Source organism: Prunus avium, chromosome 4, assembly GCF_965620075.1.
Source record: "Prunus avium chromosome 4, drPruAviu1.hap1.1, whole genome shotgun sequence".
In the NCBI taxonomy this organism is placed as follows: Eukaryota; Viridiplantae; Streptophyta; class Magnoliopsida; order Rosales; family Rosaceae; genus Prunus; species Prunus avium.
In genome coordinates this window covers 21426241-21670033 of record NC_142287.1, presented here as the reverse complement: position 1 = coordinate 21670033, position 243793 = coordinate 21426241, and the positions used below count along the sequence as shown (strand labels likewise).

Below are 243793 nucleotides of genomic sequence, written 5' to 3'. Positions count from 1 at the left end.
TAACTTATGCAACTCCGAAAGTAAGAGCAAGTAATTTGATTGGAGGGGTTGAGAATCGATACAATTTAACAACAGAAGGATCGAAAGACATTATTATTGAAGGTGTCAATCAAGCTCATGCAAGATAATTGTCTGGTGAAGGTGTCAATCAAGCTTATGCAAGATAATTGTCTGGAAAATTTTAGTTTGATATGCGTACAGAAAAGAACAAATTTAGTGGCTAACGAGCTTGCAAAGGAAGTTCGTGTTTAGGAATCTATGGGGATTCTCGTTGTGATCTTTATTTGCCATTAAAACATTATTTAAAGAAAAGAAAAAAAAGGGCTTTGGTGTGGAAATATTCAGCTCAGTTGTTTGGTTGTTCAGTTTTGAGGATGATTGGAAAGCCATGGATTTATAAATGGTGGTGACCTCCAACAGAGGTCAAAGACACAACTGAGTGTCCCTTGCCAGTATTTCCAAAAGAGAAAATTCCTGGTACACAACTTGTCACATAACTGGCATGTGAAAGGGATACAAGATTGTCTCTTGGCGGAGACATATGCATCATCACAAAATAGCCACTTTCACACTGCGATTACAATAGAATAACCACCTAATATTAGCAGTAAATTTGAAGGGGTGAAAAGTTCCATCTTAATATCAAAATACTCGGCTGTGCTTTTTGAGAAACGATGTTACAATAACAACAATGTGCAAGGGGTGGAAATAAACAAGTCAAACGCAATGTTCAAAGATGCCACCTCCTACATTATTATCTAAGTTTCTGCTAAGAAAATGTATATTTAGGAGGTTACAGTGCTGCAATGCACTCAATTTCAATCTTGGCATCCAATGGCAATGCTGCTACCTGAAATGTTGAACGAGCTGGGGCTGGTGACGGAAAATCTGCAAAACAAAACCATGTAAGACAAGTTGAATGAATAAGTATAATGGTTGTCACCAGCATGTTTCGCATAACTTTATAATGAAAGACTCAAAGACCAGTTGAGCAAAATAAAGGATTGTGTCACCACCAACCAACAGTCATGCTTCAAGTGTTCTAGACTATAAAATTTGACAGAGTAATCACGTGCAAACTTTAGCAGGGAAAATATTGTAGATATGCAAAGGAGGAGTTGGAGTGTTAAAGTTAACTGCATTCTATCCAAGTCTCTTTTTTGTAAGTAGTAATGGAAGTCCTATGAGTACCAAGATACCCTTATAGTTTTGGCAGATGGATGAAACACGACCTGCAAAGCTGGAAGACCTTGTGCTATATACATATTTTGCATGACACAAATTAAAAATTCAATCTTCAGCATCAAATTTATATCTCCATAAAACTCACATTTAGCATAGATCTCATTGACTTTCTTGAAGTCTTTCAAGTCAGCCAACCTGCATGAACATAAGAAAGAACAAATTGCATCTCCAACAATAAAATTAAAAATCAAAATTGAGCAAAGAAAAAATGGATCCATACAGAATTGTCGTTTTAACCACAGAAGAATAGTTGGCGCCACTTGCTTTCAGTATTTCCCCCATATTTTTTAGAACCTGCAATAGTTTCATAAGCCCAAATCTGTCAGAAACAGTCAGACAACCAATGCCATCATCTATACTCCATTGCAAAGATGATGAAACAAAAGAACATAACTACCTCGCTTATGAGTTCACAACACAACAGGTTAACTATATAGAAATTAGGATAAGAAATGCAACTTCTCCTTCATGAAGGTTTGTCAAAAACATTAGGATAAGCTTTGGTTGCAATGTTGCACAGAAAAACAAATATCAAATATTTTGTTTTTAACTTCTGAACAATTGAGACAGTAACTGTTATAAATTCTGCAGAGGTACCAAGTGGACTGATCAGTAATGTAAGATCCCACAACCACCAAATTCTCCAACTTTCACTTCTAAATCATGAGGAAGTTAATTGGTTTAAAGGTTACAGCATGACAGCAGTAAAAAAATCAAGGAACATATCACCAACAAATCCCAAAAAAATAATAACAGATTTATGATTATATTAAATCCAAAAATAAACCACACAACTATACCTAATACATCAGAACATAGTAAGACATGTACAAGCCATTAACAATACCTGCTCTGTCTGATCTTCAACATTCTCAGATATGAACTTCCCAGTCTGCATTTGAACACAAAACATAAGTTTTTATCTGATGTATGTGGGTACGAGGATAGGAACATTGATGGATTAAAGTGACGAGGAAAAACATAACGTCATGAAACAAACCTCGGGAATCAGACCAAGAACACCAGACACATGGACAAAGTTGTTGGCTTTGATGGCCTGAGAATAGGGTCCCAATGCAGCCGGGGCCTTGTCTGTGTGAACAGCTTCCTTGATTCCTAATCAAACCAAACAAAACTTACCCATGTTAAATTCATAGGCAAAGTTTGAATCTTTTTATCTAAAATTCATCAAAAGGAAATTCCATAAGCGAGAACCAGCTTATACAACCAAACAAAGGAACAGCCTAGGCCGGCTTTCTAATCCAAGCAACCAAACAGAGCGAAATGAGAAAACTAATTAGTGAACAAAAATCAAAAGAGATAAAATTTCAAAAACAAACGGAGATTACGAGCGTCAGTGGAAATGGCTAAGCAAGCGAAGCGCGAAGAGGGATTCGATGAAGCCGAGGATCGCCAAAAAGTGGAGCCAGCCGCCGAAGCAAAGCCCACGCCCACGGCTAACGGAGCCCGGGTGCGCAATGCGCCCAGGTCGATCGTCGGCAAGTGTAAGCTCCTCGCCGCACACCAAGCCATCGCTATGTCTCTCTCTTGCTCGCTCTGTGTCGTCTCACTTGGTCTCTGGTGACTTCTTGTCACTGCTGATGGTTGGTGAATGGTGACTGTTGACTCAGTCACTCGCATATATGTTCTTGTTTTTTTTTGTCTGTTCTGAATCTCTATTTCTCTGGGCTTTTTCTTCATTTTTATTATTGGGCTTTAGTTTTGGGCCAACTGCAGAAAATTTGAAACGAATATCGTAATCTAATTTAAAATCAATTTTGTATTGCACTTGTAGCATCTTATTGGAAGTTAAAATGTTATTAGGTTTGTTGTGCAGCAGTAAAGTTCACATGTGATAACAGATATGGGCTTAGCCAAGTTGGTTAGAGCGGATCTGCTATCTATTCTGCACCTGAGTTCTAATCCTCATTCCCGTAGTTTAGATTAATATCTTTTTTTTCATGCGTAGTTTAGATTAATATCACAGATGTCATAACTCTGTCTTTTGAATTCCTAAGGCTCTGTTTGGTAGGTTGGACTGTACTTGATATTTTCAATTAAAATGAACATGGATTCTAGCCATTATTTGGTGAGCTTAAATTAGTCTTGGATTGGATATGGGCATGAGATCCATGTCCCAAATAACTATAGCTCCAGAACCCAAGCCCAGATGTGGGTTTAGAATCCAAGTCTTTTCCAGAGACACGCCTCTTCTCTCTTCTCTCGGCGAGAACGTCTCCTCTCACCAGTTTCTTCTCTTCTCTCTCTTCCCCTCTCTCTTCTCTCTTCCTCTCTTTCTGTCTTTGTGATTTTCTCCTCTTTTTATTTTTTTTCTTTTTTTTCTAGAGCCCCTTTCTTCTTCTGTTCTTCTATTCATCTTCTTCTCTGATGCTATCTCATATTTCAAGTAATCTTCTCACTTCAATCTCTCTCTTGGAAATAGGAACAAGAAAAATGGAAGGAAAATGGTGGGTTTGATGCAAAGACCATTGGCTGTAATAGGGTGGGTTTGATGCAAAGACCATTGATGCAAATCTTCTCACTTCAGTCTCTTCAATGCTATCTCATATTTCTTTTTCTTTTTTTTCTGCTTATGTTTGTTTCTGGTCCAAGATGCAAAGACCATTGGCTGTAATAGGGGAATCCCAGATTTTCTCCGTCTCCTTTTGGCTGCAATTTTTTTTATTTTTTTACTGTTGTTGTTAACAGTGGTTAATGGGTTGATTGAATTGATATGAGTAAGTTAGGGGTGTATTCAATTAGGATTTTAAAAGACTATTTTGGGATAAATAAGTCTTGTGGTATTCAATTAAGACTTTTAAATAATCTAAACAAGTCTTATGGTATTCAATCAGGACTATTAGGATTTTTTAAAGAGGGTGTCCAAATCTAGTGGTATTCAATCAAGACTTTAAACAAGTAACAAAAAGTCTTTTGGTATTCAAAAACTTGCTAATTTCGAAGGATTTTTTTTAAATAGGGAATTGGTGTGACTTTTTAGTGGGAGGTATAAATACCAAACCCTATAAAAAAATCCCACCCTAACCCATCAGACTTTTTACGTTGGATTTTTTTTTGTCTGCTAGAGAAGACGAACAGCTCTTCGTGAAGATAAACAGCTCTTCAACAAGGTATTGCTTCCTTATCGTGCTATGTCTTCTTGTGTTAATTGTCTGTGTCTATTGTTTCGATTTATGGTCTGTGCCTTTTTCGTGCTGTGCCTTTTTCGATTTTTATGGTCTGTGTCTATTGTTTCGATTTATGGTCTGTGCCTTTTTCGTATTCATACCATCGGCTTGTACTTTTCTCTATTGTTTATATATGGTTTGTTGACTTCGTAACCATGTTGATTGTCTTGTACTTTTCTCTATTGTTTATATATGGTTTGTCTTGTACCATGCTGATAGGAATTGTTTATATATTGGTGTCGTCTTGAAGAAATTATTATTAAGTTTTGAATTGTATGGAGAGAGAGAACTGAAATCAAACCCAAACAAGAAAACCTTCATGTTTGTATTGTATGGAGAGAGAGAGAACTGACTGGGTCTTGAAGCACGGGTTTTGCATTATTATTGTTGTTGGGTTTCATTAAGGAGATTTCCTTTTTCATTCAGCATTATTATTGTCTGTGGTAAATCAGTTTTCATTAACTAATAAATTTCTTACATATGTTGTAGTAGTAATTTAATGGGGGATTCACAACAAGGAAATAACAAAGGAAAGGGCAAAGAGAAAGAGAACTATGAATCTTGGACCATGGACGATACCAATGAGTTGTTGCACCTCTTGGTGGATGCTATCAATAGTGGATTGAGTGATGCTAATGGGTAATACATTGGGCCGATCACAATTCGCTGCTAGTGAAAATTTTCACAAGATTTTGAAGGCCTTGAATTCAATAGCATCTGATTTGATGGCTAAACCAGGACCGGCTGTGCCCGCTAAAATAAGGGAAAGCACAAGGTTTTACCCTTATTTCAAGGTATGTAATAATTATCGAATTATAATAATATTGTTATTATAATATGTATTTTTCATAATATGGTTATTGTGATATATGAATAATTTTAGGATTGCATCGGAGCTATTGATGGTACACATATTCCGGCAATGGTGAGGGGGCGAGATGTAAGCAGTTATCGTAATCGTCATGGAAAGATATCACAAAATGTATTAGCAGCTTGTAACTTTGATTTGGAATTCATGTACGTTCTTAGCGGGTGGGAGGGTTCAGCTCATGATTCAAAGCTACTAAATGATGCTTTATCAAGGAGGAATGGACTTAAAGTGGCCCAAGGTAAGTACTTAATTTTTAAATGATAAATATGTTTTTTTTGTATTTTAACTTTTCATACTAATTTTATATGTATTATATATATAATTAGGTAAATATTTTCTAGTGGATTGTGGGTTTCCTAATCGGCGCCAATTTTTAGCTCCATTTCGAGGTGTGCGATATCATCTCCAAGATTTTGCAGGTCATGGTAATGACCCTCAAAATGAAAATGAATTGTTCAATCTTCGCCATGCGTCATTGAGGAATGTGATCGAGAGGATATTTGGCATTTTTAAATCTCGATTCACAATTTTTAAGTCAGCGCCTCCATTTCCATTTAAGACACAAGCAGAGCTTGTGTTAGCAGGTGTAGCACTACATAACTTTCTTCGCAAAGAGTGTCATTCTGATGAATTTCCAATTGAACCAACAGACGAATCTTCATCTTCAGTATTACCAGTTAATGAAGAAGATAATTTGGAACCTATTGTTCAAACCCAATTGCAGCAACGAGAAAATGCTAATGCATGGAGGGCTACCATAGCTTTAGATATGTGGATAAATGCTACTTAGGAGGACATGAAGCTACATCAAATTGGCTATTAAAAGATTGGGAAAATTTTATTGGCTTTTACTTTAACTTGTCTTTCTTTGTTATCTTTTTCATTGACTCTTGTAACTTTGAATGTTTGTTTTATTTATTGTTCCATTCCATTTGATCCCGTTTCTATTATTGCTGATGCAAGTGCCCACATCTAGTGTCTTTTTGCATTTGCTCTTCCGGGTTATTCTGAAATTTTATTTCTTGGGTATATAACTTGTGCTATGTAAATCCACTTAAGTATTGCTAGTATAGAATTGTCGTGGAAATGATCTCAGTGGGTGCTCGTTATGTGTTTGATTAAATGCCCAAAAGTAATGTGTGCTCTTGGACACCTTGAATATGCTCTCAGTGGGTTGTATTTCTGTGAGTAATGCAAGCTCGTGGTGTGTGGTAAAGTTGGATTGGAGAGGGTCCTTTTTTAGGCCAATCCCATGCACAGATGGTGTTTTCATTTTAATTGTTTCTCAGAATACAAATTATAGCATGCTGTGGTTTGCAGACTTGTTTCTCAGAATGCGTGAGGATGAGCAGAAAATCCAATCTCATTAGTTAGCATCATACAAAAAAAAAAAATCCATGTGGTCCTTCCAAATCTTATAAATTCTTATGATATAAATCTTTAAAATCCAAACATAAAAAATCCTGAATATAAAAAATCTTTAAAAAAAGTCCTTTCAAGTCATTATGTTGTGTTAATTTTGTTGGATTTTGTTGCTTGTTCAATTGTAGGTTCCAATCTGTTTTTTTTTTTTTTTTGGGTGAGACGCTATTGATCTCTTTTTTTTTTATTGAAGTCCCAATCTCTTTGAATGTTATGGTTCTATAATAATTTTTTTATATAAATATTGGTTCTGTAATTTGATACATTTTAAAATAATTATTTATGATATTAAATAATCTAATAAACAGTAAATTAATTTTGAATTTTTTTTAAAAATGAAGTCCAATGTTGTCCAGTTCTAGTGTTCTACCAAACAACTCAATAGGACTGAAGTCTAGCCCAGTCCAGTCCAATACTTTAAGTCTAATCCTAACCAGTCCAGTCCAGCTCACCAAACGAGGCCTAAGTGTACTAACATGGCTATTTCCAAATAGAAATATGAAAAATTGTATTGAAAATGTTTTTATTATACGCAAATATATTAGGAATGAAGATTCATTCATGCATGTATGTATGATAACAAAAATCTTCACTAAGGTAATATACATGTACCAAATTTGTGCGCTTTAATTAGCATTACAAAATAATTAACTACTTGTTGTTGCAATTTTACAAGTTGAAGCTAATAATTAAATTTATGGTGTGTTTACTAATCAGGAATTGAATTCCACCTATAGAAGATTCCTGTGTTTACTTCACGTCAATGAATTAAAAAGAAAATGGAGCCCACAATTCAATTCTTGGGTGGTATTCTAATTAGAAAAATTGATATAGATCCAAATTCTCATTGAGGAGTTGAGTTTAGTCCTCGAATTTTGTGAATTTGATCCAAGTCTTCTGATTTTTGTGCCACATAGGATTACATTCCTTTTTAAATATTTTTTGATGTAATCTTTTTATTTATTTATTTATGAAATCATTTTTTGTTCCAATGTTGCCCTTTAAGACTTTATGTCATAATAATTAGCTATTATGCCATAATAATTAGCTATTTACAATGTTTGGCATTGAATAGAAAAGGAAAATATATCAAACATATCCCAAAAATTAGTTTTTACTTACAATCATGCTCCTTCGAACCAATCTCTACTAATTTCTTGCTTCTTCAATGCAGAATTATTGGGAAAAATGCATTTATTTTATATGCGTCTTGAAATTTTTTGACAGAGGAAAAAAATGCATTTATTTTCGGTGTACGTATATTTTCTTATTGCATATTGCATAGGTATATATGTGTTTTTTTATATTTTCGATAATGTGTAATAGTATTTTATGTACCTTTATTTTTTTACAAGTAACATATAATTTTATTTGTCTATTTTTGTATCTGACTTATAGGTAGTCTTTTAATTTATGTTCCTAACTTATAGGTAACACGATTTATCACTTAGTTTTTTTCGTTGCTAATAATAACACTATTTACTTGCATGTTAGATACATAATTTCATGTGGGTGCTTGTCTGATCGATTGGTATAATATGTGAGTCTTTACGTTTCATTGATTAAATTGTATTTTATCCCTGTATTAGGAATATTATCAAGGAAAGAATTCAAAATTTAAATTCTAAAATTCAATTACATGGAAATAATGCATTAAATTTAGATTTTCAATGCGTTTTACTTATTTACCTCAAAGGGTAAAATCGACACAACAAAAAAAGTAATAAATGTCAAAGGCCTACATCTAAAATGAAAAACGCGTGGGCTAAACCTAATGACAACTGATCGCTTTGGACCTAATGAGCCATATTCTAATTCTTGGAGAACTAACCCATTATGAATTCATCTTTTTTACCCATTATATTCTCACACAATTTTAAAATTTCCAAATTTGTCATCTACTTTAACCCAACAACGAGGACATTTTAGTAATTAGTATTACTCCTACTCCAATTCCATATGGTTTAGTAAACAACTTCAATAGAAATCCGGAATCTAATTCTCCTAAATCCAACTCCTCCTCAATTCAATTATCCTCAATTCAATTCCTCATAATCCAATTACGGATTAGTAAACATGCCATTAGAGTTTAAGCATTTTAAGTATCAACATGTGTTCTGCACATAGGGCAAGAAGATTGTTGTTTTAGCCATTGGTCTATGCAGGCCATGTGAAAGAAATGCCTACAGGTGGGAAGTTCTCTTGCACACTCTCCCTCCTTCAGTTCCTGCAAATATAAACATCAAAAATCAAATTGTGAGTAAACAGTGATAACTCATAACCCAACATTTGGTTAATCGTAGGCCATATGGAAAAGGAGGAAAATTATTTGTCCGAAATTATACTATGTTTTTTTATTTCATAACCTGTTTTTGTACCTTTCAAAAACATCGTATACACTTCAGTAAGTGGAGAAAAAATTTCAAAAAATGTCACACTGGGTGTCTTACACATAAAATATTTTGAGAGTGTGCAAAGAAGACACAATTTTTTGTAATTTATATGCTATGTTATTGTGAGCTCACAGTCCCTGTGTGAGACACCCAACGTGGAAAGGGATTGTGAACTCACAATTTAATGGAAAGCTACAACAACTTTTCAAACATTTTGGATCCTAATTTTGGTTGCAATTAATCATAATAATAATAATAATAATATATATATATATATATATATATATATATATATATATACTATATATATGTTGCCCCACCTGCAAGCAAATTGAGCAGCAAAAGTCATTGCAAGACTCAATCATATTGCTAGAACGAAATGCACTTTGAGGGAGCCTTTGAATGCATTCGTGGGATAAGCCCTTAGCTCCAGCAATGTCATAAATTCCAGAAATCTCTCTATAAGTTGTTTCCAGATTGCTAATCTGCTCAATAAATTTGGCATTGTAACTCAAATTGATTACTATATAGAAAAGAAAAAAAATAACTACTTCATTGCTGGTCTGTGAAGGGAAACACTTACTTGCCAGTGATAGGCTTTTAGCACTGCAGAACTTACCCATTCCATAAACACCGTCCCATTTACCATACGCCCCAAGAGAGCAACCTATAAAAGAAAAAGTTATTATAAAATCCAACACGAAGACGGAATCTTAAATATCCAAGTAAAGTAGGAAAACGAGAGTCTAACTCTGTCATATGTGTGGTTAAGTGCTCTACCACTAGAACTATAAACCTCAAAACGAAAACTCATTATTCATTGTTACATTGTGGTTTATTGGCTTATGCATATTATAAGCACGAAATGAAAACTTACACAAGGCATTATACCTTAGACAATGATTGGCCATCAACTTCCAAATCCATCAACTGAATGGCTGCAATTGCCCCTGCCAGACAACCTATTCCGGCTCCAGTAACCAACCCGGTCTCCGTCGTCTGGCCTGTGATGGCTCCATGAATTGCTCCCATTATAGCCCCTCCTACACAACCCACAACTGTTTACAAGTGACTCTGTGTTCTCAATAAATAGGCTAAATTTTGTGTCACCCTTTCAAAACTGAGACACAGAAGAAAACCAATGAAGTCAAGGGTTATAAACATACCTAGTGCAAGAATGCAGGTAATTGCAGTAAAAACAACTCTGTTTATAACCCTTATCAAAGCCCCACCTCTTGAACCATCTCCAATAGCAGCCAAAACCCACAAAGAAACAATCTCTTTAGACCTGAATGTAGCTTTCAACAAGCCTGAAAACCATCCCTTCATCATAGAAGAAATGGGCAAGCCAGACATGGTGTTTTTGAGTGGGAAAGTGGGAGAACACACTCAAAAGATGAGGCTTTAAACGGTATTGCTTTTGGGAGTGAAGTAAGCAACCAAAGGATGAGTATTTAAAGGGTAAGGAGGTGAAGGGCTAGGCATTTAAGAGAGCTAGGAAGAGAACCAAGTGCCACAATTTACAAGTGTTACATATTATTTTACTGAGAAGGCAAATTGGCGAGCAGGAATGAGACAACACGAAATGCTACTCACTTGAGCAAGCAACCCTCTATGATTAATGCTTGTTTAAGGCATGATTTGCTTTTCATTTTCGTTTTGCCTTTTTTTATACTTTAGATCTTTTGCAATATAAAACAATTGCGTCGTACGTTTACCATATATCCCATTTCCTAATCAAACTATTGTAAAACAAAATTTGATATTAAAATGGATTATGGTAAAGTGTGGTATTGGTAGTATTGGTATAATGTGGTATTGGTATTGAGAGACTTCATGCATGAGGAGGGGTAGAATGTGGTATTGGTATTTTCTTTCAATGAACAATAAATATAGGAATACCATGAACTCCCTTTTAAAGATTTTTTTTTTTTTAAAGGACAATATATATATAGGAATAACATAAACTTCCTTCCAATTTTGGGATTGAATTCTCAGTCTAGTGGTGGTGTAAAGTGACATATATACCATGTTCAAATCTTCATATGCTAGCAAGAAAAATAAATAAATAAAGACTTTCTACCATGATAGCATTAGAGTAACCAACTCATAACTATATTTGACAAAACGTACAAGTTCAGTACATTATATAATGCAAGACCCGCAGTTTTATAGATACTGGATGGAGTTAGAATGTGAAGAAATGTCACGCATTGGAAAGTTGAGAAACATAACAAGGGTTTATATGGAGTTGGGCTACTCCTCCACATTGCCAATTGGTTTTTAGATGGAACCTCAATTTCCTTCATGGTATTAAAGCGGTTTTGCTCACGTGTAAAGCCTAACGGGCATATACCCTCAAACCAAAAGCCAAAAAAAACAGTCCGGTACTAAAAACCAGTTGAACTGATTCCTTCACAATAGTTCATCTAATTCTCATTGGTGGTTTTTAAATACTAGTGTCATCCAAATGGGGGACTCAATCCAATGGGCCAGTTCTTGAGCAGATAAGGTAGCCTCTGTGCCCAGTTGCTGTCCACAGCATGATCAAGTTGCAGAGTATATTTATTGTACCACAAAGATGGGATTTGATTTCCAATGGTTAATTGAAGCCATGGCCATCCATATTGGTACCCCTACTCAGTTCTAGTTATTTTCTTGTCAGCATACATAAATTCAAACAAAAGAGGAAATCTTAATATCTTGGCAGTTTAAATCTAGGGTGGGGTGGGGTGGGGTGGGGACTAATTGAAGTCTAAAACTGAGTAGGAAATTAATTAAGCAAAACCAGGTGCTGGGATTTTGAGCTTCTGTGGGCTTGAACTTTAATAGTAAGGGGGCCAAGGGTGGTACTATAATTAATTATGGTAGATATATAGAATATAGTAGGTATGTGATATTTGAATGGTGGATCTATAGTTTTATTTTTTAAGCAAACTTGGCCACCCTTTTTTCTCACCCATTGATTGCTATCTTTCTGTCTTGTTTGATATTTCGCCAAAATAAATAAATGCAGAGACTTGGGTTTCCAGTTTCCAGCTTGTAATGCCATCCGCTACAACAGCAACCCCACAAAGATTTTGACAAGTCATTTCTGTGCTTGTGCAGGAAAAAAAGAAGTTTAATATTGACTAGTAATTTAATTGGTATTGCATGAAGGAAAAAACTACTCGACAAGCAAAGGTAATCCAAAGAGAAAAAATGGTTTATGTAATTGGGATCCTTGTGATAATCAAGGATTAAAATATCGGCCGTGCAGATAATATCGGGCCTCCAATTTACGGATATTTCGGGGGATATATCGTTATCGTTTTAGGTATTGGGAAAAAATCAACAAAAATGATAGATATAGGCATTGAAACACATAATTTTAGTGTAAAACTTTCATAGATGTTATGTACATTATCAATGAATGTATTGAACAAATAAAACTCAAAATTTACTAATAATAAGATAAACATATGATGAAATATAAGTGGTATGTAATGCGCGTTAATGAAAAGTTTGAAAATAAAATGTTGATTAGAATGAATAAACCATGCATAAATCCATAGTTTGCTTAAACATTGGATTACAATTTAGATAAGTGTCCATCTACAAATATGAAGAGCTCCTATGAGGTTCAAACAATGAGGAACAAGTATCTAGATTCATATAATAGTCATACCAAGTCATGTAACCCGAGCAGTTTGTAAGCCATGTTTGAACATGGTGCACATAGGCCTCTCTTGAGCTCCCTATTGTCCTCCCATATATGGGATAGTTAGGATTAACCCAACTAGTAGGTCCATAATCTGTTTCATCATCTTGAGCTCCATAACTAGTTACACTATAATCAGACATGACTTAACTCTATCCATCATAAGATTCATTTGAGTTAGTACTAGGTCTAGTTCCTATGCTCATATATCCAAAATTGATCGTTATGTCCTCTTCAGATGGATTGGAGGTATGTGGGCAGTGGACTGTGCATAGATTCTTCATATTAATAAATATAGGGTTCTTGGCAAGGATTAGCTATTTTTGGGTTTCAATTTGCTTCAATTGCCTTCAAAACTTCTAAATTTTTTTTGGATTCTGTTATGGATATCGGGAAATATCGGGGATATCGGCAAAATATCGAGGATATATCGTCGATATAGGGGAAGATATGGCCTTACCCCCCAATATCGGTGTCGACAATTGAAAATACCGATATATCGGCAGATATATCGGTGTATCAGCCGATATTTCAATCCTTGGTGATAATTACAGGATATGAAAAGTACTATAGACCAACTTTCATGAACATCCACTCTATTTGGTCTGTCTCTGTTATAATTAACTTTATTTGTGGAGAAATAAGGAAAAAAGAAAATGTAATTTCCTCTCAAAGTGTTTAATTTGTTTTGCACAATAAAGAGCACTCAATTTGCATCATGTGAAATAATTTATTTTAAAAAAATATAAGCGATAGTCTAAACTACAGTGAGAGAAGGATTTCTCACACACATACTACCACGGTGTTATGGGAGTTCGAACTTGAGATCACTGATATGTAAGTCAAGGCCATTTTCCAATGACCTGTTGGCCACGTCAAACACTTTTAATAATCTATACTGTAAGGGATGAACTATGGTGTTGCTCAGCCAGTGCACTTAAAATTACAAATCCCCAAGCAAGAAGTACCTTCTTACTCGCGAACTTGGGGGACTACTATTGATACTGTGACCCAGACAGCTCTACTTTGGATGTCCTTGACCGTCTTTGGTGCCTTCATGTCCAAGATGGCTTGAATTTTTTCTAGGTTGGCCTCGATGCCACGTTGGCTGATCATGAAACCAAGGAATTTACCCGAAGCTACGCCGAAGGCACACTTCGTGGGGTTAAGTCGCATGTTGTATCGCTTCAGTACTGCGAACACGGTGGATAGGTTAGGGATGTGTTGGTCAATAGTGCCACTTTTGACTAGCATGTCATTGACGTAGACTTTCATGGTGTGGCCGATCAATGGGGAAAAAAGGTTGTTCACGAGGCGTTGATAAGTAGCTCCGATATTTTTTAGGCCGAAGGACATCACCTTATAACAGTAAAAACCTTGATCAGTAATGAAGGATATGTGGGCTTGGTCATCAAGGTGCATGAAAATCTGGTTGTATCCAGAGTAGGCATCAATAAAGCTAAGAAGGGCATGGCCCGCTGTGGCATCAACAGGCTCGATTGAGGTTGATGTAATATACGTACATGCGCCAACCCTTTTTCGGTTTACGGATCATTACTACGTTTGCTAGCCACATGGGATAATGTACTTCCTTGATGAACTCAATACTTTGTAGCTTCTCCACTTCCACTTTAATATTGACTAGTAATTTAATTGGTATTGCATGAAGGAAAAAACTACTCGACAAGCAAAGGTAATCCAAAGAGAAAAAATGATTTATGTAACTGGGATCCTTGTGATAATTACAGGATACGAAAAGTACTAAAGACCAACTTTCATGAACATTCACTACATTTGGTATGTTTGTGATAATTAACTTTATTTGTGAAGAAATAAGGAAAAAAGAAAATGTAATTTCCGCTCAAGTGTTTAATTTGTTTTGCACAGTAAAGAGCATTTAATTTGCATCATGTGAAATAATTTATTTTAAAAAAATATAAGCGATAGTCTAAACTGCAATGAGAGAGGAATTTCTCACACACATACTACCACGGTGTTATGGAAGTTCAAACTTGAGATCACTGATATGCAAGTCAATGCCATTTTCCGTCAAACACTCTTAATAATCTATACTATAATAATGAAAAATATATGATCCTCTAACCTTAAACAAGTATAATATACCCTCATTTTTTCAATCATTAATTTACCTTATTTTCAGGCCCCATGTATTGAATTAGATAAGACATCTACGATGGGGCTCTAACAGGGCCGTCCCTGAGATTTTGAGGGCCCTGTGCGAAACTTAAATTGGGGCCTCACATAATCTAATACAAAAATACTATATAAAAAAAATTGCCATAACTTAATGTTATAAACAATTTTTTTATAACTAAAAGTCACCATCAATAAATATGTAATGACAATTAGAAATCAAATTCATAAAAATTTAAATGTGTCCATTTGATAAATTTAATTGTTTGGTACGAAAATAACCTCCTTGTGCCTGCCCCTATAAGGTCCCTTGCTGCCTCAAATAAGCAATCTCTGGTTAATAGGAAAAAAAAATTGGCAATCACAAATTAAAGAGTAGCCTAACTATTTGATTTTGAGTGGTCTTTATGAATTTAGGAATTATGAATTTCTCTTTTTGGTGTTGAAATTCCTGAAATTGAAAGAATAAAAAAAATGGTCAAAGGACTGAAAAAAGAACCAAAAGAAAGATTGATGAATGATGATGATTACTTTACCAGAAAATCAGAGTTTAAGAGAAAGAAAAACCATGAAGTGTTTTTGGTTTTGAAGTAAAAAGTGTTTGGGGAATATATATACTCTTCTTGTTGTTAGCTTCGATGTTTCCCTTTTTTTCTTTAAAAGGCTTTCTGTTTTTTTTATTGATATTTATAATAATTATGTAAAGTTTGTGGTTATAAAGCAAAAATAATATGAAAAAAGCCAAATGGACTGACTTCAACAAGAATTGATGAATGATGATGATTACTTTACCAGAAAATCAGAGTTTAAGAGAAAGAAAAACCATGATGTGTTTTTGGTTTTGAAGTAAAAAGTGTTTGGGGAATATATATACTCTTCTTGTTGTTAGCTTCGATGTTTCCCTTTTTTTCTTTAAAAGGCTTTCTGTTTTTTTTTTATTGATATTTATAATAATTATGTAAAGTTTGTGGTTATAAAGCAAAAATAATATGAAAAAAGCCAAATGGACTGACTTCAACAAGAATCGAACTCTGGCGCTTCCGACAAGTGAACATGCGCTGGAGCCAACTCCACTAGACACGCTCTTGTGCAAGTATTTTGCACGCTATACTATATATACAATTCCTATAATATTAATATATACAATATAAAGAATTTTTTTTTGGGGCCCTCAAGAATCGGAGGCCCTGTGCGGTGGCGCCACTTGCACCACCCCAGGGCCGCCCCTGGGCTCTAAATGGACTCTATCACCATGGGTGATCACATTTTAGAGACTCAATTGGGATGTTAGGACATCTACAATAGGGCTCTAAATGGGCTCTTCCACCATGAGTGCACACATTTCAGAGACTCAATTGGGATCTATGCCCATTTGAGCCTCCTAAAAATTCTCACAAGCCCAAGAGTGGGTTCCATAGGAAGAGAAATTCACATGTGGGTGCACCCATGTAAAATCAGGCATGGCCGATCAATTGATTTTGGAGGTCCTGTACAAAGGGAGATGTTGAGAACCTATACATACAAGTTAAAAAAAACTCGCAATCAATAAATTGAACCGAACACATCCTTAGTAGCATTAATTACACCTTAATACATAAATAGAACCAATTCCATCCTTTAATTGCATCAACTAAATTTATTTTCTCTACTGTGTTCCAAGGATTACATATAAACCAGTGTGATGCAGCAAGTATAATGATAGTGCGGGTGGGGGAATACCTTCCGGGAGGCTGTCATGCCCAAAGCTCCATTGATTAATGAGCTACCTAGACCCCCTGACCCAGGGGCGGAGTCACACTGGGACCAGTGTGGTCACGGGCCCCCACTCAATTGTTTTATATTTTAAAAGTAATATACTATTATGTATTTCTATATGTATATTATTTCAAATACTTTACGTCTTGATATGTACTGACATGTGTTGTGGAGGGCGTATTAAGGCACAATGAGTTGTTTCAAATTGCCCCTTTGCTCAGTTGGTAGTGGTGCACTCCAGGTGTACATATTACCTTATTTCCATTTTCAACATTTAAGTAAATGTCTTTGTCCTTTTACTTTTATTAATTTTTATATTACTCCATTTACTTAAGTTTACAATGTAAATAAGGAAGTACGCCCCATTTGGATTCAAATAAAAATACTAGAAAATCAAATTCCCACCAAATCAAAATATGAAAAATCGGTTTTAGTGCAAAATACGATTTAGGCTAAAAATGATGGCTCATTAAGTCAATATATACTTCATACTAAAATCCCATAAAATCAAGTTTTCTTATTTGATGTGTAAGGAATAAAAGCCGCAAAAAATTATCTTGAGAAAATGATTATTCAGAAAAACCATTTTTCATACTTAATCAATATTTTTACATAAAATATTTTTCCATGTATGATAAGAATGCATGAAGCGACCTAAGGTTTTTTTAAAGTTTGTGAAATTTTGATTTTTTTTTTCTTTCTATTGGGTTTAATGGGGGGAAAAGCTTTAAAGATATTTGCTAAATCGCTACTCTTTGTCTATCTCTTGCAATTTTTCTTGCTCAGAATGTATTTGTCTATCCCTTTGTTGAGGACAATTATGATTGCAACCAATAAGCAATATAATTCTTGACATATGTGATATATATACTATTTTCATATGTATTGTGAGTTCGAATTTTTGATTCTTTATAATTTGTAAGAGGCCCCCACACACATGAAATCCTGGCTTCGCCATTGCCCTGACCAAGCTAAACAGGTCCATGTGGTAAGGAAAAAACCTCGGCATGGTTTTATGAAAGCAAATTGTGATGGGGCTTGGGTGGCGCAAACAAATATGGGAGGTTTTGGGTGGGTGATTCGAGACTTTGTAGATTGGATGATGCAAGCAAGACTTTGTAGACACCTATATAAAATTACCTATTGACACACAAATTGAATACCCAACCCATACCAAACTCATCAAACTTTCCCTTACTTCTGAAATGTTGAAAAAGATCAAGGATAATGCGACTTTATGGGGACCCTTTGTTCTTGGGAGGCCTAACATCGAATTTTTTTTCCCAAATTTTTAAAATTTTGTCCTTAGATAAATGCAACAAAATATTTTTAGTGTTGGGTCATAACTTCTTTTTTTTTTTAAATAGTTGGGGAACAAAAAAGATTATTTTTACTTTATTTAGGAGATATTTTTGTGATACTCGTAGTTTATTTTTGGTGTCTAAAGAAAACTTCACCCCTTTTATCATGGTGCTTGAAGAAACCCGAAACGGACGCCAAAACAAGTTTTCAATTTTATTTGAGTTCGCCCATAGATCCGACAAAACGTAAAACATAACTTCCTTTTAATTTCTTTCGTCTTCCCGTTCTGCTTTCAGCCATTAAAGACCAGTCGAAGCTCAATCTGTGCAGCAGTGTTTAAGAAGCAAAATTCGCATATAAAAAAATCCAAAAAGGTACGTAATATCTCAACTATCTTATCACGTATAATTATTTTTTATTAAAAGTACAAGACTGCTGTTCAATTTTTTCTCTGTTTTTTTTTCCCTGGAATTGGATTGTATGTTGTGTCCGTTTAGGAGTGTAGGGTATTAATTTTTAATATTTGTGCAGAATTAAAATTTGACATGTAGAATGCTATTTTCGTATTGGTACCTTTGTTAGCGACTGTGAATTCAGAATAAAGTTTTTTATTTTTTTGCTGAAAAATTCAGAATAAGGTTTCTGTTTTTCAGTTAAGTTTGTGGGCCATAGCTTTTTTTTCACAAATGCTGAGATAATATGGGACACCATAGGGTCTCAAATTTAGATGCTTCAATCTTTTTGTTTAAATTATTGTTCTTTTGGTTTTTCGTTAAGTTATAATTGTCTTTGAGATGATGGGTATCAAAAACTGCAGCAAAACTGTTTCACTTGTATATGGGATGTCTTGGGCTCCCAAAGAATGATGTGAAAACGTTACATTGTGGAACTTGGCTTTATCTGTGGTATTTAGTAGTATGTTGGAAATGGTTTTCTTTTGGAGTGTTATCATTGAAAGAAGTTGGCATGTAGAGAATTTAGGGGGTTGTTGTATTCGATTCGTATTGAAAGAATTCAGAAGTGATAAGTATGGCTACATATATGGTTACTGGAAAAAAGTTGAGAATGATGCGTCTGCAGGTGAATACATAAATTGTACTTAGTTGTGAATTCTTTTACTTACAGTTGTGTAGGGCCTAAAGTGGGAAAATTAAGGGTTGAGAAGAGCTGCATGAGACTGGTGAGGGATAAAGAGAATAGTTTCTGTGTAGTTATGCTCCAAAAATGGTTCCAAATTGAAATTACTACATCATTCTAGCTGTGAAAATGTGTCCTGATTCTCGTGTGTAGAATTTGAGTTGTAGTGCCTTTTGGCTTGAATTGGAGAACTGTTGTGTATTGATGTTTGTTGTTACCATGATTAATCTTTTGCATTCTAAATGGATTAGTAACGTTTTAATATTTTTCACAATGCTAACTTGTTCTAGATGGCATGTTTAGCTTCAATTATATTAGAAAAGGTTCCTTTACAATGGTAATCTTTTGTTCACTTTCTTTTGGAGTGAAGGTGAGGGGAATTGAGACCCCACCAATTTCTATCAGTTGTAACGAAGAATTGCTCATTTCAATTCTAAATATAATGGAATTGCGCTTTACAAAATGATAGTTTACAAGTTGCAGTTTTAATTGGTTTAAATATGACTCAGTTTTGCCTCAAAATTTGCACATGGGACTTGAATATGATTTCTTTCAGTTGTATGCACAGATGTATGTTATGCTTATTACTTATTATGATTGAATAAATTGCAGGGATACTGGTTTTACTAGAGAGCACATGGAAAACATGGATGATTCAACATTGGCTAGAGAATCAGACCTTAACTTTGCAGTTGATAATGTAGAAAAGGCTTATCGTTATGCTGATGAAAAGAGCTTTGAAAGAAGGGATTGTTTCAATGAGGATCTGAAACAACATGAGCAACAGAGTCCCCCCTCAATCCATGCAGATGTAGATTTCAAATATGAAATTTCAGAATCTCTTCCGGAAAAATCTTACCCTGTCCCAACTGAATCTGATCAAGACAGTGCCATTGAAACAAAATTTGCCCATGAGCGAGAGAGGACTGAGTCTCCATTCGAGGACAATAACCATTACCAAGGTGAGATGGATGAGTTGCATGGCAGTAATTTTCTTAATCCCTCCTCTCAATCTAAGTCGCAAACTTTCCATATTGAAATGGGAACTGAAGATTCTGCTCATTCACAGGAGTCTCCTCTGACAGAACGTGCAAACCAGGGAGTGGGAGAGGACGATTCTAACATGGGTAGGCCTACTCCTGTACCTCATGCTGGAAGAGCGAAAATGATTTTTTCCGAGAGGTCACAATATGAATCAGTTAAGCCTTTCATTCATGAAGTAGAAAGGGAAGCTAGTGATCAATGGAAAGAGCAATTGTTATCATCTCCTAAGTTACACAGGTGGGATAATGAAAATAAGAAAGATGAGTCGCCAGGTCAGAACAATAACCCAGGCATCGGCAATTCTGATATTCAATCTCTCGGAAGAATCGCCAGAGGATCAATATCTCCTAGAATAAAAAGACAAATGTCACTTTCGCCTGAAGATTCTCCTTCATCATGCGACTTGCCCAATAACCATGAGCATTTGCCTTCTCATCAAGGTTCTCAAGACCAATCACTTGCACCAAGATCACATAGCCAACATATTTCTTCACCTGATCATTATCTCCCGCCTACACAGGGCATTCGACAATTTTCCCACCATAGGGATAGTTCTGCTCTGAAGCACATATCTGCATCTCCAAGGTCGCATGGCTCACCCCCAAGGTCCCATCGCTCATCTCCAAGGTCCCATCGCTCACCCCCAAGGTCCCATCGCTCACAATCAAATTATGGGAGAAGGGACAGATTGGAGTCACGATCACCCATTCGGCATAGAGATTCTTATGGTTACCAGAGGGCTTATCGTGAGAGATCTCGATCAAGGTCCCCATATTCAAGAGCTCATCATAGATTGACAAGGTTAACTTCTATAGCCTCTCTGTTATCTTATGTTAAAATTCTACTAGTGTCAGTTTCAAATGGCAACAATTTAATAATTTGAACAAGTTGTAAGACATCTGAAAGTGAAAGTTTTGGTTTATCTTTCATTTGGTACTCCCATCCAATGACCAACTCAGCAGTTAGAAAACTGCATTTTTGAAACACCTATGTTTCTGCCCAAATTCCTGAAAATATGATTTTAACACATCAAACCTTCATCAAACATCATATATGGTGGGAACTAGCTCTCTATGAACAACTTTTCTTGTTCTTTTGAAATATGTCAAAAAGATTCCTTATCTCATATGCATTACCGTTAACTCAGGATTCTTTACATTGAATAGTACAAGGTTTTAAAATTAAATGGATATGGAGCTTAATGAGTGGACCTTTCACTCTTTGGTTGTAGCAAAGGTCTTTATCTGTCCATCTATCCATCTGTCTGTCTCTGTCTCTTTATCATCTAGTTTGGTCCCCTAATATTTTGTCCTTTAACTTGCAATAGGGGAAGGCATTCTCCAATGCAAAGGTCCCCTTCTCCAAAGAATCATTCTCGTCACCGATCGCCTAGAAGGAAACCATGGTCACCACCACCTAATAGGAAAACTGGATTAGGGAAACCTGGAAGAAATTTATTTGTTGCAGGTTTTAGCTTTTTGACTACAGAGAGAGATCTGGAAAGGAAGTTTTCTAGGTATGGCCGAGTACGAGATGTTCGTATTGTTAGAGACAAAAGGTAATTGTGCAGTTTATACTTGCATACGATAACAATGAGGTGTTTGACATTGATACTTGATGATGCATTCTATTGCTTTCTTCTTTGGGTTGAGTTTGTTATGCATATTATGTTGTTCTTCTTAGGTCTGGAGATTCACGTGGATTCGGATTCTTGACCTTGGAAAGGGATGAAGATGCCGATGCTGCAATCAGAGCTCTAGATGAGACTGAGTGGAATGGTCGGATTATTCTTGTGGAGAAATCCAAAACTTGAGAGGGCATGAAACTCACCTTTATCACAGCTCTTTTCAGTTGGTTAATTTTCCTTTTTGAAGTGAGTTCTGCCCATCACATTGTTCTTCAAAATTTATCACACATCAAATACACCTCAGAAAAAAAAAGCTTTTTTCTCTTCATTTTTCTTGTGCTCTCTTGGTTTCTATATTACTTCAGTGGATCAATGTTTCCCCCATTTCATCATCTTTGTGGAGATTAAATGGGTCAAAGATTCAAACAAACCAGTTGGTCTACCGACCAAAAACCAGTTGGTCTGAATAAATTTAAACTTGAATGTAAACAAATTAATCAGATTCAACGATTCTACGTATTTTAAAAGATTAGCTACTTTGATATGCTGGTAAATGCTAATGAGGTGGTTTTAAACCGAGTCACCAACCCCCATAAGACAACTGTCTGATTGGTCAATGGTTAAACTCATCCGACCAAAACAAGTTATTGGATTTTTGTCTAGAAAAAGAATATGGATGCCAACTTTTTTAAGTCTAATTTTCTAAAAGAAAATGAAATAAAGATCTCATAAGGTGCACTAAAATAAGTCTGTCTTTTATTTTATTTTATTCTAGTGTTGATACAAATGATATTAGGAGAGGTCATCACTTATGGCTCATTTGGGAGTGATTTTGGATAGGTCAATAATCACTTCTACGGATAATCACTTTAAGTGGTTTCCCAAAAGGAAAACACTTGCCTCCTTTTCTGAAAGTAGGAACTCATACTTTCGTGTTAATCACAATTTGACATGTGTGTTGAGATTATTCTTTTTGTGTTTTTGATGAATTATTTTTGCATGTGTCAAACTTTGATTTGCGGGAAGTAGGAATGTCTCCTTTTAGATAAGGAGGGAAGCAGTGTTCTTCCCAGAATCACTTAAAATCACCTAAAGTGATTACATGAAGAAGCACGTAAGAGGTGCTTCTCTCCATAAATGATTTTAGCTCTCCCAAAATCACTCTCTAACGAGCCATTAATCTCTAGTTGTGGAAACAAATAAATATAGAGGTGATGGTGATTATTATGGTTGGTACAAGCCTGGCCATCTTGGCGATTAAAATATGGAAGATTAGAGACAATGATTATTTGTCGTAGTGGATCGGGCATGATCAGTTGGCAACTTTTGGGTTGGGACTTGACCAAAACGAATTAATAAATCACGTTTAACGTAGTGCTTACGAACTTCTCAACAAAAATAATTAGTGGTGCTAAGTGCTAACTAATCATGTTCATCATTATTCAATATGTTGTGGCCGATACATGTCAAATGCTTGCTTTTTAAGCATCGGTAAACCAACTCTTGATCTAATAGTATTGCTCTTAGTCAATATCTAAACTAAGTTATCGACTCATATGAATGCAAGATCGATTCTTTTGTAGGTATCATGTGGGAAGTATGGGAAGCAATCACAAAATCAAAAGCCGAAAAGAAGGTCTACTTTCTTAATTTTTGTTATGTATACTGAAAACAGAAAAACTCTCAGCCCTATATAAATCCAACTTTAGAAAAAGCACAAACAAGACAGAGACATGATAATGAAATAAAGTTGCGTGAGAAACACACAAGGCCAGAGGGCCTGACGCAGTTGCTGCTGAGCTACAGAATTTTTGCTTGCAAGCTACATTACTGTTAGATTTTGTTGCTTCTGAAAACTTCTTTTAGGGTTTTTACTCAAAACCCTGGATCCTTTATGTGAGCAAAACTCAACAATAAGCCCAAGATCAGCACACCCCAATACCTTTTCCCACACATTATCTATTCCCACCAGAAAAATATTTGGCAGGCACTTATGTGTGGATGACTTTCAACTGTTGATGTATGTATCAACGATTAGTAGGGTTTGGCAGTTACATACGTGACCACCGTCCCGAGTCCATCTCATTTCCACAATTATGCTTCTATGAAACTTTCACTCTTTCTATATTTATTTTTGGTGATGCTTCTAAGAGAGAAGAGGGACTTTCCTTCGTGTTTTGGGGTTTTGGGCATGGCAAACTGGGTCATTGCTTCAAAGCGTGTGGAAGCACAAGCACCTAGCATTCAAAAACGCGTACTTGCAATTTGCAAACGTCCATTTTCCTTTCAAAGTTGCAATTATTTACGAGACTTGTTCAGCAGAGTCGGTAGAGAAAAACCCACGGGTGGTCCCGCTACCATGTACCCACGTTTTCTGTTTCTCGTTTCCTATCCGAATCACGACAAATACCCATGTGGCCACGTGTCCAATCCAATATAAGAAAAACTTGAGTGATATATGAATATCACTGTTTTGCTATCCCAATCAATCACATACTAACATGTAAAAAAATTATCACGCATGATATGTCGTGATTGGTTAAGAATAACACTGTTTTGCTATCCTCGTTCCACACAAGTGTTTCTCTATATCCTTTATATCTTTTTTTGCATGATACATGCTCCATTTAAGTCCCACTTATTTTCAGTCCCTAAATTGATTGGATGGCTTGAGAATTCCCATGTTCATGACCGTGTTTAACCTTGTGATGCACAATTCCCATTTTTGCAATTTGGGTATAAGGATGAAGAAGTTTATTATAGAGAAAATATTTGTCTCTTTTCTCGTTTGTGAGTCGCAGTTTAACATGCATGTATACATATATATTATTTATTTATTTTTAATTATTTTATATATGTATCAAAATGTGATATGCATAAATAAAAGAAATGTCTATCCACTAATGTTTTGTGTCCATAGTAAATTGTCACACTCCAACGACCACTCTATAAATCTAGTGATAATTATGTCCATTTTGTTCGAAGACGTCTAAAATTAAATCCCCCTTCTCTATTATCCAAAAAAGGAAAAAAAAATCGACTACCTTACTTTACATTTGTCACATTATATTATATGGTGGTTAAAATTTTAATTCTTTTAATTCCTCTAATATTATGGTATAGACAATCCCTTCATAAAAGCATAAAACAATGGACCAAAAAGAGCAACCATGATTGAATTAGCATCAAGAGTTCCCTTGACACTTTGATATTAATGAATTTGGTCATCATAGACTTTGTAAATGTAGTCTTTTTCTCCGATGGCTAATTATGGGTCTTCTTCTCGAATGGTCTTTGTGTTTTGTGAATTGATTAATAACCATTTTTATATTCCAGAGGATTCAATTATTTTGTTTATATTTTACAATACATGTGCAAAGTGGGGTTTACTAAAATGTTTAATGCATTTAAAATTGGGTTTAATGGTAGTTTACTTTGATGAATCACATACCATCCAAACCAAACCCATGTTAGATGCATCATTGAATCAAAAATATCAGCCACTCTTCAATGCCTTCCAAGTTCCAAGCCTTCCCCATCTGTACCTTAAAAACTACTTGAATATTGAGAAAGAAGATATGATAAATAAATTAGTAAACTTTGATTCCTTAGCCAACATTTAGGGGCCGTTTGGTTCATGGGAAAGGAGGCTTCGGAATGGGAATTCAATTGCTTTCCCATGTTTGGTAAGTCCGGGAATGGGAAATGGATTCCTGGCACATGGGAAAGTAGGGGGGAAAGTGATGCCCCCCTCTTAACTTGGGTTTTGTTTTCCCTCCTCATGGGAAAGTTTGGGAAAATGAGCCAACATTCAATGCACAATTTTCATGACTATTTTGTCCCTATGAACAATTTATAATTACAACGTATCATTAAATGCATTCTTTTTTTATTTGATTTAATATGGATATAATTGGAAAATTATACAAACTTTGTTTTCCATTCCTACTCAAAACAAACATGGGAAATGAAACAAAGTGAAATCTCCCGATTACTTTCCCAACATTACCAAACGTGGGAAAGGAATCTTTCATTCCCATTCCTTGGGAAATGACATGGGAATTGATTTCCCCTCAAATCCATTCCGTGAACCAAACGGGGCCTTAATGACAAAGACTTTCATGAAACGGGAATAACACTATTTTATTATTATAACAACATAATATACACGATAATACTTTTACGTGGCATAATATTATTGTCCTAGAATAACAAAACATTGTTATTCCCTAAAAAAAAGGATTTATAATTTTTCTGTTTTCATCGGTGTCGCTGTCTCTGTCTCTTCATTGGAATTCGGAAGTCCTGAAATGAATTGTTCAACAATTCCCACTTCATTGAATACTTGACCAAGCTCTACTTTACCTTGTATTCTACTTTTATCAAGCTCCAAAAGTCTGATCCTTTCTCCTTTAAACCCCGTCCAAACTGAAATCCCAAATTCCCTTCTTTATCACATGCTCTGCATTAAATTTCTTCAAATCCTTATCTGGGCTCTCTCTCTCTCTCCCTTTTCCTTAAATTAGCAACTTCTAGTTCAGCTGTTATATAATTTCTGATCCAAAATTCTTTTGCTTTCTCATCGTCTGAAATTTATTATATTTCAGGATTATCTTCATAAGTTCCCATTTACATTTGGGTCTTTTCCATTCATAGGAATATTCAACTTATGTTCTACTTCTGAGTTTCTGATCCAAACCCTTTTGCTCTTATCCCTGCAATTTCAGCATAGTTGTATTTGGGCAATAACAACAAATGGGTAAGTGTCTAAGCAAAAGCAAAGATTCAGAGCCACAATATAACGGTTACAGATCAGGAGGGGGGGCTGGGGCACACTACCAGAAACCCCAAGAACCTGTTGCTCACCAACCCAAGCCCTCTGCTCAGCAAGCCCACCACCAGTTACCTGAAAAACGTGGGTTGGCAGCAGCCCATCAAGAACCCCAACCAGCATGGAAGCCATCTGTTCCAGTCAAGAGCCCCAAACCAGTTCACAGGCCAGACACAATTCTCGGCAAACCATATGAGGATGTTAAGCAGCACTACACTATTGGTAAAGAATTGGGTAGAGGTCAATTTGGTGTGACTTATCTTTGCACTGAGAATTCAACTGGCAATAAATATGCTTGCAAGTCAATCTCAAAGAGGAAGCTTGTCACCAAGAATGACAAGGAGGATATTAAGCGAGAGATTCAGATTATGCAGCATTTGAGTGGGCAGGCCAACATTGTGGAATTCAAGGGTTGTTATGAGGACAAGCAATCTGTGCATGTTTGTATGGAGCTATGTGCAGGTGGTGAACTTTTTGATAGAATCATTGCCAAAGGTCATTATAGTGAAAGAGCAGCTTCTTCAATATGCAGGGCAATTGTTAATGTTGTAAACATCTGTCATTTTATGGGCGTGATGCATAGGGACCTCAAGCCGGAGAATTTCTTGCTGTCTAGCAAGGATGAGAATGCACTTCTGAAGGCTACAGATTTTGGGTTATCAGTTTTCATTGAAGAAGGTAAATTTGGCTACTTTCTTTCTTTTGGTCATTTGTGGTTTTCTGTTTTGTTTTTTTAAAGATAATTGGATAGTTGCTTTACTTGCTTGAAAGTTTACTACTTTTCACAAGGACATTAAAGTGGAAGGCACTCTATATTGATTTATATCACAGCAATGATAGTTTTTAGGTGAATAATGCAGAATAGTCTTCGATCAAAACTTTTTTTTTTTTTCATCTACAATTCGGTTGCATTCTAAATGATGTTTCTAATAATTTAATACTAAACTCGTGCCCAAAGTCAATTCAGAACATAGTTGGATTTCATAGGATATTAAGTATATCTGGCAGAAGATTAAACCATGTTGTTTTAAAAAGTAATGATGGTAACCAGGGCATGTTTAGCTGGCAATTGAGATGGTAGATAGGCACTTTATCAAAACTTTCTTCTAAATATTGAGTTTATTAGCTTTAACAATGGCAGATAAAACAGAGCTTTTGTTCAGAAGGCAGACTGGAATTGACTTTCATCAATTTAGAAATCACTGCTTTGAATTTATATTATTGTGCCAGGTTTAAAACATGATACACAGTGCACCAAACATGTTTCTACTGCCATTTTTCCATATTGGCTTCCATTCTTTTCTTGGAAGTGAGATGAGAGTTCAAAAGAAGTGTCATGGAACATACGAAGTAAATGGAGAAGGGGGGAAGAGATGAGTCTTCAATTAAGGACATGTCTGCAGTCGTAATTCTGTAGCTTGATCTTTGAACAATAATCTGAGCCATATTGTGTTTCTGTATGGAGTCCGGACCTGTAGTTTTCCTGCATTTAAGTTAACATGAATTTGTTTAACACTGTTATTGGAATTTATATTTTAACAGTTTTGTTCAACTGAGTACTTTTGGAACTAGCCAAATTTTATAATCTGGTTAGCAGACCTTCCTACAATATTCTGTAGTGTCATGGAATTCGTAGTTATCCCTTACGATGGCATCATGGAAACATATTGTGATACTCTTAAGGTCTAGATTGTTTTCTTAATGAGAAACTCAACTCCTATAGTCATTTTGGTATCACTTCTTTTGTCTTTTAAAACTAGCAAGGTGTGGATTCTGTATTTTCTTTGTCATTACTGCAGATATATGTAGTAGCCTTTTAGTGAACATTTGTCTTTATTCTGTTTCATATGCATCCACTTGTAGCATAGCTATTCATATATCTTTCCATGGTAATCTCTTGTCAGGGAAGGTGTATCGTGATATAGTTGGGAGTGCTTACTATGTTGCTCCTGAAGTACTTAAACGCAGATATGGCAAGGAAATAGATATTTGGAGCGCTGGAGTTATATTGTATATTTTACTGAGTGGAGTGCCTCCATTTTGGGCTGGTAAAAGAACACTTCTATACTTGTTTTGTTTAACTTTGTAAGATTTGGTACTACTTACGGGTTCTGTATCTTTCATGTTGGTTTGATCAATAGCTTTTAATGACTGATACAGAAACGGAGAAGGGGATATTTGATGCCATATTGGAGGGAGAGATTGACTTTGCAAGTCCACCTTGGCCATCTATATCAAGCAGTGCCAAGGACCTGGTCCGGAAGATGCTTACACAGGACCCCAAAAAACGAATTACTTCAGCTCAGGTTTTAGGTACAAATCTCTTAAGCCACAATTGTGCCCAAGTAATGTAAAGAAATTTTTTTTTTTTCCACAATGGTTTTGAATCTCTTAGTATGGCTTTAAACAATCGCATTCTGTTTTTACTTATCCCTTCACTTGTGCGTGATTATAAGTAATCAAAGATAAGTTCCTTCTTTAAGTGAGGTTTCATAATCAAAATATGGAACTAGCTAGGTGCTGTATCCACAAATTATCCAAGAGAAGCTATGAGTATTGCAGTCTTTTGTTTTTGGTTTTGGTTTTGGATGAAGACAATGTAGTTACCCTAGAAAGCAAGATTATGACAACATATGCACGCATTTCACATATGACACATATTAGTGCCTTGCTTAAAAAATTACACCGTATTTCAAATTTAATACGTATCTTTGACATTTCTTTGTGAAAAGATAAATTAACTTTATTTTTCTTCCGGTCAACAAAAAATCTGGATTTTCAAGAAGTAAAAAGCTGTATTGAGTATGGTAATGACCAGGACTCATTTCTAATAATAGGCTTATATTGATAGCAGAGTCATCTTTTCAAAAGTACAGTTCCTTTATTCCTGTAACTACTATTCATGGTAGATTGTCGTTCTTGCAAAATCCTTTTCCTTTTCTTTAATACTTTACTTGGATTATGTGTGGTAGATTTCTCATCTAACTGAAACTTCTGAATTTGGATGGCCAACTTAGAGCATCCATGGATCAAAGGTGGAGAAGCGTCAGACAAACCCATAGACAGTGCAGTGCTTTCTAGGATGAAGCAGTTCAGAGCAATGAACAAATTGAAAAAACTTGCATTGAAGGTATATTTATCCAGAGGTCTCTCACATGGAGTACTTTCATTTTTTAATCTGCGAAGCATTATATAAGGGTGTGAGTCGCTACAGAAGTACATACATTGGATCTGGTTGTGCTTCCCTTCTAATACAGTATACAATTTATGAATATGATTATAGGTTATTGCCGAAAATCTTTCTGAAGAAGAAATCCATGGGCTGAAGGCAATGTTTACAAACATGGATACTGACAACAGTGGAACCATCACTTACGAGGAACTGAAGTCAGGATTGGCTCGACTTGGCTCTAAGCTTACAGAGGCTGAAGTCAAGCAGCTAATGGAAGCTGTAAGTTATTGACTTCTTCTTCAAAACACCCAACTTTTTGTTACCTTTTTGCATCCTACCCAACTCATTCAGCTTTTTTGCGTTTCAGGCGGATGTAGATGGGAGTGGAGCAATTGACTACATTGAATTCATCACTGCTACAATGCATAGACACAGACTAGAAAGGGACGAGCATCTTTTCAAAGCCTTTCAATATTTTGACAAGGATAATAGTGGGTAAGTTTTTTCTTTTTAATCTCTAAGAATTGGCCGCACATTCTTGGACGCTCATTTTTTATACATGATTACCAATTGATATGAGTCTTGGGATTTTAACTTTTCTGTTGAGTATAAGAGAAACATGCATCTGGAATTAGTTTGGCGCAGAAGCACATTAAGATATTTCGTCTAGAGAGGCAAGTTGATTTGGATCTTAGTTTCACAAATATAGACCAGGGTGCTAGCAGAATGAGCGAGCACCAAGAAACTGGATGGGATTAGGCTTATGAGGCATTTGGCTAACCATTAATGATTATTAACTAGCCAATGCTTTGTTCTTTATTACAGTTTTATCACAAGAGACGAGCTAGAATCAGCAATGAAAGAGTACGGAATGGGTGATGACGAGACAATTAGGGAAATAATATCTGAAGTTGATACAGACAACGTAAGTTGACCTCCTTACAAATCATTCATTTTCTCCGTTATCATGCATTAGTATTCAATTATGTTGGGCTTACAGGATGGTAGGATCAACTACGAGGAGTTCTCCACGATGATGAGAAGTGGAACGCAACCGCAGGCCAAGCTATTCTAGTGTTTATGATTCCATTCTCCGACTGCTGCAAACCATAAGTTCCACTCTTAGAAATATATGTGTAAATTGAGGGGGACTTTGAACCATATGAGTGGGTAATACTTGCTTCCAATTGCTTTCCAGCAGTCCTTGATAGTTGCCAATGAAGCCTTTACTTGAATTGGTTTTGAGTTACAAGCGCATAGAGCCACCATCTTTATTTATTTTGTATTCATCTTTGTTTCGTTGACTTTATTTTAGTATGTTGATATTTCGAGGAATCAATGAAGAGAAAGCTATTTAGTTTTAGCTTGCATGGATGGGTCTGTGCCTAACTGCTGCGTGCATCTTTTCACATATCTTATAACACTTGGTTACAACTGAAGGTTTCGTTTTTCTCTCTCTTTTGAGAAAACTGGGAGACGAATTCGAACTAGGACATTTTTCAACATCGAGAAGAGAAATACTATAAAATGAATATCTAGTTTATAGAAATGAATAGATGATCCTACTACTTTTGGATAAGCCTTGATTGGGAAGAATTTGTCACATCGAATTCTAGTGAACTACTACGTTGTTCCTCAACCCAAGTTCTCCAAACACAAACAAACATTTGATTGATGACCAAAACCAACTGGGCAGATGAAAAATGAAGTCCCATAACATTCAACAGAAATCACCATCAACAACAAAAGAGAAAGCAAAAAAAGACCAAGCACAGAATTACTCCAACAAGGAGAGAAGTCTATAAATTCCACATGTATATAGACACATCTTCTGTTATTACAGATTTCCCAGAGCCAGTGCAGGGACTATTAGGAGAGCTAGCACATAAAACAAGGGTAGCAAAACTAATCAAATTTTAAGCCCCCTCCCTCCAATTTCCAAACCCCAAGTCTTCAAAAACCATGCATCTTTATCTGCTCCTTCTTCACAATCTTGGCCTGAACAAGAAACTGAAGCACGTTCTTGCGTTGATCACCTTGGAGCTGAATTATCTTGCCAAGCTCTTTGTCCTGGACAACATTGCCGTTGCAGCAGAACTCTTTTTTCAGATCCTTGAGGATCTTCTCGTAGCTGAAGTCTTTCTTCAGCCCTTGAACTGTTGTCAGGCACTTCTTTCCATTTCTCTGCTGCACCCGGATATGCACATACTCCTTGGCTCCGGGGGCATCCGCGTCTTTGGCTTCGGCAAACGGGTCAAAAGCAGTTGGGATCTGGACGTCTAGTTCAACCATATATGTACTTTTGTTTGGATTAAAAATCTAAACGAATTGAGCTGCAAAACACACCGTAAAGAACAAATTTATTGTTAGTCCTCCTTTCAATGTCAACGACCATGTAATCAATCAATAATGATTCCCTCCATTCCAACTACTTGAGAATCATGTAACATCACAAACTCAAGAAATTTTTGAATTTGATTATGAAGGTGTATACAACATCTATCTGTCTCATAATAACAGATCACGTGACAGACTCTGAGCTCGATCTGTTGCTCAGAGTGACGCGTTGCAGCTACATGTATGATGTGTAAGAACTTTTATCAAAAAGAAAAATTGTACGTGGGTTTTGTTCAAATCTTAGAAGAAACACATAATAAAAATGATTGGAAACATGCAACATGATGCATGTATTGAATTTGTATCCAAGTCCAGATGAATTGGTGCATGCAATCAAACATCTTGTAGACAGAAGCATCACATAAAAGAAGGAGATCAAACACAGCCGAACGATATCATCATATGATATGTAGCAGAAAGCAGGAAATAATTGATCGTACCAGAAGAATGAAAGTTGAAAAGGGTAAGGCGTTGTTGGGGAACCTTACCCGAAAAGACAAGCAGCTTTGGAGACGAGGATGGAAACTAGAGAGCCTTCGGGTCCTTCTATATAGGCGTGGAGGGCCTGTTGGCGGTATCGCCTCAACCACAGATTCAACAAACCATGGTTAAGCTAAGCTGGAGTTCGATTGGATTAGGATTAGGACAACGTAATTATACACGTGTACGGTTGAAATGGAGTGTCTGGGACTGGGCAGGGTAGAGATCATGCAGACGGTGTATTATTATGTGGGGTTAAAAAGATTAAAGCTTTTTTAGAAAAATAGTGTTTAATTGATGGAGGGAACGCGTAGATTGAACGCACCCACCCATCCCCATACTGGCAATTCCATGCCAAAAAGAAAGAGTGAAATTCGGTGGATGCAGAGCAAAGAGTGTGGAACCCACCAAGAAGAATCCAGAATATGGAACATTATAGAAAGAAGAGGAACACGGTCCATCCATCCAATTGGCATATTGAGGTACGTAAGAATTTGGTCATGCGTCATGCCAATGATATTATTGGTGCTATCCAAATCCAATCCGCGGGATAGAAATTTGGCCAAAAAAGAAAAAAGAGAGAGAGACGGATTAAATTCGGCATGCTTAATTCCATTCTTACGACTAAATTAGTGACCATCAAAATAACATCAACCGAAATTAGGGATCTTTTTAGCACACAAACAAAAAGAAATTAGTTCAGAGTGTGAAAACTATTAGAGAACCATTAATTTTAAATCTTAAGTCGCATATGGTCAATAATTTACATCAAAGTGACTTCGCCGAGACAGCGCCCTTCCCTCTAATTAATATGTTTAAAATCATAGCTCTTATACTATATTAGACAATTACTAGTTTATAAAACTTATGTGATCACAGCATGAGCCAATATTGTACATCAAATTAAAATGTGCGCTACTGTTAGTTTGCAGGAACTGGAGGTGAACTTGTATTGATAAGTTTTGAACACTTGTAGTTTTATAACTTTGATACTTAAGTTTTGAAATTCTGTTAACTTAGTGGTTATATCGCCTTTTTTTTTTTTTTTTTTTTTTCTCAAAACTTAGGTGCAGTGCAACCTTAAGATGGATAAAGTATGGGTGCTTCTTGGGTAGATCAGATCAGCAAATGCATATGTAAACTTTAGAGGTGAAAATGGAATTGGAGGATTTGGTGAAAAGGTTACTTTGTTGTTGTTGAGGCCCAAAAAATCTAAGGCTGAACTCAAATATATTTCAGGCCCAGAACGACACCTTACTGAGAAGAAACTGGATTTGGGTACGCGAGAGTTCATCGTACGTGCTCGCACGAATCATGATCCACGTGCACATCAAACAAATATATAACCCGTCACACCAAAAGTCGTAATAAGCCCGTAAAATGTACCAACTTTATGAACCCATGCTTATTATCCCGTCAAGCGTCATTTGGCTCGACCATAGCCCTTTACAATGTGATAAAACTCGAGCACGAGCACGCCAAACAACATGCAATACCAAGCGGAAAACCTTTATTTTGCACATAGCCACGCTACAAGCTTAAGTGGCCCTAAGCTACGCAAATGTCTGGGGCTTGCTGAGCTAGTTGTGGTATGAATGGTTACGAGCATTCACGAGGCCCATTGATGAGCCAAGAAGTGGAAGTTTTGGGTTGCTTGGGAGCCCCAAAACTCGAGCCCATTTCTTGAGCCCAAATATGTGGATAAGCATGAAAGAGAGAAAATCAGCCCATCACCTTAGTTAATTGGCCCATCACTTTAGTAAATTAGCCCATCACCTTTGGAAGTGGCCCAACAACTTAGAAAAATATCTCATGAAGCCTCCAGCACATGGCCAAAGCTAAATCCAAGACAGACCATCTGTAAAACCGAAGGATACTTGCGTGTGCAGGTTGCTGGGAGTAGAACACTTTTTAGACCAACACATTTACCCACTTTTCCCCCCACTAGCTCTTGCCATAAAATAAGGGAGGAAAGAAGGAGAGAGTGTTGCTAGAGATAGGAGATTGCTACAGGGACAGCTGCGGGGAAGACTCTAGAGCACCAAAAAAACTTGTCTCTGTGTGTTTGGATTAGGAGGATTTCACCAAATAGGGATGAATCAAAGGAAGAGAAGAGGAATGGAAGGGAAGACTTGGCATATTTGGGAAGAACCAGCTAGGGTTTCTTGGGAAGAAAGAGCTTTTAGCACTTATAAAAGGAGGCACCTCCTACCCAGCAAATCACCACATCCAGAGATAGCAAGCATCCCCTCTCACTACTGGAACTCTTCAATTTCGAGCTCTGTTCTCCCATTCCTTCCACTTTTCTCTTTTGGCAAACCACCCAAGAGCCTGACGAAGCTTTCGTCAAGCTGCCAGAAATTTGCTTAAACCACCCATTCTTCCACCCTTATCTTTTCCTCTCTTCCCTCAACAAATCCTTTCAAAATTCACTCTCCCCTGTTTTTCATAGGAAATCTAAGCCTTCTTTCTCTAATGCTAAACTTTCTCATGCTCAGCTCTCATGCCATAAGCTTCTCAAGCTAAGCCAAAATATTTATCCATAAGCAACTGTTGGTTTTGTTGGTGAAGGAAACCAAATTGCTTTTTAATTAAGGCTCCACGAACCTTTCGAAGCACCCTTGGGGCCTGATTATTGAACTCAAACACAAGGGCAACTCTACCCTTCTTGCTCTTTATAGCAGCCTAGGCCCATTTGTAGCTGCCATAAAAAAAACGCCCCCACAATTGTCTATTATCGAAACATAAAATTAAACAATCTAATTTTTTCTTGGTCGTCAGCATGGTCTCTGATGACTGTCGTGCTCGGGACGACATGGGGATCATTTTAGAACCCAAAGGTCCGCCACAAAGTGGCCCACACGCCGCCACACTCTCTGGCAGTGCGTGGGTGCCCGAAGTAATTACGGTGATTGAAAAACCTCCAAACCGCCGATCAAAACCTATACCTACATGATCAGAACAATGAATGGAGCAACTTTTGTTCTTGGACCATGACCAAAAAGTAGTAATTCCGGCAATCGGAAAACCTCCAAACCGTCGGTCAAGACCTATACCTACATGATCAGAATAATGAATGGAGCAACTTTTGTTCTTGGACCATGGCCAAAAAGTGGCCGGAGATAGCCGGAATTACGAGCCGAAACCGGCCAAAACTTTAAGCGATAATTTCAGTTTCAAAATGCAGAAATTGATCATAAACAATCCAACCAGCAGCTAGAACACATTGAGAGGATGAAAAATCATACCTAGATCGAAGAAATTGATGGCCGGAATCGCCGGAACAAGCTCCGGGAAGTTTGGGTCAAAACTGGCCGGATTTTGGCTTTTTCCGGCAACCACAGGAGGCGGTTCCATCAGAGGTGGGGTGGGGTAGCAAGAGGAGGTTTCTTTTGGGACTGGTATCACCCAATTTGGTGGCCAAATGAAGCGGCGGCCACCAAAAATCCGATCGGTGGCTGTTTTTGGGGGGGAGGGAGAGAGAGAAGAAAAAAATCTAGGTTTGTAAAAAATATGACTTCGCAATATTTATGGTTGTGTCACTGCACTTCCGTTGATCGTCACTTCTTCGTTATAACCCTGATTTGAGCCCACTACGTGTCTACGGACTCATATCGACGCGATCTATATCATGGTTCCATTCAATTCCCCAGAATCTTTCCCGAACAAAAAGTCAACTTTAAGCCCATTAAAATATTCTTAGGGTAAAATTGTCTTTTACTTGAATAATTTAATAATTAAATATTAATTTAGGATTTGATTATTACAAAAAGCCCCTAAGACTATTGTAGTTTTCCTAGTGCTTGCACGTAAAGCTACAAACAAATACATATGGAACATGTGCACCCAATCTTAGGGATTATCATTTGGCCCTAAGTTCGTGGGCCGAATTGGGTAGTCTGAGGCTCGATGGGCCAAAGTCTGGCCCGACTCGCTCTTGACTAAATTAGTGACCATCTAAATAACATCAACCAAAATTAGGGATCTTTTTATTTAGCACACAAACAAAAACAAAATCAGTTAAGAGTGTGAAAACTATTAGAGAACCATTAATCCTAAATTTTAAGTCGCAGATGGCCAATAATTTACATCAAAATGACTTAGGCAGCGCCCTTCCCTCTAATTAATATGTTTAACACCATAGCTCTTATACTATGTTAGATAATTACTAGTTCATAGAACTTATGCTATCACAGCATGAGCCAGCATTGCACATCAAGTTAAAACACTTCCTCACATATAACCTTATCTTGCACGCACTGGTGGACCCAAATTTTTCATGGGAGGGGCAACATTCAAAAGGCTAAAAGTATGTGAGGGAAATCCAAGTGCAAGGAGTCCATGAACCCATCTACATTAGTCGACCAGAAAGAGAGAAACTTTGAATAAATAAACGTGAAATCAGCATAAAACAAAATTAAATTATAAGTTGAGAAACTAAGAAAGGACAGATGCCAAATAAAGGGGATTAAAGCTCATGGATATTTATTAAATAGAGATACACCATTAAAAGGAATTTTGGAAGACAACAAGTTTATGTGAAGCAGAAATCAAATTGAATATTACAAAGTCTCTTATAGACATTTAATCGAACACATGGTGGGCACCAGCAGAGGGGCAAATTTCGGCCATCCCAAAGGATTTTCCGGCGAGGGGAGGTGCAGCTGCACCTCCTTACTCATGTGTAGGTCCGCCAGTGCTTGCACGTAAAGAGACAAACAAAATGCGTATGGAACAGGTACACCCCATCCTAGGGATTATCATTTGGCCCTAAGTTCGTAGGTCAAATTGGGTAGTATTAGGCTCAATGGGCCAAATTTTGGCCCGACTTGCTCTTGATTGGATATAGTTTGGGCTTAGGATTTGAAACCCTCGGCTCGCCTAGACCCGTTTGGCCCGGTCGGGCTCGTCTAGACCCATTTGGCCTGATCGGATTCGCTAGGCCGATTTTGACCCGACTCATCTAGGCCCTTTTTATTATTATTTATTTATAAAGATTTAATTGATGCACTCGTTAATCTCATTTTAGACTTAATCAAAATAATATAATATGTAGAATAACTTAATCAACTTTTTATTTTGTTTGCACACGTAATGAATTAAGTTAATTTTTTCAATGTTGTATAGAAATTTGTAACAAAAATTTATAAAAGACATTGAAGTTCAACCCACATCCAAGTGCACTCCATAACCTTATTGTATATTTAATTAAAAATAATGTAATATGTAGCATAATTTATAAACCTTTTTTTTTTTGTGTTTTACATATGTTATGAAGTAAATTAATATTCTTTAATGTTGTCTAAACATTTGTAATAAAAAGTTATAAAAGAATTATTGAAAAGAAAAAAAAAGGGTTGGCTTGTCTAGGCCCATAGAGGGGCCGGGGCCCGTTTAGGCTCGGCCCAATAGGCTGGCTCGAGTCTTGACATTTGAAACCTTAGTCCAGCCCGAAAAATTTAAAAAGCTCGTGAAGCCCGACCCAAATTCAAAATTTCAAATCGAGCCAGCCTGATCCAGGCCTATGACGAACCCTAATCACACCCTACAACACCGCCACCTCTGCCATTATCTTATATCCCACCACAATAAACTATCAACCTAAGACAAACTCGGACAACGATTACATACCCTTCTCATACCAGTTGTCTAACATTTATGTTGATCCTTGTCCACCTTGTTGAAGAATATTGTTGTGCAGTTTTTGCACTCATATTTCCTTTCACACCTTTGGCGGTGGACAGTCTTCCCATGATCCAACAGCCCATTCAGGAAGTTGAACTTGCTCCCACAAAGGCAACAACTATGCTTAGAGGACTTCATCTGTGAATATGAAAAACAAAAGAGATGTCTCAGTGTTGTTTTTGGTTGAAATGAAATGGAAAGAGGGTTTTGTAAGAAACAAAATATTTACGTTTCACATCTCTTTCTGACTCTCTCTCTCTCTCTCTGTGTGTTTCAGTTACTCTCATTTTGCCTCTTTTTATAGGCAAGATAATATGAAGTGGATAGAAACAACTAATGTGATAGAGAGAGAGAGACCTGCTAGGCTGCATTGCCCGCTTAGGCTTACTGAATGTTGTCTGAGAGTCATAACTAGTCACTAAGTGGATGTGAAAACTTTCCTCTCACAGCTTCAAATCAAATGAAAAATGGGAAAAATAAAATAAAATTGGCCACATAGTCCACTCAGTGGCATAGTGAGAATATGGTTCGTCATAGCCTGGTTTGAAATTTTTAGGTTTGAGCTGAAGTTTCAAATGTCAAGGCACAAGCCCGCCTATGGGGCCGATCCGAGCCGTCCATGGGCCTAGAAGTGTCAACCTTTTTTTTTTCTTTTTCAATAAATCTTCTATAACTTTTTATTACAAATTTTTAAACAACATTAAAAATATTAACTTAATTCATAACATATGTAAAACAAAAAACCAATTTATTAATTTATGCTACATATTACATTATTTCAATTAAGTCTACATATTAAGGTTATTAAGTTATTCTACACATTATATTATTTTGATTAAGTCTAAAACGAGATTAAGTAGTGCATCAATTAAGTCTAAAAAAGGGCCTATGCGGGCCGGGCCTAAACGGGCCTAGGTGGGACGATCTGAGGGTTTCAAATCTAAGCTCAAGACCTACCCAATTCAGGAGCGGGCCTAATGAACAGATCGAGTTTTGGCCCATGGGCTTAGGGCCGAATGATGATCCCTACCCCATCCTATATTAGAAAATTTAAGAAAATACATTTATTGCTGGAAGAACAAGAGATAGGAAGTTATGTTAAATTGAAGTGATTCTTCATTGACTGATAAACAACTTTAAATAATATGCACAAGGCAACATACTCAGAAAATAAAGGAACAACTGGAATACCCCTACTAATTCCCTTAATATGGTATCCTTTCAATTTCCTCGATGACAATTGTTTGTTTAATGGTTCGTTCAATTTTTCAATATATTGATGGGAGCGTTTCAGAACCAAAACAACTGAGTTGATGAAGCTTGCTATTCGTGTCATCACCCTCACTTGTAGTGCATCGGGGTGTGAGAGTACTTGAACCACATTTGAATTGGTAGATTACTAAATTATTAAGTTTATAGGTGAATATTATAATTTATGACTTAAATGTTTGTTGTTTTTTTCACTATATCTATTTGTGTTCATTATAAATCCATACATAGAAGATGACTAAAACATTTTGAGACAGTTTCGTCTATTTAAGTGGATTTTTGGCTATACACGAAAGGTTTTAAAATAAATTAACATTTATGAATTTAGATGTTAAATTTAGGCAGAAAAAAAAAACACTCCACATTTACTGTGAGGCCTTCTACCGCCATTATCGCGGTAAAAAGTAAATAAATAGTATATTTAGAGTCGCTTCCATAGCGGGTTGCATTTTCAGAGCCGTTTTCAAAACGCTGTGAATCTCTCTCTGTGATTCAGTTTGGCTGGTTAAGCTTCTTCTCGGTGCAGCCAATATGCAGGTAACTAGATATCAACCCTAACTCTCATCTCAATTCGATGTTCTCATCCAGTTAATGCCTAACTAGAAAGAAGGGACAAGAAAATCAACATCCTCAAGCTCTTTCCTTTTGGGGATCCCAAAATCATAAACCCTAATTTTTCTTCATCCACTTCAAATTAATGAGCATAGCTAACTTTTTTTCTTTGATTGGGTTCAGGCCAGTGATAGGTTCAACATCAATTCCCAGCTTGAGCACCTTCAAGCTAAATACGTCGGAACCGGGCATGCCGACTTGAACAGATAGTGAGTAGAATCTTCTCTCTTGCTTTGTGTTTATAGTATCTTCTTATATGTTTATTTTGGAATTCTTAGATTCTTTTGCCTTTGAAATATGCAGTGAGTGGGCCGTGAATATTCAGCGTGATAGCTACGCATCCTACGTTGGCCACTATCCCATTCTTGCATACTTTGCTCTTGCCGAGAATGAATCAATTGGAAGAGAACGCTACAACTTTATGCAGGTTCTCTCTACTGTCTTGCTTTTACGCTTTTGTGACTAGGAATTGATTGTATTAGGCTTAGGTTTAGCTACCGTAATTTGGATATGTTTTCTTGCTTTGTTGCAAGTGCTTTTGGATTTTCTTACTTGTTCGTAGTGTTAATGTCCATGTGTGCTTTTCCTCTGTGTGTCTGTGTGTTCGCGTGAGTGTGATATTGTAATTGTAGTGTACATTCAAATATTTGCTTACCTAGTGCAGTTTTTGATTCAAGGGTTGTCTTTCATGAATTCATACCGGAAGTGATCCTAACATTATAATGATGGATTTAATATTATGTGGTATGTGTGAGATCATGGTCGAACTCTTGAGGGAAGAGAAGAGTAATATTAGCATCTTTGTACTGAACTTTGTGCCACCTGGTTTGGCTAAAGCTTGCATTCTTTCCTTCTTTCTTTGGGGTTACATGGAGGCAAGCCAGGAAACAAAAAACACAACAATCATCCTTGGCTGAGCCTTGCCAGCCTTGTCGTCTAATACAACCAAAGCTGCCTTTTGTGTTTGAGCAGTTTTTAGTTGAAGTAATCCCTGTCTGCTTAGTTTTCTCTTTGATGGTAGTGCAGCTTTTGTAACCAACCAGTAACCAACCATAGGAAGCATAGTCCTTTTGATTTAATATCTAGTGGCTAAGTAGTTTTATGGACAGCTAGTTAAGCCACATGGATTGAGATTTTACCAGTCTTGCTTATAGGTGCTTGACCAAAAAGAGGATGATCTTGAATTTAATAGTACTGAGACAAGAAAGGGTAAAGTTGGATAATGAACTTCTGAGAAGTTCCAGAAAGTTTATTTTAGTAAATCATGAAGAGGAAGTTCACTGGATGCTTTTGTAATTGTACTGTACTGTTCACAAGTAGTTGGGATATGGTTTTCCTTAGCAGTCCTCAGTTTTTCCACTCTAAGTCTAGCTGGCTAGACATCCTAGTCTTGGAATGTGAGATTGTCATCAGTGGCTTCCCACAAGGCCAATGTAATCTAAGGCTGTGAAGTTTCCAAAATCCTGGGAGAAATGAGTCATCTTGTTGCATATTGTTAAACTAGACGCAATTCAACAAACCATGATCCAAACTACTTGGCCGACTATGTCAATGCCTCCATTGAATCCTGTTGACCAGCGTGTGTGGGACAGGGCCCATATGCTACACGTTCTCATAAAATTTGTGTCAACCATCTAGAAAATTAAATTATGTCAAAAATTGGTTTCAGATATGCCTTCTAAAGCTCATGGGATGCATTCATGAGTTTATGAAGGGGACATTTTGGGTATAATGTTGAATTGTAAGTTTATGTCACTAGACTTCAAAATCTAGGGGTTGATTATTTTGTCTCAGATCTATTTGTTTTATTTGTGCGCACGCGTCTGTGCAGATCCATTCATTTGTACTTTTGTTTAACGTTGTTAACATCAGTTGGTCCAGTTTACCCCACTCACGTTGTCTTTCCTGTTGCGCAAACCGTTCACTCTTTTTTTTTTTCCCACTATTTGTATGTTTATGGTCTGATGTGTATATGTAATACACATGGTGATCTTATTATGTGGGCTGTAGAGAGATTGTATATTGTGTTAGTCATAATTTTCGAGCCCTGATACTTGTCTTATTGATGTATGAATTGATTTTATTTTCTCTATTGTGCAGAAAATGCTTTTGCCTTGTGGTCCTCCCCCAGAGAGAGAAGATGATTGACCACACTGTCGTAAGGACTCCGTTTATGATGACCATGCACTCTGGTTATATGTACTGGATTTGCCCACATTTGTACGTTTAGCTTTCAAGTTTGGGTCTGTGCTGAAGTGATGCTTCTTTGCAAAACTAATTTCTAGGAAATGCTACATTTTGCTGTGGAATGTATTCAATATATATATATATATATATATTATCTTGGCTTTCTTAGTGTGAGCATTTCTTACATGCTTAGAGCTTCTCGAGGGAACTGATAAGTATTTTAAGGTCAAATATTTTCCAACTTGCCATTAGCCAATCTCTCTCTCAACTTGCATGTTTGTCATGTTGAGCTAATGATACCATGATCATTAGGTGTAACCGGTTATAGAAGAAATGTTAGATGTAACCAGTTATAAGGATGGTGATAAAAAAAAAAAAAAAAAAGAGAAGAAATTAGACCAGATCTGCCCAACCTAACCATCCTTGTATATTATGAGAACACAACTCTAGTAGGACTTTTATCACTAAACGCCCAATTTACTGTCAGGAATTGTTCCTTAAGTCAAGGCATGCATCAATTTTGTCCATGCCGTTAGATTCCGTGAAAAAATATGTTGGCTTGCTGGTGAGGTACACATGTGTGGCCCAAAAATCCAATGAAAAAAGAAACCTTTTATGAGAAAAAAAAAAGGGGATAAAAAATGATAAAACAGCATAAACAATTACAATTAGCTTTGAACGGTGCACCCGAAGCTGCTATGATGAGAAGAGAGCCCAAGTAACAACACCGAAAAAACAAGAGGGTTCTAGGCATTGGGTTGATCTGGGAGGTGTTTCAAGTCCATTTCAACCTGGTGGATCGTCCATTGCATATTTTCCAATTCCTGCAATGGAAATGTTGACATTAGAGTATAGCACAGGAACGAACCAAGTACTGGACAACTGTAAGCATTGCTATTACCTTTACGATATCATGGTACTGCCTTGCAATTTTATCAAAGTGAGGATCAACATCCTGGTACTCGCGAAGGCGGGTAAACTGGTAGAAGAAGATGAAACACAGTTCATAAAAAGGCAGCAGGAGAGAGATGCAGTCAAAACTAACAAAACAATGGTAAGGTAAAATGGCTAATTAAGTTGGATATGCATCGTCAGAGAACGTTTGCTCAGCATATCTTAACTCATAGCTTGGTTGGTAACTACATTCCCTTAAAAAACCCAATATCTACCAGAATTAAGGTTGGAGCAACTCACAGCTTGATAGTTGGTAGATTAGGATTTAAAACAATGACTTACTGGAGGCCAAGGAAAATAGACAGAAACAACTATTGAAAACTTAACTAGCCAAGAATGCCCCAAAAGAATGCATTACTACTTAAGTAGCCTACAGCACTTGCAAGCCTCATTTTAAGTGGCTCTATATAGGGGCACATTAAAATGACAACTCATGATCAGGAACCATATAGGAAAGAAACATATGAGAATTAGAATAACATACCGCTTTATCATATGTAACATCAGCTTCTTTTGTAGCATCAAGAAGATACTTCCTAGAAATGAGCCAAAATTATTAAAACAATCTTGAACTAGTATGTTGCAAATACTTTCAAAAGAGTAATCAATAAGTACCGTATTTTATATAGGGCCGGTACCGAATCCTTTGTATAAGTTTGACCGAGGACAGAATACTTCAGTTTCCTGAAATTAAACGGGGCATATTATACTCATTACAGAATCAATTAATTAGATCATACTAGAATAAATGAAAACCATGAATACGCTCAGTAACTGAACCTTTTCTGTTTGCATAAGAAACCAGGCAACGAACCTCAATTTTGCACTCATTGTCTCACACCTTTTGCACAGCCATATCTTTTGCTGTTCATCCTATAAATATTATTTACAACAAGTTTCGACAGTAAGAAAAACAGAATCCTATAATTAAACAAAATGTTAGGCATATCCCCAAATGTTATTACGGAAAATACAACCATCACAAATATTAGAAGCTTACATATTTATGTTGATGTTGCTGCTTCAAATCTTTGACCAGCTTCATAAGAACCCCCACTATCTGCTCTAAGACCTAGTTTGTCAAAAAAGACTTTATGTCACATACCCTCACAAGAAAAATGATGCCACTAAGAATTTCAGGAAAATAAAACATAGATTGTATATTTTCATACATTAAAATACTCAGAAAATTTTCTATCTGCAGAATATAGATCTTCCTGAAGAGCTGCTTCCTCCCTTTCCGTTTCCTCGATTATCAACTTTATCCTGATAAAATCGTGAGAAAAGTCCAACATATTATAGAACACACCATCACAGATGCATTTAGAACACAGTTTCTAGAAATTTAAAATTCACCAAAAGCATTGGTTTATGGCTGCATTGCACTTGAGAGAAGTACAGAAAATAGTTGAAAACCGTAGTCACTTATATATATATATATATATATATGAGGCAGCCAATGATCTGGAGAATGACGTATAATCATTTTCGTAGAAAGAGGAAATGAAATTCGTTAAGCCATTGAGTTGTTAAACATGTTAAAGTACTTTTTCTATTACAACTACTCATGTCAGCTGCTAGCTCAAGTAACAGACTATATTACATGTCAAATAAAATTTACAAACATCCGTGAAAAGAATCTCGCTCCGTGTAAAAGGGAAACGTTGCATTAAGAGAGTAACCAAAACCTTTCTGGAAGCGGAGCACTTGAAATTTGATGCCCGGGTGATGAATCTGCAGCAAGAAAACAATGGTATTAATTTACGCCTATTACCACTATACATAAACATATTGCCTACTGGTTATATCATTGGTATTAATTATTCCCAGGAAAGTATAAAGAATATAGATACTGTGTATTAAATTTCTAGGATACTAGTAAACTTGATCCTCATGACCCTCTCCAGGAAAGAGAAAATCATAAGACCAAAGATTGCATTGGAGCAGTGAATCTGGGGTATCCTTTCCCAGAATGAACAAGACGAAAAATAGAAATGATGCGGATCAACAGTTTGGCACGCAGATGACAGTTGAATTTTCATACAGAAATTGATTAAGTGGAGGCCCTGAGAAGTAGATCAACAAGTCAATATGTTCATCACAAGATTGCAATGGCTATGGAATCTGGATTGCGTTCATATATGGGTGGGAAGAGAGAGAGTAAAGAACGAGAGAGAGAGAGAGAGAGAGAGAGAGAGAGACCAATGTCATCCATTACAAAGGCATCAGCTAACATATCACATTTAGCTTTCAAACGAGCCTCAATCTCTTGGGAAAGACACAACTGGTATTCTGTCATATCCTGCAGTTTAAGCATTACAGATGTATCTCAAAAAAAAGGGACAGCTTCACCAAGGTTATATCTTCATATTAAAGGACCATATACAGAAAAATAACAGATTCTCTAAGAAAAGATGTTCAGAGCAGAAAAAAAAAACGTAAATTATAAATAAATACATAAAAGAAAAGGACAACTGTTTGAATGCCAGAACCATATGAACATTGTACCATGGAGAAGGGGGTTTGCTGGAGCTGTGTTTGCCATAGATAACCAGGTGTAATCCCAAGAAAGCGATTGGGTACACCACCAATTGCAGGTTCCACAACATCAGCTGCACTAAGAGACATATTGTTGTTTGCTGCACTAGTGCTATTTGCTGTAGGACAATTTGTCGAGTTAGAACTTGAGCTGACTGTAAAACTGGTGCAAGTGCTATCAAGGGAACTCCGTGACATTATACTGCATTTTTCAATTTCGTCCTCATGAATTTCACCATCCTTGGAGATATGAGGAAGCCTCAACCTTTGAGCTGCTTCCGCAATAGTCATACGATGCTCTAATGTTTCATACAGCTGATATATACATGAAAAATTAGGTTCTCATCAGTTTTAGACTACTTACATGGCTCATCTGCATAACAGGATACTAAGGGAAAATTACATTTGAGCATCCAGTGAAGATTGAATTAGCATGTCGTCCTAAATTCTAATACACAAGTCTGTCATTGTATATATAAAGTTAAGGTAATGATTAGATTAAAACTAATAACGAACATTCTTCCATGGAAAGCAAATTTTTTGCAGTGGTACCATCTCATAGTAACTTAAATTTTGTTTATCAGTCACAATTCAGATGGAGTTTGTTTTTCTTTTCACTTCATTTCTTCTTCAAAATGGAACAAATAGAAGGAAATAATTCAATTCCCCTGCAAGGAAGGCAAATACACCCTTTGATTCTAAACACTACACAGTGCAGTTTGGAGTGTCTCTCATACTTAATGCAAAATCATGACCAAACAACAGATGATGTGAAGCCAATTTGAAAAGCAATAAATTCAAAAAGAAAAAAATGGGTAGACTCTAGAGGTTAGAACTGTTCCAAACTTGCAATAATAAAGAAAGAAAATTCAAAGTGTGACAAAAAGTGAAACCTGAGGAGAGTTGATCAAGCCTTGTTCATACTCCTCCACCATTGCAATTGCCTCACTGTAAATTGCCTACATCAGAATTCACACACAAATTTAAAATCCTTGTCAAATAGGAACTCCATGAATGTAGGAGAATGAATTACCATGGCTTCCAAGTAACGCAGTCTTTCGTTAGACATTTCCTCCCTGGCCTGCAAATTTTTCAATAATTCTAAGAAATCAAAGGAATTGTAGCCAGCCACATTTTATAGGAAACCAAACAAATCAGGGAAATGTGGAGAGAGAGAGAGAGAGAGAGAGAGATACAAGTTGGAGGTCGAAGTAAGCGGATTTGGAGACGAGGGAAGCATCGGGAGCCAGGCAGTGGCGCTCCAGCTGATCGATGAGATGGGTCACATCGGGTGGCAGGTTTTGTTGTCCTGGCAGTTGCAGCCCCTTCACCATTTCTCTCAATCACCAACCCAGAACGTTGTCTTCTTCGTTCGTTTGTTCCTTCTATATCTTCTTCTTCTTCCTTCCTAAGCCTAAGCATTAGGCATGCGCACTCGCAGGAGGAATTCAAATCAGTTACCAGCTTGATTTACTAAAATACCCTCATCTTCGCGGATAGAAAGAAACAGTCTCATCCAGGCCTAGGCACATAATAGAGATCGGTATTGGATTGCTATTGGCCCCAAACCAGTTCCTTACCAAATTCAGATTTTGAAGGCCCAAATCAGTATGCTCAAAACTGAATTTCCAACTAACTTATATTATTCGGGGTGAAGTTTGCTCGGGATGTTGGCTTTTCTTCTTATCGGTTGAGTCTGATTCACAAGCAGTGGTAAATGACTTAAAGAATGGTGAGGAAGAGTCTTGGCCATCAGATGGGCATCTCATTGATGATATTAAAAGGAGTCTGCAACAATTTGATGATGTTATTGTTTCCTTTAGTCCAAGGGGGTGCAATCAAGTAGCTTATTTTCTAACAAGGCATGCACTTAATTGTAATTCTATTGCAATTTGGATTGAAGAGGTTCCCAAAATGATACTATTGTATCCTCTTAATTGTTATCAATGAATTCCTCTTTCGTAAAATAAAAAAAATAAAAAAACTAACTTATAGTATTCCATTAATAAAGGTAGCACTAGCACTTTATTTAGTCGAATTTTTAATGTGAAACTTTATATTTTTTAATATATTAAAAAAATGAATAAAATACTAAACTTAATAAATTACCATGAAGAATAATATCCAAGATGAATTAGCAGTGCTTACTTGCTCTATCATTTGGCTCACCTCTAAAGTTTGAGAGAATGAACAAACATTGAAAAAACATTGACAAAATGCAATTGGCAAATCAATATATTAATTGAAATAGTAGCTTAGTCTTACCCAACTTAATTTTCTCCAAACCTCATAGAACTCGAGCTCATCTTTTGTGGGTTCCTTGTAAAAGAAAAATTCATCCATTTTTTGTTTACGTAAGCTTTCCTAATTAATTAAGGAGATTTATTTCCTTGATTAATTAAGGGATTTACTTTCTTATTTTATATAGTTGACATATCATTGTATAATTAAGAGATATTCTCTTAATTGATAACTGTATCTATTTCCTTGTAAAGCACTCATGTAAACTCCTATTTCTACCTCCTTATGGAGAAGAATACAATTTAACCTAAAGTATTCAAACCATATTCATATTTTAGCACTTTTAACCAATCGCTTGTACAAATTAGGGCCTCCATCACTTTTGGAGTCAAAGAAACATGAAAAGGATCCAAAATGAATGCAGATTCTAACAATTTAAGTTGAGGATTTTTAGGATTTTAAACCTCCCACCACAAATACTTATCCACTTCATTTCTTATCTCAACCACATCATTCTCTTGTCTCAACTTCATAAACTCAGCAAGTCTTTTGCCCTTAGTATCTTCACCATCATTTATCATAAGTTTATATTCCTCATCCTCTCCAAAATAGATCAATGTAAGCTTGGGAAGCCCAGGGATGGCCAGACTATAGTTCTCATATATGCGTTAAAAGGTCCTTGTTACATTTTCCGGCCAAATGCTATATTTGCATTAATTTTCATCCTACCATTGGAGAAACTTTCGGCAACTTTCGGCAACTTTCGGTGTAAGTATCCTTTAAATTTCCCTTTACACCCCTGCAATGGAGATGCTCTCATACTTAACCATTTGAAAGGAATTTAAAATAAATAAATAACTAATTACTGTACCAAGTACACTAATTTTATAGGCTGCCTGAATTCTAAATTTGTAGGGGAAACGAGGGTTGGTTGAGTTGGTAAGGATCGTTCTCTTCGCTATCAAGGCCTAGGTTCAAGTCACACTGTCGCCAATCCCTCTTGGTGGGTAATTTGTAAAAACCAAAAAAGGGGCTAAGACCGCCTTTGTAAGTCCTCAAAGAGACCTTAGTATGCTTGACCTTGGGATAGGGTAGCCTTCCGCCCCTAAACTTTTTCCTTCGTTAAAAAAATAAATTTGTGAGGTATGCGTCTTTATTTAAAACAAAGGTGGAGATTGTTGTCATGTAAATTTAATATAACAAATTTCATTACACCACAAAACATAATAAGACATTGAAATATGACCCTAAATACAATATTATGGCTATGAAATTGAACACATAAACACTGCAACATAGTTTTGCTCTCTAGCATCTACAGCAAACTGTTATGCATTTTGAGTTACATCCAAAAGAAAATTCAAATGAAGAATCGTAAATACATCCATAAATCTGTAAGAGTTGAGTAAAAAATAAACAAAACAAAACCCAATAAGAAATATTAACCAGAGACTTCTGTCTAACGAGTAACAAAGAAAGTTTGATGTCTCCTCCTATTGAGTATATACTCTAATACCGTTATTAGAAACCTTGTTCAGCATATTGCAGCTTCAAAAGAATAATAACTAAGACAAAAAAAAGAGAGTACAAATTACTTCTTTTATTTTTCTCACTCTATTTAGGTGAAACAAGGCTCTCCAAGTAGGTTTCAACACTACCAACTTTGCCGATTCCACGAACGCATAGATTTCGAAAGCTGTGATTGTTAAAATTGCACTTATCATTTACCTCTTTTATTAGCGGAAGTTTGATAGTTTACAAGGATATTTTTACAACAAGTCAATACACTCACAACAAAGTTACATCATAGTAATTGAGCAAGCCATAATAACTATGTATCAAACTTATCAGAAATATATATATATATATATATACAATCCCCTTCTATTGAGGGATCCCTCAAATAATTTTATTTGAGGGACGCCCTTTAGGCAGCGGCGGACCCAGGAATTTTTCAGTGGAGGTGCAATTTTTAAAAGCTAAGAGCTCAAAAAAAAAAAAAACTAAACATCCTTATCATTTAAACAATACTAATGTTATTCATAATTAATTAAAAAAAATAACATTATAATTAACCTACAATTGTTGCCGACGAGATTTCATATCATGAAAACGTTGCATTATATTTGCATTACTAATACAAGAAAAAATATCTTTCTCAATGTAAACAACCAAGCTATCACTCAACCATTGATTCCCCATTTTGTTACGCAATGGTGTTTTCACAATATTCATAGCTGAAAAAGCTCTCTCAACCGAAGCTGTTGCAATGGGTAAAACTAAAGCCAATGTAACAAGTAAATACACATAGTTGTATATTCTACTCCTTCCTGTATTCACCAATTTTTCAGCCAGATCAGTAATTCCGTTCAATGATGAAAACTCTGTGCTGCTCTGCATATCAACAATATAAAGCCCAAGTTGATCTTCAAGCTTCATGAGGTCCCGGTCATTAAATTCTTGAGGGTAACAAGGACCCCTTTGTAGATAGGCTCTTCGGATTTGTTCTCGAAAATTGGGATTATAATAAGTCATTGGAGGTCTAAGTCCAGGGTCTGCAGGAAGATTAACCAATATTTCATCCAACTCAGTGACCTCCGATCGTTTTGGACTACCCGAATTATTCAAGGGAGGATGTGAACTAGATGGATTATTTGAAGGATTATTTGAACTAGCCGGATTATTTGAAGGAGGGTTGGAACTAGACGGATTATTTGAAGGAGGATTTGAACTACCCGGATTATTTGAAGGAGGATTTAAACTATTTCTCTTAAAGTACCGTTCCATAACTGTACAATTAAAAGAAAATAAGGGTTTGATGAATTTGGGTGATGTTAAGTTGGTCTTTTATAAAGAAAATTCTCAATCCCATTTAAATAAGGAATTTCCAAAACCCAATTGAATAAAGAGACTCCCAATTAAAACCCAATTAAAATAGGAATTATAGAAGCCCAATTTAAACCCAATTAACTTAGGAATTATAGAACCCCTTTGAAAAGCCACGAAATGGCCCAGCTTTTTTACTTTCAGTTTTTTTAAAAACCCTGGTCTAGTAGTGTCGTTACTTTCTGTTTTTTTAAAAACCCTGGTCCAAAACGACTTCGTTTTGGCCAGGGTAGTTAAAAAAAAAAAAGAGCAGCGCCTTTTAAAAAGCCTGGTCCAAAACGACATCGTTTTGGCCAGGCTTAGTTAAAAAAAAACAAGCGCGCGCGCCCTGCGTGCAGTGCACACAGCAGCAGCGCAGCTCCCACTTCGTTTGAGCATTTCGTCAAACAGGTTGCGCGCATCTATGGTCTGAAGCAGAGGTGCAACTCCAGCAGCTGTAATGGATTTTTCCGGCGACCGGAGGTGCAGGTGCACCTCCTTGCGCCTGCACAGGTCCGCCATTGCCTTTAGGGTACCCTACAATTTTTTTCTCAATAATCCAAACCATCTATTTTTTAGGCCTTCATTCATAGATCATCCTTACAAAAAATTAGACAAATCGGAAACCGTTTCGATATCCAATTATGTCCTACAAAATCAATGAACAACGGTGCATCAAGAAAGTACTCAAATTTCAATAACACAATTGAGTGGTCAAATCATATCGGATTCAAGTGATTTTTTGTAGAGATGATCTTTGAATGAGTATCTACAAAATAGACGGTTTGGATTAGTAAAATACAATCCGGAGTGGGGCCTACAAGGAGTGTCCCTCAAATAACTTATTTGAGGGATCCCTCAATGGAAGCTCTCTGTATATATATATATATATATATATATATATTGTCATCGATCTGTATAAGTCGACTGAAATCTCCTCCAACTAAGTAGTAAAGAGAACTACAACTAGATAAAAGGCTAATTAATTATTCAGAGGAACATAAAGTCATCGATCTGTAAAAGTCGACTGAAATATCCTCCAACTAAGTAGCAAAGAGAACTACAACTAGATAAAAGGCTAATTGATTATTCATAGGAACATAAAGTCGCAAAATCCACCATCAAGTATGTATTAATAAAGGTGACTACCAGAATCACTAATAACACAAAACAAACACACAAAAGGAGGAAAAGAGAGGAGATAGTGTCCCTATCCTAACGTTTTTTCTTCTATCTTTTGTGTGTTGGATTATTTATCCTCAATGCAGTGAAAATAACACAACTAAACGACAAAGTCTCTAATTAAGCAAGAGAAAGTGATGCCACTATGTAAAACATTTGTATATGCTCCAGTAGCTCTTTGGCATGTCTTGAGCTCCGTTGTTCCACTCTTGAAAACAACTCATTGCCAAGGTGCTCACCTATGTGTGCATCAATGAGCACTCCAGTCGCACTCCTACAAGTGTTGGCAAGGGCTTGACCAACTTCAGCTGCATCATCTGGTTGGTTGACTACAATGGGGCTTCCTCCTTTGAAAATCTCAAGCTTATTTATGGTGAATGAGCCATCAGCTTCCACTACTTCTCTGAAATCTTGTAAGCTTGAAGCATACACTGGAATGTTGAAACTGTCACGTTTCTCACTATTGATAAGACCCTGCAAAAAATTGATAATTAATATATACATCACAAGTTTATGTCAAAAGTAGTAGTATAAATTATACAAAAACATAATCTAAAGCTAAATATTTATTTGATTAAATTTATCATCATGTGGCTCAATGGAGTCTAGTTCAATGGAAGTGAAATTCTCCCATTATTTATTAGGGTCAGAGCCCCATTTTCGCAGGAAAAAGATGCAATTTACTCCACCGGCACCAACAATGAACATTCCTATTGTAATATATAACCAAGGTCAACGAGCTACTCAATTGATCCCATGATCAAAATATATGAACCGCCCAGCAGCCAACAATAGTTATTATTTTGCGACAGTATATATCATGATTACCTCTTGGACAAGATCATCCCAAGCACCCTGAATGTAGGTCCCCAAGAGAAGGCCTAGGCCACTTTGGTCAGTGGGGTCCACTGAGGTCCTGCCTAAACAGACAAGAAACATAGAGCCACCTTTCTTGAGCTCCTTGGCTCTTGACTTGAGAAAGCTTGCCAAGTCTGTCTGGAACTGCTTCTTGTATGCATTGGCTGTGCTCTCATTTGCTCCATGAATAAACACCCTTCCTTTGTTGTAGGCTGCTGATTTCATGTCTAGCACACTCTCTGGCACCTGGGTCCCACGCAACACATAAAAGAATTATCAACTAATATTAGAGGGCATCTTAACGAAATGCTAATGGAACTTGCTCAAAAGAGAGTCTCTACATAAACTTGTTTAGTCCTCTTTACACAATAAACATGAAGTAACAAGAAGTCCATGTATGCTCTCTTTTAAGTAAGTTCGGTTAGTATCTCATGAAATATTAAATAGTTGGGTTAATTTCAATTTGGTACTCTCCAGTTACTCTTAAGGCATTTTTGTATCTGTGATTTCAATTTTTATAATGAGGTACCTTATGTTTATAAATCTGTTGCAATGTGGCTCTGCAGTCTTACCGTTATAGAATTTCTGTTAGTGCTGATATGGCATATGTGGGCCGCCTTTTAAAACTTAAATTGCTTAAAAAATTAATAAAATATTAAAAAACCAATTAAAAACCAGAAAGTAATAATAACCCTTATCCCCATCCCGACCCCTTCCAACCTGCACCACCCTTGATGTGGCATGTTTATTATTATTATTACTTTCTGGTTATTAGCCAAAAATAATAAATGACCACACCAATACACATAAATAATAATACACCAAATACATATGTACAATAATAAAAATATTATAGCTAAACGAATCCCCACGGGTATTGACTTACGGACTAGAGATCTCAAGTTCGAATCCCCACGGCATCATAGTTTGTGTGTGTGTGTGAATCCCTCTCCCCTTTAGTTTAGACTATCGCTTGTACTACAACAACAAAATGCAATAACATACAAATTAATCTTTTTCCCTAAAAAGTAGTGATTAGGTAATTGTCGATCGGAAAATTTTGGTGATATATGCCAAAACAAAATACCTACATATCTAATACATGATAGGTAAATAGATAGGTACATATTCATGTAGAAAAAAAATAGGTGCATTATTTAGATATAAAAAAGTAGGTGCATAATTTATAAACTAAAATGAAAAGATAGGTACATTATTTACATTCATTTTAGATAGGTGAAAAATATATAGGTACACTATTTATCTATATGCACCTATATTTTTCAAGTACTTAATCTACATTAATGTAAAACTTACCTTACTTTTTTTTTAATATACATTAATGTAAGTGTATTCATTTGTATATTAATTTACCTATATTTTTAAGCATAATGATTTACTTATATTTGTATATACAATTAAAAATAGGCACATAGTAATTTTGATTTTAAAAGAATGGGTACATTAATTTATAAATGAAAATTAAATTAAAGAGAATTCGTAAGAATTGATGGAATGAAATTGGATATGTTGCAAAAAAGGAAAAATCCCACGCCAAAAGAAGACAAATGAATTGTAAAATAAACAAACAAAAACATTAAATGCCACCAATTTGGCTAAAATAAACGTTAAATTGCACCAAATCAATTGAAAAATAAAGTCAACAATGTAATAAGAAATCAACACAATTAATTGAGCAAAGGTAAACTATGAGAGGTACTTTTGGAATTAAAAAAGTAAAATAAATTATGTTAAGCTTGATTAGGTACGTTAGTTCCTCAGGTGGATGCTAGTCATCAAATTTTACTTATAAAAGTTAGGGTATTATTTATAGAAAAATAAACTGATGGGCTGCAAATAAGGAAAAATACGTTTCAAGGGAAAAGCCAAATTTACTATTGAAAAATTAACCCTAACTATTTCAACGGTATTGTTTGCACTACATTTGTCATCAACAACCTAGAATTCTTTACGTATTATATTACACTATAAACAATAATTGCTTGAGAAAATGATAAAAAAGTCATTTACACAAGACAAAATGTTAAAATGGTCCATCCCCTTCAAAATTGGACAAACCGGTTGAGCGACAGTGACATGAGGGACTGGATCATTTTGTCTTGGTGCCCTCCTATTGGTCATTATATGATAAAGCCCCTAATTGCTTTGTACTTTTATTTGGTCATCAGTAGTTCTTATCGCTTATTCTTAAAACAATAAACAGTAAAGTAATTATGTGACTAATTATTAGCTAGTAAGTATCTACACAACCAATAATGGATTAATTACCTGTGAGAGCCAATGCAAAGAAAACGCCGAGTGAAAAACGTCAATGGACCTTGAAGGAAAAAGTCGCCGGTAGAAGGAGCCGGGTACCCCTGCAGCGAAGTAGGAGTGGTGGCTGTCGGCTGCGACGGTCTCCTCCATGCTACCACCGTGGTTGGCCATAGGAGGGAGGAACTGGAAGAGGGTGTTGAAGTCATTGCTAGGGAGATCAGAGAAAAAGGCCGAGAACTCAGGCGGGTGATATCCCAAGGACTCATAGCGCTTGGCCATGTGTTTGATGATCACGTCTACGATGTAGATGGTGTTGCTTCCACTTGAGCATCCAAGGTCCACAACCACAAAGGGGGCGTCTCGAGAGCTCAGTTGCACTCTGTCTAGGGTTTCTTTAAGCAGGGGAAGCATGGATCTTGCATGTTCGGCCTGAAAAATTAAGGACACAATTATTTGGGCACATAAATTAAGCAAATTGAAACATATAGAACAAATGAGAAAATTTTGAAATTTTGAAAAAAAAAACAATTAATATAATGGACTAATTACCTGGGATTTGGAATTTTTAGCATAGCTTAACTCTCCTTTGCCTCCTTTCATGCTTAGTATCTTCTCGAGCTTTATACTTGAAACTATAACATTGTCTCCCTTGGAAGCCATGAATATGATTAATTAATAAGAAGTATTTGTAATAAGATTCATACTGTGGTAAGGGTGAGAGAGAGGGAGGGTGTTGTTTTTCAGAAGTGTGATATAGTGCATTTTGGAGTGCCATGATGCCGAGCTATCTCTTTCAATTGTGTTCCCTAATGTGCACCCAGTTGGCACAATGCTCCTCAGCCTATATGTTTGTCTTATCATTTTGTAAGAACTTGATGAATTTTCAATCTTATGGAAATTTTTCATATTAATATTATTGTCCTTAAATTATTATACTTCAATGTTCTAGAGATGTTGGTAGTTTCTAGTTTATTTGATTTTTTGACAATTTACCACACAAACTTTGTATTTGACGCTAATGTATAACCTCTGTTAACTTTCATGTATTCTTTCGTTAAAAATGTCCAAAGACACCTTAAATTATTATTTTTTTGCTCATAAAGATAAGAATTTCATTGATATGACAAATTACAGAGAATTGATCAATAGAAAAGACCCCTAAAATGGAGGGTTTTAACCAAAAGATGAAAATAGAAATTCAACACAAAGGCGAGAATGAGCGAAAATATTGACAATAAAACCAGGTCACTAGAAGCCAAACCATGAGGAACACAGAGCAATCGCACTGCAAAGGAGCGCCGAAATGTTATTGAGACTGTGGTTTTCTTTACGCATTGGGTGCAATTCACGCAGAAGTTGTTGATCCAAGTCCTTTAACTTTTGCGCCACATAAGATTACATGCCTTTTTTTAATTTATTGACATTTACATTTATTTATTTTATTCCAATTTTGCACCTAATTAAAACATAAATAAGGTAAATTATGAATTCGTAAAATTGGTAAGTTATTGATTTGTAGGACATTAATTATCATATTTGATTTGAATTTAATTGCAAATCTATTTATTGAATTTTGAAATTTTTCCACGGTATAGTGACATCAAAATTTGTAATAAGAGTTCATGAAAATTTCATACCTTAACAATAGGTAAGGTACCTATGCAGGTAATTAAACCCATAAATTACCTCTAGTCCAGGTAATTAAATCCATAAATTACCTCTAGCCCAGGTAATTGAACTCATATAATATCTTGGTATGGATCTTCAAACTCATATTGAGATAAAAATCCATACAAAATTTCTTTGGAAAACCAAAAAAAAAAAAACTATTACATGGAAGTCAAGTACGCATGTATGTATATATATATATATATATATATATATATATATATATATATGAAACTCCAGAAAAAATTGCTTAATAAGAAAACTCAACAAAAAAAAAAAAAAAAACTTACATGTAAGGCAGGTACATATATATATACAAGGAAATGCATACACATACATACACACACACACACACACATATATATATATAAGGAAACACTGAATTTTAGGAAAGTGTTTTCATATAATTCCATTTATGATAGTGGCATATCTTGTAAATTTTTAAAAAATTATGGACATACTAATTACTTAATTGGTGAGATTGGACTGCAATAAAAAAAAAAGAGCATATGGACTGCATCTATTACATCTTGATGAAAATGAATCTATATCTAAGAAACCCTATCTTTTATCAAATTTCAAAGTGCCATTTTCTTGTTTTTATGTTTTTCTTCTCTTCCTCTACCCATTCTCAATCTCTTTTTGTCTTATTTCCAAATTAGTAAACTATATATAGTAAGTTAATATGAAAGCTTCCTGGACTCTATGACTTGAAGAAATAGAAAGTTGTAATTCGAGGGATGTTATCTGTGATGAAGAAACATCTTCGAATTGGAAGAAAAAATCTGTCTAATATGCTTTCTTTTTTTGAGTACAAGCGATAGTCTAAACTACAGGGGAGGGGGGGTTTCTCACACACACACTACTATGACGCCATAGGGGTACAAACTTGAGACAACTGATTTGCAAACCAAGACCCTTTTCCACTAGGATAGACCCCATTGGTAACTGTCCAAGGTTCTTCACTTCAATTTAATGAAGTAGAAGAGAATGAAGAAGAAGAAGTTGAACATGAAGTTCCGCCACAATCTCCTCAAGTAGCAAGTCCTTCAACACCACAATCACCAGGTTTCAGTTCTAGTTCAACTCCAAGAAAGAAAATGAATCTCAGTGGAGTATTTACTAGTTGTTATGTGTCATTGAACCAAAGAGTTTTGAAGAAGCTGTGAATGATGTAGCTTAGAAGAAAGCTATGGAGGAAGAAATTTCTGTCATTGAGAAGGAATCCATTTGGGAATTAGTGGATACCCCTGCAGCCCTCACTCCTATTCAGTGAAACCATCTATCTCTTCCACAACACACGCCTCTTTAGTCTCAACCAACAATCTACACCCGAAAGAGATAAAGGAAAAAACAAAAACAAAAACGAAAGTTTGTAATCTTAAGATAAGAAAGTCTGCCAGTTTGACAAGGTTTTCTCAAGTCAAACTCACGCCCAGTTATTCAAGCTCAAACTTAGGTTCCCAGTTGCAACCAATTATTCAAGCTGGAACAAATGATAATATTAGCCTCATGGATCAGATCTATTAGCCCATGGCACAATCTGAGAGACTCATCAAGCCAAATCATGCCACAACATGAAAATTGAAAGAAAACATGAGATTTGGAAGAAAATCAAAACGGAAAATAAGTATTAAAGACTAACCTGCGTTTTGGAAATGTCGGCATCTTCTTTGCCTCCATCCAAGTTCTCAACCTCCATGTTAGAAACAACCACATGCTGTCCATCTGAAGCCATATTTATCAGAAATATAATTCTATGGTTCTAGGGTGAAATGATGCTAAATTGTTCAAAGCATATACAGTGAGAGGCAAAGTATTTGTATATGTACAATTATAGATCGCGATGTAGACCCAAAATGGGTAACCAGCAAGACAATTGTAGAATGAAAAGATGGTGCAAATTCATGGAACCTGTAGCCCTGTTGAGTGCATGCAATCAATCACCCTTCTAAATATACCTATAAACTATGTACGGGTGTATTAAATTAGGATTTAAAACGGTGTTGCACATTCTAGAAAATATCATGAAAATATACAAGATAAATATCTTCTTTTATCCTTTAATTTTTTTTTTTTCCGATTCAAGCTTTAATTTCTTAAAAGATAATAACAATAATAATTCTTTGGTTTTGATGATTTAGGTGTTGGGTTTTGATTTGTACCCAATTGGGGCGTAAACTCATTTGCTTCGCAGAATGAATTTTTTGAGAATGAAACTCACATGTATAATCTCACAAAATGGGAATGGGAGATTTTTATTCCTGTGTTTGGTAACGTTGGGAAATAAGGACCAGGAAAGGTTACTTTCTCTCATTCCCATATTTAGTATGTGCAATTTTGGAAATGAAAAGCTGTTGATTTTTCTAATAATACCGTTTATTTTTCTATTTAAAGTTACTATTGAAAAGTGGTATTTAAAAATTAGAATAGGGGTAAGTTAGTTCCAAAAAAATTCATTAAATGTTTTCCCAAGTGGGAGGAACACAGTTTCTAGAAATTTAAAAATTCACCAAAAGCATTGGTTTATGGCTGCAATTGCACTTGAGAGAAGTACAGAAAATAGTTGAAAACTGTAGTCACTCACATATATATGCAGTCATTAGAATTAGTAGTGTCTCGATCACGATCACCAACCCAAAACGTTGTCGTCTTCGTTCGTTCCTTCTATATCTTCTTCTTCTTCCTTCCTAAGCCCAAGCATTAGGAAGGCCCAAATCAGTAGGGTCAAAACTAAATTTCCAACCAACTTATACTATTCCATTAATCACATTCACATAAACTAATAAAGTTAGTACTAGTACTTTATTCAGTCAAATTTTCAATGTGAAATTTTATATTTTTTAAAAAAATTTAAAAATAAATAAATAAAATACTAAACTTTAAAACTTAGTAAATTACCATGAAGAAAAATATCCAAGATCAACTAGCAATATATTGCTAGTGCTTGCTCTGTCATTCGGCTCACCTCTAAAATGTGATAATTAAGGTGTGAGAGAATGAACAAACATTGAAAAAATGCAATTGACAAATCAATATATTAATTGAATTAGTAGCTTAGTCTTACCCAACTCAATTTTCTCCAAACGTCATAGAACTTGAGCTCTTCTTGTTCCTTGTAAAAGAAAAATTCATCCGCTTACCCAATCACTTGTACAAATTAGGGCCTCCATCACTTTTGGAGTCAAAGAAACATGAAAAGGATACAACCATCCAAAATGAATGTAGATTCTAACAATTTAAGTTGAGGATATTTAGGATTTTAAACATCCCACCACAAATACTTATCCGCTTTGTTTCTTATCTCAACCACATCATTCTCTTGTCTCAACTTCATAAACTCAGCAAATCTTTTGACCTCAGTATCTTCTTCATCATTTATCATAAGTTTATATCCCTCATCCTCTCCAAAATGGAATCAATGTAAGCTTGGGAAGCCCGGGGGTCGGCCATACTATAGTCCTCATATATGCGTTAAAAGGTCCTTGTTACATTTTCCGGCCAAATGCTATATTTGCAGTAATTTTCACCCTACTATTAATTGGAGCAATTTCCGGCAACTCTCGGTGTAAATATCCTTTACATCTCCCTTTACACCCATGCAATGAAGATGTTCTCATACTTAACCATTTGAAAGGAATTTAAAATAAATAAATTACTAATTACTGTACCAAGTACACTAATTTCATAGGCTGCTTGAATTCTAAATTTGGAGGGGAAATGAGGGTTGGTTGAGTTGCTAAGGATCGTTCTCTTCGCTATCAAGGCCTAGGTTCAAGTCCCGCTGTCGTTAATCCCTCTTGGTGGGTAATCTATAAAAACCAAAAAAGGGGCTAAGACCCCCTTTGTAAGTCCTCAAAGAGGCCTTGGTATGCCTGACCCTAGGATGGGGTAGCCTCCCCTCCCCTTAAACTTTTCTTCATTAAAAAAAATAGATTTGTGAGGTGTGCGTCTTGATTTAAAACAAAGGTGGAGATTAAAAGTTAAAACTACTTAATTGTTGTCATGTAAATTTAATATAACAAATCTGATTACACCACAAAACATAATAAGACAATGAAATATGACCCTAAATACAATGGCTATGAAATTGAACACAGAAACACTGCAACATATTTGTGCTCTATGGCATCTACAACAAACTGTTATGCATTTTGAGTTACATCCAAAAGAAAATTCAAATGAAGAATCATAAATACATCTATAAATTTATAAGAGTTAAGTATAAAATAAACAAAACAAAACCCAATAAGAAATATTAACCAAGAGACTTCTGTCTAACGAGTAACAAAGAAAGTTTGATGTCTCCTTCTACTGAGTATATACTCTAATACCGGTATTGGAAACCTTGTTCAGCATATTGCAGCTTCAAAAGAATAATAACTAAGACCAAAAAAAAAAAAATGTACACATTACTTCTTTTATTTTTCTCACTCTATTTAGGTGAAACAAGGCTCTCCAAGTAGGTTTCAACACTACTAACTTTGCCGATTCCACGAACGCATAGATTTCGAAAGCTGTGATTGTTAAAATTGTACATAACTAACTTTTCTCCAAACACCATCAAATCATAAGACTTTGTCCAGAAACCAGAATGTGACAAGTCCCAATATGGGATGGAGACCCTCATTTTAGTCCAAGACTTGCCAACTCTATATTCCTTCATGACCCAAAACTCATTGTATGTTGTTTGATCATAATCACCCTCATGCGTTACACATAACCATTCCCTGAAGACCCCGAGCTTAATACGCCTAGTTTGAGAAGAGTTGAATTCGCGCGGCAGTGGCATTTCTAGTACAAACTCCTGATCTTCTGTTAAAATGAGAGAGACGATCAACAAAGACGAGTGATCATCATCATCTCCGATGACTCTTGTCCCCAGCCAATGGAGATTTCCATTCAGCAGGGTCCCTTTATTTCGACATGGATAGATGTGGTAGGGAAATAGGTACGGAATCTGTCGCCAAGAATTGGTTTCCTATGTATACACATCAAACTCAACCCCTTCATCCATGTAGATGACGCCATTGACGACCTTGTGTTGATGAGTGGAAGAATCAAATCCAAACCCATATACGTTACAAAAGTAGCGGTCATCAATTTTATATTGGGTTGGCATTTTCGTTAGTTTCTTGGATTGCCTTGTTGCTGGGTTAACCAAATATAACTGCGAGTCATACAAAAACATGCATAACAACAAGCCGTTGCAGCAACCCAACATGGACACCGAAATACCTGATAACTCGCTATAAACATACTGGAGCTCCGTGGCTGTTGTTACTAATAAATTACTATCACCAACCTCGTCATCGTCATCATCGAAATCGAAACTGTTACGATTGCGATTATCGTGATCGTATGATGCATCTTCTTCGTTGTTATGATTGAGAAACTCATCATCGTAGTCAAGGTGCATAGAGTGGAGGCCATTACCTGCGGCATCAGTAAATATGACTCTTCTTCTTCTTCGGAAGAGTAGATCATCTTTATCCTCCCCAATGCCTTTGTACAAGTGCGATGCAACAAAACTGGGGTTGTCGGAGATTAGGGAACTCCATGGCTTTGAGACACACTTGAAGCGGCATAAGGACTTCACTGGTAGCCTTGATAGAATCTCCTCTATCATCGTTGATGGAAGCTGGCCATTAGTAGAGTTAGAGTTTCCGGCGATCGTTAGCCCCGGCGCTTCCATTTTCTTTCTTTCTTCTTCTTCTTCTTTCTAACTACTTGATAGAGAAAAGAAAATTAATGATTCGGTACCTCTAGCTTCTTCTTCTTCCTTTGTACGAAAGTGCATGTGGGTTAATAACTTGTGTTATATAATATTAAAGCTCCAGGAGAGATAACTTATATATTTATTAGGTTAATCATATTCTATTCGTGTTTGATTCTCTACTGAACAAGGAATCCACTAGCGTTAAGGACCCAAAGGTGCGTACAGACGTAGTTAACAAGGAGTCTGATTGAAACTCTCTTTATTTTTTTTTATTGAAACTCTTTCCTCTAACCCTAACCCTAACCCTGTGGCCCACTAAAATACAGGATGGCATTAACCCTAACTTTGTGTCTGCAGTCTGTTAGCAATATTGGCATCTTGTGTGATTGTCACCTTGTGAAACACAAAGACATGAAACACAAGACAACCCTTGTCTCATGGCACTTGTCTCATTCCTTGTTTTAGGGAATACTTTTCTTGAGCAATGTAATCCTTGTCTTAGGGAATGTTTCATGGAATGTTTTAGGGTTATTACATGTATATATGTTTTGATGTGTAATAGAATGAACATAAGTTGAAATCAGAAAATATGCATAGCTTCCAAATTCTCTACACTCTCCATTATCTCTACTCAACCTTCAATATCTCCTCCTAATTTGACATGGTATCAGAGCAGCGATCTTGCTGACTCTAGCCTCGAATCGTTGCTGCAATCATGGGAGAAAACGACTTCTTTCCCACTGAAAGTAGCACCACTGATCCGGCTACTCCTTCTACCTTCACAGAATTTGCTACTCAAATGGCTGAGTTGATGAAGACACAAGCATCAACATCTACTACGACTCCGACTCCGACAATTACCTACAAAACCTCCTCTGCACAAATTGGCATTAAATTGGATGGCTCCAACTATGCCTTATGGTCTCAAGTTATATATTGAGATGTATGTTGCTGGCAAAGACAAGCTGGGATACCTCACGGGTGAACTCCCAGCACCTTCTCAAACAGACTCTACATTCAACCGATGGTGGACAGAAAATGCAATTGTGAAAGGGTGGCTAATCAACTCCATGGAGCCAAGGTTGATTGGCAACTTCATTAGATTCCCGACGGCCAAAGGAGTATGGGATGCAATAGCCACAACTTACTTTAATGGCACTGACACCTCCCAGGTGTATGATCTTAAAAGGCGAATCTCCCGTATGCGACAAGGGGGAGGCTCGATTGAAACTTACTACAATGATCTCCAAGGCTTATGTAGAGAAATCGATTTTCGTCGTCCAAATGAAATGAAGTGTGAGCTGGATATCAAGAAATACTATGATATCATCCAAGAAGATCGAGTTTATATTTTCTTGGATGGTTTGGATGACCGACTTGACAAAGCCCGAAGTGATGTGCTCCAAATGAGTCCATTCCCTACAGTAGAGCAAGCCTATGCTCATGTTCGACGAGAAGATATTCGACAAGCTGTGATGTTAGGAGCTCCAACACCAACCGGAGTAGGATTGGCAACAAAAGGAACATACCGACCCTCTCACCCAACTCCAACCCCAGTTGCTGCTTCTCTCCAACTACAGACCACTACCAACAAGACGACTACTCCACCACCTTCTCGACCCAAGGCTCACATAGATGGGAGTGGTTGCACTCACTGCGGGAATCAAAAACACACTCGAGAAAACTGTTTTAAATTACATGGCTATCCAGATTGGTGGGCGGGTCTCAAGGCTCGTAAACTTGCTGGTGGAGGAACGGGTCGTACTGCCCTTGTCACCATGGACTCTCCGATAACATTAATTCCTCATGAAGAATCTACCTCAGCACCAGAAAAGAACTCTTCATCTTTTAGTGACTCAGGTAACTGCGGATATGTATTTCATACATCATATACAAGTGACTCCACATGTTGGATTATTGATTCAGGAGCCACAGATCATATGACGTTCGATCCAACTAATTTTCTAAGTACAACTACACCACAACGAACAAGTATTGCCAACGCAAATGGTGTTACCTCTCCCGTGGTCGGTGCTGGAACCATTGGCCTCTCTCCATCCCTTATTCTTCAAAATACTTTGCTTGTCCCATCGTTGTCTAATAAATTGATGTCTGTTGGCCAAGCTACTGAGCAACTAAATTGTTGTGTACTCATGTATCCCGACTTCTGTTTATTTCAGGATATTCTCACCAAGGAGATCATTGGTCGTGGTACTAAGAGAGGGGGGTTGTACTATGTGGATGATTTCAGTATGGGAAAGGCACATAGTGTGAAGCACTCATCGACTTGGAAGGATCGACAACTTTGGCTATGGCACCGACGTTTGGGGCATCCGTCTTTTGGCTATATGAGACATCTATTTCCAGATTTGTTTTCAAATTCCTGTACCACTGATTTCCAATGTGATACTTGTATCTTGGCCAAGAGCCACAGAACCTCTTATCCATTAAGTACAAATAAAAGTGTTGCTCCATTTGCTTTGATACATTCTGATGTTTGGGGTCCTTCACCTATCTCTACAACTTCTGGCTTCCGGTGGTTTATTACCTTTGTGGATGATTGTACCCGCATGACTTGGCTCTTCATGATGAAAAATAAAACTGATGTGTTCCCTATATTTTAGTCATTTCACAAGCAAATTGAAACTCAATTCTCTACCAAGATTCAAGTCCTTCGTTCTGACAAGGGAGGTGAATATATCAACCATGATTTTCAGACCTACGTCCAAATGCATGGCATCATCCATGAGACCACTTGTCCTCAAACTCCTCAACAGAATGGTGTTGCGGAAAGAAAAAATTGACACCTCCTTGAAACAGCACGAGCTCTTTTGATTGGAGCTCATGTTCCTCGCCACCATTGGGATGATGCTATAGTCACTGCGGTCTACCTCATCAACCGAATGCCTTCCAAAGTTTTAGACTTCCGGACTCCATTACAAGCACTTGCCCAACATGGGCCCTTGCCCTCTGTTCAGATGCTTCCGCCCCGAGTCTTTGGTTGTGTGGCATTCGTACACCTCCATAAGAATCAACGTGGCAAGCTTGATCCATGTGCTATCAGATGTGTTTTTGTAGGCTATGCTGCCCATCAGAAGGGATATCGATGCTATCACCCCTCCAGTCATCGTACATATGTCACTTTGGATGTCACTTTTATGGAGTCGGAAATGTTTTTTCATGATCCGATGTCCAACTCTCCGCCTCACAGAGACATACAAAGAGAACCACTGGGCAAGGAGGCCCTGGAAATTCAAGAACTTGAAGATTAGAGCAAAATGGATCCCAAAAGTCCAGAAGAAAATATAACCTGCCCAAAAGCGACCGGTCTCCAGGAGCCTAGTGTTGCGTAGATACAGCTTCACCAAAATGGATTCAGTTGCATCCTCAACTTGTGATACTCGCAAGTGCACGAGCCGTTTGGTAGTATAGCATATGTAAGTGCGAGGTCGATCCCACGAGGATTGGTGATTGAATGATCCAATTTATTTTTCCTACACAAAACAGAAATGAAAAAGAAAGGAAATAAATAAAACAAGGAAGAAAGAAATAACTAACTCAAGCAAATAAGTTCCCAAGTTCAATTAGATTAACGGATTGATTCTAGCTAATGTATGATTAAGCCATGGTGTTTGGTCATAACCTTGTGTTCCTAATTCCCTAATTTGATCATTTGTTGTCTAACCTAAAATTAAGCATTAGGAACCCATTAAGCATAGAAGAACAATTTAAACAACCAAGCATGTATCTAATCCCTGTTGTCGAATGTCCATACATACTCTTCCTATTCATAGTTCAATTCGAATTAAAGCATGGTGTATACTCTTAATTCAAACCAAGATAGCTAACATGCAAGCCTAAATGGTGATCAATCATTCAAACAAGCATATTAACTTATAAGCATAATGAATAAGAACAAAAACCATAATTGAAACTTGGAAACTAATCAAACTTGAAACTAAAGAAAAGAATTTACATAACAATGAAAATTAAAGTAGAACTTGGAAAGACTTAAAGGAAAATTTCAGCACAAAGATCTCATTATAACAATTGAAAACTAGAAAGAGAAACTAAGAGAATTTGAGGGAGAGAAGGGAAGGGAGCTCTAGAGAAGTGTTTGAGAGCTCCCCCCCTTGGGGTGTGTTTACAAGCTTGGGAAACCTCACTATATATAGGCCTAAGGAAGCTGAAAATCTGAATTAAGTATGGCTAATGCATACAATACTTGTTTTATAAAATCTGAAATGGTTGATGCACTTCACTAATGCATACAACACTTCCATTATAAAATCTGAAATGGTTGATGCACTTCACTAATAAATCCCACCAGCAGCCCTAGCTCATCTTCATGTCACCATGACCAAGCTTCCAACCAGAAATAATAGCTCATCCTGAGGTCAGCATGACCAGCAACTTCAAGGGCTTACCAATTGGGCTTCCCTTAAGCAAATTAAGACTTTAAGCGCTCAAACTTGAAGTTCAGAATGTCTTCTTTCCAGCCATATATCATTTGGGCCAATCCAAGGTCGGAGGAGGAAGTTAAGGCCAAAACAAATTGCTAACTCATTTTGCGCGCTGATAAAATCCATCCTGAGCATGGCTCTGTGTTTGCTAGGTAACAGACTCCATATTTATCCAATGGGGCTGAATTTTGGATATGTTATATTACACACCCATTGGAACAACTTTCATGAAGAATGTGGCCTCATTCGAGCTATGTAGGTTGTTGAAACAAAGCTTGCAATATGACCTACGGAACTGGACTGGCAGGGGGCTGTAGCCAAAATGAGTTTGTCTTTAAGCTCTTCATCCATTCATCCAAATTAGGCCTTAACATGCTTGAATTGCATGAATTATGCTCTCTAAAGCCATCATTATTACCTAAAGCTCAATGAACTGAAAGATAAACACAAAAAGGATTAAAAGCACAAGTTTAACTCAAAAACATAACCAAATCATAAGCTAGAAGGGTACAAAATGATATACAATTATGAACCGATCACCTAGCGACCGGTCGCATAGAAGTCCTGAAGGAAAAAATCGAGTCTGCCCAAAAGCGACCAGTCACCAGGAGCCCAGCGACCGGTCGCATCAAAGCACTGAAGCTGAAATTCGAATCTGTCCAGAAACGACCGGTCGCCAGGAGCCTAGCGACCGGTCGCTTCCAAGCACTGAAGCTGAAATTCGAATCTGTCCAGAAACGACCGGTCGCCAGGAGCCCAGCGACCGGTCACTTCCAAGCACTGAAGCTGAGGGTCGAATCTGTCCAGAAACGACCGGTCTCCAGGAGACCAGCGACCGGTCGCTCCACAGCAGAGAGCACAATATTTTTTCATACTTCACCGACGATGATGATGAAGACCCCCCTCACATCTCAGTACTAGCTGATCAATCTCATGAGAATACTCCTGAGGTACGTGATTCTACTACATCTACTGTTTTAGTTGATGAAACTGTTAGATATCAATTACCCAATAGACAGAACCGTGGAAAACCACCAATCCGGTATTCACCGGATCATGGCAAAGCATCGAAGTATCCCATTGCAAACTATGTTTCTGCGGAAAAATTATCTGCACCCCTCCAAGGCTTTGTACACCAGTTATCTGCAATTCATATTCCAACCAAAGTGAGTGAGGCATTGAAGGATCCAAAATGGGTTCACGCAATGAAGGAAAAGATGCATGCTCTGGAGAAAAATCACACATGGACACTGGAGAATTTACCTCGAGGAAAAAGGACTGTCGGATGCAGATGGGTTTACACCTTGAAATACAATGCTGATGGGTCAATTGAACGTTACAAAGCACGACTTGTGGCAAAGGGATACACGCAAACATATGGTATTGACTATGAAGAAACCTTTGCCCCGGTTGCAAAACTTAACACTGTTCGAGTGCTATTGTCCCTTGCAGCAAATCTTGATTGGCCTCTCCACCAATTTGATGTGAAGAATGCCTTTCTCCATAGAGAACTTACAGAAGAAGTCTACATGAATATCCCACCAGGATATGTTACATCTACTCCTACTAATGTGATGTGTAGATTACGAAAGGCATTATATGGATTGAAGCAGTCTCCCCGGGCATGGTTTGGGTGTTTCACCTTGGCAATGAAGAATTATGGTTTTAAGCAGAGTAATTCTGACCATACTCTGTTCTTAAAACACAAGGGAGGAAAGGTAACAGCTCTTATCATTTATGTCGATGATATGATTATTACTGGGAATGATAAGCAGGAAATTTCTCTACTCCAACAATGTTTAGCAAAGGAGTTTGAAATGAAAAATCTTGGTGGACTCAAGTACTTCTTGGGCATTGAAGTTGCTCGATCAAAGCAAGGCATTTTTCTCTCACAAAGGAAGTATGTTCTAGACTTATTGGCAGAAACGGGAATGTTAGATTGCAAACCTGTGGACACTCCAATCGTTCAGAATCACCGCCTTGGGGAATATCCCAATCAAGTACCCACTAACAAAGAAAGATATCAAAGATTGGTGGGACGACTGATCTACCTATCCCATACCCGACCCGACATTGCGTATGCTGTAAGTGTTGCTAGTCAGTTTATGCATTGTCCAAGTGAAGATCATATGGATGCGGTTCTTAGAATTCTTAAATATTTGAAGTCCGCACCGGGTAAAGGACTTATGTTCTCTAAAAATGGTCATCTGAATATCAGTGGCTATACAGATGCAGATTGGGCAGGGAATGTCACTGATAGACGATCAACATCAGGGTACTTCACATTTGTTGGTGGTAACTTGGTTACTTGGAGAAGCAAGAAACAGAATGTTGTTTCTTTGTCTAGTGCAGAAGCCGAATTCAGAGGAATGACCAAAGGAATTTGCGAACTCCTTTGGTTAAAGAAATTGCTTACAGAGATTGGATATGCACCTACATTAGGAATGCATCTACAGTGTGATAACAAGGCTTCAATATCCATTGCACACAATCCAGTCCAACATGATCGTACTAAACATGTTGAAGTGGATCGACACTTCATTAAAGAAAAACTTGACAAAAAAGAAATTCAGCTTCCGTTTGTCAAGTCCGAAGACCAGCTGGCCGATATTTTGACAAAAGCAGTTTCTAGCAGAGTATTCCACAACTCACTGATCAAGTTGGGCATTGGTGATATCTATGCACCAACTTGAGGGGGAGTGTTAGCAATATTGGCATCTTGTGTGATTGTCACCTTGTGAAACACAAAGACATGAAACACAAGACAACCCTTGTCTCATGGCACTTGTCTCATTCCTTGTTTTAGGGAATACTTTTCTTGAGCAATGTAATCCTTGTCTTAGGGAATGTTTCATGGAATGTCTTAGGGAATGTTTCATGGAATGTTTTAGGGTTATTACATGTATATATGTTTTGATGTGTAATAGAATGAACATAAGTTGAAATTAGAAAATATGCATAGCTTCCAAATTCTCTACACTCTCCATTATTTCTACTCAACCTTCAATATCTCCTCCTAATTTGACACAGTCCACTCGCGCAGACTTGGAGTTGAATTAATGGGTTTTTGTTGCGTCAGACTTGGATTGATGAATGTTTCTCCTTGATTTAATGATTTATCAGGTTCATTAAAAGATAATAACTGAATGTATTTGTATACGCTAGTAGGCTTCTAAATTTTATTTTGGATATCCTACTTCTCTTCCATTAATACATCCCTAAATAACTTAAATTCCTCAAATTATATTTCCCTAACAGACAAATGAAATTACCAAAAACACCTAAATTCCTCAAAAAATTTATTGTCCTCGCAATTATAGAAACACCTAAATTCCTTCAAATTCATTTAGGTCCTAAAATGAACAACTCTCGATATAACCTTCTTTTTTTTTTTTTTTTTTTTTTGTAAAATTGGATTATAGCACTACTGCTACAAAAAAGCTAATAGATGACGGATAAAAAGACGACATCAAGAAAACAGTAAAACTTAGAAGCCTGCTTCATCTCTCAAATTATGTTTCTCCAATATTAAGTGCCCTACTTAGACATGTAAAATTAGGGAGAGGGGAATTCACAATGCTTAAGTTAATCAAAAGAGGAAGAGAAAGAGAAAAACAAAAAGAGTTTTTTCTCCAAAAAGCAAACATATAGCAACATATATTAGTAAAAATCTGAGAAAATAAAATATATGAGAGAGGGACTGGGCCCAACCTAGTCCTTAGTTGGCTCCGCCCCTGCTCTTTTTAACATATATACACGTCTTTTAAAAAACGTTGTAAAATTGCTTGTTCTACAACGGTTTCACTCTAGAACCGTTGTATATTTACATACCAAAAGCTGATAAATTGAAGGAACCATTGTAAAATGGCAAATTCCACAGCGGTTTCAGGACAAAAGCGTTGTAAAATAAAAATATTATCATTCATAACGGTTTTAGATCTCAAATTGTATTAATAGAGGACGGTGTAGGTGAAAAATCGTTGTAGAACAGCAAATTTCACAACGGTTTTAGGAAAAAGCATTGTGGATAATGTCATTAGACTACGGTTTCTATAGAAGACTGTTGTAGTTTGCATATAATTTGATTGTAAGTGATTCTCATTTCAATCTACATTCCTTTTTAAGCTGAAACATTCATAAGAATTTAATCAAGTAGTAGTTATCCTTGATTATAGGCTCAAAACATAACTCACAATTTCATTTAACATAGCTCGGAAATGTATCAAATACTACAATATGCCAATTCACTTGTCAATATACAAGCGGAAGAGATTGAAAGCAGAAATACAAGGAATATATGTAACATCCCGGTTTTTTTATTTTGAAAACAAATGTATGTAATTAATTTCTGTTTATTTTAGTATGAGTAAATAAAGCTATGAGTTTTAATTGGTCATTAATTGGGTTTATTGAGTGATTATTCACCTAAAATCTTGTAATTAAAATTTAATGGCCAAGATTAATTTGTATTAATCAAGGGCCATGATTTCGTTTTGGTTCGGGTTTTCCGTTTTATTAAAACATTCTCACTGTTTTCCATTTTTGACTCACCAAACAATTTCTGGCCTCATTTTTGTTCTCTTAAAATGAAAACATGCCCTTAAAACATAACCGAATGGGCCCTAAATATTATTATTATTAGTTTCCATTTAAGAGAGCGTGAATTGCACATTATGAATAGACTAACTAAATAAAAAAAGTCACATATAAGTGTCTTTTCCTTTTGGTTAGGGTTTTAGAGCGACTAGATTTTTGCAAAGCGTGCGGCTAGGTTTGCTAGGTTTTCACAGTTCTCTTTGCTTTGGAAGCACAGCTTTGTTGGGAAGAAGAGTTTGGTAGTTTATGAGCCGAGCAGGCTATGTGAGTAATCTTCTCCACAGTTGGGGTCCTCGCTTCTCAGGCTTGGTTGGGAGGAGTCTTGAGTGGGCTCATGGAGGCTGTTGATGAAATTGTCTCTGGGATGCACAAAACGTTTGGAATCTCGGAATTTGAAGTTGTTGAAGTTGTTGGGGTCTAAGATTTAGCATCGCTTACGGCCAAGCCCTTTGAGAAGGAAGCGTTGTTTGGGACTCTGAAACATATTTGGCATATGAGGGAGGAGTTTACAGCGATTTCGTTCGAGGAGGTTTCACGTTTACTATTCTTCTTCAAGAACGAGTTTGATAGGAAGAAAGTGATGCGGGGTCTCCTTGGACTTTTGATTGTTGTTGCCTGCAGCTAAAGATGGAAGGGTAACTATGTGGGAACCAATTGTGAGTTCAAGCAGTCTGAGGGTTGGAGGTTGAGCAATATGGGCGGTGGAAAACTGCAGTGAAGGAGGTTTATAGTATTTATGTTGAGAATGGCATGAAATCCAGGAGGTTTGGATTGTGGGAAGATAATTCACGTCAGGTGATTCGTGACCAAGGCGTGCAGTTGTTTGGAACTTTGGAGCTGTCAGGCCTTCTGAGGCTGCATAATGGCCAAGATGATGGGGAGATGATGATGGAAATGGATGTGGACATAGAAGATATAGTTCAGTGCAAAACACTAAAGAAAAGAAGGATGGAGGTCGTTGGAGGGCACGAGGTTGATTCTGGACATCGAACCGAGTTCACAACTAAACGTTTTTGTGAGGTTTCGGTAACTACAAATTATAAGTTGGTGGATAAGAGTGATGTAGGGGGAGGTACTAGGAGTGGAAATAAAGGAAAACAGATTGTGATTATGGAGAAGAAGGTGGAAAGTGTGAGCCAATAATCTATAGCCAAAAAGAAGGATAAGTGGTTTCGTGTGGGTGGAGCTTGACCTAGAAGCAACCCTAAAAAGAGAGGGGGAGTGAATAAATGTGGGGAGGATAAGTTGGACAATTCTGTTAGCTCAACTGGACAATCTGTGATGGGTCCCTGTTCAAAGGGCCATCACGAGAAATGATGATGTTATGGTAGATTGTTCGTGGGTTGCGCAACCCACGAACACTTTGAGCTCTAAGATTTCTTCTATGAGATTCCGAGCTCTGATTTCTTATCCAAAACTAAGAAGATGGATGTCATATGGAAATGGTGAGACGACAATTAGGTATTGGCGTTGTTTTAGTATTTGTCAAGATGGTAGATCTGATGGTTTATCCCTCTTGTGGTAGCGTGAGGTGGATGTGAACATTCAATCCTTTTCATCCTGGATGCTTATATTGGTGGCATGAGGAAAGAGTTGTTTTTCGATTTATTGGTTTTTATGAGAATCCAGAAATGGGGATGAGGAAGCACTCTTAGGAGTCACTCAGACAATTGGCAAAGAATGAGGATGGACCATGGTTTGTTGGAGGTGATTTCAATGAGATTAATTATCAAAGCTCGCGAATATTTAGGCTGCCAGTTTAGGCCAATGGATCATATGCGTGACTTTGGTAAAACACTTGATGATTGTGGATTATCAATTGTGGGTTACAAACGACACAAGTACACTTGGTCAAACCAATGGAAGGGGTTTGAATTTGATTAATTTGGCCCCTATGATTTTCAATTCAAAAAGATTCAATGACAATCTCAATTTTTATCAACTTTGTTCAACTTCGGTTACTAGGGATGGCAAAAATCCCCATGGGGGCGGGTCCCTAACCCTAACGGGGGGAGATTTCGAGGCCAAACGGGTATCAGGTACCGGGATCCCTGAACTTGAAAAATCCCCGACGGATATAGGGGGATGGTATTGGCATCCCCATCCCCGAATCCGACCTGAAAATATATATGTTTATATTTAAGTAAATAAATATATAATTATAATATTTATGTTTAACCCCAAGTTAACCTCCCACTCCTAATTCTTCCTAATCTTCTCTGGAATTTCATATTGATGTGATTTTGAATAGTTGAGTTGAACTTTATAGTTAATTTGGATGTGTTGAATAATAATTTAATATGAAACTTAATGTTAAAATGTATGATAAATATTTTTTATGTAAAAAAAAATGGGGGATTCGGGGCGGGTATGGGGGATTGTCCACCGACAGGGACGGGGACAGGGATTCCCCGAAATCTATTAAACGGGGATGGGTTCGAGAATGGGGGCGGGGATGGAGAGTGGGGACGGGGATGGTATTGTCATACCTAGCCCCTACCCGACCTTTTGCCATCCCTAGTTACTATTAAAAGGGCATTTTTTGTCAAAATATTATTAAAAAATGATTTCCTTTTAAAAATAAAAACATTAATATAAATTTTGTTTTTTTTTTTTTAAAGTAAAAATTTAAAATTAAAATAAATTCTCTCTCCCATTTTCTCCTTCATTGGAAGCCATTTTGGAGGTTCTAGAAGCTCTAAAACAAGCCTCTCAGGGCTCGTTTGGTACGGTGGACTGTTATGGACAAGACTAAATCCTGGGACTATCTTGAATTAGCTCAGATTGGCCTAAGCTGAATTAAGTATTTACCTACGTTTGGTGCTTCGTCGGACTAAGAAGCTGGATTGTAAAAATAGTGAAGACCTATATTTGGTACTTTGTCGGACTAAAAAATAAATATTTCATATTTAAATTTAATTAAAAAATTAAACCTATAAATAAATAAATAAATAAAATTATAATATTTATTTTTTTGGTCAATTCATCATTTCATTAAACCCACGCTTGTTATTATTGTCTGTATGTAAAGTGGGAGAGTGAAACGTTTTCTTCTTCTTCTCTCTTCTTTATTTTTTTTATTCTTTCTCTCTTCTTTCTGATCTCATTTTCTTCTTTTCTTTTCTTCCTCTTTCTTTCCTTCTTTCTTCTCTCTGTTTCTGATTTCATTATTTTCAGCTTTTCTCTATTTGGAACTTCTACGAATTGGAACTGCTTTTCTCTTCTTCTTTTTTGGGTTTCATTATTCTTTGTTTCCGGTTTCTTTATTTTCTGGTTCTTCTCTTTTACCAATTCCCTAAACCCTTTCTGATTCGTGTTTTTCTCTTGTGTACAGACAGAGATGGCGAAGAGAGTTGGTTCTGGGTTCTGCGGGTGGCTGGGGTGAAGAAGAGAGATGGGTCTGTGTGTGGCTTGCAGGTGGTGGTCATGAGGGAGAACAAATTCGAGGGAGAAGGGGGAGCGTTGGGCATTGGGTTTTGCCAGAGTCTGTCAATTGGGTCTGTGGTGGTGGGGTTTTGATTCAAGGCATAAGGAAATCCAGCAGGACTCGCGTGTTCAAAATAGAGATGGTGCTATTTTGCGAACTGCATTTGGGGCTCACTGTATTAGGCATGCGAGTTTGGTTATTTTTTCACTGTTGGACCATGCAATCTCATTTAAGTTAATCCCCTCCCTTACCAAACATGGGTTTTAAGTGTTATTTAACTCAATCCAGTCTAGTGAGGCATAGTGAGGCCTACCAAACATGACCTCAAATGCTAATGGTCCAACAATCAAAGCTCTACTAACAATGGCTTCACTGAATTTGATCAGAGTATTATGTACCCTGGTCAATTGATAAAGTCTCCACTTGTTGATGGGATTAAGTTCAATGGTCCCAAGATCATAAGCCTCTTGAAAAATGAAGACCTAGAACATGGCCATAGTTTGCATTCTCCAAATGCGGTATTTTGGACGCAAGGAGGCCATTGATGCTATGCTTGAGGAGGGTGTGTTAGTCGAGTTGGGAGGAGAAGGGAGGGAGAGGTTTTATTTTTAAAATTTTGATATTTTTTTTGTTTATTTTAAAAAGGAATGAAGTTTTAAAAATTTGTGGACCGAAATGCCCCTCATTAAGTAACGTATAAGTTAGATTAATTTGACAAAATTGAGTATTGTCCTTGAATTGCTTCGAATGTATTGTCCTTGAATTGCTTCGAATTCCAAACCACAGGGACAAAAGTGACTAAATTGAAACCACATGGGAAAGGTAGGGTTTCGCTTTAAGTCTAGTTTTGGTTTCAGTTTATTCTGACAGCTTTACCTCTTGTAATAGGTTCCCAAGAGCAGCACACTGCTCTGAACTGTTTTCTAAACAGTTTCTGAAAGTAAAATTGATTTATGAATGTTATATTTATTGCTTTTATATTTTCCAAGCATGTTGTTAATAATTTATATTCAGATTTTAAATTGAGATTTGCTTAAAATGATTATCCATCTTTATATTGAATGGCTTGGAAAGTTGAGAAATGGCTTTAGAAACAATGTGAAAACGTGCATTCCCAGGGATGAGACACGTCAATGACATTCATTCGTATTTACAAAAAATGCCACCGCTTAAACCCCGCCACTGTAAACTCCATGCATTTAAATAGTCCCTTGCGATGCCGTTGCCTAAAATTAAATTACACTTCCAGCAGAACCATAAGACGCCCATTGATCTCAAGATCATTGAGTGGTGTTTTTTCGTTAATCTTTCTTGTTTTTGTATGTATCAAGGGTGCTATGAGTTGAAGAGGTGTTGTAAGTATCAAATAGTATACTAAGATAGCATTTGATGGGTCGATTGGCTCAAATATTTCCTCTCACCAATTTATGAATAGTTCCCATGCTAATTAAGTGACAAAACAACATAAACTTAATTTGATGAATGGATCGAGACATAGACTTAGCTAAGTTGACTAAACTTAATTATGATATATTAATCATAAGAATATAATACTTGTTCGATCGTTTACTGAATCCATGACAGGACTTAATCGTTGATGTTGTAGTAATAAATTCATATTATTGGGTGGCAAGAACAAATATGCCTTAAGCATACAAGTTGATCTAGGTACCAAATTAAAATTAACCCTTTAATAAATTGATCATTGTGCAATCTTGCACCATCCAAGTGTAGACATGGGCTCACAAACACAATAAACGTCTATTTATGTGTAAATTATACATGAACCGGTAACATGACATCAATATAAATGAAAAGTTCATTATTTGAATTGACTCTTAACATGTTGTGTTGAGAATGGATGGACATATTAAGCTATTGACTACGTGATTTGGACATTTTCTTTCAATAATGTTTCTTAATTATGTGTAAATAATGAACTTATAATTTGTCAAATGTTTTTTTATTAAGTTTTTTGCTGATTTTTATTATTATTATAATTAAAATTATATTGGAGTGTGAAACACATCCTGTCGTGTTACTTGTTTATTTTTTAAGTCAAATTCGTGCTTGGATTTTTTTCACCGGTTATCTCAATGGGTTATGTTCGCGTGAGCCCTTTAAGAAAGCAACCCAAAAAAAGAAGAAAGAAAAAAAAACATCTTTGACAGGTCTAACTTATGTGTGAATGTCTACATATAACATAAATAGGATGATCTTATTTTCAATATGCAGTTCAATGAGTTCAAATATATATATTTTTTAGGTACTCCTTCATATATTAAATAATATTTTTTTTAAACTATCTATTTAGCATTAATCATTTCCTTTTTATTTGACATACTATATTTGTACGGACAGTTTAGGTGAAGAAACAATTATGGGTTTGACTGAATTTTGTTGTTCTTTCCAAAATGCATGGTTCTTGAGGAAGGATATGAAATCTACTCAAACCAAATAGAAATAACCATACGTACATCAAATATTAGTCGGTTTGCTTTGCAAAAACGAGTACACTTCCATATCTAATAATACCAACAGTAGCTAGAGCTAAACAGTTCTCACAAACAAAGAAAAGAAGAAATTTATCTAAAGAAATGGAACATATTGAGCCACTTCCTCGGATTGCGATTCTTCCAGAAGATTACAGATTCTTTCAGCAGATTACATATTCTTTTGCCTTCATCTCGCTCACTGCACTGCACTTGCCACTCGAGAACAATAAAGAGATATCCCATATTTGTTGCAACACTCATTTTCGAGAACAGAGGCCCATGCATTTTTTCCATTTTTCCTCTCTCTCCATCCTACTTCAACTTCTGAGTGAGAGACTGTTGCATTGCCGACACACTTTGAGAACTTTTTACTTCTGTTGGGTATTTGGATTCGAGAAAAATGAAGGGACAACTATATGGAGGAAATGGAATGAACCAAAAATTGAAAAGAGAAATCAAGAAGAAAGAAAAGGTTCAAAAGAAGAAAGAAATGGCCGGGGAGGGTTCTTGATGGGATGAAAGAAATGAATTTGGATGGAATGGAAGGAGGAATATTTAACAAACAATGGAAGGAACAAAATATAAGCAATGGATAATGGATTGAACGAAGAAATGAAAAGAAAAAGCAAGAAAGAACAATGGTTACATGCTCCAGGGGTCTTGAATGATTCGAGCAGCCGGCCTTCTCCGTAGCCCCGGCTCCGGGTTGGAGGGCCGAGGAGTGAGGAACCTCAGGGGTTGTTCCGGAGGCGTCGTGAAAACATACTCAGTTGTGGACCCATATGGGTAGGAGTGGCGACAGATCGGACATTTTATCACATCCTTCAACTTCATGCTCTGGTGTTTTTCGTACTGTTTGTTGCATACCCAGTGGAAGTAATGTGAGCATGAAGACACTGATATGATTTGCTCGAAATCTACATCCTTCCAGCAGATTGGACACCTCCTATGTTCAGCATCATAGAGGGAACGCATTGTATCCATGGTTGGTTTGGTTTTCAAGAACGAAAGAAAAGACAGCTTCTTGATGGATTGATGAAATGGGGTGCCTCAATGATATGGAATGGGATAAAAAGTTGCATGAGGGTTTTACAAGGTTTTGTGAATTTTATATAGGTAGAGGCAGGGGCGAATGCACGTTCTTGATATAGATTTGGCTGTGGGCCAGCTGCCAAATCTTGCTTTCCTTTCCACCAAGCCTTAGCCACTTTCCTTTCCTTTTCCCAAAGGTTTATAGCTCTTATTATTATATATTTACCCTTTTACAAAAATCGATAAAAATCTAACCCATTTTTCTCCTTTCTTGGAGATACACAGACAGCAAAGCAGACTTTCTCAATGCACTCTGCCGAGTTTTTCTCTCAAATTCCATATTAAACTATTTAATTAGGTTAATTTATTCAATTAAAGTTTGTTTAGTAGTTGTCTTTTTTCTTTTTTCTTTTTCTTTTTATTTATGGGTTCAGTGCACATGATCTGGTTATATTTTGTCTTATTCTAACATGAATTCATGTGCAGTCATAAATAGAAAATAGGAAAATATGTGTCTTGATTGTAGCCACTTTCTCAAATTTAGGATGCTAGAGGATTGATTTCTTAGGGGGTAATTTTTGCTCCCACAAGTATATTTCCAACAACTAGATTGATTAGATTCTCATAAGCAAATTCATCATTCGATGTAAGAAATTAGAGATCCAATATAATCCGTTAAATCATCGAAACAAATTAAAATTGAATTCATTTGGACGGATTGGATTGTGGATCTTGCACACCCCTAAATACAACATATGAATTGGCCATTGAACGAAAAAGAATCTTGTTTGTTGATCCTTCATTAAGGGCCAGTTTGGCATTGCTGTGCTGTGAGAATAATCATTGTCAGATTTGCTGTGAGAGAAAGCAGTTTGGCGTTTGGTAAACTTTTTGTTAAAACTGTTGTTGGTATGGATTCCCGTATAATAAAAAAATGATTGCAGCATAATCATTAAATCCAGCGCCTCTTCGAAACTGATTCCTGCATAATCAGAAAATGAAAGCACCTTATTAGCTGCTTACCCTTATAGCTTTCTCTCACAGCAATTTTTAACAATAAGTGATTTTCTCATAGTTTACCAAACGGGTTGGGTTTTTCAAAAATTTTTAAAAATCACTTATCACCCCAAATAAGCAATACCAAACAGGCACTAAAACCTTAGAGCAACTCCACCCATTTGCCCCTTGCCATGGCAAGGGGGGGCTAGAGCAGCCACTATTCATGTGAATAGTAGTTGCCATTGCAAATAGTATTGTGTGTTTCCACCCATTGCCATGGCAAAGGGCAATTACTATTCATTTTTTTGTTTTTTTACAAATTTTTTTACCTCAATAATTAATTTGGATAGTATTTTCGAATAAGATTTTCGGGTTCCTACGTGCATTGGAGGACCCATAAATTTTTTAGCGGAGGTGAAATATTGACTAAGTATGAAAAATGATTTTTCGGAATAATCATTTTCTCAAGATAATTTTTGGCGGCTTTTGTTCCTTACACATCAAATAAGAAAACTTGATTTTATGGGATTTTAGTATGAAATATATATTGACTTAATGAGCCATCATTTTTTGGCTAAATCGTATTTTGCACTAAAACCGATTTTTCATATTTTGATTTGGTGGGAATTTGATTTTCTAGTATTTTTATTTGAATCCAAATGGGGGGTACTTCCTTATTTACATTGTAAACTTAAGTAAATGGAGTAATATAAAAATAAACAAAAGTAAAAGGACAAAGACATTTACTTAAATGTTGAAAATGAAAATAAGGTCTTGAAAGACATTTACTCATAATATTTTGGTATTTTTTACAAAAACAATTTCGATTTTTTTTCATAATTTTATTGCCAAAAAAATGCCAGCCGTTGGATTGGAGGAGGAGAAGCAGATCGGAGCGCCCAGGCCTTGACACCTGTCTTCTACCCTAAAAAAAATTTAAACCGTGTGATGACATCACGCTGATGTCATCAACCCTCGGGCTCGAGCTCAGGCGAAACTAGCCTTCGGGCCAGCCCGACTTCGTGGGTCCCACTCCCAGCTCGGGCTTGGGCTTCTCGCTGGAACTGAATTCTCCCCCCCCCCCCCTCCCCCCCAGACAGAGGCTGGGCTTACCGCTGGAGTTGCTCTTATACAATTGCAAAAGACCGAAATCCAAATCCCTGCATAAAACTACAAAACCCACCCCAAACAACTAAATATTTACGTATTTGCCCTGTATTTAACAAACCCCAATATGAACGAACATAAGGATATTTCTTCTTCTAAATCGGAAAAGTTGGGAGGACCATTTTGTCTCCTGCGACTTTGATTTTGATGGAAAAACGAAAAGCCGTCGCTTCTCTTGCAAATTCTTTGAACAATTTAGATTTGAATTCCAGATCCAATCCCAAGCCCCAAATCCCTCAAACTCAATCCTCCAGTACGTCCCAAGTTTGCATTTTTATTTCACCGCTTATTTCCCTCGAACATATCATTTTTGTACTTACTTCTATATGCATGGCAGGAAGGCAGCTTGAAAGGACCAAGTCTCCTCCCAGCTTACAAAGCTTGTGTCTTGGAGTTGTTGGCAAACATTTAGAGGATATAATCCCAGACTTGGCAGAGATTGCAATCAACTTTCCTCCAGATGTTAAGGTTTTCTATCCTTATTCATAAAACCCACATCAATTTATGTGTAAATTTGAGTATTTTTTGGGGAAAAATGTTCTTGGTTGCTTTATGGTTAATGGGTTCTTGTTTGGATGTAAAACAATTAACAATTTTTGGTCTCTCAAGAGTTTTCATTTGATAATGGTAGATGGCACTGGTGGCAATTGCTAGAAGAAGAATGTTACTCGACGATGATGTTATCGTCTCTTTAGCTGATCATACCTGGAAAATTCTTGACCTTTCTGCATCAGATGTTTCGGATTTCGGCTTAGCAAAAGTGGCTGAGATATGTACATCACTTGGAGCTGTTGATATTAGGTATTGGAGTAAATAAGCTACTTTTTAAATACTAACCAACTATTAAGATGTTGACCTTATCTTTATGATATACAATCTGTGAACTATGTATGCTTTGTATAATTTTTAAGTTCATCATAACCTTGAGCTATAAATGTATATATATTTGTAAGCAAAATCCTAGGTATTATATGTGATATGTGAGGAAGATAGTTGCGTGGGCATGTAATATGTGAGCAAAATCCTAGGAACATATGTAATATTAGTTAGCATTTGTTTTAATCGTTTAAGTAGGCATTAGCTAATACTTAAGGCATCAAAATGTCTTTTGGTTTTGAAACTCTGTTATTACACTGAGACATTTCTTCTGCAGCCGGTGTGACAAAATTACTACTTCTGGAGTTTCTGAACTTGTGGAACATTGCCTTTCATTGGAGACGTTGAGATGCGGGTAAACACCCTCTCCATAGCATAATGAAATGTTTTAAATTTTCATTACAAGTTTCTATAAATGCATCACTCTTTGTCATGGTCCAGAGCTTTTTGAATAATCCAAAACATTCAATAACTATCGTAGAAGTCGGAAGACATTGATATTTTTTTTTATTGAGTTTATGTGCATGTGACATGTCTTATTGATATATCAACTCTTATATGAACTTGGAATTAGTTCCCTCTTTCTTTTTAGCTTATAATGTGATGAGCTCACACTCAGTTTTCTAACTGCAAAGTAGACAAATGAAGAGTGATGTGTTTTTACCTTGGCACTGTAGAATGAATTAATAGCTATTTGATTAAATCAGATTTCTACCCTCTGTAGTCTAACTACAAGGTGCTCCCAGAATCGTATCCCCCTATTTTTTTGGTAACCATCATATCAAACTCTCTCCACCAAGGAGGATTGGTGTAGACTAAGTTACTCAACCCTGATCATTCTTTACTTTATTTTTTGTTCGTTCCATCCCATACTATTTTAGTGGCTCGAATACTGTGTTTGACTAGGAGTACAAACTTCATAACAGGCTATGAACCAAAGTTAATGTTGCAGAGGGAGCCCAAGGAGTGACCACACTGCACGCAGGTGCTTGGATATATTTAAACCAAAGTTGAATGATGTAGAGGGAGATTCCTGGGAAGAACTGAATACTGAAGAAATTGCTAATGGTGCACAATCATTGCGTTGGCTTGTGTGGGTATGTACTTAACATTTCCTATTATGATACTTTTCTTCATCAATGATTAAGTTCTTTGGTTTGATCTTTCTGACCACTATGGTTTGAGAAATTTGTGTCATCTCTTCATTTACAGTGTAAAAGCATGAATGTCTTGACTGTCTCTCTATTGTTAAACACATACATTATTAAAAACCACAACATGGTTCAGTGTCTGAATACTGGATCACAGAACGTTTATATACACGGTAACATGTTAGCACTAGTAAGTATAGGGATGTCTTTCAGAGTGTTGTGACAAAACATTTTCTGGCATGTAGAAATAGGAAGTGCACTTTTTTTTTACGAATTGCTTCATGGATAAATATGCGAACGACTTATGACTTTTCGATTGGCTGATTGTGGATTGTTAAGAACTGGTTCCTTTATTCACCATTATTCTAAGCGGGAGAATCGTTTTCTAATTCTTTGTCTGGTCCTGGCTATTGATAATTTCATTAGTAATCTCGGTCTCATTTTTTGTTGCAGCCAAAGATTGATAAAAATTCATTGGAGGGATTTTCCTCTGAATGCCCTCGCATTATAGTAAATCCGAACCCATCACCCTTTGGATTCAGGGGAACCCAAGTTCCCAGGGAAGCTTTGCCAGATATCCAGTTGGATGATTCTATTGTCAAGGATCTTGATCCCAAAACATGGGCATTGCGAGGTTTTACACTCAAGGCAATGCCTCCATCTCTTTCAAGCCACACGGAATTGTCAGTGGCTGAAAAGTTTAGACTTGCTTTTGTGGAAAGAGACACTCGGTTAGCTCCAAAGCGAGCTAAAAATGCAAGGCAACATCAGCGGCGTGCTGAGAGGGAGTGGGTGATGACGGATACAACAGCTAAGGCAGTAGCTTTAGCCTCACGAGCGAGCAGATCTGTACACAGTTGGAACTAACATATTTTGTTTGTTTGCATTACCGCTATAAATGTATCACGTTTTCTTCACCTTATTTTCTCTTTTGATTGTACAGAAAATAATCTGTAAGATATACTGGGTTTGATGGAGAAATGACAATTTTGCTGCCAAATTATGTCTGGTAACGTTTTGGGAGAATATTTTCAGAAAATGAAAACGAGAAAATGAATTTGTATTTTCAAGATTCGAGAATGCGGTCTAGTAGTTTAATAGGAAAACAGTTTTAGAAAATGAAAACAGGGAAAATGTATCTGGTGGTACAATTTGAAAATAACAAAAACAAAATTGGTTAATTATGTAGTCAATATGTGAGTTTCATACCAAGAAAAAAAAAATTATGTGAGTTATTTTTATTAAGCCTCCTCCAAAAAGAATGTAATATTTTTGGAAAATAAAAAAACAATAATCTTTAAAAATAGAATAATGTATTAAAAAAATTATCTTTAAAAATAGGCTTAAATGTCAAAATGGTCCCTGTGTTTTACCTTTTTGGCTAATTTTGTCCCAGTGTTAATTTGGCCAATTTAGTCCCTGTATTTGTATCAGTTAACAAATTTGATCCTTTCCGTAAAAATTATGTTAAAACCTAAAGAAAGGACATTTAAAATTAATTTAAAAATCTGTAATTAATTATAAAGATTTAAACTCAAATAATAATAATAATGCTAAAATGATTAAAACCCACACAACCTCAACCTCCAATGATCTCTACCCTTCATCTCTCTCTCCTCTCCGATCCATTGGCCTGAATGTCGTCGACTTTTGCTGCAGCGAGGATGATCAATTGGCAGTAGAGCCATCAAGGTTATGTTGACCAGTTATGAAGATCTTCGTGATTTGTCACAGAGAGAGAGAGAGAGAGAGAGAGAGAGAGAGTTGTTGTGGTTTAGGTGGGGTTGGAATGATGGTGAGGGTGGCTATGGGTTTGGGGTTGGAGTGGTAGTGGTGAGGGTGGCTGGGTTTGGGAGCTGGTTGAGGTGTGTGTGTGAAATTGGGGAAGGTGAAATTAAAAAAAAAATATTCTATTTTCAGATTGAATTTAAAATTTTATAATCAATTACAGTTTTTAAAATTAATTTTAAATATTTTATATTTTATATTTTTAAGGGAATAGACTACATTGACTAACATATACAAACACAAGGATCAAATTGGGCAAATTGATAACACAGGGACTAAATTGGCCTATAAGATAAAACACAAGGACCATTTTAACATTTAAGCCTTAAAAAAAAAATTAATGAACTTAGAAATAACAAAATTGGAACTTATCTCCCCAACCATCTGTATTTATTTTATTTTATTTAATCAAATACCTCATCTTCTCTTTTAACTCTCTGCAAATCCCACCCCACCCCACCCCATCGCACCCACGCATCACCATCGCAGTAAACCCATCAACCCACCTCTCTCCGTCTCTCAATCATCTTCTGCATCACAGCACAGTAATCACCCAAACAAGATTTTGATGAGCTAATCTAACAGATGACCCACAAATTTCACCCAGCAAGGAAGACCCACTAATTTCACCAGAAAAGAGAAAAATTGATAGACCCATATGTATCTAACTGATGAGAAGATCCAGTAATTTCACCCAAAAAAGAAAAAAAAAATTATTAGAAGACCCAGTGTAGGAAATTGACGAGAGCTTGAGATAAATGGGGTGCAGGAGGTAAATAGGAGAGCCGTCGTAGTGAGAGACGCAAAATCGCTTTCTGCTTTTCCATTGAAAATGCTGAAAAAGTTATTTTCATTTTGAGAAAACGCTGGCCACCGAACGCCTTCTCAGCCATTTTCATTTTGAGAAAACAAAAAACGGGCCGGAAAACATTACCGAACGGACCCTAATGTATTGAAGAAACGTTTGAACTAGTCGGAGCAAGCAATCTAAGGAAATATTTAATCCTGCTTCTCCTGTACAAATTTTGTTATCATATGATTACTATTCAATCTGAATATTGTTGAGATTAGTTTGTAGTGCGATGCCTGAATATTGTTCTGTCCCTCAAGTGAGCGGGACTGTATCCATATGTAACCAAGCACAAGCATAAGCGTTTTGACGTAAAATAAGTCATGATATCAAACATGACGTGCAAGGAATAAACAAATAAACAAATATAAAGCTTCTGTTTCACATTGTCTCTGTAACTCCTGGTTGTTGTTCAACATCAAATTCTGTTCAACCTCAAAATTTCTAAATAACCTTAAAAAAATGCGTACTCTTTCGGTTCGTAATTTCCAGGAAAGCTTTATGAACAAACCTAGATAAACCAGTAAATATATCTGTACTCGAGTGTTCCATAGTTCTTTCGAAAAGCAGATCCCTCCCATGTATAGCGGAAGACCTGTTGCATTCTTCAGACTAGGTGAGGAAGACCAAAACAAAAAGGATGATGAACAAGACCAGCAAAAATACTATCATCATACACTGGCCTTTTACACCAGCCTTCTTCATGACTGTAGCCACTTTTTTCTGCAAGAATTAAAAAGGAACTTTTCATCTCTTCTGGTATCACTAATCCATATATTTCAGTCAATTAGCAAGCTGAAGAAAATAAAAGATAAATTCGTTTCCAGTGGACAGAATTTCTTGGTAGGACAATCTATTAAGTAAGCAGCGACTGACCTGAACAAAATCAAGACGATTTGATGTACTGTCCATTTCCATACCCAATTCATCGACAATCTTCTCCTGGAATACCGAAAGATTTACAATTTAGTACAACAAAGTAGCAAGAGTGGGTGACCCAGAACTGCAGGGCAGAAACAGCTAATTTGCAAGTAATAGATACGAGTTAAAAGACAAATGCACCAAAATGCTAATCTGTTTGGGTTTTGCTCTTGCTTTCTTTCCTTGGTTAATATAAACTTTTTTTAGTCCCACCCCACCACCCAAAAAAAAGAACTTGGAGAAAACATCTGAACTAATTGTTTTCCCATCATTGTACAGTAACTTACAAAATTCTTACCTGTGCAAGGAGCTCTTCATGAATGGTAAGCCCAACACCCCCAATTCTCTCCACACTTGCACTAAGTTCATCCAACTCCTCATCCTGTTGCCTACAAGCACAAATTGACAGACACATAAAATCAAAAGAAACAGAGTTATATAGACAAGTGGAAGTGGCTAGAGGATTAGGGAAGAAGAAAACTACGTCAGTAGAGCAAACATTTTTCTCCGCCCAGCCAAAGGGTGAGAATAAATGGTGCACATATAACTACACATTTATTGACAATGAAAGGCCAGTTATCAAACTACAAGCTCAGATGGTCTGACCCAAACAGAGTTTTCTTTTTAGAATTAAAAAGTGCTTCCATAAGTTCGACTATGAAATTTAATAAATTTAACAAGGCAGACTATCTTTTGCAGCCTATATAAAATATGAACAAACACAGCTAGGCAATGAATCTTAGCAAATAATTCCCAGCGAGTAGAATAATAACTTATTACTCATGTATATGTTTGTCACTCAAATATGTATCAATTGGATGTGGGTGTGTAAAAAAATCTTACTTTATGAGAAGCAACTGTCTATCTGATTCGGATGTTATGAAATCGTCATTATGTTGTGCAGCATACTGGTTGGATCTATCTGTCTCCTGAGAATTAGCCAGCCTCATTAATTCTCGGCGCATCCCATTCACACTAGTGCCAGTAGAATCCTTTCCAGCTTCCACTGCTTTTTTTACAGCACCCACCTGATAAACTATCTTACTAATTTAGGGAATGCACAGAGTCATCCAAAGCCATAAGATAACCATGTAATATGCTGTACAAATACATAACGGAATAGAAACCACACAAAGGCTCATTATGTAATTGAATATCCAAAAATCACAACAAAATGAAAACTATTGCAGGTTACAAAACCACACTCGACTGTCACAATGTAAAAGATGTAGGTAATAATCGTAAATCATCAAGGCAAGGTCTGTTATGACAACTTCACAGGATTACCAGATATAAGATCTTCAGTGGCACTAAAACATCTTAAAAGAAGACAACTTAACAGACGATACTTCATACCTGAGCACGAGCAGTGCTCGTCCATCTCCTTCTTTTTTCAAGTTCCACTTCATCAATGCCATACCAAGTAGGATCTCTAGCTGCTACGGAAATTGCTTTGTCCAACTCATCCACCTTCCTATCAAGAAAGCATGCTTTCATTAGTTGCAAGCAGAAGTTGAAGCATTGGGTTAGATGATAAGAGAAAAGATTGCACATAGTAAAACAAGAGAACTAGTTAAATTCACAGCTTCTCTCTGACACATATACAAATTTTAGGATGGATGGATAGGGTAAAATAACAATTGGTGGATGGATGGATAAGTAAAATAACAATTGGTTGGTCATACAGCCTCCTCTTCTTTCTATTCACTTTTTTTTCTTTTCTTTTTTCTTATGGAAATTCTGTTTAAATGAGTATCTGTGCAGTCCTGTAGATGATGTAACATGATGATTCTTTGGCTCAATCTATTTCTTTAATTGTCTTGAGGAATTACCTTGCTAACGAACCTAGTTTAAATGGTCTTAAGCTATCCTCTTTTCAAGAAATAAACCCACTTTTTTCTTTTTCAACTGATCTTAGTTGCTGCTAGAGCACCAGCCCATTAAAAAGCACAAATTTTTTAACCAAAATCAAGACCAGACCCATCAACCCATGCTCCTTAACCAGCTACATAAAAAAGAATTTAAAAAAAAGTGGTAAAAAAATTCAGTATTTTGGTATCAGCACACTAAGGTCAACCACAACTTATGACCACCTTGACCGGAATTCGCCCACTTTTTGGCTTGAAATTAGTCCTAGAATTATACTCTTGACATCCACATCAACTCCCAACCCTCCACAGCTCAAAATAACCAGTTTTTTTTTTAACTGAAAGAGAATCAAACCATGAACCATGCGCATTAGAAAACTTGATTTTCTGATCAACAATCGACGAGACACCACCTAGTGTCAAGATATTTTTTTACCGCACAACAGCCCATTGTTATTGATATGTTTATGGAAATTCGACAAATATCCCTCAATTTTCAATTTGTTATATGGATATGTTACGGAAATTCGACAATTATCACTCAATTTTCAATTTCTTTCCAGCTTTTTCTATTGTTTCATGCAGACATTAATGTGGTCAGAAAAAGCCCCATACTTCTGCAACACCTTCAGTGGAAATTAACTAACCCTCCCCAAAATTTTCATTTCTTGACACCAAAAATAGTGATTTTTCGCCAATATACCCAGTTTTGCATCAGTAATCTCTGACTATATTACCATGACAGATACCTACCATCTATTCTTTATCAAACAAAATAAAACAAAAAAGATAGGCGGATAAAATCAAATCAAATGTCTTAATATTGGCGCACCTGCCAGTCAATGCTTCCACAAGTAGCAATCAGTTCTTTTGTGAGGTGTAATTGCTCTCCAGTATCAGATGAAATGCGTTCCCATTGATGAAAAGAAGATTGCAACTTATCAATCTAATCAAGTAGGAAATATAATAGTCAGAATTCATTTCTGCTACTCCTAAACATAATGCCATCGAGACAAATTCCGCACAAATAATTGCATACCAAATTCATCTGTCAATGAAAAAGTGAAGGATGAGGATGGTAGTGTGTTGAGGCAAATGGGTTTGTGTGTGTGTGTGTGTGTGTGTGTGTGTGTATGTGTATATAGAGAGAGAGAGAGGATGTGACAAGATTCAAAAGCCCAAAAATGATGGTAATAACTCCAAACAAAGTATGAAAGTCTACTAAAGGAATCACATTGAACTGATAATATGTATTCAATAAAATATATAAACCATGGCTCATTCCGAAAGCTTCAAAGTAACTAAGTAATTTGACAACTTACAGATTCTTGAATCTCCTCTTTGACAACATAGAATGGATCTTGAGCTGAGGGCATTGTGAACCTCACGAAACTAATCTATCCTATCAGCATCCAAAAGAAAAAGAAAAAGAAGGGGAAAAAAATTCCATTAGAAAAACCATATAACTTATATAGACACACACGCATATATAATATATATACAAGAAATTCAATCCCATTGAAATATTCACTAAGAAAAACAACTGAAACAAACATTTCACAAAAAGGGTTTGCGGGCCTTAGCTCCACTCCATTTGATTAGCGTGAAATGGAATATGATTTCCAAATACCCAAATCTGTGATCCCTATTCAACATATTATACCATGCAATTGCCAGCTTGATATGATTTGAGAACTGATTAAATCACCGAATTCAAATCACCACTTTGGATCAGTAACGAAACGGACCAAAATTCCAATTTGTATCACCCAATAAGTTAATAACCCGACTGACCAATACCATAACCACCACGTTATTCAAATCTAAATACACCGAAATTCAGATTTGAAAACAATACATGAATTTATGTAATAGGTACGGAAATTTTTTTTAAAAAAAGAGAGAAATTGAGAAAGGTGAGATAGGCGCTATACCTGTACGGACTGAACTGAGAGACCTGATCTGTGAGATCCTCGTCTGGACTTAATGTCCGGAAGACGAAGAAGCTATGAGAAGACGAAGAAGCTATGAGAAGACGAAGTTAGAGACAATCGTGTGGGCTTCAGTTATGGGGCATGGCTATATTTTAATTTTGAAGTTTGGACCCATACACCGGCCTGCCCAGGCCGAAGAAACACTCAAGCCCATTTTAATGGCCGAACATTCAAGTGCGGTCCAATTTATCTGCTTCTTGCCAATATTCGTTATATCTCACAATCACCATATTTTTAGGTAAACTAGTGAATTACCCTGAACTGGTACTTAATTTTCAATATAATCTGAATCCAATAATCCAATTACAAATGGATTTGGATTTGGATTTGGATTGAGATATATCTGATTTGAATCCGAATTGTTTACAAGTTTACCCACAAACCCCTTCCCCCTTCTCCCAGCCACAGAACGCAACCCAGCTCGCAACCCACCCCCTACCCGCAGAACCCAAACAATATCATAATTGCGACCATCACACTGAAGATTGAGTAAATTTTAGTTAACGATGTAAGTTTTGAGGGGATGGGTGGCTCCTTATTTTATTCTGTTTTTAGATTAGTTATGGTTTTTTAAGTTCAAATTGAATTCTTTATTTTTGAATTTCTGACACCAACTTAAATTCATGTAATTCCTCTAAAAGATTTCATTTGTCAATAAGCAAATGATTACTTTTGCCAGATCATTAGGAGAAAAAGGCATTATCCTAGACACCTTCACCTAGAGCATAGAAAAAGATAAGGAACTTCATGTACATCAATATAATAAATTTGGCGTACAACTTTGTATACACTTTTGAAAGTTGAAGGGGCAACAAAACCCAATCAATGCGTGGTCAAGGATGTATCGTGTCTGGGTTTTTCATTTTTCTGGCCTGAAAGGGAAAACAAAGTATAAATGTATTGACATGGTGCCGCCAAAAAAGCTCTCCCTAAAACCTTACAGCTTCACTCACAACTCAGCTATGGGCCATGGCCGTCGGCATTGGCAGAACACATCAGTGTTTTATGCTTAGACACAAGGGGTGACTTCATGTTGGTGGCTGCCATGTTCCTGGCCTGAATGTTTGACCAGATCCTGTTGGCTCTGTAGACCTGGAAAACAAAAGTTCAACAATGTAGAATAATCAACACAGCATGCATTTTTCAGGGAAGAAATAGGAAAACTGAATTCATTGTAATGTATCAGGTCACTTTAAACTTATAGGTTTTGGGTCTATTTGTATGAAGATTTCAGAGCAAGGAGATCTACAATTCCCCTCATTAGTATATTGTTTATGATTTCAAGGTGTAAGTAGTGATGGTTGCACAAACACGAAGATGAAGAATATATTGAACATACTCAGGATCTTGTTTTGCTTTTTTAGCTTCTTTCTCTTGGGAGTTCCTGCCATATTAACAAGCAGAACAATGAAAGCATGAAAACATGAGCATTCCCACCCACCCAACATAAAGAAACATGAAATACTAGTGAAAAAACAAACTTGAGCAGGACTACAGGTCAGGGAGTTTTGTTCCTTTGTTTTATTTTTCTTTGGTAATCACAGGTCAAGAAGAAACTGGTCGAGTATATATAAGAAAAATAAAATGCTTGTACTCTTTTTAAAAAGTAAATACAAAGCAACTACATGATTAGTGTGTGAGTGTGTGTGTGTGTGTGTGTGTGTGTGTGTGTGTGTGTGTCTGTAAATCTTAGCAGACCTACCTCACTCCTTCCATCGAAACAGATTCTTCCTGATTTTCATCACCTTTGTGAACAAACAAGGAAGACAAACATCAAAAACCAAATTAACTTAGCATAATCTACCTAAAAAACAACAAATTAATGCAAAAAAAATTTAATGCGCCACAGAATCAATAGCAAATAAAGATTCTGCAATCTGAAAGATGGCCCTAAAATAAAAATACTTATTCTAAGAAACCTTTCTGTGGAAAAGTACATTACTCTGGCATAATATACCTTGAAAGAACAGTAGTTAACCCAACAGTTAGTAATGCAAGATAAATACTGAATGATTATGCAATCTTAAGGATATACTTCAAATAAAAATCTTCATCCTAACACCTAAGCAACGTGTATTTGAAGGCGGGAGAGGATAAAAGACAAGTTACCTTCAGAAGGAACACCAAATTGCCGAATGAAACTTTTCAAATCTGGACCTCCAACTTTATCTATACACAGAGTATAATCATGAATAATTGCATGGGCATAATGGTATAGATACCACCGTAAAAGGTTCCAGTAAGAAGCTGACCAGAGTTGATGACTTTACTGGTACTGCCTTCTCTTGCTTTCCTTTCCTCTTCTTCTTTCTTCAGAACTTCGCAAATAAAATTAAATAAATAAATGTTTTTTTTTAAAGCATCTGTATTAAACTGAAAAGTGCAATAGAGCAATCCAACTTATAAGTTGGTGACACCAGTTTCCACTAAATCTCAAAAGATACCAGCCTTTAGAGAGAGAAAATAAAGTTATATAAACAGACATGCCATTTTAAGGAGATAAACATGGTGAGGAGGTGGAGAGACTTTGTGGATCACTTTTTCATTCCTTAGAAAAAAAATGCATCAATAACAGAATCCAGTCATTGAATAAAATCCCATTTTGGATCCAATTAATTTATAAAAAATTTATGGCCGATACCATTGTGAATCTCCATGTTATTTGCAGGGTGATTGAGGTTGAAACATAACAATCATTCCAAAGATATGGAAAACAGTCCATTTAGAGTAATCTCTTCATTAAGAATAAAACAAAACAGTTATCACACATAAGATATGAAAGTAAGATAACTTCTGTTTTTGGCGCTATTGGCAGCATTAAGGTATTTACCACTAAGAGGCATATTTTAAGGCAGTTGGGATAGTTATGTGCTACTGATGAGGGGTAAGCTTGTACTACTAGCCACTATCTTTGGATTTCCGAATGTCTCTCTCTCATTCTCTATATCTCTTTTCTTATCTGGGGATATTATTACAGACGCATACTACCTGAATATGCAATTAATGCATGCCTTCATTCACTTACCTTACATTTTAAATGATGCTCCTATAAAAGTCACAAGTTGAATATTGATTTTGTAATAAAGATTTCTTTTAGTAAACCTACAACTCAATGGTTCAAAAAGAGCCAGAAAGTAGCAGAAGCAACCAGACAAAATTGTTAACTAATGGTAGAAATGACACATACGAGCAACATTCTGCCGGACACGTTCACGTCTTGCTTCCAAATCCATTAGTTCCTGGAGGCATAGAAAAAAAAAATGCCAGACGGTAGAAATGAAACGGCAATCCAAAATGTATCTTAAGCAAGATATCATTATGAGGGAAAAAAAAAGAAAAAAGTGTCCATGATAGCATGAACATCTGGGAAGATTAGTCAATGGTGATTTTATAATAGGCGATGGCAGACAAATAATCCACCTTCTTTACCAAAATATTTGGCACAAATTTCTCTTCTTTTTTCAAATTAATGGAAGAAGGGAAATTAATACACCAAGGAATTAAAGAGAAGCAGATGTCTAGATTACCTCCGGTGTTGGAGCCCTTTTCCGCTGCCCATTGAGCCAACATATCCACTCAACTAATATGATCAAAGGGTGAACATAAAGGGAGTAGAAGAAACAATGATGCCATAGAAACAATGGATGCAAACTTTTCCAAATCGTAGTGTAAAGTATCTCTAAGATACCAAAAATATACATGGATAGGTAGCTATGCATATTTCAACAGCTCAAAACAGAGTACTGTTTTTGCTAATCTGACAAAAGTTAAAACAACCAAAATATTTCTGAAGCAAGTGAAACTGAACAAAAGCTGTACTAACTCAGAAGAATTACCTGGAATAGAGGTTGGGTCCTCCTCCCCCTTGAATACCACCCATCTTTTCTCTTTCACTAGTGCGTCAAAGAGAATGGGAGAAAAGGAAAATAACAAAACACAAGTATTAGTTGTACTTTAATTGAAGTGAATTGACCACATAATATTAAATCCGGCACAATTTACATATACAGCTTCATGTTCTTCATGCTATATCACATGAACTCTATCATACCACAACTCAATACAAAAGTTTAGTATTTGGTTTTCAAAGAGAAGATACTCAGCTCAACTAATCAGAGCACCTGTATTACAAAAATATAAGTGGTAAACATGAGATATTGGCTTTTTTGGTTTCCATATAAAGGAATTAATCAGAATTCAGAATATTGTAACTGCGTTGCAGTATCTATCTCAGGGTGAAAAGTCTCTTCCAGCAATAAAGTCATTGAAGAAGAAAAAATTACTATTTTTTTAGTGAAAAATGCAAAGCTCCAATCCCAAATGGTTACACTGCTCTTTTCTTCAAGATAACTTTGGCATATGGTGGGAAAGAGGTAGTGGCTGTTATTCAATCATTCTATGATCCAGGCAAGTTACCAGGAAGGTGAATGCCACTTCTATAACTTTAGTTCCTAAAGTGAAGAATCCTTCTCAGATGAGTCAATTCAGACCCATTTCTTGCTGCAACCTCATTTATAAAAGTATCCCTCAGATGCTGACCAACAGAATCAAGAAATTTCCACCAGATTTTATCAGTATGAATCAAGCGGATTTTGTTCAAGGGAGGAAAATCTTGGAGAATATACTTCTTGCTCAGGAACTAGTGAAGTTTGCCCAGAAGTTAGAAAGAGAAGAACTGAGCAACAAATTGTGTGCTTTCCTACCGGAAGGTTAAGCTACTGATATTAAGAAGCAAAAGTTTCCTGGAGAATTGTGTGTAACCCCAAAAGAGAAGGTGGTTTAAGATTTAGAAATTCGAAGACCAGAATAAGGCCTCAATTTTATGACATATTTGGAAGTTGGAGTATGTACGCCCTGGCTGGTTCTCTGTGGGTGGCCTGGGTAAGGAGTTATGTGCTGCAAAGCAAGGATTTCCAGATTTCTAATAAACCTTGTCAATGTTCCTCCAGATGGAGTACTAAATTTAAGACCTCCTGCTACAACTTTTTTTTTCTTTTCAAAACGACCTCATCCTAGAAGATTTCATAAGTATCATATAAAAATGGTAGAAAAACTTATCTGTAGCTTGACCAGCATCACAAGGGGCCTTTATTGGATTCTGTTAGGACAAAGACTTATGTATTATGCAGCTAGCTCTATAAATGCTAAAGTAAGTTCAGTGATTTTTGGTGTCCAGCCGACTCCGGCAAATCATTCAGCCCAATCAACCTCTGGCTATCTTCTAATTCAGCCCAATCATTCCATTGAAGACCATGTTTCTGCTTCCCAAAGCATTCATTTGTTACATGGTTAGCAATTCAAGACATTTTATCTACTGAAAAGAGAATGAGTTTCTTGCGCTATGCAGGTGGTTTAAAATGGTTATATTTTTGTCATCGGTTCTTTGAGAGCAAAAGCCACCTCTTTTGCACTTGCAGATTCACCAAAGGGATTGGGACTAGACTTGTTGAATGAGTGTTGTCTAAACAGGCCAGTGACTAGTTTTTCTACTGGTTATTAAATTGACGTCGAATGGAATCTAACACTGCTGGATTGGAAGAAACAATCAACTATGTAAGGGTCCTACTCACACTGAACTGCAGATCGTGCAAAATATCATTGAAGATTTTTGTTTTAAAGTTGCTGGGTTTAGAAATGTTCAAGGTTCTTCTGCTACTATACTTTTGTGTGAGTATACAGTTTCCTCGGACATTTTCGGTCAGTACTTGTAAGGGCCTAGTTCCTCTTTTGATTTGTTTTCTGTGATGTAGTATGTGTAGCTTTAGTTCTGTTTGTATTGTGTTTATCAGTATGAAAAATTCTTACTAATAAGAGAAGACACATTTAATTATACTCGCATACATTTTCTCGTTCAAAGACAACATAAAATTATAAGAACAACGCAATTGCCAAGTTAGCTAATGCAATCATAAATCACAATAGAGTTCATTCATGCGTCAAGAAATTAATGCAATTCCTTAAAACCCCATGAAGCAAAATTTGAAGTACAATGCATATTCATGACAACCCAATTGGCCAATTCAACAGATAGAACACAACAGATTCCATAATGATAAAAACAAAGATTCAACTCAATCTGAACAAGACCCCTGAATCAAAATTTCAGCAAAAAGAATAGCAACCAATAAAAAACAGAGAGAGAGAGAGAGTAAAGAAAGACACTTACTGATGCCATCAACCTCATCTTTTTTGGCGAAGTAACGGTTGCCGGCTTTGTCCATTCCCATCATAGTCCTGTTGGTGAAGAACCCAGCAACCCTCTGAAAAAGCTTCGACATTTCTCTTCCCCAAATCCAATGAAATCTCAAATGAGCTTCACTTCGCTATCAGTATATTGCCATCACCGGCATCTTCTTTGATGTCCCTAATGTTTAGCTGTGTTGTACGACAGTGGTTTGCAGTTTGCAGGGTTATAGAAGAAACAAATTATGGGTTTTAGATTGATTCTACGACAGCATCGTCCTCGGCTCCGTTTAACTTAATCTCTCTGAACCCACGCGCCTCCTCGCGGGTCAAAATAATACCAGTTAAGCCACCCCGTCGTGGTCGTTGTTGGGGTTTGCGGTGCAACTTGTACGGTTCAACCCGATTTTTGAAATATATAGCCGGGTTAGAAGGGTACAAATTAGGTTTGGGTCAAATAACCTCTGAGCTGAAATCAAAATTGGGCTGAGGTCAACTCAAACCCGACCCAAGTTGATAAACCGAACCCGAATCAACATGGTTCATTTTCCACTTTGTTTACATATATAGCGACAATTGAGCATGTATTGTAGTTTAGTTGAGTTTGCAATCAACTCTAATATGCCAAATTAAATAGGTGGATGGATAGATGTGTTAGGAATCAGGCCTTAGATCTTCTAGAAAGAACAAGTGCAAAATAATGAACGCAAAAGAATGTACAATTACTTAGGGGGTTGTATTCAATTAGGATTGTGTACGATTTTGAAAGATTTTTTTTAAGTGACAGATTTCCTGAAATTGTATAACTCCTATACGTTTTACCCTGATTTTTAATAAACTTGTATAGACTTTAATTATAGACTTCCATACTTTTGTATGAACTTTTGTTATAGAGTGATCTATTTGCATAGACTTTATCACTCTTTTGTTATACTTTTCTCTCCTCAACCGGCTTGTCCCTTCGAAACTTGAGGATGTTTTGGATGAAAATAGATATCATGATCCTGGAATTGCCACTTCCACTAGTCTACCAACAGCACTGTAATTTGAGGAATTCCACGAGGAGGTTTGCCTAATACAGGAGGCTTGTAACCACCCAAGGTCAGTGCATGGCTTAGTGCATTGTTTTGTCAAACGGTAGAAAATTTTCTAACACTATTCTCTGTATATGAGGATGCATATTATAAGAAATTCAAAGACACCCACCACAAATTCACGAAAAGCAAATATTATAAGAAATTCAAAGTAACTGGCGTTCATGAAAGTATAGTGACAAATTTATAACTTCTCTGAAAGCAATGTTGAAAGAAAAATGTGCAACATTCATTCGATATCGTTAATTCTCATTGTTGTCATTGTGGCCAACATCTCTCCACATATTCAAAGCTATACCAACTCTCCATTCATTAGCATGTGCTCGTTGTTGTTCTTGTGTTTGGAAAACTAGTTCAGGATCCCCTTCATTAATTGGTAATGATGAAGATGAAGAAGATTCGTTCTCCAATTCAATAGGAAACTCATCTGATCGACATTCTTTTTGATAGCAAAATTATTGTTAGTTATACAAACAAGGATAGCAACGGACTCATTACGATATACCAACACATAAAAACCAAGCCAACAAAAAAAGAAAATTTTATAAGTAGTTGTTTACGTATGCATCCATATAACCAGACAAAAAATAACGAGACCCATTAAGCAATATTACATAAAGTGCAGAAACCAAACAACTATAAAAATTTAACATATTTTCAGTAAATATTTATAACATAAGACAAATAGTTGGAGGTATAATAATTTATCTTTGATATTAACGCCTTATACACAACACAACCCTTCACTGCCCTGCCCGACATATTTTCAATGAAAAAAAAAAATCTCGTTTCTTCCTTCCAATCCAAAGAAAAAAAAAGCGCCAGTCATATTGTCACCTTGCTTGACAGTGAACTTGAGAAAGCTTCGTCATCAGGGTACCTAATAAACCCTAACCCCAAGATAAACCCTAAAAACAAGCTACACTCTAATAACAAGCAAAACCTCTATAAAAACAAGAAAAACATCAACCAATAATCATCAACGAACAGTAACAAACAAGAAAAACCATGGAAGAAGAAGGAAAACCAACAAGAATATTGAGAGAGCGTACCTTTGGAGAGTGGTTCGTCTTCTGCAGAGAGAAAAAAAAATATGTCGTCTGAAATCTTTGGGGTGGAGGTTGGACTTATGTTGGCCTTTATTATTTATACCTAAACCCTACAAATTCTCCAAACTCCAACACTTAATTAAATCCTTCCAAATCTATCTCCTTTTGAATACAGGAAAATTTATTTGGACTTTTTTCAAGTCCTAATTGAATACACCCACATTTAGATGGACATTTTAAACGTTCAAACAAGTCTAGATTGAATACACCCAAACTGTTATAGACTTTTTAAAAGTTTGTCTGAATCCAAATTGAATACACCAGAATTTTTAAAATCTTTTTAAACGCTTTAGAATCCTAATTGAATACACCCCCCTTATTTTATTTTATTTTCTCACTCTATTTAAGCGAAACAAGGCTCTCTAAGTATGTTAAAACACTACCAACTTTGCCGATTTCACGAACGTATAGATTCTGAAAGCTGTGATTGTTAAAATTGTACATAACCAACTCTTCTTCAAACACCATCAAATCATGAGACTTTGTCCAGAAACCAGAATGTGACAAGTTGCAATATGGGATGGAGACCCTCATTTTAGTCCAAGACTCGCCCACTCCATATTCCTTCATAACCCAAAACTCATTGTATGTTGGTGTTGCATTACCATAATCACCTTCAAGCGTTACACATAACCATTCCCTGAAGACCCCGAGCTTACTACGACAAGTTTGAGAAGAGTTGATTTCGCGCGGCAGTGGAATTTCTCGAACCTCCTCCTGATCTTGTGTTAAAACGAGGGAGATAATCAACAAAGATGAGTGATCATGATCATCTTCTCCGACTCTTGTCCCCAACCAATGGAGATTTCCATTCAGCAGGGTCCCTTTATTTCGACATGGATAGATGTGGTACGGAAATAGGTACTGAATCTGTCGCCAAGAATTAGTTTCCAATGTATACACATTAAACTCAACCCCTCCTTCATCATCATCACGGACATGTCTTCTGTAGACCACACCATTGACGACCTTGTGTTGGTGAGTGGAAGAATCAAATCCAAACCCATATACGTTACAAAAGTAGAGGTCATCAATTGTATATTGGGTTGGTATTTGTGGTAGTTTCTTGGATTGCCTTGTTGCTGGGTTAACCAAATATAACTGCGGGTCATATAAAAACATGCATAACAACAAGCCGTTGCAGCAACCCAACATGGAAACCGAAATACCTGATAACTCGCTATAAACATACTGGAGCTCCGTGGCTGTTGTTACTAATAAATTACTACCACCAACCTCCTCATCGAAATCAAAACAGTTACGATTGCGATTATCGTGTTCGGATGATGCATCTTCTTTGTTGTTATGATTGAGAAACTCATCATCGTAGTCAAGATGCATAGAGTGGAGGCCATTGCCTGCGGCATCAGTAAATATGACTCTTCTTCTTCTTCGGAAGAGTAGATCATCTTTATCCTCCCCAAAGCCTTTGCACTAGTGCGATGCAACAAAACTGGGGTCGTCGGAGATTAGGGAACTCCATGGCTTTGAGACACACTTGAAGCGGCATAAGGACTTCACTGGTAGCCTTGATAGAATCTCCTCTATCATCGTTGATGGAAGCTGGACATTATTAGAGTTAGAGTTTCCGGTCAGCCTCCGCTCTTCCATTTTCTTTCTTCTACTTCTTCTTTGTAACTAGACTAGTAGATAGAGAAAAGAAAATTAATGATTCGGTACCTCTGGCTTCTTCTTCTCCTTCCTTGTACGAAAGCAAGCTCTTATGTACATGTGGGTGGACTTGTGTTATTTAATATTAAAGCTCCAGGAGAGTTAACTTTATATAGTATTATTAGGATAAGGAGTCATATTCTATTCGTGTTTGATGGTCTACTGAACAAGGAATCCACTAGCTTTAAGGACCCAAAGGGGACGTCCTTAATAAGGAGTCTGATTTTAACTCATTTTATTTTTTGATTGAAACTCTTTCTCCTAAACCCTAAACCTTGTGGCCCACTAAAATGTAAAATATAGGATGGCATTAATTTCTCATGAAATAAGGGGTAGCTTTTGTTAATGGGTTTCCGTTGCCTAAGACTTGTATCTACCTAGACTTAAAACCACCTTTTTTTAACGATTGTTTTTTATTATTTCTTTTTCTAAAGGCTAGTATCTTTTCAGTAAAACGTATTAAAAAGTTGAAGACTGGCCTTTAGAAAAATACAATTGTAAAAATAAATTTTTAAAAAAAGTCTTAAGTCACGCGCATGATAAATAAAGGCCTCTCACACGGCTAGTATGCATCATAGTACGACATATCATCATAGAAAAGAAAAATAAGATAAGAAAGAAGTATAAAATGAATGGATCCAAGAAGGTAAGTATTCAATCCGGGAAGGGAAAAAATGGAATGTGTAGAAAATTACAAATTTATTTGGATTACATATTTAATTCCTGAAGGAAATTAAATGATGCTCCTATAAAAGTCACTAGTAGAATACTGATTTTGTAATAAAAATTTCTTTTAGTAAACCTACAACTCAATCAGATATCATTATGAGCATCTGGGAAGATTAGTCAATGGTGATTTTATAATAGACGATGGCAGATAAATAATCCACCTTCCTTACCAAAATATTTTCAGTTCTGGGAAAAGACAAAAAAACACCATCTACACAAAACTTTCTCCTCAACATAATCTTGCTTTCCCATGTTGCAGATACCCCTTTGGAATCTTGGGAAAGTTGTGGTGCCTGGCAGTTCTCAATCAGAGAAAGGTAGATTCTTATTTCCCCCAACTGAGACACCCTTTTAAGGGTATTGCTTTTGGGTTTTTTGCAGGCAACCCTCTGAAGTAATCTTAAGAATTCTCTCTCTCTCTCTCCAACTTGTATTCATGTTTGGTATAACAATTTCTTTTAGACTGGAGATGACCCACATCTAATATTCTGACCTCTATGAAATGTTTTTGTGGTCTTTGGATAGGTAGGCTATTGACGCTCGGTAATTACCGAGCACTTCGGCCCAATAGAAACCTAGCACGTGGACTCCGACAAACGCCTGCAGAAGACCATATCATTGACAAGACCCCCTCTGACCACCGAACCACCTCGCCTCGTAAACCACTCCCTATCCCCTCAGAAGCCAGGTGTTGGCCGCGCAGACCTCCCTTTTCTGCCCCGATGGGATTAGCGCCGGTTATACAGAAAGGCTATTTCTGTTCGTCCCCGCCCCTATCAGCGAATCCGGGCCACTCATCCTCTGATGGGTCTGATGGGACGCAAATAGCTCGGCTCCGAGCCGAGCCGTTCATCTTAGAATTGGCGGTCCCTTCTTTCCTATAAATAGAAAGACAAAAGGAATAAGAAAGGGGCTGAAAGAAAGAGAGAGAAAGAGAGACATTTTTTAACCTGTAATGCTCATCCTTTGATTAATAGCAAAGCCTTCCACTATTCTTTTCCTTGGCGCAGTAACTGTCATTGGGTCAAACATTTGGCGCCGTCTGTGGGAAACCACACTCAAAGGTCACGTATTAAGCCTGGTCAACTACCAACATGATGGGTCGAAGGATGAAGGGGATCCCATCCCTTGGCACCCCTGATCAGAAAAACATGAAGCGCTGAAAAGCAGAAAAGCAAAGAATAAGCGCCCTCGAGGCCAAGGTCGAACTACTCCTGAATAGCGCAGGCGCCATGCAAGACATAAACAAAGCCCTCCAGGACCGAAATGAGCGCTTGGAAGAACAACATATCGGCCTCCAAGCCAACCTCCGGAGGACTCAGAAGAAAGCCCTCAGAGACTCACGTCGTACCCGACGAGTGGAGAGGCAACTATTCGGTGAAGAATCGGCGTCGTTCCAAACCCCCCAAACTAGCAAACCCCCGGGCCCCGAGGGTGTCGGCATGGAGGCAACCGTCTATGCTGAACAAAGCCAACACGAGGTGGACGCCCCAAACGCGACCACCAGCTAGACAGATCTCAGGGCAACGATGAAGGCCATGATTAAGGGAGAGATGGGCAGCGTTTGGGATAGGCTCGGAAAAGTCGAGAAGACCTGAACCCCGCAGATCCCGCCGTTCTCCGAGGACGAACTCCCGCTCCCGTACTCCAAGGAACTACTCGATTCAGTTGTTATCGGCGATACGAAGGCACCAAAGATCGCCCTCTACGAAGGACTTACCGACCCATATGATCACCTGGCAGCTTCCGCTATGCCATGGAGGGCAGAGGGGCAAACGAGGCCACCAATTGAAGGCTCTTTTCTACCACCTTGAAAGGGGCGGCATTAAATTGGTTCAAACGGCTGAATCCGACGTCCATCAAATCGTTCGCCGAACTGCGCCGAGCCTTCCTGGACAGATACATGATCATATCAAGCCGACTGTATATTGCCAACGACCTCTCCGCCGTCCGACAAATGCCGAACGAATCCCTTCGGGATTACATTACCCGCGTTAACAACGAGTACGCCCGCTGCGAAGGCTGCGACGAGGCAACGGCACACAACGCCCTCATGGGAGGCCTCCAAGGGGGGGACTTTTACTTCCACCTCACTCGGAATCCTCCCGAGACGTACAAGGACCTCCTCCGAGAGGCCACGTGCTACAGCAGGGCCGAACAGCTCAACACGGCCCGAACCGGCGCTACAGCGGGCAGAATACAGGGCCCGACCCCCCCCCCCCACCCGAGCCAGGACATGAGGAGAGAGAACCCCCAGAAAAAAGATAACCGACCTCAAAGGCAGGTCGACCGATGAAATAGTGCCTCCGAGCGCTACTCAAGCTACACCCCCCTGAACACCAGCAAGGGGGCCATCCTAGAAATCGCGGGGAAGGAGCTGCCACCCCCCCCCCCCCCCCGGCGATAGGGCCGGAACGACTACCTCGGGAAGAGAGACGAAGCCAAGCACTGTAAGTACCACAGGGCGTACGGGCACTCAACCGAGGACTACTACCAACTGAAACAAGAGATCGAGGCCCTAGTCAGGAGGGGTAGGCTTCAGAAATATGTGGATCACCCCAAGGTCACCATCGACGCCCCTAGCGGCTCGACCCAGGCATCGATATCACGAAGACTGATATCGACGATCGGAGGAGGCCCCTCGCCCGGAGGAAACACGAACAGATCCCGAAAACGGTATGCCCGATCGCTCAGCCAAGAAGTGAACCATTCCCTCTCCATATGCGGAACAACCACCCAAACAACCCAGGAATGACGGTGAACCCATTGTCTTTAGTCCAAAGGACGACCACATTTCCCAACCTCACAGCGACCCATTGGTTGTCATTGTGGGCATCGCCAATTGCGACGTAAACCGAGTCCTCATCGATGGAGGAAGTTCCTCCAACATTATCTTTGCACCAGTGTTCGACCAACTCGGGATAGACCGAGCCCTTCTTGACAAAAGAACACCCCCGTTCTATGCCTTTGGTGGAACGCAAGTACACCCCCTCGGGAACATTCACCTCGCGCTTACCATAGGGGATTGCCCACGACAGGCCACCACGGTCGCCAACTTCGTGGCAGTCGACTGTCCGACTGCGTATAATGTGGTCCTGGGCCGAGCCGCGCTCACAGAGCTCGGCCTCACCATTAGCTATCGGACCCTCATGTTGAAATTCAGGACCCCCCATGGAGTGGGGACTGTGCGGGGCGACCAGGTTTCCAGGCGGAACTGTTACGTCACCACCCTCAAACAGGAGTCCGCCCGGAGGAGCACCCTCGTCACGAGCCTCCCCCAGCCCGCGATTCGATACCATCCCACTGGCGGTTACCGACCCCATCTTGGAGACCGGCCACTCACGATCACGGCGGGCATAGCATATCAGGACGCCCCACATGTTCTACTTGAACGAGAAAGCCCCGTAAACATACTGTTCCTCCCAGGGATCGCCCAGCTTGGATTGGAATCTCAGGTGCTCTTCTCGTACCACCTAGCGTTACACGCTTTTGACGGGACCAGGGTACGTACCCTCAGCTGTATAAACCTTGTCGCTTCAGTTGGACTATTCCCGGCACAGGCTGGCAGTGTGGCTAGATTCGTGGTAGTCGATCACCCGAGCCCATACCTCGCCATCTTTGGCCGACCACTTTTAAATAGCCTCCGCGTAACGTTGTACCGTCAGTCATTGACTCTACACCTCCCAACCCTGCGAGGGGAAGTCACGATCTTCGCCGACCGGTTAAAGCACCACGCCAACACGACCTACGCGATCTCCGCATCAGACCAGCCCACTGAACCCATGGACGACCCCCGAGAGGAGTACCCGCGACCGCAACCATCGGAGAACCTAGAGTCTGCCGTCATCTCTGAAGCTCACCCTAACCAACCCATTCGGGTAGGAAGCCACCTAGGACCAGCTGATCGGTGCATATTTACATATCATTTTGTACCCTTCTAGCTTATGATTTGGTTATGTTTTTGAGTTAAACTTGTGCTTTTAATCCTTTTTGTGTTTATCTTTCAGTTCATTGAGCTTTAGGTAATAATGAGGGCTTTGGATAGTAAATGATGCAATCCATGCATGTTAGGGCCTAATTTGGATGAATGGATGAAGAGCTTAAAGACAAACTCTATTTTGGCTACAGTCCCCTGCCAGCCCAGTTTCGTAGGTCATATTGCAAGCTTTGTTTCAGCAACCTACATAGCTCGGATGAGGCCACATTCTTCATGAAAGTTGTTCCAATGGGTGTGTAATATAACATATCCAAAATTCAGCCCCATTGGATAAATATGGAGTCTGTTACCTAGCAAACACAGAGCCATGCTCAGGATGGATTTTATCAGCGCGCAAAATGAGTTAGCAATTTGTTTTGGCCTTAACTTCCTCCTCCGACCTTGGATTGGCCCAAATGATATATGGCTGGAAAGAAGACATTCTGAACTTCAAGTTTGAGTGCTTAAAGTCTTAATTTGCTTAAGGGAAGCCCAATTCGTAAGCCCTTGAAGTTGCTGGTCATGCTGACCTCAGGATGAGCTATTATTTCTGGTTGGAAGCTTGGTCATGGTGACATGAAGATGAGCTAGGGCTGCTGGTGGGATTTATTAGTGAAGTGCATCAACCATTTCAGATTTTATAAAACAAGTGTTGTATGCATTAGCCATACTTAATTCAGATTTTCAGCTTCCTTAGGCCTATATATAGTGAGGTTTCCCAAGCTTGTAAACACACCCCAAGGGGGGGAGCTCTCAAACACTTCTCTAGAGCTCCCTTCCCTTCTCTCCCTCAAATTCTCTTAGTTTCTCTTTCTAGTTTTCAATTGTTGTAATGAAATCTTTTGTGTTGAAATTTTCCTTAAGTTTTTCTTAGTTCCACTTTACTTTTCATTATGTAAATTCTTTTCTTTAGTCTCAAGTTTGATTAGTTTCCAAGTTTCAATTATGGTTCATGTTCTTATTCATTATGCTTATAAGTTAATATGCTAGTTTGAATGATTGATCACCATTAAGGCTTGCATGTTAGCTATCTTGGTTTGAATTAAGAGTATACACCATGCTTTAATTCGAATTGAACTATGAATAGGAAGAGTATGTATGGACATTCGACAACAGGGATTAGATACATGCTTGGTTGTTTAAATTGTTCTTCTATGCTTAATGGGTTCCTAATGCTTAATTTTAGGTTAGACAACAAATGATCAAATTAGGGAATTAGGAACACAAGGTTATGACCACACACCATGGCTTAATCATACATTAGCTAGAATCAATCCGTTAATCTAATTGAACTTGGGAACTTATCTGCTTGAGTTAGTTATTTTCTTTCTTCCTTGTTTTATTTATTTCCCTTCTTTTTCATTTCTGTTTTGTGTAGGGAAAATGAATTGAATCATTCAATCACCAATCCTCGTGGGATCGACCTCGCACTTACATACGCTATACTACCGAACGGCTCGTGCACTTGCGAGTATCACAAGTTGAGGATGCAGCTGAATCCATTTTGGTGCAGCTGTATCTACGCAACAAGTTTTTGGTGCCATTGCCGGGGATCGGTAACATTGTTTGATTCTATTTGGCTTTCCTACTTTATTTTTTTTTCTTAACTAGACAATTTCAAGTTTTAAAGTTAATGACGTTAATGGACAAGTTGTGTTTGTAGTCCAACAGAAAAGGACAATTGCCCAACAAGCAAGAGAACTGGGTTTAAGTCCCAGCTTACACAACCCATTGGTGCTTGTTGCTTTGAAGCATGGAATTGGACTTGTGTTGATTTTTCCCTTTCATTTTTAGTTTTTTTTTATATATTTCGTAATCCTTTAATTCCGTTTCAAGTTTTTGTATGTGTTTGTTTTAGCAATGTAAATAGCTCAATAAAAATGGAGAGAGATGGCAACTTCAAAGATAGGAAGTGTGGAGTAGTGGGAGAAGTCGCGACCTCCAAATGCATCACATTCGACCTAATCGCTTCAAGGGGGAGCATTTCAATCCTTTCTCTTCTTTGAATTATGTTTATTTCCGTCATTGTTTTTACCTTTTGGTACGCGTAGAGTTCTTTGTTTTTCTGTGCTGAATCCAACCATATAAAGAACATGAAATTTGGACTTACGGTTGGAAAGTTATAGCCTAAAAACTGAACAGAGGTCGAAGCTGAAAAACATAGAAACGAATCTGTCCAAATGGTGATAAACGGGTGATAGAAAGTGCTGTTTGTTTGTTTTTTCTTTGGTTTCTTGGTTTGTTTCTTTTAGTACAACAATTTATGTTGTTTGTTTGAATTTGTTTAGAGTACTTAGTTCATTTTCGTTTATGGTTTGTTGTTCCATTTTATCTTAATTTGTTTTTGTTTCTTATCTTAAAAATTTTAAAAAGATTTTTCATATGAGCTGACTTATGGTAACTCCAGTGAGCACTTCCGTCAATACAGTGTCTAGGAGTTCTATAGGCGACACCTTCGGTGTCTAAGAAGTTTGGGTTTTAAGCGGGACCATTGTGACCCCTCCAACCTTCCCGGATCCCCTGGCTGTGTTTTCTGAGGCCCTTAACTGGTCATCCGTGAGTTGCTTGTATATTTGTGTGTTTTAAAAACAATAATAATAAATATAAAAAAAAAAAATTGAAAATTGAAATTTGGGTTTTTATTTTTCCTTGTAAATTGCAATTTGGAACTTCTTTGTTTTCTTTTATGTTTTTTTTGTTGTTTTATTAGGTTAGTTTATTTATTTACGTGGTGTGGTTAATTAGTTTATTTCTGAGTGTTAAAAACACATTTTTATTCAAACATTGCATTCAAAAAGATAAAAAGTTTAAAAAAAACAAAAAACAAAAAAAAAAAACAAAAAACAAAACAAAACAAAAAAAAAAAAAAAACATTCAAGTAAATTAAAAATAAAAACAACTTCTTCATCTTCATCTTCATCTTCATGGCATGCCTCTGTTTTCTCTTACTTGCAGAATCTGCAGCAGCTCCACATGGTCCTCATTTTTTCTCTGCAGTGCTTCCACGTGCTGATTGGCACAATAGAGCCGCTTCTGCAAGTCCGCCACCATAGCCTTCAAGGAAGTTATTTCCTCGCTCATCGCGGCACACTCCCGTGTTCTCGCCAGCAATCGCATGCCCAAATTGGTAGCCGAGACCGCGTGGAGTACAGTTAAATTGTGGGACTCCTCCACCGCTGCCTTGTCAGACCTCTGTGCCACATGCAGATGATCTGTCGGTGTGAGCTTGTTACCAATCATGCCTCCCAGCAGCGCTGCTCTGTTCGGCATTGCCTCAGAAAAGTTCGGTATTATCTCAGCAAAGTTTGAGGCCGTACCGTGATGATATGTGGAGTTTGGGAAGACAGGAGTTGGAGGAGCCCTTGTCTGGGCATTTGGTGGTGCAAGTGAGAGCTCAAGGTTGAGATCATCAAGGTGAGTGCATGAGGATGCCATTTGTTTTGCTTCTAAATTTTTTGATGTTTTTCCTTGAGTTTGCAGGAAGAAATGCTGGGTATCATCCGCTTGCAGAGGTGTGGTTTAAATAGACATATGCTGATGAGAGAAAGCCAACACCATTTCGGATTTCCCGGGCATGCTCGACCTAATCGCTTCAAGGGGGAGCACCTTTACTTTTACTTTACTTTTCTTTTTTCCGTGTTTTCTGGTGTTTAATGTTTTTGCCCGTTACTTTCATTTTCTAGAGCTTTGTGTTTTTGCTTTTCCCTTTCGGCTATCATCTTTATCTTATTTTAGTTAGGGAAATGTGTTTTCTTTTCCGTTTGTCGTTTTTTTTTCTTTTTTCTTTTTCTTTTTCTTTTTCTTTCTGCAACCTTACTCTTTTATTTCCGAAACAAAATAACGAAAATACAAAAACAACAAAATAAAATAAAAACAACAATAATGCAGTAGGAAATCATTTCTTCTCGATGCTTGGTGTCTCGACCATTGGAGCTTTGAGTTTGGCCCTCTGGCTGTCCTCTTCCGGGGCTTCACGCACAGCTTCTTGGGGCTCATCACTTGAGCTCCCAAAGATCGCAATCTTAGCTTGAGCGTAACTACTCTCGCGATCTGCTTGTTTGCGTTTACCCGGTCGGTCTAGGTCCTCCAGCTGCTTTCGCATGTCGCGAGAATACAACTCTACCATCTTTGATAGGTTTTTATTCTCGTCCCGCAATACTTCTAGCTGGTGTCGATTCACCTCCACTATCCTTGACCTTTCCCTTTTCAAGCTTTTTATAGCACTCTGACAATCTTCAACCATACTTCGCTCCGCCGCCAATTGAGCTTTGAGCACCTCTACCTCATGGGACTTCGCAAGTAGGCGATGACCCAAACTTGCGACTGTTGCTGTACTCTGCACGCTCAGTGCCAGGGCATCGCTCACGACCCGGTTGTCATCCCTTGTCCCCAGAACACGTATATCTTTAGGAGTCACTAAATTTCTAGCCACTCCAATGGCAACATCGTTGTCCAGGAGTATTGAGTCAGTTACTGTCACAGGCCCCCGTGCGGAAGCAAAGTAGGGCATCCATACTGGTGCCGCTGCTTGGCCTCGTGTCTGAGTCGGTGGAGCTAGGTTGAGATCCAACGAAAATGGGTAGTTAGAGGCCATTTGATTTCTCACTCTCTTTTCTTCTTTCTTTCTTTTCTCTTTTGTGTGTTTCTGAGTTTGCGTTTTTTTTTCACCCTTTCTTATAGACTTAGTCTTTGACAAACCCTAGCCATTACAGCATCTGAGCATTTTCTGAATCTCCAGCATTCCTTGAGTCCCACAACCTTCTCGCCTTCCAACCATACCCAACTCATTTATCACGACGTGTCTTTTCTGAACGAACGCGTTCAGTAAAGTCTTCGCGCCTTTCCATGAGCCCGTAATTTTTGCTTGTGGAGTCTGCGGCGCCTCTACGCGTCAACACGTGTCTCGCCCTGTCAGTTGGTCCCTTACACTGAACCGAGACATCATGACCCATGTTCTCTTAAAAATAAAAAATAATAATAAAAAAACGTGTGGGCTTCGGATTTCATTGTGGGTCGGGTTTTCACCGTTGTTTAGGTTTCAAGGTGGGTTAACTTTCTTTTGGGTTGGGCTTTCAATTGTTTGGGTTTTGGTTTGCGTAAGACTGTCTGTTTATGGCTTACTGTTTTGTCTGTTTAGGGCTTTCTGTTTCGAGTGTTTTACTGTTTCATTTTTTTTCTTTTTTGTTTATTTGTTTGTTTGTTTTGTAATTTTTATTTTTGTAATTATTTTATTTGTGTTTTTTTTTTTTTGTGTGGTTTATATTTACTTTAGTACCTTTCATTTCTTATTATGACATTGCTTGTTCCTAATTTTTAAACATTGAGGACAATGTTCATTTCTAGGTTTGGGGGTATTGGAGTTTAGCATGTAAAATTGGTTTTTCCTTAATTTTATTTAATTTTTTTTTTATTTGCTTGTTTTTATTTTTATTTTATTTTGTTAAGTCTTGCTTTTATTTTGATTTTGATTTTATTCACTTTCCGAACACATTTGATGAGATTGTGATAAATGTTTGCATGACTTAAATGAAAATTGAATTTTATTTATTATTTATTTTTTTTCCTTGTAAATTTTTATTGTAAAAAAAAAAATTTAATTAATTGATTAATTTGGCATCGTTCTAGCATGATATGTTCGAAACCTTCTTTGCACTTGCCATTTGTTTCATAATTCTCCAATTAAAGGATTTGCATGACCCAAAGAATTGTATCAAGCATAAATTAGACTTATATAACCATAAATGTGAGCTTTTGAGCCTTGTGCTTCATTTCATGAGTGTTATACACATACTCTTATTTTCTTGTCATCAAAGTTGTTGTTTGATCTCATTATTCATTGATTTGGTTGAATACTTAAAAGTCATTCATTCTTTTGCAATTCGATTTCATGACATTTAAGAAATGATATTAGGCCCTCTTTGGATCGTTTGTACCTTTCAAGCTAACCTTATGCATGCTTAAGCATGATTTTCCATTGTTAACCATTTTGAGCCTACATGTAAACCTTTTCTTTCATTTACCAATTATATTTCCTCGCCTTAGCCTGAAAAACAAATATTTACCTTTCTAAGGAACTCATGAGCTTTAATTGGGATGTGTTTTTCATACTAAGTTTAGGAATTGGTGTTACATTTTGAAGGAAAAAAAAAAAAAATCACACAATTGGTGAAAGAAAAGAGAAAAGTTGTGATTAAGTGGTGGTTGAATGAAATTTCATTTTTGGGTTTCATTTTTGGGCCTTCAAAATAAATTGGTGTTTAAGGAAAGGAGTGAATCAATGTAAATGAAGGTATAAGGAGTTTTGATCATGTAAAAGAAAAATAAATTCTCATTGTGATGATTCGAAGTCTTGTAAACAATTGTTTTATGCTCTTATATTTTGAGTTCCTTGGACTTTGTTTTATCCATACCTTTCATTTCTTACTCACCTTACACCCTTGGCCCCATTACAACCTATGTTAAAGACCTAAATTGATCTTAAATGTCATGTGGTTGAATTGCATTCATTTTTCTACTTTTAAGTGTTTGGCATCCTTCTTGAGATCATATTAATGCAAGTTCTTCATCTTTCTATTTCGAGTTAAGTCTTTATGGTTTAACTCTAATCTCATGTTTATAACTGAGTGTTGCATTATAGCCCTCTTCCGAGTGATTCCTTTGTGAGAGGACAACTTTGGTGAGATTTGAAGTTGAACTTGTGCTTTGTATGATTTTTGAAATTGTGTGAAAACTAAGATTGGGGAATTTGTTGCATTTGGCTATCACACTACCACACTTTGAGCATATTATGTTTTGAACTTTGCCGCTTTGTGAATAATGTTTAAAATTGAGCTTTTATTGTTAAAACTTTTGAGTCATGTGCATGAGTCATTTCTCTTCAGAAAATGTTCGGAAAGATTGTTTTGAGTTCTTTTTATTTTTGTAATTTTTTTTGTTTTGTTTTGTTTTGTTTTGTTTGTTTTGTTTTGTTTTTGTTAATGTAATTATTATTTTATTTTTTTGTTTTTTATTTTGCTTAAGGACTAACAATCTTTTAAGTTTTCTAATTACCTTGTTTTACAGAGTCAGTAAAACGTTTGTGGGTATCGTATCTGTTAAACCCTCAGGAGACACAACTCCTCCTACTAGGGATGCCTAGAGGTTTAAAGGCTTGTTGCATATGCTCAATGCAATCGAGTTACCTACGAAAGTGGTCTAGTTAACTTCTTGTTTGTTTTTATCTTTGTTTTCCTTTTGTTTTGCTCGAGGACTAGCAAAATCTAGGTTTGGGGGTATTTGATCGGTGCATATTTACATATCATTTTGTACCCTTCTAGCTTATGATTTGGTTATGTTTTTGAGTTAAACTTGTGCTTTTAATCCTTTTTGTGTTTATCTTTCAGTTCATTGAGCTTTAGGTAATAATGAGGGCTTTGGATAGTAAATGATGCAATCCATGCATGTTAGGGCCTAATTTGGATGAATGGATGAAGAGCTTAAAGACAAACTCTATTTTGGCTACAGTCCCCTGCCAGCCCAGTTTCGTAGGTCATATTGCAAGCTTTGTTTCAGCAACCTACATAGCTCGGATGAGGCCACATTCTTCATGAAAGTTGTTCCAATGGGTGTGTAATATAACATATCCAAAATTCAGCCCCATTGGATAAATATGGAGTCTGTTACCTAGCAAACACAGAGCCATGCTCAGGATGGATTTTATCAGCGCGCAAAATGAGTTAGCAATTTGTTTTGGCCTTAACTTCCTCCTCCGACCTTGGATTGGCCCAAATGATATATGGCTGGAAAGAAGACATTCTGAACTTCAAGTTTGAGTGCTTAAAGTCTTAATTTGCTTAAGGGAAGCCCAATTCGTAAGCCCTTGAAGTTGCTGGTCATGCTGACCTCAGGATGAGCTATTATTTCTGGTTGGAAGCTTGGTCATGGTGACATGAAGATGAGCTAGGGCTGCTGGTGGGATTTATTAGTGAAGTGCATCAACCATTTCAGATTTTATAAAACAAGTGTTGTATGCATTAGCCATACTTAATTCAGATTTTCAGCTTCCTTAGGCCTATATATAGTGAGGTTTCCCAAGCTTGTAAACACACCCCAAGGGGGGGAGCTCTCAAACACTTCTCTAGAGCTCCCTTCCCTTCTCTCCCTCAAATTCTCTTAGTTTCTCTTTCTAGTTTTCAATTGTTGTAATGAAATCTTTTGTGTTGAAATTTTCCTTAAGTTTTTCTTAGTTCCACTTTACTTTTCATTATGTAAATTCTTTTCTTTAGTCTCAAGTTTGATTAGTTTCCAAGTTTCAATTATGGTTCATGTTCTTATTCATTATGCTTATAAGTTAATATGCTAGTTTGAATGATTGATCACCATTAAGGCTTGCATGTTAGCTATCTTGGTTTGAATTAAGAGTATACACCATGCTTTAATTCGAATTGAACTATGAATAGGAAGAGTATGTATGGACATTCGACAACAGGGATTAGATACATGCTTGGTTGTTTAAATTGTTCTTCTATGCTTAATGGGTTCCTAATGCTTAATTTTAGGTTAGACAACAAATGATCAAATTAGGGAATTAGGAACACAAGGTTATGACCACACACCATGGCTTAATCATACATTAGCTAGAATCAATCCGTTAATCTAATTGAACTTGGGAACTTATCTGCTTGAGTTAGTTATTTTCTTTCTTCCTTGTTTTATTTATTTCCCTTCTTTTTCATTTCTGTTTTGTGTAGGGAAAATGAATTGAATCATTCAATCACCAATCCTCGTGGGATCGACCTCGCACTTACATACGCTATACTACCGAACGGCTCGTGCACTTGCGAGTATCACAAGTTGAGGATGCAGCTGAATCCATTTTGGTGCAGCTGTATCTACGCAACACCAGCCGTGCGAGAAAACCTCCTCGCATTCTTACACGACCACAAAGATTGCTTCGCTTGGTCCCACGCCGACGTACCCGGGATCGACCCCAACATCATCACCCACAGATTGGGAATCGACCCCAGTGCTCGGCCTATCTGACAGAAACGGCACCCTTACGACAGCAGCAGGTACGCAGCCATGAAGGATGAGGTATACAAACTGAAAGAGGTCGGATGCGTCCAAGAGGTGGACTACCCGAGGTGGGTCTCCAACGTAGTCATGGTAAAGAAAACACCGAATAAATGGAGAATGTGCGTAGACTTCACAGACTTGAACAAAGCCTGCCCCAAGGACAGTTTCCCCCTCCCGAGGATCGACATATATAGCCCTCGCCACGTACTAACAGCGCACCGCGCGCTACTATAACACGAAAGTCCGGGCCCGAGCATTTCGCCCGGGCGACCTTGTGCTGCGCATCGTACTGTTGGCCACAAAGGACCGATCAGCCGGAACCCTCGGGGCCAACTGGGAAGGACCCTACCGGGTAGTCGCCATCGTACGCCCGGGGACGTATACGCTCACAACGCTCGACGGACAACGACCCACCCATGGAACGCCGAGCACCTTCGCCAGTACTACTCGTCAATCAGGTACCCCGAGCCTTTAGGCTCGGCATAGACCCATGTTTTGATTATTATATTAGTCTGCCTCTTTATCTTTCCTAGCCCTTCGGCTCAGCGCAGACCCTTGTTTTCGTTATTTTCTTAGTCTACTTTGTTTTTCCAAGCCCTTAGGCTCGGCGTAGGCCCTTGTTTTTATCTAGTTATTTCTCCAAGTCTCTTTACTTTTTCCAAGCCCTTGGGCTCGGCTTCTATCCCTGCCCTCGTTAAATTTTTCTTTAAAACTACTTTTTCCGATCGGCTCCGCCTACACACCCATTCACACACTTGATAAAATTACACAAAACCACATAATATAAACCACCAAACCATAATAAAACATTACACTTAAGTATTCACGTCCGTACATTGAGTCGATCGGAAACAAAAACAAAAACAGAGAGCCCACAAACAAGTGAACAGCCCTTTTCATCCCTCGCCTAAGTCTCGGCGGCGGGCTCACCAGCAACGGCCTCGGTCGTCGGCCCAACCTCCATGACATAGTCAGGCTCCGCCTGGTTCAGACCCCCATCGTTCGCCTCGACCACCTCGTCCTCCTCCATCAGATCCTCCAGGCGGAACTCAAAGTTGGGGAAACGCCTCTGAATCTTCTCCAACAGGTCCAGCCCGCCCGAGAGCCGGATCTCGCCCGCCAGGCTCGCCCCCTCGGCCGAATCCAAGAACTGCCTCACATCACCCACCTGTGACCGACACATGCTCTCCACCACTTTCTGCAACCGAAGGTTCTCATCCTTCAGACGAGCACCCTCCACCTTCAAACTATCCACCTCCTTGACCAGGTCAGCCTTCTCCACCTTGGCCAACCCAAGCGCGCGCACGGCATCGGCTCTCCTTTTGTCACTCTCCTCCGCCGCCCGCTTCGTACGATCAACCACAGCCTTCACTTCGGCATCGCGCTTCCCCGCCTCCTCCCGGAGCCTCCTCAGCTCGGCCGCCCTGGCCACATCCTTCTCCCGATGGATCATAATGCGCCTGACCGCACCATAGTGGGAAAACAAAGCCTGCAATACCAACAAACTCGTTAGACCCCAGGAACACCAACCAAAAAAAAAGAAAAAGGAGAGAACACATACCCGTAAGCTCTGCTCAAATGCCATCGCCGTCGACGTCGCATAAGTGCTCTCGCTCCCAGCCAACCCTTCCCAGGACATCTCCCCCGATAGCACCAGCTTGCTGGTGTCCAAGAAGTCCTTTAAGCGTTCTGGGTGGATGGATGGCACCACGCCCCCTTCCTCCTCCCTCTCCTCCACCCGAGCCCACTTCGCCGTCACCGGATCTTCCCCCTCACCCACCGGCCTCTTGCCCCGATCCTGTCCATGCTGACGAGGAGGAGACCGGGCTCCTGCCCGCACGTCCAACGCCCCGACCACCCCCTCATCCCGCGATCGGACTGGAGCTGTCTGCTTCCGTGCCCCTGAGGCCAACGCCCCGCTTCCTTTCGTCAGCAACTTCTCCAACAACTGTCGGGCCTTCGGATCATTCCTGTCAATTCCCATCGCTACACAACCCGACCATTATCCACCGACGCAAAATAAATAATAAATAATAAAAAAAAAACAAAACAAAGGGAAAAGTACCCAGGTTCTGAGCATTGTACCTTCTGGAATTGGATCTAACATCCCGGATTCTCTCAACGAGCCGACAGACAGAAGCTCGGGCGCGTCGCGATCTTTGGGCGGTAGCGCTCTGATAACCTCAACTTGTCCCTCCTCATCTTCTGACAGCTCGCCCCCTTCCCAGTCCACTGCCACCAAAACGTAAAGCACGCTGTCAGCTCCAAAACAAAAGAAAAAAACAAAAAACAAAAAAACCCCAGCAGGGCCGAGCACTACGAAAGTCACCACCCTACCTTTCTCCCTAAAACGCCTCGCCACCAACGCACTCGGCCTTCCTAACCCAGTGGCAAAAAACCAATGATCCTTCCACGACTTCTGGGAGGTCGGATTGTTCTCCAACAACTTTCCCTACAACGCTTCCAAATAGAAGAAACCCGCCTGCTTCGGGCTCTTCCTCAAACCAAAGCAACAACTCAGAATATTCGTGCTTGGTTAAATATTGTGATGTCTCTTCCACAGCACGAACATAGAAAAAACCGTCCTCAGCAAGTTGGGGTTCATCTGGTGAGGAGCGACGCCGAGGAAAGCCATCCACCTCTGCACGAAAGGGTCCAGAGGCAACCGCAGCCCATTCTTAAACATTTCCCAATACAAAGTTACCCATCCCCTCGGCGGGGACGAACTCCCACCGAATCCTCTCCAAAAGGTCGTGCGTCATTCGGCTCGGCACCCCATCCGCCGACCACTACCCCTTCTCATAGAAGTAGGGATGCAAAGGCACCCCATCCAAGTCTACCCTAGGAAGGTCAGGGTCCTCGGCCTCCTCAAACGCCTCCACTTCTGCCTCGGCCTCCGCCGCCTCAGCGTCAGGATGACCCTCATACCCTCCCCTCTTGACACTTCCAAATCCTGCCCTGCCTCCCCTACCACCTCAGCCTCTCCCTCACCCTCGTCCGAGGAGCTCGGCACTTCAACCACCGAGGGCGCCGCCCCTGCACGTGCCCCTACACCCCCCTCTCCCCCCTTTGATCTATCACCCAGCCGATGCTAGGCATCGTCCAGGACCCCAAAATTCGTACTACTCCTGCTGGACCCTCTCATCCTCCCCTCCAGACGCCATTTTTCCTCCTCCCTCTACTCACACTCCCCCACCACAGACACAAATATAAAAACAGGGGCGAAGAACCTCTCACCTGACTCAGATGACCTTCTCGCGCAGCTCCTGTACTCCCTGGTTTCCCCCTCGCACGCACCAGCTCAAAGCCTCTCCACTCACAACCAACACAAAACGGCAACACGAAATTTGAAATGGGCAAAAAATGGCTAACCTCCCCAACTCACGACATATATAGCCCAGCGACCTCATTCCTCACCATCCGATCTCCTTGCTATCCTCCCCCAAATCACGACACATGGCGCTTTCACTTCGTTTCCATCAATCGACACGACACCAGACGTCTCCAGCATTTCGTCTTCCCAGACGCCCATCATCTCACCAGCATTAAATGGCACGCCCCCCGAACGCCTGACACCTGTCCGAAATCGTTGGCATTCCCAAGGCAAGCCGTCCCTTCCCTGGGGAGTTGGAGGACTACCCTAGGCAGTCGGCCTGAGGCAGGTCGGCCAACCACCGAACCGACCGCATTCACTCGACCCCAAACAGGCTCACGTTCTATTGGGCATACATGAACACTTGACAACTCCCCACCCAAGGAAACTTGCCCAGAGAGTTGGAGGACTTGTTGACACTCGGTAATTACCGAGTACTTCGGCCCAATAGAAACCTGGCACGTGGACTCCGACAAACGCCTACAGAAGACCATATCATTGACAAGACCCCCTCTGACCACCGAACCACCTCACCTCGTAAACCATGCCATGTCCCCTCAGAAGCCAGGTGTTGGCCGCACAGACCTCCCTTTTCTGCCCCGATGGGACTAGCGCTAGTTATACATAAAGGCTACTTCTGTCCGTCCCCGCCCCTAGCATCGAATCCGGGCCACTCATCCTCTGACGGGTCTGATGGGACGCAAATAGCTCGGCTCCGAGCCGAGCCGTTCATCTTAGAATTGTCGGTCCCTTCTTTCCTATAAATAGAAAGACAAAAGGAATAAGAAAGGGGCTGAAAGAAAGAGAGAGAAAGAGAGACATTTTTTAACCTGTAATGCTCATCCTTTGATTAATAGCAAAGCCTTCCACTGTTCTTTTCCTTGGCCCAGTAACTATCATTGGGTCAAACACCTGTGAATATCAGGCACTTCATTACGTTTGTCTATGATGAGAAATTACACACAAAGAGAGATGAGCAACACAGCCACAAATACAATATGTATAGATGAGTCAATTCGGACCCATTTCTTGCTGCAACCTCATTTATAATAATATCCCTCATATGCTAACCAACATAATCAATAAATTTCCACCAGATTTTATCCGCGTGAATCAAGAAATTAATGCCAAAAATAGAGAGAGAGAGAGAGAGAGAGAGAGAGAGAGAGAGAGAGAGACAACCCAAAAACGTCGTATGTCCATTGATGTCCACTATGCACTTTTTACATTGGCTGGAATAAAATGACTACGTACTGATTAATTCCACTATACACTTCCACCAACCCCATATAACAAATACAGATTAAAAAAACTATCAGTAAGTTCTTGAAGTCCATCCAGCACTGCACTTGCCACAGCCGATTTTTACTCTCCATCCCTCTTCAGCCTGATGAGCGATAATTGCATGCACACGGTCTCGAGAAAAAAAAAGATGGAGGAGCCATGTTGAGAAGTCAACTGAATCCCAATACATTAGGGATTGATTACCCAAATTATATGTAATTGATTTACTTTCCTTTATTAGTCTAGTAAACTTGTGTATAGATACCTTTGATACTGTAAAGAGTTTTCATCGAGTAATCAAATATTCTTCAGTTGATTACAATTTTACATGGTATCAGAGCAGGAGAAACCCTAGCTCTTGTTTTTTTTCTCTTTGCCGTCAAAATCTCAGCTTCCTCCTTCTTTGTTTTTCGTTAGTTCTCTGCCATGGCTAACAACAAAGAAATTGAAACTTCTTCCAAGGATGGAAACAAGTCTGATGTTTCCAACCCTTTTTTTATTCATCACTCAGACCACCCTGGCATGGTTCTTGTATCCAAGCCGCTGAATGGAGACAACTATGGGACATGGTGTCGCTCCATGCGAATCTCCTTGAGTGCCAAAAACAAACTTGGTTTGGTTGATGGCTGTTGTGTAGATACAGCTGCACCAAAATGGATTCAGTTGCATCCTCAACTTGTGATACTCGCAAGTGCACGAGCCGTTTGGTAGTATAGCATATGTAAGTGCGAGGTCGATCCCACGAGGATTGGTGATTGAATGATCCAATTCATTTTCCCTACACAAAACAGAAACGAAAAAAGAAAGAAAATAAATAAAACAAGAAAGAAAGAAAATAATTAACTCAAGTAGATAAGTTCCCAAGTTCAATTAGATTAATGGATTGGTTCTAGCTAAAGTATGATTAAGCCATGGTGTGTGGTCATAACCTTGTGTTCATAATTCCCTAATTTGATCATTTGTTGTCTAACCTAAAATTAAGCATTAGGAACCCATTAAGCATAGAAGAACAATTTAAACAACCAAGCATGTATCTAATCCCTGTTGTCGAATGTCCATACATACTCTTCCTATTCATAGTTCAATTCGAATTAAAGCATGGTGTCTACTCTTAATTCAAACCAAGATAGCTAACATGCAAGCCTAAATGGTGATCAATCATTCAAACTAGCATATTAACTTATAAGCATAATGAATAAGAACAAAAATCATAATTGAAACTTGGAAACTAATCAAACTTGAAACTAAAGAAAAGAATTTACATAACAATGAAAATTAAGTAGAACTTGGAAAAACTTAAGGAGAATTTCAGCACAAAGATCTCATTATAACAATTGAAAACTAGAAAGAGAAACTAAGAGAATTTGAGGGAGAGAAGGGAAGGGAGCTCTAGAGAAGTGTTTGAGAGCTCCCCCCCTTGGGGTGTGTTTACAAGCTTAGAGAACTTCCCTATTTATAGGCCTAGGGGAAGTGAAAATCTGAATTCAATATGGCTAATGCATACAACACTTGTTTTATAAAATCTGAAATGGTTGATGCACTTGTATTAGAAAATCTAAATTGGGTGATGCACTTGTATTAGAAAATCTTGAATTGGTTGATGCACTTCACCAATAGATCCCACCAGCAGCCCTAGCTCATCTTCATGTCACCATGACCAAGCTTCCAACCAGAAATGATAGCTCATACCTAGCTCACCATGACCAAGCATCCAACCAGCACATGCTGAGGTCAGCATGACCAGCAACTTCAAGGGCTTACAACTTGGGCTTCTCTTAATCAAATTAGGACTTTAAGCACTCGAAATTGAAGTTCAGAATGTCTTCTTTCCAGCCATATGTTATTTGGGCCAATCCAAGGTCGGAGGAGGAAGTTAAGGCCAAAACAAATTGCTAACTCATTTTCCGCGCTGATAAGATCCATCCTGAGCATGGTTCTGTGTTTGCTAGGTAACGGACTCCAGATTTATCCAATAGGGCTGAATTTTGGATATGTTATAGTACACACCAATTGGAACAACTTTCATGAAGAATGTGGCCTCATTCGAGCTATGTAGGTTGCTGAAACAAAGCTTGCAATATGACCTACGAAACTGGGCTGGCAGGGGACTGTAGCCAAAATTGAGTTTGTCTTTAAGCTCTTCATCCATTCATCCAAATTAGGCCCTAACATGCATGGATTGCATCATTTACTATCCAAAGCCCTCATTATTACCTAAAGCTCAATGAACTGAAAGATAAACACAAAAAGGATTAAAAGCACAAGTTTAACTCAAAAACATAACCAAATCATAAGCTAGAAGGGTACAAAATGATATGTAATTTATGCACCGATCAAATACCCCCAAACCTAGATTTTGCTAGTCCTCGAGCAAAACAACACAAAACAAAGTTAAAAACAAAACAAGAAGTTAACTAGACCACTTTCGTAGGTAACTCGATTGCATTGAGCGAATGCAACAAGCCTTTAAACCTCTAGGCATCCCTAGTAGGAGGAGTTGTGTCTCCTGAGGGTTTAACAGAAACGATACCCACAAACGTTTTACTAACTCTACAAAACAAAGTGGTTAGAAAACTTATTAGATTTGTTAGTCTTTAAGCAAAATAAAAGAAACACAAAAACCAAAACAAAAATAATTACAAAAACAAAACAAAAATAAAAATAAAAATAAATAAATAGAAACTCAAAACCATCATTCCGAACATTTTCTGAAGAGAAATGACTCATGCACATGACTCAAAAGTTTTAACAATAAAAACTCAATTTTAGACATTATTTACAAGGTGGCAAAGTTCAAAACACAACATGCTCAAAGTGTATAGTGTGATAGCCAAATGCAACAAATTCTCCAATCTTAGTTTCCACATAATTTCAAAAATCATACAAAGCACAAATTCAACTTCAAATCTCACCAAAATTGTCCTCTCACAAATGAATCACTCGGAAGAGGGCTACAATGCAACACTCAGTTATAAACATGAGATTAGAGTTAAACCATAAGGGACTTAACTCGCAATAGAAAGATGAAGAACTTGCATTAATATGATCTCAAGAAGGATGCCAAACACTTAAAAGCAGAAAATGAATGCAATTCAACCACATGACATTTAAGATCAATTTAGGTCTTTAGTAAAGGTTGTAATTGGGCCAAGGGAGTAAGGTGAGTAAGAAATGAAAGGTATGGATAATACAAAGTCCAAGGAACTCGCAATGTAAGAGCATAAAATAATTGTTTACAAGACTTCGAATCATCACGATTAGATTTTTTTTTTTACATGATCAAAACTCCTTATACCTTCATTTACATTGATTGATACTCCTTTCCTTTAATTGAACAAACACCAATTTATTTTGAAGGCCCAAAAATGAAATTTCAATCAACCACCACTTAAATTTTCTCTTTTCTTTCACCAATTGTGTGATTTTTTTTTTCTTCGAAATGTAACACCCATTCCCAAACTTAGTATGAAAAACACATCCCAATTAAAGCTCATGAGTTCCTTAGAAAGGTAAATATTTGTTTTTCGGGCTAAGGCGAGGAAATAAAATTGGTAAATGAAAGAAAAGGTTTACATGTAGGCTCAAAATGGTTAACAATGGAAAATCATGCTTAAGCATGCATAAGGTTAGCTTGAAAGGCACAAACGATCCAAAGAGGGCCTTAATATCACTTCTTAAATGTCATGAAATCAAATTGCATAAGAATGAATGACTTTTAAGTGTTCAACCAAATCAATGAATAATGAGATCAAACAACAACTTTGATGACAAGAAAATAAGAGTATGTATATAACACTCATGAATTGAAGTACAAGGCTCAAAAGCTCACTTTATATGGTTGGTTATATAAGTCTAATTTATGCTTCATACAATTCTTTAGATCATGCAAATCCTTTAATTGGAAAATTATGAAACAAATGGCAAGTTTAAAGAAGGTTTCAAGCATATCATGTTAGAACAATGCCAAATTAAAAAATGTTTTTTAAAATGTTTTTTTTTTTTTTTAAATAAAGAAAAAAAGCACTAAAATAAAATGAAATCCAATTTTCATTTAAGTCATACAAACATTTATCACAATCTCATCAAATGTGTTCGGAAAGTGAATAAAATCAAAATAAAAATAAAAGCAAGACTCAAACAAAATAAAATAAAAATAAAAACAAGTAAAAAAATTAAATTAAATTAAGGAAAAAAAATCAAATTTACATGCTAAACTCCAATACCCCCAAACCTAGAAATGAACATTGTCCTCAATGTTTAAAAATTAGGAACAAGCAATGTCATAGCAAGAAATGAAAGGTACTAAAGTAAATATAAATCACAAAACACACAAGAATTAAAATACACAAATAAAATAATTACAAAAATAAAAATTACAAAACAAACAAACAAACAAACAAAAAAATGAAACAGTAAACCCTAATCACACAATTCTGAAACCCAAAAAAATTTGAAGCCCAAAGCCCACAATGAAATTAACCCACCTTGAAACCCAAACAAGGTGAAAAACCGACCCAAAATGAATTCTGAAGCCCACACATTTTATTATTATTATTATTATTTTTTAAAAAGAAGATAAAACGTGAATTATGAGCGCAAAGTGGGATTTCTGAAAAGAAAGCACGTGGTCCCTAATGTCGTCTCATGGATAGTCACGGGCAGAAAGCAGGAGCCACGTGTCGACGCATAGAGGCGCCGCAGACTCCACAAGCAGAAATTACGGGGCCATACAAAGTCGTGATGACTTTACTGAACGCGTCCGTTCAGAAAGGTCACGTCGAGATAAATGTGTTGGGTACGGTTGGAAAGCGAGAAGGTTGTGGGACTCGATGAATGCTGGAGATTCAGAAATGCTTAGACGCTGCAATGGCTAGGGTTTGTCAAAGACTATATCTATAAGAAGGAAAAAGAAGGGGATAAAAACAAAACCACAAACTCAGAAACACAAAAGAGAAAAGAAGAAAAAAGTGAGAAATCAAATGGCTTCTTCCTACCCCTTTTCGTTAGATCTCAACCTAGCTCCACCGACTCAGACACGAGGCCAAGCAGTAGCACCAGTATGGATGCCCTACTTTGCCTCTGCACGGGGGCCTGTGACTGTCAATGACTCAATACTCCTGGACAACGATGTTGCCATTGGAGTTTGCAGAAATTTAGTGACTCCCAAAGATATACGTGTGTTCGGGACAAGGGATGACAACCGGGTCACGAGTGATGCCCTGGCACTGAGCGTGCAGAGTACAGCATGTGTCGCAAGTTTGGGTCATCGCCTACTTGCGAAGTCCCATGAGGTAGAGGTGCTTAAAGCTCAGTTGGCGGTGGAGCGAAGTATGGTTGAGGAGTGTCAGACTGCTATAAAAAGCTTGAAAAGGGAGAGGTCAAGGATAGTGGAGGTGAATCGACACCAGCTAGAAGTATTGCGGGACGAGAATAGAAACCTATCAAAGATGGTAGAGTTGTACTCTCGCGACATGCGAAAACAGCTGGAAGACCTAGACCGACCGGGTAAACGCAAGCAAGCAGATCGTGAGAGTAGTTACGCTCAAGCTAAGATTGCGATCTTTGGGAGCTCAAGTGGTGAGCCCCAAGAGGCTGTGCATGAAGCCCAGGAAGAGGACAGCCAGAGGGCCAAACTCAAAGCTCCAATGGTCGAGACACCGAGCACTGTGAAGAAATGACTTCTACTGCATTATTGATGTTTTTATTTTAATTTATTTTATTTTTTTGGTTGTTTTTGTCTTTATTTTGTTTTGGAAATAAAAGAGTAAATTTGCAGAAGGAAAAAGAAAACGGAAAAGAAAGCACACTTTCCAAACTTAAATCAAACGAAGACGACAAACGGAAATGGAAGCACAGTTCCCTAACTAAAATAAAATAAAGATGATAGCCGAAAGGGAAAGGCAAAAACACAAAGCTCTAGAAAATGAAAGTAACGGGCAAAGCAATAAAACACCAGAAAACACGGAAAAAAGAAAAGTAAAGTGAAAGTAAAGGTGCTCCCCCTTGAAGCGATTAGGTCGAGCATGCCCGGGAAATCCGAAATGGTGTTGGCACCTTCATCAGCATATGTCTATTTAAAGCACGCCTCTACAAGCGGATGATACCCAGCATTTCTTCCTGCAAACTCAAGGGAAAACATCAAAAATTTCAGAAGCAAAACAAATGGCATCCTCATGCACTCACCTTGATGATCTCAACCTTGAGCTCTCACTTGCACCACCGAATGCCCAGACAAGGGCTCCTCCAAACACTGTCTTTCCAAACTCTTCATATCATCACGGCACGGCCTCAAACTTTGCTGAGATAATACCGAACTTTTCTGAGGCAATGCCGAACAGAGCAGCGCTGCTGGGAGGCATGATTGGAAGCAAGCTCACACCGACAGATCATCTGCATGTGGCGCAGAGGTCTGACAAGGCAGCAGTGGAGGAGTCTCACAATTTAACTGTGCTCCACGCGGTCTCGGCTACCAATTTGGGCATGCGATTGCTGGCGAGAACACGGGAGTGTGCCGCGATGAGCGAGGAAATAGCTTCCTTGAAGGCTATGGTGGCGGACTTGCAGAAGCGGCTCTACTGTGCCAATCAGCACGTGGAAGCACTGCAGAGAAAAAATGAGGACCATGTGGAGCTGCTGCAGATTCTACAAGTGCGAGAAAATAGAGGCAAGCCATGATGATGATGGAGATGAAGAAGATGAAGAAGATGATGATGATGTTGTTTTTTTATTTTTATTGTTTTTATTTTTGTTTTGTTTTTGTTTTTTTTGTTTTTTTTTTGTTTTTTTTGTTTTTATGCAATGTTTGAAATAAATAAAAAAAAGTGTTTTAACACTCAGAAATAAACTAACTAACCATACCACGTAAATAAATAAATAAACTAACATAACAAAACAAAAACATAAACAAAATAAAAACAAAGACTCAACAGAAAAGAAAACAAAGAAAATAAAGAAAACTTAATTTAAACAATCACCAAAACAACTCCAGCTTTCTTCTCTTCCATTTCCCTACGAATTTCATCTTCCTTAGCCATCACCACTCACTCAAACTCATCCCAAATCACCTCCATATCCTTCATACATCTTTCTAGAAGTGGGGAAGCTCTTGGAGAAGCATTAGAAGTGGAGAAGCACTTGGAGAAGCCTTGGACACCACAAGAACTTCAGAAAAAGGGTTCTTCTACTCTTATTGCATTCATTATGTTTTCTCATTTCTGTTCAAGTCTCTTTTCCATTATGAGTAGCTAAATCCATAACTAGGGCTTCGATGTAACCTAACATGAATATTCTGGGTTTATAAGTTTGGAGTTTCAAGTTTGATTCATGATTCATGTTCTTATTCATTATGCTTATAAGTTAACATGCTTGTTTGAATGATTGATCACCATTAGAACTTGTTTGTTAACTATCTTGGTTTGAATTAAGAGTAGACACCATGCTTTAATTCGAATTGAACTATGAATAGGAAGAGTATGTATGGACATTCGACAACAGGGATTAGATACATGCTTGGTTGTTTAAATTGTTCTTCTATGCTTAATGGGTTCCTAATGCTTAATTTTAGGTTAGACAACAAATGATCAAATTAGGGAATTAGGAACACCCAAAAACTTGTTGTGTAGATACAGCTGCACCAAAATGGATTCAGTTGCATCCTCAACTTGTGATACTCGCAAGTGCACGAGCCGTTTGGTAGTATAGCATATGTAAGTGCGAGGTCGATCCCACGAGGATTGGTGATTGAATGATCCAATTCATTTTCCCTACACAAAACAGAAACGAAAAAAGAAAGAAAATAAATAAAACAAGAAAGAAAGAAAATAATTAACTCAAGTAGATAAGTTCCCAAGTTCAATTAGATTAATGGATTGGTTCTAGCTAAAGTATGATTAAGCCATGGTGTGTGGTCATAACCTTGTGTTCATAATTCCCTAATTTGATCATTTGTTGTCTAACCTAAAATTAAGCATTAGGAACCCATTAAGCATAGAAGAACAATTTAAACAACCAAGCATGTATCTAATCCCTGTTGTCGAATGTCCATACATACTCTTCCTATTCATAGTTCAATTCCATGCTTCAAAGCAACAAGCACCAATGGGTTGTGTAAGCTGGGACTTAAACCCAGTTCTCTTGCTTGTTGGGCAATTGTCCTTTTCTGTTGGACTACAAACACAACTTGTCCATTAACGTCATTAACTTTAAAACTTGAAATTGTCTAGTTAAGAAAAAAAAAAAAAAAAAAAGTAGGAAAGCCAAATAGAATCAAACAATGTTACCGATCCCCGGCAACGGCGCCAAAAACTTGTTGTGTAGATACAGCTGCACCAAAATGGATTCAGTTGCATCCTCAACTTGTGATACTCGCAAGTGCACGAGCCGTTTGGTAGTATAGCATATGTAAGTGCGAGGTCGATCCCACGAGGATTGGTGATTGAATGATCCAATTCATTTTCCCTACACAAAACAGAAACGAAAAAAGAAAGAAAATAAATAAAACAAGAAAGAAAGAAAATAATTAACTCAAGTAGATAAGTTCCCAAGTTCAATTAGATTAATGGATTGGTTCTAGCTAAAGTATGATTAAGCCATGGTGTGTGGTCATAACCTTGTGTTCATAATTCCCTAATTTGATCATTTGTTGTCTAACCTAAAATTAAGCATTAGGAACCCATTAAGCATAGAAGAACAATTTAAACAACCAAGCATGTATCTAATCCCTGTTGTCGAATGTCCATACATACTCTTCCTATTCATAGTTCAATTCGAATTAAAGCATGGTGTCTACTCTTAATTCAAACCAAGATAGCTAACATGCAAGCCTAAATGGTGATCAATCATTCAAACTAGCATATTAACTTATAAGCATAATGAATAAGAACAAAAATCATAATTGAAACTTGGAAACTAATCAAACTTGAAACTAAAGAAAAGAATTTACATAACAATGAAAATTAAGTAGAACTTGGAAAAACTTAAGGAGAATTTCAGCACAAAGATCTCATTATAACAATTGAAAACTAGAAAGAGAAACTAAGAGAATTTGAGGGAGAGAAGGGAAGGGAGCTCTAGAGAAGTGTTTGAGAGCTCCCCCCCTTGGGGTGTGTTTACAAGCTTAGAGAACTTCCCTATTTATAGGCCTAGGGGAAGTGAAAATCTGAATTCAATATGGCTAATGCATACAACACTTGTTTTATAAAATCTGAAATGGTTGATGCACTTGTATTAGAAAATCTAAATTGGGTGATGCACTTGTATTAGAAAATCTTGAATTGGTTGATGCACTTCACCAATAGATCCCACCAGCAGCCCTAGCTCATCTTCATGTCACCATGACCAAGCTTCCAACCAGAAATGATAGCTCATACCTAGCTCACCATGACCAAGCATCCAACCAGCACATGCTGAGGTCAGCATGACCAGCAACTTCAAGGGCTTACAACTTGGGCTTCTCTTAATCAAATTAGGACTTTAAGCACTCGAAATTGAAGTTCAGAATGTCTTCTTTCCAGCCATATGTTATTTGGGCCAATCCAAGGTCGGAGGAGGAAGTTAAGGCCAAAACAAATTGCTAACTCATTTTCCGCGCTGATAAGATCCATCCTGAGCATGGTTCTGTGTTTGCTAGGTAACGGACTCCAGATTTATCCAATAGGGCTGAATTTTGGATATGTTATAGTACACACCAATTGGAACAACTTTCATGAAGAATGTGGCCTCATTCGAGCTATGTAGGTTGCTGAAACAAAGCTTGCAATATGACCTACGAAACTGGGCTGGCAGGGGACTGTAGCCAAAATTGAGTTTGTCTTTAAGCTCTTCATCCATTCATCCAAATTAGGCCCTAACATGCATGGATTGCATCATTTACTATCCAAAGCCCTCATTATTACCTAAAGCTCAATGAACTGAAAGATAAACACAAAAAGGATTAAAAGCACAAGTTTAACTCAAAAACATAACCAAATCATAAGCTAGAAGGGTACAAAATGATATGTAATTTATGCACCGATCAATGGCACCGTCAAGAAGCCCTCGAAGACAACCAATCCTGGCTTGTTCTTTCTTTGGCAACGTTGCAATGATATGATCCTATCTCGGATCTTGAATTCCCTTGATCAAGACATAGCTGATAGTGTCATCTACTCAGACACTGCTCATGAAATCTGGGAAGATTTGAAGGAGCGCTTCTCTCAAAGCAACGTTCCTCGAATTTTCCATATACAATGTGACATCGCCTCCCTCCCTCACTCAGGATCAGATGTCGGTTGCTGCTTATTACACAAGACTTAAGGGACTATGGGATGAATTGGCGTCATATAGTGATGTGCCGACTTATACCTGTGGTGCCATGAAAGACCACGCTGAACGCGATGAGAGGAATAAGGTGATGCAATTTCTTATGGGTTTAAATGATTCATATGCTGCTGCTCATGGATAGATTCTCCTTATGCAGCCACTACCTTCCATACGCAACATCTATTCCTTAATTTCCCCGAAGGAGAAGCAACGACAACTGGGGACTCCTCAGGCTACCTTGGAACCTGCTGCAATGGCTGTTCGCCAACACCAGAGACCTTCAAATTCCAATCGCAAGCCTCTTCATTGCATTCACTGTGATCGGGACCATCACACAATTGATACCTGTTACAAACTTCATGGCTATCCTCCCGGGCATTGACTGCACAAATCCAACAGAAACAAGAAAGACTCAAGTTCCTCTGCCAATCATGTGCAGAACAATCCCACTATGCAAGAGTTGAAATCTGCCATGCCAAACCTCTCTGACAGTGAGTGTCAGCAGATTCGTACCATGATGAATGATAAGAAAGAGCCACAAGCAAACTCCGCAGGTTTGTCATGTTCCCTTTTACCTTTACATCGCTGGCTAATTGATAGTGGCGCAATAGATCATATTACATCCACTTCACATTCTTTTACATCCATACAAGCCAACCCTTCCATTCCACCAGTTGTATTGCCTAGCGGTGAAAAGTCTTCTATTATTTCCGTTGGGAATGCCTCTCTTAACTCATCTCTTTCTTTAAAAAAATGTCTTGTATGTGCCCAGCTTCAAAGTTAATTTGATGTCAGTAAGCAAACTTACACAAGAACTTCATTGTTCCATCTCTTTTTTTCCTAATGGGTGCATTTTGCAGGACTTGGCTACGAGGAAGACGATTGGTCTGGGTAAACAGCAAGGAGGCCTTTACTATCTGGTTTCTTTGGCGTCAGACAAGCCTTCTCTTCTCCAACCATCTTGCAACCATGCTAATACCTCTCACCTCTAGCACAGCCGTTTAGGCCATCCATCATCTTCTCATTTACAATTTTTAGCTAAGAATGTTTTGAATTTCCATTTTTCAAATAATGCTTGAGAGTTTTGTCCCTTGGCAAAGCAAACTCGATTACCTTTTAATTTAAGTTCAATTTCCTCTTCCAAACCATTCTCTCTTATTCATTGCAACATTTGGGGGCCTCATAAAACTGCATCTTTTTCAGGGGCTCGTTATTTTCTAACTATTGTGGATGACTTTACTAGGTTCACATGGTTATTTCTCATGCACCATAAATCTGAAACACATAACCTGCTTAAATCTTTTTTTGCTTTTGTCCAGACACAATTCAATTCTAAAATACAACAAATACGTGTTGATAATGGAGTTGAATTTTCTTCCATGCGTCATTTCTTCCATGAACATGGGGTCATCTATCAACATACTTTCGTCTACACACCCCAACAAAATGGTGTTGTAGAGCACAAGCATCAACATATCATAGAGATGGCTAGGGCTTTACGTTTTCAAGCAAATCTCCCTATTTCCTTTTGGGGGGAGTGTGTTCTCACTGCCATCTACTTGATCAATCGTCTACCGACTGCCCTTTTATCCAAGCAATCCCCCTATGAGAAGTTGTACCATAAACCTCCTTCTTATACTCACCTTTGCGTTTTTGGTTGTTTAGCCTATGCCACCATTGTCCAACCTTCCCACAAATTTGACCCTTGCGCCAAGCGTTGTGTTTTTCTCGGTTACCCTTTTGGTCAAAAGGCCTACAAATTATTTGATCTTACCACTAGAAATTTTTTTTCCAGTCGCGATGTAGTTTTTCATGAGAGTCATTTTCCTTTCAAAAGTCTGCCCTCTTCCTCTCACATAGAACCTCCACCTCCTATTTTACCTCTTCCTTTATCTGATTTGTCATCTTCTCCACTTATCTCTTCAGACCAACATTCACCACGTCCTCCATCTCCTTCCGCTCCACTCGATCTCACGGCTCATTTAGACACCGATGTCCCCGTTTTTCCCTCCGACACCGTTGCCGCATCACCTCCATCCCAATCTTCTCCCTCTGTACCACCAGCCCCCTCCGCCACTCTCTTCGCCCAAGGGTTAAACCAACCCGTCTCCAAGATTATGTTTGCTCACAGGTCACTTTACCCACGCTTGACCAATCGTCGGACTCCTTGCCATGTCACACCAAAGGTACTCGTTATCCCCTTTCTAACTTTCTTTCTTATCATCGTTACTCACCCTCACATTTTACTTTCATTGCCAATATTAGTCGGCCAGTGGAACCTATCACTTTTGTAGAGGCTGTTTCTAATCCACACTGGCAAGAGGCCATGCAATCTGAACTTGCAGCTTTGGAATCCAATCGAACTTGGTCCCTCACTTCTCTTCCTCCCGGGAAGCAACCCATTGGATGCAAATGGGTCTATAAAATCAAGCATCGCTCTGATGGCACCATTGAGCGCTATAAGGCTCGCCGAGCCCTCACCAACGCTGTTGAAGAAGAACGACATCTAATGTACTTTCATCTATTTATTTATTTTCATTCATTAAAGCGATGTAATCACCCAAACATCAAATGCAAGTTCAAGTTTTCATTCAACAAAGTGTCCGAGAGAAAATCCAAAGCATCTTAAGAGAGACGTACGACAATTCGCCAAAACATTCTAAAGGAAACATAGGCAATCTGCCAAAACGTCCTATGGGAGACGTAGGCAACTATCCAAAACGTCCTAAAGGAGACATAGGACATCTGCCAAAACGTCCTAAGGGAGACATATGCAACCATCCAAAATGTCCAAAAAGAGACGTAGGACGTCTGCCAAAACTTTCTAAGGGAAACGTAAGCCACCGTCTAAAACGTCCTAAGGGAGACATAAGGCATCTACCAAAACGTCCTAAGAGAGATGCATGCCATATTCGAAGCATCCTAAAGGAGAAGCATAATATCACCCTTTAAGTAAAAGGTAGGTAAACATTGAAGCATTCTAAGGGAGATGTACAACCAAAGAACTAGCAGGTCGCTCAAGCAGTTCACAACATTCAAGCAGGTCACTAAAATTTCCATAGCAAAGTGACCAACTAGCTAGAATTCAACAAAAGAAAGATGGTCAAACAAGACCAATTATTGTGAACAGAAAGGTAGATTACAAACCTTGAAAAGATAAAGTAGTTACCGTCTATTGGTCAACGACCTCCTCAACTTCCACCTGATGAATTGCGACCTTCGTGGCTTCGCCAAGCTCACCTACATGCTTATCAGATGCAACCATCTGCTCAGCATGTAACATCCTGACCCAAAATATAATTATCCATTAATTTAATAAAATATGATATTTCAATTTTTGCCCTTAGCGGTAGGGGTAATTTGGTCACTTTTTAATCCAGAGGGATTTTTGGGAGGTGAATGGTACTATTACATAGATCATGCCGAGATGAGTCCGTAGACACGTAGTGGGCTCGAATCGGAGTTGTAACGAATAAGTTACGATTAAAAGAAACTTAGTGGCAAAACCATAAATATTGCGACCTAGGTTTATTGAAATTTGTTTCTCTCTCTCTCTCTCTCTCTCTCTCTCTCTCTCTCTCTCTCTCTCTCTCTCTCTCTCTCTCTCTCTCTCTCTCTCTCTCTCTCTCTCTCTCTCTCTCTCCCTCCCTCCTTGTGCAGAAACCCCCCCGCCACCTCTCCCCATCCCCCACCCCACAGATATTTTTGAACAGTCGATTGGCTCGTTGAGCCACCACCGTCGCCACAAGCCACACGCCACCTCTTTGGGTGGCACCGGTCCCAAAATGACCAGCTCCTCTCCCTCTACAATCCCTACCCCTCAACTACTGCGATCGCTGCCCGTGTCACTGGAAAACATAAAAAACTGACAAATTTTTATGTAAATTTTCTGACGCTCGTTCTAGCGATTTCGACTACCAAATCTTGCGATCTAAGTATGATTTCTCATCCTCTCGATGTGTTCTAGCTGCTGGTTGGGTTGTTTAGGATTAATTTCTGCGTTTTGGTAGTCAAATAAGCGATATAAGTTTTGGCTGGTTTCGGCCCTTGATTCCGACCACCTCCGGCCACTTTTTGGGGTTGGTCGAAGAACAAAAGTTGCTCCACTTAATGTCCTGATCATGTAGGTATAGGTCTTGACCGACGATTTTGAGATTTTCAAGTCGCCAGAATTTCTCTAGACAACCATGCGCTACCGGGGCGTGTGGCTGTGCGTGGGCACTGTTTGGGTGTCTCTCTTGATTTTAAAATGATCCACATGTCATCCCGAGCACGACAGTATACTTGCATTTGAATTTAGTTATCGTTTGATTGTCGATCGGATATCGCATATTAGGCGTTATCCGAGTTTGATATGTTCGGACCGTTGGATCGACTCCAATTTAATATATGTTGATCTAGGCATCTCTAGGATCGGGTAGGAATTCGCAGATCGTGAATCAGAGCCTTGGCTATTTCGATTCAATAACTTAAAGTTTGCGTTAAACGATAATCGTCCGATCGTGCGATCGCAAGCGATCCTACCATTCGATTCAGACCAAACTTGCAAGACGTGTATTCTAAACCTTGTTGAACCCATAGAAACTTTCGGATCATAAAACGGAAGTCGTGGGTCCCATGGGCCCAGTTGACCCATTATGGAAAGTTTGACTACCCGGTTGACCGAGCGTCTTCCGAGGCTATCCCATCATTTGAAACACGTAGTTGGACCTTAGGAATGTCTCGTTCCTTGTGCGTATACTCAAAACCCATGAAACTAGGATTTTAATTTAAAGTTCTCGTTCGAAGCGCTTTATATTAATCTAGCACTCGTGTTTGTAAATAAGTACTCCTGCTACTCACACGCAGCAGGCGGGACCCTCTCAGGGTCAAGCAACATGGGACTACTTGTTGTTGCGTAGATACAGCTGCACCAAAATGGATTCAGCTGCATCCTCAACTTGTGATACTCGCAAGTGCACGAGCCGTTCGGTAGTATAGCGTATGTAAGTGCGAGGTCGATCCCACGAGGATTGGTGATTGAATGATTCAATTCATTTTCCCTACACAAAACAGAAATGAAAAAGAAGGGAAATAAATAAAACAAGGAAGAAAGAAAATAACTAACTCAAGCAGATAAGTTCCCAAGTTCAATTAGATTAACGGATTGATTCTAGCTAAAGTATGATTAAGCCATGGTGTTTGGTCATAACCTTGTGTTCCTAATTCCCTAATTTGATCATTTGTTGTCTAACCTAAAATTAAGCATTAGGAACCCATTAAGCATAGAAGAACAATTTAAACAACCAAGCATGTATCTAATCCCTGTTGTCGAATGTCCATACATACTCTTCCTATTCATAGTTCAATTCGAATTAAAGCATGGTGTATACTCTTAATTCAAACCAAGATAGCTAACATGCAAGCCTTAATGGTGATCAATCATTCAAACTAGCATATTAACTTATAAGCATAATGAATAAGAACATGAACCATAATTGAAACTTGGAAACTAATCAAACTTGAGAAACTAAAGAAAAGAATTTACATAATGAAAAGTAGAGTGGAACTAAGAAAAACTTAAGGAAAATTTCAGCACAAATATTTCATTATAACAATTGAAGACTAGAAAGAGAAACTAAGAGAATTTGAGGGAGAGAAGGGAAGGGAGCTCTAGAGAAGTGTTTGAGAGCTCCCCCCCTTGGGGTGTGTTTACAAGCTTGGGAAACCTCACTATATTGTTGGGAAAATGGCTCACCTAAGGATACAAGGTTGGTTTTGGCGCTGAAAGGAAGATTTTGAATCTGCCTAAAAGCGACCGGTCGCTAGGCATTTGCGACCGGTCGTTTTGAAGCAGATTCGAAGTCTGGAGCACATCAACGAGCGACCGGTCGCCAGTTCTTTGCGACCGGTCGCAGGAAGCTAGCGACCGGTCGCTTAGCATTTGCGACCGGTCGTTTAGAAGCAGATTCAAGGTCTGGAGGAAAAACCAAAAGCGACCGGTCGCCAGTTCCTGGCGACCGGTCGTCCCAATCGTGCTGTGACGATTTCTTACGCGTTTTCAACAGTGTTTTCAATGGCTATCGCTTTCCACAAGATTTCAGAGGCTTAGTGGATCACTTCTGAGTTAAATGAACGTTGACTACCTGCTGGATAGTTGGGAGAGCACTCATGGCTAATTGGTTATCTTATTTCAAAGATATCACTCTCCATTTTCTGGTGTAAGTGGGAGGTGGCTGAGTTGGATTCTATTTACCTACTTGATCTGACATTTAGTCTAAGTGGTGACTAAAGGGAAGAACGTGGAGGACAAGCTGATATCTTATCTCTTGTCTATTGGCTTGTGTAGGAAATGGGGTGAAGTAAGATAACACAAGAGGAGAAAACAAGTTGAATAATTGTAAGTGGAAGAAGCTGGTATTCCAAGTTGAGTTAGAGCTGAAGTTTTAGTTGTGTGTTCAGAAAAAACTAAGGGGAGAGCAAGAGAGTTCTCTAAGTGTATCAAGGTGTTGAGCAAGGGTGTGAGAGAAACAGATTGTGAGGGTAGTGTTCTAAGGGGGTTTCCTTTGTAAACCAAAGTTGTAACCTATCTTCATTAGTGAAATTTCTCAAGGTGATCATCAAAGAAGGATGTAGGCAATTTGCTGAACCTCTATAAACACTTGTGTCATTTGTGCTTGGTTAATTTCTGTGTGTGTGTGTAAGACTCATCCATCATTGTGTTCTTTGTCCAAAGTCCATCAACAACAAGATCTTAAAAGGGCAGTGAGTTAGTCATTAATTCTCAACAAGTGGTATCAGAGCAGTGTTTGGCAGCTGGAGCTAGTTCTTCTCTTGGAGTGCTAGTGTGTTGAAGATGGCAAGTGACATGGAAGCTGAGAGTGGTAGCAGTTCACAGCATATGAAGCCACCACAGGCAGCAAGTATGAAGGTGGAGTTAAAGCCTTTCACAGGGAAGGAGAACTTCACTCTTTGGCAACGAAGGATGAAGTCAGCTCTTACACAACAACAGCTCCATGTAGTGTTGGTTGGCAAGGAGAAGAAGCCAGCAAGCATGACGGATGATGAGTGGGGAGTTCTTGACGAGTTAGCCAGAGGAGCTATCGAAAACTATCTCTCCGATGAGGTGCTCATCAACGTGATAAAGGATACAGCGAAGCAAACATGGGAGAAGCTCGAAGAGATGTTTGCAGGGAAATCGTTGTCCAACAAACTCTTCCTCAAGGAAGAACTCCTGAATCTTAAGATGGAGGAGGGAGGAAATCTAATGGAACATCTAAGTAGTTTCAATAGATGTGTTGCTGACTTGCAGAGAATGGATGTGAATTATAGTCCGGAGGATAAGGCTCTCATGTTGTTGACATCCTTACCTTCGTCCTATAAACACTTCCGAACCACTCTTATGTTCGGAAAGGTTACTCTTGATTTTGAGCCTGTGGTGCAAGACATCATGACACACCATAGGATGACTCAACGTTCGGGAGAAAACTCTCAAGGTGAAGGTCTAGTTGCAAAGACCGGAGAGAGAGGTCGTTCAAAGAGGCGTGAAGGCAAGAAAGGCAATAGAGGAAGGTCCAAATCCAAGGCGAAAGATGGTTGTTTCGAGTGTGGGTCAAAGGAGCATTGGAAAAAGAATTGCCCCATATGGAAGGAGAAGAAGAACAAAGGGAAGAATGCAGCAAACACAGCGGAGGATGTCACGGTAAGTGATGGTGAGCTTTTGTGTGTTAATAGCAATGTTAAAACAAATGCATTGGCTAATTCTTCAAGGTGTTCCTCTTCCGATTGGATTTTGGATTCCGGATGCTCATATCATATGTGCTCAAACAAGGAGTGGTTTGACACGTATGAGAAAGAAGATAGCAGTGAAGTGATGATGGGGGATGGCTCAATGTGTAGAGTCAAAGGAACCGGTACAATCAAGGTAAAGATGCATGATGGGGCTGTTAGGACGCTTGGAATGGTAAGGCACATTCCAAAGTTGCGTAAGAATCTCATTTCCCTTGGAACTCTTGATAAGAATGGTTATTCATTCAAAGCAAATGGAGGGAAACTCATAGTCTCAAAAGGTTCACTTGTGATTATGAAGGGTGAGATTCAACCTAATTGTCTATATAGGTTGTGTGGTACAACAATCATAGGTGGAGCAGCTGTATCTACAAGCAAGGACTCGGAAGATGAAACTCAGCTTTGGCATTTGAGGCTAGGGCACATGAGTGAGAGGGGCATGCAGGAACTACACAACAGAAAATTGTTGAAAGGTGTTCAAAGTTGCAAGCTTGAGTTCTGCAGATTTTGTACCATGGGAAAGCAATCAAAAATAGCTTTCAAGCAGCGAAACAAAGAGGAAGAAAGCACGGGTGTGCTAGATTATATTCACACGGATGTATGGGGGCCATCACCGGTTAAATCGAAGGGTGGAGCTCGCTATTTTGTGACTTTCTTGGATGATTTTTCCAGGAAGGTTTGGGTCTACTTCATGAAGGAGAAATCTGAGGTCTTCACCAAATTCAAAGAGTGGAAGGCGGAAGTAGAGAACCTAACCGGAAGAAAGATCAAGATCCTAAAGAGTGACAATGGTGGTGAATATAAGGACAGCAAGTTCCTTGAGTTTTGCAAAAGTGAAGGCATTAAGAGGCACTTTACCGTGAAGAAGACACCCCAACAAAATGGAGCTGCGGAGAGGATGAACCGAACTCTCATGGAGCGTGAGAGATGTATGAGAATTCATGCAGGGTTGCCCGAATCTTTTTGGGCAGAAACGGTTAACCACGCTGCCTATTTGGTTAACCGATCGCCTTCAAGAAATCTTGAGTTCAAGTGTGCAGAGGAGGTATGGTCTAAAAGGTCAATCGATTATTCGAATCTTAAGGTGTTTGGGTGCAGTGCATATGCACTTATTCCTAGTGATGAAAGATCCAAGTTGAAGCCAAAGTCTCTTGAATGTATTTTCATTGGATTTGAGAGTGGTGTGAAGGGCTACAAGCTGTGGGATCCAGTGAACCACAAGAAGATACTCAGCAGAAATGTTGTGTTTGATGAGAAGACCATACCTATGAACAAAGTCAAGAATTCAGAGGCAAAGGAGGATGTTGTTGAGAAAGAAACAACCTTTGAAGTTCCACTCAAGAAGGTGTCAAGAAAGACTACTCAGAAACAGCCAACTGAAGACGTTCAGGAGGAGGTGGAGTCCGACATTGAAGAGGAAGAAGCTGGGCAGCATCAACAACACACTCAAGAAGAAGAAGAGGCTCAAGAACAGGTGGAGCCATCATCTATAGCTCGGTCCAGGCCCAAGAGAACCATCAAACCACCTCAAAGGTTTGGATGGGAGATGGATGCAGTTCACTATGCCCTAAATGCTAGTGAAGAAGAACCAACCACGTTCCAAGAAGCTGTTGAGAACAAGGAACGGGAAAGTTGGATGGAAGCTATGATGCAAGAGATGGAATCTCTACACCAAAACTCAGTTTGGGAGTTAGTTCCTAAACCCAAAGGTCGCAAGGTTATTGGCTGCAAATGGGTGTTTAGGAAGAAAGAAGAAATGCATGAGAAGGGTGCCACCTTATTCAAAGCTCGGTTGGTGGCAAAAGGATTCTTGCAAAAGGAGGGAGTTGATTATGATGAAATCTTCTCTCCGGTGGTGAAACATACTTCTATACGACTACTACTCTCCATAGTAGCACAAGAGGACATGGAGGTGGAGCAAATGGATGTGAAGACTGCTTTCCTTCATGGTGAATTGGAGGAAGACATCTACATGAGCCAACCTCAAGGGTTCATTGAAGCAGGGAAGGAAAATCTGGTTTGCAGGTTGAAGAAGTCTTTGTATGGACTGAAGCAATCTCCAAGGCAGTGGAACAAGTGCTTCGATTCTTACATGATGAAGATTGGGTATAGAAGATGTGAATCTGATTGTTGTGTGTACTCTCATGCATTCAAGGATGGTAACTTCATCCTTTTGCTTCTTTATGTTGATGACATGCTAATTGCATGTAAGGACATGTCAAAAATCCAGAATTTGAAGACATTACTTGGAAGGGAGTTTGACATGAAGGATCTTGGTGCTGCACAAAAGATCCTAGGAATGGAGATAAGGAGAGACAGAAAGGAAGGCAAGTTGTGGCTGTCACAAAGCAAGTATATTTCCAAGGTACTTGAAAGGTTTAATATGATGGATTGCAAACCGGTGTCTACTCCTTTGGCGGAGCATTTTAAGTTAAGTGCAAAAGAATGTCCTTCTACGAATGTGGAGAAGGAGGAAATGAGTAAAGTTCCATATGCAAGCTTGGTAGGGTGTCTCATGTATGCAATGGTGTGCACACGCCCCGACTTAGCCCAAGCCGTTAGTGTGGTGTCAAGGTATATGGCGAATCCTGGAAGGCAACATTGGACAGCAGCAAAATGGATTCTCAGGTACTTGAAGGGCACCAAAAGGCTTGGGATATTGTTTGAAAGACAACAAGGAAAGGCATGTGTGTCGGGGTATGTAGATTCTGATTATGCAGGAGATCTAGACAAGAGGAGATCCACCACAGGATATGTCTTCACTTGTGGTGGAGGACCGATTAGTTGGAGAGCAGTGTTACAATCGGTTAGTGCCTTGTCTACTACGGAAGCGGAGTATATGGCTTTAACGGAAGCTTCAAAAGAAGCGGTATGGCTGAAGAGATTGGCAAAGGAATTCGGGATAGCTCAAGACTTGGTGGTGATTCTAAGTGACAGTCAAAGTGCTATTTGCTTAGTGAAGAATCAAGTGTTCCATGGGAGGTCCAAACACATTGATGTGAGATACCACCGGATAAGGGATTGGGTGAATGATGGAGACATCACAATAATGAAGGTTCATACAAATGAGAACGCTTCAGATTGCCTAACAAAGCCAGTCACAACAGCTAAGTTCAAGCATTGTTTGAGCTTGCTCAATCTTGTTACATGCTAAAGATTGAGGTGGAGTTCTTGAGAGTTATTAGGACGATTCTCAAGACATTACAGATGTCCTAGAAGGCAATGATGTCCACAAGGAGTATTAGGCTCGCCATGGTGGAGATTGTTGGGAAAATGGCTCACCTAAGGATACAAGGTTGGTTTTGGCGCTGAAAGGAAGATTTTGAATCTGCCTAAAAGCGACCGGTCGCTAGGCATTTGCGACCGGTCGTTTTGAAGCAGATTCGAAGTCTGGAGCACATCAACGAGCGACCGGTCGCCAGTTCTTTGCGACCGGTCGCAGGAAGCTAGCGACCGGTCGCTTAGCATTTGCGACCGGTCGTTTAGAAGCAGATTCAAGGTCTGGAGGAAAAACCAAAAGCGACCGGTCGCCAGTTCCTGGCGACCGGTCGTCCCAATCGTGCTGTGACGATTTCTTACGCGTTTTCAACAGTGTTTTCAATGGCTATCGCTTTCCACAAGATTTCAGAGGCTTAGTGGGTCACTTCTGAGTTAAATGAACGTTGACTACCTGCTGGATAGTTGGGAGAGCACTCATGGCTAATTGGTTATCTTATTTCAAAGATATCACTCTCCATTTTCTGGTGTAAGTGGGAGGTGGCTGAGTTGGATTCTATTTACCTACTTGATCTGACATTTAGTCTAAGTGGTGACTAAAGGGAAGAACGTGGAGGACAAGCTGATATCTTATCTCTTGTCTATTGGCTTGTGTAGGAAATGGGGTGAAGTAAGATAACACAAGAGGAGAAAACAAGTTGAATAATTGTAAGTGGAAGAAGCTGGTATTCCAAGTTGAGTTAGAGCTGAAGTTTTAGTTGTGTGTTCAGAAAAAACTAAGGGGAGAGCAAGAGAGTTCTCTAAGTGTATCAAGGTGTTGAGCAAGGGTGTGAGAGAAACAGATTGTGAGGGTAGTGTTCTAAGGGGGTTTCCTTTGTAAACCAAAGTTGTAACCTATCTTCATTAGTGAAATTTCTCAAGGTGATCATCAAAGAAGGATGTAGGCAATTTGCTGAACCTCTATAAACACTTGTGTCATTTGTGCTTGGTTAATTTCTGTGTGTGTGTGTAAGACTCATCCATCATTGTGTTCTTTGTCCAAAGTCCATCAACAACAAGATCTTAAAAGGGCAGTGAGTTAGTCATTAATTCTCAACATATATATAGGCCTAAGGAAGCTGAAAATCTGAATTAAGTATGGCTAATGCATACAACACTTGTTTTATAAAATCTGAAATGGTTGATGCACTTCACTAATGCATACAACACTTCCATTATAAAATCTGAAATGGTTGATGCACTTCACTAATAAATCCCACCAGCAGCCCTAGCTCATCTTCATGTCACCATGACCAAGCTTCCAACCAGAAATAATAGCTCATCCTGAGGTCAGCATGACCAGCAACTTCAAGGGCTTACGAATTGGGCTTCCCTTAAGCAAATTAAGACTTTAAGCACTCAAACTTGAAGTTCAGAATGTCTTCTTTCCAGCCATATATCATTTGGGCCAATCCAACGTCGGAGGAGGAAGTTAAGGCCAAAACAAATTGCTAACTCATTTTGCGCGCTGATAAAATCCATCCTGAGCATGGCTCTGTGTTTGCTAGGTAACAGACTCCATATTTATCCAATGGGGCTGAATTTTGGATATGTTATATTACACACCCATTGGAACAACTTTCATGAAGAATGTGGCCTCATCCGAGCTATGTAGGTTGCTGAAACAAAGCTTGCAATATGACCTACGAAACTGGGCTGGCAGGGGACTGTAGCCAAAATTGAGTTTGTCTTTAAGCTCTTCATCCATTCATCCAAATTAGGCCCTAACATGCATGGATTGCATCATTTACTATCCAAAGCCCTCATTATTACCTAAAGCTCAATGAACTGAAAGATAAACACAAAAAGGATTAAAAGCACAAGTTTAACTCAAAAACATAACCAAATCATAAGCTAGAAGGGTACAAAATGATATGTAAATATGCACCGATCAAATACCCCCAAACCTAGATTTTGCTAGTCCTCGAGCAAAACAAAAGGAAAACAAAGATAAAAACAAACAAGAAGTTAACTAGACCACTTTCGTAGGTAACTCGATTGCATTGAGCATATGCAACAAGCCTTTAAACCTCTAGGCATCCCTAGTAGGAGGAGTTGTGTCTCCTGAGGGTTTAACAGATACGATACCCACAAACGTTTTACTGACTCTGTAAAACAAGGTAATTAGAAAACTTAAAAGATTGTTAGTCCTTAAGCAAAATAAAAAACAAAAACAAAAAAAATAATTACATTAACAAAAACAAAACAAAACAAAACAAAACAAAAAAAAATTACAAAAATAAAAAGAACTCAAAACAATCTTTCCGAACATTTTTTTAAAGAGAAATGACTCATGCACATGACTCAAAAGTTTTAACAATAAAAGCTCAATTTTAAACATTATTCACAAAGCGGCAAAGTTCAAAACATAATATGCTCAAAGTGTGGTAGTGTGATAGCCAAATGCAACAAATTCCCCAATCTTAGTTTTCACACAATTTCAAAAATCATACAAAGCACAAGTTCAACTTCAAATCTCACCAAAGTTGTCCTCTCACAAATGAATCACTCGGAAGAGGGCTATAATGCAACACTCAGTTATAAACATGAGATTAGAGTTAAACCATAAAGATTTAACTCGAAATAGAAAGATGAAGAACTTGCATTAATATGATCTCAAGAAGGATGCCAAACACTTAAAAGTAGAAAAATGAATGCAATTCAACCACATGACATTTAAGATCAATTTAGGTCTTTAACATAGGTTGTAATGGGGCCAAGGGTGTAAGGTGAGTAAGAAATGAAAGGTATGGATAAAACAAAGTCCAAGGAACTCAAAATATAAGAGCATAAAACAATTGTTTACAAGACTTCGAATCATCACAATGAGAATTTATTTTTCTTTTACATGATCAAAACTCCTTATACCTTCATTTACATTGATTCACTCCTTTCCTGAACAACCACCAATTTATTTTGAAGGCCCAAAAATGAACCAAAAATGAAATTTCATTCAACCACCACTTAATTACAACTTTTCTCTTTTCTTTCACCAATTGTGTGATTTTTTTTTTCTTTTTCGAAATGTAACACCCATTCCCAAACTTAGTATGAAAAACATATCCGAATTAGAGCTCATGAATTCCTTAGAAAGGTAAATATTTGTTTTTCAGGCTAAGGCGAGGAAATATAATTGGTTAAATGAAAGAAAAGGTTTACATGTAGGCTCAAAATGGTAAACAATGGAAAATCATGCTTAAGCATGCATAAGGTTAGCTTGAAAGGCACAAACGATCCAAAGAGGGCCTTAATATCACTTCTTAAATGTCATGAAATCAAATTGCATAAGAATGAATGACTTTTAAGTGTTCAACCAAATCAATGAATAATGAGATCAAACAACAACTTTGATGACAAGAAAATAAGAGTATGTGTATAACACTCATGAAATGAAGCACAAGGCTCAAAAGCTCACATTTATGGTTATATAAGTCTAATTTATGCTTGATACAATTCTTTGGGTCATGCAAATCCTTTAATTGGAGAATTATGAAACAAATGGCAAGTGCAAAGAAGGTTTCGAACATATCATGCTAGAACGATGCCAAATTAATTATATATTTATTTTTTTTACAATAAAAATTTACAAGGAAAAAAATAATAATAATAATAATAAATAAATAAAATTCAATTTTCATTTAAGTCATGCAAACATTTATCACAATCTCATCAAATGTGTTCGGAAAGTGAATAAAATAAAAATAAAAATAAAATAAAAATAAAAATAAAAAAGCAAGACTTAAACAAAATAAAGTAAAAATAAAAACAAGCAAATAAAAAAAATTTAAATTAAATTAAGGAAAAACCAATTTTACATGCTAAACTCCAATACCCCTAAACCTAGAAATGAACATTGTCCTCAATGTTTAAAAATTAGGAACAAGCAATGTCATAACAAGAAATGAAAGGTACTAAAGTAAATATAAACCACAAATAAAAAAAATAAAAAAAACACAAATAAAATAAAATAATTACAAAAATAAAAATTACAAAACAAACAAACAAATAAACAAAAAAGAAAAAAAAAATGAAACAGTAAAACACTCGAAACAGAAAGCCCTAAACAGACAAAACAGTAAGCCCTAAACAGACAGTCTTACGCAAACCAAAACCCAAACAATTGAAAGCCCAACCCAAAAGAAAGTTAACCCACCTTGAAACCTAACAACGGTGAAAACCTAACCCACAATGAAATCTGAAGCCCACACGTTTGTTATTATTATTATTATTATTATTATTATTATTTTTTTAAATAAAATGAAACTTGAATTGGGAGCGCAAAGGCGGGATTTCTGAAAAGAAAGTGTGTGGTCCCTGATGCCTTGGTTCCTGGGAAGTCACGGGTGAAAGGGGTGAGGGATGTGTCGCCGCGCAGAAGCAGCTGTCACATCCCCCAAGCCAGAATTATTGGCTTCTTGGGTGAAGCGGGACGACTTTTTCACTAGAAGGTGGTGAAAGGTGAAAATGCAATTAAGGGGGGTTGGGAAACGGGTGCGGCGACATATAGAGATAAGCCGTAAGGGCCGCACAGAACTCAGAACCGCAGCGGCTAGGGTTTAGCAGACTAAGTCTATAAAAGGTAAAAAGAAAGGGTAAAAAAAAAACACAAACTCAGAAACACACAAAAGAGAAAAGAAAAGAAGAAAAGAGAGTGAGAAATCAAATGGCCTCTAACTACCCATTTTCGTTGGATCTCAACCTAGCTCCACCGACTCAGACACGAGGCCAAGCAGCGGCACCAGTATGGATGCCCTACTTTGCTTCCGCACGGGGGCCTGTGACAGTAACTGACTCAATACTCCTGGACAACGATGTTGCCATTGGAGTGGGCAGAAATCTGGTGACTCCTAAAGATATACGTGTTCTGGGGACAAGGGATGACAACCGGGTCGTGAGCGATGCCCTGGCACTGAGCGTGCAGAGTACGGCAACAGTCGCAAGTTTGGGTCATCGCCTACTTGCAAAGTCCCATGAGGTAGAGGTGCTGAAAGGTCAGTTGGCGGCGGAGCGAAGTATGGTTGAGGAGTGTCAGACTGCTATAAAAAGCTTGAAAAGGGAGAGGTCAAGGATAGTGGAGGTGAATCGACACCAGCTAGAAGTATTGCGGGACGAGAATAAAAACCTATCAAAAATGGTAGAGTTGTACTCTCGCGACATGCGAAAACAGCTGGAGGACCTAGACCGACCGGGTAAACGCAAACAAGCAGATCGCGAGAGTAGTTACGCTCAAGCTAAGATTGCGATCTTTGGGAGCTCAAGTGATGAGCCCCAAGAAGCTGTGCGTGAAGCCCCGGAAGAGGACAGCCAAAGGGCCAAACTCAAAGCTCCAATGGTCGAGACACCAAGCACTGAGAAGAAATGATTTTCTACTGCATTATTGTTGGTTTTATTTTATTTTGTTTTTGTATTTTCATTATTTTGTTTCGGAAGTAAAGTTGCAGAAGGAAAAAGAAAACGGAAAAGAAAGCACACTTTCCAAACTTAAATCAAACAAAGAAGACAAACGGAAAAGAAAGCACAGTTCCCTAACTAAAATAAAATAAAGATGACAGCCGAAAGGAAAAAGCAAAAACACAAAGCTCTAGAAAATGAAAGTAACGGGCAAAAACATAAAACACCAGAAAACACGGAAAAAAGAAAAGTAAAGTGAAAGTAAAGGTGCTCCCCCTTGAAGCGATTAGGTCGAGCATGCCCGGGAAATCCGAAATGGTGTTGGCTCTCTCTCATCAGCATATGTCTATTTAAACCACACTTCTGCAAGCGGATGATACCCAGCATTTCTTCCTGCAAACTCAAGGAAAAACATCAAAAAATTCAGAAGCAAAACAAATGGCATCCTCATGCACTCACCTTGATGATCTCAACCTTGAGCTCTCACTTGCACCACCGAATGCCCAGACAAGGGCTCCTCCAAACACTGTCTTTCCAAACTCTTCATATCATCACGGCACGGCCTCGAATTTTGCTGAGGCAATACCGAACTTTTCTGAGGCACTGTCGAACAGAGCAGTGCTGCTAGGAGGCATGATTAGCAGCAAGCTCACTCCGACAGATCATCTGCATGTGGCACAGAGGTCTGATATGGCAGCGGTAGAGGAGTCCCACAATTTAACTGTGCTCCACGCGGTCTCCGCTACCAATTTGGGCATGCGCCTACTAGCGAGGACAAGGGAGTGTGCCGCGATGAGCGAGGAAATAGCTTCCTTGAAGGCTATGGTGGCGGACTTGCAGAAGCGGCTCTACTGTGCCAATCAGCACGTGGAAGCACTGCAAAGAAAAAATGAAGACCATGTGGAGCTGCTGCAGATTCTACAAGTGCGAGAAAATAGAGGCAAGCCATGATGATGAAGAAGATGAAGAATATTTCTTTTTTTATTTTTATTATTTTTATTGTTTTTGTTTTTATTTTGTTTTTGTTGTTTTGTTGTTTTTTTTATTTTTTTTTTATTTTTATGCAATGTTTGAAATAAAAATGTGTTTTAACACTCAGAAATAAACTAACCAACCAAACCACGTAAATAAAAACATAAACTAACTTAACGAAACAAAAACAAAAACAAATCAAAAACAAAGACTCAACAGAAAAGAAAACAAAGAAAATAAAAATAAACTTAATTTAAAAACACACGAATATACAAGCAACTCACGGATGACCAGTTAAGGGCCTCAGAAAACACAGCCAGGGGATCCGGGAAGGTTGGAGGGGTCACAATGGTCCCGCTTAAAACCCAAACTTCTTAGACACCGAAGGTGTCGCCTATAGAACTCCTAGACACTGTATTGACGGAAGTGCTCACTGGAGTTACCATAAGTCAGCTCATATGAAAAATCTTTTTAAAATTTTTAAGATAAGAAACAAAAACAAATTAAGATAAAATGGAACAACAAACCATAAACGAAAATGAACTAAGTACTCTAAACAAATTCAAACAAACAACATAAATTGTTGTACTAAAAGAAACAATCCAATAAACCAAAGAAAAACACAAACAGCACTTTCTATCACCCGTTTATCACCATTTGGACAGATTCGTTTCTCTGTTTTTCAGCTTCGACCTGTGTTCAGTTTTTAGGCTATAACTTTCCAACCGTAAGTCCAAATTTCACGTTCTTTATATGGTTGGATTTAGCACAGAAAAACAAAGAACTCAACGCGGACCAAAAGGTAAAAACAATGACAGAAATAAACATAATTCAAAGAAGAGAAAGGATTGAAATGCTCCCCCTTGAAGCGATTAGGTCGAATGTGATGCATTTGGAGGTCGCGACTTCTCCCATTGCTCCACACTTCCCATTCTTATGATTGAGGTTGCCATCTCTCTCCATTTTTATTAAGCTATCATAAATTGCTAAAACAAACACACAAACTTGAAATGGAATTAAAAGGATTAGGAAATAAAAACTAAAATGAAAAGGAAGAATCAACACAAGTCCAATTCCATGCTTCAAAGCAACAAGCACCAATGGGTTGTGTAAGCTGGGACTTAAACCCAGTTCTCTTGCTTGTTGGGCAATTGTCCTTTTCTGTTGGACTACAAACACAACTTGTCCATTAACGTCATTAACTTTAAAACTTGAAATTGTCCAGTTAAGAAAAAAAAATAAAGTTGGAAAGCCAAATAGAATCAAACAATGTTACCGATCCCCGGCAACGGCGCCAAAAACTTGTTGCGTAGATACAGCTGCACCAAAATGGATTCAGCTGCATCCTCAACTTGTGATACTCGCAAGTGCACGAGCCGTTCGGTAGTATAGCGTATGTAAGTGCGAGGTCGATCCCACGAGGATTGGTGATTGAATGATTCAATTCATTTTCCCTACACAAAACAGAAATGAAAAAGAAGGGAAATAAATAAAACAAGGAAGAAAGAAAATAACTAACTCAAGCAGATAAGTTCCCAAGTTCAATTAGATTAACGGATTGATTCTAGCTAAAGTATGATTAAGCCATGGTGTTTGGTCATAACCTTGTGTTCCTAATTCCCTAATTTGATCATTTGTTGTCTAACCTAAAATTAAGCATTAGGAACCCATTAAGCATAGAAGAACAATTTAAACAACCAAGCATGTATCTAATCCCTGTTGTCGAATGTCCATACATACTCTTCCTATTCATAGTTCAATTCGAATTAAAGCATGGTGTATACTCTTAATTCAAACCAAGATAGCTAACATGCAAGCCTTAATGGTGATCAATCATTCAAACTAGCATATTAACTTATAAGCATAATGAATAAGAACATGAACCATAATTGAAACTTGGAAACTAATCAAACTTGAGAAACTAAATAAAAGAATTTACATAATGAAAAGTAGAGTGGAACTAAGAAAAACTTAAGGAAAATTTCAGCACAAATATTTCATTATAACAATTGAAGACTAGAAAGAGAAACTAAGAGAATTTGAGGGAGAGAAGGGAAGGGAGCTCTAGAGAAGTGTTTGAGAGCTCCCCCCCTTGGGGTGTGTTTACAAGCTTGGGAAACCTCACTATATATAGGCCTAAGGAAGCTGAAAATCTGAATTAAGTATGGCTAATGCATACAACACTTGTTTTATAAAATCTGAAATGGTTGATGCACTTCACTAATGCATACAACACTTCCATTATAAAATCTGAAATGGTTGATGCACTTCACTAATAAATCCCACCAGCAGCCCTAGCTCATCTTCATGTCACCATGACCAAGCTTCCAATCAGAAATAATAGCTCATCCTGAGGTCAGCATGACCAGCAACTTCAAGGGCTTACGAATTGGGCTTCCCTTAAGCAAATTAAGACTTTAAGCACTCAAACTTGAAGTTCAGAATGTCTTCTTTCCAGCCATATATCATTTGGGCCAATCCAACGTCGGAGGAGGAAGTTAAGGCCAAAACAAATTGCTAACTCATTTTGCGCGCTGATAAAATCCATCCTGAGCATGGCTCTGTGTTTGCTAGGTAACAGACTCCATATTTATCCAATGGGGCTGACTTTTGGATATGTTATATTACACACCCATTGGAACAACTTTCATGAAGAATGTGGCCTCATCCGAGCTATGTAGGTTGCTGAAACAAAGCTTGCAATATGACCTACGAAACTGGGCTGGCAGGGGACTGTAGCCAAAATTGAGTTTGTCTTTAAGCTCTTCATCCATTCATCCAAATTAGGCCCTAACATGCATGGATTGCATCATTTACTATCCAAAGCCCTCATTATTACCTAAAGCTCAATGAACTGAAAGATAAACACAAAAAGGATTAAAAGCACAAGTTTAACTCAAAAACATAACCAAATCATAAGCTAGAAGGGTACAAAATGATATGTAAATATGCACCGATCACTTGTGAGTGGACTTTGTTTTCAAATAATAAGCATGGTTTTATGATGGAAAAATTATGCATATTGATTTAATGGTTTAGTGAATATATTATATATTCAATAGTCGAATTTAATATTTTTGTAAAGTATTTGCAATATAATTGGGTTTGGCATATTTGAGTATCTTGAGTTTATATATATGGATTTTGAGAGTTTCTATCTATGTTTGGTTATGTGTGGGGTACGTGGTTGATAGGAGATTATGGAAAGAAATGGGATTATAGTATGTCAGTTTGAAGTGCTATACGCACTACCCTATGTACCTCCTCGGATACTTGGAATTTGAGATACTTGGATAAGTTGGAACCCGGGCACCCTGGACAGGGTGTTTCATAGACCCTTAGCGGGGTTATAGTCTGTGAGAGTAGGACTTGTCACAAGTGTACGAGTATTGAGGATTCTGATGTACGTGCTGGTGAGCTTAGACCCAGTTGGACAGCTCGTTCCCTAGCTACATGGTCAATTGAAGATTCCTCCATGTGGACTAGTCAAACAATCCCCCGGTTGGATTGTTTCCCCGGTACAACCTGGGTGGTGTATTACTCATATATATATATATATATCATATTATATAAACTTATATATCATAGTTGAAACCAACGTAATATAACCTTGCTATGTTATCGCCCTGGTTTGATTTGTGAAGCCGGAGGCCTTTTTTGTAAACTGTTTAATTGTATCTGATGCATGCTGCCTGCTGGGATATTAAATGTGTCTTTAACAGGTTGAGAAATTTGGGAAATGTCCAATTTTCAGGCAGAAAGTCTCGATCTTTAGTAAGTGGGCCAGGCATCAGGCAGATGCAAGAAATACCACGGGATTCGTCTCAAATTTTGAGGAATTCAATGCGGGTCCTGTCACAGCAGCTTCAGCTGCCTGCTTAGCCAAATCTGCCTCCACCTCGTTAGATGCGCCCTCCTTGGCATCATCTTCCTCAGCTCCAGTCTCGTCAGCCACCTGCTCTTCGGCTGCCTCCATACCACAACATTGATCTGCACACCTTGAGCAGGAGGCATGCCAGAGCAGAACATCTCAACATCTTCATCTTCTATAGAACAAGGAGCGGCCCCACTCTTGCAGTCCAAGTAGCCTAGCTTGTATGCGTCGATGACCGCCTCAGACTTGGATCATTTAGTAACCTTGTAGTAGGCGTCAAACTCGGCAGAATTCTATCATAACTCTGGGATATATCAGCATTCTTGTGCTGAAGAAAGAAGTAGGCCTTTTTGCAACCATGCAAGAAAGCAGTGGAAGAGTTGAATTCAATCTATTTTAGCAAGGGAACTCTTCTGCACATACATGCTCTCCTTCATTTCAGACATCCTCATTTCATGATGGATCTGCTCAGCAGAGATCTTGCCAGTCAGATCAACATTCTTCTTCTCCAACTCATGGAGCTGAGCAGAATAAGAGGCAACAGCAAAAATAAGAGGCAACATTCTTCTTCTCCTCAACAGCAAAAACTACTCATTTTTTAAGCAAATTGACAGCCGTTTCCTTTTGCTTCTCCAAGGAAAGACTGGAGAAAGTGCCAAGATCATAGCCTAATGGATATGATCAACTAACTTGACGCAAGTAGACGAGCTTGATAGAAAGTTCTTCTTAAGCAAATCAGACACACATTCATCCCCTGCAGAGTTGGACTTGTCAACCTTTGGACCAGCTGTTCGCATTTTCGAAGAACCCTTCGCCCGAGTAGATGACTCTCTAACCGTTTTAGTCACCACCATCCTCACCTCCAAAGGAGTCAACAACGCCGAATCAGCTCCATGTTTGACTGTTCGTGGCTCAGCATATGAATCACGATGGTTAGGTTGAGGAGCAGTCCTCCCAGTTCGATCCTTATCCCTTAACTGGTGCTGACAACTAGAACTTCGAAAAGGTATGTTAGCAGCTCTGTTTCTCGGTAGGTGCACGGGCTCGGGAATGAACTTCTTTGCAGGGCAGATTGTAGTCTTTGAGCTGGTGAGTGGGACACTTAAGCATAATGTTAGCCTTACGGTTTTTAATATTGTTATGCATATTTTGATGATAACAAATTGTTTCATAGTTGTCTAATGTATTTCAAGTGTGATAAGTTGTATTGAGCAGGTATTCCCAAATGGATCAAAAATATTGTACACAGTGGAAAACGTTTGGAACATTAAAGCAAGAAGCCGATACTTAAGCAAATATTTCTCAATGCGGAAAAGTTAGGTTATTCTTGTGAAACTCTTTGTGGATTGAACGTTTAAGGCTGCTTGACCTTAGGTTCCTTCATGCATTCATATCATACATGAATGTCTGCCGCGCAAATCTCACGGCCTGGAGTTCCGGGCCGAGGGGATGTGCGTTAACACACGGTTTCCTGCTTTTGGGTGCGGTGCGGTTGTGCGCGGGCGTGCCAGCACGGTCTACCGTTCGTCGATGTGTTGATGAGTGTTGGATGAATAAGTGGTGCGCCTGTTTGAACTCGTCTTCCTAATCAAACGATTGTAGCCGAGAGAGGAACTGGTCTCGGCTGTTAGGTTCACGGCCTGAACTACAAGGCCGTTGAGTGATGGTGTTGGTGGTGGGTTTTGGGCGGTGCTCCGGCGCGCTGCTCAGGGAGCGACGGTCGTGTGATATATAGGGTGAGTGAACGGACAACAAGGATGGTGCTCCGGCGCCTTGAAAATCAAGGGTCGTATGATATATTGATGAATGGATTTTCCTTACAATCTAACACTACTCCTAGGAAAGCAAGTAAAGATATTGAAAGTGCATTACAAGAAAAAATAAGTTGCTCCGTGGGAGGCTTTGTTTTGGTGTTGAACCCTTTGAATGTAGCTCGAGTCTTGTATTTATAGGAAGAGTCCCTGGATGAGTAATCGAGGCTGAATTTACGCATAGTGGAGTCTGATTAGCGCAAGTGGGTGTCCAATCGACATTTGGGATCGTGAAGTATGGTGGTGTGACCCCAGAAATCCCAGTGAATCTCGGCCGCCGCTCTTGATCGTGGGTTCTGAGCTTCTGGCCGTGGAGACGCATTTATGGCCTGGATAGCTGTTGAACCAATATCCCAGGCTGTCAGAATTTTTGTGAGAATGTCCACGTCTAATCACTCTGATCCTCATCACCAAATCCTGACTTCAGTCACTTCCCAACTTCCCTCATGCATTAAATGCTTCTTTGTGGCCAATGGGTTTGCTGCATTAAACAGGCACTACTTCATTAAATGGAGCCTGGGACCCTGCTGTCACGTGATGATTTGCCTTTAATGCCTTGACCGTGATTTTGTTCGGCCTCGGCCTCGGCCTGCGCTTGAGGCCGAGATGATCATGCCTTGGCATTTCTTCTTTTGTCTTTAGGAAGGCGAAGTACCCTGGCGAAACGCTGCGTTTCAGTTTTTACGAACAAGTGCCAGGGCCGAGAGAAGGGGCTCCTTCAGCCAGCTTATGGCCGTGATTTATCAGGCACAAACAATGAAAAATTGTTTTATAAAATATTGGCTAAGTATGAAAAAAGCTTTTTCAGAATAATCATTTTCCCAAGATAATTTTTGGCGGCTTTTATTCCTTACACAACTAAGAAAACTTGATTTTATGGGATTTTAGCCTAAATCGTATGTGAACTAAAACCGATTTTTCATATTTTGATTTGGTGGGAATTTGATTTTATAGTATTTTTATTTGAATCCAAATGGGGGGCACTTCCTTATTTACATTGTAAATGGAGTAATATAAAAATAAATGAATGTAAAATGACAAAAACATTTACTTAAATGTTGGAAATGGAAATAACCTATTCTGTACATTGTTCCAACGGGATGTAATCTGTACAATGTTCCTAAAGGCTCAAATATTTCAACAGCTATATTTTTAACGGCTATATTCCACACAAAATTATTTCCAAACGGCCATATTCCTAACGGCAACATTTTTCCAATAGCTATATTTCTATACTTACAAATATGTATTCATATTTTTGGTAAATATATGAACTCAACATATTCATCTAAGCTTACAAGCATTCATTATACCATAAATATCATTTTCTCTTGAGCCAATCCTATTCAAATTCATACAATAATTCTAGTGTTCGAATTATTGCACATCATCTACTCAAAAAGGAGAGTTACCATTGTGTGAGCTTCAATTGTATATCCCTCTCAAATAGGAGAGATTTTAGTTCCGAGAGTTATTTCATTCAAACTTGTAAAAGGGGTTGGTTAACCCTGTGAGGTGAGAAGGGTGTCTTCCACCTTGTGTGTTAGAGCGATGTACTCTAGCAATGTAAAGGTTTCAACTCCACCTGCAAAGAGTTTTTCCAACATAGTGGATCGAACTCTCAAGTGGTGTGCTTAAGGACTAGATATAGGTCAAGTGGACTAAACTAGTATAAATCTCTAAGTTTGAATCTCTCTTTCCCTATCTCTTTATTATTGTGCTTGTCAATTTAGTTATCCACATTTAACTTTAATTTGCAATTAACCTTATTCACCCCATCCCTCTAAGGTTGATTCCCTGGGCAACACATAATATCTCGGACATTTAGCATGCTGCCAATCTTTTTACAATCTCCACTGATGAAAGGCTTAACCCTGGCAGACGACCAAGGAGCCACTCCTACTTGAGTCTCCCCAGTAGACGATACCACTTTTGAAGAAGACTTGATCACAACAGAAAGAAGTTTCGGCTTCTTCTTTAGTAGAGACACAGCTCTTGCCATCAAAGTTGCAGCTTCATCTTTAGAGGACTTGGCGTCGGCCTTCCTCTTTAAGGGGGATTCGGTCGAGGACTCCTCCTGTTTGGCAGGCAGATCATCCAAGTTTGGGCCATATTGCTTCCATCTCTCAACATCCTTGGCAGGGGGCATACCATCAACTTTCTCCCAATACTCACAAGGATGTTCAAGGCCCAGCGAACCTTAGCCATGTTCGGCCCAAGAAGTCAGTTAGTCACACATCAAAGAATTCATATAAAATGGAAGCAAATGAGTAGAAGTATGACGTACCATTGCAGTAAGTGAGAGGAACAAACAAACCATTGCTGACCTTGCCTTTCCACTGTCCGCTAGCCTCTAACACATCGGCATGCCATACGTGATCTCCTTGGCTGAGACTGTCAAACAGCTTGGCTTTGCATACACGGATCTAGGCATACTTCTCGTAGCGCCTCACTTCGAAGAAGTAGAAGAACTCTCACACCGTCAAATCCAGCTTGAAGAAATGTCTCATATTCTCAAAACACATTATCACCCAGTAGACGTTCAGAGTACATTGGCTTGGGGCACACTCCATGGCTCAGAACACTTTCTTGAAGAACTTCGACAATGGGAACGTGAAGCCCAAGGAGAAATAGAATGGGCGGAATGTGATAATTCTAGCATTTGGATCATTCATATCCGCACAAGACGCATCGTCAATCGAAGACTCCGCCAGCTTAACATGCACGTCATCAGGTATGGCAAAAGTATAGGTGGTACGCCACTTCTAGAAGAGAGCTTCATACATAACGCGATATAGATTAGCCACGAATCTCTTCTTGTGCACCTTGGACCAACCTCACAGATACAAAGGCACTTGAGAACTTGGTGACCAGCTACCATCATCAGAAGACATGATCAATGGATAGCTGTGAAAATTGCAAGGCAAATAGCATGTCAAAACCCTAAGTTGCGATACCCAAAAAAAATATAGGTAACAAAGAGGCCACGCGGCTCAAATCGTGGATACAGCACCTCGACTCTACTCGAGCCTCAACCTGCCCAATAGGTCACAGTACAGCTTTAGCAACAAAACAAAAAAAGGACAGCCGCAGCAATGGCCACCACTTGGCGACTGCCACCAGCGTTTGTGACACAGCTCATGAGACTGCCCAGCTGCCGAACCGCAGCAAAATCCACAATCTAGCTGCCAAGCTCGGGTTAAAGAAAAGCAGTCGCCATAGCCAATGACGACACCAGCCCCGATCGCGTCACCATCGGCCCGCTGATCTCGTCGCTCCAACCATCGCCTCATAGCAACGACCAACTGGGCCCACCCTGTCGCTGGTCCTTGCTGCGCCACCATCACCACCAGCAACGTCAATCAAGATGACAACCATCCGGGCCTACCCAGCTGGTCATCGCCGCGAAGAAAAAATAAACTCGACCTACCTTGTTGTGCATGATGACTCCTCTCCACGACAAGTAGTGTACTCCTTCAAGATCTCTCACACAAGCTACAAAGTAAAGGAAACAAGTTTGCAATTTGAAGAGGAACGAAGAGAAGCCTTGTATTTATAAAGGTTGGGCATCTTAGGTCAATGAGGAATCACAAGCCTATTCCCATTGGGAGCCCAACTCCAAGAAGAAGTCAAAAGCCTACTCCAATTAGGAGCCCAACTCAAAGAAGAAAGCCAGATACAATTGGAAAGCCCAATAAATATTTCTCATCTCCTCCATACCTCACAAGCGCCATGTGAAAGCTGGGAGGAGCATTTGTGGGAACATATATTTCACCGGCCAATAAGAAAACGACATGTGGAAAAGGAATATTCCTTTGGTCAAACTAATTACCGTAATTAATTCCAATTTAATTAGGGAAATTATCTTTGATTTAAGATATGAATATATATCCCTAAATCAAGGAACCAATCTCCACCAAATCTCTTAGAGTAATTCCCATCATCTTTTTGGGGAAGAATAATCCTAACCAAATAATGATTATTCTCCCAAAACCCTAGCACAAAAGAAGGTTATAAATACATAACCACATAACACATTCAAGGTAATTCTGAATCCTAAACCTAACCCCCTCCTCCACTCTCTTTTTCACATGGCTAAGCGCCACCACACACTGCTAAGGCCACCCGACTCTCCTCGTGAGAGAAAACTCCATCCATTTTAACTATTGTCGTTTCTTTATAAAGATCCAATTGAACTAACTTAGGCATCGAAGGACCTTTGGCCACCCTCTATGCGTGGTTTATTTACTCCTATTTATTTCACAGGGATCGAGAAAGAGAGAAGGAAGATCGACGGCCAAGGAATCAACCAGCGAATATTCTCCATGCGGAATTTTGCGCAAACAATTTGGGATCAAGAAGTTCCTCACCGGTTGAAATCTTCTGTTGAGGATGAAATGATGAAATGGATGTACCCCTTGATTTCTTTTAATGAAGTTTTTATTTTGCTAAAAAAAAAGTTCCTTAAATTCATTTAGGGTATGTTTGGATAAGAGAGGTTTAGGGTGTGGATTTGGGTCCCTAAATCCAAATCTAGTTGTTTGGGTCTACATTAACAAACTGTATTTGGATTTCAGCCAAATCCGTATGGAGTTTTATAAGCCCAAATATAAGGATTTCAAGTACCTTTTTAAACTAGTTATTTGACAACTTCATGGTTGAATTAAAATAACCCTAAGATTTTTTTTTTTCTAGTATCCAAATCGTCTATTTTTCAGTCTTCATTCATAAGTCATCCTTGCAAAAAAAAAATCAAGCAAATTGAAAATCATTAAGGCATCTAGTTGGGACCAAGAAAATAGACAAACACAGTGCTTTGAGAAAAGACTATAATAACAACCATATAATTAAGTAGTCATATGATTTTAGATTCTAGTGATTTTTTGCAGAGATTATATTTGAAAGAATATCTTAAAAAGTAGATGGTTCAAATTATTGAAATACATTGTGTAGTGGGCCCTACAAGAATGTCCCTAAAATAAGATTACTGGATGAATCCATGGACTATAAGGTACATATATGGGGTGGATTTGTGGCACCAAAAAATTTACACAAATTTTCAACCATTAGATTATATTAAAATGAATGGCTAGAAAAAAAAAAAAATTAAAGGTGAATGGCTAGAATTAAACAAAATAACTTTTTTCGATTTTAAACAATTATTGATTGAAATGAATTTTAATTAATTTACCACTCTATTTTCTCTCTCTCTCTTTATTTATTATGTATTCACATCTTCCTATAAAAATAAAAATTAAATTAAATGCGTGACAAATGCGTGCAACTCACGTAGACCGTACATGCGCACATAGAATAATAGTGTGTATACATGTGTATGTGGACTGCGAGAGAAGCAGGTGGCACTAGGGGTGGGCACGGTCCGGATTGGATCGATTTCAAGTCCAAACCACGGCCGAACTAATTAAAATATAACGGTTTGGTTTGGTTCGGTTTGGATAAAAGTTATAAGGAAAACCGAACCAATCCAAACCAATTTAAGACGGTTTGGTTTGGCCAGTTTGGCCCTAAGCCCAATTCTCTTTCTTTTTGCATTTTTTCAACATTATTAGCTCAATTATAACCAACAAATTCACAACTTACTTCTTACATAAATCATTTTCTAGAGTACGAAACCAACCTAAAGCTCAAAAGGTCATAAAACTTCATATTTCACTAACTAATATAGCTCAATTCAAATATTCATATATAGTTATTAACTAATTAGAGTATTACACATATCAAATATAAATATAAATAAATAAATATACACATAAACGGTCCGGTTTGGTTTAAGCCGGTTTACAAAAGCTCAAAACCAAACCAAACCAAACCATATACGGTCCGGTTTGGTTTTCAAACTGTTTGACTTTTTCTTGGTCAAAACCAAACCAAACCGGTAATTACGATTTGGTTCGGCCGGTTTAATCGGTTCGGCTGGATTGATGCCCACCCCTAGGTGGCACGGCTTCTGTTTTTGTTTGTATGAAAATGAAAGCGATAAACCAAAGTGTATATGGACGTCTCTGTAGCACTAGAACTTACTGTTTGCTACTACTAGGCGCGGTTTTTTCTTCTTCTTTTTTAATACAAGATACAAATGTGAGGAAGATTTTTCACACACTATACCACTAATCTACAAATCATGGTCATTTTTCACTGAACGGGTTTTTTTTCATGTAGTGACATTCCGGTAAATTCAGAGGCGACTTTGCTGTGAATTTTCATGTAGTGACATTCCGGTAAATTCAGAGGCGACTTTGCTGTGAAGGAATCCACGGCTACAAATTACAATGTTCATGATTGAATTAAATCAATGATATTTCTCTTGAAATTGTTGATAGATTCCTGACCAGAAACACCATGGTGGAAAAAATAAACTCACACGTAAATGTCATACGTACACGGGGATTGCTACAAGAATAATGACTCTTTTTAAAAAAAATTCTATTGAAGACACCTTCACCTAGAGCACGAGCACATAAAAAGAAAAGGAAGTTACAAGTTCCTTGTACTCATGTACATCAAAACTCAATCAATGCGCGGTCAAGGATGTATTGTGCGTGGGTTTTTCATTTTTCTGGCCTGAAAGGAAAAACAAAGTATACATGTATTGCATGGTGCCGCAAAAGAAGCTCTCCCTAAAACCATACAGCTTCACTCACAACTCAGCTATGGTGGTCGCCATTGGCAAAACACATCGGTGTTTTATGCTTAGACACAAGGAGTGACTTCATGTTGGTGGTTGCCATATCCCTGGCCTGAATGTTTGACCAGATCCTATTGGCTCTATAGACCTGGAAAAAAAAGTTCGATAATATAGAATCATCAATACAGCAGACATTTTTCAAGGAAGAACTAGGAAAACCAAATTCATTGTAATTTATCAAGTCACTTTACAACTTGCAAGTTTTGGATCTCTTTGTATGAAGATTTCAGAGCATCTACAATTCCTCTCATTAGTATATTGTTTATGATTTGATTGTTTATGATTTCAATGTGTAAGTAGTGATGGTTGCACAAACAGACAGATGAAGAATACCGAACAGACTCCGGATCTGGTTTTGCTTTTTTAGCTTCTTTCTCTTTCGAGTTCCTGCCATATTAACAAACACAAGAATATAAGCATGAAGACATGAGCATTCACACCCACCCAACATAAAGAAACATGAAATATTGGTGAAACTGGTCAAGTATATATATGAAAAATAAAATGCTTGTACTCTTATTAAAAAGTAAATACAAAGCAACTACATGAATAGTGCATAAATCTTAGCAGACCTACCTCACTCCTTCCATCGCAACAGATTCTTCATGATTTTCATCACCTTTGTGATCAAACAAGGAAGACAAACATCAAAAACCAAATTAATTTAGCATAATCTACCTAAAAACAACAAATTAATGCCAAAAAAAATGTAATGCTCCATTGAATCAATAGAAAATAAAGATTTTGCAATCTGAAAGATGGCCCTAAAATAAAATTCCTCAATCTAAGAAACCTTTCTGTGGAAAAGTACATTATTCGGCAATAATCTACCATGAAAAACAGTAATTAACCCGACAGTTAGTAATGCAAGATAATTACTGAATGATTATGCAATCTGAAGGATAGACTTCAAATAAAAACCCTCATCCTAACTCCTCATCAACGTTTATGTGAGGGCGGGAGAGGATAAAAGACAAGTTACCTTCAGAAGGAACACGAAATTGCCGAATGAAACTTTTCAAATCTGGACCTCCAACTTTATCTATACACAGTATAATCATGAATAATTGCATGAGTATAATGGTATAGCTGTCATAAAATGTCTGAGTAAGAAGCTGACCAGTGTTGATGACTTTGCGTGTACTGCCTTCTCTTGCTTTCCTTTCCACTTCTTTCTTTAGAACTTTGCAAAATATAAATAAATAAATAAATACACGTTTTTAAAAGTCTCTGCATTAAACTGAAAAGTGAGGTATAGAGCAATCTAACTTTTAAGTTAGTGACACCAGTTTCCACTAAATCTTAAAAGATACCTTTAGCGGGAAAAAAAGGTTATATAGATAACAGACATGCCATTTTAAGGAGATAAACATGGTGAGGTGGAGATTCCCTTAGAAGAAAAAAAAAATGCATCAACAGGATCCAGTCACTGAATAAAATCAAATTTTGGATCCAATTAATTTATAAAAAAATTATGTCCAATACCGTTGTGAATCACTTTGCAGGGTGATTGAGGTTACCTGTTCAAAGATATGAAAAACAGTCCATTTAGAGTAATCTCTTTATTAAGAATAAAACAAAACAGTTATCACACATAACACATGAAAGTAAGATAACTTCTGTTTTTGGGGCTTTTGGCAGCATTCAGGTATTTACCACTAAGAAGCATATTTTAAGGCAGTTGGGATAGTTATGTACTACTGATGAGGAGTAATCTTGTACTACTAGCCACTATCTTTGGATTTCCGAATGCCTCTCTCTCTCATTCTCTATATCTCTTTCCTTATCTTGGGATATTATAACAAACGCATACTACCTTAATATCCAATTAATGCATGCCTTCATTCACTTAGCTAAAATTTTAAATGATGCTCCTATAAGTCACAAGTTGAAAATAGGTTTTGTAATAAAGATTTCTTTTAGTAAACCTACAACTCAATGGTTCAAAAAGAGCCAGAAAACCAGAAAAAATTGTTAACTAATGCTAGAACTGACACATACGAGCAACATTCTGCTGGGCAAGTTCACGTCATGCTTCCAAATCCATCAGTTCCTGGGGGCATAGGAAAACAAAATGTCAGACGGTAGAAATGAACTGACAATCCAAAATGTCTTGTAAGCAAAAATCAAATATCAATATGAGAATATCGGAAGATTAGTCAATGGTGATTTTATAATAGGCGACGGCAGATAATAATCCACCTTCCTTACCAAAATATTTTGAACATATTTTTCTTCCTTTTTCAAATTAAGCGCGAGGGAGAAGGGAAATTAATACACCAAGGAATTAAAGAGAAGCAAATGTTTAGATTACCTCTGGTGTTGGAGCCCTTTTCCGCTGCCCATTGAGCCAACATATCCACTCAACTAATATGATCAAAGGGTGAACACAAAGGGAGTAGAAAAAAACAATGACACCATAGAAACAATGCATGCAAAGTTTTCCACATTGCAGTGTAAGTATTTCTAAGATACCAAAAATATGTAAGGATAGGTAGCTGTGCATATTTCAACAGCTCAAAACAGAGTACCATTTTTGCTAATCTGACAAAAGTTAAAACAATGAAAATATTTCTGTAGCAAGTGAACTAAGGATGTGAAACTGAACAAAAGCTGTACTAGCTCAAAGGAATTACCTGGAATAGAGGTTGGGTCCTTCTCCCCCTTGAATACCACCCATCTTTTCTCTTTCACTAATGCGTCAAAGAGAATGGGAGAAAAAGAAATAAGAAAATGACATAAAAGGAGTATTAGCTGTACTTTTATTGAAGTGACTTGACCACATAATATTAAATCCCACACAAGTTACAAATACAGCTTCATGTTCTTCATGCTATATCCCATGAACTCCATCATCCACAACTCAATACAAAAGTTTAGTATTTGTTTTTCAAAGAGAAGAAATACTCAGCTCAACTAATCAGAGCATCTGTATTACGAAAATATGAGCGGTAAACATTAGATATTAGCTTTTTTGGTTTCCTTATAAAAAATTAATCAGAATTCAGAATATATTGTAATTGTGTTGCAGTATCTATCTCAGAGTGAAAAGGTCTCTTCCAGCAATAAAATCATACAAGAAGAAAAAATTACTATTTTTTAAGTGAAAATTGCAAAGCTCCAACCCCAAATGGTTACACTGCTCTATTCTTCAAGATAACTTTGGCATATGGTGGGAAAGAGGTAGTGGCTGGCTGCTATTCAATCATTCTATGATCCAGGCAAGATACCAGGAAGGTGAATGCCACTTCTATAGCCTTAGTTCCTAAAGTGAAGAATCCTTCTCAGATGAGCCAATTAAGACCCATTTCTTGCTACAACCTCATTTATAAAAGTATCCCTCAGATGCTGACCAACCGAATCAAGAAATGTCCACCAGACTTTATCAGTAAGAATCAAGCAGCTTTTGTTCAAGGGAGGAAAATCTTGGAGAACATACTTCTAGCTCAGGAACTAGTGAAGTGTACCCAGAAGTTATAAAGAGAAGAACTGAGTGACAAATGGAAGCTTTTCTACTGGAAGGTCAAGCTACTGATATGGAGGACCAACAGTTTCTTGGAGATTTGTGTGTAACCCCAAAACAGAAGGTGGGTTAAGATTTAGAAATTCGAAGACCAGAATAAGGCCTCGATTTTAAGATTTAGAAGATTTCATAAGTTTCATATAAAAATGGAAGAAAAACTTATCTATAGCTTGACTAGCATCATGAGGGGACTTTATTGGATTCAGTTAGTACAGTGACTTATGTATGATGAAGCTAGCTCTATAAATGCTAAAGTTAGTTCAGTGATTCAGCAAGATAACTCCTCCTGGTGTCCGGCCAATCATTCAGCCCAATCAACCTGGCTATCTTCTAATTCAGTCCAATCATTCCACTGAAGACCATGTTTCTGCTTCCCAAAGCATTCATTTGTTACATGGTTAGCAATTTAAGACATTTTATCTACTGAAAAGAGAGTGATTTTCTAGTGCTATGCAGATGGTTAAAAATGTGTATATTTATGTCATCGGTTTTTTTAGAGCAAATGCCACCTCTTTTGCAGTTGCAGCAGCTTCACCAAAAGGACTCAGATAAACTTGTTGAATGAGTTAAACAGGCCAATGACTAGTTTTTCTGGTTATTAAATTGACACCGAATGGAATCCAACACTGTTGGAAGAAACAATCAACTATGTAAGGGTCCTACTCACACTGAACTGCAGATTGTGCAAAAGATCATAGAAGATTTTTGTTTTAAAGTTGCTGGGTTTAGAAATGTTAAAGGTTCTTCTGCTACTATACGTTTGTGTGAGTATGCAGTTCCCAAGGACATTTTCTGTCAGTACTTGTAAGGGCCTAGTTCCTCTTTTGATTTGTTTTCTGTGATGTAGTATGTGCAGCTTTAATTCTGTTTGTATCGTGTTTATCAGTATGAAAAATTCTTAATAAGAGAAGACACATTTAATTATACTCGCATACATTTTCTCGTCCAAAGACAACATAAAATTATAAGAACAACGCAATTACCAAGTTAGCTAATGCAATCATAAATCACAAAAGAGTTCATTCATGCCTCAAGAAATTAATGCAATTCCTTAAAACCCCATGAAGCAAAATTTGAAATACAATGCACGGTCATGACAACCCAATTGGCCAATTCAACAGATGGAACACAACAGAGTCCATAATGATAAAAACAAGGATTCAACACAATCTGAACAAGACCCATGATTCAAAATTGCAGCACAAAGATTAGCAACCAATACAAAAACACATAGAGAAAGAGAGGAAAGAGAGACACTTACTGATGCCATCAACCTCATCTTTTTTGGCGAAGTAACGGTTGCCAGCTTTGTCCATTCCCACCATAGTCCTGTTGGTGAAGAACCCAGCAACCCTCTGAAAAAGCTTCGACATTTCTCTTCCCCAAATCCAATGAAATCTCAAATGGGCTTCACTTCGCTATCAGTATATTGCCATCACCGGCATCTTCTTTGATGTCCCTAATGTTTAGCTGTGTTGTACGACAGTCGTTTGCAGTTTGCAGGGTTATAGAAGAAACAAGTTATGGGTTTTAGTTTGAATCTACGACAGCATTGTCCTCGGCTCCGTTTAACTTAATCTCTCTGAACCCACGCGCCTCCTCGCTGGTCCAAATAATACCAGTTAAGCCACCCCGTCGTGGTCGTTGTTGGGGTTTGCGGTGCAACTTGTACGGTTCAACCCGATTTTTGAAATATATGGCCGGGTTAGAAGGGTTCAAGTTGGGTTTGGGTCAAATAACCTCTGAGCCGAATCAAAATTGGGCTGACGTCAACTCAAACCCGACCCAAGTTGATAAACCGAACCCGAATCAACATTGTTCATTTTCCACTTTGTTTACATATATAGCGACAATTGAGCATGTATTGTAGTTTAGTTGAGCTTGCAATCAGGCCTTAGATCTTTTAGAAAGAACAAGTGCAAAATAATGAACGCAAAGAATTCTCATTGTGCTAATAACCATTAGGTCATTTCTCAATTTTAGATTTACTTATTCTGTCACCCAATCCTCTAGATCTTAATCTATAACAATTATTTGAATTCTAATTGATAGAGAAAGCTGAACGTGTGTTAAGATTTCGATGAAAGGTGTTCGTGTAATTTTCGCATAACCACTATATCAATGGAATTTTGATACTTTTGTTATTTTCACAACATTAAAAATAAATTTTTTATAGTCAGGAGAGATCAAAATGCTTTTGATTTACTTAACATAAATTTGGTTATATCGTTATTAAGCATGCATATAAAAGTATGATAATTAAAAGTGTAATACCACACACCAAGATTTTTTCCAACTCTTTTTCAAATTCTCTCCCATTGAGGGAACATGATACTATAAAATTTTGTATGATTCATATAAGGTTCACTCCATGGGAGAGAATTTGAAAAAATCTTGGTGTGTATGAAATTACTCATTATGTGAAAGAATTGAGATACGAGTTGGGATAACTCTTTGTAGCATGTTTACTTATATGAAATGAGTATTTGAATTACTCTCATTTTGGACTTTCCCCTTACATCTACTAATATTTAAATTCTTATTCTTAATTTCCCTTTTATTTACAAACACATAATAAGAATTAGAAAAAAAAAAAAAATTGTATGAATTAGAAAGTAGTCAGGACCAAAATGAAATGTTCGTCAAATTAAAATGACTACTGGTGTGTTGGCTTCCCCTTCTCCGTCAATAATCTTGGGAACCGAACAGTGTTATACGTGTTCGTACGGAGTCTACTCGTATTGGCATTTAGGCTTTGCCGGAGAATTCAAAACTTATGCTCAGCTCTACAGTCTATCTCCAGATAAGCTCAATCAAATTAACTCCCGATTTGTGGGAGCAGATTTCCACCAACAAAATGGGTTCTTAGAGACTCAATTACCCAAAGAAATTTTCAATTTTGATGCTTTCATAAAGCTTCAATTGTCCATTAACCAAGTAGGTATTTTGCAGAGACTTGAATTTGCTCAATCTCTGCAAAACCCAACAAAAGCCAATGACTTTGTCCAATTCAATCATGTGGGTCTCTGCAAAACCTCCATTTTCTAGCTCATTTCTCCAAAACCCTAAACCCCTTTTGCCCCAAATCTCACGCCCAAGTCTCCATTCTCAATCTTCACTGACCCCAACAATCCACTGTGGTCTGCGTGAGCTCCGAGTGCGAATTGATTCCATAAAGAGTACCCAGAAAATCACCGAAGCCATGAAGCTCGTCGCCGCTGCCAGAGTTCGAAGAGCCCAAGAAGCAGTCATCAATGGCCGACCCTTTGCCGAGACCCTCGCGGAGGTCCTTTACGACATCAATGAGAGGCTTCAAGGTGAAGCCATAGATGTGCCCCTGACAAATGTTAGACCCGTCAAAAAAGTTGCTCTTGTGGTCATCACCAGCGACCGCGGTCTCTGTGGTGGTTTCAACAACTTACTGATAAAAAAGACCCAGACCCGGATCGCCGAATTGAAGAAACTTGGATTGGATGTCACTGTGATCAGTGTTGGCAAAAAGGGTAACTCCTATTTTTTGCGTAGGCCTGAAATTAGAGTTGATAGGTTTATAGAAGGTGGCCTATTTGCAACAACAAAAGAGGCTCAGGCCATTGCGGATGATGTTTTTTCACTTTTTATTAGCGAGGAGGTTGATAAAGTTGAACTTGTGTACTCTAAATTTATGTCATTGGTGAAATCCGAACCGGTTATTCAAACCCTGCTTCCGTTGTCACCGAGGGGCGAGGTTGTTGATGTGAATGGGAATTGCGTTGATGCAATGGAGGATGAGTTCTTTAGGCTGACAACGAAGGGAGGCAAACTGAGTGTGGAGAGGGATAGTGTGAAGAAAAAGAGGGAAGGGCTTTCACCGCTTATGGAATTTGAACAAGACCCTGTTCAGATTATTGATGCCATGATGCCTCTCTACTTGAACAGTCAGATTTTGAGGGCGTTGCAGGAATCAACAGCCAGTGAGCTCGCAGCGAGAATGAATGCCATGAGTAATGCGACCGACAATGCAGATGACTTGAAGAAGACTCTTTCGAATTCTTACAATCGGAAACGTCAGGCAAAGATTACAGGGGAGATATTGGAGATTGTTGCTGGAGCTGAGGCACTAAAAGATTTTGAGTAATCTCGCGATCTTCCTCTTCTTGTAGTTCGTTCATTTTTGTGCCATATTGTTCATGGTGGAAGTTTTGTGACTTATTCGTAGTCAATAAGTTAGTGCAAAGCATCATTAGCTAGAGAGTTTCTTAATTGTAATGATAGTCTGAGCTCTCATATTGAGAACCATATTATGAAATGGGAAGAAAAAAATATCATTCTTGTTCATTAATTAGCAGTGTGGAGATGCCGATGATATCAACTAGCAGAATTACAAAATCATCTACTCTTGAAATGTTGCATTAATCATCTACTCTTGAAACTCTGATAGAAATTTAGGAGCTTGATGAAGAAATCAATCAAGCAGTCATAATATGGAAACTAGTCAGTCTCATTTCCTTGAAAAAAAGGAGAAAAAATGGAGGAGAAACTTCTAGGTGCTTAAAAATTCATCACACCGTTGAGTGTTGATAGTGACCGCCATATATGTTGAAGAGAAGAAGGTATCTTTTGGGGGAAATAATATAATTAATATGCAGCTTTCTAGAATATACAGACGTCTCAAATCTCAAGATCTCCTCCTCCCATGGATTAGAATACATTAGTGAGTCATATAAATGCATAAACTTAAGACAAAGTTACTCATCTTTTTCTTGGAGGAATGCAAACTCTTGTTATCTGTTTGTTTTTACTTGTCCTGCTTTGCTGATGGTACAAAAGGCTAAAATTTACAACGGGGGAAAGTTAAAGTTGTTCCTTCCTCAGTCTCACTATTGACAGACAACAGAAGAAAACAGCCTAGAATAATAAGATTTCCACAAGTTTATGGTTACACTTTATGACCCCACTTATGGCCACAGCCCTCTAATGCATTGCATGAGCTTCAGCAACTTGAATCTGCTAAGTTTGCTTTGCTAAGATTCTCCTTTGTTTATTTTTTTTAAAGTAATCTTGGAGGTGGTTGAATTGGGGAAAAGCATTGGAAAATTTTGTTGGCTTGTCGTGCAAATGGCAAAATGATCTGTTTTTTTCTTTGGCATTCAACTCGGTAGCCCAGATACGATGAATGACGGCTTCTCCGTATTGTTTGTGGGTCATATTGCTGTTTATAACAGGACCTTCCAAACTTAGATTTCCCTTTCAATGTACAATTTTGTCTTGGTTCTGATTCTTTCTTCTATTACATATGCATAATGCATGCATCACTCTTGTCTTGTAGTTCCAAAACTTTCCTAGACGGCTCTCTCTCTCTCTCTCTCTCTCTCTCTCTCTCTAAGGTTAAACTTTTTTTGTGTTTATTATATGATTCGCATGCTTTTTTAATCTTTTCCATTTGATGTATACAATTCACTTTTCTCTTTCAATCTTTCATGTTTATTTTCTTATTTTTGGTCTCTGTTTCCTGATAGTAACTAAATTGTGCGCAGTAAAGTCAAGGTTGGGCTACCATTTCTGCCGCTTGTTCTTTAATATTATCCTTTTTTTTCTTTTGCTGAGGACTTTTTCTTTCGTTTTTTTTATGCGAAGCAGAGAATTACAAAGCAAAGCCTCTAGGGAAAGCCAGCCCAAAGAGATCAAAATAAAAAAGAGAAACAACGGATAAAGGAAGACAGTAGGGATCTTAGCTAAAATATTATTTGTCACAGCCCCATAATTTTTCTGTCTTTGCTTCAGCTGCTTTAGTCACAATTATTGACTCCCCTGCATTGCAGAGCTATATTTTCCGAATTTAACATGTGCATAGCTGCCGCTTTAAGAAAAATGTGAATCAAATCTGAGGAAGAGACAGAAGGCAGAGAAAACTTTAATTGTGCCTTATAATGTTGTTGTATGACACCCCCCACGTTTGCAACAAAACTTTAAAATATAATGATAATAACCTCAAATCCAAGTGGACTTGAAAGGAAAGCATCCACTACTTTGAACTAATCAATTCAGCATCCCTCATTCCCTGTTTTTCATTTGTTGTTTGCACCTTTTTCTTCTTTCTTAAGGGACTCTCTCTCTCTAAACCGGACATAGCATCATCTGAGAAGATCCCTACCCTACTGACCAAATAAATTTACAAAGACACATCCTTTATTTTCTTTTAGGGTTTTTTTTTTTGGGTTTGCTTGGAATTTACAAAGAGAAAGATCTTATTAACTGGTTTTGTTTTACCTTTCTTCTTCAAAGTCAGACTTCTTGGGGACCAAAAGTAAATACATGGGAAACCATCAACTTGGAGATCTACAAAAGGCAGGTCTGTCTTATTCATGTCACTTTTCACTGCCCTTTTGTACCTATGGTAGCTTGGGTTCTCAATAAAATCTACCCCTAGTCGAATTCTTTCAATCATCCTCAGGTAAGACCTTGTATAGAAGAAATAAGATTCTTGTCAGAACCATTGTCTTCCCCCTCTGCTTTTAAGTTCTGGGAAAAGAAAAGAAAACCATCTACTCAAAACTTTCTCTTTAACATAATCTTGCTTTCCCATGTTACAGATACCCCTTTGGAATCTTGGGAAAGTTGTGGTGCCTGGCAGTTCTCAATCAGAGAAAGGTAGATTCTTATTTCCCTCAACTGAGACACCCTTTTAAGGGTGGCAACCCTCTGAAGTAATCTTAAGAATTCTCTCTCTCTCTCTCTCTCTCTCTCTCCAACTTGTATTCATTTTTGGTATAACAGTTTCTTTGGACTGGAGATGATCCGCATCTAAAATTCTGACCTCTATGAAATGTTTTTGTCATCTTTGGACAGGTAGGCAATCACCAATGGAGAATAGGTATGGTATAACAAGGCAGGGCAGTGGAGTTTGGAGGGCCTTGAGAGATGGAGACTTTGAGGAAGAGGATGTTTGGGAGGTTCTAAAAGATAGGAACAGTTCTAGTAACAAAATGGTTGGTAGATCCAAGGAATCCTCTGTTTCTGTTCCAAGACACCTCCCAACTGCTTCAAGAATGATCCCAAAAGCTAGCAGTCACAATTATGGAAGTGGCAGTAGCTGTAGTAGCAGCAACACCATCACTCATGAAGCCAAAATTGTGCAACAATCAGCACCTGTCAACATTCCTGATTGGTCAGAAGTATATGGTCTGAAATCAAAGAAGGCCCCCAAGAATGTTTCATGGCAGAATGATGATGCTGATGATGAAGAAGAAGTTGGGGATGATGATGGGGACAGTGATGATGATGATGAGGAGGAAGACTATGACTCAAAGGTACCCCCTCATGAATTTATTGCTAGGAGGCTTGCAAAGAGCCAGATTTCTTCTTTTTCTGTTGTTGAAGGTGCTGGAAGGACCCTCAAAGGGAGGGACCTCAGCAAAGTGAGAAATGCTGTTTTAACAAAAACTGGTTTCCTTGAATCATTGTGATCAGGTCTCATCCAATGCAATCAATCATGAAGGTCTTGCTATAATTGTCATGTCATGTATAGGGGTTTCTGTGATGGTTTTTTTTTTTTTTTTTTGGGTCGGTGAATGTCTCGTGTAGTTAATGTTTTAGGGTGTAAGAAATCCAATTTTAGTTTGTAGAATTGCCATGAAATTCATCTTCCCTTTCCTCATGGGTTTTAATTGCACATTTCCATTTTCCATGTACAGGTTTTTACTGTCCTAATATGTGAATATTTATGGCCCAAAGCATAACTAACTGCAGGTACATCAAGGAGCTGCTGCCATTGTTTTTTCTGGGTGAAAACATGAAGTTTCATTCATTTGCCACAAAATCATAAAATCAGTAATGTCAGAACTATAATGATGAGAACTAGGATCATACCATACTGCTACTAACATTATCTTGGAAACTCCTTTTAGAATCTCATTGTCCCCTTATGAAAGTGGCCAGAATTGACTCACAATATACATTCATTTTCTTGGGTTGGCCTGGCCCCATAATGATCTTTACTCAAGCATGGTTAGGTGGGAAGGACATATTATAAAATTCCATGCATTGGCCACACCAAGAATACTTTTATTTTAATACAATCGATATTTGAGAAGGGTGGAATCGAATTTAAAACTTCGGGTGTAGAGGTAAATGCCCTTAATCACTCAAGCCAAAAAAACATTTCTTTTAATCCATAATTGCACAACACCAAAATACATAAAAGATCTACCTCTGCTGTCTAAGCTAGTTGCCTTTATTGGGCCACATCCCACATGAACCCAACTATTCTTACTGCATGCCCTGCCACCTAAACGACATGGAAGAAGAAGGACCTCACCGCCACACAGATAAATTTGAGAATTTGAAAAAGACCTGTTACCAACTTCAATGAATTAATTAATCTCTTTCTTTTTCATTTTGCTTTTTGTTTTTTCTTCCTCAAATAAATAAAAATGCTGCAATCTCTTTCAATTCATAGTTCCTCAGCTAGAAAACAAGCTTTCCATGAGCTTTTCTTAATTTTTTTCACTCTCCATTCTTAATTATGCTTTTAACTGTTTAATCAGTTTACCTCTTTTGACCTTTGGGCTATGACCAAGTGTTGTCTCTTTCCTAAATTTAACACCCCCCACCCTTATAAGCATCCCAACTGGTCCCTTCTTAGTTTTTTTCATTCATGGTAATTGCACTTTATTTATTTAAAATATATTGCTTTTCTCCACTCGATACTGAGATGGCAAATTTTGTTTTTAGTAAAACTGTTTTCAGTCCAGGGTATTTTATCAGAAATTTCAAAAACTTGACTGACTTTTCATTGGTGGTCTTGGTATTTTGTAGTTTTTAATTTATAGAGCACAAGGAAAGGATGATCATTGACATTGCTTATTTTAAATAGCAGCAGAACTACAGATATCTAGAAGAGCATATAAATTTGTGTGAAACCGGGAATAGTATTGTTTTGCTATTTTCGGCTAATTACAATATGTCACGCGTGCTAATTTTTCCACTTGACATGTAGTGATTGATTAGGAATAACAAAACAGTATTATTCCCGTTCCACACAAATGTGAGGGACAATAATCCACCTATATTGAAATTAGCCATTTTGGACTACTGAAGCCCAAATGTGATATGCCTTAAAGTTTTGGGATAATAAACAAACAAGTAAATAAATAATTACCAAGAAAAACAAAAACAAACTCATTAGCCAAGGTGGTGATCTAGCAAGTGCGGTACACGCTCACTCAAGACTCAACGACAAAACTTATGCATTATTTTATACAAGTAATAATATAGGTTCAAGTTCAACCACATGGTGGCTCAGTGCTCTTATTACCTTTCAAATCCCTTATCTGTTATTTTTTCGGCCTAAACTTTACAGCATTGATTTGTCGGCATACATTCTAATATAGGAGAATCATAATCCTCTTCTTACTCAATTATTTGCTCGTAGTTTTGCTAAAAATAGTCGTCTATGAAAACACTTTGCCCTCTTTTTCTTTTAAAGAAAAATTTAAAATTATTGGAGTCAAATTACCTCATATTGGCTCCGCCACTCCACGCATACATGCACTACGAATTTACTATAAATTCTACATCAATCAATCAATCAATCGTATACACGTATAATCTCGCATTTTCATATATCGATTTGCAACGTCAAAGGCCCAAGACATGAAGGAAGCTAGAAATTGCCTCAGCCTTTCCTTCATGGAAAAATTCTAGTTCCTTGAGTGCCAAACTTCCGAGCTCCTTCACCACTTCCTTTGTTTCCATCTCATTTCCTTCTTCAACTCTATTTGAAAACGCTCTCATCACTCCCACACACAGACCATATCTTCTCAATCTCTCTATTTCCTCCTCACTTGCACCTCCTAATATGGCCCCACAGGCGGCCCCACATGCATGGAACCCACCTTCCTTTTTTTCACACACGTAGTTGTAGTACCTTGACTGTTTGCACAGCATCAGTATCTCATGGTATTGCCCATCCACCATGCCCTGTGACCCCATGGCACGTGTCATTTCAACGATAACGCGTAAAACCCGGTCCGAATTGTTTTGGGCCGGATCCATTGACTTAGCCAATAACTCATACCCAAATGCAAATATTCCATCTCCAGTGAGAAGCTCTATCCCTGGACTGTAAGCCATGGGCCCGGGTTTGGGCTTGGTCTTGGGCCTATCGGTTGATGGAAGTTGCTCATGCATAACAGCTGCGGCATGCATGAGGTGCAAGGCAGCTGCCGCGGCAATGGCTTGGTCGCGGTGGCCGCCTACGAGCTCACACGCAGCCAGGCACAAGGCCGGCGCAGGGCTGGGCGGGGCAGAAAACACGAAATGGTGCATGGGCTCAAACACTGAGAGTGGAGGCCTGACAAGGATCTGCTGCTTGAGATGGACCTCTATCTCGGCATGCACGGAGGTCCAATAAGGTTGATCTTGCGACATTATGGCCATCGTGGTCCTAGATGGACGGCTAGGATTTGATCTTGGCATTTTATTAGCCAGTGGGTTTGGGTTGCTGCTAATGCAAAGGACAGCTGCCATAGCTAGGAGGAGGCGTGAGGGGCTTATTGAGAGAGGAAGGTGAAGAGGTTAGATACAATTATATAGGAGAGTCTGAGTCTCAGAGGTACAATTATTGCCGTCTGCTTCGTTCATGGTTATCTTTGCTGCCAGTAAGTTGGGTCGTGTGGCCCCCTTTGTCTCCAGAATTACCTGAGCTGCATGTCGTATGCCGACTTACAGTACTGAAAATGAAAAGACAAAACATATAATCAAATGAATATATGGGTTGTTGTGACCAGTCGATCAATACTTTCGGTTTGGAGCTTTACATCACATGCATCGCGTTTTAGTTAATTAAGTTTTGTGATTAATCCCATTTCGTGTGTATCATGTGGTTTCCTATCCATTTCGATTTGCAGTAACTATATTCTTTCTAATGTTTTTCCATGACACAAACCAAACCACGACATGATGTATCATTAAATATAAAATGAAAACAAAAGCCAAGAGATGATTCTTAAATTATGCTTGGTTTGGTTTGATTTAGTTTAGGTCTTAAATCACACGCTGAATTGATGTAATATCACGATTTCCATTACACCGAACTGATATAACATTACTGTTCGAATTGGGGTGAAATGGAATGGATTTTGTAATGCTCCAAATTTCCAAGAGCAAGATGATATACAACTCTTCGATGTATCACATCACATATATACTATTAGCAATCAATAAAGGTGTGTGACTAAAATCCATTATCATGTTGTTGACACGCTAATACTCATTCTTTGTCCTTTTTGTGATATGATAATAGATAATTAACACGCTAATACTCATGAATTTGCTTTTTATTTATATTTTAATTATTGTTATTGCTTAATATTTAAATTCTGGCTAATCAAGCTCAATTTGATTTTGATGAGATCTGATAAATTATCTATCGCAAGTTCAACCCGAGCCCATTTGAACCCAATCAAATCTTAGATAGGGTTTGGGGTGAGTCTTGTTCTTCAAATTATAACCCTAAACAAAAGGTATGTATAAATAATGGGTCATTGCTTGCAGGAATTTTATCATTCATTTCTTTCGATGGGGCCTCTGGACCTGTGAAATCCATTATTTGTGTCATGTTCTTTGCAACGTGCTCCATGTCTACACAGTGCATGCCGTGTTCTGGTATGTAAAGGGCTGTTGAGCTTTTGATTCTCTAAATAAATTAAATTATTTTGCCGACATGTGATACTGGTTGTTCAACAAACATTTATTTTCTTCACTTACAATGCAATATTGTATTAATTTTGCAGTAGTACGTTTCAAATTAAATCATTCAATTTAGTTCATTAACATTTAGCAACAGGGTTAGTGCTAGGTTTATTATATTTTTATACCATATTTTGTATCATCTCTTTAAAAGAGGTGGAGCCCACCAATACAACGAGGCCCAACTCTATTAGAGAGGTGATACACAATGTGGTAAGCCTATTATCTTCCGACATGAATAATACTCGATACACACTTAATTTTCGCCCGTAAATTTTGATTTGCTCCAATTAAAAAAACCAAAAGAAAAAACTTTGATATATGGTCTCGTGAAGTTCTTTTGTATTGTCTGTCTAAAATCCAAAATCCTCTTAGTAACATTCCAAACAAGTTTTAAACCATCCAATTCCAATTTTGTTTCATTGCCAAATACCCATGCAGATGTTTCCCCTTTCACTTAAAAATTCCTTCTTGTGTCTAGAAAAACTTAACTATCATAGGTACATAGGCGGAGCTAACCTTTCCTTATTTGAGGAGGCCAATAACTCAAAACTTTCATAATTTTCTTTCTAGTTGCATGTAGTTTCATGAGTTTTCATTAAATTTTAAAAAAGAAAAATGCGGCGTTTTTGGGTTCACGGCCGCACATATAATTTTTTTTTCTGTATCTCTCGTCACGTCATTTGTCACGTAAAGTTTCTTCCGTATGGATTTGTTACTGCCCATACTCAAAGCCTTTCATAGGCCTTCTATTTTGAGCCAGAAAGTTACTCAAGATCTCAAGTGGTATAGTATTTTTGAGGCACACAGACTTCTTCACCAATCATAAGGTAGTTAAGATGTCGTCTCTCACGTATGGCAAAACTTCAGACGTACAACTTGGGACAGAATTGAATATAAAAAGTTTTGTTGAGGTCAGTTATGTAATTTTCGTACAGTATTTCAAGTTTCAACAGCAATGGTTGTTGGGTCTTCCTCACCTCTACGCACCTCCACCTTCTCTTTAACACCCATTTAGAAACACACAACGACACCGACCCAGAAACCCAAGAGACCAGACCTCCATGCTTTGAGCATGCAGAGGTTTCTCTGAAAATATTTGGGTGTTCCATTTTTCCTAAGGAGCGTGGAATTTTTGGATCTGAATTTGGGTCAAACAAGTGAGTTGACTTCATTGACTTGGAATTGGTAATGAGTCATGTATTGATTTAGCTATTGGGTTTGGTTAGAGTGAAGAGAAGTACAATGTCTTGGAAGAGCAGAGGAGCCGAGTCAGCTTCAAAGAGTGCAGTGTCTCGGAAATGGACCATTTTGTTTTGTATTGGTTGCTTTTGTGCTGGGATGCTCTTCTCTGATAGGTAATTTCTACTCACATAAAGCTTCCATTTTTCTTTGAATTCAATCCATTTGTTTAAGTATTTAGCTTGTAACTCTAATTTGGTGAAGTTTGTAGCTTCCTTTTCCCCTTAATTTTAGTAAAAGATTTGGAATTTTGGTGGGTTTGTGTATATTGGCATCAATTGTGTCAGCCAATAGTTCTTAAAGAATATTGGTGACTGATGATGGATTTTGAACGGTCTTCTGGGTTTGGTAATTAAAGCATCTTTGGTGTATTTGTTAATTGTTTTCTGGGAATCTTAAAGTGGAGATTAATGATGATGACCGTGGTTTTTAAAAAAGCAGTTTTACTAATCAGAAAATGAAGCTTATATGTCCTGAAATTCTCATTTTTCTGTATTACAATTATGAGATTGTGATAGATCTGAATTTCATGTAATAGATCCAACTTTTGAAAGTTTTATATGAATATTATTCATCGTACTGCTTGAATTCAGACATCATGCTTGGACATCAGTTGCTATCCTAATCATTTAGTTCAAGAGAGGACTCTGGTGTCCCTTCTTCATTAAGTGGTCCTGCACCATCTTCTGTGCGGCCCCTCCCTCCCTCGACCTTTCCTTTCCCTCTCTTTGCTTCTCATTGACGGAAAACCTTTTGATGGGTTCCTCCTGCATGATTTCCGGATTAGGATATCAGTTTTTGATAACATCCACTAGCATCACTTATCTGCGTACACGTCACATTCTGGTTGCTACGTGCTATTTTTCTGCAAAATGTGCATGCATACACAGCAAAACATGTTATTACTTGGAACATTATCAAAGGCGATAAAGTAGCGTGTTCTATGGTAGAGTTTAATTCCAGGCTTGTTCTATACTTATAAAATAATAAATAAACTCTGCCAGCAGAATGTGGTCAGTGCCTGAAATTAAAGGCATAGCGAGGACGGAAAGGCATGAAGAAGAAACGCTGCAGTTAGTTTCTGGCTGTGATCCAACAATTGTGAGTATCTTTTATCCAAATAACCATGTCCTTTTCTTTTCTTTATTTGTTTATTTATCTCTACCTTTCTTTTTGTTTAGAAGGATGTAGAACATGAACAGAAGGATGTTTATGGGGAAGTTTCAAAGACTCATCATGCTATACAGTAAGCCAATGCCGGAGCTTATCTAAATTTTGTTGAAGTTGCCAGTGTTATATCTCATGACTCTTGCAAAATGCAGCACACTGGATAAAAAAATTTCAAATTTGGAGATGGAATTAGCTGCTGCAAGGGCTGCACAGGAATCTATCCTTAATGGTTCACCTATTGCAGAAAATTTAAAAATTCCGGAGACAAGAAAGAAAAGAAAATATCTGATGGTCGTAGGAATAAATACTGCTTTTAGCAGTCGAAAGCGCAGAGATTCAGTTCGTGCTACTTGGATGCCTCAAGGTTTGTTGATTGACAACCTGCTTTCTTGTATAATTTTCTAATTAGATTTGAAAGCGTCTGATATTTCCTTTCCACATTTTCTTTACTATATGATTAGGCAATAAAAGAAAGAAGCTTGAGGAAGAAAAGGGCATTGTAATTCGCTTTGTAATAGGTCACAGGTGGGCATTTGAGTTCAAAGCTATTTGTTGATACCAATTTTCTTTTGATTTCGCATTTAGGTATTCCGTCAATAGATTTCATGAAGGTCTCAGTCTTTCACAAGAAAATCTTGTAATTTCGTTCTTTGCTATTGAGATCTTTATCCTGCCATAGATTCAATCTATGTAAAGAGTTTTTATTCATTAAAAACATTCTGGGAATAATACAATGTGATAGAATCAAATACTCTTTTTCCCTTTGGTTGTGTCTTAAAATTCTAATTTCTTTTCCCTCTCCCTTCCACTATCCACATCATAATTTTATTCTCCATCATGTAAAGAAATAGTACAAGTATGCATGCTAGACAGCTTTCAGGCTCCATTGTCTATATGTGTATGTATGCATTCTGTTTTCACTACTGCATTTCTTATTTCTTATTTATTTTTTTGTTTTATCTCAAAGCTATTTTTTTTATCATGATTTACCCCGCCCGGTTATCTACGATTTAGTCATCTCAACTTTGAAATCTTTTGCACTTCTTTAAGGATAAAAAATATAAACTTTAATGATCACAAACTGATTTGTCTTCCTCTATCACCTGTTCCATTGCTAGTGCTACATCAGGTGGTATCCTTGATAGAGCTGTTGAAGCAGAGGACAAAAAACATGGTGACATTTTGCGGCTGGTAAGCCCTTATCTTTTCAACTAGTTCAGTTAGTCTTTTATCTGACTGCAGAACAGATATACAATGTATTCATAATGTGTTAATCTGAGGAAAAAGCTGATCGAAATTTGCCTTCATAAATTTTGTGAAAGCAGGATCATGTTGAGGGCTATCTTGAATTGTCAGCAAAGACGAAGATATTTTTTGCCACTGCTGTTGCTTCATGGGATGCAGATTTCTACGTCAAAGTTGATGATGATGTACATGTAAATATAGGTATATATTTATTACGTGTTCTGTTTCTTTTGTAGGAATAAAAGCATAAGAAATATTTTACTCAGGAGAGTTTTTTGTTTTATTGAGTTTGAAGCATTCATTATTCAAGCTCAAAATTACTTGTCCACTTGGTATTCATAAAGTTTCCTAAGTATTCATGCTTTACATAACCTCTAAAAGTTTTCATGATGAATACTGAGTGATGTAAAGCATTGTCTTTATATGACTATGTTTTGCAACAAAGTGCGTAGTACTGTGGCCAAAAATGTTGAAAATTTGTGTTTTCAAGGTTTTAAAACTGGAAATTGGCTTTTCTTGAATACAGCTGAAATCAGAGTCTTGTTTAAGTAGTCATTAATGTTGGCATTTTTGCTGCAGCCAGTGTGTAATAACTTTTGCCTATAAAGCTCAATTTTCCCTAGTGTCGAATTCATTCATCATGTTTTTCCAGGAACACTTGGAGCAACTTTAGCTAGACATAGATCAAACCCCAGGGTGTATATTGGATGCATGAAATCTGGTCCAGTCCTTGCTCGAAAGTGAGCTGTACACTCTTCAAACTATTTCTTTCAGCTAGTCGTTTTTGCCATTCTTTCCCTTACCTTATTTGTTTATCAACAGGGGAGTGAGATATCATGAGCCCGAGTATTGGAAATTTGGCGAGGAAGGGAACAAATATTTCCGTCATGCCACAGGACAGCTCTATGCTATCTCAAAAGACTTGGCTACTTACATATCAATCAACCAGTATGTTTCCATATTCTGTATGGTGGCAATCTTTCTGCCCAAAGTGCGTTTGCTTATTTCTTACATTATGCTAATCATGTAGGCATGTGCTACACAAGTACGCCAATGAGGATGTTTCTCTGGGGTCGTGGTTCATTGGATTGGATGTGGAGCAGATTGATGACCGAAGATTATGTTGTGGAACACCACCTGGTAATTTCATATGCATCTATTTTGTCCCATTTCCTTTTAACTATCTGGGTATTAATGAGGATTGCTATGGCATTAGTTTTGGGAAAAGAAATTTTGGTCACTAAGCATCTGATTAACCTGGGTTGTTGCATGTACCAGATCTTCAACGTTGTGTTTCAGTTATGTAGAGTGCCAATGGATCACCAAGACATTGTTTATTATTCCGACTCTTATAGCAAATAAGTTGACTTATTTATTTGGGTAGCACAATTTTCACTATGTGGCACACTGGGAATGGGGATAGTTTGGTGATTGTGAAATAAAGCATTGGCTTACATGTTATACAAGGCCTAGGTCCACAGGCAGCTGAGGTTTGAGTTTTTCACTCATTACAGACCCATAGAATTGAAATGCCAGAGGATATATTTAGTGTAAAAAAAGTGGGAAAGACACAATTACCCATTGTGTTTGCTGTTCTGAAAAATAATAATAATTAGAAGAGACGACTACTACCTCTTTAAAGCATGCCTGCCCTTTAGCTATGACCTTTGTTACAACACACAAGTCTGTGCAGTGGCTTTCATATCTAGGATTGTGTTATGGGTTGATTATAGCCCATTAATTGCCACACTTCTGTTTAGCTGGTGACACTTGATCATGGTGACCAGTGGCACATCCAAGACTCGTCATTAGATCTTAGCTTGGATCCTCCAACCTATTGACCATTTCTTACCAGAAGTTCACTTCTTTCTGTTTATGACGTACATTCTCATGTGACTTCTGTTTAAGACTTCAAGGTCAGGTTTGATCATGTGCGGAACAACGTGGGTGAAAGACACCTGTCTTTCCCTGTGATACTCTTTCCATGTTATTGGTGGGTGAGTTTTGTGTGGATTTGCCCATTCATTCATGATAAGTTTACATGTTAAAATTACAAATAAAACAAAATGGGGGTGAAACTTAACGGTGCATGGTTCAAGCTAGGAACAGATATTATCATAATGAAATGTACAATTAGAAGTTTAATGGTGTTAATTGTTACCACAGATTGTGAATGGAAGGCTCAGGCAGGCAATGTCTGTGTTGCTTCATTCGATTGGAGTTGCAGTGGAATCTGCAAGTCTTCCGAGAGGATCAAGGAGGTCCATCGGCGCTGTGGAGAAGGTGAGAATGCTTTGTGGAATGCAGTTTTCTAACCGGCAACTTTCTTCCTAACTCAGGAGGAACATGTAAATGGCTTGAGCTTGTATCATAAAGTTCCACACAGAAAAATGTTTGTAACACGATATGTAAAATGAGATGCATAGCGAGATGGGTTGGCACCCTGCTGGGGAAGTTGCTTTTCCATTTCTGGGATTCTACTCCATTTTAGAAGAGGAGAGAACCCCAATAACAAACTTAAAAGAGGCAAGAGATTATAGTTAATTCATTCTTTGAGTGCTTCCGGGGCCATTTGTAAGTCTTCCATGGCTAATGGAGCTCCACAATAAGTGCCAATGTCCTGCTGCCTTCTACTTTATAAATTAGTGCATTGCAGTTGAACTTTTTGTGGGTTTTATACCCTTTCCATGATAGTAGAAGAAATGAGGATGGATATTTATTTTTTGGTGCTCTTTCTTGATGATGAAGCTTCACTGTGCAAAGCGTATGTGACCACAGGCCAGTTGACTCAATTCACTTGAATTGACTGAGTTAACAACTTGTTGATCATAGATACTGCATTAACTGTAACTCGCAGTATTTATTTGTACTCCCATCTACCTGGCTCAGACTAATGAATTTGAGTAGGTGAACTATAAAAGCATCAAGTGACCAAACAAAGGTCATCCATTAAGTACACAGCTCAACCAAATTGATGGGAGAAAATTTACCAATAAAAGAAAAAAAAATTATGGGTGAAGACAAATAAGTTATCACCATCAGAGGCAACCAAATGGATTATCTAGCTCTTGTACTTATAGCATTCTGGGTGGCTCTTTGAGGAAATTATGTTTCCCAACACAAAAAATAAGAAGAGATTAGACTTATGATCAACAATCCTCTTTAGGGTGGATTTCCAGTTTTCACTCAAGTGCTTGATTGGGACTTGGATAAATAATTTTCTCATCATCTTTCTTTCAAAGTGGTGGAGCATCATCATTTCACTCAATGTTTGCCAACTGTTATATTATAATTAACGATAGCTAATAAAAGTGTTCACCTAAGAAACTTGAAAGAGATGAAAGTGAGGAACTATGATTTCAGTGGTTGAATTGATCATGCTTTTGAATGCATATGTTGTTCAATTGTTCTCATGACACGTTTACTAATCCATATTCGGATTATGAGGAATTGAATTAAAGAGGAGTTTAATTGAGAAAAATTAGATTTCGTATTAACTATTGAAGTTATTTACTAAACCATATGAATGGAAAGAATTTTGCTATACTAAAGTTAAAAGATGGTGTTCGACCAAAAAAAAGTTAAAAAAATGGCGGGCCTATGAATTTCCTTTCTCATAATAAAGTAGTTTAAAGTATCAGGGAAGCCTGATGTCGTGTAGAATCACCATCAATCATTGCATTTGTTCTAGATAATCACAACACACTGTCATGATTTCCAGCACTTGAAAAGCAACAGCCCCACTATCATATCTTTTCCCCTCCCACTAACAAGACTCCATGTAATATATCTCCACACATTCTTTCAAGCATTTTGTTTTATACATAAAAATCAAATAAAACCTTAGCTAAGTAAAATATTGATTATTTTTCCACCAAAAAAAGAGATTACAAGTACGTAAGTACATCTAACATCTTCCCTAAACTGTTTTATATTTATTACCCACATTACCATTTTAGTCTTAGCAACATTTTCATCTCTCTTGTGCATAAAAAAAAAAAAATAGAAAAGAAAAGAAATTTTCATCTTTCTCTGCAGTCTGCCTGCACTCTACTATAATAGGACCAGAGGTTCTTGTTAAAGTGAAAGTTGGTCTTATTTGCATTGCCCAAAAATGAGAGAAAACTTAGATGAAAATGCTCCTAACTTCACTTCCAACCTTCCTGTTCCTGCCCTGAAGCTCCTAGATTGCTCCCTTCGGGTTTCAGTGATTCCTCTTAGCATTGCAACCATATGGCTCACTGTGACAAACAAACAAGACAACATCAGCTATGGGAAGCTAGAGTTCAGCAATTTCATGGGCCTCAAGCAAGAACCCCATTCATCTTCTTTTTCATTTTCTTGGACATTAATTTGTCTGCCTAATTCTTCTGTTTTTAAATTTAATATTTGAGCTGTCTTTCTGCAGGTACATGGTTTGCATCAGCACCATTTCTGCTGCATATGCTTTTCTTGCAACTATGGCCTCATGGATCAGATGCTTGGTGACTAAAGCTTGGCTTTTCTTTGTCTCTGACCAGGTTCATTTTCTTCGCCCTTCTTTGTCCCCTTCAATTTATTTTATTTTCTTTCTCTTTTTTCACTTTCAGACATAATAATAATAATACATAGCAGGTGGATGTTTGGAATTTTGGGGAAAAAAAGAAATACCTACCCTCATAAATAATTCTGTTCTTATTATTTTTTTCACATATGTTTTCAAAGTTTGTCAACATTTTGATAAAATGTGTGATTACCCATTTTGGTTTTTGTCCTGATTTGTGTTGAAGGCTTAATTGTAATGTTGAAAACCACTAATTAAGCACTAATTAAGGTCCCAAATTTGGCACAAATATATGTAAGAGGGTGGCCTAAGGCCTTTGCTGATTTTGTGTCCTTTTCTTTTGTTTGAATTTTGGGTGCAGATTGTGGCTTACTTAATGCTCACATCTGGGGCTGCAGTTGTGGAGATGCTGTCTTTGGCCTACAATGGTGACAGGACAGTCTCATGGAGTGAAGCTTGTAGTTCTTATGGAAGATTCTGCAGCAGAATGAAGGTGGCCTTGGTTCTCCATGCCCTGGCCCTTTGCAGCTTCATTGTCTTAGCTCTGATTTCAGCTTATAGGGTCTTTAGCATGTTTGAGCCACCTGCTGTTTCTCATAAAGAGGTGGATGAAGAGAGGACTTAGATGGGTTTTCTTCCATAAATCTGAAGAACATAAAAAGAAATATGATATATATATATATATATATATATATATATATATATATATATGTATATTTGTGAAATGATTAGTTTTGAAGTGTTTCCAAGTAGTTGGAATATCTGCATTTCCAGATTATAATAAGGGTCTATGCTTCTAACACAAATCATCTTGTTTGAAAAGTGGAGCACTTTAGTGCACTGAAAGTCCATATTCTCACCTACCACACCCAAAGCAGAACTTTCCACCGACTTATTAGAGTAAAGATGAAGCTCCAAAAATTTGTCGGAAAGTATTACACAAAGTAGTGTGACTGTCATTTAAAATGCATTTCATGCGAGCGTTTCAATATTGAAAGAGATTTTAAGTTCGATTTTCTTCTTCTTCATTGATTGCAAAAACGAAAAAAATACTAAAAGTAATAATTTTTTTTATACGACCAAAATTGACAATCAGTCCTTGTAGTTTACTGTAATTATCATGTGATTTACTTATACTAATGTTCAATTTCCATCAATTTAGTAGGTCACATGTAAGGCATTATAATCTTTCTTGTCCATGCTCATTGAATCAGTTAAAATAATGCACTTCAGTCCAAGTAAACCCAAAGAACTTGGTTGCAAATTGATGTAATTAAGTATTCGATCAAAACTAGTATAAACCACAAAGATAAAATCGATAACATTGATTGTTAGTACTACTACGCTCTCTAAATTTATTTAAATTGCTAGTCATGCTGATTTAAGAATGAGTTGATTGTTGCTTGGTTATGATGAGCTATGTATGAACTATGATTTCTGATGGAATTTGTTTGTGAAATGCAGTAGCCAAATTAAACTTCATTTCTAATAGATAAGAAGATCTTAACATGTGCATGAATTCTCCAATTATATAGTGAAGTATTGTTTATATTATATCTGACCAAGCACAATTCGTAAGAAGTGGGCCTTGAAGTGATGACCGTTACTGAACCACCGAGCCTGCCCCTTGTCGAACCATATAGCCACGTCGTCATGCCAATAGTTCAACATCGAAGAAATCACAAGTGCACTGTCGCTATGTCAAATTAATTCCTCAATCTATTAATCTAATCATATTGGTGCCTTGGGTTGTCTCTTTTTACAAATTTCAGTACCATCCGCAGAAGAACGCCAGCGATCGAAGACAAATCTGTAAGTTGACTCCAGTTTTGGACATAAGGCCTTCTCCAGGGAGACAAAATCCAAAATTTGGAATTTTTAGCCCAGAATCTTTTCCAATTCATGTATTTGGAGGGGGGAAATTTGGGTTGACTGAAAAATAGGGTGGAATTAACATTACACTTCAATGACTGCTTTTCAAATGGGTTGCTTTCTTTTGTTTTGTTTTTTTAAAATCTAAGGGCTAGAAATCAATGGCTGATATTAAAACTTGGCTGGATCAACAGGAAAAAAGTAATTCAAGAGTTGAAATTTAAATCCAAAGATAAAAATAAGTAAATATATTATTCTAAGTTGGATATAACCTCAAAACTCTATAAATACTCATCAATTTGTTAAAAAAAAAAAAAGAATTATATAATTCTTTAACAATTTAATAAAATTGTGAACTCAAATTATGAGTTCACAAGATTGGAGGAAAAAACAGATTGCGTCATAAAAAATGAAAATACATAAATAATTGTATTTTGGATTTGAGTCCTCTAGGGTTGGAACAAGTACAAATTAAAGCAAACTTGTTGAGCTTAGCATTGTATTTGTTTTTCAGTCAGAGTTGACCCAGTTCTATTTGTGGTCCATCGAAACTCGGCCCAATATGGAGGAGGTTCAGAAAGGACTGCAGTCCAGATTAGTCCAAGGAGAACTCAACTGATTGTTGTGACCCTTTGAACAGCAAACGAAACGACAACGATGACCGTCGTTTAGTGGAGAAGGTGAATGAGTGAGGAGTGAAGAAATTTGCTTTCGGGATAAGTAGTAAAAGTAGTCACATCCTTTCTTTTGAGCAATATCAGTTTACCGATCACAGTTTTTCGCTTTTGTATTTCTTCTGTTTCTCTCTCTCTCTCTCGCTCGCGGATTCTTTTCCAAATATTTTTCCTTTGCTTGTTCTTCAGATATTCTGTGGTAAGAAGTTGCAGAAAAGAGAAGGCTTTTTGGTTTTTTATAGTCTTTCGATTAACCATTTTTTTTCAATCGGAAACCCTAATTTGGTTCTTTTTTCTGTGCTGTGATCGGAACCCGGAAGTGCTAGCGAAACCGTCAAGACTTGTAATCCTCCATGGCTAAAAGCTCCTTCAAGCTGGAACACCCACTCGGTTCTCTCTCCCTCCCTCCCTCTCTCTCCCTCTCTGATGTGATTGATCTCGAGTTACATATGGGTTTTGTTGATTGAAAATGGGTCTCTCGCAATTTCCTTAATTTATGAACATAGTATTGAAATTTTGTTATTTTTATACTGAATTAAGCTTCAACCTTTATCTTTCTTGATTTGGGCTATCTCTTCTTTTCCCTTATTATTTTCCTTTTTGTTTATATTTATGAGTTGTATGATCTGTGTTGCTGATTTTCTGAGATTTAATTTAGAGATGAATTGTCAACCTCAGTATATGAATATTACTTTTAATTTGAATTGGTCTAGGCCCTTCCATTTTGATTTTCTCTGTGTCTGCCTTCTATAGAGTCAGCATCACTATAGTTCTGATATCTTCCAGTAGATCAGATCCTACAAGCTTATTCATTTTTCCTTGTTTTATTTTTTTTAATTGTTGGTTCTTTCTCCAGAAAGGAGGCAGGCAGAAGCTGCTCGGATCAGGGAGAAGTATCCTGACAGAATTCCGGTATGAATATCATTTGCAATTCATCAAGAGCCATCTTATAAAAAGGGTCATGGGGCAGTTAGAAGCTATAAGGCCTTTTAGAGCCTAAGCACAATGCAATTATAAACTTTAACTTCTCAAAATGTTAATTAATACAAAACTTGGACCAAGAAAAGCTTGTTTAAGCCTTGAGCTTTGCAAAAAAAGCATGTGCTCTTGTGTTTGAGTTGTGCCTCTCTAAAGGGACTTCGTGAAGGTCGAAAATTCTCCAAGCAATACTCGTATAACTTGGGGCTTGAAGTGTGGTGCATTTTTATAGCACTTTCAAGACCCTTGTCCATATGCAGTATTATACATAATTGTTCTTTAATTATGTGTTCATCTTCTTTTTTCTCTATATAGGTTATTGTGGAGAAGGCTGAAAGAAGTGACATACCAGACATTGATAAGAAGAAGTCAGTCTTGTCTTTATTTGTTTCACATGTGCTTTATATATTTCTATTTTGGTTGTTCCCAATTTTCTTAGTAATCAAGACTTCATACTGGCTTGTACGTGATAGAATTTATTTATTTTTCCTGCTTTGATGAGTTATGCCATGATGCTTGCTTCTTGGTACTCTGCAATTTTCTAAAAGGTTTTCGTTTTGAAGAATGTGCACATGTGTGTGTCTGCACACATTTGTGTGACACTTCTTTGGTAGGGTCAAGACTTGATACATGCTTCTATGTTATAGATTTTTTTTTCCCTGCTTTGATGAGTTCTGCATGGGCTTGCTTGCTGGCACTTTACAATTTTCCAAACCATTTTGAAAGAATGTGTGTGGTGTTGTTGGCTATATATGTCTTGCATGGGATTAAGTTAGACATTGCCAAACTATGGTTACATTATAGATTATTTCCTACATAGGGTGTTTCATGTGTATGATTAAGTGTTTACCGTGGAACACAAACAAGTTATGCGTCTTTGATCTAGAAATTTAACTTCACATGTATCACTAGCCATCACGGTTTCTCACTTCATAATATTACCAGAAGAAATTAGGAAGAGCTAGTGCTAGCATTGAAGCTGAAATGTTAGTTTCTAACAAATGGACTTTTGATTGTTACACTCTGTAAAACATTCTTTTCACAGTGCACGATCTAATTCAATGGATTTTGTGTAATGATCAATGGTTGAAACAGATATTTGGTTCCTGCTGATTTGACTGTTGGGCAGTTTGTTTATGTGGTTCGTAAGAGGATAAAACTCAGTGCTGAGAAGGCTATTTTTATATTTGTCAAGAACATTTTGCCACCCACTGGTGAGAATAATGCTCCAAAGATGTTTCGTATATGCATCTAATGACCTATTTCTCAACTTATGTTTGGTTTTGTGCTATTGCAGCTGCCATGATGTCTGCAATCTATGAGGAAAACAAAGATGAGGATGGTTTCCTTTACATGACCTACAGCGGCGAAAACACATTTGGTTAATCCCAGTGCAGTCAAGTTGATATGTAAATAAGACGTTTAAGAAGTATGAAAAATTTGTAAATTCTCGGATTTCAACTTCTGCTATTGCAGTCCCAAATTTGAGGTTGCTCTTCCTATAATGCCTACTGTTAACATTTGGATCTATGACCTTATGCTGGAAATATTATATGGTTAATCCTTTTATGACTTCAGTGAGTAAATTGTTGAATGCATGATGTTTATTTTTCTTTCCAATTTTTCATGTTTTGCGTTTGTGTTTGATGATTTCCTACCTAGAGTGCCATGATATCTATTGAATGTGCTTGGTGCTCAACCTTGCTGCAAATTCAATCTCTTCTTGAAGTGCTTGAACCACACTCTACTCCTTGAACAACACTTTACTCCACCATTAGTGCTTGAACCACACTCTACTCCACCATTCCTCCCATTATCATTTAAGTTTGGTAAAATATGACACGTCTCATTCTTTGAAGGACAACGAAATGCCACCAGCTGGTCCTGGGCAACAAGGTTGAAATCTGATACCTGTTTAGCGGCTAGGACCAGACATGACCGCCACCAATGAAAATGCACTAACTGTCGTGTCTCATGCTTTCGCAAGAGGCGATGACCGTTATGTGGAGCTTTGTAGAATGACTTGCAGCATCATGATCATTCTATTTCCCAAGTTTCTTATGCTCTTCTAAAATATGTTCTTATAGTTACAGCTGAACAATACCAGTTGCTTATGGACTTGTAAGCTCATCAACAGCGAAGACACTATTTTAATCACCAAGTGACAAAAAAACAGAAAAAAGACATCAATTAAAATATCAACAGCGAAGAAATTTTCCAGCGAATTTTCTCGGGAAACACCCCCTTATACACCCCCCACTGTGGATGCTCTTATGTGGAGCTTTGTAGAATGACTTGCAGCATCATGATCATTCTATTTCCCAAGTTTCTTATGCTCTTCTAAAATATGTTCATATAGTTACAGCTGAACAATACCAGTTGCTTATGGACTTGTAAGCTCATCAACAGCGAAGACACTATTTTAATCACCAAGTGACAAAAAAGAAAAAAAAACAGACATCAATTAAAATATGATATTATTTTAAACACCAAGCCGTAAACTGGTCACATTGCCTTACTAACATTCTTTTCTATATACTAATTGCTGATAAATCTCCCAACCCACATGGCTCAGTTGTATATATAATTATTCCATGCTCATTCATCCCAAATTTTCTCCTAGCGTGCCAGAAACTCCATGACTGCAAAAACCAAAAATCATATATCAATTACTTAAATCATGTGACAGAATGATTTAAAGATAATCATACAACATACTCCCAAAAATATAATAGAGTAATACTACAAACAGTAGACCACGCAAGCGTTAGTAGTTGCTATTGATGTAAGTGAACCTCACAATGCATTAATGGGTGACATATAAAAAAAAATGTGCGCAAAATGTTATACATCGATAACAACAGTTGTGACAGGGACTTTGGACTCTTGAGTAAAAATGTATCTTCACAAATAAGGCTCTCAAAATTCCATATTATAGTATAAAACACTTGAAGCACATTTGATAGGTGAGGACTTTTTTTCCCTGGTTTGATTCTTTAAATGTCTCATACTAACATGAAGAGTTGTAATGAGAACTACACTAATGAAACACAATAAATAAAAACCATTTATAAGGGGGCATGTTCAAAGTACTTTACAAGTAGATATGAGACACTTTTAACAATCACTTTTGCATTTATTAGTGCACACAAAGTTGATCAAAGCACTCTTTCTTCTTTAATATTTTAAACTGCATTATTACAATAGTTTTTTTGTTTCCTTCAAAACTTTAAAGAAAAAGTGAATAAAAGTCGAATTCGTGTGGAAATAAATGCTCTACAACTAAAACTAAAAACTCAGAATTAAATATACATATTAATCATTGATTAAATAAAAAATTAAATAGAAAAAGTAAAACTTACTACGACGAGTACGCTTCTTGTACAAGATAGTGTAATCGCAGTGACGGCACTGAACCTTTTCGCTTGGCTTCAAAGTGACTTCTTCCCCACAACCTACAAGTTAACATCACAAAATAAAAAAGGCTTGCTTTTTCATGTTTCCAAAAAATTATTTTCTTTCATTCTTTCCAGCGAATTTTCTCGGGAAACAAAAGGAAAAGTGGGTACCTCCGCAGGTGTACTTGACTTGCTCTGGCTGAGGCTGAGGATCCATGATCTATGAGGGTCAGCTTCTAGGGTTTGTGACTTGACTGTTTCCTAAAGGTGAAAACCTAAACAGTAAATATTTATAAGCAAAACAAAAGCCTGATATTTGTACTTCCCTTTTTATTTATTTATTTATTTATTTTGTTTTGTTAAAAGAAGCAAAGTCCTAAGAAACAACTGACTCTCAGGCATGCTACAAGTTACAACTGTTTTTTTTCCCCCCAGCTAATTTGGGGACATACCATAATTAGCCTGCAAATTAAGTTAAAATTATTAATCTTCGCATGTCATTAATGATTAATCTGGCCTCCAAAATAAGTTATTCCTCACCTGCCACATTCATAAATTTTTTTTTGATAAATACCACGAGATGTCGACACATCCGAAAGGTGGGATTAATCCCCGTTCGAGATTCAACTTGCCCCAGGCCACATTCATAATTTTGACTAATTAATATTCTGCCATTTTAGGCAGGGGATCTTGGCTCTACAACAAGGATTAGGCAAATCAACACAAAGTATCAATTACCATAAGTGATAAATTAGATCTATAATTAATAATGTGGCATCCATAATTGATCCAAAAAAAGATATATAAGTTAATATTACAATACCATGATAAAGGCAAACACCATCAAGGAGGATGAAACAACAAGAGTCTCTTTTAAGCTATCAAAGCTTTTATTATCTTCTCTGTAATAATTTATAATAATATTTTGTATAGTTGAATATCATCCTCAGCAAATTCCCGGCATGTTGTCCCAAGAGCTAGAGGTTCTGCCATGCTCTGCTGTGGCAGCAACAGGGAACAATGAGGCCATATGCTGCTGCATGTCAAAATCCAAACAAGCATCTGTTACGCCGGAAGAGTGACTGTTGGAGAGCTCTCCACTGTCACTATACCAATCGGAGATGGGATCGGTGGAAGGGATGAAACTGAACAGCTTTGACAAATCTTCAGGCATGGAGCTAATGTGATCATCCTGGATTGGCTTTGCTTCTGGCATGTATTGAGAGAAAAGGTCATTACTACGAAAGTCAGATTAATTAACAAACAAATTAAGAAAGAGAAAATGGCTCCTAGCAGAGAGAGAAAGAGAGAGCACATCCTTTAACTAGGTTTTGCAAATATGATGAAGGATGAGCATGAGACTCGCTGTAAACTCAGACATCCTCGGTTCCAACCCTCAAATGCGCAAAAACTTAAAAGGATAAGAGAAGTTGAGAATAGAAAAGAAAAGATAGAGAAGTCCACTCTAGAGGCAGGGTCAGTTAATCTGCACCATCTAAACCATCACTTACTTAAAAAGAACAGAAAAGAAAAGACATATGCACACGCTTCACACACAAAGTCTCCATATTCGAAATATGGAAATGTGTGGACATCAAGGCTTTACCTAAAGATGCTAATGACACACAAAGTTTTCCACTTCAGAAGATGATTTTACTTGTTCATTATCACTAATATTAGAAAATCAAATCATAATTCATTTTGGGGAATCTGAGGATAAGAACTTTGACAATTGAGATGTTAATGCGTCTGAGCTGTGTTTAGTGTCATAAACCATAATTGAAACATAAATTTTTTTTCTTTCACGACTCACTCAATTCAGAAAAACTTTTGTGAAACGGAATATCAATATTTTGCTATCCCGATCAATCATGGTATGTTACGCATGATAAGTTTTTCATTTAGCATGATTGGTCAGGATAGCAAAATAGTGCTAATTCCCATTCCGCACAAGTGTTTCTCCACTCAATATTATGGTAGTAAAGGTAGCATTTGAAACGCATTAAAAAGAACCAAAATCAAAGCAGATCAAAAGGAAGTTAATGCTTTAGAAAGCATCAAAAGCCCACCTTAAACAGCATTTGATGTGTCCGACACAATAAATTGCATGCACACAATGAAACAGAGCATTTAAGCACAAACAAGCAGAAACAGAGCATTTATGATGAAAACCGAAATTCAATCACAAACAAACAAGAATAACAAAATTAACAAAAAACCAATACTTCACCTAATAACGAGCCCGCCATGGAGCTTGTAGACTGCAGCCATCGGGCATAATTATCCGACACATACTTCTCCTCAAATGAACTAAATAGCCCATTTGCTCTCTTTGAAGGATTTCCACCACCACAAGCTAATACCTCAGCTTCTTGTAATAAGTCCTCCAACAACCCATTACTGATATGGCTCTGGCTGGCGGATACTGCTGCTGCTGCCCCTGCCGAGCTTACCTTAGTATCAATGGTAACCTCAGACTGCGTTTGGGATACTTGGCTTGAAGGGAGCTCCGACTTGACTGAGTAAACTGAGCCAGTAGATGACAAGAAACTCTCAGAGTACTCGAACTGGGTTTGCGACGATGGCAATGGCGGTAAAGATGGGTTCAAAGTCCGCGGGAACTGAAAGGAGGCAATGTCAGGCATTGAATTGGTGCCTGTTAAGTGAGAAGAGGCCATGTCGGTCATTGAATTGGTGCGTAGAATGGAAGCACTTCTTTGCGGGGTTGGGGAGACAGGGGGGGAGAATCCGGTAGAGTCACGGTACCTTTTGTAGCGTACTGGGGCTCCGAGGATGGGGGCGGGACGGTGGAAGGTGAAGGAGGAGAAGGAAGAGTTGGTGGTGGGGTTGCTGGGATCAAAGAGAGTAGTGGACTTGGGATGGTGTGGGGAGGAGAGAGGAGAGAGAGATGGTGGAGTGGGGGAGAGTGAGTGCACATTATGGGCTTGGATTGGGCTTTGGATTTGGAAGGAAAACGTTGGGGTTGTGCAATTAGTGGTGGATTGGAAAGGGTTAGGGATTGTGGTTGTGGGTAGGGATCGGGAATGGGAATGGGATTGTTGGGATTGTTTAATGTCATTGGGATATAGCGGTAGGCCTTGGCGCTGCCTCCTCTTCACCCTTGTGTTCCAGTAGTTCTTTATTTCGTTGTCTGTTCGCCCAGGTAACTATACAAAAAGGAACAGAAAGAATCAGATGAGATTAAAGCAAAAGCCATAGCAGTTTTTTTTATTTTTTCTTCAAAAGCAGGGGGAAGAAGCCATATGAAATCTGTTTCCAGAGCGAAAAGGCCAATCCCAGCAGCATTTTGTTTTCCAAAACAAAAACATGGGCAGGCAGCAGAAGAAATAAAAAACACAGAAATGAAATGAGGAAATTATCATTAAAGATGAAAACTCATTTGTAGTTACCTGAGAAGCCATGCGAGCCCATTTGTTGCCATACTTGGCGTGCAGCTCAAGAATGAGCCTCTCTTCCTCAGGAGAGAAGGCACCTTTCTTCAAGTTGGGACGGAGATGATTGGCCCAGCGGAGCCTGCAGCTCTTGCCGCAGCGATTGAGGCCAGAGTTCCTCTGCACCGCGTTCCAATTGCCCTCGCCGTGTTTCCTCACATACTCCATCAAAATCTGGTCCTCCGCCGCCGTCCATGGACCTTTCTTCAGACCCTTGCTGCCCTCCACCACATCACCACCACCTCCTCCTCCGCCGCTCAATTCCTGCGGCGACCTTCCCTCGCTCTGCTGTGGCAAACCGCTGTTGTTGTTGTTGCTGCTGGGTGTCATTATCAATGAAATAGAGAGACCAATATCAAAGATAGACAGATTCTGGTTGGCCCAGCAAGTCAATATCACACACAACCCAGGCAGAAATTGTATATAATTGCAAAGAAAACTATTTGAGCTGCACTTTTTTGTGGCCCCCAGTTGCTTAGTTTTTCTTTGAAATTTACATGTTAATTATGCTGCCCTTTCTATTGGGTATGTTGATGAGTTTCTGTGGGTTTTTTTCGTTTTTTTGATAGCAGTATTGGGTTTGACAGAGACCCCTCTCTCCTCCTTTGTGATAAAGAAACTTTGTTGTAGCAATACTTCAACCTTTTAGAGCTTGTTGGGGTTCGAGTATTAGGAGAAAGAGAGGGGCGGACGAGGAGGAGGTGGTGGTGAGAGAAGAAGCCTTCCTTTAGCCTCTAGCACCCGGAAATCAGACGAGCGATGAGAGATGAGAGATGAGAGATGGGTTGTTGTTGTTGTAGTTGTTTGTTGCAGCGGAGGAAGCCTCCTAAACAAATATGTATAATAATGTAAAATGTATGTGTTTAGAAGTGTACTTGTGAGACTCCAAGCTGTAACAAAATTTTTTAGGGGCTGCTCATATTTTTGGGCAATTGGTTTTTTCAAAGCCTTTTCATCACGCGACACAAAATCTTCTTTTAGGCTTAGCTGGTACCTTGGGGTGTCTTGGCATTTGTCAGTTCATTACTGTGGTAAAAAAGGTAAAGACAGATGGGTTTTGGTTATTTTGGGGGAAGTGGGTAAGGTGGCAGTTCAAGATTGCCATTTCGTTCAGATTGGGGAGTTAGCTAAGACGGCGCCGTTTTTCAGAGTTTCAGTACAAACTACAACCCATTGGCTCCTTTTGTCACCCACGGCCTGGACGCGAAGCCCTCATGTCCTCTGTAAGAGCACTTCCAACGGTAGCCCATGTCAGGGCAGGAAGGGCCCAAGCCCTGTTTGCGCATTCCAGCGAGCCAAAGCGGCCGGGGCAGCAGTTGGGTCCCAGAAAATCGGGCCAGCTCAAAGGCAAAACAAGCCCGTGCTCTAGCCTGAGGGCAGCTAACGTCATGGCTAACGCCATGTGCACAGAAGTTTAAATTTTTTTTACTGTTGGCGCATGCATTGTGTGCTGACGCCAGGCTGGCGTCAGCCCTGATTTCTGCCAACGGCTACAAGCCACGTGGTGCATTTTGGGTTCTCCGATCGTTTTTGTCCTCTAATCCAATGGCTGTCCATTTTTTTTTAAAGCTTAAAAAATCTAAAAAAAATTCGAATTTTTTTTTTTAAAACTACCAAAAAATTCTGAATTTTTTTTTTCTATAAATACCTACCAAATCTTCATACATTTTCTTCTCCTGCCAATATTATTCACTTTCCACACCCAATTTTCTACTACTAAATTTCATTTGTATAAAAATATAAACGGCCTCTTCCATCGAAGCCGGAGGGTCGTGGACAAATGATCGAAGAGGTCAAAATCTTGGTGATGAGGTAAAAAATTTATAATTGCCGTTTTATTCAATTTAATGTCATTATTTTTAATATTTTCTTGCATTTCTAATTTAATTTTTTTAATAGATTATTCAAGGCAAAAGAAAAAAAGGAAAACCATTACACATGGCTCCTCAATTGAGTCAATGTGCCCCCCGTGCATTCATTTCGTGTCCCACATTCCTTCATTCCGTCAATTTCCTCAATAACACCGTTAACTTGCTGACATAACATAGGTGTTTTAGTAATTTGACATATTTCTTTGAAGCATGATCATTTTCAGAGATTTTGAATATTTCATTTTTAAGGCCTCCTACCTTTATATATATAGATATATAGATAGATAACATGTGAGGTTATTCCTAAAGAACCCCAATTCTTTTGAGTTTATATCTAATTTTCCATTACTTTTTAATCGATTTTTTCCGTTAAAATTTTTGTAGGAGGTTTTTGTCTGTGGCACTGACACCTCATTTACACTCCTAGAGTGGACAATGTCCGAGCTTTTAAGGCATCCAAGAGTCATGGAAAAATTGCAGAATGAGGTGAGGGGGATAGTGGGCAAGAAAACAGACATAATTAGAGAGGATGATTTGGTTGAGATGAACTACTTGAAGGCGGTGATCAAGGAGACTCTTCGCCTACATCCTTCAGTTCCATTGTTATTGCCCAAGCTATCGACCCAAGATGCACAAATAAATGGGTACGACATTAAAGCCAACACACAAGTTATAGTGAATGCATGGCAAATTGGAAGAGATCCCAAGTCATACAACAAGCCAGAGGAATTCGAGCCAGAAAAGTTCTTGGACAGTGCCATAGATTATAAAGGCAATTACTTCCACTACATTCCATTTGGGGTTGGCAGAAGAGGTTGCCTAGGAATTCAGTTTGCCATGGTTGTCCAAGAGATTGCTTTGACAAATTTAGTGCACAAGTTCGACTGGGCGTTGCCCGATGGCACAAGAGGGGAGGACTTAGACATGACTGAATTTAGTGGAACAAGCATTCGCAGAGTATTTCCGCTTAAAGTTGTTGCTATTCCATATTCGGGCTAATATAGTATTGGTGTATGCGAATTGGAACTCCTTTATTCACAGAAAATAACAAATTATAATATCTTACGCCATTATCTGGTAATAAGAATTTGGCCTTAGAGGACGTGTTGTCTTAAAATGAAATGTATGTACTGCATATATACCGGTAGCTCCAAGTGATGATGTTCGTAGTTTGATCATTGTTCATATGCCGCCACTGGTCCAAACACAAAACACACTAAAGCCCAACCTGAGACTGCAAACAAAGATAAAATGCCCATTCAGAAAAAAAGACATTAAATACACCCAAAATTAAAAAACCTAGGCCTTATTCCAATAGTATAGAACCCAAACATTTCTGGGTTGAAAACAGTAAAGCGCTATGAGTGAAATACATTCAGACTTGGACTCAATTCTCAATTCTTATTTGGTAATAAGAATTTGAAATAATGTTTAGGTTTTATGTTATCATTAATATAAGGGTAATGCTAGGCTTACTACATTTTTTATACCACATTATATACATCTCTAATAGAGGTGGAGCCCACCAATACAATGGGCCCCACCTCTATTAGAGAGATGGTATATAATGTGGTAAGTCTAGTATTTTCCTTAGTATAATATGTATTAAGAAAAGTGTGGAACTGCTTGTGGGCTCACTGACTATCGAGTTGTTGAAATGTCCATTATCTGGTTCCCAGGAAAGGATTTTCTAATAAACTCTCAATTTGGCTTTTATTTATTCATTTAAAGGATATAATTAAAAAAGGATGCGATAAACGCATAATTACCATCTAAGAGTGATGCAAAAATTGCAGAATGAGGTGAGGGGGATAGTGGGCAAGAAAACAGACATAATTATAGACGATGATTTGGTTGAAATGAACTACTTGAAGGACCAATGAGGGTTGGTCAGAGTGGAAGGGGCTCTGGTCGCTTAAGTAAGTGGTCTCAGGTTCGAGCCCTTGTGGATGCAGAAAACTTTCTTGGGAGAGATCCCAGCATATGCGACCGACAGTATCTCGAAGGATTAGGCCTGGGCTATGCCTGGGGATACCTTGGGAAACAAAAAAAAAAAAAACTACTTGAAGGCGGTGATTAAGGAGACTCTCCGCCTACATCTTTCAATTCCTTTGCTATTGCCCAGGCAATTGACCCAAGATGCACAAATAAATGGCTACGACATTAAAGCCAACACATAAGTTATAGTGAATGCATGGCAAATTGGAAGAGATCCCAAGTCATACAACAAGCCAGAAAGGTTCTTGGACAGTGCCATAGATTATAAAGGCAATTACTTCCACTACATTCCATTTGGGGATGGCAGAAGAGATTGCCCAGGAATTCAGTTTGCCATGGCTGTCCAAGAGATTGCTTTGGCAAATTTAGTGCACAAGTTCGACTGAGCGTTGCCCGATGGCACAAGAATGGAGGACTTAGACATGATTGAATCTAGTGGAACAAGCGTTCATAGAGTATTTCCTCTTAAAGTTGTTGCTGTTCCATATTCGGGCTAATATAGTGTTGGTGTATCCGAATTGGACCTCCTTTATTCACAGAAAATAACAAATTATAATATCTTACGCCATTATTTGGTAATAAGAATTTGAAATAATGTTTTGGTTTTATGTTATCATTAATATAATATGTATTAAGAAAAGTGTGGAACTGCTTGTGGGCTCACTGACTATCGAGTTGTTGAAATGTCCATTATTTGGTTTCCCAAGAAAGGATTTTCTAATAAACTCTCAATTTGGCTTTTATTTATTCATTTAAAGGATATAATTAAAAAAGGACGCGATAAATACATAATTACCACAATCACAATAATGTGAGAATTGATTATGATGCATAAAGAAACATGTGTAAATTATTAAAATAGTTATGCATATAATTGTTATAAATATAAATATCAAATGATATACATGTGAAATTCTACTTCTTTGTCCATACCAAAGAAAAGAAAAGAAATTCAACTTCTTTAAAAAACAACTTGTAGAGACATTATAAATATCAAATGGTGTAGTATATATTCACAAAGTTGTTTGCATCATGGTGGGGATAAGGTGTTGGAGAGGAATGAAAGTGGTAGGGGTTCAAAATCCCTTGTGTGTGTGTGTGTGTTGAAGTCTTCATTTCTTTTCATTTTTTACCTGGTTGACATGTATTACACGAGTTGACACGACCCGTTTAATAAACGGGTTAAACAAGTCTTCATTTTTTTTTTCCCCTTTCCAAAATGGTTTGAGCAAGGATATGAAAATTATGATGGTTTGGACTAGAGTAGGGTTGTTAGAGGATGTGTTGTCTTAAAATGAAATGTATGTACTGCATATATACCGGTAGCTCCAAGTGATGATGTTCATAGTTTGATCATTGTTCATATGCCGTCACTGGTCCAAACAGAAAACACACTAAAGCCCAACCTGTGACTGCAAAAAAAGACATTAAATACACCCAAAATTAAAAAACCTAGGCCTTATTCCAATAGTATAGAACCCAAACATTTCTGGGTTGAAAACAATAAGGAGGGTGTATTCAATTGAGATTTTAATAGATTGTTTTGAAGCTTAAAAGTCTAGTGTTGACGCTAAAAAATGGTTCATTACTTTTTAGCCCAACTTAGAGATAGGGTGTGATGATGATGGGTGAAGGTGAGGACCTTCAGCTTTTTATGTGAGGATTTGACAAGCGATAAACATACAGAAGACAAGATATACGTGGTTCACCCTTAATGAATGGGCTACGTCCACGGAGGAGTATATTCTCATTATTATAGCAATGTGTATTTACATTTGTACAAGGAGCTGGGCCCAAATATAAAGAGAGAAAAGGAGAAGGCCCATGATTGATTATAAAGCCTAGCCCAAGGGGGATCCTCTCCTAAGTGGAGAGTGGTCTCCTTTTATAGGTGAGAGGGGGTCTTCACTTCTTGCAATATTTCAATATGGGACTCTTTGCCTTGCTTAGAATTGCTTCTAGTTGCTTGGTGAAATATGGTATAAACAGAAGTCCCCCAAGTTCTTAATTAAGAAGGTACTTCTTAGTTGGGAACTTGTAACTTTTCAGTGCACTGATCAAGCAACATCTTAGTCTTCTTCCACGTTATGCGGTGAGAAGAGTGTCGAAAGTTGTTTGTACCATATCTGACCCTCCACTCGTACAACGACACGTGGATCTCATAAACTCGCCCAAGCACCCAAGGCCTCGGACAATCGGCATAGGCTACTGATGATATTGTCTCAAAGCAGCAAAAGATCATTACAGGGCCCAACACAGCCTACAATCGGTATCCCCTACCGATTCTGCAGAATCAACCTCGAAGCACCCGCCTGAAATATCTAAGGACTCGTGTCAACCTCATAGGGCCCTCCCACGAGTCCCACATCGAAAATGAGCGCTAAGAGCATACTAAATGCCCTCTATAAGTATGCCCCTCCCACTACAATACAGGGGTAAGACTTTTCAGCTTGACTTTTATACTTCTATATGGTCAACAGCAAGAGCTCTTAAAAACAATCTTACTTGAGCATTGGAGGGTCTTAGGCTGGTTCCACACCGGTTCCATAGACCTCACGAGCTTCGCTTATCTTCTATTCAGGATCAGCATCCAAGGACAGGAAGAATCGGCATCCAACACCCAATCGATCTCTTGATCGTCCATCCCACTTGTAAGTTGCACTCATCTCTATCTATTCAAGATTTAGTGCCAACAGATTGGCGCCGTCTGTGGGAATCGCTTATCGATCAACCCATATCTCAAAACAAAGAACTCTGAGACCAAAAAATGAATCCATCTTCGGCCCTCCCTACCGATGGCCCCATCCTCGGCCTCGTTGGCGAGCCGAATCCAACTCCCTTGCTTCAGACACCTGCTCGACCGACCACCCTGGAGGCTCGGATGGAGACCCTACAGCAGGATATGGCAAGAATGCAGGAGCACAACAATGTTCTCGCCTCCAAACTGGATGACACCCAGAGGCAACTGCATCAACAACAAACACTCTCCGCCCAGTTGCAGAACGATCGGGAACCAGCCACACAGCTTCGGCAGGAGAAATCGTTTAAAAGCGTACGAAAGCCCACTTTCCAGGATAGAGGGAAGCAGCAGGCCGCGAACGGACCAACTGTCTCCCGAAGACTGTTCGTGCCCACTCCGAAGGAACGCCATCCCGAATATCGCGTTTATTCTGATTGCCGCGAGAGGATCAACGATCGGCGCAGGGAACGGCAGTCATCACCCATCCAGGTCCGGGCGAAGCTAGACGATCCACGCCTGGAGGTACTTGGACCAAAATCCCCCTTACGCCAGAGGTACGGCGCGATCGGCCTGGAAGAGACGGACGAATCAGATTATGTTCCAACATCCCCAGGAACCACAATCTCATCGGCAGGGCCCTCTGCACGACGCCACAGCCACCGATCAAACCAAGACAACGATCGGCGAAAAGGAAATTACGAGAGAAGCCCCAGCCGAACGGCAGACCAAGGAAGGCGAGGTCACAATACTGACCAACGCACAGGGAACCGAGCGATCGAACCCTTTGGTGACGATCTTCCATCTACCGATCCGACTATTCGTCTCCTCCTACAGAAGATGACTCGCATCGAGAAGGAACAAGACCAGGCTCGGACACCAACATGGGGAACGGTACAGCCAGGGCCGTTCACCAATCGAATCCGGACATTCAGACACGAGAAGGAGGTCCAAGCACTCCGCATATCGTTTTATTCGGGGGTCGAAGATCCCGTTACCCACATTCATACCTTCCAATCAGCTCTGGGTTGCAAAGGACTGACGGACGAAGGCCAATGTTTGCTATTCCCCTCCACCCTGACCGGAGCCGCTCTGAATTGGTTCTATCGGATGGAGCCAGACACGGTCGACAATTTCAATCAGTTGAAGCAAACCTTCCTCAACCATTTTATGATTCAGACCGATCGCCTATATTCCGCCGATGATCTATATACCGTTCGGCAGCAAGACGATGAGCCGTTGAGGGAATATGCGGCTAGGTTCAGCCATGAGTACTCCAGATGTCCGGAAACTGACGACAGGGCGGCCTTCGGTGCCTTCAAAAGCGGCCTTCGGTCGTCTCAGTTTCGTTATTTGGTCCACAGCAGCAACTGGACCACCTACTCCGAATTAATGAAACAGGCGGCTATCCACGCCAAGGCTGAGCATTTCAACTCCAAGGGATCGGCTTCGACCCCAATAAACAAAACGGCGTTGACCGATCAGCCTCCAACGCAGAACTACGACCGATTCCCGGTCGACCGATCGGCAAACCAGGCCCCCTACCGAACGGCACCCCCTGTCCCTGCTTTTTCCACTCAGCGAAACAAGCGGAAGGACAACTTCCGGGAACGGCAGGACAACAACAAGAAGGGCAACCACAAGGGGAATCGGCCAGACGAAATCTTCACTTTGCTCAACACCACTTATGAGCAAGTTCTCCTGACCGAAGGGGATATGATACCGAAGCCGAACAATCGGAAACTCCCTCGCCAGAGCGAAAAAGACACCGGTGTCTTCTGCCGGTACCACCAATACAACGGCCATGATACGGAATCATGCATCGCGCTGCGCAAAATCGTTGAACGCCTCATCAATGACGGAAAGCTGGATCAGTATTTAAACACCAAGCCAGCAACGGATAACTCATTGAATCGGCAGATCAATATGATCAGTGGAGGGGCGCCTATTGCCGAAGCCAGCAACCGATCCGTTAAAAACTACGTTCGTGCCGTACGGCATCCACAAATCCTCAGCGTGGCGGGAGGACGCAATGACAAAATTCAACGCAACGGTTGGGAACCTATCACCTTTTCTGAAGAAGAAGAGCGAGGCATCATCTTCCCCCACTCTGATCCTATGATCATACGGGCTGATATATCGGATTTCGACGTAGGCCGAATCCTCATCGACACCGGCAGTTCGGTCAACGTGCTATTCGCCGACGCTTTCAACGCCCTCGGCGTGGACCCTCGGCATCTGAACAAGGATATCACCCCTCTCCTGAGCTTCTCTGGCGACGTGGTTGAACCAATCGGCAGTGTCCAGCTCCCGTTCGCTGTCGGTACCATCCCCAGACGAACGGTCCTCTACACCCATTTTCTAGTGGTCGACTGCCCAACGGCATACAACGCTATCATCGGCAGGACGGCGCTCACAAAAATGAAGGCCATGCTGTCACCACACATGCTCCTCCTCAAGTTCCCCACACACGCTGGCGTCGGCCAAGTGCGAGGGGACCAATTGAGTGCACGGACGTGTTACGTTTCGGCAACCAAGGAATCGGCAAGGGCTGCGCTTCGCGAAACATACTCGGTCGCCACCAGCTTGGGCGTACCGAACGGCAGGGGGACGGACAAACCAGATGACCCCCGAGATGAGACTGTAACCCCGCAAGCGCAACCCGCCGAAGATTTAGAACCAGTCACCCTCTCCGAAGCACAACCGGACAGACAAGTTCGAATCGGTACAACCTTGAGTCCGGCACTCAGGGCCGATTTTATCACCTTCCTGCAAACCAATGCAGAAGTCTTCGCCTGGTCATACGACGATATGCCCGGCATCGCCCCGAGTGTCATCAGCCACAAGCTCAGCATCTGCTCCACTTTCAAACCCATCAGGCAGAAACGGCGGGCCTACGATGCCGAACGGTATGAGGCAATGAGGCTCGAAGTAGACAAACTGAAGACCATCGGCTTCATCCAGGAAGTAACCTACCCAATTTGGCTGGCAAATTCGGTTTTAGTCAAAAAATCAAACGGCGCCTGGAGAATGTGTCAAGACTATACCGATTTAAACAGGGCTTGCCCAAAGGACAGCTTTCCTCTGCCACGGATCGATCAGATGGTGGATGCCACGGCAGGCCATGAACTTCTCAGCTTCATGGATGCATACTCAGGCTACAACCAAATATTCATGAGCCCTACCGATCGCGAACACACGGCATTCATCACCGACAAGGGACTTTACTGCTACAACGTCATGCCGTTCGGCCTGAAGAACGCTGGGGCGACATACCAGCGATTGGTCAACAAAATTTTTTCCGACCTCATTGGCACCTCGATGGAAGTCTATGTGGACGACATGCTGGTCAAGAGCAGAACGGCCGATTCTCATCTCCACAACCTTTCGCTCATGTTCGGCGTCTTAAAAAAGTACAACATGCGCCTCAACCCGAGCAAGTGTGCCTTCGGCGTTTCCTCGGGCAAATTTCTCGGCTTCATGATCAGCCAACGAGGAATCGAGGCCAACCCTGAAAAAATCAAGGCATTACTCGACATGCAGGTCCCGAAGACACAAAAGGACATTCAGAGTCTGACTGGGCGTGTCGCCGCTCTAGCCCGGTTCATCTCCAAGGCTACCGATCGGTGCGCTCCATTCTTCAAAGCCCTCAAAGGAAGCAAACGGCAGATTGTCTGGACTGCCGAATGCGATCGCGCCTTCCAAGATCTTAAGGCCTACATGAGCAGAGCACCCCTATTATCCACTCCTCTCCCCGGCGAAGAACTCATCCTCTACCTCTCGGTTTCGGCAACGGCACTTAGCTCTGTGCTCATTCGCAAGCCGAACGGCATCGAACTCCCCATTTTCTACATTAGCCATGCTTTGCAAGACGCTGAGATTCGGTACCCCGAGCTCGAAAAACTCGCCTACGCTCTCGTCCTTTCAGCACGCAAGCTTCGGCCATACTTTCAGGCTCACAGTGTTACCGTCCTCACCAATCAGCCTCTGCGCCAGATACTCCAGAGACCGGAGACATCCGGTCGGCTAGTCAAATGGGCCATCGAGCTCGGCGAATTCGACATCCGCTACCACCCTCGTCCTGCCGAGAAGGGACAGGCTGTAGCCGATTTCATCTCTGAGTTAACCGCGTCCGAGGGGCCAGTTTCGAAGGACGCCGCATCCGATTCATCTTCGACGGTACCAGTCGCCCACCCGACCGAAGGAATCTTTAATCCGTCAATTCCACTTTGGACTCTCTACGTGGACGGTTCGTCCAACCGACAGGGCAGCGGAGCCGGCTTGGTACTCAAGGCCCCTGACCAGACAACCATCGAATATGCCATCCGATTCCAATTCCGGACTTCCAACAACGAAGCCGAATATGAAGCTCTGTTGGCCGGCCTTCGGCTCGCTAAAGAAATGGGCGCTCAGCAACTCAGGATCTGTAGCGACTCACAACTTGTCGTGAACCAGATACTGACTGAATTTGAAGCCAAGGACACTTCGATGGTTGCCTACTTGACACACGCTCGCCGATTGCTGCACCACTTCACTGCGTACCAAGTTCAACAGATCCCCAGATCCGAGAACAGCCACGCCGATGCTCTATCACGCCTTGCATCAGCGATCGACGACAACATAGGGCGCCGTGTGCCGATCGAGGTCCTCACTCGGCGCAGTACCACCGACCTCGAAGTACATGCCGTTCGGCAGGATCCAAGTTGGATGGATCCTATCCACGCCTACCTCGCCAACGGCACGTTGCCTGGCCCCAAACCTGAAGCAACGACTATCCGCCGCCGATCGGCACGATACCTCCTTCTGAATCAGATTCTCTATCGGCGTGGTCACTCCTTACCATTGCTTCGGTGCATGACCCCGCAGCAGGGAAACTACGTCCTACGAGAGATTCACGAGGGGGCCTGTGGGGACCATTCTGGGGCTAGATCATTGGCTTTCAAGACCATTCGGCAAGGGTACTACTGGCCGACTCTCCATGCCGATGCCACCACCCTGGTCCAGAAGTGCGATCAATGCCAGCGTTTCGGCTCCGTTCCAAAGCTGCCTGCCGAACCACTCTCTCCGATTGTTAGCCCATGGCCCTTTGCCCAATGGGGTTTAGACCTCATCGGCCCTATGCCCCAGGGCAAGGGACAGGTCAAATTCGCCATCGTCGCCGTCGACTACTTTACCAAGTGGACCGAAGCCGAAGCTTTGGCAACAATCACTGCAGCCAGGGTTGAACATTTCGTATGGAAGAATATCATTTGTCGATTCGGCCTCCCGAACGCAATAATCACCGACAACGGAAAACAATTCGACTCCTCTCAGTTCCGGCACCTATGCCACCGATTTGGCATCAACCTGTTCTTCGCCTCCCCAGCACATCCGCAGTCGAACGGCCAAGTCGAAGCAATCAACAAGATCATCAAGAAGACGCTGAAGAAAAAGCTTGGGACAGCTAAAGGAGCTTGGCCCGATCTCCTTCCGGAAGCGCTATGGGCCATTAATACCTCCTATCGACGGTCGACTGGCGAGACGCCATTTTCCCTTGCCTTCGGTTCCGAAGCCGTTGTTCCAGTCGAGATCAACGCACCATCGTGCCGAACGGCATCTTACGAGCCAGAGCAAAACGAAGCCCAGCTCACTCTCAACCTGGACCTCATTGAGGAACACCGTTCCCAGGCTCAGCTTCGGAATGCCGCCTACAAACAACGGACTTCCCGCTACTACGACTCGCGCGTCAGACGCCGATCGTTTAAAGTAGGGGACTGGGTACTACGCAAAATCTCCCTCGCCACCAAGGACTCCAACGACGGCACCCTTGGTCCATCTTGGGAAGGTCCTTACGAAGTTGTCACCATCTGCCGCCCAGGCACTTACCGTTTGCGTGGTACCGATGGTCAAACCCTCGGCCACCCTTGGAATATAGAACATCTCAAATATTACTACAAGTGAACGCCCCTTCGGTCATCAACTTTTGTAATCGGTTTAATTTGGAACTCCCTATTCTATACATACGGCACTACCATTCAGCAATATTATGTCAAACATACTCTACATACGACATGCGCACATACAGAATTAAGGGACATGGCACATTAACCCGAAACAAACTGAACATTGATAAATAAGGGGCCACAGAAGGGCCATCTGTCTTTACAATACGCCGTTCGGCACGCTCAAAAATGTTAAAAACAAAAGTCTACGAGGTGGGTGGATCGGCTTCGGTCGCTACAACATCGACATCAGCTGACGCAGGCACAGGATCAGTCGACGGCTCGGCAGTAGACGTAACGGCAGCCCTCGGCCCGGGATGACCTTCCTCCCCACTGCTTGAATCGGTGTCGTCGGTTTCCTCGGCCTCGGCATCCTCGCCCTTGTAGGCCTCCACCATCTCTTCGGTCACCCCTTCCGGCAGCGGTGGTGGATCCCGGAGGAAGTTCAGGTTCAGCTTCTTGTCAGCATTATACCGTTTGACTCGATAGAGAAAGTCGTCACATTGCTCCATGACCTCTCTATCCACCAAACGTGTAAACTCCTCCGACGATCGGTAGTCCGCAACGGCCTTCGCCTTCTCCTCTACTAGCTCCCTGGCATGCGACCGCTCGGCCGCATCCATCGCCACCTCTACCGCTGCCTTCGCCTCATGGGCAGCCATCACGTCCAGCTCGGCCGCCGCCAGCTTCGACGCCAGCTCAGCAATTTTCGCCGCATTCTCCTCGGCACGCTGGTCCGCCTCCTGCAGCATCTTTCCGGCATCAGCGATCTTCGAACGGCCCTCTTCAAATCTCTTTTGGTACCGTTCGGCAGCATTCACAGCTCGCTTCGCGCAGAGCCACATGTCCATATTAGCCTGCCACACCAACGGACACATTAATACATGCCGAATCAAAGTATCCTTAAGCTACAAATCCTACACTTACCGCTGCTTGGAGACGGAAGGCCCGACCGGTTTGTTCACGCAACGTCTTCGTTGACAGTTGCTCCAGCTCAGCCAGCTCCATCTGAGCACCGTCAATCATACAGTTGATGAACGGCACAGCCTTCCGAGGACACGCGATGTTAACCGGTCCCTCCTCTCCCTCCACCTCATCATCAGGGATCAACACCGATGTCCCCTCGTTCGGGCCCCTTGGCCGTTTCGGCAACGGCGTCACATCGATGGGACCCTCGATCTGCCGTTTGCCCGTCATTTGGAGGTGAGCCTCCCGAACGACCTCTGCCTCCGCCGCCCTCTTCTCCCTCCGGCGGTCAGCCACCGTCTGCTCATCAGCCGACGTCCCTCCCGCTGGCCCTGCCGTCTTTCTCTTCTTCGGCCCGGGGGACTGAACCTTCTTCGTCTTTGGCGCCCCTTGCCCCTCCAGACGCCTCCTCGTCGCCTCGCTCATAGGCCTCCCTCCTGCCACTGCAAAACAGGAAAAGCACGATGTCAAAAAGGAAACGGCAGCATAGAAAAAAACACCGACCCTGCCGAACGGCATCTCTTACTTTGCCTTTTTTCTTCTTCCTCTTCCTCCTTCACCCTCCGATCGTGTTCGGCCCTACCGATCAGGCCTGCCTTGAACAGATTCCGGAAGTAGAGCAGCTCCTTACAAAACCGATCTTCTTCGGCAATCTTCGCTCTCACCCTCTCGATTGCTTCAATCTCTCTGATCGGTGCGGCCGGCCGTTTCAAGGACACTGAAACCAAAATACCAACGGTCAGTACCCAAAAAAAAAAAAAAAAAAAAAAAAAAAAAAAACACAACACTATTAACCCTGCCGAACGGCAGGTTCTACCCTACCGACTGTCTGGAAGGACGTAGGAATCCTCCTCTCAACGATAACTCCGGGTGCCGATTCCCAATCACCGGAGACAATCACTCGACGCTTGCGCCACGTCTTTTGAGAGCTCGGCACCCCCACCACAAAGTGCCCACGCTGCCCTGCCGAGAGACAGTTGGACTGAACCCACCCTCCATGATCGGCACTCTTCGCCCTCGTCACACTGTACAGCTGGGCGAACTGTTCGTAGCTTGGCTCCCCCTCACCGGCCAAGCTGAACGCCGTGATCGTCCCGAGCAGCGTAATCCAAAAATTTGGGTTATACTGCCCTGGCGCATAACCGATCGCCGCCAGGATCTTCTGCACCGAATGCTTTAACGGCAGCCGAAGGCCATGCTTAAACACATCTGTGAAGAAGACCACCCCCTTGTCATTGTCACTTAGCGACTCTAAGGGCTCCGGAATTCGCATCCCTACCGATTCCGGAATGTTGTACTCCGACCGAATCTTCGCCAACTCGGATTCGGTCAGTGTGTTCGGCTCTAAGTCATCTACTCCGAACACAGGTTCCGTGGGCTTCGCCATCGGGATCCGTTGCCTACCCCTGACGACCCTCAGCACCCCTTCCCCGGGAACGGCAACAGAGACACCACCCCCATCGGCCTCACGACCCGAGGTCGAAGGCTCATCACCCCCAGGCACCCTCGTTGAAGTACCCCCAGCCTCGGCACGCCCTCCTGCCCCCTCCACTATCTCACAGCTCGAAGAGCTCGCAGATTCAGAACTCCCACTCTCTTCGGCAGAACTCCCCGAGGACGACTCATCCTCGAATGCCCTCGGACTACGCCTACGCTCGGATTCGGTATCTGACATCTACAAACAACACACGAACGTACACTAAGGGCTGTGCTAGAATCCAAATCCTATTCTACCTCCTAAAAACACTACGTTCATACGTGTTCATGCGTGTTCATGCTTGTTCATACATTGTTCAAACATAAATTCTTGCAATTCAACACTTTGATCCATGGGAATACGAAAACACGGCAACATACCTTGTTTGCACGGTGGCTCAAGTTCGTCGGAAATCGCCTCCGCCTTGTTCAAACTTGCCGGAAATCGCCTGCTCAGCCTCAGCACGGTTGCCGGAAATCGCCTCTCACAAGCTCTCTTTGCTCTCAAAATTTCCAAGTATTTGTACTCTCGTCTTCTCCTCACATTTATAAGGCCGATTTAGCATCGGGAAGCGAAGCGACGCATCGGGATACGAAACGACGCGGCTCTTCACAGCCATGCCGACACGTGTCACGCATGCATGGGAGAGACCAAACGTCAGTTGCAACGCTTCCAATCCTCGGAGACGCTTCAACTTCCCGAACGTGGCAGATCTAGCCACCTTCGAGCACAACTCCACTAACTAACGGCAGGCGCACATTGATGAGTTCTCACTCACCTCTCGTGCCGAACGGCAGGCGCACATTGATGAGTTCTCACTCACCTCTCGTGCCGAACGGCAGGCGCACATTGATGAGTTCTCACTCACCTCTCGTGCCGAACGGCAGGCGCACATTGATGAGTTCTCACTCACCTCTCGTGCCGAACGGCAGGCGCACATTGATGAGTTCTGAGTTCTCACTCACCTCTCGTGCCGAACGGCAGGCGCACATTGATGAGTTCTCACTCACCTCTCGTGCCGAACGGCAGGCGCACATTGATGAGTTCTCACTCACCTCTCGTGCCGAACGGCAGGCGCACATTGATGAGTTCTCACTCACCTCTCGTGCCGAACGGCAGGCGCACATTGATGAGTTCTCACTCACCTCTCGTGCCGAACGGCAGGCGCACATTGATGAGTTCTCACTCACCTCTCGTGCCGAACGGCAAGCGCACATTGACGAGTTCTCACTCACCTCTCGTGCCGAACGGCAGACGCACATTGATGAGTTCTCACTCACCTCTCGTGCCGAACGGCAGCCGCATATTCATGAGTTTTCACTCGCCCCTTTGCAACAACCGGCACATCATGCCGTCTCCTATCCAAGCTCACTCCCTTGGGCACTTGGGGGACTACATACCACCATCGGCAATTATGGGACCATTGTGTCCGGGTCAGAATGCCGAATACACATTCAAGTCCCCAACCGAGAAGCTTCTCAATCGGCAACTTGGGGGACTACTGTTTGTACCATATCTGACCCTCCACTCGTACAACGACACGTGGATCTCATAAACTCGCCCAAGCACCCAAGGCCTCGGACAATCGGCATAGGCTACTGATGATATTGTCTCAAAGCAGCAAAAGATCATTACAGGGCCCAACACAGCCTACAATCGGTATCCCCTACCGATTCTGCAGAATCAACCTCGAAGCACCCGCCTGAAATATCTAAGGACTCGTGTCAACCTCATAGGGCCCTCCCACGAGTCCCACATCGAAAATGAGCGCTAAGAGCATACTAAATGCCCTCTATAAGTATGCCCCTCCCACTACAATACAGGGGTAAGACTTTTCAGCTTGACTTTTATACTTCTATATGGTCAACAGCAAGAGCTCTTAAAAACAATCTTACTTGAGCATCGGAGGGTCTTAGGCTGGTTCCACACCGGTTCCATAGACCTCACGAGCTTCGCTTATCTTCTATTCAGGATCAGCATCCAAGGACAGGAAGAATCGGCATCCAACACCCAATCGATCTCTTGATCGTCCATCCCACTTGTAAGTTGCACTCATCTCTATCTATTCAAGATTTAGTGCCAACAAAAGTAATATGCTCGTGCCAAGCTGTAAGGTAGGCTACCACAAGTTTAGTGGGTGTTGGCCCACCGTTGCTGAAGATAAGGCCCATGCTCAACCCACGTGCCCTTTTTTATTTTGGAAAAAAAAAAAGGATGGGGCCATTGTAATTCGGTGAGGCTTATGAAGCCCATAATTCTGGAGTGGGTGACGACTTTGACTATCGGCAGGGTCTTCAAAAATTTATGATGCGGCCCCTTATCTTGCTGTACGAAAATTGCTACCCTTGTTTTTGTCATGTTGTTCAGCAATGGGGCCTCGCCGCTCGGCATAGGCGGATTTGTGCCATCCTTTCTTTTGCTTTCTTACCGAACGGTAAGTAAATCGCAGATCCGACGTAGGTGATTTGGGGTCTCTTGCAAGCTCGGTCGTCGACTTCCCGTACGGTAGGATGACGGGTGTCAGAGAGCATGGTTCATGGTGGGGAAGACGACCAACTCCAGCAAGCCCCTGGATTGCCGACCGGCAATTATGACGAAACACCTGCAATTGCAAGAAGACATGGGTGTCTTGATAAAATTGGTGGTTGGGTGCCGAACGGCATTCTTGTGGAAGCGGTGGAGCTATGCTTTTGGCCTTTCACTCGATGAGTTGTGTACCGATGTCGTTTCCTCTTTTTCTCTTGTTACAGAATGACCAGTTCGGTGTTGTTCTTGAATTTAATGGCGTCGTCGTTTGGAAACGAATTGCCGTTTGCAGAGAACTTGCGGTGGTCTTGGCAAGGATGGTCTCTTCAGTGCTTTGGTGCTTTGAGGAGAAAGTTCTGTTAGAGCTTTCTGGAGCTCTCTTAGTGTGATGGACTAAGTGGGCGCTGTTCTCTAACCCATGAATAAGCAGCAACCACGGCTCTGGTGAAGCTTTTGCGCATAATGGCTGATGGTTATTAATAACATTGTATACCGCCAGATAATAAGAAAGTTTCGTGCTATATCCATCAAATAATAATAAAGAATAAGCAAATAGTCATGTTGCTTATCTTTTGCAGATTGTGCACGTGACTAGCCTTGGATTCTTTGATCTCAATGGTGGTCCACTCCTTCCATTATTAAAATGTAGCAAAAGATGAATATGCCATTTATTTGATGGAGGTGGGTCACGTGGTCATTCCAATACTAATATGGTGGCTTCCTCCTTTGACCATGCAAGCCATGCAAGCCATGCAACGCAAGGTGCCGAAGGCGCCGCTTACGTCGGAGAGGTGGGGTGCCGAAGGCGTCGCACACGTGGAATGGCGACGGGGTGCCGAAGGTATTGCTCGGGTCAAATGGTGATGACGGGGTGCCGAAGGCATTGCTTCCGCCTAATGATGACGGGGTGCCGAAGGCATCGCTCGCGTCGTATGATGGCGGGGTGCCAAAGGCATCGCTCGCGCCTAATGATGACGGGGTGCCGAAGGCAACGCTCTCGTCGTATGATGGCGGGATGCCGAAGGCATCTCTCGCGCCTAATGATGACGGGGTGCCGAAGGCAACGCTCGCGTCGTATGATGGCGGGATGCCGAAGGCATCGCTCGCGCCTAATGATGACGGGGTGCCGAAGGCAACGCTCGCGTCGTATGATGGCGGGATGCCGAAGGCATCTCTCACGCCTAATGATGACGGGGTGCCGAAGGCAACGCTCGCGCCGTATGATGGCGGGGTGCCGAAGGCAACGCTCACGCCTAATGATGACGGGGTGCCGAAGGCAACGCTCTCGTCGTATGATGGCGAGATGCCGAAGGCATCTCTCGCGCCTAATGATGACGGGGTGCCGAAGGCAATGCTCGCGTCGTATGATGGCGGGATGCCGAAGGCATCGCTCGCGCCTAATGATGACGGGGTGCCAAAGGCAACGCTCGCGTCGTATCGGCAACGCTCTCGTCGTATGATGGCGGAATGCCGAAGGCATCTCTCACGCCTAATGATGACGGGGTGCCGAAGGAAACGCTCTTGTCGTATGATGGCGGGATGCCCAAGGCATCGCTCGCGCCGAATGGCTATTGCGGATGGCTAATAGTCTTGAGTTTTTGCTGCGTTGCCATGAATGCCAAGTGCCACAAGTGGGCCTCCACTAGATTTGTGGTTACTGCCAAAGACTTTAATAAGGCATGTAGTGCTTATTTTGGATGAAGCCATGCACGTGCCTTTTTGGATTTTGAGAGGTGGCTGGGGCCATTATTAACTCAGTGAGGCTATGAGCAATGAAACCCATAATTCGACTAGATGGGGCCCTCCAATTTTTGAGAATGTGGGGGTACCGTTCGGCATAGAGGGACTTGCAGATTTTATAGAGCCATCTATGCAATAGGCTCTTCTTGTAATTCCAACAGGGTGATGCTTCTGTAAGAATTGTTATCGCTTAATAGCGGTTTGTCCGTGCATCTTGGCCCATTTTTCTGGACCTGCCGAACGGTAAGGGCAAGATGGAAAGGAGGTCACACAGAAGCTGCCGTGTGCCTTTTTGCAATATTGACTTGCCAGACGTGAATAGCTAGTTCTCATCCTCCCTTTTTGTTTAATTGCCGTTTGGCAATTGGCTTTAGCACATAGGTGCCATTGGGATGTAGTTGTTGCTGGCCATGTTGTCCCATATATATATTTTATCCTCCTGAAAGGGTGCCGAACGGTACTTGCTTATCTCTCTGAAGTGAACATGGTCCTGGGCAACATATTGGAGCTTTAACCATTTGGGGTGCCGTTCGGCATGGAGGAGTCGTCAACGTGCTCTCCATTGAACCCCTATGTTTTGCCATTCGGATGGACCGTTCCCTTAGAGAGCTTTTGACCAACATGGTGGATCAGCGGAGCTTTGTGGTTGTTTGAGCATGGGTGGTGCCGAACGGCAGCTGGTTCAGCTAATGATGATTTCTTCCTTGACTTGGGTGCCAATTAGTAATTGTCATCTCCGATATGCATGTTGGGCTTGGGTGCCGTTTGGTTCCCCTTGAAGGATTTCCCAAAATTTGAGGGGTATGACAGTAGCATTCTCAAGTGATAAGTGTAGGATGAAGAAAGATATGGTAGCAGTCAGAAGCTCCCAAACGACAGATAAAGGGGAAAGTCCCCTAGTGGGTCGGTGGGGAATGGCTACCGAACGGTAGTCATGCAATTTTGCCTTTGCTCCCTTGCAAGCACATGTGCTTTTCACTAAAGTTGATGACAACTGGGCAATATTGCCCAACGGCACCTGGGCCACAAACAAAGCCTTTACTTGCTCAATATTAATCAATTAGATATGCAATTTCCAATAGAATAATGGAATGGAAAAAGACAAGGATATTCCACTTATCTTTTTGAAGAGTGATGTTCCAGAGAAGGCTTCATCATGTGCGACTTTCTCTTCCTACCGTTCGGCAGCTTTGGGTTGTAATGGGATAGTTGCTTCCATTTCTCCAATATTCACCAAGTACCGAACGGTAGTTGTAGGGACTAGTTGCTTTTATCTCACCAATGGCAAGCGCCGAATGATGAAGCTCGTAGAACAAGCTCAAGTCCCCAATATTTTTACTCTTCAAAGGGATGCCGAACAGCAAGGGCTCGTGATCTGAAGGTGGGTACCGTTCAGCACTCGCCATTACTTCTTTGGAATGAATTATGTAGGCTTTCCCTTGGACTTGAAATGGAGGTATTGCCGAACGGCACTTTGAAATGAGATGGTTTCCCACTTGGTCATGCAAGCCATGCAAAGTATAGTCATATTCTGGTTGGCTTTTCCTTGATCCTCCAATATTAAATAACGTAGAAGGTTATGAACATGCCACTTGTCTTATTGAAGTGGGCCAAGTGGGCCTCCCTTGGGCTTGAATTGTCTTCTGCATGTTGCTGCCTTAGCACTCACAATAGCTTCAGTATGGTATTGCCGAACGGCAAGTCAAGTGATACAGATTGTAGGGGTGCCGAAGGGCACTGAAGAAGGTGAGGATGACAGAAGCCTTTTGTGTCGCTTCCGACGGCGCCAAACTGTTGACGCTAAAAAATGGTTCATTACTTTTTAGCCCAACTTAGAGATAGTGTGTGATGATGATGGGTGAAGGTGAGGACCTTCAGCTTTTTATGTGAGGATTTGACAAGCGATAAACATACAGAAGACAAGATATACGTGGTTCACCCTTAATGAATGGGCTACGTCCACGGAGGAGTATATTCTCATTATTATAACAATGTGTATTTACATTTGTACAAGGAGCTGGGCCCAAATATAAAGAGAGAAAAGGAGAAGGCCCATGATTGATTATAAAGCCTAGCCCAAGGGGGATCCTCTCCTAAGTGGAGAGTGGTCTCCTTTTATAGGTGAGAGGGGGTCTTCACTTCTTGCAATATTTCAATGTGGGACTCTTTGCCTTGCTTAGAATTGCTTCTAGTTGCTTGGTGAAATATGGTATAAACATCTAGTGGTATCCAATTAGGATTCTTAAGTAATCAATAAAAATCTGGTGGTATTCAATTAGGATTTTTAAATAATCAATCCCAGTCTTGTGGTATTCAATTATGACTTTTAAAAGATAAGAAAAAGTACGCTGGTATTAAAAAACTTACCGATTTTGAGGTATTTCGTTAAATGGTGTATTGTGTGAGACTTTTGAGTGGGTGATATAAATACCAAACCCCATAAAATATCCCACCCACCTATGCCTGATTCTCACAGTTTTTCTTTCTTGGGGAAGATGAACAAATGAAGATAAAGAAGGTACTCATGTCTTTACAAAGGCTTGGTTTAATCAGACTCGATCCTTCTGTATTTAGTGGATAGACTCAGATAGTTGGCTTTGTTTTCTTTGCTTTCTCTAGTCTATCTTTGTTTTCTTTTTCTCCTGGTTGTTTGGTTGTAGGAGGTGTTTCCCGCCTTTCTTTTGGCTTCATGTCTATACTATTTGTTTGCTTTCATCTTATGGATAATCTCTTTGCCCAATAAAAAAAGAGACTCAAATGGCTTACCTTTCTAAACAATAATTTCAGATACGTTGCTTTCAATAGTTGTTCATATTATGCAATATGCATGCATTTTTCTCAATATATTTTTGGCTCGTTTATTTCCTTTGATTTATTTGTCTTTCTTTAGTCAATTTGTGGAATCAATTTGAGTGACAAGTGTTCTGTACTAGTATCATGTCATTTTTGGACCATTTTGACTTTGTTTTCAGCTGTCCAGTTTCTTATTTGAATTTATTCAATTAACTTGTCTGTTGTAATATTTATAAATTCAATAAATTCAAGATTTTTCCTTGTTGTAGCTTGTTCCTATGTCAATTCTCAGTTCCAGACAACAAGTTCCCTGTCCAAAACTTAATAGCTGCATGGTTTTAGTTTAATGACATTTATGTTTGAATTGTGGGACCGCTGTGGTTTTAGCTCTAGAACAGGATGATTTGAAGAAAGCCATACATGACAGATAGAAATGATAGAGCTAAGATTGGTGTAACTTCAACTTTCTGTTTCTTTAAAGGCTTGGCATCCTTTAACTAATGGATGGAAGATGGCTAACCCGAATCCAATCCACACTTCGGTGAAATCTATTTTGGAGAATACAAGAAAGTCCTACGTGAATTAAAATCACAAGTAAAATCTTGTAATTACAATCTATTAAAATCATAAGAAAAATCATGTAATTACAAATCATGCTGAAATTTATTACATTAAAATCATGTAATTACAATCTATTAAAATTTCAATTGAATACACCCCCTAAAAAGCTATAAGTGAAATACGACATTCAGACTTGGACTCAATTCTAATCAACTTCAAAACCACCAAACGAGGCCTATAGGAACACCGTCCAAACTCATTGCCTATATATTACATATGATACATGTGTTATATTACAGTTTTGGCATTTGTGAAAAAAATAAATTCATGTTTCCCAATGGCCGGTGGAGGGTCACTGGTCGCTCAAAACATGGATGCATATATATGCTGCAAAGAGACAAACGATAAACATGTGCTGTAAATCTGGCCAATAGTCGGTGGAGGGTCACTGGAGGTTACAAAAGATATCCCACATAAAGAAGTTACTCATTCTGCATTTGTGCTGTAAGCCAATAGTTCCATCCCTTCCCTATATATACATGAGTATATGAACAATATTTTCCATACTTGCAAAGCAAAAAAGATCTGACATTTTGTACACTAATACAACTCATGGCTCTAGAAGTTGGTTCAACAGCTCAATCACAAAATTCTAAGGCTGATCAAATTGTTCGACGGACAGCAAATTACCACCCGAGCATTTGGGGGGATCAGTTTATGAAGGATGATTCAGAAGACATTGTAATTTATATATCATACAAATTGTTTCAATAACTAAATGCATGTTTCTCTGTTTTGTTTCAAAAGAAATTTGACATGTATTTTGCTCATTCAATTTTGTGGATGCAGATAACTTATGCCCATAAGCAACAAGAAGTTGAAGAACTGAAACTAGCAGTGAGGAGGGAAGTTTTCACAACCAATGCAGATGATTTTTCAAATCAGATGAAGCTCATTGATGCAATCCAGCGCCTCGGCGTGGCATACCACTTTGAAAAGGAAATAGAAGAAGCACTGGAACATATATATGCTGCAAATCATTTCCATGATGATGATGGTGATGGTGACCTATACAATGTTTCCCTTGGTTTTCGGCTACTAAGACAACATGGACATAATGTTTCATGCGGTAAGTTAATAGAGAAATTAATGTAACGAGATTGAATTTGGCCAAAATTATTCTTAATATTTATGTGTTATGTGTCCATTTGCTGCAATCGAGCAGGAATATTCAACAAGTTCAAAGAAAGTAAAAATGGAGGCTTCAAGGAAAGCTTAATCGCTGATGTGCCGGGAATGCTAAGCTTTTATGAAGCAACGCATCTGAGGGTGCATGGCGAAGATATACTAGAAGAGGCTCTTGTTTTCACGAAAAAACATCTGGAGTCGGCAACAACCCATGTAAGCTATTAACTGGCAGAACAAATAGCTCAAGCCCTAGAGAGACCGCTCCGTAAGAGTCCCGTGAGGTTATGCGCCCCTCGGTTCATGTCCATCTACCAAGATGAAGCTTCACATAATGAAGCTCTGTTAAAACTTGCCAAGTCAGATTTCAATCTTGTTCAGTCTTTGCACAAACAGGAGCTCAGTGAGATTATTAGGTAGGTTATCTTTTAATTATGTGAGATTAATTACGAGCACCGAATGTAATTAAGTTAGTAACTCACTAATTAATGCCGTCAATTAGGTGGTGGAAAGAACTAGACTTTGGAAGGAAGCTGCCTTTTGCAAGAAACAGAATTGTGGAGTTATACTGCTGGATTTTGGGGGTCTATTTTGAGCCCCAATACCTTGTTGGAAGAAAATTTCTCACAAAAATTATTGCCCTGATGTCTGTAATGGATGATATCTACGACGCATTCGGTACATTTGAAGAACTTGAGATCTTTACCGAAGCAATTCATCAAAGGTTTGAAATTATTTATTAAAAAAATTTGTTTTGTATATATGCTTCAGATTAACATGGTGTATGCAATTTGCAGATGGCATGCCAATTGCATGGATGGACTGCCAGACTACATGCAAATATTCTTCCATGCGCTTTTGAATGTTTTCAATGAAATTGAGGAGGAGATGGTGAAGGAAGGAAGAGCATACCGAGCTCACTATGCAAAAGAAGCTGTATGTCATTGTTAATTAATTAAAGAAACACACAGCTTATTAATTTTCACTATTTTAATTAATTTACATAATATTTATGTCCCACATATGCAGTGGAAAACTACTGCCAAAGCTTACTTTGATGAGGCCAAATGGTTCCACGAAGGATGCATCCCAAGCATGGAGGAGTATATGCGTGTTGCTGCAACTTCTGCTGCTAGCTTCGCACTTTCAACTACATCTTTAGTTGGCATGGGAGATATTGTAACCAAGGAGTCCTTTGAGTGGTTGTTCAATGACCCTAAAATTCTTAGAGCTTCCAATATCATTGTTAGGCTCATGGACGACATCGTTTCGAGCAGGGTACGCAGAAACTACGTACTAAATTGTGTTACATAACTTAAGGTCTCTCAATTCATAACTATTTCATCACTTACATTCTTATTTGGGATTCTGGATTCCATTTTTGCAGTTTGAAAAAGAGAGAGGCCATGTTGCTTGTGCTATTGATTGTTACATGAAGCAATATGGGGTCTCAGATGAGCAAGAGATAATTGATGTCTTCAACAAACAAATTGTGGATTCATGGAAAGATATCAATGAGGAGTTCCTTAGACCAACTTCTATGCCGATGCCTATCCTTGAACGTATTGTTAATTTAACAAGAGTGGTGGATCTCCTCTACAAAAAAAATGATGGCTACACACATGCTGGAAAAGTGATGAACGATTGCATCGCTTCGTATTTTATTGATCCGGCACCAGTATGAGCCTAGGAGTTGGATTATGAGAAAGAACTAGCTGTGCTTTATATATTCTCTGTTTGAATAATATGACCTAATGGCTTTGAGTTAGCCGTAGTGTCAGTTTAGTATTGTTGTACTTCAAAAAAAATTGTTTATCTTGAGAATAATCAACTTTGAAACAAAGTAGTTGAGTGTAGTGAAACTGTTGTGAGTATAAACAACACTGTCAAAGTGTTTGGTAAACTTTTATGTAGAATTATTGTGGTTGTGTATAATAAGTGTTATTAACTTATTTGAGTGGCAAGAAGAAAACTAGTGTTAGTACATACTAATTGTTAAATATTTACTTTTAAATCATTTAAAGAATTTTAAACCAAAAAATAAAGTACATTAATATAAAAAATACGCAGTTTTTTATAATAAAAAAATATCTCCGTCCCTCACCTCCCAACCCAACTTACCCAGCAATCACCATGTCCGTTGATCCTTCCCCCTTCCTCCCATCACCTCCAAACCCAACCCCATCATCGCTCATCTCTATCTCTCTCTCCAATACAACGCAACTCCACCCCAATGTTACTGTTGTATGAATAACAAAACAAGGGCATCCAACCCTTGGTTCCTCAATTGTTACTTTATAGATGAATAGGCTTCTGTCCTTATCCACTATAAGGCCACATAAAACACAAACGTAAATTTCAGTCCATTTGGCACTCAACAATACTGACAAAATAGGATTTTGATGGTGTTGAGGCTCAAAAAATCTCAAGGAAGGTCCATGCATATTTTAGGCCCAATGCATAGTTGTGCTAAAGAATACGCCTAGCTACGTTACACGGAGCTCTATCAAAAAGTGGAGGTTTTGGACTGCTTAGGGGCGTCAAAACCCAATCCCACATTCCTTAGCCCAACTACATCGGTAAGCAAAAGAGAGAATCCCGTCACCTTATTCACTTGAGATCGAACCATCCTTGACCAAAACCCAACTAGACCTTTAAAACCCAATTTGCATAGATACATGAGTTGCTGGAAGAGATAAAGTCTCTAATGTGTCTTATGTCTGACGTTGACCTTCACCCATTTTACCTGTTTAAGCTCTCGTAAGAAATGAGGAGACAAAACAAGACGGAGCTTTGCCAGGAATGGAAACTGTTGTAAGATCCAGCTGCATGAAAATTTTGGGCCACAAAAAGGCTTTGTCCCAATGCATTTGAACTCAGCTGATTTCAAAGGTTTTCACTGAAAAAGGTTGGTTGGGAGAAAGTGAGAAGAAAAGGAATGGGAGACTTGACCAAATTTGGAGGAACCATCTCAGGTTTTTGAGGAATAAGAGGGCTTCCAACGCCTATAAAAAGAGGCATATGTTTACCCAACAAAACCAACGCAAGCATGAGCAACCATATTCTCCCAAGCACCAAATTCAAGCTCTGGTCATTCCATCTTCTCATTCTCTCTCTTATAAAGGCCTATTCCATATCTGAAAAGCCAAACAGAAATCATGGTTATCACCTTCTTCGTGAGAAAGCGCAAACATCGCAAGCCCATCCTCTAGCTGCCGGAAACACCACGAATCTCAAGTCTTAGAGCATCCACAATGGACTCCCTAAACCACCTCCTTAGATAAATTTTAGGGAGGAAGTTAGAAAACCCACCTCCAACCATGCTCCCTATCCAACTCCTAAAATAGGGAGACCTATAGGAGCTCTTAAATCTGAGGAGAGAGAAAGAACTCCTAGTGGCTCCCTATAATTAAATGCTTCTTTACTTTAATGTCATTTTAAGTATTTATTTAATGCTAACTATTTATTGTTATTATTTTATATGAAGAGGGAGCATTTATGCTAAACTGAAAAAAGAAAGAAATAATTTATGATTCCCTAAACTAGGGAGCATGGTTGGAGTTGAAATTTTATAAGGAGCTCCTAAATAGCTTTCTAGTGTTTTTAGCTAAATTTTAACTAAAAAAAATAAGGAGCATGATTGTGGATGCTCTAGATCCTTTATTTGTGCTCTTTTTGTCTTAGAACACCATGCCAAGCCCTAAACAGTACCCAAGTATTTCTACAAGTCACCATCCTAAGATTCAAGCATCAGAGTTAACTTTATGTGTTCCAAGAAATCCATTCAAGTTGCTGGAAGTATTCCAGAGTTGCCGGAAGATATAGTCTATCTACAATTCCAAGCTTTTTCCTTTCCAACTCTCTCTCTTGCTAAACTTATGGGCTCTTAGCTCCCACGCCATAAGCCTCTCATGCCAAGCCTAGCCGTATCTTGATTCACCAAAGGAAACTCTCATGCTAAGAAGGTACAACATCAATGCACCATTTCCAACTCTTTTTAGAGCCGCCGGAAGCCCATCCAAACAAGCAGCAGCTGCTGGAACACTTGTTCCACTATGTTTCAAGCAAAGCCCTTTCAGCACCTGCTTAACTCTATCGTCAAGCAATGTCCTTATAGCAGCTGTTGTATCCTTCTCATCAAAACTTGCAATGTACTGAGAAGCCATTGAAGATGACCAAAGCACTCCCTAGGGTTTCAACTCTTTCGGGGTGTTTTGGGCCGTGGTGCTGCAAACTCAGATAGGGGTGAAAGAGAGCTCAATCTACCTCTTAGCAATCCAATAAGCCCATTGTAGCTATGAACAAAAAAAATCCCCAACAGATAGGAATAACATCCCACGAACTCAAGACTAAGGACTAAAATATTGATAATATCGACGAATATGGAAATACAATGAAATGGTATTTTAGGAATAACGGTGGGTGGAAAGATGAGTTTGTGTTTTTTCAAATTTACATGGTGGATGGGAAGATAAGGTGGGAAGGAAAATAGGACGATGGGTAAAAATAGCAGCACCCTTTATTTATTAATCAAGTGAAATCATGTCAAATTAAAGTTCGTTAAAAGTAAAATATAATCACTTTGGCAATAACACTTTATTTTATAATAATACATGTTTGACAAACTGCATAAAACCAAACTGCATATTTTTTGAAAATACCAAATTGATCAATTTACAAAACTTGGCCCATCACTTGACCTTATTATTTTAGCCAACATTTGAACCATTTTCAAATAATTGTATGCAATATATCATTCTTCTGTTGAAGAAAGAGTTAATATTAGTTCAATTTGTCTCAAATTTTGTACATTACTATCTTCATTTTACTTCATTATAGTGGGTTATGTACAGTCCACGTGCCATGCCAAATAAATAATCTGTCATGCTAAAAATTGAGATGAGCCTATAAAATGCACTGGCTCTACGAGCCCATGCTAATTATCTCGTCGAGCATCATATCCCTTTCCAAAGGAGATAAAATTCGAGCACGCCAATCGACATGCCATTCCAAGCGAAAAATCATTATTTTACACCTAGCCACACTACAAGCTTAAGTGGGCCCAAGCCACGCATATATCCGGGGCTTGCTGAGTTGGTTGTGGTATGGATGGTAACGAGCTTTCATGAGGCCCATTGATGAGTCGAGAAATGGAAGTTTTGGGCTGCTTGGGAGCCCCAAAACTCAAGCCCATTTCTTGAGCCCAAATATGTGGGTAAGTATAAAAGAGAGAGAAAAAGAAGCCCAATATTCTAGAAAAATTAGCCCATCACCTTAATAAAATAGCCCATCACTTTAGGAAATTAGCACATCCCCTTAATGGGCTAACCCATCACCTTAGAGAGGCCCACACAACCAAAAAAATATATGCAGATCTCCAGCACTTAGCTAGAAACAAGGACCACGATAAAAGCCAAAGATGCCCATGTATGTAAGCTGCTAGGAGGCTCCAGTACGTGGGCAAAGCAAACCTCAAGGTAGCACATTCAAAAAACCAGAGGATATTGGCGAGTGCAGTTGCTAGGTGAAGGGGCACCCTTCAAACTAACGCCCTTACCAATTTCTTTCCCCCACTAGTTCTTGCCATGGAAGAGGGCAGGAAAGAAGGTGAGGTGGTAGCCAAAAATAGGAGTTCAACACTGAAACAGCTGCGGGAAGGCCTTAGAGCTCCCAAAAATCTTGTCTTTGTGTGCTTGGACAGAGGAAGATTTCACAAAATGGGATGAATCGAAAGGAGAGAAGAGAAATGGAAGGGGAGACTTGGCAAAATTGGAGAGAACCCATTAGGGTTTTTTGGGAAGGAGGAGCTTCCAGCGGCTATAAAAGAAGGGCACCTTCTGCCCATTATCTCAACCCACATCCAGAGAGCAAGCATTATCCCTCATCCCTGAACCTCTGCAATTTCGTGCTCTATTCCCCCATCTCCTTCCATTTTCTCTTATGACAAGCTATTCCAGAGCTTGACAAAGCTTTCGTCTAGCTGCCGAAAATTGCTCAAACCACCCACTTTTCCTCCCTCATCTCTCTCTCTCTCTCTTCCCAACAAATCCTTTCGAAAATTCCTTCTCTCCTTACTTTAATCCCTTGCTTATCATAGGAAATCACAGCCCTCTCTCTCTTTAATGCTAAACTCATGACTGCTTTGCTTCCATGCCACAAGCCTCTCATGCCAAACTAAGTATTTATTTGTAAGCGACTATTAGTTTCATTGGTGAAGGTAACCAACGTGCTTCCTAAGGCTCAGCTACCCTTTCGAAGCATTCTTGGGGTCTGATTCTTGAACTCAGACACAAGGGGCAGTTCCACACATTTGGCTCTTTACAGCAGCCTAGGCCCGTCAGTAGCTGCTGGAACGAAAAAGCCCTTATATAAATTGGCGACTCTACTGGGGATTAGGCCATTATCTTCACTGATGCCTCCAAAGAAGAAAATCAAAAGCAATAACATGGCTTCCCAAGACGGGCCAGACCATGGTGACTCGAAATCAAGGCAAAATGAGTCATCTAAAGAGGAAGAACGGGCAAGTGAGGGAGCTTTCACCCTCGCTTACCTCGTTGCAGCTGTCCATGCTATGGGGGAAACCTAGAGGGAGATTGTACATCAAAGAGCTGAAAAGTTCAATCTATAAGCCAAGTGAAGAAAACGAGAGACCCCCACAATAGGAGTCTGCTGCTGCTAAAAAGGGGTTGGAACAAAAAGGACCATCTTTTGTCACCCAAGAATATGTCATTTCCATGCTAGAGAAAGAGCTCAGTGTTCGGTTCATTTTTACACATGATTTTTCATGTTATTCACCCACTATTTTGAGTTAGTTCTTGACATTTTATAGCTTTTTACTTCCTTTTTGTGTTTTCTTAGATTTTACCTTGGTTGGAATGAAAATGAGCCAAAAGTGCATTATTGGTTATAAACTTTGTTTTTGTTCATTTTCGTAGGTCAACTTCTTGGCCTGGGATCAACATGCTTTGGTGCTCGGATGAGGTCATGATCTTCATGAGACTTGTTCCAATGGATGTTAACTACAACATATCCAAATTTGAGCTCCATTGGACAAGTATTGCCTATCCAACCAATCCAGCATGTTACCACAGCTCTGGAAATCCGGAATTGGCCAGCTTTTACCTCCATTGTGTCATCTTGATTATTCTTGTTACCATAACACTTGGTAACAAGAATTTACCTTAGTAGATGAGATATTTTCTGAAGCATTTGGCATCTTTGTGAGGACAAGGCTTCATCATTTGCAAGGGGACAAGAAGACAATGGGTGAAGACTTTGCATTAGAATACTAAAAGTAAAAGTTGGAAAGGAGGAGAGAGGGAAGCAAAGGGAGTGCAATCTGAAGTGGGAGAGGTCTTGAACGTGGGAAATGAAGTCATTCCATCATTCTACACATTGAGAGCAGATTTTGGAGAGCTTGGAGCTAGGAGAAAGCCAAGGTGCAGCCAAGCAAAGTGGAGAAGAAAGCTTCCACCATTGATGACCTTGAAGCTTTCATCATTTTCTCAAAATCTGTAAACTCTTTCTAATTTTATTTTGAGTTTGTATTTGGAATAAGTATGAGCAACTAAACTCCATAGCTAGGGCTTAGGTTGAAGCCCTAAACATGATTACCTTATTGTTTTGATGCTTGAGTGTATGAATTTCTAGATATTGTTGATGAATTCCAATTCACCAAATTAATCTATCCTTGATGTGTGTTTTTCCTTGGTTGGCCATCTTTGAAAGCATGCTTTTTGAGATTGTTGGGATTATGTGTATCTTCATGTTATCCTAGGCAATAAATGGATGAAGTAAGAATCATCCATGTGAATTGGTTTCTTGAATACCTAATGTAAACACCATGCTATTAGGATTCTTGTGAAGTTCATATTCTCATTGAACTTAATGGGTTCTCCTTGTAATTGAATCGAAGTACGAACCATACCTAGGTTCGGTTATGGGGAGGGCACAAGTATTGTAGCACGAACCATGCACTTTACGTATATTAGAGAGAATCAATGCGTCTTGAGCCACGACCCATGGTCTTGATTGCGAACATCTTCATCAACACGTTTAGAGTTCATCACTTGAGTATTCATGAACTTGGGTAGAATTGTTTAGGGTGGATTCCGAAACCCTAGTGTTTGTTACATCTTGATTTCACTCTTTGATAATTCATCTCTGCCATTCTCATTTAATTTCAAAGTCCATTTACTTTCATGCAATAGAAATAGGTCACTTCAAACAAATCAAACCCCCCCCCCCCCCAAATGTGTGTGTGAGTTGCGTGTTTGACACGTTACGTATCTTTGTTACTAAATTTTATCTGTTTCCGTAATTGTTTTGGAATTTTGGTCCATGCTGTGTTCTTCCATTTTCTGTGCTGAATCCAACCGTATAAAGAACATGAATTTTGGACGTACGGTTGGAAAGTTATAGGCAAAACACTGGACAGAGGTCGAAACTGAAAAAAATAGAGAAAACGACTCTGCCCAAGAACAACCGGTCGCTAGTGTCTCACGACCAGTCGCTTTTACCTCACGACCGGTCGCCAGACCCAAAAACGACCGGTCGCTCGACCCAAAAACGACTGGTCGCTCTTACCTAACGACCGGTCGCTGGTTACTGTTCACAGCATATTTTTTTTTTGTTTTGTTTTGTTTTGTTTGTTTCTTTTACATTTCTTTACTTTCTTTTTAGTTTCAAATTTGCATTTGTGCATTGTGGTGTGTTAATTAAGTGTTCTCTTTGTACTCGAATTAGAACTTATAGGAAACCGACAAGTTCTTCGTGGGATCGACCCCGTACTTACACAATCTATACTTCGATAGATTCGTGCACTTGCGGGTATTTTTAATTGGTTGTTTGCACATTAATTTGTGTCCTTTTAGGAATGCAACAATTTTTGGCGGCGTTGCCGGGGAACTGGCACGGTTGCTTATATGTTTTGTTTGAGTATATTTAGAGTACTTAATTTTATTTTCATTTTTCTTTGTTTGTCGTTTCATTTTATTTGAGTTTGTTTTTGTTTCTTCTTATTGCAGGAACACTCTGCTTATGTCCCTTTTGAATTTGGATATTTCATTAGATTGCACAATAGAAGATATCCAAGCTCAAGCTTTGAGAGAAAGGAACATCCAACTAGCTGTGTCTACTCCATTGCCTTTGTCATTCTCACCGTTTTCATCATCACCAAGCTCACCAAAAGTCGAGTCACCACCACCTTCACCAATGGCAGCCCCAGTTGCTAATGCGGAACTTACTATGCAAGAATACTCTTCACCGCCAACAACTGGACAGCCATCTTGCATAGTATATCCCACATCCACTTTGGAAAACTTTGAGTTGAGATCGGGCATGATACACATATTGCCTAAGTTCTTGGGAAATCCTGGAGAAAATCCTAATGCACATATCCTAGACTTTGAGGAAGTGTGTTCCACAATAAAGATCGAAGGCATGAATAGTGATGAGATAAGAATGAGACTTTTCTCATTTAGTTTGAAGGATACAGCAAAGGAATGGCTTCACTATCTACCTCCAAATTCCATCACAACATGGACGGATCTTGCTACAAAGTTCTTGCAACATTTTTTCCCAGCACAAAGGACAAATGAACTCCGAAGTCAGATTACAGGAATTCTGCAAAGGCCGGGAGAAAGCTTCTAGGATTATTGGGACCGTTTCAAGAAACTTCTAATCACTTGTCCGCATCATAACATACAAGCTTGGCTTCTAATGCAACACTTCTATGAAGGACTTTTTGAAGCGGACCAAAATAATGTGAATGCAGCTGCAGGAGGAACTATAATGACCAAGACTCCAACAGAAGTGCGAGCAATATTTGATCTTGTTGCTGCAAATGCTCGCCAATATAATTCAAGGCAAAGACCAGTCAGAAAAGGGGAATCCTATGATGTAAGTACCCTTTCTAGTATGGAAGCTCAGATTGCAAACCTAACCAACATGGTGAAGAAATTGGCACCGGGATCATCCAAGGTTTGTGCATTTTGCTCCACAATTGGTCATGACACTGAGGATTGTCCCTTGGCACATGAGGAAGCAAATGCAGTGGGCTCATTTAAGAGAAATCAGTGGCCTAAGAATGATCCTTTCTCACAAACATACAATCCGGGGTGGAGAAATCATCCGAATTTCAGGTGGAGTGACAATTCGAATGTTCAACAAGGGCCAACTCAACCACCTCAAGGCCAACAACATACTCGCCCACCTCATGGTCAAATGCACTATTACAATCCACCACAACCACCACCTCAACCACAATCTACAGGAAAATCTTTGGAAGAACTTGTTGCTTCAATGGCTAGAAACACAGATAGTTTCATCACTGAGACAAAAAGCTACATGCAGAGGAATGACACCCACATGAAGAAAACGGATAAGGCCATTGCCAATCTAGAAAATCAAGTGGGACAAATTGCTACAGCTTTGAGTCAAAGGGAACCTGGTATGATGCCTAGCCAACCAGTGATTAATCCAACTGGGCGGGAGCATGTTCAAGCAGTTACCTTGAGAACTGGTAAGGTAATTGGTGAAATTGATGGTTCTAAAGATTTGATTCAAAATGTTGATGACATGCAGGTTGAACAAGTGACTGAGCCTAAAGAAAAGGATGAAAGCAACAAAGAGAAAGATAAGCAAGCAGCTTCTTCATCCGAGTGGATCCCAAAGCATGAACTTGCAAGAAGGGCAAGAAAGGAGAAGGTAAGTCGTGAACCTACTGACGAAGAAATCTTACGTGCTCCTTTTCCTCACAGGCTTATGAGTTCCAAAAAAATTCAACATGCCAAGGAAATATTGGAAACCTTCAGAAAAGTGCAAGTCAATATTCCTCTCTTGGATGCAATCAAGCAAATTCCGAGTTATGCAAAGTTTTTGAAGGACCTTTGTACCAACAAGAGGAGATTCCAAGATCATGAAACGGTTGCACTAACGGAAGAAGCTTCTGCTGTTTTGCAAAGGAAGCTCCCTCCCAAATTAAAAGATCCAGGAAGTTTTACAATTCCTTGCATTATTGGAGATAAATTGTTTGAAAAAGCTTTACTTGATTTAGGTGCTTCAATTAATTTGATGCCTTATTCTGTTTTTGAAGCCATTAACTTAGGTGATCTTAAACCAACTTCTGTCAGCATTCAATTGGCGGACCGATCAGTGAGATATCCAAGAGGAATCTTGGAAGATGTACTTGTGAAAGCAAATGATCTCATTTTACCAGCTGACTTTTTGGTGCTAGAAATGGAAGAAGCTCCTATTCCGGGTGCGGATCTTCCATTGATTCTTGGCCGCCCTTTCATGGCCACTGCAGATACTGTGATCAATGTTCGACAAGGAACATTGACAATGACAGTTCAAGGGGAAACAATAAAGTTCAATATATATGATGCCTTCAAACTCCCCAATGATGAACATGAATGTTTTCGTATTGATACATTGTGTCATATTGTGCAAAATACATTTAATAGTACTCTTGGTACAGATTCATTAGAAAAGGTGTTGATACAAAATCCTCAAGTTGCTGAAATTGTTGACGATGAGTTACTTGAGGCTGTGAAATTCCTTGATGCATGTCCAGCCATACCACGTAAGTACACTCCAAATTTTATACCTTTGCCAGTCAATACTGAAAAGCTTGTTCCTTCTCTTGACAGGGCACCTGAGTTAGAGCTCAAACCATTGCCATCCCACTTTAAGTATGTTTATTTAGGTGAAACAGAGACATTGCCCGTGATTATTGCTAGCAATCTCAATGTGGAAAATGAACAGAAGTTGATGCAAGTGTTAAGAGAACACAAGAGAGCAATTGGTTGGAGTATTGCGGACATCAAGGGAATTGTTTGTGCCTGATAAATCTCGGCCATGAGCTGGCCGAAGGAGCCCTTTCTCTCGGCCCTGGCACTTGTTTGCAGAGGCTGAAACGCAGCGTTTCGCCAGGGTATTTCGCCTTCCTAAAAAAAATAAAAGAAGGAAATGCTAAGGCATGATCATCTCGGCCTCAAGCATAGGCCGAGGCCGAGGCCGAACAAATTTGCGGCCAAGGCATTAAAGGCAAATCATCACGTGACAGCAGGGTCCCAGGCTTCATTTAATGAAGCAGTGCCTGTTTAATGCAGCAAAACCCATTGGCCACAAAGTAGCATTTAATGCATGAGGAAAGGTGGGAAGTGACTGAAGTCAGGATTTGGTGATGAAGATCAGAGTGATTAGACGTGGACATTCTCACAAGAATTCTGACAGCTTGAGATGTTGGTTCACCAGCTATCCAGGCCATAAATGCGTCTCCACGGCCAGAGGTTCAGAACCCACGATCGAGAGCAGCGGCCGAGATTCACCGGGATTTCTGGAGTCTCACCACCATACTTCACGATCCCAAATGTCGATTGGACTGCCCACTTGCGCTAATCAGACTCCACTATGCGTAAATTCAGCCTCGATTACTCATCCAGGGACTCTTCCTATAAATACAAGACTCGAGCTACATTCAAAGGGTTCAAACACCAAAACAAGCCTCCCACGGAGCAACTTATTTTTTCTGTAATGCACTTTCAATATCTTTACTTGCTTTCCTAGGAGTAGTGTTAGGTTATAAGCAGAATCCATTCATCAATATATCATACGACCCTTGATTTTCAAGGCGCCGGAGCACCATCTTTGTTTGTTCGTTCACTCACCCCATATATTACACGACCGTCGCTCCCTGAGCAGCGCGCCGGAGCACCGCCCAAAATCCACCACCAACACCATCACTCGACGGCCTTGTAGTTCAGGCCGTGAACCTAACAGCCGAGACCAGTTCCTCTCTCGGCTACAATCGTTTGACCAGGAAGACAGATCAAATAGGCGCATCATTCATCCATCCAACACTCATCGAAACATCAACGCACGGTAAACCGTGCTGGCACGCCCGCGCACAACCGCACCGCACCCAAAAGCAGGAAACCCCGTGTTAACGCACATCCCCTCGGCCCGGAACTTCAGGCCGTGAGATTTGCGCGGCAGACAGGAATAAGCCCAACAAGATGCATGCACAGAATTTTATTGGAAATTGATTCCAAACCCACAAAAGATGCTCAGCGCAGGTTAAATCCAATCATGACAGAGGTAGTCCGAAAAGAAATTCTGAAGCTATTGGATGTGGGTATAATTTATCCTATTTCCGATAGCAAGTGGGTAAGCCCGGTCCAAGTGGTTCCTAAAAAGTCAGGAATAACTGTTGTAAGAAATGAGGAAAATGAACTTATTCCTTCTCGTGTCAAAACAGGATGGCGTTTTTGTATTGATTATAGAAAATTAAATACCGCCACCCGAAAAGATCATTTTCCATTACCATTTATTGACCAAATGCTTGAACGTCTTGCGGGTCACAGTTACTACTGCTTCTTGGATGGCTATTCAGGATACAACCAAATTGCCATCGCTCCTGAAGACCAACACAAGACGACATTCACATGTCCTTATGGTACCTTCGCCTACCGGCGTATGCCATTTGGATTGTGTAATGCCCCGGCCACCTTCCAACGATGCATGATGAGTATTTTCTCCGATATGGTAGAAAAATTTATTGAAGTATTCATGGATGATTTTAGTGTGTTTGGTCATTCATTTGATTCATGCCTTAACAACTTGTCTTTAGTTTTGCAAAGATGCCGAGAATGCAACTTAATTCTCAATTGGGAAAAGTGTCATTTCATGGTACAACAGGGAATTGTTTTAGGTCATGTGATTTCCAGTCAAGGCATTGAGGTTGACAGAGCCAAAGTAGATGTGATAAGCGGTTTGCCACCTCCCACATCAGTGAAAGAGATCCGATCCTTCTTAGGACATGCCGGGTTCTATAGAAGATTCATAAAAGATTTTTCTAAGATCTCTCGACCATTGTGTAGCTTGCTTGCCAAAGATGCAAATTTTGATTTTAATGATGAATGTTTGGCAGCTTTTCAAAGGCTCAAAACTCTTCTCACAACTGCACCTATCATTATGCCTCCAAATTGGAATTTACCTTTCGAATTAATGTGTGATGCATCTGATTTTGCAGTTGGAGCTGTATTGGGACAAAGAGTTGAGAAGAGATTGCATGCCATATATTATGCAAGCCGTACCCTTAATGATGCTCAGTTGAACTATTCAACTACTGAGAAAGAGCTGTTAGCTGTAATTTTTGCTTTAGAGAAATTTCGTTCGTATTTGATAGGCTCTAAAGTAATTGTTTTTACTGATCATGCAGCTTTGAAATATCTCTTGGCAAAGAAGGAAGCAAAACCAAGATTGATACGATGGGTTTTGTTGCTCCAAGAGTTTGATATAGAAATCAGAGATAAGAAGGGATCGGAGAATGTGGTAGCTGACCACCTTAGCCGATTGATCACTAACTCCAATACCGAAGAAGACACTCTTCCTCTTCGTGAATCCTTTCCTGATGAGCAACTTTTTGCATTGCAAATTTCTGACCCATGGTATGCTGACATTATCAATTTTCTTGCTACAGGAAATATACCAAGGGACTTGTCAAGAGGTCAAAAGGACAAATTGCTGAAAACCACCAAGTCCTATGTGTGGGATGACCCATATTTGTGGAAGTATTGTTCGGACTCCGTGGTTAGGCGATGTGTTCCCGAGACTGAATATCAGTCTATACTCACATTCTGTCACTCGAACGCATGTGGTGGCCACTTTGGAGCCAAGAAGACAGCATTAAAAGTTTTGCAAAGTGGATTCTATTGGCCAAGCTTGTTCAAAGATGCCTCACAATTCTGTCTATCTTGTGATAGGTGTCAACGAATGGGTAACATTTCATCTCGAAATCAAATGCCTTTAAATCCAATTCTAATTGTTGAAATATTTGATGTATGGGGAATAGATTTCATGGGACCATTTCCTTCATCTTTTGGAAATCTATTTATTCTACTTGCAGTTGATTATGTTTCAAAATGGGTGGAAGCAATTCCAACCAAGACTAATGATGCGAAAGTTGTTCTTAGCTTTCTTCGAGCCAATATCTTTTGTAGGTTTGGAACACCGAGGGCCATCATTAGTGATGGGGGATCCCATTTTTGCAACCGATCATTTGAGACCCTACTCAAGAAGTATGGCATAACTCACAAGGTGTCCACCCCCTATCACCCTCAAACTAGTGGACAAGTGGAGATTTCTAACAGAGAGGTGAAGCATATATTAGAGAAGACTGTTGGTCCTACTCGAAAGGATTGGTCTATGCGCCTTAACGATGCTCTCTGGGCCTACCGAACTGCTTACAAAACTCCAATCGGTATGTCTCCATTTCGCTTAATCTTTGGTAAACCTTGTCATCTACCTGTCGAGCTTGAACACAGGGCCCTTTGGGCAATTAAGAAGTACAACTTCGACATGAAGGAAGCAGGAGATATCAGAAGGTTACAACTGAGCGAACTGGACGAGCTTCGCAATGATGCTTATGAGAACGCAAGAATTTACAAAGAAAAAACAAAGGCGTTTCATGATAAGCATATCATTAGAAAGTCGTTTGAAGTAGGGCAAAGAGTATTACTCTTTAACTCTAGGTTCAAACTCTTTCCAGGTAAGCTTCGTTCCCACTGGACTGGCCCATTTGTTGTTACTAATGTCTATTCCTATGGTGCAGTTGAAATCCGACCAATAGGCATAGGAAAGGAATTCAAAGTTAATGGGCATAGGTTGAAAGTCTACCACGAAAATGTTTTGCATCAAGAAGATGAAGTGCTCCACTTCATTGATGTACCTGCTATGGTGCAAAACTGAGTTGGGAAGGTAAGTCCTTAATTTTTTTATTAAAAAAATAAAAAAATAAAAAAAATAAAAAAACCGGAAAATGACCGGTCGTACATGTCTTGCGACCGGTCGCGAGTCGCGCAAAGTAAAATTTTCAATCTGTGTACAAACGACCGGTCGCTTTTGCCTTGCGACCGGTCACTCGTAGGTATTTTGGAAAAATTTGATTCTGTATAAAAACGACCGGTCGCTTTTGCCTTGCGACCGGTCTCTCGTAGGTATTTTGGAAAAATTTGATCTGTGAAGAAACGACCGGTCGCTTTTCTCTTGCGACCGGTCGCTCGTCGCGATTTTTTTTTAAAAACCGTTTCTTTTTCTTTCTTTTCTCTCTTCTCTCTCCTCACTTCTCCTTCTTCCCAGCGACAGACCTCTCTTCTTCCCCTTCGACTTCTCTCTTCTCCCTCCCTCTACAACCTTCAAAACCCACCCTAATCCTTACTCAAATCGCACTTTTCTCACTTAATTTTTCGAGAAGAATCCGTTTTTGGCTTCTCTTCCTTGAAATTTCAAGTGTTTTCATCAATTTTGGAGGATTTTCAGTTAGGGTTACTGTTCACCCAAGGTAAATTTCGAATTTTTCTTTGAGTTTTCCTTTGATTTTCTTAATCTAATTGCTTTTCTTATTGTTTATTCGTGTTTCTAACTTGTTTTTCTTTGTTTTTGTTGTTGATTGTGGTGTGTGGTTGTGTTGGTGTGATTTTGCTCAATTGGGTATGTTTTTCTCACTCTCAATCTCTTATTTGATCATTGTCATTGATGTTTGTGTTTATTATTGAAATTTTGTCATTATGGTTGAATTTTGGGAATGTGGTTTACATTTTGGAAATTTTGTCATTGTGGCAAATTTTGGCTATGTGCATGCATTTTGGTTTTGATATTGGTATAATTGTGGCATGAATTTTGTTGTTGTCTTGCTCTGTGCATTTTGGTTTATTTTCCTTAGATGTCTAGAGCTAGAAAGGGTACCAGAGGGGGTGCATCTTCTTCCGGAAGTGCACCTCAACCGGAAGAGGCAATTCTCACTGCCACTGTGGTTACTGAGCGTAACCTAGATCTTAGTCCCTCCATCCAAACCGCTGGACTTATTCAAGTCCAGCACCTTCTTAGAGACCGAAACCTCTTACCTTTAGCTCGTCTCTATAAAAAATACAATGAATCATTTGTGCGAGAGTTTTATGCTGCTTTCCCTAGGGAAGAGTCTAGAGATGATGAAGATGATGATGATGTGCCCATTAAGGTTCGGGGCAAAAGTTTTGAACTATCCACCTCCATTATCTCTGAGGTTCTTCACATACCTGAGAGTGGCACTCATAGTTGGAAACAATATTTGGGTAGGGATTTTGACATGCAAAGCGCAGCTGAAACACTTTTTTATGCTGACCCTGCTGCCTTTGCATCTCAACCCAAAAAGACTGTCCTCATTCAGGGTAAGTTGACACCCTACTTTTCCATCCTGTGGAGCTTTGTGCGCCACAACATCTACCCATCCGGCCAACGGTCGGAAATTCCCAAAGTAGGGGTCATGATCCTGAAAATTTTGCATGAGGGAACTTTTTCCCTACCTATTGTTGACATCATTTTTGAACGCCTGAAGGCTTGTGCACATAAGAAGAACATCATATATTATCCTTGCCTTGTTAGCATGATTTGTGAACGCTCAGGTGTTCGGGCTCGCTCTACTGATATATATGTTGAGCCCATGGGTCCCATTTCGGACACTTCTGTGTCCAAGAGTATCTCTCAGAGGCGACATGCACCTGCTCCAGTGCCACCCCGTATGCCACCACCACATGGGCCGGCCCCAGCACCGCCATTCCCACCTGCTCCCACTGTCGACACTTCTGCTTGGGAGCCTTCTCTCCAAGCCATTTGGGACTTGCAGATGCTTCACCACCAGCAGATGCAGCACCACCACCAGCAGTTGCAGCATATGAGCACCTCCATTGACGCCATTTGGACGCACCTCCAGATGCCAGGTCAACCCGGGACCACTGCACATGATGATGATGTTGTTGATGATGATGATGATGATGGTGATGAGGATGATGATGATCAGTAGTACTTTGAGTATTGTACCCTTTTGAACTTTTCGTTTATTTTGATTTTGGATTTTATTTTGAGATGGTTGTTAGTTTGTTATTTCAACTTTTATTGTTAGTTCAAATTTTTTTTTTTTGTTGTTGTTTACTTTTCCTTTTATTTTGTGATTATCCATCCCAATCTTTCTTTATGGCATTGTTTAATTTTAAATCTCCATCAGTTATAAACAGTGTTTCATATAAGTTTGGGAAGTGTTTTCAATTCATTAATGCACAATCAGAAATTGGGCGTGAATGCTTCTTCATTTCATAACATGTGATTACATACACACTAGTGAAAATGCGTACATTAAATTCCTAATCACATGTTCATTGTTGCATTCTGCGCCACCAGAGGCTTCTGCTAATTGCCTCTGTCTGTTCTTGCTTGTAGAATCTGCAGCAGCTCTACATGATCTTCGTTCCTTTTTTGCAGCATCTCTACATGCTGGTTGGCGCTGTAGAGCCGCTTCTGCAGGTCCGCCACCAGAGCTTTCAGGGCCGCCACCTCCTCACTCAGTGCCCCGCACTCTCGTGTTCTCGCCAGTAGGCGCATGCCCAAATTTGTGGCCGAGACCGCGTTGAGCACGGTTAGATTGTGGGACTCGTCCACTGCCATCTGGTCAAACCTCTGCGCCACATGCAGATGATCTGCAACTGTAAGTCTGCTGACAGTCATGCCCTCCGGCAATACTGCCCTACGCGGCACCACCTCAGAGAAGTTTGAGGCCGAGCCATGATGGTATGAGGAGTTTGGGAAGATAGGGTTTGGAGGAGCCCGTGTCTGGGCATTTGGTGGTGCAAGCGACAACTCAAGGTTAAGGTCATCAATAAGCATATCTGGGGATGCCATTGATTTTTCTGTCTGGACTTTTTGATGGTTTTTCTTGAGTTTGCAGGATGAAATGCAGGGTACTCCTTCTTTCAACCGAGAAGTGGTTTAAATAGACATATGCTCATAAGGGAGCCGACACCACTTTGCATTTCCTGCGCAATTTGCGGTTGCGTCCAGTTAAAGGGGAAGCATTTCTACTTTCGCTTTGCTTTTTTTTTTTCCTCCCTGTTTTCTGGTGCATTTTGTTTTGATTTCTTTTCAGTTTGTCGTTTTTGTTTTATTTCAGTTGGGGAAGTGTGATTTGTGTCTTTTTCGTTTGTCGCATTCCTTTTATTCCGGTTTGGGGAAGTGCGTTTTGTTTTTCTTCTTTGTCTTTTGCAACTTTCTTTTCTTTTATTTCCGGAAACGAGAAATTTAAATTTAAAAAAAAAAACAAAACAAAAAACAAAAAAAACAAATACACGGAAAGGGCAAAGACAACCAGGCACACCACTAATACATTAGAAATTATTCTTTCACAGTGCTCGGTGTCTCGGCCATTGGACCTTTGAGTTTAGCCCTATGGCTATCCTCTTCCGGGGCTTCACGCACAGCCTCTTGGGGCTCATCACTCGAGCTCCCAAAGATCGCACTCTTAGCTTGAGCGTACATACTCTCGCGATCTGTTTTCTTGCGTTTACCCGGTTGGTCCAGGTCCTCCAGCTGCTTTCTCATGTCATGGGCGTAAACACTTACCATCTTTGAGAGATTTTTGTTCTCTTCCCGCAACGCCTCCAGCTGGTGTCGATTCACCTCCACTATCCTTGCCCTTTCCCTTTTTAAGCTTTTAATAATACTCTGGCACTCTTCCACCATACTTCGCTCTGCCGCCAACTGACCTCTCAGCACCTCTACCTCATGGGACTTCGCAAGTAGGCGATGACCCACACTTGCGACTGTTGCGGTGCTTTGCACGCTTAGTGCCAGAGCATCGCTCACGACCCGGTTGTTATCCCTTGCTCCCAGCACCCGTATATCCTTGGGAGTCACTAGATTTCTAGCAACTCCAAGGGCAACATCGTTGTCCAGCAGTATCGAGTCATTCACTGTCACGTGCCCCCGTGCGGAGGCAAAGTAGGGCATCCACACTGGTGCCACTGCTTGGCCCCGAGTCTGAGTCGGTGGAGCTAGGTTGAGATCCAACGAGAATGGGTAAGAAGACGCCATTTCAACTCTTACTTTCTTTTGTCTTTCTTTTCTCTTTTGTGTGTTTCTGAGTTTGTGTGTTCTTCCCCAACTCTTTCTCTTCTTCTTTTATAGAGTTAGTTTTTACGTAACCCTAGCCACTGCGCTTCTGCGTTTTGCGTGGCCCTTACGGCCTATCCCCTTAGGTCACCTCACCTGGTCCCCAACCCCTTTAATTGCATTTCTGCCTTTCAGCGCTTTCGAGAAACAAAAGTCGTCCCACCTTCCTATGAAGCCAATAATTCTGGCTTGGGAACGTGAGAGAGACCTCTGCTTGTCGACACGTCTCTCACTTTGTATCCCGTGACTCACAGGTGCCGAGACATCAGGGCCCACTTTTTCTATTTTACTGAGTCCTCGCTCTTTGTGCTTCTGACTTGGTTTCTTTGTTTTATTACTTTCTTCGCTTTTGGGCTTTCGTTTGGGTTGGGCTTTCATTTGGTTTGTGCGTTTCATTGGGTTGGATTTCTGCATGTGTAAGACTGTTGTTAGGGCTTACTGTTTTATTTGTTTCTGTTTGGTTTCGTTTTTGTTTTTGTTTTTGCAACCGTGTTGTAGTTGTTTTTCTTGTTTGTTCTTGTATTTACTTGCTTTATTCCCTTTAATTCTTGTTATAACGTTGTTGATGCCTGAATTCTTTAACATTGAGGACAATGTTTGTTTCTAAGTTTGGGAAGGGATAGCAAGTCTTTTTCGTTTCACTTAAATTCTTACTTTCATTTGTTCTGTTTTCTTTTCAGTTTTGAGTCTTTTTGTTTTCAAGTCACTTTCCGGACATATATGATGAGATTGTGATGAATGTTTACATGACTTGATTGAAAATTTTGTAAAAAATTTAAAAAAAAATTTTAAAAAAAAATTTGTTATTCACTAAATGGCATCGTTCTAGCATGATATGTTTGAAACCCTCTACGCACTTGCCATTTGTTTCATAATTCTCTAGTTGAGGGACTTGCATGATCCAAAGAATTGTATCAAGCATGAATTAGACTTGTATAACCATATAATGTGAGCTTTGAGCCTTGTGCTTCAATTCATGAGTGTTATACACATATTCTTACTTTTCTTGTCATCTGAGTTGTTGTTTGATCTCATTATTCATTGATTTGGTTGAGCACTTAAAAGTCACTCATTCTTGTGCAATTTGATTACATGACATTTGAGAAATGATATTAAGGCCCTCTTTGGACCGTTTGTGCCTTTCAAGCTAACCCTATGCATGCTTAAGCATGATTTTCCATTGTTAACCACCTTGAGCCTATATGTATGTCTTTTCTTTCAAGTAACCAATTATTACTTCTAGCCTTAGCCTGAAAAACAAGAATTTACCTTTCTAAGGAACTCGTGAGCTTTAATTTAGATGTGTTTTTCATGCTAAGTTTGGGAAGGGTTATTACATTCTTAAAAAAAAAAAAAAAAAAAAACACTCAAAGGGTGAAAGAAAAGAGAAAAGTTGTGGTTAAGTGGCAATGGTTTCAAATTCAATTCCATGTTTCTTGGTTGTTCGAATGGAAGGAAGGGCTGTGAATCATAATTAGTGGAGGTATAAGGCTTTGTGGTCTATTTGATCACCAAAAAATGAGTGAAAATCTCAAGCGTGATGTTTCAAAGTCTTTTAGTCAACGATTATATGCTCTTACATTGTGAGTTCCTTGGACTTTGTTGTATCCATATCCTTCATTTCTTATTCACCTTGCACCCTTAGCCCCATTACAACCTATAATAAAGACCTAAATTGATCCTAAATGTCATGTGGTTGATTTGCACACATTTTTCAGCTTTTAAGTGTTTAGCATCCTTCTTGAGATCATATTCATGCATGTTTTTCATCTTGCTAATTTTGAGTTAAGTCCCTTATGGTTTAACTCTATTCTCATATTTACTATTGAGTGATGCATGTAACCCTCTTCCGAGTGATTCATTTGTGAGAGGACAACTTTGGTGAGATTTGAAGTTACATTTGTGCTTGGTATGATTTTTGAAGTTGTGTGAAAACTGAAATTGGAGAATGAGTTTCATTTGGCCATCACACTACTACACTTGAGCATGTTGTGTTCTGAACTTTGCCGCCTTGTGACTAATGTCTAAACTGAGTTTTTCTTGTGAAAACTTTTGAGTCGTTTGCATGAGTCACTCTCTCTTTGGAAAGTGTTCGGAAAGTTTGTTTCGAGTATTGTTTTAGTTTCTATTTTGCTCGAGGACTAGCAAAAGATAAGTTTGGGAAGTTTATTCGGTTCATTTTTACACATGATTTTTCATGTTATTCACCCACTATTTTGAGTTAGTTCTTGACATTTTATAGCTTTTTACTTCCTTTTTGTGTTTTCTTAGATTTTACCTTGGTTGGAATGAAAATGAGCCAAAAGTGCATTATTGGTTATAAACTTTGTTTTTGTTCATTTTCGTAGGTCAACTTCTTGGCCTGGGATCAACATGCTCTGGTGCTCGGATGAGGTCATGATCTTCATGAGACTTGTTCCAATGGATGTTAACTACAACATATCCAAATTTAAGCTCCATTGGACAAGTATTGCCTATCCAACCAATCCAGCATGTTACCACAGCTCTGGAAATCCGGAATTGGCCAGCTTTTACCTCCATTGTGTCATCTTGATTATTCTTGTTACCATAACACTTGGTAACAAGAATTTACCTTAGTAGATGAGATATTTTCTTAAGCATTTGGCATCTTTGTGAGGACAAGGCTTCATCATTTGCAAGGGGACAAGAAGACAATGGGTGAAGACTTTGCATTAGAATACTAAAAGTAAAAGCTGGAAAGGAGGAGAGAGGGAAGCAAAGGGAGTGCAATCTGAAGTGGGAGAGGTCTTGAACGTGGGAAATGAAGTCATTCCATCATTCTACACATTGAGAGCAGATTTTGGAGAGCTTGGAGCTAGGAGAAAGCCAAGGTGCAGCCAAGCAAAGTGGAGAAGAAAGCTTCCACCATTGATGACCTTGAAGCTTTCATCATTTTCTCAAAATCTGTAAACTCTTTCTAATTTTATTTTGAGTTTGTATTTGGAATAAGTATGAGCAACTAAACTCCATAGCTAGGGCTTAGGTTGAAGCCCTAAACATGATTACCTTATTGTTTTGATGCTTGAGTGTATGAATTTCTAGATATTGTTGATGAATTCCAATTCACCAAATTAATCTATCCTTGATGTGTGTTTTTCCTTGGTTGGCCATCTTTGAAAGCATGCTTCTTGAGATTGTTGGGATTATGTGTATCTTCATGTTATCCTAAGCAATAAATGGATGAAGTAAGAATCATCCATGTGAATTGGTTTCTTGAATACCTAATGTAAACACCATGCTATTAGGATTCTTGTGATGTTCATATTCTCATTGAACTTAATGGGTTCTCCTTGTAATTGAATCGAAGTACGAACCATACCTAGGTTCGGTTATGGGGAGGGCACAAGTATTGTAGCACGAACCATGCACTTTACGTATATTAGAGAGAATCAATGCGTCTTGAGCCACGACCCATGGTCTTGATTGCGAACATCTTCATCAACACGTTTAGAGTTCATCACTTGAGTATTCATGAACTTGGGTAGAATTGTTTAGGGTGGATTCCGAAACCCTAGTGTTTGTTACATCTTGATTTCACTCTTTGATAATTCATCTCTGCCATTCTCATTTAATTTCAAAGTCCATTTACTTTCATGCAATAGGAATAGGTCACTTCAAACAAATCAAACCCCCCCCCCCCCCCCAATGTGTGTGTGAGTTGCGTATTTGACACGTTACGTGTCTTTGTTACTAAATTTTATCTGTTTCCGTAATTGTTTTGGACTTTTGGTCCACGATGTGTTCTTCCATTTTCTGTGCTGAATCGAACCGTATAAAGAACGTGAATGTTGGACGTACGGTTGGAAAGTTATAGGCAAAACACTGGACAGAGGTCGAAACTGAAAAAAACAGAGAAAACGACTCTGCCCAAGAACGACCGGTCGCTAGTGTCTCACGACCGGTCGCTTAGCACACAATTCTGAAGTTTCGACTCTGACCAAAAACGACCGGTCGCTTTTACCTCACGACCGGTCGCCAGACCCAAAAACGACCGGTCGCTCTTACCTAACGACCGTTCGCTGGTTACTGTTCACAGCACATTTCTTTTTTTGTTTTGTTTTGTTTGTTTCTTTTACATTTCTTTACTTTCTTTTTAGTTTCAAATTTGCATTTGTGCATTGTGGTGTGTTAATTAAGTGTTCTCTTTGTACTCGAATTAGAACTTATAGGAAACCGACAAGTTCTTCGTGGGATCGACCCCGTACTTACACAATCTATACTTCGATAGATTCGTGCACTTGCGGGTATTTTTAATTGGTTGTTTGCACATTAATTTGTGTCCTTTTAGGAATGCAACACTCAGCCGAAGCCAAGAGGATTGGAAGTATGTTCCTCAGCCGCCGTATCCATCAAGCTTACTCTAGCAACCATATCCCAAAGGCTATGAGGCACCAAGCTTCGTCCTTTTCGACGGAAGAAAAGGAAGCCTGAAGGAGCATGTCAACCACTTCATTGACGCTTTGGGACCACATGTTGGTGATTATAATCTTCGCCTTCGGGAGTTTTCAAAAAGTCTTATCAATCGTGCTTATAGGTGGTACACGACATTAGCACCAGTTTCCATCCGCTCTTGGGAAGATTTGGCAAGCAGGTTATGTAAGAAATACTTCTAGCATGAGGAAAAAGTCACTACGACTCAACTCAACAACACTCGCCAAAAACATGGGGAAGACCCCGTGGACTTTCGTGCGCAGGTGCCGGGACCTGGCCTTAGATTACTATGATGAGAAGGATGAAGAAGCGCTTGTCGAAATTTGCATCAGCAACATCGTGGCAGATTACAGAGTTTATCTGGAGAATATTGGCATCAACCAATTTTCTCGGCTGCTGGAAGCAGTAAGAAAGACAAGCATGTCTGTCAAACCAACCGGGCAGAGAACTTGGCGAAGTGAGAAGAAGGAGGCGCACCAAACGTTAGCCATAGATGACAAGCCATCCAGTGACTACAACTCACGCAAACAAAAAGATAGGGAGACGTACCCGCCATTGCCATGCAAAGACGAAGAGTTCCACGCCATTCTTGACATGATGTTTGTTGATGGCGCAATCAAACCCCTCAGGCCCTACAAAGTCCCTACAAGAGAGGAAAAGAATGATACTAGGTACTAATGTTATCATCAATTTGTGGGGCATCCAACCACTGCTTGTCAGACTCTAAGGAGGATCCTACATGCTAAGATACATGAATGAGTCTTTAAGCTTCCTTATAGGAAGCAAGCCATTGATGAAGACCGCTTGCCAAAACGAAGGGGAAAAGAGATAGCCGTTGTCATCACATGCTTCGATGACTTGCTTGACGACGATGATGAATTGCTCCACCCATGGAAGAATGACCCAAAGCCACCGGAGGCTATTTGGGAACCTTGTGGGAACATGGAGAAGGCCTATTGGTGCAAATATTCGAAACCTTCAAGTTATAACACCCCATGGCCACTTGCTAATGGATGGGATGATGGTTCAGGCAACGAAGTGTTCACGTTAGACATGCCGGAAGAATGCTACTTAGGAGCTTCGTTTGGACAACGGGAAACAGATGCTGTAACATTTCATAATCTTACAAAGGTTGAAACAAGTGGGATGGAGCTTTACCTAGGTCTGAAGCAGGGGCCCACAGCTTTGCAAGTCTTCTAGAGAAATCCAAAGTTCAAGTCACTCTTTGACCTACTTGGCTTTGGACCACAAGCAAGGGAAGCAGCTGCTGTAGCTCTCATGAACATCTCTGCAGAGTTTAATCCTCATTGCTTCACTGCCCAACCATAAAGGTCATTCTTGGGGAACGACAATGCTATTGTCTTCACGGATGAAGACATGGAGGTCCCATATCCGGATCACAGGAGGTCACTTTACTTGGAGGGACAGATCAACGATGTGTTTATAAGAAGAGCTTTGGTAGACACGGGCTCTTCTGTCAACATATTACCTCTGTCTGTGCTTACGGCAGCTGGTATTCCGCTATCTAAAATAGTGCACTCTCAAACAAGCATCAGCGGTTTCGGGAATAAGAGTGAGGTTACAGTCGGCCACATGCGAATAAACTTGAAGGTGGGACCAATTCGGTCACTTACTAAGTTTTATGTGGTAGACGTGGATGTAGCTTACCATGCTTTACTCGAGAGATCATGGCTCAACAAGCACAAGCTTGTAGTCTCTACATACCATCAATGCGTGAAGGGAAGGATCGAGCTAAGACCACTTCGCATACCAGGGAATCAAGCGCCTTTCAACCAAAACGAAGCAAACTATTCGGAGGCGGAATTCTGCACCGAATGCACAGGTGTTGGAAGCAACCCATCCAAGACTTCTGGGACTTATCTACCTTCCTGGACTGAATTTCGTGATCTTAGTAATGAGGAGCTCATAACAATTGTTGATCGAGAAAGGATGGTAATGTTACCTGACGGACGCACGGTGTACCATTTATGAAAGGTTTGGGGGCTCAACTGTGTTCTACGGGAAAGCCCCGAGTACGGAGGAGGAGTGATGCAAGCAAATAACCATGAGGGTCTAGATGATAAAACATCCATGCCTTGTGCTTTCCAAGAGCCTATGACGGTACCAAGGCATATGCAAGATGGTTCAATAGTGGTAGCTAAGCAGCTGGAAACGATCAACCCAAGTGAGGATCCCTCAGTCCGAAGGCCCATCTCCATCAGCGTTCACTTAACAAGCGAAGAGAAAGAAGCTTTGGCTTTCTTGTTAAAAGAATTCAGAGATGTGTTCGCTTGGAGCTACGAGGAAATGCTCGGTTTGGATCCAAACTTAGTAAGTCACACTTTGAATATTGAGCTCGGTACAAAACCTGTTGTGCAGCAAAGAAGGAATTTCCATCCTGAGGTTGAAATTCAAATCAAGGTGGAAATCCAAAAACTTTTAGCTGCTAGATTCATCAAACCAATCAAGCACCCGACTTGGCTAGCAAATATTGTCCCAGTGAAAAAGAAGACAGGTGTGATTAGAATATGCATGGACTATTAAGACCTCAACAAAGGTTGCCCAAAGGATGAATTCCCACTGCCAAACATGGATATTTTGATCGACTCGACTTCGGGGCAAGGCTTGTTGTCGTTCATGGACGGATTTAGTAGCTACAATCAAATAAAAATGTCTCTCAAGGATGCTAAGAAGACAGCCTTTCGAATACCATACGGAAATTTCTACTACACGGTCATGCCATTCGGTCTT

At 39.3% G+C, this 243793-nt stretch overlaps 20 protein-coding genes, 1 non-coding gene and 5 pseudogenes across 36 annotated transcripts; 12 read left to right on the top strand and 14 right to left on the bottom strand.

Annotated features, from left to right (window-relative positions):
• Window positions 1-612: 612 nt before the first annotated feature.
• On the bottom strand, window positions 613-2872 carry LOC110752417 (endoribonuclease L-PSP family protein). Of its 2 annotated transcripts, none has more exons than XM_021953065.2 (6): window positions 2586-2872; window positions 2246-2361; window positions 2093-2137; window positions 1466-1539; window positions 1331-1380; window positions 613-888 (listed from the first exon to the last, which is right to left on the bottom strand). In XM_021953065.2, exons 1-6 carry the CDS (start codon window positions 2776-2778, stop codon window positions 794-796), a joined length of 573 nt encoding a protein of 190 aa, XP_021808757.2. In that variant the 5' UTR covers window positions 2779-2872; the 3' UTR covers window positions 613-793. The 2 variants fall into 2 exon arrangements, with proteins under 2 accessions (XP_021808757.2, XP_021808758.2); XM_021953066.2 differs by having other exon boundaries at window positions 2595-2871.
• Window positions 2873-8731: 5859 nt separating this feature from the next.
• On the bottom strand, window positions 8732-10582 carry LOC110752416 (RING/U-box superfamily protein). Of its 2 annotated transcripts, none has more exons than XM_088251662.1 (5): window positions 10286-10582; window positions 10011-10177; window positions 9703-9786; window positions 9440-9604; window positions 8732-8953 (listed from the first exon to the last, which is right to left on the bottom strand). In XM_088251662.1, exons 1-5 carry the CDS (start codon window positions 10473-10475, stop codon window positions 8825-8827), a joined length of 735 nt encoding a protein of 244 aa, XP_088107788.1. In that variant the 5' UTR covers window positions 10476-10582; the 3' UTR covers window positions 8732-8824. The 2 variants fall into 2 exon arrangements, with proteins under 2 accessions (XP_088107788.1, XP_088107789.1); XM_088251663.1 differs by having other exon boundaries at window positions 10011-10162; window positions 10286-10575.
• Window positions 10583-17876: 7294 nt separating this feature from the next.
• Window positions 17877-22166, top strand: LOC110752409 (uncharacterized). Of its 2 annotated transcripts, none has more exons than XM_021953054.2 (4): window positions 17877-18404; window positions 19780-21012; window positions 21539-21769; window positions 21895-22166. In XM_021953054.2, exons 2-4 carry the CDS (start codon window positions 19805-19807, stop codon window positions 22022-22024), a joined length of 1569 nt encoding a protein of 522 aa, XP_021808746.2. In that variant the 5' UTR covers window positions 17877-18404; window positions 19780-19804; the 3' UTR covers window positions 22025-22166. The 2 variants fall into 2 exon arrangements, with proteins under 2 accessions (XP_021808746.2, XP_088108210.1); XM_088252084.1 differs by lacking the exon at window positions 17877-18404 and having other exon boundaries at window positions 19848-20129; window positions 20237-21012.
• Window positions 22167-26170: 4004 nt separating this feature from the next.
• LOC110752408 (calcium-dependent protein kinase 2) lies at window positions 26171-31204 on the top strand. 2 transcript variants are annotated; one of them, XM_088252083.1, is made up of 9 exons: window positions 26171-27347; window positions 28574-28717; window positions 28830-28982; window positions 29687-29799; window positions 29953-30120; window positions 30209-30336; window positions 30477-30515; window positions 30667-30766; window positions 30842-31204. In XM_088252083.1, the coding sequence occupies exons 1-9, from the start codon at window positions 26594-26596 to the stop codon at window positions 30914-30916; spliced, it is 1674 nt and encodes a 557-aa protein (XP_088108209.1). In that variant the 5' UTR covers window positions 26171-26593; the 3' UTR covers window positions 30917-31204. The 2 variants fall into 2 exon arrangements, with proteins under 2 accessions (XP_088108209.1, XP_021808745.1); XM_021953053.2 differs by lacking the exon at window positions 30477-30515 and having other exon boundaries at window positions 26173-27347.
• Window positions 31205-31618: 414 nt separating this feature from the next.
• Window positions 31619-32883, bottom strand: LOC110752412 (Translation initiation factor SUI1 family protein). Of its 2 annotated transcripts, none has more exons than XM_021953058.2 (2): window positions 32727-32883; window positions 31619-32174 (listed from the first exon to the last, which is right to left on the bottom strand). In XM_021953058.2, the coding sequence occupies exon 2, from the start codon at window positions 32131-32133 to the stop codon at window positions 31795-31797; it is 339 nt and encodes a 112-aa protein (XP_021808750.1). In that variant the 5' UTR covers window positions 32134-32174; window positions 32727-32883; the 3' UTR covers window positions 31619-31794. The 2 variants fall into 2 exon arrangements, with proteins under 2 accessions (XP_021808750.1, XP_021808749.1); XM_021953057.2 differs by having other exon boundaries at window positions 32679-32837.
• A 7168-nt stretch (window positions 32884-40051) lies between these two features.
• LOC110752413 (uncharacterized protein At4g14342) lies at window positions 40052-42639 on the top strand. Its single transcript, XM_021953059.2, has 4 exons — window positions 40052-40209; window positions 40408-40493; window positions 40588-40711; window positions 42385-42639. Exons 1-4 carry the CDS (start codon window positions 40204-40206, stop codon window positions 42430-42432), a joined length of 264 nt encoding a protein of 87 aa, XP_021808751.1. The 5' UTR covers window positions 40052-40203; the 3' UTR covers window positions 42433-42639.
• Window positions 42407-47755, bottom strand: LOC110752410 (AUGMIN subunit 4-like). The gene is made up of 13 exons (XM_021953056.2): window positions 47160-47755; window positions 46997-47044; window positions 46857-46922; window positions 45934-46278; window positions 45628-45727; window positions 45114-45159; window positions 44598-44691; window positions 44426-44497; window positions 44240-44298; window positions 44041-44109; window positions 43910-43961; window positions 43373-43450; window positions 42407-43295 (listed from the first exon to the last, which is right to left on the bottom strand). Exons 1-13 carry the CDS (start codon window positions 47295-47297, stop codon window positions 43218-43220), a joined length of 1245 nt encoding a protein of 414 aa, XP_021808748.1. The 5' UTR covers window positions 47298-47755; the 3' UTR covers window positions 42407-43217.
• A 4616-nt stretch (window positions 47756-52371) lies between these two features.
• LOC110752403 (indole-3-acetate O-methyltransferase 1-like) lies at window positions 52372-58792 on the bottom strand. The gene is made up of 5 exons (XM_021953047.2): window positions 58700-58792; window positions 55936-56034; window positions 55399-55815; window positions 53080-53355; window positions 52372-52725 (listed from the first exon to the last, which is right to left on the bottom strand). The coding sequence occupies exons 1-5, from the start codon at window positions 58790-58792 to the stop codon at window positions 52372-52374; spliced, it is 1239 nt and encodes a 412-aa protein (XP_021808739.2).
• Window positions 58793-61489: 2697 nt separating this feature from the next.
• LOC110752405 (F-box/kelch-repeat protein At3g06240-like) lies at window positions 61490-62749 on the bottom strand (annotated as a pseudogene).
• An 18276-nt stretch (window positions 62750-81025) lies between these two features.
• LOC110752404 (RNI-like superfamily protein) lies at window positions 81026-83986 on the top strand. Its single transcript, XM_021953048.2, has 6 exons — window positions 81026-81205; window positions 81290-81420; window positions 81584-81753; window positions 82106-82183; window positions 82781-82925; window positions 83433-83986. Exons 1-6 carry the CDS (start codon window positions 81100-81102, stop codon window positions 83844-83846), a joined length of 1044 nt encoding a protein of 347 aa, XP_021808740.1. The 5' UTR covers window positions 81026-81099; the 3' UTR covers window positions 83847-83986.
• Window positions 83987-85975: 1989 nt separating this feature from the next.
• On the bottom strand, window positions 85976-90479 carry SYP61 (syntaxin of plants 61). 2 transcript variants are annotated; one of them, XM_021953061.2, is made up of 8 exons: window positions 90341-90479; window positions 89729-89808; window positions 89239-89352; window positions 87895-88008; window positions 87382-87566; window positions 86837-86927; window positions 86494-86559; window positions 85976-86340 (listed from the first exon to the last, which is right to left on the bottom strand). In XM_021953061.2, exons 2-8 carry the CDS (start codon window positions 89780-89782, stop codon window positions 86230-86232), a joined length of 735 nt encoding a protein of 244 aa, XP_021808753.1. In that variant the 5' UTR covers window positions 89783-89808; window positions 90341-90479; the 3' UTR covers window positions 85976-86229. The 2 variants fall into 2 exon arrangements, with proteins under 2 accessions (XP_021808753.1, XP_021808754.1); XM_021953062.2 differs by having other exon boundaries at window positions 89729-89803; window positions 90341-90461.
• Window positions 90480-91119: 640 nt separating this feature from the next.
• On the bottom strand, window positions 91120-97019 carry LOC110752415 (NADH:ubiquinone oxidoreductase, 17.2kDa subunit). Of its 3 annotated transcripts, XR_015835192.1 has the most exons (10): window positions 96567-97019; window positions 94237-94293; window positions 93928-94079; window positions 93588-93639; window positions 92653-92718; window positions 92510-92569; window positions 92103-92145; window positions 91740-91784; window positions 91354-91492; window positions 91120-91272 (listed from the first exon to the last, which is right to left on the bottom strand). XR_015835192.1 is itself a non-coding variant. In XM_088251937.1 (9 exons), exons 1-9 carry the CDS (start codon window positions 96676-96678, stop codon window positions 91429-91431), a joined length of 651 nt encoding a protein of 216 aa, XP_088108063.1. In that variant the 5' UTR covers window positions 96679-97018; the 3' UTR covers window positions 91120-91428. The 3 variants fall into 3 exon arrangements, 2 of the variants coding, with proteins under 2 accessions (XP_088108063.1, XP_088108064.1); XM_088251937.1 differs by having other exon boundaries at window positions 91120-91492; window positions 96567-97018; XM_088251938.1 differs by having other exon boundaries at window positions 91120-91492; window positions 93928-93980; window positions 96567-97004.
• A 2106-nt stretch (window positions 97020-99125) lies between these two features.
• Window positions 99126-100397, bottom strand: LOC110752407 (F-box/kelch-repeat protein At3g06240-like; annotated as a pseudogene).
• An 18902-nt stretch (window positions 100398-119299) lies between these two features.
• Window positions 119300-129554, top strand: LOC148295021 (uncharacterized; annotated as a pseudogene).
• Window positions 129555-158539: 28985 nt separating this feature from the next.
• LOC110769746 (uncharacterized) lies at window positions 158540-164254 on the bottom strand. The gene is made up of 7 exons (XM_021973771.2): window positions 163733-164254; window positions 161585-161641; window positions 160069-160131; window positions 159931-159990; window positions 159525-159567; window positions 159282-159335; window positions 158540-159036 (listed from the first exon to the last, which is right to left on the bottom strand). The coding sequence occupies exons 1-7, from the start codon at window positions 163842-163844 to the stop codon at window positions 158973-158975; spliced, it is 453 nt and encodes a 150-aa protein (XP_021829463.2). The 5' UTR covers window positions 163845-164254; the 3' UTR covers window positions 158540-158972.
• Window positions 164255-165126: 872 nt separating this feature from the next.
• On the top strand, window positions 165127-166792 carry LOC110769744 (ATP synthase gamma chain, chloroplastic). The gene has a single exon (XM_021973770.2). The coding sequence runs from the start codon at window positions 165467-165469 to the stop codon at window positions 166586-166588; it is 1122 nt and encodes a 373-aa protein (XP_021829462.2). The 5' UTR covers window positions 165127-165466; the 3' UTR covers window positions 166589-166792.
• Window positions 166793-168764: 1972 nt separating this feature from the next.
• On the top strand, window positions 168765-170107 carry LOC110769754 (uncharacterized). 3 transcript variants are annotated; one of them, XM_088252136.1, is made up of 3 exons: window positions 168765-168904; window positions 169044-169101; window positions 169300-170107. In XM_088252136.1, exon 3 carries the CDS (start codon window positions 169314-169316, stop codon window positions 169914-169916), a length of 603 nt encoding a protein of 200 aa, XP_088108262.1. In that variant the 5' UTR covers window positions 168765-168904; window positions 169044-169101; window positions 169300-169313; the 3' UTR covers window positions 169917-170107. The 3 variants fall into 3 exon arrangements, with proteins under 3 accessions (XP_088108262.1, XP_021829477.1, XP_088108261.1); XM_021973785.2 differs by having other exon boundaries at window positions 168784-168802; XM_088252135.1 differs by lacking the exon at window positions 168765-168904 and having other exon boundaries at window positions 168911-169101.
• Window positions 170108-171839: 1732 nt separating this feature from the next.
• Window positions 171840-173027, bottom strand: LOC110769747 (heterodimeric geranylgeranyl pyrophosphate synthase small subunit 2, chloroplastic). Its single transcript, XM_021973773.2, has one exon. It carries the CDS (start codon window positions 172978-172980, stop codon window positions 172090-172092), a length of 891 nt encoding a protein of 296 aa, XP_021829465.1. The 5' UTR covers window positions 172981-173027; the 3' UTR covers window positions 171840-172089.
• Window positions 173028-174959: 1932 nt separating this feature from the next.
• LOC110769753 (putative beta-1,3-galactosyltransferase 2) lies at window positions 174960-180583 on the top strand. 4 transcript variants are annotated; one of them, XM_021973783.2, is made up of 11 exons: window positions 174960-175559; window positions 176448-176544; window positions 176628-176689; window positions 176766-176977; window positions 177075-177138; window positions 177732-177804; window positions 177939-178059; window positions 178511-178598; window positions 178681-178806; window positions 178889-178998; window positions 180025-180583. In XM_021973783.2, exons 1-11 carry the CDS (start codon window positions 175447-175449, stop codon window positions 180171-180173), a joined length of 1215 nt encoding a protein of 404 aa, XP_021829475.1. In that variant the 5' UTR covers window positions 174960-175446; the 3' UTR covers window positions 180174-180583. The 4 variants fall into 4 exon arrangements, with proteins under 4 accessions (XP_021829475.1, XP_021829473.1, XP_021829476.1 ...); XM_021973781.2 differs by having other exon boundaries at window positions 174967-175559; window positions 176625-176689; XM_021973784.2 differs by having other exon boundaries at window positions 174972-175559; window positions 176451-176544.
• A 1258-nt stretch (window positions 180584-181841) lies between these two features.
• Window positions 181842-183207, top strand: LOC110769752 (CASP-like protein 2D1). Its single transcript, XM_088251578.1, has 3 exons — window positions 181842-182166; window positions 182267-182378; window positions 182763-183207. Exons 1-3 carry the CDS (start codon window positions 181973-181975, stop codon window positions 183024-183026), a joined length of 570 nt encoding a protein of 189 aa, XP_088107704.1. The 5' UTR covers window positions 181842-181972; the 3' UTR covers window positions 183027-183207.
• A 1798-nt stretch (window positions 183208-185005) lies between these two features.
• Window positions 185006-187502, top strand: LOC110769750 (autophagy-related protein 8C-like). 2 transcript variants are annotated; one of them, XM_021973775.2, is made up of 6 exons: window positions 185006-185146; window positions 185268-185337; window positions 185804-185859; window positions 186241-186293; window positions 187021-187139; window positions 187223-187502. In XM_021973775.2, the coding sequence occupies exons 2-6, from the start codon at window positions 185301-185303 to the stop codon at window positions 187309-187311; spliced, it is 354 nt and encodes a 117-aa protein (XP_021829467.1). In that variant the 5' UTR covers window positions 185006-185146; window positions 185268-185300; the 3' UTR covers window positions 187312-187502. The 2 variants fall into 2 exon arrangements, with proteins under 2 accessions (XP_021829467.1, XP_021829469.1); XM_021973777.2 differs by having other exon boundaries at window positions 185017-185146; window positions 185274-185337.
• Window positions 187503-190067: 2565 nt separating this feature from the next.
• Window positions 190068-193106, bottom strand: LOC110769751 (transcription factor MYB97-like). The gene is made up of 3 exons (XM_021973778.2): window positions 192734-193106; window positions 191554-192490; window positions 190068-190532 (listed from the first exon to the last, which is right to left on the bottom strand). The coding sequence occupies exons 1-3, from the start codon at window positions 193103-193105 to the stop codon at window positions 190270-190272; spliced, it is 1572 nt and encodes a 523-aa protein (XP_021829470.1). The 5' UTR covers window position 193106; the 3' UTR covers window positions 190068-190269.
• Window positions 193107-195081: 1975 nt separating this feature from the next.
• On the top strand, window positions 195082-195645 carry LOC110769748 (cytochrome P450 736A117 pseudogene; annotated as a pseudogene).
• A 9923-nt stretch (window positions 195646-205568) lies between these two features.
• Window positions 205569-206992, bottom strand: LOC148295020 (uncharacterized). The gene is made up of 2 exons (XM_088251996.1): window positions 206855-206992; window positions 205569-206771 (listed from the first exon to the last, which is right to left on the bottom strand). Exon 2 carries the CDS (start codon window positions 206238-206240, stop codon window positions 205569-205571), a length of 672 nt encoding a protein of 223 aa, XP_088108122.1. The 5' UTR covers window positions 206241-206771; window positions 206855-206992.
• Window positions 206993-215927: 8935 nt separating this feature from the next.
• Window positions 215928-218563, top strand: LOC110769745 ((-)-alpha-pinene synthase-like; annotated as a pseudogene). Its single transcript, XR_015835513.1, has 7 exons — window positions 215928-216166; window positions 216275-216554; window positions 216651-217026; window positions 217113-217334; window positions 217408-217546; window positions 217640-217888; window positions 217998-218563. The product of XR_015835513.1 is annotated as a (-)-alpha-pinene synthase-like (transcript).
• A 7644-nt stretch (window positions 218564-226207) lies between these two features.
• LOC148295019 (small nucleolar RNA R71) lies at window positions 226208-226314 on the bottom strand. The gene has a single exon (XR_015835579.1). It is a non-coding gene; the product is annotated as a small nucleolar RNA R71 (small nucleolar RNA).
• Between the last annotated feature and the right edge of the window lie 17479 nt (window positions 226315-243793).

What these genes read in the sequence shown, in the direction of transcription:
- LOC110769744 (XM_021973770.2), top strand. Translation starts at nt 165,467, where the DNA reads ATGACTTTGTCCAATTCAATCATGTGGGTCTCTGCAAAACCTCCATTT.
- LOC110752408 (XM_088252083.1), top strand. Translation starts at nt 26,594, where the DNA reads ATGGGTAAGTGTCTAAGCAAAAGCAAAGATTCAGAGCCACAATATAAC. An exon ending in TCAAGCAGCTAATGGAAGCT is followed by an intron (nt 30,121 to 30,208) that starts GTAAGTTATTGA and finishes TTTGCGTTTCAG; the next exon opens with GCGGATGTAGATGGGAGTGG. An exon ending in AAGATATTTCGTCTAGAGAG is followed by an intron (nt 30,516 to 30,666) that starts GCAAGTTGATTT and finishes TCTTTATTACAG; the next exon opens with TTTTATCACAAGAGACGAGC.
- LOC110769747 (XM_021973773.2), bottom strand. Translation starts at nt 172,980, where the DNA reads ATGGCAGCTGTCCTTTGCATTAGCAGCAACCCAAACCCACTGGCTAAT.
- LOC110769754 (XM_088252135.1), top strand. Translation starts at nt 169,035, where the DNA reads ATGTTACAGATACCCCTTTGGAATCTTGGGAAAGTTGTGGTGCCTGGC. An exon ending in CAGTTCTCAATCAGAGAAAG is followed by an intron (nt 169,102 to 169,299) that starts GTAGATTCTTAT and finishes ATCTTTGGACAG; the next exon opens with GTAGGCAATCACCAATGGAG.
- LOC110769751 (XM_021973778.2), bottom strand. Translation starts at nt 193,105, where the DNA reads ATGACACCCAGCAGCAACAACAACAACAGCGGTTTGCCACAGCAGAGC. An exon ending in GGGCTCGCATGGCTTCTCAG is followed by an intron (nt 192,491 to 192,733) that starts GTAACTACAAAT and finishes CTTTTTGTATAG; the next exon opens with TTACCTGGGCGAACAGACAA. An exon ending in CATGGCGGGCTCGTTATTAG is followed by an intron (nt 190,533 to 191,553) that starts GTGAAGTATTGG and finishes AATACATGCCAG; the next exon opens with AAGCAAAGCCAATCCAGGAT.
- LOC110752416 (XM_088251662.1), bottom strand. Translation starts at nt 10,475, where the DNA reads ATGTCTGGCTTGCCCATTTCTTCTATGATGAAGGGATGGTTTTCAGGC. An exon ending in TACCTGCATTCTTGCACTAG is followed by an intron (nt 10,178 to 10,285) that starts GTATGTTTATAA and finishes ACTTGTAAACAG; the next exon opens with TTGTGGGTTGTGTAGGAGGG. An exon ending in ATGGCCAATCATTGTCTAAG is followed by an intron (nt 9,787 to 10,010) that starts GTATAATGCCTT and finishes TTTCTTTTATAG; the next exon opens with GTTGCTCTCTTGGGGCGTAT.
- LOC110752412 (XM_021953058.2), bottom strand. Translation starts at nt 32,133, where the DNA reads ATGGTTGAACTAGACGTCCAGATCCCAACTGCTTTTGACCCGTTTGCC.
- LOC110752404 (XM_021953048.2), top strand. Translation starts at nt 81,100, where the DNA reads ATGGAAAAACGAAAAGCCGTCGCTTCTCTTGCAAATTCTTTGAACAAT. An exon ending in TTGGAGACGTTGAGATGCGG is followed by an intron (nt 82,184 to 82,780) that starts GTAAACACCCTC and finishes TTAATGTTGCAG; the next exon opens with AGGGAGCCCAAGGAGTGACC. An exon ending in CATTGCGTTGGCTTGTGTGG is followed by an intron (nt 82,926 to 83,432) that starts GTATGTACTTAA and finishes TTTTTGTTGCAG; the next exon opens with CCAAAGATTGATAAAAATTC.
- SYP61 (XM_021953061.2), bottom strand. Translation starts at nt 89,782, where the DNA reads ATGCCCTCAGCTCAAGATCCATTCTATGTTGTCAAAGAGGAGATTCAA. An exon ending in AAGAGGAGATTCAAGAATCT is followed by an intron (nt 89,353 to 89,728) that starts GTAAGTTGTCAA and finishes CTACTTGATTAG; the next exon opens with ATTGATAAGTTGCAATCTTC. An exon ending in AGACAGTTGCTTCTCATAAA is followed by an intron (nt 86,928 to 87,381) that starts GTAAGATTTTTT and finishes TTGTGCTTGTAG; the next exon opens with GCAACAGGATGAGGAGTTGG.
- LOC110769746 (XM_021973771.2), bottom strand. Translation starts at nt 163,844, where the DNA reads ATGTCGAAGCTTTTTCAGAGGGTTGCTGGGTTCTTCACCAACAGGACT. An exon ending in ATTTCGTGTTCCTTCTGAAG is followed by an intron (nt 159,568 to 159,930) that starts GTAACTTGTCTT and finishes TTGATCACAAAG; the next exon opens with GTGATGAAAATCATGAAGAA. An exon ending in GTTGCGATGGAAGGAGTGAG is followed by an intron (nt 159,336 to 159,524) that starts GTAGGTCTGCTA and finishes TTAATATGGCAG; the next exon opens with GAACTCGAAAGAGAAAGAAG.
- LOC110769750 (XM_021973775.2), top strand. Translation starts at nt 185,301, where the DNA reads ATGGCTAAAAGCTCCTTCAAGCTGGAACACCCACTCG. An exon ending in CAAGCTGGAACACCCACTCG is followed by an intron (nt 185,338 to 185,803) that starts GTTCTCTCTCCC and finishes TTCTTTCTCCAG; the next exon opens with AAAGGAGGCAGGCAGAAGCT. An exon ending in CCAGACATTGATAAGAAGAA is followed by an intron (nt 186,294 to 187,020) that starts GTCAGTCTTGTC and finishes TGGTTGAAACAG; the next exon opens with ATATTTGGTTCCTGCTGATT.
- LOC110752403 (XM_021953047.2), bottom strand. Translation starts at nt 58,792, where the DNA reads ATGGCTTCAGATGGACAGCATGTGGTTGTTTCTAACATGGAGGTTGAG. An exon ending in CCGACATTTCCAAAACGCAG is followed by an intron (nt 56,035 to 58,699) that starts GTTAGTCTTTAA and finishes ATGGCTTCCAAG; the next exon opens with GGAGACAATGTTATAGTTTC. An exon ending in GGGATGATCTTGTCCAAGAG is followed by an intron (nt 52,726 to 53,079) that starts GTAATCATGATA and finishes AATTTTTTGCAG; the next exon opens with GGTCTTATCAATAGTGAGAA.
- LOC110769753 (XM_021973781.2), top strand. Translation starts at nt 175,447, where the DNA reads ATGTCTTGGAAGAGCAGAGGAGCCGAGTCAGCTTCAAAGAGTGCAGTG. An exon ending in AAGACTCATCATGCTATACA is followed by an intron (nt 176,690 to 176,765) that starts GTAAGCCAATGC and finishes TGCAAAATGCAG; the next exon opens with CACACTGGATAAAAAAATTT. An exon ending in TGCTACTTGGATGCCTCAAG is followed by an intron (nt 176,978 to 177,074) that starts GTTTGTTGATTG and finishes CTATATGATTAG; the next exon opens with GCAATAAAAGAAAGAAGCTT.
- LOC110752415 (XM_088251937.1), bottom strand. Translation starts at nt 96,678, where the DNA reads ATGTCGAAGCTTTTTCAGAGGGTTGCTGGGTTCTTCACCAACAGGACT. An exon ending in AGATGAGGTTGATGGCATCA is followed by an intron (nt 94,294 to 96,566) that starts GTAAGTGTCTTT and finishes TTGACGCACTAG; the next exon opens with TGAAAGAGAAAAGATGGGTG. An exon ending in ATTTGGTGTTCCTTCTGAAG is followed by an intron (nt 92,146 to 92,509) that starts GTAACTTGTCTT and finishes TTGTTCACAAAG; the next exon opens with GTGATGAAAATCAGGAAGAA.
- LOC110752410 (XM_021953056.2), bottom strand. Translation starts at nt 47,297, where the DNA reads ATGGTGAAGGGGCTGCAACTGCCAGGACAACAAAACCTGCCACCCGAT. An exon ending in GCTTGATCAACTCTCCTCAG is followed by an intron (nt 46,279 to 46,856) that starts GTTTCACTTTTT and finishes TGTATATATCAG; the next exon opens with CTGTATGAAACATTAGAGCA. An exon ending in AGTGCTCCGCTTCCAGAAAG is followed by an intron (nt 44,692 to 45,113) that starts GTTTTGGTTACT and finishes CGATTTTATCAG; the next exon opens with GATAAAGTTGATAATCGAGG.
- LOC110752413 (XM_021953059.2), top strand. An exon ending in CATGCCGACTTGAACAGATA is followed by an intron (nt 40,494 to 40,587) that starts GTGAGTAGAATC and finishes TGAAATATGCAG; the next exon opens with TGAGTGGGCCGTGAATATTC. An exon ending in AACGCTACAACTTTATGCAG is followed by an intron (nt 40,712 to 42,384) that starts GTTCTCTCTACT and finishes TCTATTGTGCAG; the next exon opens with AAAATGCTTTTGCCTTGTGG.
- LOC110769752 (XM_088251578.1), top strand. Translation starts at nt 181,973, where the DNA reads ATGAGAGAAAACTTAGATGAAAATGCTCCTAACTTCACTTCCAACCTT. An exon ending in AGCAATTTCATGGGCCTCAA is followed by an intron (nt 182,167 to 182,266) that starts GCAAGAACCCCA and finishes GTCTTTCTGCAG; the next exon opens with GTACATGGTTTGCATCAGCA. An exon ending in TTTTCTTTGTCTCTGACCAG is followed by an intron (nt 182,379 to 182,762) that starts GTTCATTTTCTT and finishes TTTTGGGTGCAG; the next exon opens with ATTGTGGCTTACTTAATGCT.
- LOC110752409 (XM_021953054.2), top strand. Translation starts at nt 19,805, where the DNA reads ATGGAAAACATGGATGATTCAACATTGGCTAGAGAATCAGACCTTAAC. An exon ending in GCTCATCATAGATTGACAAG is followed by an intron (nt 21,013 to 21,538) that starts GTTAACTTCTAT and finishes AACTTGCAATAG; the next exon opens with GGGAAGGCATTCTCCAATGC. An exon ending in CGTATTGTTAGAGACAAAAG is followed by an intron (nt 21,770 to 21,894) that starts GTAATTGTGCAG and finishes TGTTCTTCTTAG; the next exon opens with GTCTGGAGATTCACGTGGAT.
- LOC148295020 (XM_088251996.1), bottom strand. Translation starts at nt 206,240, where the DNA reads ATGTGTCCGTTGGTGTGGCAGGCTAATATGGACATGTGGCTCTGCGCG.
- LOC110752417 (XM_021953065.2), bottom strand. Translation starts at nt 2,778, where the DNA reads ATGGCTTGGTGTGCGGCGAGGAGCTTACACTTGCCGACGATCGACCTG. An exon ending in TTGAAGATCAGACAGAGCAG is followed by an intron (nt 1,540 to 2,092) that starts GTATTGTTAATG and finishes AAACTATTGCAG; the next exon opens with GTTCTAAAAAATATGGGGGA. An exon ending in GTGGTTAAAACGACAATTCT is followed by an intron (nt 1,381 to 1,465) that starts GTATGGATCCAT and finishes ATGTTCATGCAG; the next exon opens with GTTGGCTGACTTGAAAGACT.